The sequence below is a fragment of the Manis javanica genome, chromosome 4 (assembly GCF_040802235.1).
Source record: "Manis javanica isolate MJ-LG chromosome 4, MJ_LKY, whole genome shotgun sequence".
Taxonomy (NCBI): Eukaryota; Metazoa; Chordata; class Mammalia; order Pholidota; family Manidae; genus Manis; species Manis javanica.
Genome location: NC_133159.1, coordinates 78,001,200 through 78,218,513, shown reverse-complemented (window position 1 = coordinate 78,218,513; position 217,314 = coordinate 78,001,200). Strand labels below are relative to the sequence as shown.

The window sequence follows — 217,314 nt, the reverse complement described above, 5'->3', positions numbered from 1 at the left end:
AACCACCGAAAAGGGAGGGACTTGCCTCTTCCTTAAAGAAGAATGCTGTTACTATGTCAATGAGTCAGGACTAGTGGAAGAAAGCGTACATAGACTGGCTGATCTTGCAGAAAGTCTAAAAAGGTCCTCTGCAAAGACTAGCACAACAGGACTCTTCCAGTCCCCTCTCCTCACTTGGCTCCTGCCTATCCTCAGTCCTTTACTCATGATCTTTCTTTTCTGTACCTTCCTGCTCTGCATAATTAAATTCATTCAAAATCAGATCAGCAAAATTTCTAACCAGACTTTCAACCAGCTCCTCCCTAGGAATTACCAGTTGCTGAAGGATGTGGACGAGACGAGTGCTGAAATTCCTTCAAGTGCTACAGGAAGATAGCTGGCTCCTTCCAGACATCCAACACACCAGTGATTGGTTCAAGGGACTGTTCAATCAATCTCTGGATTCAGGGAACATTTATTGAGTTCCCTGAGGAAGAGATCTTCACATTTGGGGCCTGAGTGTATGCCATCATGAAACTGACAGCCCCCACCTTGTTTGACCATAACTTTTCCCTTTTGCACCCACCCATCACTGTCCCCTTCCAGCAGGAAGTAGAGAAATCAACGATGGCCCCTCTCCCATACTAAAACAAAAAGGGAGGAATGTTAGTCAAAATGGCACCTGACCCCCACACTCTTCGACCTAAGATGGCAACCGTTAAATTTCGTTTTCCCGAGATTAGGTTCAGCTTCCCACTCATGACACAGAAAACTGTGATGCAGACCAATAAAGCCCCGCCAGCTGACCCCAATGATTCCATAACCAATCAGCTCATGCCAAGTGCCTTAATAGGACACATAAGCCAAAGCTCCCCAGCCCATTGTGGCTGATCACTCTCCTCACCGCCACTAAATAAATCTCTTGGTTGGATATTCGCTTCTTGGTGTGGTTGTCTCTTCCCCTAAGGAATTCGGTGGTCTTTTAATACGGACATTTCAGACAAAGGCAGAAAGCCTGAGATAAGAATATGCAGGCCATATGCAGTGTCCTAGGTATTGGAGCTGCAGCATGTGGTACACGAGGGGAGACACAGGAAAGAAGGCTAGAAAAGCAGATGCCAAGAATGTTCCAGTTATAAGGGTAAGCGAATTTATCCCAACACCTTCATTTCATAGATGAAGGCATTAAATAGGCCCACAGAGAAGAGAAGTGAATGAAATTAGACTTCAAGCTCTCCTGGCTCCCACTCTTGAGCTTCCAGTTAAGTTGGGACAGATCAAGGCATGCTCAGCATGCGAGGCTAAAACTAGGTGGTTATCTCAATGCAGAGGGAAGCCACTGAAAGTTTTAAACCGATGTGAGTAGCAAAGGTGAGGGAAGGACTGAAAAAATTTGAAGGTTTCTAAACTAAGTGATTGGGAAGCTGGAAATATATTTTGATAACTGATTTCATATTACATGGCTTCTCTTCACACAGAATCAGATCTAAAAAAATAATTCAATTAAAAACAAATGGTTTTCAAATGTAACCCCTTTAAAAAAGTCATGACTTTAGATACAGATTCTCATTTGAGTATGTTAAGAAAGACTGGAGAAAGTGGGCACGTTCTGGGACAGTCATCAGGTGCTCTGATTGCCTCCTCTGAGCCTTTGTTTCTGCCTTTGGGAGACAAAAACTCACTTGAGTCCACACCCTTATAAACCTTGTATCCTCTTTGCATTTGAAAAACAGAAAAAACAGTGACTCTTTTTTTTTTTTTTTTTTTAGTTCTTGGCTAGCAGCTTAGTTACATTTGTTTTTAGTTCACTTTTCCCATAAGCAGCATCTCTCAGTCCCACGTATGATGGCAGAGAGGTTATCTTTGGTTACAGACACAATACTAATCAGCAGCATGAATCTCATTCTCCTCACCTACAGAATTGCAGGCCAAAGATGCACCTCACAGTCCCCGGAGCTCTTTCAGGTGAGGCAAAGAGCAGAGAGAGTCCGACTGGGTTCTAATCCCAGCTCTGTGACTCCTGAGTCGTGAGATCTTGGGCAAGTCATCCAATGTTTCTTGTGAGGCTGATTCTTGCCTGTAAAACGGAATTAGTTAATGAAAACCCATCCTGGGTTTTGCACTGGTTGTGGGAGTTGCTAGACAATTGGCCATTAGAGCTGACCACAGTGCCAGGTGCGTAGTACCTGGTTCAACAGGAAATGGCTTGCCCACACCTCAGGACAGACAAGTCACACAGCAGCATTTCTGAGATTAAGTTTTCAGTCCCCAAGTAACTGAAGCCTTTATTTTAGATGAGCTCTAGAACTAAAGATATAATAAAACCACCTCTATTTCTTTCTCCAGGGTCAACTGTTGTGGGAGCATTACTAAGAGCCTTTAAGGAAGATATGTATTTCCACACCTCTGATTTATGTAAAACTATCTACCCAATCAAAACAGACCCTCGCTCTCTCCCAGTCTGGCCTGCTTCCCAGCTGTTCACATTCCCTCCAGGATTATTAGAAGCTTCACTCGCTCTGCAGGAGCTGGAGAAGAGTAAACAGCTCGGGCAGGCAGGCACCCCACCCAGCATTTTATTTTCCTAAATCACTCCTTTAGCTAATACTTCAGGGACAGACACGCGACGCATCTGGCTCCAACCAAATATTTTCAGTCACTCGGATCCCAAGGTAAATATTTGCCAATTGGATTGCAGTAACATTGGTGGCGTGAAACAGGCAGCCATTTACCACCTTCCAATCAGGGCACGCCCAAGTGCTCGGGTGTCGCGTGCCGCCCCCTTCCCGGGAGGTCCCGCGGGGGCTCGGCCGCTCTTCCGGTCTTGCGCACTTGCAACATGAGCCTCTCTGAGGCCCGCGTAGTCGGAAGATGGTCCAGGCGAGACCTTGAAGCCCAGGGAGGAGGGGCGACGGATTTGCTGAGTTGCTTCCTTCGCAGAGATCATTTCTTTTCCAGCAGGTGCTGCCTTGCCTTAAGCTCCACGACTGTCTTGTGGGAACGATGTTGGTTGTGGCCGTTTGGAGGTGTCGAACACCACCAGGGAAGGAGTCAGGAAATCTCGGAGGATGCCTGTGATTTGAGGTGCCTGGGAGATGCCCCCTAAAGCGTGTACCTGTTACGTAAATTGCTACCCTACCATTGGCTTACGGCTTTTGAGCTACAGTGACTAAGCATGTCATGGGCTTTGCCTCTCATCAACTCATCTGCTCTTCTGTGGGAATGAACATATTAGCTTTTCCTTACAGAGGTGCATTTTATGCAAGAAGAAGAGTAAGAGAGGTGAACATGCTGGACAATGGGAGTTAGAGTGGGTGTGTACTAGAAGCAAACTTCCTGTCCCATTTTGTGGCAAGGTCTTTTGGGGGTCTTTTAGAGACTACAAAAACTAAGGACCCTTTATTTCCCCAGGAAAAGATTGTGAACACAGTATTTTGCCTATAACCTGAGGGGATTCATGGATCTACAGATTTTACAAATTCCCCTGGCAGAGCCATGGATCCTACCTTAGCCAGGAAACCTTATATTTCAAGTAGAGCATGCCCTGGTGACCTGGGCCTGAGGACCCGGACACTCCCTGTGTTGCCCAGGCAGGACTAGGGTTAAGATAGTGAGGAACTCACCTTGGGCACACAATTTAAGGGGGCATGGAAAAGTTCAGAAATCAAGAAAAACAATGTTTTAATGCAGTATTTAGAAAAAGAATCTGCAAACCAAGCCTGTGGTTTGTCACCTGTTTTGTAAACAGAATTTAATTGGAGCAGGGGCCAGGATTAGGATGAAGTGGGTAAGGTAGAGTTGCACATGGGTTGGGTCAGATTCTGTCTTTATTTAAAATTCTCTTATTTTGTATTTTCAAGGATTTTTTATTTTTATTTTCAGGTATTAAAATATTCGTTGTTTTGAATACTGAGGTTTTTTTTTTTTTGTGCAGCCTCCTTTAATTTGGCACCTGATACTCACACCTCCTTTGCCTTACCCTAGTCCCAGCCCTGCTTGGGTCCAGGATACTGTTCAATTAAATCCAAGTGTTAATTGATCACTTGGGTGTTAGGCCGTGAACCCACACATTTCCAAACAGCAGAGGTACTAGGAGAGAGCTCTGATCTCTTAAGAGGGTGGAGATCTAGTCCTGTCTCTCTCATGTCCTGCTGGATGACCTTCAATCTGACTTTTATGAGCCTCTTTTTAACTGCAGAATGAGAAGGTAAGACTGGGTACTTTTCAGTTCTGGCAGTCTAGAAAGAGGCAACTAAACCAAATTGTTCCTTAGAGAACAGAGCTCTCAGTAAGCACCCAATTCCACACCCCATTCCACTAGGATTCCCTTGATTTGCCTCCTTGATGGAAGGGCGCTTATTCTACAGCCTTTCATTAGACTTAGTGTGAGGACCCTGACCATCAGCTATCTCTTGAACTTAAGTACCGATTTGATAGAGTCAAAGATTTTGAGAACTGATGAGAGTAAAGTGCATAGAGATAATTTTGTTTTAAGCAAAATGAGTCTCAGACAAGTGAAGTCAGTATGCGAAGGTGGCACAGTGTCAGATTTAGGACTAAAACCTCAGTCCCTGACTGCCGTCCAGTTTTCTTCCCATCTCACCATAATGAAAATATAATGCTTGCCTTCCTAACTCCCTCCAGGGAATTTCCTGAAAGTACTTTGAAACCTCTCTCAAAATGGTCTCTCCATATCCTGTGTTTTGCTAGTTTTCCTTGTTATGTTGCTGCTCACCCCCCAAAAAACAATTCAGGAATTCACCTAGTTCCGAGCAGTTGGGAGCCAAAATTCTTGATAAGGGTCTTATCCTCAAGGGCTTCCCTCTTCCAGCCTCACCTTAGATGATATGTTTAAAAGGTATGTAATCTTACAAAGCTAATTTATTTATTGTTTCTTTTGAAATTTATTTTTAAACATGGAGAGAACAAGTGATGCATAACAACTCTATGAAGCAGGTACTATTGTTATTCCCATTTTATTGATGAAGGAACTGAGGCACAGAAAGGCTACCTAAATTGCCCAAGGTCTCCCTCCCAAATAACGGAACCATGATTCAAATCCAGGCATCCGAACTCTAGGGTGCTTTTTTAAACATGGTGTAGTCTGTCTTGTGGGCCATTTCACTTAATCTTGAATAATTCCGGTGATGAGAAGCTGTCTCAGGAGATCCCCATTCTGTTGCTGGGTAACTTCATCAGTTGGAATGTGTTCATTCTATTTGTTGGTACAAGCCATGGGCACTTGTCCAAAATAGTTTTCTGTTGTCTAAGAAGAAAGGTAAAAAGGAGAATGAAGAACACAAAGAATAAAACCCCTCAATCTGCTCCGCTTCCACCAAACATACCTGACCTACTTCCAGCTCTGTGGGCTTCCTGAAAAGACTTGAGAGTTCCCTTTCATTTTTGTGTCTTCTGAAAGTAAAATACCATGTTCCAGGAAAGAGTTAAGTTGGTCCATGTGGATTATAAAATAGGACTAAGTAGCATAAATTAGAAGTGTATGGCATGATCCACAATTTCACTTTCAGATGTTTGTCCTTCAGAAATAGTTACAGGAGCTTAGAAGGATAAATATTCAAGGGTTTGTATTGTATCTTTTTTGTAATTGCACAAAAAATTGTAGGCAATTTAAATGTACATCAATAAGGAATGGCTAAATAAATAGTAAATAATGGAGTTGTGAAGGGATTTCAACCTAACATTGAACTGGAGGATATGAAATCTAGCATATTTCACAAGTTCCTTCAGAAGAATGCAACTTGAGAACTGAGAGACTGATTTCCTGCAAATGCCTGGTTTACAGAGGAGCAAAACTTATCTCCTGACCAGTAAACACCTGCCAAGAATCTCTGTCATCAAGACAATGAACTTACTGCTTGGACTCTGGCTGGACTTCCCCTCTTTGCACTCCTTGTCCATAAATATAGTCACCCCAAACCCTCAAAGGACTAGCCTGTAGCTTGCTATAAGATGTGTCCTGAATTGCAATTCTGCTATGACTAAATGAACTCAAATTTCTGGTAATTTGAACTTGCCTCAGTTTACCTCCTTATTCAGGTTGACTCAGTACCTTTACTTTGAAATGCTCTGTTAAAACAAAAGGTAGCCCTTAATGAACTAACACAGAAAGATGTCAGTAACACAGTGTGGGATTTAAAAAGTAACTTTTAAACTATGTTTGTTAAAAAAAAATGTATATGGTAGGCATTGAAAAAGGTTTAGAAGCATATACTCCAAATTATTAACAGTGGTTACCCCCAGGAGTGGAAGTGATGAAGGGAGAGCTTGAGAGAACTTCCAGTCAATCAAAATGTTACCCTCTTACATTTTTAGGTTCAAAAAGCAAGGTTTTCTGAGCACTGTGGATCAGGTCCAACATGTCCTGAGTGTTCAAGTGATGTTTGTTGAATTGATTAAGAAGCTGAATCGTCTCTTCAATATGTATTTGTAAATGAAAGTTTATTGCTGGCACAGTAAATAGTCATCTTAAAAATGATTCCAAATCAGCCTCCCTGTAAAAAAGTATCAAAATTGCTTCTCTGTGTTCAGATTACTTTTAACCGGTTTTAGTACATAGGATTAAGATAAACTCCATATTTGCTCTGCAGAAAATCATTATTGACATTTTAAAAATTGGTACTTAATGACATAATGTCACTTCCACTGTCATCCCAGTGGAGGTACAGTTTAAAGAAATAAACATGTTTTTTCTAATTTTAAAAGTTCATTGTAGAAAATAAAAAGTATAAAGAACAAAGGACCTGTAATCCCACTCCCTAAAGATAATCATTGTGAACATTAAATGTGCTTCTTTCCCATTGTTTCAATGTGCAGCACTTTTTTTGGTTGATTTATATTACAATAAAATATACATAGCAAAATTTATACCTTTAACGATATTTAAGTGTATAATTCAGTGCCATTAAGTACATTCACTTTATTGTGAATCCATCAGTGACTATCCATCTCCAGAACTTCTTCATCATCTCAAACTGAAACTTTGTATCCATTCAACAGTAACTCCCCATTATTCTCTCTTCCAGCTCCTGGGAAGCACTCTTCTATTTGTCTCTGAATTTAACTACTAGTTACCTCATGTAAGTGGAATCATACAATATTTATCCTTTTGTTTCTAGCTTTTTCAGTTAGCATTGTATTTTTGATTATCCATGTTGTAGCATGCATGAGAATTTCATTATTTTAAGGCTGAATAATAGTCTGTTGTATGCATGCACCACATTTTGTTTATTCATTCATATGTTGATGGACATTAGGGTTTATTTACATCCTTTGTTGTGAATAATGCTTCTATGAACATTGATGTGCAAATATCTGAGTTCCTGATTTCAGTTCTTTTTGTATATATACCCCCAAAAGTGGAATTACAAGACCATACTACTTTCCACAGCAGCTGTATCATTTCACATTCCCACCAGCAGTGTACAAGGGTTCCAATTTCTCTACATTCTCAAAATACTTCTTTACCACTTTTTGATAATCTTCATCCAGTGGGTGTGAAGTGGTATCTCACTGTGACTTTGATTTCCATCTCCCTGATAATTACTGGTATTGTGTACCTTTTCATGTACCTGTTGGCCATTGATATATATTCTTTGGAGGAATACCTATTCAAGTCCCTTGCCCCCTTTTTAGTAGGTTATTTTTGTTGTTGAGTTATAGAAGTTTTTAATTCTCAGTATCAATCCCTTATCAGATATGTGATTTGCAAATATTTTCTCCCATTCTCTAGAAAAACATGCCTTTTCGTTTCTATTGAAAGTGTCCTTCCATGCACAAAATTTTTAAATTTTGAACTACTTCATGTTATCTATTTTTTCTTTTGTTGTCTGTGATTTGGTGTCATATTCAAGAAATCATTGCCAAAGCCAATGTCATAAAGATTTCTCCTATGTTTTCCTATGAGTTTTACAGTTTTAGATCTCATGTTCAGGTCTTTGATCCATTCTGAGTTAATTTTTGTGTATGGTGTAAGGTAAGAGTCCAGTTTCAATCTTTTGCATATGCATATCTGGTTTGCCCCAGCCATTTGTTGAAAAGCCTTTCCTTTCTCTAATGTGTAGCGCTTGTTTGATAACAGACCTACTCTGGCTGGAGCCCAGGCTGCTTCTCCACGTTGTCCACACCCTCCCTGGTGTGTGCTGTAGAGATTGTAAAATTGTTTGGGAACAAAGGGAAGATGTAGTGAACTTGAATCTAGGGCAGAAGCATGATGGCCCAGCAAAGCCTAGAGAAAGTGATTGTTGAAATATTGACTAGATATAGCATGGAGAATACAGTGAATGACATCTCATTACATTGACAGACAGTGACTGCAATGGAGGGATGAGGCCTTGATAATATGGGTGAATGCTGAACCACTGTTTTGAATTTGAAACCATCATAAGATTGTATATCAATGATACTTTAAAATAAAAAATAAATATTGACTAGAGAGATCTTGCTGGAAACTCAGCAAAATCAGTTTCATTTGTCATGAAATGGGGATGATGATAAGAAGGCCTCCCTTCTTTTGCCAAACATTATGATGCTAGAATATTACTATGGCTAATAGTCATTATTGTGGTCAGTGTTTATGGGGAAGGCACCATGTGCCGCTATGTGTTAAATGCCTTATGCATATTATCTGATTTAATACTCAAAGCAGACTTAGGAGGTAGGTACTATTTTTCACCATTTTACCATTTCTGAGCTTCTTTTGATGTCTGTATAATGAAGAAAATTATATCCATTTGCAGAGTTGTTGTAAGGATTAAATGAAAATAGCAGACATAAAGGGCCTAGCAAAGAACAGGCATATACTAGATGCTTAACAGATGGTAGCTCCTTTCCTTACCCAGGAAGTGACCCCAATACATTCAAATTACATCTATGAGGATTCTGCTTGGTTTTTAACAATTTTGAATTTCTTGATACTTCCTTTCAAGGTAAATTTGCAGTGATTTTACAGGTCAGATAGGAAAGTCTGATACCATTTATTTAGGAGTTAGGAATACTTTGTAATCAACTACCTGCAAGGCCAAAGCAAAGAGACTGTTTATTATCAGACACTAGGAAGACTTCTGCAGTCACTCACTGAGGAAGTGAACAAACACCAGTGGCCCTGGCAAATAGCTGGCTGTGTATTTTGGTCCAATGTGTTAGTGATGTTTTAACACTTCATCATTTTGGCTGATAAAGTGTCATTTCCGTAAACCATTTTTCATTTACTACCTTTGCTCACCTCCTTTATTTATTTTTTAAAATAACGATTACAGTGAAGATGCGCAACTGCCTGTGACCAAACGAGAAGAGGCAAGCAAGCCTTAAATTAGTCATTACATGAATGCAGTCCTTAGTGGTCGTGATTATTCTGGGTCGCATTTCCTGGATATTATTCGGACATTCATTGGGTGGATCCAGGCCACACATTTCCTCTCTGGCTGCAGCTAATAAATTAACTGGCGGTGGGATCAAGTCCTGCTCCTCAGTGGCAGCTGGACCCTCCCTTGGAGCTTCTCCATAATCCCTTTACTTATTGCTAATTGACCTCCTAATTCCTCACAGCAGCTGTTGTGAACCTTTCCCACTCTCCTTCACCCCTTTAATCTCTGCCTGCTCCCCACACACCGAGCGGCAGGTGATGCAGTGGCGTGATGCCTTCTCTTTCCCGCCGCCTTTGGGTCCTCTGCCATCCTGCCTCATCTTCCCGGTGGCCCTTATCCTCAGCTGTCCCCTTATCGCTCAGGGCCTGGATCTGAATGTACGCCCTCCCTCCTAGCATCAATCTCTCCTCTTCTTTCCCCTTTACTCATAAACAAGCTCAAATGTTAACCTGTAGCCCAACCCTGTTTCCCTTAAAGTTAATCCCACTCTCCTTTCATTACTGGCTCTTTTTTCTCATCACAGAAGTAATACATAGTAGAAAAATTGAGAAGTACAAGTAATCAAAACACCTACGCAAACACATTTCTAGAGGTACCACCAATGTTAACATTCAGTTTATATCCTTGCCATCTTTTCTTCTATGCATATATAATATTCACTTAATTTGACATTGAGAGCATTCTGGGTGTTCTGTTTTGTGACCTGGTACTTTTCTTGTGGCAGTAAATATTTTTCTACAATGTGATTTTCAATCATTGCATTACAATTCCATTTTATGGATGCTCTGTAATTTAGCCATTTTAAACTGTAATCATAAGGTTATTTCCAATTTTTTGCTATAGTTAACTTACAATACAACCTTTATAAATAACTCTTTGCATATATTCCTGATTGTTTCTTTAGTACAAATTTCTTAAGAGAAGTTCCTGAGTGGCTGTTTTAAGTATTTGAGTACACATTTTATTGCAAAATATAAACATTTTAAAAGAGTAGTCTAGTATCATCATTTCAACTCCCCTTCACTAAATTCCAAGCAATCCTGACCCTTCCTCCATCACTGAAGCTGCTCTGTCAGAAGTCAAGGTCCCTGTTGGTTACTAATCAATCACACATTTTCCTGGGCCTTACCCTGTCTAATCTCTGCAGCAACTGCTACTCTTTTCTTTTGAAAATGTTGTTCCTTCTATTTTACCTGAGTCCATCTTCCTCTCTAGTAAAACATTTTTAGGTTCTTTCCTGATTCCTTTTCTACTCCTTGTCTTTTCCTTATTCACTACTCTTACCCCAGATGTTCAACTATTGAGTTCATGCCGATGACATATACATCTTAGCAAAAGTCTGACTTAATTTGGGGTAAGCCATACATCTTGCCATTCTTCCCTGACCGCTTCCTCCTCTCCCTGCCTCTGCCTGTACTTCATGCATCAGTCGTCCTAGATTACTTGCATTTCCTATGCATTTGGTCATGAAGTACTCTATGCTTGAAAATTCTTTCTATTCTCACTTGCTAAAGCTTTATTATCTTTCAAGATTCACCTCTTGGAAAACTGCGTGACAAGCTCCCACTCCCACTCTTTTATGCCTGTTTGCTTGTTGGCCTGGCCAAGTAGAGTGACCCCTCCTGTATGCTCTCATGTCCGTGTTTCTCTCCTGTGCTGTGCTATATGACTGTCTCCTCCCAGGCTGTGAGCTCCTGGGACAACTGGAATCGTGACTTTGTCACCTAGCAGTGAACACCCTCCATCCCATTGTCAAATCCGACTCATCTTCCCCTGGATACATGTCCACCACTGTACTCTTGAGCCATGGGTTGAGTGGGACTACCTGAATCCCACCTGCAGGAGTAGGTTCTTATTAGCCACATAACCCAATTATAGCAAATGACAAGAAAGCAGTTTTTTGAAAAGAAAATCTGTTCTGTGACAGCTATTAGAAGAGATAAATGCTTCTTTTCTCCTACCTGATACAGTGTAAAGATTTAAGGTACAATTGTTTATCCATTTTGCTGCATGAAGGGGTGTCTGGAACTGCCTGAGAGTGGGTATATGTTGAAGATGAAGCTAGTATCCAGGAAAACACAGCAGAGATATAGAGTGAATCAGCATATGTATGTGTGTATGTATAATTTAATTTAACAATCATGTGTGTGATGTTTCTTATGTGCCAGGTGCTGTTCTACATGCTTTATAAATGTTAACTCATTTAATCATATCAATCTTATGAAGTAGGTACTATTATGACCCCTGTTTTATGGCAGAGAAAAGCAATACACAGACAGGCTAGATAAGTTGCCTGAGGTCATTTAGCTTATAAGTGGATATTTGAAGTTGGGCTTAGTCACCAGTCTTATGTTGTCCCTCATTGTACAGTGACACCAAAGAAAGGCTTAAAGAGCAGGGCTTTCTCTGAAGTCATCCATTGATTCTATGTGAAATCCTTTTCTCATTGTGTTTGAATCTACGTCCTACACCTGGATGCAGAGAGAGGCAGTTCACTTAGGCAACCTTATAGTTTCTTGCCCATGGCTATGATCTTTGAGCAACCTTTTCACATCACAAAGCTAAGTTTTTAATTGCTCTTGGCTCGGAAAAAGCTAGATAGGAGTCAATTTCTTCATGTGGTGTATTGAATCATGGAATAAGAGGTTTAGAAGGATTCCTTAAAGATGATCCCTCTGACCGTCTCAGGTGCTGATGGGAAAACTGAGGTTCATTGAGGAACTGTGACTTGCTCAGGGTCAAAGAGAGAGTTAGGGCTGCATCAGGACTGGTACCTTTCTTGGGATGCTTAGATGTGTTATGTTTGTTGTACCAGTGGTCTGCAGCCCTTTCCATTCAAGGAGGCTTTCTAGAATCCAGAGTGTCCTGGGCCAGGCTGATGGAGTATAGTACAAGATTTGGGTTCTGCACTGCTGGGACTAGAAAGCAAAGAGAAAATATTGGCTTAGACACAACCATAAGCAGAATGGAGGCTCCATTGCCTGTTCCTCCCATCTAAGATCATTCTGGAGTGATACCTCCCTGCAAACCTGGAGATCTTGATGAATATGTCAAGGCACTTTTGAGTCTTCATCTTACTTGACCTCTCAGAACTATTTGACACTGTTATCCATTCCCTCTTCCAAACTGTTTTTCTTCCAAGTCACCCTGACCTCTTGATTTTTTCCTGCTCCTCTGGCTGTTCCTACTCTTAGACCTTCATGAGTTCTCTCTCCATCTGATTTTAAGGTTGGTGTCCATCCTGGACCCTCTGTTTTCTCTGTTGCCATCCTCTTCCTGGGGGTAAATACACATCATCTATCTCCAGAGTTTTAATGATTTACATACTGGTACTTAACAAACTCCTATCTCCTGTCTCTCTCCACATGTCAGACCCATCCACGCAGGTTTCCAGTTGGGCATCTCCACTTGGATATCCCTTGGGCACCTCAGTGCCCACATGGACAAAGCTCTCATTGTCTGTCCACCTCTCCTGCCTTCCTAACCCAGGTGTTTCCCCTCACGGTCTCTGTTTTAGGAAAGGCACTGTCACCTACATAGCTCTACAGACTTGATTCTCTTGGCTTTTGCTTCTCACTCTCCCCACAGTCACTTCTCAGGTCTAGGAGTTCATCACCTGGGGTAGCCTTCTAACTTGTCTCCCTCCTTCACATTTGCCCCACTCTAACTTGTTTTATGCATCATAGCCAACATTAACATTTTTTACATTTTCAAAAAAATATATTTTCAATCATAAAATTGATACATACTTATAACAACTTTAAACAATATAATAGATACAAAGTAAAAATGGAAAGATTCCTCTCCTCCATAGTTCCAACTTCATCCTAGGTGAACAGTTTGGTGTATTTCCCATCAGACTCTCTTCTGTGCTCATCCAATGAAATATTAAGTGGGCTATGTCCCACTTTATTTTCCAACAATCCAGAACTGCCCATTTCTTTGCACTTTGTGTCCCCTCCTTAATGTTCATCTTTTCCCTTTGTTCTTCCCTCACCATCCTTCTTCTGGACAGCAATTACTCATCCTTTAAGATCCATTTTATGTTGTCTCCTTCCCGATGCCTCCAGACTCAGTGGGGCGTTTACTGCTCTTACTGCATTAGCATGCTGCATTATAAGCTTTTTTGTCCTGCTTTCTCCCACTGGGTGGAGCTTCTTGAGGAAGAGACTGTGCCTTATTCTCCATGGTATCCCCACACTTGGCATGAGACCTGGCACAGTGTTCCACTCACCTGACTGACTGTGACTCATTACTGCCTGAGTGTCCTGAGGTACAAGAGCCTTGGTTTGGAGAGGCAGTTGTTCCAAGCAGACAGGACTGTGAAGCTTCCTGACAGTTCACAGCAAGAATAGGAGACAAGACAGGGGCTGAAGAACAAGAGAAAGAATCTAATGGGGGAAAGGAGCCGGTGGCATCAAAGGAAGGAAAGGAACCTTTATGAAGGATCTTCACATTTAGCACCTTGCATGCATTATCCTATTTAATTCTGTCAATGGTACTCTCCCCATTATACAGATGAGAAATTGAGGATTAGGATGTAAAGTGTCTTGCCCAAGGTCATGAAGTGAGTAGCAGAGCTGAAGTTGAAAGCCAGTTCTGCTGAGTTCAAAGTCCAAGGTCCTACACCCTATGCACATTGGTGATCAAGTAGGTGTGGTCTGGTCTCCACCTGCCGTTTCCCTAGACCCTTCAGGGGTGTTTGGAAAAGGTTTGTGTCCAGCAACTCTGAACAGAGATCCCTAATGGCTATCAGCCTTTGCAGAGATAGTGAGTGACGAACCAGATCTTCAGACACTGAGCTTTTTCACTTCCACATGCTAAGGCTCTAGAGTTTATGCTGGAAGGAGTTAGTTTCCCAGGCCTCTGGAGGAAACCAACAAGGGCTTTGGGAAGCCTCACCCAGCCCAGCTTTCTCCGAATCCCCCTCAGGCAGCCGTGCCTCTCCTTAGTCTCCTCGTGGCCCCTCCTCAGCCCAGATCAGTCATGGCTGCTGTGTCCTGCCAGGACCTGCTGGCCAGAGCACACCTACAGGGCAGTCGTCTCTGGAGGCCCAGTGGCCCTGGGCCCAGCCCTGTGATGTCTAAGCTGTGGGCGCTTCTTGGCAGTTGTGATCACCTTGGGATCACAGAGGGTGCTGTGGACGGGGTGGGGGCACTCAGGGACAGCCTGAGTAAGGAGCCTTGTCCAGGGGCGAGGCCGACCCGAGGGATGCTCATCCTTCAGTCCACAAACATTTACTAGGTGGCCTTGGCAGTGCTTGGTCTTTGAGGGCAGGGGTCCCAGGTCTGAGAGGCGCTGAGTAATAGTAGCAGCTGCTTTTTATCCAGGCCATCTACATAGCAGAGGCCGTACACATACACTGTTACTTAATCCTTCAACAATTCTGTGAGAGAGAGCTGTTTGCATTTTATAAATTAGACAGTAAAGAAAAAAAAGAACAAAGGACAGAAAACTAAAGCTCAGAGAGGCTGTCTATAACCACTGAAGGACAGAGTTGGGATTTGGGTTCAATTCCAAATCTGGTTATTTCAAGCCTGTGGTAAACTGCCCAGGATATATAAAATCCATCCCCATCATCAAAGAGCTCACAATCCTTGGTGCTCTGTGTGCCAGGCACACTGCAATACTAGCAGTTCCTGCGTGCACCACATTATCTCTAATCGCCACAGCTTTATACCTGCTCTTTGCTCTGCCTGGAAGGCCTTCCACACCTTCTTTCCCCTGCTAACTTGTTTTTTTCATTCTGCAGATCTCAGCTTGCCTGTCACTTGCCTATCCAAGGCTGAGGACTTCATACTTCTTTTGGGGAGGAGGCACTGGCTGGTTAACTCTGCACTTCCAATTCCCACTTGTCTTGCTGGAAGTTCTTGGACTCCCCATTTGGAAAATTCCCTCCTCCCAGATAGTTAGTTTGTGTAACTGACACCCCTCCCTCCAGCTCAACGCTTGGTTCTGATTGTTTAAGCCAATCAGCAGATCTCATTCTACCTGTTACTGCCATCAGTGCAAGGATGGGGGATACTCAGAAACGATGAAACAAGGAGAAACTACAGACCTTAAGAGTTATAAGAAAATTACCTTTTTTATGAGACTAAAGGAGGAAAGATGCAGGGATACAACCTGGCTACGAGCAACCTGGAATTTAATAGAGAGACTTAAGGGATGACAGCCTGGTGGGAATACAGGCTAGGGGACTTAGCCTCTATTATTAAAAACAGGATATTTTGGCCCACATAATTACACTTTATTTACTTCCGACTTTTTCAGAACCTTGGGCAAGAAAGAGAGGTGCTATTTATGAACCTCTTGGAGCCCCAACATAATCTTTGCAGACACACACACACACACACACACACACACACACACACACACACACACACACACGTTCTTGGGTCATTTTAATATACTGTTTGGATCATATTCACCTACTTTTTAATGAAAATTAACTTTTAAAATCTGTACTACAAATATTTTTCCCAGGTATTTTATTTCTCTATGGCCTTTATTTGTGGTATAAAAATTGTGAACATTTATATAATCAAATATATTTGTCATTTTTTTAGAGCCTCCGAGTTTTAAGTCTGTTTTAGGAAGGACTCCCCTATCCTCAGTTTATAGTATAGTACCCAAAGTTTTCTTGTACTAATTTTCTCACTGTTTTGCTCTTTTATGTGTTTTACCCATTTAGAATTTTTTCATTGTTGTATAATGTATAAGATTAGAATCCATTTTCACTTTCTCCTATATGGAGAAACCGGTTGTGCCAGCATCGTTTACTAAATAGTCCATTCTCTTTCCACTAAATTGAACTTCCACATGAATTGTGTGTTGACTTTTCACATATACTGCTGTTGATGGTGGATTTTCTATTTTGTTTTGCTGACCTAAGAGGTCCAGGAATTTTTTTTTTAATCTTATATCCAGCCACTTTACCAAAGAATGTAAGGTCACTTTATGAGCTTACAGAAGGGGTTGGGAGTCGAATGTGTTGGGTTCTGTAGGGCATAGGACTGGTTGGCCTGGAGCCTGAGGGTGTCAGGAAAGGAAGCAGATGAAGGACAAGGACAAGAAGAAGACCTGATTGTGTGTTTAGGGCAGTGTGCTAGTAGGAGTCGGTTCCCCTGTGAGCAGTATGATTAACAGAGAACTGAAAAACAGTTGATTAGAAAGAGTAACATTTACTGCTCTCTTACATAAAGGACATCTTTTGTAGGCAGTTCAGACTCCATGACCTCTCAGGAACCCAGATTGCTTCTAGGTTTATATGCTGCTCCTCTTCAGATGTGGTCCTCATCCTTGTGATCTAAGATGAACTCTGGACATCACATCCATGTTCCTAGCAGGAGGAAGCAAGAAGGGGAAGAGACAAAGGTCATATCCCAGGTATAGCTTTAAAAAATTTTCCAGAAGCTGCCACATGATAATTCTACTCATTGACCAGAACTGAGTTATATCTGTTCCAGGGAATGCTTTTTTACTTTTATTTTTTTTCAAGATCAAATATTTTAGTCAAGATCAAAATATTTTTATTCAAGATAAAAATTCTAAAGATTATAAAGATTTTTATTACAAATGAATATTCTAAGATGGTGATAACACATCCTGGATTGGCAACCAGCAGTCTCTGGTTCAGGTACATTTGTGGGGAGTAGGGGATGTGTGATTTTCTTTAGCTCTCAGCTGCCAGCACACAAAGGAGTGGGAAGAGGTGAGTGGCATATGGTGCAGAGGGTGGGGACAGCAGAAGAATAAGGGTGCCAGGCATGGAGGGAGTAGATGAGAACAGCATAAGCTTAGTTGGAAAGGAGAGAAGACTATTGGGGGGATGATGGACCTGGAGAAGGAGGAGAGAACAAGGGCTTAGTGATCTCAGAGAGACTGAAGAACAAATGCACAGCTAGAGGGCTGGAAGGCTGTGCTGGAGGCTGGCATATTTGGCAGTGGGAAGTTTGAACAGTTTACCTGTAGTGGTGGGTAATGGAGGTGGAAGGGAGATGAGGGTCGCATGATGTCACGGAGGTAAGGCATGCTGTGGGGGTTCTCCCCTGCACATGGCACTGTACCAGGAGGATGGCAGTGGTAGGGAGATGGGGGAATGAATACAGGGAAGCCGTTGTAGTCAGATGGTGTGAGTCCCAAGGGAGTCACACTGGAGGAGAGTAATGGTCATGAAGCATGCAGGACCCAGGTAGATACACAGGGACGAGAGAACAGAAAGTCGTCGCTGAGGATGGCTTCAGGAGATGCCTGTGATCAGGGGATGCGAGGTCTCAGGGAGGTTGGGGAAGAGAGGAGAACCTGTGAGGAGGCTAAGGATGAGGGGGATTGGTTTGTCATGGAGTAAAGAGTCTAAGTGGGCACAGAGGAAAACCATGTAGGACAGGGGAGTACTTGGTGTCAGGAGAAGAGACTAGAATAGGATAAAGTTGGAAATGCAAGAGAGAACAAGTGGTAAGGCTTACGTTTTGACAGGGACCTAAGTCTACAAGATGCAACATCTGGGCAGGGGGTCCACACTGACTCTGGGAATCAGGTTGTGTTGTGGAAGACCCAAGCTGTGGCTCTGGAGAAATCTGGCCTGGTGCAGAGCTGCTGGCCATGGGCCCATCCAGGGATGGGCTCTGGGTGGTCAAAAGCCACACCAGGAATTTCCAAAGACCTAAATGTGGAGAAGCTGCAGGCTAAAAAGAGCTACTTTCCTTCCTTGGAAACCTCCCTTGCCTAGCTCCTAAGGCTTCCAGGATGAAGTCTGAGCACAAAAACAACCCTCACTCCCCTGTCAGCTGCTCGAGATAACCCTGGTTGTCCAACAATGCCAAGAATCATGCTCTTCTAACATTCATTTTGATTTAAAATCTTTTATGTTTGAGGTGGACTTTTCTCTGTTGACAGTGGGCTGGGTTCAGCTTATTCATTAGGTGTGGATCTCCTAGCTTGTGGTAAATCCTGATTGGAAAACAGTATAAAGACATTTCCTGGTAAATGTGTAAATATATATAGATGTTGGTTGTTCCCCTCCCCACCACCAACACACACTGTAGAAGCAATTTGGAGCAATTTAGACGTGCTCAGCATCTGGCCCTCATAAATGGCCTCAAGTGAGTCATGACTCTGCATCAATAGAGAAGGCTTGTCTTGCTTGGAGAGAATTGTATTTACCTCCTTTCTGCCTGTGACCCTTTCTATTACTTTATGATGATCAGTCTGATTTGTGTGCAAAGAGACTGGTAAGATAAGAATTTGGGGACAGGGAGCCAGGAGAAGAGGAGGAGGACCCTGATAGCTACATACTGAAGGCAAAACCACCAGTTTTGGGGAGAATGGCCTGTTTTTGTTTTGAGGAGCCAGCAAAAAAAACCAAACCAAAACAAAAAACAACAGTGGAAAAAGCCTTGTTTTTGTAAGTTAGGAGATGGCCTCTATTAGCTGTGGGCCACTTAGTCTCCTGGCACCTAAGTTTGTTTATTTGCTCAGTGGGATTGATACCCACTGCCCCGTCCAGCTGAGAGAGAAAAGGAGCGCTCTTGCATGAGAGCACTGCTGGGTGACAGCTGCAGAGTGAGTTCCTTAAAGATGCCATCTCATTTAATGCCCAAGCCGATCTGACAAGGGAAATGGTGTTACACTATTCTTCAGCTAAAGAAACTGAGACATGGAGGGGCTAAGTGGCTTGTCCAAGGTCACAAAGCACCTCAGGACTCAAACCCACGTCTGTCTTGCTCCAAATCCTGTGTTCTTCCCATTACTCCATGCAGACACCGAGGTCAAAGGACACATTTGAGTTCTTCCCCTGGGGAGAGGAGAAGCACAAGGTGGCTTCCCTACTTCAGTGCCCGAGGTGTCCGTGTGTCCGTGGTTCCCATAGAAGGCCAGCCAAGCCCAGCTCTGTTTCCTCGGAGCCCTGCTCTCGGCTGTAGGAGCAGGTGGGTTGTTAATCTGATAAACGGCTTCCTGCTAAGTTGGGAGGGCGAGCTGAAGGCGGCTAAATTGCCCTCTAGAGTGGCAGGTGGGAGACTCCAGTGCCTTTGCCTGCGGAATCTCTCCAGGACTGTCGTCTGAAAGGATGAGAACTTCCGGGTGGTCGGCTCCGAGTGGGAGGCCCGGCTCTGCCTCTTGCCTCTGTATGACTGTAACAGTCTGGCTTTCAGTTTCCTCAGCAGTAAAATGTGGGTAAGAAAGCTCTCCTTAAAGGGTGGAATTCTTTGTGTATGAATATTAAATAGAATAATATGGGAACTGTGCCTAGCACTTTGTGTCACACATTATATAAAACTGAGTAAAAAAGGCAGCAGTTGTTTCCATGAGGGAGTGGGCAGATCTCCAGAGGGGATTTTTAGGCATTGAGTTGCTTTTGTGTCCCATCCCCTAAATCCACATCATAGTCAATCACGTATTTATTTGTTCAGCAAATGTGTTCTAAACACTCACTGTGTCATCTTCCGGGGAGAAACACATCTGAGACAGGCAGTGTCTTTGCCCACAGGGAGCTCACAGTGGCACTGGAACCACATGGCAGGAAAGTACGTGGTATGGTCACAGAGGGAACAGGGCCTGGGAATCAGCCTGACTGCCTCAAAGTGGTGGGGTAGGGAGGCTGGCATTTTAAAATCCATGCCTCCTCTCTAGGTGTAACAGGGTTCTTATTACGGAGTTGTGGGGCACACCCTTCCTTGGTGGAGACAGGAAAGGCTGGGCTGCCAAACTGCTGAGAGGAGGAGGAGGAGGCAGAGCTCTAGGGGTGGGTGGTCTCCCAGGTGGTGCTTCCCATCTGGTGCTGGCAAAAACCCACCACCTTTGGCAGAGACAGACTGATGACTCTAGCTCAAAGTTTATGGGATAATTTATGTATTATCTGAGGCATTTATAGACTGTTAGGTGTTGCCATATCTGCCAGGGACAGTAATATAGCAGGAACTTATTCTAGCTCCCAGCCCACTGACTCACAGGTCATCTTGATGTTAGGCAGATCAGTGAGTGCTCTGGGCCTCTCCTGAGAGGTAATAAGGTGTGTGCTTGGGTCCAGGCGTGGAGCTTGGAAAAGGACTCATTGCCAGTCTGGCTGTCAGGAAGCCCAGGGTATAGCTGTCCTGCAGATTGCATAGAGGTGGGCACAGAGTTCACCTTTCTGTGCTTTCCAGATCTTCCATGATGCAGCCCCTCCCCATTCCACTCTATCCCACTATCCTGCTTGTTCCTCAACAGCCAGGACCTATACCAAACTAGCAGGTAGTTCGTTTTGAGCCTCCAAATGTATGAAAGCTCATTCCTACCTCATTGATTTTTTTGCAGTTGGATCCCTACTCTTTCAGTTCTTAGCCATAGCTAGCTCATCTCTCAAGCCCAGCTCTCATTCAGCCTCATCCAGAAAGCCTTCCTTAACTTTATAGCATATGCTGACCTTTCTCATTGCAGATCTCCCTATTTTAATGACTAATCATTAATTATCTCATTCATTAATTCATTCCATGCATTGGCAAGTCTTACCCATTCTATATGAAAAATACTTCCCAAATCCATTCTCTGCTCTCCATCCATACTGCTTCCACCCTAGTCACTTTTTGCTTGGATTATTAAATATGTTTGTAACTGGTCTCCTTCCTCATACTCTGCCACTCTCCAATTCTTCTATAATCCGTGGAGCATCCAGGGACCTTTTATAATGGTAAATTAGCTCTTGTCACTCCTCTGCTTACAGTCTTCCAGTAGCTTCCCAAACTCCTTCACCACCACCCACGAGACTCTGCTACTCTGGCACTTGGGTGCCTTCTCAGTCTCTTCTCATCCTGTCATTCCTCTTGCTTATTCTGCTTCAGACACCTCAGCCTTCTCTGTGTTCCCCAAAAAGGCCAAACCATTATCACAGCCTCAAGGCCTCTGTGCTTGCTGGGTCTTCCACCCAGAAGGGTCTGAGTTCCTCAGGGCCTACCTCTTTCTCATCACTCAGCATTCTGTTCAATAACCTCCTCCAGGAGATCCTGAATATCCCATCTAAGGTAGCTCCTGCCCTCCTCAAGTCACACTTTATCTCATTACAGTATTTCCTTTATCTCATTAACATCTTCTGGACAAAGAAAACATATGTTTTATTGTCTGCTTCTTTCCACTAGAGGAAGTGCCTCCAGAATAGAAAAAAATATCTGTCTTGTTCACTGCTATATCCTCAGTGTTTAGAGTAGTGCTGAACATGTACAAAACCAAAAAAAAATTGCTTAATAATTTATTATATGGGTACTAAATGTCTTCTATGTATGAAACACTGGAAGTCAGTAATTACTCCCACTGATTAGAGATACAAATGCCTATCCTTGAAACAGGATTTGTCAAAGGTGGTCCATGAAACTCTGGTGGTCTGTCAAGGAGGTTGCAAGTAGTTTGATGGTTTAAGAGGAAAATCTGCTGAAATGATCTTGTTCATGAAAGCGTAATTAACTTAAAATAAGATTAAGATTTTGATAGAAATTTTATCACCATCTTAATAATTGTTTTACGACTTCATTGCAAGGACTGTATTAGTCAGTTCATCATAGATCATTTCAGTTTAACAGTTGTAGATTATTTTGTATAATGTGTTTCACATTGTGACAATTATAAACACCCCTCAGTTTTATTGTTACCCTGTTATTTAATGTGTTGTATAAATCTCTCATGACTCAAAGTATTTACTTGAAGAGTAAAATTAATGATGAGGATAATATTATCAATAGTGTGACACAGAATAATTCTGTAATTGTAAATATTGAATAGGGTTAGGTATGAATATACATCATGAATCTGAGTGAGGACATAATAATCTATGAGTGTTGATTTACCATAGTAGCTGAAAAAGAAGTTCAAATAGGAAACAGTGCTGAATGTTTGAAAATTGGACTTTATTGAGTTGTAAGTCATCAATGGTATTTTTTCTTGTGACACTTTGTCTTATAGTGCCATAAGTTTTGACACAGTTTTCAAAACTGTCTGGTAAATCAAGTGATATTTCCCAGAGTAAGTGTAGGAAATGGATTACATTTGTCAGTAAGTGTAGAGAAGAGACCAAGAATACAAAGATATTATTCAGAATTGTACTTCTTGGAGAAAAATCACATACAAGTCATGTTACTGTAAAGTGCTTGAATAACTAGTTTAAACTAAGTTAATGAGGAATACTGGCTTTGGAAAGAGCAGAACAAGTTTTTGGCATGATTATTCTATCAAAAGATCCTGCTGAAGGTAAGTAAAGAAAACTGGATGTGGAACCTGACTTACGGCTCAAGCCAGTTCTCATTGAGCTGATTATAGATACCTTAGTTAAAAGTTATAAACTAGAAACTGTACAAGATGCTTTGAACACCTGTGTTCTGATACTGGACTACAGGTAGCATAGGATTATAATTCCTGAGAGAAGAGAAACAAATGAGGTGAGCTCTGTAATCACTAAGGTTCCACCTAGGGGCATATTCTGGATTATGGAGCAGGAACGGGGATCCCAAGTACAGCATAGTAGCCCCACTGGATTAAGGAGAGAGAGATTGGAGTTCACCGAGGCTGAGGCAGCTGAAAGTTGTGAAGAAGAATTCCAGATGAGGGAGCTATGCAGAAAAAAAGCCCCAGAACTCTTATGTTTTTTCTGTGTACTAAGAAACAGTACTAAAAACAATGGTGAAAATATTTCTAAATTTGATGAAAAGGTTAAGACAAAGACTAAGCTCAGTGAACCCTAAGTAGGATAAGCCTACATACACCAAACACTTACACCAAACCACATTATAATCAAGTTGAAGAAAACCAATGATAAAGAGGAAAATCTTAAAAACAGCTAAAGGAAAAAAAAGCGTGTACAGAAAAGCAAAGATAGGAATTACTGCAGACTTCTTGTCTAAAGCTATGCAAGCCAGGAGACAATGGAACAGCATTTTTGAAGTTCCAAAGAAAAAAAATATAACTTGGAAATAAGTGAAAATATCCTTCTAAACTGAAGGCAAAAAAGAAAAAAAAAGACTTTTACAAACAAACAAGTTGAAGGAATTTGTTGTCAATATACTTGCACCATGAGAAACGTTAAAAGAAGTTATTCAGGCAGCAAGAAAATACCAGATGGAAATATGGATCTAAACAAAGGAACAAAGAGTGCCTGCAACAGTGTATATATGGGTAAATATAAGACTTTCTTTCCCCTCATTTAAGAATATATTTAAAATATAATCTACTATTTAAAGCAAAAAGTATATGATTGGTGGGATTCAGACCATATATAGAAGTGAAATGTATGACAATAATAGCACAAAGGATGGGAAAAGTGAAATGATAGTACACTTTTGTTATGACGTTTTCACATTATACCTTGAGTGGTATAACAATATTTGAAGGTGTAGTGTGGTCAGTCAATATGCATGTTTTGAACCCTAGAGCAACCAAAAAACAACAACAAAGAGGTATAGCTAATAAACCAATATTGGAGATAAAATGGAGTACTAAAAATAATACAAAAGAAGGAAGGAGAAAAGGAAAAAAAACAACAAGGAATAGATAGTACCAAATAAAAAACGAATACAAAGATTGTAGACTTAAGCGCAACCATATTAATAATGATTTTGAATATAAAGCATCTAAGCATCTCAATATTAAGGCAGAGATTGTAAGATTAACTGGATAAAAAGCAAGACCCAACTGTGCAATTTTTAGAGGAAATCACTTTAAATATAGATACACAGGTAGATTAAAAGTAAAAGGATGGAAAAGTTACACCATGCAAATACCAATCATAGGAAATCTAGAATGGCTATGTTAATATCAAAGTATAAGTTCAAACAAGAAATACCACATGGAATAAAAAGGGTCATTTCATCAGTGACTGTGAATGGGGATGTGGGGGGGACTTGGTGAAGGGGGAGCCTAGTAAACATAATGTCCTTCATGTAATTGTAGATTAATGATACCAAAATAAAATTAAAAAAAAAAAAAGAAAGAAAACACTTTGAAAAGTGAAATAAATATTTGACGTTAATATTAAAAAAAAGGGTCATTTCATAATAATTGAGAGCATGATTCATCAGGAGGATGTCATTCTAAATGCATGTATATCCAATAGCAGAGTTTCAAAATTTATGCAAAAATAAAAACAGATATAGAGGTTAACAAATCCATGATCACTGTTAGAGGTTTCAACATTCAGTAACTGATAGAACAAACTGGCAAATCAGTAGGGATACTGATAATAAGAACCACACTACTAGCCAACTTGACCTATGACATTACAGAGCACTCTGTCCAACAGCAGAATACACATTCCTTTCAAGTGCATATGAAACATTCACCAAAGTATGCCAACTATAAGCCATAAAACAAGTCGCGATAAACTTAAAACAATTGAAATCATGTAGAGTGTGCTTTATAATAAGAATGGAATTAAGTTTAAAATTATTAACAGGTATTTGGGAAAAACAACATACCTCTGAATAATATAAAGGTCAGGTTAGAAATCACAAAGGAAATTTTTAAATGTTTTGAATGAAGATGAAACTTTTCAAAATTCATGAGATACTGCTAATGCAGTGCATAGAAGAAAACTTAGCTTATTTTAGAAAAGAAAATCTCAAGTCAATAATCTAGGCTTCCACCTTAAGAAGCTAGGAGAAGAGGAACAATCTGAACACAAAGTAGGAAGATGATAATAATAAAAGATCAGAAACAGAGAACCAAGAATCAGAAAACAGAAAACTAGAGAGAAATCAATGAAACCAAAAATTTGTTTTTTTAATCAATAAAACATAATATCGAAATAGAATGATCAAGAAAAAAGGCATAAATTATCAGTATTTGGGAAAAGCGAAAACATTAAAAATGTACATTAAGGGAATAACAAAAGAATTATGAATAACTATATGCAAATACAGTTGAAATATTCAATGAAATGAAAAAATTCCTTGGAAGATAAAATTATCCAACACTGACTCAAGAATATTCCTGAATATTCATATACCAAAGAAAGTAATTAAATTCATATTAAGAAATTTTCCCACAAAGAAAATTCCCAGGCCCAGATGGTATCACTTGGTGAATTCTGTCAAACTTAAGGAAGAAATAATACCAATCCTTCAGCCATGCAGAACTTTCAGAAAATAGAATTTACTTTCCAACTCATTTTATGAGGCCAGTATTACTTTGATTTCAAAACCAGACAAAGACATTGCAAGAAAAAATTACAAACCAATATCCTTCAATTAGCAAAGGCAAAATCCTTAACAAATCACTAGCAAAATGAATACAGCTGTATACCAAAAGGAAAATACATCATGATTCAGTTGGTTATCCCAAGAATGCAAGGTTAATTTAACATTTAAATATCAACAAGTGTAATTTACAACATTAGCAGAAATGAAGAAAAGCCTGTCATTTCTTTAGATGCATTAAAACCTTTGACAAAATGCAACACCCATTTTATGATTTAAAAAGACAAAAACCTCTCAGTATAAATACAAATACCAGGCAACTTCTTGATAAAGGGTCTCCAGGAAAAACTATAGTTGACATTATACTTCACAGTGAAAGACTGAATATTTTCCATCTAAGATCTAAGGATGTCTCCTTTTACCGCTTACACTTAATATTGTTTCTAAGGTTCTAGCTAGGGCAGTAAGGCAAGACGTACATATTGGCAAAGATGTAAAATAATACTTATTTGCAGATGACATGATTATGTAGAACATCCTAAGGATTTTACAGAAAAGCTACTAGAAGTAGTAGGTAGGTTGGAAGTTCACAGGATTCAAGGTCAATGTATAAAAATTCTTCCTGTATACTAACAATGAACAATTGGAAGTGAAGTTAAACACACACACTAGCATAAAAAGCAAGACAGATGGGGGAGGTTGTGTGTGTGTTTTGGGGGTTGGGTATGCAGGGGGGTATATGGAAACTCTGTACTTGGATTTTGCTGTGAACCTAAAACTATGCTAAAAAAATGTCTATTAAAAAAAAACCCACACAGAGTGTTCAGGGACACATTTTACAAGATCTGTGTGAGACAGGTTTGGTAATGGATTAGGGGAAGATGCATATAAACTAAGCAAACTAAGACAAGTACTATCTCTAGTTACTAGTTGTATCTCTAGTTACTAGTTGTGTAAGGAGAAAAGAGATTAATAGCATACTGCAGGGCTTGCCTATAATAGTGTTACAGATGATAATGTAAACACTGACTAATAATCTAACTAAAAATTGATACTGAAACAATGGAAGTGGGGAAATGTGGTGTGTGGATGGTGTGGGGTGGTTTCTAGTGGTGGTGAAAGAAACTTAAATCCTCATCTTCTATAGGCATGTTAGTTAAACTTAGAGTGGGAATGGCAGGGAAGGGATGCAGAAGGTGGCTGCTTTGCATATTAAATCTTGTAGAATTTTTTTAAATTGTTGAACTGTGTGCTATGAACATGATTTGAAGCCATTTACTGCCAGTTACTAGCTGTGTGACCTTAGGCCTGTCACTCAACCTCTCTGTGCCTCATTTACATCTGTTGAAAATTGGGTAATAACTATACTTATCTCAGAAGGTTGTTAAGGTGAACTCACTTTATGTAAAATACTTAGCATAGTTCCTGGCACAAACAAGCACTATGTAAGTGTTTATTTTATAATTATGTACAGGCATTACTTTGAAACATTAAAATTTTTTAAATCTAATATTGGTGGTCTCCATGTCCCCTTCAATAAATAACCCTGTAAGGAATATATATATTTTTTTATTTTCCATTTTCAAATAGAGAAGCTGAGGCTCAGAGAAGTTAACCACCTGCCCAAGATCAAGCAGCTAATTATTGTCAATTGCCCCAACATTAGGGGTTCAATTGGGCTAGTCTGGCCACAAATCCCAACCTTTTCCCATTTTGCCTCCCATGGTCATGGTTTACTGAACACTTTGCATACCAAGCGAGGCCTTAAACTCCTGTGAGGAGTGAGCAGGGTGCAGTGCTACATGCCTCATAGAGAAACTGCACAGGGCATCATGGAAGGTGCTCAATGAATGATCCTGGATGGAAGGCCTGGCCCATGGTAAGTGCTCAATATATATTTGAATGAATAATGAACGAATGAGGGAACATGGTTTAGAAGCCCTGGGCAGACATTAGGATTTGCAGGCTGTGTACGAGGGGACAGCCAGAGGAGAGAACTTATGAGCTGCATGCTGCCTAGACCCTAAAAACTCAGCCCTGTTTCCTATCACCCTTTCTGAGTCTGGCAGTTGTCCCAGAGCCTGGAGCTAAAGAAGAAGACTCAGTGTGGCTGAATTTATCCAGCTAGTAAATTCCAGATAGTCTTAAAAAATAAACCCAGAAACCTCCATAGACCCTCATGTTAATGCTAACTTTCCTCTTCCCACCCACAAAGTGGCCCAGAACACTCCTGTAGATACCTTCACACCTCTCACTGACACAGCAAGCTGACTTTGTTGATGGGTGTGTCACTTCTCAGCAAGACCTCAAGGCTTTACTTGCAGAGAGAGCCAGGTTGTGATAGATGTGTTTGCTGGCTCTGTCCGATGCAGCCTTACAGAAGTGCATTAGGCCTTAGCTTCCTCTCCCTATTAGTACCTAGTCCTTCTCTGTCCTAGAAGCTTTCCCCGAGAAACTCCTAATGCGACGGAGTTATTCCCCAAACTCTTCCCAAAAGCCAAGGGCTCCTCAGCTGCCCCATGGTCTTAACCTCTAACCAACCAAGCCTGGGAGGCACCAAAGAAATTTCTGGGCCTTAAAACCAAATTATACTCTGACTCAAACCAGAACCCCGTCCACGAGTTTAGCTTTCCCCGTGGCAGTGACCCTTGTTCTGCGACGGAAGCCTGGCGGGGGTGGAGGAATCTCAGTTTAGCTCACCCAGACAGGGTGGCTGCCCTAGGCCCAGGTGCGTTTTGATTGAAAGAGTCCCGTTTTGAGCTCCCTCTGTTTCTTCAAAGCTCTTTGGGCTTTTTTGTTGCCATAGACTAGGAGTTGGAGACCTGGTTTCTAGTAATTGCTCTGCTAAAAGTGGCTGGCTTCATGTCAGGTAAATATCTCTGGGTCTTAGTTTGTGCATTTTTTCAAGTGAGGGATTTAGACTAGCTCAGTGATTTTCAAGCTCTTTTCTCTAGTAGCAACACTGTACAAAGGAAATCTATTGGGATGCCCAGAATGGAAAAAAGGGTAGAGCTGCTCCGCCTGACCTTGAAGTTGCACTCTTTCCTGGGGGCCATACAGAATGTAGCGCTAAAATTCCTTGTGTTAATTTTTTCCCCAAAGATGGATAATATGTTAATAGGACAATAGGAGGATAAGAATAAAGTAAGGATGTGGGAGGCAGCAAATTAACAGGTTATAGGCTATGCTTTTCCATATAAAAAATGAGGATAAAAGGTATTACAGAAGATATTAGTAAATTGTTTCTCTCAAACATCTTACAAATTGCAACATGAAGTTATATTAAGCTATATGTGTGTCAACTTCAAAAGAATAACATCATAGTGCTTTAAGGACACTGTCTGGGCTATCTGACCCTAGCAGGCAAGGGGTCAGATGGGCATCCAGAAGCCTAGCTTTTCCTGCTTATCTAAATAATAAAAGCTTTCACTGCTGCAACCCTTCATTTTATTGATATTTCTTGTTGTGAGAGGTTAACCACCTGCCCAAGATTGAGTAGCTGGTTCAGTTGCCAATCACCCCAATGTTAGGATTTCAATTGGGCCAGTCTGGCCACAAATCCCGGCCTTTTCCCATATTGCTGCCCATGCTCATGGTTTAATGAATGTTTCATAGCCCAAGCCAGACCATAAGGGTCACCCAGAAAATAACCAGCTTCCACTTTCTTTAATTACACAAACTAGAGCTAGGTGACTGAGATCTTGCCTTTGGTCTGCAAGACCTAGGGAGTTTTGCAAGCCTTAAGGGAGTGCAGAATTTCCTGACGATGTTGCAAGGTGGCTGGCTTCTGTAGTCAGGCAATATTCTCCTTCGCTTTAGTTATGACTGCAGAGGTGCTGGGAAGCAAACTGAAAACTAGCACCTGGGAGCAGACTTTTCTCCTGAAGCCCCAGAGAAGAGGCTGGCTCATTCAGAGGGAGGGGCTTGGCACCCCTGCTTTCATCTAAAGATATTTTGGTCCAATTCCACCTCCTAGTTCCTTCATCAGTAAATCAGTTTTCCAAAACTAAGTATTTTTGCTGAGGGAAGGACATTTTAGCTAAGGCTAAAAAATTTAGAGAGCAGAGAGCTGGATGGCTGAAATTTTGCAGAAGTTCTTACTTCACTAGTTTAATTTGGGAAAGGACCTGAATTCCTGAAGAAAATGACTTTGTTTGAGAAAGAACCCATTTCATCAGGGTTGCTTCATCAGCAGTCACACAGGGTGCCCCCACGCAGCCCCTGCCTCGGACCTCTCAGCCTCCAGGCTGTGCTGCAGTGAGGATGGTCTGGACAGCAGAGGCCCAAGGAGCCTTTCTCAACCTTACGCAGGTCTCCCTGAGCACATGCCAGGTCGAAAGTCACCCCTGCTGCCCTCCTCACCCTCACACCAGCAGAGGCGGGCTCCTAGACATCCTTGCTCTTCTTTTTCTACCAGGGCTTCAAATGTGAGCCTGTTCAATTTTCAAACTTTAGAATGGTATTGCTTTCCTTGGGTCTAGGTAAACCTTTAGAGAACTGACCCTGTTCCCTAATAAGTAAGATCACCTGGTTTTAGACATTACTATAAGCAAAAAGTGTTAAATAATACTTTACAGAGACTCCACTAAGTATCTTAAGCCTGGTGGGGTTTTTAAGAGTTTGAGAAATCTCACTGAAATAGAATTATTCAAAGGGCAAGATTTTTTAAATAAGTCACCATTCTCTGAGTGTAACAGCAAAAGTAGTTCTTGAAATATTTAAATAGAAAGTGAAACTGAATCACACTGTTTACTTTTCATAGTAAAAGCTAGAATTCAAGACTTCTTCCCTGAAAGAGCAACAGGGTTTTCGTAAAACGTTTCTTCTTATTCTTTGAAATCTGGAGTTCACAAGAAAACCTGAGGGTTATGCTTTACTGAAGCTGACACTTTACTTCAGCAATGCAGAATGCCACATGGGGGTGAGGCAGTGTGTTCTGGAGGGGAGACAGTGTCAGCTCTGGGTCAGCAGAGCACATGACTGAGCCACAGGTTGGGCCAGACTCCCAGGTCCTAGGAAGCAGCTGCTACCATCTTGTACAGGTAGAGCTGAGCAAATGGCAGTATTGGTGTTGAGAGGGATCTCACAATACCAATGAAAGTTAGCTTGGGTGAGCGGACACTTGGCTCAGTGTATATCAATTCCTAGAGAAGGTATAGGAATTGTTAAGAGAAGAATGAATATGTAAGGGAAAAAAAAGATCTTCTTCCAGGAAATTGATTTTGTAGCTTTTTAATTTGTAGAGTGGTGTAGCAACTTTCCCTCTTATTTGCTTGAAAATAATTACTGTCACAATAGAGTTGTAGTCCTTTTAGCTTGCTCCAAACCCTAGCTGACCCATATTCCAATCACATTTGTTGCTTCTCTTAGTTTTCTCTGACTTCAGACTTCTGTGTCTTAAAAAGAACATATCCTGGGGGCTTAGCCTGTTGTCTGGAGGCTGCCAGGCCTGGGCCGTCCCTCCCCGCTTCCCATCCCCCTGTCTTCATTCCATAACCCCCCACTCATCCCTCCAGGCGCACAAGTGTCCCCTCCCATCTCTGACTCCATAGCTTAATTTGTGTCTTTTAGGTAATGTGACCAAATAATTTAATGTCCAAGAAAGAATACTCCTGGAAGTAAAAGGGTGTGCTTGTGATTAACAATGATGCTGAGACAATGCATGTGAAGTAGGGACTGTCCCAGGCAAACTGGGATGGCCATTCCCCCTACACATGAGCCTCCCCCCAGACAGGTCAAGGATTCTGAGGGCAAATGACTGCGTTGTCTTTGCATCCCTTCTCTTGCCCAGCTAGTACTTAAAAAAAAAAAAAAAAGGGTTTTAAAAAAGTAATTTTAGATTTACTGAAAGTTACAATGGTAGTACAGAGTTCCTATATACCCCTCAGTTTTCCCCATTGCTTATGTTTTGCATTTCCATGGTACATTTGTTAAAATTAAGAAACTGCATTGGTTTATTACTATTTGCTAAACTCTAAACTTTATTTGGGTTTCACCAGATTTTCCATTAATGTCCTCCTGTTCTGATCCAGACCAGGATACCTCACTGCACTTAACTTACATGCCTCACCTGGTCTATGATAATCTTTCTGTTTTTCCCTGTTTTTCATGACCTTAACAGCCTTGAGGGGCACTTGCCAAGTTTTCTGTAGAAATGTTCCCCACCCTGGATGTCTGTTTTCTCATGATTAGACTGAGGTTATGGTTTGGTGGAGAATACCACAGAGGTGAAATGCCCTTCTCATCACATGTATCTGAGGGGACATGATGTGCACATAACCTCATGGGGGATGTGAACCTTCGGCACTTGGTGAAGTCAGTGTTTTTCTTTCCCTACCCTGTTCCTTGGGAGCAGGTCAGTAAGTTTAACCTCCTCTCAGTGAGTTGACTAAGCCCCACCTCCCAGAACCGACAGTATCTTCATATAGTAGTATTCATTTATTTTTCTTGAAACTGATATTTTCTGACAACCTTATTTCCATTTTGCTTGTAAGACCACCCAGTGCTTGTGCATACCAGTCAGTGGCCTGAGGCACAGGAGCTGAACACCAGTTTACAGCGTCGGACTGAGGACTCTGGTCTTCAGCAGGAAATACTTGCTTACTTTCTGGTACTCTAGGATGCCCCAGCCTTAGAACCAGCCATTTTCCCAAGTCCTGCTTCCTTTTATTGGACATGACATTTAGAAACTAAGATCTAGCAGAGTTCTTTGAGCTGAACTGAATTCTCCTTTGGTCTTCCCCAGCTAACATAAACCTGGCAGGAATGTGTAGGGGGCAGATGCGGGACCCAGAAAAGCTGCTGGCCCTGTGGTGGTCTGGTGGCAGAGGTGGTAGTGCCATCTGGGCCCTGGTCCTGCTGGCTTCCTAGTGTTTCTGGAGTGAGCTATTTGCTTCTCACTGACGGCCCTAGACCCGCAGGGTAAGGGAGATACTGAAAGAGGCCCCTTTGGGCCCAGGGGTAGGGGAGCAGCGGGATGAGACAGCAGCTTCCCCTCTTTACTGCAGAGAATTATCACTACTAGGTCAGAGTTATCATCTACTAATTTTAATTTAAAAATTGAGGCATAATTAACATAACATTAGTTTCAGGTGTAGACCATGATTCAATATTTGTATCTATTGCAAAATAATCACAATAAATCTAGTTAACTTCTGTCACTGTACATGGTTAGATTTTTTTCTTGTAATGAGAACTTTAAGATCTATTAGGAACTTTCATATATGCAATACAGTATTTTATATATGCAATACTGTATAATACATATATCATTATACAGTATTATTAACTATGGTTACGATGCTATGCTGTACATTATACCCCCATGACTTATTTATTTTATAATTTGAAGTTAATACCTTTTGATGCTCTTCACCCATTTTGCCCACCCCCTCTGGCAACCATCTGTTCTCTGCATCTAAAAAATTTTTAGATTCCACATATAACTGAGATCACATGGTATTTGTCTTTGACTTATTTTACTTAGAATAATGCTCTCAAGGTCCATCCATGTATCACAAATGGCAAAATTTCCTTTTTTTGTGGTTGAGAACTATTCCATCGTAGATACATGCCACATTTTCTTTATTCATCCTTTGATGGACACTTACAGTTTTCTATCTTGGCTATTGTTAAATAATGGTGTAGTGAACATGGGGTTGCAGATACCTTTTTGAGTTAGTTTTTCTTTTAAATAAATAGCCAGAAGTGGAATTACTGTGGGGTAGTTGTTTTTAATTTTTTGAGGAATTTCCATACCTTTCCATAGTGCTTACACCAACTTACAGTTCCACCAACAGTGTATCAGGTTTCCCTTTTCTCCCCATCCTTGTCAATGCTTTTTTATTTTAGCCATTCTGACTTGTGAGGTGATACTTCATTGTGGTCTTGATTTGCATTTTCCTGATTAGTGATGTTGATCATCTTTTCGTATGTCTGTATGTCTTTGGAAAAAATGTTTATTCAGATTCTTTGCTCATTTTTAAATCAGATTTTTTTCCTATTGTGTTGTATGAATTGTTTATATATTTTGGATATTCTTTATCAGATATGATTTGAAAATATTTTCTCCCCTTCCATAAGTTGCCTTTTCATATTTATTGGTGTCATTTGCTGTGCAGAAGCAAAGTTTGATGTATTACCTGTTGCCTTTGCTTTTGTTGTCAAATCCAAAAAATCATTGCCAAGCCTGATGTCATGGAAATTATGGCCTATGTTTTCTTCTAGGAATTTTACAGTTTCAGGTCTTACATTTCAGTCTTTAACTCATTTTGAGTTATTATTTGTATATGGTGTAAGACAGTAGTCCAGTTTCATTCTTTTGTATATACCCTTTCAGTTTTCCCAGCACCACTTATCAAAGAGACTGGCTTTTCCCCATTGTATATTCTGGGCTACATTGTAAATTAATTGACCATCTATGTGTGTGTTTATTTCTGGGCTCTCTATTCTTTTCCACTGATCTGTGTGTGTTTTTATGCCTATACTATACTGTTTTGATTACTGTAGCTTTGTGATGTAGTTTGAAATCAGACAGTGTGATTCCTTCAGCTTTGTTCTTCATTCTCAAGATTGCTTTGGCTATTTGGAGTTTTTTTGTGGTTCTATACAAATTTTAGGATTGTTTTTCCTATTTCTGTGAAAAATGCCACTGGAATTTTGATAGGGATTACATTAAAGTGTAAATTGCTTTGGGTAGTGTGGACATCATCTATAATTTTTAACAGCTTTATTAAGGTATAATTTATATACATAAAATTCACCTGTTAATCAAAGTACACAAATGAATTATTTTTAAAGTTTACAAAATTGTGCAATTATCACTATTTTTAGAACATTTTCTTTACCCTAAAGAGATGTCTTTTATCTATTTGCTGACAATCCCTGTTCTTACCTTAGGCCCAGTGCAATTACCAATCTAGTATCTCTTTTAGAAATTTTCATTTTCTGACATTTCACATAAATATAATCATACTTTCTTTAGTTTACTGTGCTGGACTTAGTATGTTTGAGGTTCATACATGTTGTAACATGTATTAGTATTGCCTTGTGTGGGTTTGTTTATCCATTTACCAGTTGATGGTCATTTAGAATGTTTCCACTTTTTGACTATCTGAATAATGCTGCTATAAATATTCACCTACAAGTCTCTGTGAACATGTTTTCATTTCTCTTAGGATGGAACTCCAAGTGGAATTTGCTGGGTTATATGGTAAACATGTTTAACTTTTTAAGAATCTACCAGATTGTTTTCCAAAGTGGCCATGCCATTTTACATTCCCAAGAGCAATGTATTAGGGCTCTTCCCTCCACATCCTCACCAACACTGTTTTTTTAATAATCATCCTAGTGGGTGTGAAGTGGTATCTAATTTTAGTTTTAACTTGTATTTCCCTACGGACTAGTAATGTTGAGCATCTTTTCATATGCTAAGCCATTTGTATATGTTTTTTGCTGAAATAAATGTTTACTCAAATTTTTGCCCATTTTAAAATTGATTTTTATTGTACTTGCTATACAATGTTATGTTGGTTTCAGGTGTACAACATAGTGATTCAATTATATACATTACTAAATGCTCACCATAAGTGTAGTTACCATGTCACTATACAAAGATATTACAATATTATTGGTTATATTCCTTATGCTGTACATTTTATCCTGATGACTTATTCTGTAATTGGAATTTTGTACCTCTTCATGCACTTCATCTACTTCACCCTTCCCTCACTCCTATGGCAACCCCCAGTCTGTTCTCTGTGTTTGAGTCTATTTCTGTTTTTTGCTTTTTTTAGATTTCACATAAAAGTGAAATCATATGGTATTTGTCTTTGTCTTATTTTACATAGCATAATACTCTCTAGGTCCATTCATGACACAAATGGCAAGATTTCATTCTATTTTATGGCTGAGTAATATTCCATTGTGTATATGTGCCACATCTTATTTATCCAGTCATCTGTTGATATGATACTTAGGTTGCTTCCATAACTTGGCTCTTGTAAATAATGCTGCAATAAACATAGGGGTGCATATATTCTCAATTACTGTTTTGTTCAGGTATATATCCAGAAGTAGAATTACTGGGTCTTATTATCTTGTTCTTGAGTTTTAAGAGTTATTTATAGATTCTGGATATAAGTCTTTTAATATTATTTGAAAATATCTTCTCCCAGTCTGTGGCTTATCAGTTCACTTACATTTTTTTTGAAGTGAAGTTTTAATTTTGATGAAATCCAACTTATTAATATTTTCCTTTATGCATTTTTTTTGCATCTTACCTAAGAACTCTTCCTCACCCAATACCATGCAGGTTTTTTTTTTCCTAAAAATTTTACACTTGTAGCTCTTACATTTTGGTCTCTGATCCATTTTGGATTTATTTTTGCATGTCATAGGAGCTAACGGTCTAAATTAACTTTTTTGCATCTGATAGCAAAATATTCCAGCACAATTTGTTGGAAAGACCATCCTTTCTCCATTGAATTGCCTTGACATGTTAGTTTAAAATCAGTTCTCCATCAACATGAGGGTTTACTCCTGGTCTCTCAATTCTGTTCCACTGATCTTTATACCGATCTTTATATCAGTATCACAATGTCTTGATTACTGCAGCTTTGCAGTATGTTTTGAAATCAGGAAGTGCTCAGCATTTTCAGAATTGTTGTGGCTATTCTGGGTCCTTTGCATTTCCCTGGAAATTTTAGGATCAACTTACCAATTTTTCAAAAATGCCTGCCGGAATTTTACTAGGAATTGCATTGATCTAGTTCAATTTGGGGAGGACTGCCATTTTAACAATACTGAATCTTCCAATTCATGAACATGGGCTATTTCTACAGTTTCTTTAATTTGTTTTATGATTTTCATTGTATAAGTCTTTTGTTAAATTTATCCTTAAGGAATTATTGTTGGTGCTATTATGGATAGAATTGTTTATTTCATTTTTGGTTTTTTCATTTCTAGTATACAGAAAGAACCACTGGATTTTTGTATATTCATATTGTAGCCTGTGACTTTGCTGAACTTGCATATTCCTGTCTACTGAGCTCCCCACTAAACCAGGTTGCTTTCCAGCCCCCTTCCAAGGTTGGGCCTTTATCAGCTGTCATTTTCTCCAGTGTCCAAGAGTACAGATCTGATGTTATTGTTTCTTGATCCTCCAGTAAAGTTACCTCAATTGTTTAATCCCCTCACCCCTAACTGCTCTGGGGGCCCTGCTGACTTATGCTCAATACACATTTTGAAAAAGCAGTGTACATTCTAGAGATTCTCTCTCTCAAAAGCAAATTACAAATAATTCTTTTTTTTCCTTAAAAAAAACAAACAACTTCCTTGAGTCCAGAAAGTTCTGGGCTACTCCTATTTTGGATTTGTGAGGTTAAACACATTGCTCAAGAGCATTTTATAGCACAGTTAGTTTCTTTTAAAAGAATAATGACCAGACTTCTAAAGGGCTTCATCTTAGATTACATTTACTGACCTCTTTGCTGTTCTTTATTATTAGACTGTGAGGTCAAAATGGAGATTTACTCAATTTTTTGGTCAACTTATACCAGAAAAAATAGGTCAGTACATTTTTAAAAAACTTTCAAGTTTCAATTTAAGACTTCATCTTTCGTTTTCAAATAAAAATACTGCATCTTACATAGGGATGCAAGGACTTGGTTATCTTTGTTAGAATAATGGTTCTCCTCTATCTGGGTAAGTCTCTCTGTACAGTTAGGGACTGGAAGGCAGGGGGTTGAAATCGGAGGCAAAAGTCTTTCTTGGAACAAAGCTAGGTATCAATCGCCATCAGACCATCATTGTGGCTAGAATTCTGGAAAATGGTGAATAGAAGTTCATCTTTTATTTGGTCTTCATGGTTTATACCTGTGAAGCAAAAAAGGACAGTCTGAATAAAACACCTAAAATAGTTTATCAGCTTTTGAGAACATTGTATTGCCTTCCCAATATACACATTCCATTTTCTCTCATATGTAGCAATAGTAGTTTGGGTGGAATAGACCAAATTTCATATTCAACTTGGGTGTTAGGCCTTTGATAGGTCTAGATTGGTAAGAAAATCCTTTTCTCTCTCAACCACCCCTTCCCAGAATAACTCAGTTAGCTCATAGCATTCCCATGACCAAGTGGATTGGTTCAGGGGTGCCCTCAATTAGTATGAAATTCAAGATTCACCAGGACAATGTGATATGCTATGTATAAAGCTGGGAACTATTGAACAATTCTGCCACCTGTAGTTGGCAGTTTCTAAGGGGCCCCTAATGGTCCTGGTATTCATGCCCTTATACAGTCCTCTCAGCTTGAGTGTGGTGTGGACCTAGTGATTAGTTTCTAGTCATAGAACACAGCAAGCGATGGGATGTCACTTCTGAGATTAGTTACAAAAAGACTGTGACTTCTATCTTTGGCTATCTTTTCCACTTGCTCACTTTGAAGAAAGCCACAGGTCAGGTTCTGAGGTACAGTATGAATGTGTCAAGAAAGCTGTGAGACATTGTATCTAGATAACAGCCAGTGAGAAACTGAGGCCCTGAGTTCAACAGCCCATGAGGAACAAAACTGTGTCAACAACTACATGAGGTTGGAAGGAGCTCTTTCTCTACTTGGGCCTTTAGGTGACATCATAACCCTGTTAAACAGCTTAACTACAACCTCATGAGAGCATCTGAACCAGTTACCTTAACTGTGTCAAGAATTCCTGACTTAAAAACTATGAGATAAAAAGTGTTTATTTGAAGCCACTAAGTTGTGGAGTAATTTGTTAGGCAGCAAAAGATAATGTACCATCATAAGAAAAATTAGTTTTGAGTTGGATTTTTTCCCATTATTTGCCACTGAGAGCTCATATATTAACATATGCTAGCTAGTAATAGTTTAATCTTGAAAAGGTTATTATTAGACATTACTATCTTTATACTCAAATGAACTTATGGTTTGTAAAAATCATGCAAATACATAAAAAAAAAAATCTGTCCACTCACTCTAAACCATGTCCCCTATGGAAAATCACTGTAATAAGGCCCATTCATTCAGAATCCCTTATACTGACAAAATCAGGGTAGGCTTACTTTGATTACTGACACAAATAAACAATGATCACAGGGGAACTGTTAAGTTTATCTAAAGTACTTTTAGTGACTAAACAAAAGATGCTTTTACACCATCTGTTTGCATGCAAGTTTTAAATATACTAATTGAAAATGACTTAATTGGTACTTCATTAAAATAGGTCTAAAAGGACTTCTGGTTAGGCACTCTTTGTTTTCAATCCATCTGGAAAATAAACCTTTCAACCAATGGAGATAGGGTATCATGAAGGGTATAATTAATTCAATCCTCTGTACTAGAAGCTAAATAAAACAATCCAATCTAACTGTATTCTTAGAAGGGCCTTTGAATTGATGCTCACACAGGCCAACCTGAGCTTACAACCTTTGCTTTATAGGGTCATCAGGGGAGCAGGATCATTGGAAAAGGTCACTGGGTATAAGTTAGGAGGCAGTTACAGTGTTCCTTATATTTTGTTTTCTGGCAGGTTTAATAAAGGGATGCCATTCTTTCTTGTCTGCCAAAATACCTCTCTCAAATAGCCTCAAATAAACATTTGCTTGAAGATAGACGATTCTGGGGAGATGGCAGAATAGGAGGTTCCTGTGATTATTTTCTCCCACATACACACCAAGGCAGGGACTACGTATTATGTAATTCACCCTGAAAATCACCTGAAGATTGGGGGAACTGATCTTCTACAGGTAATGACAAAGAGAAGGCCAAATCAGAAAGAGCAAAATGGGCAGAGCCATGGTTCAGATCAAAACCCTTACCATGCCCACAGGTGGGAGGGAGGGAGGTACAGAGCAATGAGGGGCCCCTCACTGGATATCCCTGGACCTGGGCACCTGCAGCAGGAAGATGGCTTCTGATGGCTTACTTAACTCCAGGAGAGTATCCAAGTGTCTGTTCTTGGAGGGCCAGCATGCTGTGCTGATTAGTCTGAGACCCAGCCTACAGGCAGCAGTTAGAAAAGTGCCTCGGTATGATGTGAAGATGTATTGACTAACTTTGGGACATGTGCTGGAAGGGCAGGAATCCGCAGGGGCTTTCTCTAGGGAAGGAGGGACTGGTGGGCACCATTTTTCTTGCCCCTCTTCAATCTAGCTGGCTGGATGCTTGTGGGAGCCAGTTCTAACTTGTCTGGATACAGGTCCCACCCTCCCACCGAGCTGGCACCAGCACCCCTCCAGAGCAACTCCTGCCCTGGGGAGAGGAAGAGCTAGCCCCATCCACCTGCATGTCTGCATTAACACAGCAGGTCCTCTCAGGCAGCCACAAGGGAGTAAGCCATCCCCACCAGCATGTCTATAGTAGTCACAGCTGGTCATTGCTGACAGCCAGGTGGATGGCTGGCCCCACCCTCCAGCACACTCAGAGCTTTGGTCATGGCCCAGCTACAACAGAAGAGTGCACACAACCCATGCAGAGGACACCCTGGACTGCCTGGTACTGTAATATTGACACCTAGTATATCAGGCCACTGCTTTCAAGACCAGGAGATACAGCTGACCTATCTAATACATAGAAACAAACGAGAGTCATACAAAATGAGGAGGTAGAGGAATACATTCCAAATTAAAGAATAAGACAAAAATGCCAGAGAAAGAGCTAAACAAAGCAGAAATCAGCAATCTACCTGACAAAGAGTTCTAAGTATGGTCCTAAAGATACTAACTGTACTGGAGAGAAGAGTAGATGTACTCAGAGACAACTTTAACAAAGAGAAAGTATACAAAAGAATCAGAGATGAAGAATACAATGACTGAAATAAAAAATACACTAGAGGGATTCAGTAGCAGATTAGAGGATGTGGAAGAACACATTAGTGATTCTGGAAGATGGACTACTGGAAAGCAATCAAGCTGAGCAGCAAAAATATAAAAATAAGGATACATTAAGTGATCGCAAAGACAACTTCAGGCATTACAACATTTGCATTATAGGGGTCCCAGAAGAAGAAGGAGAGAGAGGGGGACAGAAAACTTAAATAAAAGCTGAAAACTTCCCTATGAAAGACACCCAGATCCAGGAAGCACAGAGAATCCCAAACAAGATGAACTCAAGGAGGTCCATGTTATACACATATTAGTTAAAATAGCAGAGATTAGGGATAAAGAGGGACTCTTAAAAGCAGCAACAGAAAAACAAGTATATACAAGGGAAACCCCATAAGGCTACCAGCTGATTTTTCAGTAGAAACCTTACAGGCCAGAAGGGAGTGGCAGGGTATATTAAAATGCTGAAAGGAAAAACCCCCAACCAAGAATATTCTACCTGGCAAGGTTAACATTCAGAATTGAAGCAGGGAGGGACAGTTTCACAAGCCAAAGTTAAAGGAGTTCATCACCACTAAACAGGCCATACAAAAAATGTAAAAAGGAACTTCTTTACATGGAAAATAAAAAGCCATAACTAGAAGAAAATTAGAAAATAAAAAAAATTTCACCAGTAAAAACAAACATACAGTTAGTAGGTCAGTTACTTATAAAGCTAGTATGAAGTTCAAAGGACAAAAGTAACAGACCCTCAGGGAGCACCCACACCCCAACTCTCAGGTGTACACTTGACTTTTTCTATAATCTTGTTTTCCAAAATAAACTCTTGAAGCTAATAATAAAAAAGAGACAAAAGTAATGAAAAAAGTAGTGCTTTTAGAATGTGTTCAAACTTAAGCAACCATCAGCCTAATAATACAGGATGCTAAATATGAACCTCATGGTAACCACAAACCAAAAAGTTGTAATAGATATACAAAAAATAAAAAGAAATGAATCCAAGCATAACACTAAAGGAAATCATCACTCACACGGTAGAAGAGTAAAAGAAGAAAGGAACAGAGAAAAACTACAAAAACAATCAGAAAACAATGAACAAAATGGCAACAAGTATACACCTATATAAAGTATATAATTACTTTAAATGTTAAATGGACTATTTGCTCCAATCAAAAGACATAAATTGGCTGAATGGATTAATAAAGTAAGATCCATCTATAGACTGCTACATGAGGCTCGCTCTGACCTAAAGATACATAAAGACAAAGTAAAGGGATGGAAAAGATATTCCATGTAAATGGAATTAGGGGTAGCATTACTTGTATCAGACAAAATAGACTTCAAAACAAAGAATGTAAAAAGAGACAAGGGCATTATATAATGATAAGTGGTCAGTTCATTAAGATATAACAATTGTAAATATCTATGCACTCACAGAGGACTACCTAAATATATAAAGCAAATATTAACAAACATAAAGGGAGGAATTGATAGTAATACAATAATAGTAGCGGGTCTCAATATCCCACTTATGTCAATGGATAGACCACCCAGACAGAAAATCAGTAAGAAAACAGTGGTGCTGAACAACACATTAGAACAGATGGGCTTAATATATATATATATATATATATATATATATATATATATATATAAAACATTCCATCACAAACCAACAGAATATACATTCTTTTTAAGTGAACATGGAACACTCACCACAGTAGATCACACACTAGGCTACAAACAAGTCTCAATAAACTTAATAGGACTGAAATTGTATCATGCATCTTTTCAGACCACAAAAGTATGAAACTAGAAATCAAGTACAAGGAAAAAAACAAGAAAAAACATAAACACATGGCGGTTAAACAACATGCCACTAAACAACCAGTGGGTTATTGAAGAAATCAAAGAAAAAAAGATACCTGGTGATAAATGAAAACATAAACACAATGGTTCCAAATCTTTGGGATGCAGCAAAAGCAGATCTAAGAGGGAAGTTTATAGGATACAGGCCTACCTCACGAAACAAGAACAATCTCAAACAATCTAACCTTACAACTAAAAGAACTAGAAAAAAAAGAACAGAGCCCAAAGTTAGTAGAAGGAAGGAAATAATGGAAAATCAGAGTAGAAATGAAAGAGACTAAAAAAGCAGTAGAAATGATCAATAAAATGAGTTGGTTCTTTGAAAAGATAAACAAAATTGATAAGCCTTTTGCCAGACTAATCAAGAAAAAAAGAGAACTCAAACAAATATAATCAGAAATGAGAGAAGTTACAAACGACACCACAGAATTACAAAGGATAATAAGAGATTTCTACAAAAAGTTATATGCCAACAAATTGGACAACCTGAAGGAGTGGGTAAATTCCTAGAAACATATTCTTCTAGACTCAGGAATCAGGAAGAAATAGAAAACCTGAACAGACTGGTTACTAGAAATGAAATTGAACCAATCATCAAAAAACTTCCAATAAATGAAAGTTCAATGGCAGATGGGTTCACAGTTGAATTCTACCAAATATTTAAAGAGCTTATACCTACCTTTTTAAAGTATTCCAAAAATAGATGAGCAAGGAACACCTAAACTCATTCTATGAGGCCATCATTATTCTAATACCAAAATCAGACAAAGACACCACAAAAAAAGAAAATTATGGACTAACACCCTGGGTGAACATAGATGCAAAAATCCTCAACAAAGTATTAGCAAACCAAATTAAAAAACACATCAGAGAGATCATCATGGACCAAGTGGGATTCATTCCAGGGATGCAAGGATGCTTCACTATCCCCAAATCAATCGATGTGATATATCACATTAACAAAAGGAAGGATAAAAACCCTATGATCATCTCAGTAGATGCTGAAAAAGCATTTGACAAAATTTAACATCCACTCATGATAAATCCCAACAAAGTGGTATAGAAGGAACAAAACTCAACATAATAACTCAATAAAATAAAGGCCACATATGAATAAAAAACCACAGCCAACATCATACTAAGTGGTGAAAAGCTAAAAGCTTTTCCTTTAAAGTCAGTAAGAAAACAAGGACGTCCACTCTTACCACTTTTATTCAACACAGTACTGGAAGTCCTAGTCATAGCAATCAGATAAGGAAAAGAAAAAAAGGCATACAAATTGGTAATGAAGAAGTAAAATTGTTACTATTTACAGATGACATGATACTATATATAGAAAACCCTAAAGACTCCAGCAAAAAAAATATTAGAATAAGTGAATTCAGCAAAGTTTCAAGATACAAAATCAGTAATACAGAAATCTGTCAAATCTCTACATAGTAATAATGAACTAGCAAAAAGAAAAATTAAGAAAACCATGCCACAATTGCATCAAAAAGAATAAAATACTTAGAATAAAATATCTGATAAGAGGGTATATAATATATATATGAAAGACAAAATACATAAAGAACTCATACAACTAAACACCAAAAAAGCCAATAATATGACTTAAAATTTAAGCAGGTGAACTGAATAGACATTTTTCCAAAGAAGACATACAGATGACCCACAGACATGTGAAAAGATGCTCAACACCACTAATCATAAAGGAAATGCAAGTCAAAACCACAGTGAGGTATCACCTCACAGAACAGACAGTGTCAAAAAGACAAGAAATAACAAGTGTTCATGAGAATGGAGAGAAAAGGGAACCCCATGCACTCTCGGAGAGAATGTAAACAGGTGCTGACACTATGGAAAGCAGTATGGACGTTCCTCAAAAAATTAAAAATACAACTACCAAATGACCCAGCAATTCCACTTCTGGGTATTTACCCAAAGAAAACAAAAACACCAATTCAAACAGATATATGTACTCCTATGTTTAGTGCAGCATTATTTACAATAGCCAAGATATGGAAGCAACCTGTGTCCATTAATAGACGAATGAATGGATAAATAAGATGTGTATATATGTAATAGAAATTACTCAGCCATAAAAAAAAATCATGCCAGTTGTGACAACATGGATGGATCTATGGGGTATTATGCCAACTGAAGTCAGAAAAAGACAAATACTATATAATTTCTCTTACATATGGAATCTAAAAAACAAAATAAACTCCTAGAAGCAGACTCAAAAATACAGAGACTAAACTGCTGGTTGCCAGAGGGGAAAGGAGTGGGGAGGGTTACTCAAAATAGGTGAAGGGGATCATGAGGTACAAACTCCCAGTTATAAATTAAGTATATCAGAGGGATGAAAAGTACAGTGTAAGGAATATAGTCGATAGTTTGTATGGTGACAGATGGTAACTACACTTAAACCACAGTAAGCATTTTGTAATGTCTATTAATGTTGAATCACTATGTTGTACACTTGCACCTAATATAACATTTTGTCCACCGCAATAAAAAATTTTATAAAGGAAAGATCTGCTTGGTGAGTTTTTTTAAACAAAAATTTAAATAAAATATAAAGTGATATACACCAAATGTGCTTCTGGAAAGGAGACAGGGTTGGACACAGAGGTAAGGAGAATTTTCCTTTTTAAAATTATATATGCAATTGTGTATTTAATTTTTATACAAGTTTCTATTTATATAATTTTAAAAATAACTGAAAGTTAAAAACCCATAAAATGCTCCTTGATGGGGTCTCATTTGTAGTTTAGGATGAATTTCTTCCATCATAATATAAAATCGATACCTACCTGAGCACTTGAGAGTTTATGAAGTGAGAAGTAAGGGGAAGAAGAGATGGAGAGTTATGATTAAAGCAAGAGGAAGGGACATTCTGACGGGCAGTTCCGAGAGAGGCAAGAATTTAGGATAGTAGAAGAGGGCTATGTGTCTGGGAGCAGTCAGGATTCAGCAAAGCCAGACCTGTAAATTCACCTGCTTACCTGCACATAAGATGACTAAGGTATTGGCTGGGTTGAGGGTGATTTCTTTGAAGAAGAAAGTAGGATGAGGATGTTCTCAATGGATCGTTGCAGGAATTTGGTTGAAGTAAACGGCTATTTCCTGGGGAAAAGCTTATCAGATGGGACACGTGGAATGGTCTAGGAGTGTGAATCTGACAGCAGGGAGTTTCTTGGATTATAAGAAACAGAACTGTGGTAGCCAATAAAGGGAGAATAGTAACAAGGGTGGGGCACAAAGTAATGAGGGGACAGGAAGTGACCAGAGGAATGGAGAAATTAGGGATGTGGTGGTGGGTCTTTCTTAGCAAACTGAGGACATCCTGAGGTCTGTACTTGGTTTTTAAAATTCCCAATATGACAGAAGAAACCAAACAGGCAACAAATGAGACAAACCAAACACAAACAAACAAAAGCAAAACACAGATGAACTCACCACTCTGGTTAACAGCTGGTTCTAAATATGATGGTTAAACTTTCAAGATCTTCATTCCTTAAATGTAATTCTTCAAGCAGGGTGGTTATGAACTGTGTGAACACCACATTTTCCTGAGAGTGTTTCTGAATGCCAAGAATTGGGGTCAGTCTGAAAGAATAAGAATATTTAATGCATATCCATAACATGGGAAGGATTAAGGGGTTACTTTGCAAGTTACATTCCTGGAAAGCTATTTTGGGAAAAAATTCTTTTTTCCCCAAAAAGTTTCACACTTTCCACAAAACTTTCAGATGCTTATTTAACCTTGGTCATTGCCACTAGGCACATCGAATATAAATAAACATTTTTTTTCTGAATAAATCAATAAAGCTCAAGTCAGAGCAAAAATTCCACAGTTGTGAGTGTGGATTGGGAAATGTCATTTTCTGAGAGACAGATTTCTTCCTTGCTTAACCATCTCACACAGAAAGCAGATGTAAAAGGAAATATTTGTCAGAATCATCCAAAGATGGCTGGAACTTAGAGGAGGTGGTAAATCCTCTATATCCCTGAAGGTATCTTAGCAAGAACTGGAGGCTAGATGATTCTAGTAATCCAGTAAAATGCACAGAGTTTGACATGGGATAATCACCGTAGTGTATTCCTTCCCACCTCGACTGTATTTCTTTACAGCTAGAGAATGGAGTGCCAGGTTCTCACACTTGGTGAGCTTTGTCTGCAGGTTTTCCCCAAGTACTTCATACTGGGAGATGGGCTGCCTAAGTCTTCCAGTGCCACACCCAAGCTGGGCTCTGGGGTGAACTCGTGTTGTTTTGGCCAGCTTTTCCTGAGGCATTTTCTTGCACAGAAGGTGGAACCCGGAATTCAGCTCTGGCTTTTCTCACACTTAGGTAATGTCAACATTTAAAATATAGAGTTGCTGCTTCCCCACCATAAGATCAAATATACTGGGGACGGGATAACACCAGCTAAAATAAAACCAAGTCAGAGGCAGATCAGATATGTCAACTCCATAGAAACTTAGCTTTGTATTTAAAATGGTACTTAACATGATATATCCAAAACAACTTCTCTGACTTCCAAGGAGACTAGTATTTGGTTTACATACGAAAACAGTTTTCTCAATTATTTTTCAAAGTGCCATTAGTGTGTTTTAAAACTTAACTTTCAAATTAGAAGTAAATGGTGATTACAGATTTTTTTTCAACCTGTATGCCCATATGAGAGCAGAAAATGAGAAGGATTAAGAGAAAGGGCTTGTAAGACAATCATTCTATCAACTACCCTAGTTAGAAAATATTTTAGGACTAGTAATTCTCTAGCAAACTTATAAGGCTAAAATTATCCTATAAATTAGTGACTTTATATCCTATAAATTAATTACAAGATGTGTTCAAATTTACCTAAAAATTTCATTCATAAAGGAAAACTAGGGTCAATAAGAAACTTTCAGTTTTGAGTAAAAAAATTTTTAAGAAAAAGGAAAGAAACAATGCAATCCTGCTCCATGCTCCTGAGCCCATGGAAAATCTGCCAGTCAGTCAGGCATTTAATGAGCGTGGGTCTGCTTTGAGAATTCTTAAAACAGGGTTCTAAGCAACCCCTTTGACTGTTTAGAGCTGGCTGCTGAGATGAAACCTATTCACCCCTTAGTCTAACTGCCAGCCTAAGGGGGGCTCTGTCTTTAATAAAATTCTAATCCTAATTCTGCCAATGATGACATCGGGCAAGTTAAATTTCAAAGCCTTAGGGTCTGTCTATAAAATGGGGCTAATAATACTTAAGTCCTTAAAACTTACTATTGCAAAACCCAAGTAGGATACTGTAGATGAACAGGTTCTTAAAAAGTCATGATAATGATTATAATACCAACTAACATTTACCATGTGTTACCTGTCAGTCCTTACTATGTACTTGTTGTAAGCATGAATTATCTCCTTTAACTGATGCTGAGGAATGCAGTATTGATCCCATTTATGGAAGAGGAAGTAAAGACAAAAAATTGAAGTGCCTTCCCCCAGGTCACAAGGATAGTAAGTATCAGGTCAGGGTTTTGGATCTAGACAATTGATCTCAAAAAGCCTACACTCTGCTAATATGCTAGCTTTCATTCTTTGTAAGCTGTAGAGCACTCTATAATCTTTACTTGCCCAATTACTGAGCCCTCAGTGAACATGTAGAAAGAAAGGAATGTTTTAAATTTGCTTTAGAGAACTGGAGGGCTACAAATGTAAAAATGGCAGGTAGCTTGGCAGGCAGAAGGAAGTACTGTTAGAGAAATCACACACAATTTGGTGTCTGTTAAGAGACAGAAATATCATCTTGGGGCCTGGAGATGTCTGCAGCAAATCATCAAGCAGACAGCAGTCCTTAGGCATCTGGAGCCAGGATTTCCTGACTGCTCTTAACATGTGAGTCCTAAATGTTGTCACATGATTATACTCTGGTTAAGTGAGCCGATGAGATTTCCTTTAACCTTATTTATTTCCTTCTTTTTTGTCTTTAATCTTTAACTGAAAAGACTTCTTCTCTACCTACCTGTCCCAAACACAGAATGTAAATGATCACAGAAATGTATTAACTTTCTAAAACTTTAAAGGTGACTTAAATCCTTTTTGGAATAAGGTGAGGTATAATTAGTACTTGAATAGCTCCTGTGCACCTCCAAACAACAGTAGATTACTTATTGAGAGTCAGGTAAAAATTGTTTTCACTTTAAAAATATCTTTTCTAGAAATCAGGTTCATGCATACAAAAAATGAAAGATAGTTTTGACAAGTTATAAAGTCATAATGAATAATCTGTCAAGGAACATGTTAAACCCTGAAAATCTTATAATTTTATGAATGATTCATTCAAAAGAATTATGATTTGTTTCTGTCTCCATAGTCACATTTAAAGTTGAATAAGGACTATATATATATATTTTTTTAATGTTTTATATATGTTTATATATATCTTTATGTTTTCCAGATTCTTTGGCTTACCTACTTTAACATGTTTTCTTACTGCATAGGTAATGACTATCTGTCCACTCTTCCAGCCTGGATTCTTACTGGGCATTTCTGCATTTCCATGTCATCTCTGTAGCAAGAACCTTCTGTGCCTACCTACACAGATGAATCAGAGGCAAGATCATAACTTTTTATCAGTTTATTATAGTTTTGGTCAATGATAAGAGTTGGTTTTAGCCATTGCCAAAAATGCTACTAACAAACTGCTGGGATTCTTTTTAGGGTACCTGCTGTCTTAATGAAAGGTGTACTGAGTTGAGTGGAGTCTGAGGATCTATCTGATGCAGAGGAGCACTGCACTGAGCTTGCAGACAGCGTTCTATCCAGTATCTGCTTTTCTTAGCAGTGACCATGGAAGATGGCTTTGGAAACCACAAAGCACTAAGCAGCAGTCCCTACCTGTGTTTAGAATCGGGCCCAATGACAAATGAACAAAGACTTACTGGAGCTGTTCTTTTCATGGTCAATAATGGTCTCTTAATTGCTACATCTAAAAGCTTCCTCTTTTCTTCCCATTTGGTTCTGCAGTACTGATGTACCTGGTCACTTCCTCTCTTCCTAGAATTCTCCTCTTTTGGCTTTTGAGCTGTCACTATTCTTCTACCCCTGATTCTTTACAATCTTTTTTGGTGGCATTTCTTTTTTCACCAGCCCATTAATGACAGGTCTTACCTAAGGTTTCATAACAACCCTCTTCTTTTTGTACTACATTCCAGCTCACTGCTTTGACTATCAATGATTCAAACCTCAAACTTCTAACCCAGGTTTTTCCCCATTGGATGTCCAGAAGGTATCTTAAACACATTACATTCAAACCTGAATTTCTGACATCTTATTTTCATCAAAACCTTCTGTTCTTAAAAACCTCAATCATTTTCAATCCTTACCCCTTAATATTTTTTGTCCAATCAGTTGTTAAGTCCTGCTGATTCTCCTCTGAGGGGCTTCTTGAATCCATTTCATCTCCATTCTCACTGCCCTTATCCTAATATGTTAATTATCTCTTGCCTGGACAACAGCCTCCTACGTGGTCTCCCAATCCAATTCAATTCTCCACATTGCCATCACAATCCTTTCTCATAGATCTGATCACATCATTCTCCTGCTTTAATAACTATTTGTAGGAGAAATCTAATTTCTTTAGGTCTTTTATTTTCATTGTTTCAATCACATAAGTATATTCTTGTATTTCAAGTAATATGAAAGTAAGTATTGTTAGTTATATATATTTTTCTCACCTACCAGACGGATGGGAGACTGGGATTACATTTCATTCATCCATCTTTGTATTCCCCACAGGCTTATTCTCTTTAATAATTTAGTGAATGATTATAGAACTAAAATTGCTGCTTCCTCCTATCAGCATTTCACAATGTACTACAACAGATCTGTGGTCCAAATCTGGCTTGGTTATTTCTGTAAATAAAGTTTTATGAAAAAAAAAGCCATGCCCATTTATTTATGTATTCCATGGCTGCTTCTGTGGCACAACAGCAGAGCTGGGTAACTGGGACTGAAGATCAGCAAAGCTGAAAATATTTACAATCTGACCCTTTACAAAAAGTTTGCCAATCCTATGCTAGAAGATTATTATATGTACTAATTTTAATTTAAATTGAATAACTCAGTTACTAATATAATGCTTTATATACTATAGCTCTGATGATGACAGCAATTAAAACAGAACATGAGAAATCTAGAAGAACCACTTGGCTGTAGGATATTCAGGATCTGGTCCATGAAGGACCTCTTGTACACTGGATCACCAAAGTATGGAAGATGCTTAAAGAAGCCAAAAATATCTCATAAGATCTAGCTGGAGATTCCCTGGCTTACTCCAGCCAAACTGCCCACCTTTGCCTCAATTATGCTGAGGTTTAGTCTGTCCTCAAGGTTTAGTCTGGCTGTCTTCTTTTCTGGGGATGCTGTTTCCCATATCTCTGCATGGTGGGCTCCTTAATGCCATTCAGTTGTGTTGAAATGTCACCTCTCCTAACTGAAATCTGTCCTCACTCTCATCCTCTCTACCTACCTACTTTACTTTGCATAGTCCTTACAATAGTCTAATTCTGTTACTTGTTAGCTTGGTTCACTGTCTCCCATCTAAAAGAAGGTGATGTCACAAGGGCAATAACTTATTCACTGTATCCCTTCTGCCTGGCACACTGTAGATTATTAACAATTACTTGTTGAATGAAGAAATAACTTAAGAGGCCACTTATTTATTGTGCTTACTGAAATGTTTTTTCTTCTTCATAAAATTTCCCTCCTTTCATTTTTAGAGGAAATATTTTCTTGACTAGCCCTCCTGCTTGCACACAGCAGCAGACATTCCTGCCAGAATACTTCAGAACATCTATTCGTGAGTTGAGAAGAACTTCAAATTCCAGGCAGACCAAGTACTAAATCAAGAACCATTGCTTGTTCCTGCATTTCCCCTCTTCACTTCCACTTGTCCTGGAACTCAGGGTTGTCAGGGACGTGTTAAGATTGACCAACTGAGTAGTTCTAAGTGTCACTGAGCAGGCTTGGTTTGTAACCTTAGTTTGCTTCCAGTCCTGCAGAGGACACTGTGGAGCAAGGAACTAGGAACTGGCCCTGGAGTGGGTGCTGGGTAATGCCTTCCTCAGGAACAAAAGTACTTTAGTTTCACAGGTGAAACGGTGAAAGGAGAGGAAATTCACTCTAATTGAGATGAAATTTACTTGGCCAAAAGGAAGAGCAATTTAGGGTATCTACAATCTAGTATCAGTCTTTATTTCTGTGTATTTGCCACAAAAGAAAGTCTCAACCATTTTTGGAATCATATTCCGTTTTACTCTCCTCCCATTAAGAGTTAAATGATCTAAGAGACTCAACATCCTTAACGTAGTGTTTTGGTCCATTTACACAGACTGAAGAAACTACCTCTGTGATCTTGAAGGACTGGGATTCTACACCTCGGTGTAGCAAGTTGTAATGGTTAACTTATAATTCTAGACATTGTTCCTCATATACAATCTAAATGTCTCTTGCAGAATTTTGTTTTCTCTTTCACAGAACTTTCTTTTCAGGAAGCTTTTAAAAGTTATTCCTTCCTACCTTAAAAATAGTTCTCAATTCTAAGTCCTTGTAATCTTTCCTCATAGATTTCATCAGACTGCTCCTTATTCAGACTGGCGTTCTTCCTTATACCCTCTTTTAGCTTTTCATTTTCCTAAAATGCAGTGCCCCAGAATATAAATATTATGCAAATTCATTATTTCAAAACATTAAACATACCTCCCCACCACAGAAAGTTATCATAAAATAAAATCTCCCATGTTTGTTTTCTTTGAAATACAATCTTAGGATGCTATCACCTCACCCCCTGCCACTTTTTTTTAAGTTGATTCCCCAGCCTCCTCCTTTCTTCTTAATCCTTTATCTATACACTATTAATTATGATATGCTAATCACTTATTTGTCTAACCTTTTCATTAAAGAACAACTCCCATTATATACTGAAAGAGACTCAAGTCTCTATTCTAGTCCTGCAACTTCTAACAGTGACATTAAAGAAAACCACAATGAACTGTGGCCAAATAATTACTCTACTTAAATAAATAGTAATATACCATATATTCAAAAACATGTTTTATGTACAAAATATCTTTAACATAATCAACAGAAAATGTGATTGGCCATGAGAAAAAAGAAAGTATTTTTATGTTTCAATTTATTTCCTTCAAGTGTTCTAAGTATGAATAAAAATCTCTAACGGTGACACTGAGAGACTAGCTTACCACAAACAGTCTGTGCTAGAGAATATCATTTGAAAAAAAATGACAATAACTTGCAATGTATAAAACACAAACAAGAAACTTCTCATGAAAACTCTACTGATTCAAATCTCTATTCTGAAAAGCCAGGCAACCTTCTATAACTAGTTCTTTACCATATGGTGAATAGCATGACAACAAAAGCAAAAAGCCAAGTGTCAAACTGCATCTTAATGATAAGACTTTTATTTAGCTGACTGCTCCACATATGCTACACATCAAAAGGAGAGATTGCAAATCAGGTTAGGACAAGTACCCTCCATTTGTTAGTACTGAGCTATCAAACAACATCTGGTTAACAGGAATTATTATACACAGGAGTAAGAGGAGTTTCAAAGTTTGACAACTGAAATGAGAGAGATTTTTAAAAAGTGGCATTTTTATAAATCCTTACATGCAAGGAACTAGAGCTATACAGACTCTTGATTAAGCCTCAGAAGCAAGTCACCTATAATTTTGTGAGTCACTGTATCCTATCAACAGAGGAAGTTATTTAAGAGTTAAAGTTGTGGTTATTAAGCAAGTAGAGCTAAACAATTGATGGAACTCTGTTATCCAGCTTCTGTAGTGCAATAAAAATCAGTAATGAGCTTGGATTTTTAAAAGGCCTCTCCCATTGTGGTCCCTACTGCTTTGCTCATTGTACTCATTCCCCCGAGGATACATAATATAGCTCCTGAACCCTGGAAATCATAGCAAGGTCTGAATTATCCTTTCCTGGATAATCTGGGTGATATATGTGAAGTCACACCAGGCACTTGTCCAAATGATAGAGCACAGATTTCCGATAACCTGATCCTCCCAAGTAAGAGAAGCAGTAACTCTTAGGGGGAATTTTCTGAGCGTTTGTTATTCACTTCCAAACTCACAGAATCAAATAAAATGACTGAAAAACACTCCTTATACTCAACACAATCTGAAGGGAGGAAAAAACTGTGAGAATGTCTATGTGAATAAATGTCACCAGAAAGCAAGCATCTCTATGGTTTGGGGTTGGAGGAAGAGACAGGAAGTGAAAAGCCACAAACTTTTCTGTACCTATCAGATTTGAGAAACTACTGGGTTCATACAGAGTTCTGTTGCCGTTGGGAAGCCTGTTTGGCTGATTACCATGCATAAGATGATGAACACGGAGAGACAGCTAAAAGATAAGGTTGGGTTTGAAAGAAATTTTAACCTCTTTCTCTCATCCTTCAGAAGTTAGGGCTGGGAAGGAGAAGGAGAAGGTAAGGGAAATTTCTGTTTAACAGAAATACTTGAAATGTTTATATGTACAGACACTATACTTGTCACTTTACTAATTAAAACAGAAGAGATATTACAATAACTGACTTTGGAGGCTTAGAATCAAACAAAAACACATCTTCTGGGCTATATGAGGCATCTTTATTAATAATGGGCTGTGTAAGTGAAGTTTCTAAAAGATGAGATGTAACTGCATAGTCTTATTTTATGAGTCTATACCCCACTTAATTCCCTCAAATGTGATTTAGTCTCAACCCATCCACCTAGTTTCCTTTTGACAACTGAGGTATCTGAGGCTTTGAACAGGATAAAGGATTTATCCAGGGTCACACTGTTTAGGAACATTGTGTTAAACATGGACACCTTTATCACAAAGGCATCTTGCTCATCTATCAAGTATTACTACTCCTTTTTTTCCTGCATGGCAGTAACAGTCATCACTTAACCTGTATTTTGTCTTAAAAAAAAAATGAGTTGGAATTTTCTTTCTTTCTTTATATGAAAAATTGCTAAATGACAAAGGATTAAACCAGCATTTTGTCTGTACAAACATACATTCAAAACTGAAACAAAGGAGAGCTGTGACCAGTAGGTAACTCAATGGGTCAAAATGTCATCTATTTTCAGAAATTTGAAGGCTCACAGAAACCCAGGACATTCTGCAAAAGGCCTCTCTCAGATATTTAAACAAAATTCTACTTATAAGCTTTCAAATGGAATTTAATCTGTGTATTCAGGGCTTCTTAGCAAGCAAGTAATTAGGATCTCATACTGAACATACTTCTTTTTTCCACCTTGCTTTTACTTACTGGGGAGAAGGCAGAAGATCAATTCTGTCAGTGATTCTCTAAAAACATCTGTCTAAACTGTGGCCCCTGGGCTCCTCCATAAAGTAACACAACAGCCACCAGAGCACAAAGAACCAAACCAACCATCCTGTGAAAGTGCTTCTCTCCTTCCATAAAATAACATGGACTGGGCCACATGAAGAAGTAACTACTTCATGGCACTTTCCTAGACTGCTGTTGTATTGTTTTAAAGTAAAGACTAAATGTGGCTTTATAATTGCCAAGGAATCCAGATGCTTTAAAACAGACAGTGGGTGGCTTTCTCCACTACAGCAAATGAATGTGTTTTCCTTGAAGAATGCCAGTTCTTCTCAGTTGTTTCCTTTGTGGCAGCATCTCAACCACTGGGTCAAACATAAGTAGCATTAGAGATTTCCAAGTTCGTAAAAATATTTTTTTCTTTATGAAACCAACTCTTTGGTCTTCAACCTTCCTGTGAAGTTACAGCAAGTGTTAATTCCAAGCTGAGGCTCAAGTGACTTTCTTAAGGTCACACAGTCAGTAAGAGATGAGCAAATAGCCCCAGAAGTACTCCCACTAGTCTACACTTCTAACCACTATACCACATAAGCTCACATGTCTGATTCATTTTAAGAACTGAGTATAACTTAAGATTTCCAAGGCCCACTTGTATATGCTCTTCAAACAATTTTTGAAATCTGTCATTATGGAATAAAATGTGTTAATGAAAACTGATAATTCCATTTTTTTTCTAATTTATCCTTTCTCTGTCACAGCCAAGAAGCACCTTCCAATACCATTAACTAATGAAGAACTTTAGAAGAAAGTTAAGTGCCTCTAAGCAAGCAAATCCTGGTAGACATGGCTAAATGAACTGATAGAGCATTATCTCTACCTAGCACATTAATAACTACAGTAGAATTAAGGATGGTGGTTCTCAATTCTGTCTGCATAAATTACAATCACTTGGGGAACTTAAAAATGCATATGCCCAGGCCCCATTCCAGACCAAGGAATCAAAATCTTTGAATTAGGTATTAGAATTTTTTAAAAGCTCTCCATGTAGTTCTAATTTACAACAAGTATAGAGAACTACTGTTAAAGTTTTGAATTGAATATATTTGTGCAGTTCTGTTAACTTGCTATACTTGTTAACTATACTGTTGGAAAAAAACTGAACAGCAAAGGAAATAAGATTGTCACATAAATACCTATGTAACAAAGCAGAAGGCAATATGTATGGTCCAAAAGAGAGGTCTTATCTATAGTAATTTATACAAGGAAGACATTTCTGCCCTGGGGATTAAGGAAGGCTTCTAAGGAGGTAGTGACATTTGACCTGGGACTTGAAGGCTATGACATACAGTTATGAAAGATATTTTAAGCACAGCTCTCACAGTGCTAACAAAGATGCTTGTAGGGGGAAACAGTGGACACAATATAAGGACACAAAAGAGAAATAAGTTGGATAGGCAGATTGGGAACACGTTAGGAGGGCCTTGAATGTCAAGCAAAATTATGTGGTAGTAAGTGGGGTGCCACTAAGTTTCTGAACAAAGCCTGCCCTGGTCAGAATAATCAGAATCATACTTTATTGAGATTATTTTTATAGCTGGAGGAAAGATGGGCTAGTTGAGGGAAGAGGCAACTAGAAGGAAACCTATTTGGGACAGCTGTAATTGCAGCAGTCAAGGCAAGTAATGAAAGCCTGATGTGGGCTGGGAGCAGTGGAGAAGGAGAAAAACATCTGGTAAAGTTACAAAAGCAGGACTTAGCAACTGATTAGATACACAAGCTAAGGACAAGACAAGTCAGATTTTACTTCTGGTTAATTAGGAAGATGGAAATGTCACCAAAAGAAAAGGGGATATTTGAAGCATACACCTTTGTGGGGAAGGACACAAGAAATATTTGACTGGGACAACCAGTTTTCTTCCTAAGATCACTCCATATCCTTTACCAGTTACATTTGATCTGATTTCTTGAACTAATCTCTCTCAGCACTCCTCTGAATCTCTTGCATCCTTATTCTAGCTTTCCTATTCATCAAAACCACAACCTGAGACCAATGTTACAACCTGCTTTCCCCACACCTACTGTAGGGTCTGAAAAGTCCTGGGCGTAAGAAGGCAGGATGAGGAAGGGGACTTCTTGCAGATCAATACCACTGACCTCTGGCCTCATCTGGTCAAGTTTCTTGGGCCCTTGGTTATTTAGCTCTTTTTCTGGATCTCAGTGACTACTTTATTAACACATTTTCACTGTCTACCCAACCATCATCTGTTTACTCTTATAGTACAACTTCATATCCTACTTCACTGAAAAAAACTCAAACTCCTCACCCAAAATGGGTTGTGGGAACACAAACAGCAATAGTGACAGTGAGGTAATACCAAGCCTCGTTTTACTCTTCGGCCTTTATAATCTGCTCTAAAGCTTCGTAAAAACATTTAAACAGAAGCAAAAATATAAAATGGAAGCATTTGAATTTTGCCTTCATGAACCATATGACTTCACTGTTAAGTAGAACTATCAGAATGAGAAAAATCAGAGGCAGGAAGAATATTAAATAGGTGTTAAGGCTCTATAATAAGCAATTTAAACAAATATTTATAAAGACAACAGAGAGAAAAACACATTAGGCAATTAGGAGCTTGAATTTAAGAAACTCAATACACTTGAAAATTATCATTTTCTCCTTTTAACTTTCATTCAAGTTAGCAAGACTAGTTAATAGAATACATTCAGTAAAACTAGTTAAAGAGTATGCCTCTTGAGTAAAATTTTCCATTAGAACCCATTAATATTTGATACATGTTTCCAATTCAGCAAACAAACAACATGTAAAATAGTTAAAGAATTCTCCAGAATTGTGTCTGTGATGCATTAGACAAAAGACTTAGTGCTATATCTATATACTTGGTGATTAACTGCTTTGTAACCAATTCTTCTATTTGAACAGTTCACAGATAATAAGAGTTTCAGGGAAGATAATAGTAAAGCAACATTTGGAATAAAGTTTTTAAATCAAAGAAACATTTAAAAAGTTAAAATGTTCAGTAATTTTATAATTATATGAGTTAAAAGATAATCTTATATCTAATTTTAATTGTTTTTCATTCTATTAAAGATTTTACAAAAACCTATTTGCAAAAAGGCAATGCAAGTTAAAAGTACTAATTCTTTTTTGGGCTAAAGAGTCACATTCTTATCAGACTATACCCATCCTAGCAAATATGACTCATTACAGAGACACAGGATCACTGTCTTTCCTTTCATTCATAATAGTACATAACTATTTTCATTTTTTGTTTTTTTCCCGTGCAATGCAATTTTACCAATGCTACCAATTCTTTAAGTCAATGTCAACACTAACTTATCTAAGTTTCTCCAGTCCATTCATTCATTTGGTTTATTCTACAAATACTCACTGAGTGCTTACTAAGTGCCAGACTGAGGGCTCAGCACTAGGGAAGACATAAGTAATCTAGACCTGTATATGGAGATTATGTTTTGGTAAGAAGGCAGTTTCAAATTCACCTCACTTATGCAGACATCTTTCCTGGTTTAATACTTCTTACACAAAACACACTTTTTTGGATGAATAAAAAGTCTTATTCTCATGTGGAAATGTGTGTGTGTGTTTTGTGTGTGAAGTACATGTGTATGTCCCTGGGGTTGATTTGTGGGTCATGAAAGATGAGATGACAGGGAAGGTAAAAATCATGAATTGGAAAAAAGAAAAAGTCAACAGAATTAAACACAGAGGTTGTATAGGTTAAGCTTTAAAATGCTGTCCTATATTAATTCTGCTAGGGCAGATCACTGACCTGTGTGGAGGGGGGTGAGAACTGATCAGAGCAAGTAATGAAACAATAATACTAATTAATACAGGTTTTTGGAAGGAGAAATATACAAGATTTGGTTCATTTACTTTTGAAATTAAGTACAGGAGGCCATGTGCTACCAAATAACAGTGACCTTCAAGGAAAGCAGAGAACCGTGGGGGAAAAAGTGAGAAAGGGAGGTAGTTAATAGGGGTTAGGGAAGAAGTCATAGGCAAATATGCCTTTGATGACACTCCCAGTTTCTTCATAGGCCACATCCTGTCAGTTACTCTGCCTGTCTAACATCTCCTTTCCCCTTGCTACCAACACACTCAAGCCTCTACTACCCTGAGAACTCTTCTGAAGATTTACCATGTCACATTGAGTCACAATCCCTCCCTCCTTCCCTCTCCTACCAACCATATAGAAAGAGTGGTCAACATCTGCTACGTCTAGTATCTTCACAACTGCCTACTAGAGCAGCCCTTGCAATCTGGTCTCTACTCCTATCATTCTATGGAAACTGCTTTCTTAATGTCACCTACAACCATCTTGTTGCCAAAACCCCAGCCTTTCTTCAGTCCTTGCCCTTGTTTAGCAGAGGAAAACTACTTGGGTCTCAGAAAGGTGGTTATTCCTTTTTTGAACCTCCAACCTGTTCTGGATTCCTCAAGTGTTCTGGTTGTATACATCTCTTTCTGAAATACACTGACCAGAAAAAAATGCACCTTTTGAAGACAGGTCTGAGTCTGAATCCCACCTGTGACCTTGGACAAAGTGCTTGTCTTCCTAGAGTCTGTTTCTTTCTCTGGAAGGTGGGATAGCACCACTGACCTCACTGAATTGTGAGGATCAAATAAAATAATGCATGTGAAGAGTCTAGCATGGTGTTTCTTATGTAGCCGGTATTTTTTTTAATGTCCACTTCCCCCCTTTCTGCTTTCTCTGTATTCCTCAGGCATCCTTGGCATGGATGCGGCTGTTCCACAGGTTCTAATTCATCCTGACTCTGAATTTAACACCATCTACCCCTGCCATCTCACCCATCCAAGGCTGACTCCAAAATCTAGGTCTCTGATTTTCCTAGATTTTTCTGGAATCAGCTCTGATTCCACATTTTCAACTACTGGGGAACCATCCAACTGGGTAATCTGCCTGAGTCTCAAACTGAACAGGAGTAGTTTAGTGCTTGTAGAACAGGTATTAAACCAATGTATCATCTCTTTCAGTTAGTTTCTCCTACTCACTTTCCTGAAGGAACCAGTATCTCCCCAGTCATCTGTTTTAATATTGTGGAAACATTTTTGCCCTCCGCCAACCCCATTGCTGAACCCTGTAAATTCGGCAGCTGAAATGTCTCTCTCTCTCTCTCATCACCTGTCTCTACCATTACATTTTCATTCTAATCACTTTAGTTCATTGCTTCAGTGCTCTTTGCTCAGGCTGTTACTAGTAGAGGCTTTGAGAAAATAAACTTCATAAATGGTGTGGTCAAGAGGCAGAATGCAAAGGATTAATGAAAAGCACTGACAGCAGTCTAGCTCTTCAAGAAGTTTGTTAAGTGAATGGATGCTATAGCCTGAGGGATCAGTGAGATTAAGGACAAGGATACACGTGGGTTTTTTTTCTGTTTTGTTTTTTAAACTCTAAAGATGAATAAGCACTTGTAGGCAGGAGGGAAGGCATCAACAAAGAGCAACCCAGATAGCCTCCTAAGTGATCTCATTCATTTGTTCATTCACTCATTCACTGTCAGATCTTATAAATCTATGGTGTTCTAGGCACAATGCTAAATGCTCTGTATATAATGGTTGAGTAAAATCAGACATTGAACCAGCCCCTAAATTCTTAAAAGTGAGTGAGAAAGGCAGGCATTAATCAATTAATCATACAATTAAATAAAAACTGAAAACACAACAAGTGCTAGGGAAGATAAGGGAAAAGTGTTATGAAAGCATATTTACAAATATATTTGATCTAGTCAGGGAAGTTAGGAAAAGTTTGAGGAAGAGACACTTCCTCAAGTTCTGAAAGATGAAGGGGTATTAACCATAGAAAGAAGGGGAGGTAAGAATTTATGGACATGGGAAACAACCTGTGTTCTACAGTGAGAGAAAGTATGATGAGAAGGGCTGAAAGGTCAGAGTGACAGGAATTGGGAGAACAAGACAAGATGGTATGAGATGAGGTGGGGGAGGAAGGGCCTGGACTGTGCCAGGTCATACAGGCCACAATTAGAGGGTTTTCTTTAAGAGCAACTAAAGCTTTGAAGAACTGGTGGTGCAAGGTGGAAGACAGGGTCAGATCTGACTCCAGATCTCTGCAAAACTGGTCTTACTGGAGTACAGCCTTCATGATGTTACTCTCTGCTCAAAATTTAAATGACTTGCACAGTTCAGTCTCTATAATAGACCCAACTTCCCAACCACTGTTCCCAGTTATTTTGTGCTCTTCACTATATCTTTTCTTTTTGTTTTTTTCATGCTATAGGTACCTCCTAGAATGCTCTCATCCTTTCATTTCTATTTCTTGAAACACTATCTTTTGGGCCATTACAAATCCCACTTCTGTGAAAGCATTTTTGATCTTCCTATTTGCGATCTTTTGCTTCTTTGAACCCCCACAACAGTTTGTGCTTCTTTTCTGCCACTGAATACATTCAACTTTTTAATGTAGTTACCTGTGCATATATTGATGTCTGCCTTCCCTCAATTTTCATAAGCCTGCCAAGCTTAATGACTAAGCTACCTAACAAGGTACTAATACTTGGGCAGTGTCACCACGGCTCTGTCAGCAGAGTTAAATTGTTTCTAATGCTAAACATACTCATCTTCACAGTCTCTTTCAGTAGCGTTTGACAAATTGCATTAAAATAGTTTCTTATAACATCTCTGTCAGCAGAGTTAAATTGTTTCTAATGCTAAACATACTCATCTTCACAGTCTCTTTCAGTAGCGTTTGACAAATTGCATTAAAATAGTTTCTTATAACATCTCACAGTTGAATTCACACTGCCAAGTTGATTTAACTTGAATTTAGTCCAATATCCCGTACTGCCAATAATAAAAATAATGCACAATGAGGTTAAGAAACTTGTGCAAGTCTACACTGTTAGTACAAGCGGAGAAAAAGGATACAATCTAGAATGAGACTCAATTTAGGGTTTTGCGACACTTGCATTGCTAAGAAGTGGTCTCGGGGTAAGAAAGTTACATTTAATAAAAATATAATGCTTAATAAAACCTATTTACATAAATTTAAATTGCATTTAGTGTTATCCTAGGTATAAAGCTAAAGTCCTAAAATTTGAAAAACCAAGAGGTATGTGAGGCTACTACTATTATGGAATTCTGAGAAAAATAGGCAAGAAGAATGTACCATAAAGAGATACGTCATTATGGGCTTTCTTTTTCAGGACTATTTACCTAGAAAACTGAGATAAAAACTTTGATTATAAGACTATTACAGCCAACTAAAATAAAATGTTTTTCTTACAACAGATGGTTTATGCCCTGATAATGTTTGCACTTAATGCCTTAGGATTACCTATTAATAAGGAAGCAGGGGTGCTTTCCACTGATATTTCTAATTCAAAAGAAACAAGTTCTTTGAAACTTACTCTGTAGTGATATATTATACATAGGTTTGCTTAAAGGGCTGGGTTGTAGTGACTTTAAAACTTTATATCTAAATCCTCTTTGTGAGAGATCTATAGAGCAGCTTTGTAGATGAATGCTGGAAAATGTTTTTTAAATAATTGTTGCTCTAATAATTCCCTTAGAAAAGTGATCCAACTATTTTTCAATGTTCTAAGATTGAAATGGAACCAACAGGTGGTGTCCATACACAACAGTTATCACCCCCTTACAGTGCAGAAGCCTGAAGCTAGGGATAACAGTGTCCTTAAGCATCATGCTTCTTAGCTCCCTGGCCTGTCCTCTCCGAGAGGTCAGTCAGGATTTGGAGATGGCACTGGTAGACAGGGAGACTGACTCCTCAAACTGAGACTGTGGCTAGAAGGGCCAAGTGTGGCTTGCTACCTGCTGTTATCACAGCTGCTGCTGCTGCCTGGGGTGGGTAAGCTGAAGACCACATCTTTTTGCTGAGGATCTCTGGTGACTGTAATATTTAATATGTATTGTGGCCTGTGAAGTTGGGGATTCAACTACTGTGGATAAAAAAGATAACATCATAAAGCTGCCAAAAATACATGAAATTCTTAGGGAAAAAAATCACTATAGGAAAGTAGGCTTTGGTTAAAAATTTAAATAAGTATTACTTTTTCTTTAGAAAATAACTGGATTCCCACACAGCCCTGGTATGGTGGCTGAGGGTAGTCACTGCAATTAAAAAATATTATACTTTTCTTATAGAAAACAGCTGAGCAGTTCCTCAAAAGGTTAAACACAGAGTCACATATAATCAATAATTCCACTGCTAGTTGTATGCCCAAGAGAACTGGAAATACATGCTCAAAAACTTGTACACAAATGTTCATAATAGCCAAATGGTAGAAACAACCCAAATGTCCTTTAGCTTATGTAAGGATATATAAAATGTGGTATATCCATAAAATGGAATATTGCTCAACCATAAAAAGTAATGAAGTACTGTTACATGCTGCAACATAAATGAACCTTGAAAACATTATGTTAAGTGAAAGAAGCTAGACACAAAAGGCTATATATTATGATTCCATCTATCTGGTATGTTCAGAATAGGTAATTCCAGAGAAACAGAAAGTAGATTAGTAGTTGCCAGGGGATGGGAGAGGGGGAAATGGGACTAAGCTAATAGATATGAGACTACTTTTTGGGGTGATGGAAATGTTCTAATTAGACAGTGGTGACAGGTGCACAATACAGTGAATACACTAAAAACCAGTGACTTGTACACTTTAAAATGGTAAATTTTATATGAATTATATCTCAACAAAAAATTCAACTAAATGTAAGAATTTCCATAATTATAAGGAAAAATAAAAAATTATTTCAGTGATATCCTATAATGGTCTCAAATATTTAGAACCAAATCAGGGAAGTTAAGAGCAAGGCTTTGGGATACATCTGAGAACCAATATAATCATCTCTTCATTTTTCATGGTGCTCACAAATTTCTCTAAAGAAATTAGTGATGGGTGGGCTACAAAAAAAAAATCTGCTGAGGCAAAAAGCCTTGGTCACATCTTTACATTCATGCCTGCCACCCTAGGGAAATAACTCTACCGAGTGTCTGTGTGATGGTTACCTAAAGTGGCTGCCCGTGTCCAGTGAAGGCTTTTGTTTAATGATCATGGCCAAGTTGAGCTTGTTTAAATACCATTTCCCAGGACTTACATGCTACTCCCTGAATGACAGAATACTCAAAAGCTTTTAGGGGGAATATACTATTGCATGTTATCTGCCTAGGAAGTAGGCCACAGTTCACTGGAAACAGTTCAGATAAATAAAATGAAAGCAGACGTTTTAGGAGATGATCATGAAAGCTTTCCATTAGAGAACATCAAGGGCATAAAACCAGGAATAGCATGTATCCATGTTAGACTACCACAAATCACGCTATCCTCCATACTTTCTATGGAATACAAAGTATATATTCATCTCCTTCATTAGATAATCAAATCATTCTCATGGAAGACAATACACACTGCTTTCTGTAACTACCAACTAAAAGACATTTGACTCCTATGCTACAATTTTAACCATAGATCATCATAATACAAAGCAGTGGCCTATTTATAAAAGTTTCATATTAAACTTGGACAAAAAGTTACGTTTTAAGTACAACTTAGAGAGAATGTAAAGAACTTAGAGAGAACTGATTTCCATTTCTGGCATGTGGGCTACACATAAAGGGAGTCAGTCCAGTCAATCTGTTTCTCCATAGCCTATATGGGTTTCTCTTTGGCTTCTTGCCTTGGTCTGGACCTTCCCCTGGATTTCTCAGCTTTAGATCAACATCTGCACAGACTCCTCTTGTTTCACAGGCTCAAGTACAATAACAGGTCAAAGAAGACTGGGAAGACTAACAACAAAGGAAAGAGGGGAAGGAAAAGAGGGATTAAGCCAAGGGAAATATCCTATGGTTGTAAAATCTCAAAATACCAGTCAAAATCTTCTCAAAGAAACTATTCTGAATACTGTGACCATGATGAAAAGTGATTCTTCAGTTTCTTTTTTCCTATATTCAGGGTAGGATAAGAATCATACCTCATAGAATACATGCAATACTATAAGGAGGCACTTTAGTGTAATTTTGTGCTTTCTAATTTGGTATATGAACACATCAAAATATATAAACACATTAGCTTTACACAATTGAGTATGTATGTACTAAAATATTTATACCTGACCATAAATATTTATACACATTTTTATGAAAAATCATGCATCAAGACTATAGGAAGGGCCCAATATCTTATTAGAGCATTATTTAGGTGGGAAAATCAGATTCAACTTTGTATTATTTCAATACACAGTATTTCAAGTAAGATAGAAAATTACTATAACCAGTCCTTAAGCAGTAACACCAATTACCAGTTTACTCAGTTGCATTTCTAATCAGTTATTAAAAAAAAAACCTACGTCAATTATCTCTATTATAGATGTTCTATGTGTAAGGAGTTCTTGAGAATCTTTGTTAATTATGACATTTATTAGGTAAAAATGATAGGACAAAACCAACATTAATGACTTCACTGTTAAAATTAAATGTATACTGCTGCTTAAGTTCTGCTTTAATATGTCTTTCTGTATACTCTTAGTAAATATTTAGGGTCTGAATACATGGTATAAATATTGATAAACATTGCAGTCACACTAGCCATTCAAGTCCTATGGAATTAGTGAGCAATCTATGTGGAGAGAGAATGGGTCATGATATATTTTTACATATAGATGCGTTGCAGTGAGTAGGCAAACTGCAAGTATACCAACTCCATTTGATCAATTTATTTCTGAGATTACATGAGCATAAAATTCTCACCAATATACATTGATAAACTATGTGTTCTGATTCAAAGTGTTTAATGTTAATACATCTGTGAAAGTGCAACGAGGTTACCAGGAAAAGATGATTTACTACAGACACACCTTATTTACTTCTAAGAATACAGACATGAAAATTCAAGACCTAGCTTTCTTTCTTTCTTTTGACTATCATGTTTTGCCCAAAATGTTGATTTTTCCTGCTAATAGGAGTTAGATGAGACAGAATAGCAACATACTAATAGGATTATATATGTATATATGTATCCTTTTCTAAGTGGTTCTCATGAGGATTTTTAAAAATAGCTTTCATGCATAAAATGAATGCTACTAACAAAAATTTTCAATATTTGCAATATACAAAGAATAGTGCCATTGTTATAATAATATTAAATATATTATCTTGTTACATGCATCTTCATTGCCTATACCTGCCATGCAGAATCATTTTTCTAGCTATAAAGACTTATAAGAGGTTTGTTTTTTAACATAAAATCAGAAATGTCTACAAGTAATAACTAGAAAAATTCCATTGGAAATTTGTGAGTAGATGTGAAAGTTTTCCAAATCATAGGATATTATTTAAAAAAAGATAACTCTACATATGTCTATGTTCATCTCAGCAGCAAAAAGTTAAAAGGCTGAATGGTAGGGTTACTGCCCCACAAATATGTCTGTTACCTTCTTTCTCTTTATCTGTGCATACCTCTTTGGGTGTATAAAAGCCTCCATATTTTTCACTGTTTTTAAGTTTCTTTATCCAACACTGACCCTCATTCCTGCTTTTAATTTCCCCAGTGACAAAAGCCTCCTCTAAAAAGTAATTGTGAACTAAAGTGGGAGGAAAGAGCGGTGCAAATATAACTATAATTATACTTTACAGAAGTCAGTGGAATGAGTGTAAACATCATGGATATATATTTTAATTTTACCCCCATATTATATAGTAATATTTACTCTAAAAGGGTGATATAAAATGACAAGGCTGAGAATGAAAGGGGTTATCAGATAAGCAATACATTCCCTGGGCCGGGGTAGGGTGGGGGTGGGGGCAGAAACATGAAAAGCTAATGGGGACTTCCTGAGAAAAGAGGAAATAAGAAATACAATAATATGGGGGTAGGAGATAGACGTTTGAGAAGCTAATGACCAAAGAATAAGGAGATTCAGCTGGTGAAGACACAGAATGTGCAAGTGCAGAATGGAAAGGATCAGTGATAACTTGCAAGGAGGGCCTATGACAAAGTTAGAATTAGAGAAACAAGACTTCAAAAGCAAAAACCAAGTAAGTATCAGATGACTTGGTGTCTATAGTAACAGAGGATTTTAAAAGAAGCTAAAAGGAACCTGACCAGAAAGGATTTTAGCTGCCCAGGAATTAAAAGGACTAAAGACTAGCAGAAGATGAGTAGATCTAGCTGTAGGGGTTAGGGAATAATTTAAGAGGATTCAAGGTGAATGGCAAAAAGAAATACTGTTTACTGCTACAGACTCAAGACTGATTGCACAATGTGAAATATGCATGTGTACATTTATTTCTTTAATTCAATTAAGGTACTATTTTTTAGGAGTCACTTACCCTAGAATAAGAGGTCTCTTATATCACATCCAAAGTTAAGGAAGTCAAATAGGACGATATAGAAGAACTAGAAAGCTTTCAGTATTTTGTGCCACATGGGTGCATCTATTAAAATCAAGCACTAGAGGTCTATTTTTTGCATGTAATAATCAAATGAAACTTAATGGTAGCCTTTATTGTTTCATTTTCTATCCTTTTTTCCCCTTTGCTACACATTTTGGAGAAAATTGGCAGGAGTTTGACACACAAAAAATGTAGGACCTAACAAGTATCCTCAGTAAGCAGCTGCTCATTAAGATATACTTCCAGTTACTGGCTTAGAAAGCAAGATTCTGAGATTACTGCTAGGTTTAGGCCTCTGACATGTCAACCAAAAAAGTTACTTCCTCTTTAGTACAATGAATTGCAGAAGTACAGTTAAACAGTTATCTGTGAGGGTTTATGAGCAGGCATAGGATATGGTGGGTAAGCAAAGATACGGATTATTTTTTTTGGTCAGTGACCAAAGTATTTACAAATTTCACAAAATGTAAAGGACTTTCTAAAAAAATCAATATGATCTTTCACAAATAACCAATTCAACTGGAACACTGAATAGCAGAAATAACAAAAGATTTGTTCAATGGTTGATAAAAAATTTATTTCAGGGCATTCAAGTAAGTTATTTTCTGTGTTCTGATTTAATGAATCATGTGAGTTGTATCTGGTTGGGTGACACAGATGCCAACTCACTGAAGCCTACTCTAATGCCTCCCAGCACAGCCTTCTCTTGGGTAGTGGAGCCAGAATAACATGTCAGGCTGAAGCAATATCAAAGAAAGAGAAGCAGGGCTGGAGATGCTATGAGGGTGGCTCATAATACTTCTTGATCTGTGAGTGTCCAGTAAGTATTCAATGTCCTATGGGCTCCAATGACCTAACAAGCACCAAGTAGCCGTAATGAATGGTCTTCAAAAGCACACTTCTGCAATTCAAGCTGAAAAACACTACACTTACTAGATGGTTTTAACCCTACCAAAAGACAGCGTTAGAAACCACTAGTGATTTCTTAAAAGGTGAATGAATTGTTAAATATTTTATATATGCTTGTTTAGTATTTTAGTTCCTTTAAATCTGCTTAATTTTTAAAGATGTGCATTAATTTAGAAAATAAAACTTTTCTGATGCTGTTGATGATAAAATATGTTGAAGAAAAATGAAATAGCATTAGGTATGTTGGTAAAAATACAGATGTAAAATAATGAGGCCCATTAATTGTTAATGAAATGCACTGTTAAAAATGAAATTAAGAGACTATTCTGTATATATCCGAAATGGGATGCATGGAGATGTTCTTCTCTTTTAAAAGAACAACTAATATTTGCGAAGTAAAAGGCCTTTAGAAGAAAAGATGGTAAAAAAACATAAAGGGAATGATTATGCTTGTCATATATGTCATAACACTTTATATGAAAGTAATTTTATTATACAGGAAAGGAAAAAAGGGCAAAAAATAGAGGAACAACATTTTCTAGGGATGTCTACAAAATCAATGAGCTCTGTTTTCCCCTAATCAAAATTCTTCATATTTAGTACTTAAGAGTTAAAAATCTGAAAGGGTACTTACAAAGACAGCAACACCATAGCAATTAAGGTCCACTCTGCAGGTTTGTGTATAATATTTCTATTTGTTAATCTGAAAGACAGTAAGATAAAATTTACCAAAGGAGTGTTATTTATGACATCACGTGTGAAAGAACACTATTATTTTATTCTTGTTATATTTGATGGGAAAGAGCCAATAATATAATACTGTGGCTTGATACTCAGTATCTAATAATGACCCTCTCCAAAGGAAGTGCTCCTGCCTCATTTTTATATCATACCACTATTAGACAAGATGGGAATATAGAAATACAGGAAACTAAATTGCATGGTTTATTAAAATAAATACACACACCTCCCTGTTATCCTGTATTTTTTCTCCTAATCAAATGTTTCCTTAAAGCTAATAAGGTAAATAACTATTGATTTTAACTTTAATCTTTAGCACTTTGTCCTAGGTTGGCAGAAGGCAATTATGGGATGTCATAATCCATAATTTATAGAAATTTAGTTTTGTAAGTGGATAATTTAGATAACCCATAATTTACAGAAATGGACATCTTAATAAATTTTATTCGGTCATTTTTTATTGCAGTATGGATATATAATCTTAGGAAGGTTTCACATAAACATTGTGGTTTCAACATTCACCCACACTGTCAAATCCTCACCTAGTCCTTTATACTGTCCATCAGCATAGTAACCCTTTACAGTCACTGTCTATCAGCATAGTAAGATGCTATAGAGTCATTAATTGTCTTCTCCATGTTACACTGCCTTCCCTGTGACCAACCTTTATTGGGATTGCCAATTACAGTGGACCTTAATCCCCTTCTCCCTCCATTCCCACCCACCCTCCCCAACACCTTCCTTTTGGTAACCACTAGTCCCCCCTTCTTGGGGTTTGTGAGTCTGCTGCTGTTTTGTTCCTTCAGTTTTGCTTTGTTCTTATACTTGAAAGATGAGTGAAATTATTTGGAACTTCTCTTTCTCTGCCTGACTTATTTCACTGAGCATAATACCCTCTAGCTCCATCCATGTTGTTGCAAATGGTAGGATTTTTCTTTTTATGGCTGAATAATATTCCATTGTGTATAGGTACCACCTCTTCTTTATCCATTGATCTACTACTGATGGACACTTAGGTTGCTTCCATCTCTTGGCTATTGTAAATAGTGCTGTGATAAACATAGGGGTACATATGTCTTTTTGAATCTGAGAAGTTGTTTTCTTTGAGTAAATTCCAAGGAGTGGGATTCTGGGGTAAAATGGTATTTCTATTTTTAGCTTTTTGAGGAATCTCCATACTGCTTTCTACAATGGTTGAGCTAATTTACATTCCCACCAACACTGTAGGAAAAGGTTCCCCTTTCTCCACATCCTCACCAGCATGTGTTGTTTCTTATCTGTTGGATGCTGGCCATCCTAACTGGTGTGAGGTGATATGTCATTGCGGTTTTAATTTGCATTTCCCTGATGATTAGCAATGTGGAATATCTTTTCATGTGCCTGTTGGCCATCCAGGTTTCTTCTTTGGAAAAGTGTTCAGGATCCTCCACCCATGCTTTAATAAGGTTATTTGCTTTTTGGGTGTTGAGGCATGTGAATTCTTTATATATTTTGGATGGTAACCCCTTATTGGGTAAGTCGTTTATGAATATATTCTCCCATATTGTAGGATGTCTTTTTTTCTGCTGATGGTGTCCTTTGCTGTACAGAAGAGAAGCTTTTTAGTTTGAAGTAGCCCCATTTGTTCATTTTTGCTTTTGTTTCCCTTGCCTGAGGAGATGTGTTCAGGAAAAAGTTGCTCATGTTTATATTCAAGAGATTTTTGCCTTGTTTTCTTCTAAGAGTCTTACGCTTTCATGACTTACATTCAGGTCTTTGATCCATTTCAAGATTACTTTTGTGTATGGAGTTAAATAGTAATCAAGTTTCATTCTCTTACATATAGCTGTCCAGTGTTGCCAACACCATTTGTTGAAAAGGCTTTCTTTTCCCCATTGTATATCCATGGCTCCTTTATCATATATTAATTGGACATACATGTGTGGGTTTATATTTGGGCTCTCTATTCTTTGCCATTGATCTATGGGTATATCCTTCTTCCAGTACCAAATTGTTTTGATTACTGTGGCTTTGTAGTAGAGCTTGAAGTTAAGGAACATAATCCCTTTAGCTTTGTTCTTTCTTCTCAGGACTGCTTGGCTATTCAGGGTCTTTTGTTGTTCCATATGAGTTTTAGAATAGTTTGTTTTAGTTTGTTGAAGAATGCTGTTGGTATTATGATAGGGATTGAAATGAATCTGTAGATTGCTTTAGGCAGGATTGCCATTTTGACAATATTAATTCTTCCTATCCATGAGCATGGGACTATTTTCATTTACTGGTGTCTTCTTTAATTTCTCTCATGAGTATCCTGTAGTTTCCAAGGTATAGGTCTTTCACTTCCTTGGTTAGATTTATTCCTAGGTATTTTATTCTTTTTTGATGCAATTGTAAATGGAGTTGTTTTCCTGATTTCTCTTTTTGCTAGTTGTTAGTATATAGGAATGCAAGATTTCTGTATATTAATGCTGTATCCTGCAACTTTGCTGAATTCAGCTACTACATGTAGTAGTTTTTTGGCAGATTCTTTATAGAGTTTTCTATGTACAATCTCATGTCATCTGCAGACAGTGACAGTTTTTCTTCTTTATGAATCTGGATACCTTTTATTTCTTTGTGTTGTCTGATTACCATGGCTAGGACCTTCAGTACTATGTTGAATAGAGTGGGCATCCTTGACTTGTTCATGATCTTAAGAGGAAAAGCTTTCAGCTTTTCACTGTTAAGTATGATATTGGCTGGGGGTTTGTCAAATATGGCCTTTTTTACATTAAGGTAATTACCCACCATACCCATCTTGTTGAGAATTTTTATCATGAATGGATGTTGAATTTTGTCAAAAGCTTTTTTGGCACCTATTGAGATGATCATGTGATTTTGTCCTTTTTTTTGCTGACGTGATATCTGATGTTGGATGGATATCTGGTGATTTTTGAGTAGTGTACCATCCTTGCATCCCTTGAATAAATCCCACTTGGTCATGATGAATGATTTTTTTAATGTATTTTTTAATTAAATTTGCCAATATTTTCTTGAGTATATTTTCCCATCTATGTTTATCAGGGACATTGCTCTATAATTTTCTTTTTTTGTGGTGTCTTTGCCTGGTTTTGGTAGTAGAGTGATGCTGGACTCATAGAATGAGTTTGGAAGTATTCCCTCCTCTTCTACCTTTTAGAAAACTTTAAGGAGGATGGATATTAGCTCTTCTTCAAATGTTTTGACGAAATTCAGTCATGAAGCCATCTGGGACAGGGATTTTGTTCTTAGGTAGTTTTTTGATTACCAATTCAATGTCATTGCTGGCAATTGACCTGTTCAGATTCTCTGTTTCTTTCTGGGTCAGTCTTGGAAGGTTTGTATTTTTCTAGAAAATCATCCATTTCTTTTAGGTTATCCAATTTGTTAGCATATTATTTTTCATAGTATTTTCTAATAATTCTTTGTATTTCCATGGTGTCCAGTGATCTTTAATTTTTCATTTTTGATTGTTTATGTATGTATACTCTTTTCTTGATAAGTCTGGCTTATCTATTTTATTTTCTTTAAGAACCAGGTCCTGATTTCATTGATTCTTCCTATTTATTCTTCTCATATTTATTTATTTATGGTCTGATTTTTATTATGTCCATCCTTCTATTGACTTTGAGCCTCACTTGTTCTTTTTTGTTTCATTAATTTTGAGTTTAGCGATTCATTTGGGATTGTTCTTTCTTGAGGTAAGCCTGTTTTGCTATATACTTTCCTCTCAGAACTGCCTTTGCAGTTCCCACAGGTTTTGGGGTGTTGTTGGTTTCATTTGTCTCCACGTATTCCTTGATCTCTATTTTTTTTAGGTCATTGATCCACTGATTATTTAAGAGCACGTTGTTAAGCCACCATGTGCTTGTGGACTTTTTTGTTTACTTTGCATAATTTATTTCTAGTTTCATTCCTTTGTGGTCTGAGAAGCTGATTGGCACAATTTCAATCTTATTGAATTTACTGAGGCTCTTTTTGTGGCCTAGTATATGATCTATTCTGCAAAATGTTCCATGTGCACTTGAGAAGAATGTGTATCCTTCTGCTTTTGGGTGTAGAGTTCTGTAGATGTCTGTTAGTTCCATTTGTTCTATTATGTTGTTTAGTGCCGCTGTCTCCTTACTTGTTTTCTGTCTGATTGATCTCTTTTGGCGTGAGTGGTGTGTTGAAGTCTCCTAAAAGGAATGTGTTGCGGTCTATTCCCTCTTTAATTCTATTAGTATTTGTTTCATATACTTAGGTGCTCCTATAATGGGTGCATGGATATTTATAATGGTTATATGTCACTGTTGGACTGACCCCTTTATTATTATATAATGTCCTTCTTTGTCAATTTTTACTTTCTTTGTTTTGAAATGTTTTGTCTAAGTACTGCTACTCCTGCTTTTTTCTATTTGCATGAAATATTTTTTTCCATTCCTTCACTTTTAGTCTGTGTCTTTGGATTTTGGATTTGAAGTGAGTCTCTTATAGGCAGCACATAGATGGATCTTGTTTTTTTTATCCATTCTCTAAATCTGTATCTTTTGATTGGTGCATTCAGTCCATTTACAATTAGGATGATTATCGATACATATGTACTTAGTGCCATTGCAGGCTTTAGATTTGTGGTTACCAAATGTTCAAGGGCACCTTCCTTATTATCTAACAATCTGTCTTAACTCACTTATTATGCTATTTCAAACACAATCTAAAGGGATTTTTCCCCCTTCTTCTTCCTCATCCACTCTTTATATATTAGCTGTCATATTCTATACTTTGTGTATCCTTGACTAACTTTGTGGGTAGTTGACTTAATTTGTATTTGCTTAGTAATTAATTGGTCTGTTTCCTTTACTGTGGTTTTTTTTCTCTGGTGACAGCTATTTGGCCTTAGGAGCACTTCCATCTGGAACAGTCCCTTCCTTTAAGATATACTGTAGAGATAGTTTGTGGGTGGTGAATTCCCTCAACTTTGGGTTATCTGTAAACTTTTATCTCTGCTTCAAATTTAAATAATCTTGCTGGGTAGAGTAATCTTGGTTGGAGGCCCTTCTGTTTCATTGCATTAAATACACCATGCCACTTCCTTTTGGCTGATATAGTCTGATGTGGTTTCCTTTATAAGTGATTTTTTTCTCTCTCTGGTTGTTTTCAATACTCTTCGTCCTTGATCTTTACCATTTGAATTATTGTGTCTTGGTGTTGCCTTCTTAGAGTTCCTTTTGTTGGAACATTTCTGCACTTTCTTGACCTGAGTATTTCCTTCCCTACACTGGGGAAGGTTTCCACAATTATTTCCTCAGAGACTTTCTATTCTTCTCCCTCTTCTTCTTCTGATACCCCCATAATGTGAATATTGTTCTGTCTGGATAGGTTGCACAGCTCTCTTATTATTCTTTCATTCCTAGAGATCCTTTTTTTCTCTGTGCCTTAGCTTGTTTTCCTGTTATCTAATTTATATTTACCATCTTCTCTATCTCACCTAATCTATTTTTAAATCCCTCCATTGTATGTTTCACTTCAGATAGTGTATCTTTCAAGGTTTCTATCTCTTTCTTGAAGTCCTCCCTAAGATCTTGAATATTTTTCATTAGCTCTGTGAGCACATTTATGACTTTTATTTTGAAATCTATATCAAGAAGATTGTTGATATGTTTCACTAGGCCCTTTCTGGCACTTTTTTCTTGTAATTTTGTTAGACATAATTCCTTTGCCATTTCATTTTTTAAGTGTTTCCTATGGAATAATAACTTTGTAGAGGCAGCTCCATCTAGTGCCCAGAAGCTCTACTCTATGGAGCTGCCATGCACCTGCAGCAATGGCAGGGGTTGCAGGCAAGTGAAACCAGTACCTGCCTGGAGGAAAGAGCTCAGCTGGGAGGGTTTCCTGCCTTTCTGGCTATAATGCCTGCTTCCACTGCCAGGTCCAGTGGGCCATGAATGCAGGGAGAATCCTCTGTGCTACAGCTCTGTAGCTGCTGTAGGTGGGGCCACCCTCTGGCTGGCCTTGTGTGATGGCATGGGCAGCAGGTGAGCAGTACTGGTGCTGGCCTGGAGTGTCTGAAGCTCCTGAGAGTTCCCAACCTGCTGGGCTAACCATGCCAGGATGTTTTGTCCACCTGCCCTTTCTCCTGAGAAACAAGCTCTATGTAATATTTGCCCCTTTAGCACCACTTAGCACCCTTTTCACTGCTGGGAAGGCTTTCAAATGGCCTGCCTTTCTTTTGTCTCAGAGGAGCCATTTGTGCATACCTGTTTTCTATAAGCGGTTGGAATCTCAGTCTCTCTGAGTATTCTGCCCATCTTTGCTTTCCAACCCAACTAATCTCCAGAACACCAAGTAATGTGGGTTCATGCTCCTGGAGCAGATCTCCAGTGGTGGGTGTTCAGTAGTCCTGGGCTTCTTCTCCCTCCCTGCTCTGTTGCACTTCCTCGTGCCTGTGGACTGGGGTGGGAGGAAGGCTCTTGGGTCCCGCCAGATCGTGGCTTTGCTACTTTATCCTTTTCTGTGAGGTCTTCTCTTTCCGCCCAGATGTAGGCAGTCTGTTCTGCAGCCTTTGGGTTGCTTTTTCCAGGATTAGTTATGTTTGTTGTATTTTTGTGTTTTACATGATTTTTGGGATGAGGTTTGTGCCTCATTTCTCACACGGCCATCTATTTCACCCCTCTTCAAGATTAGGTCTTTATTATGAAAATTTAAGCCTTAAAAAATCAGAAGTAAATTCTATTACTTAGCAGTTGATGATAAAATACACTGTAGTCATCTTAGTTTCTCAGAAAGCAGTTAGAAAGACCACACTAAATAAAAAAATTATATAAATCAGTAGGAAAAAAAAGCCGATATCTAATATAGGACTTTTATCCAAAATACACAAGAACTCTTAAAATTTAACAATAGAAAACAAAAAACCCAATTAAAAATGAGCCAAGCACCTTAACAGACACCTTACCAATGACAAAAAACAAATGATAAAAGACACACATGAAAAGATGCACCACATCTTATGTCATCAGGGAAATGCAAAACAAAAATGAGATACCACTACACACTTCAAATGGCCAAAATCCCAAAGAATCACAAAACCAAATGCTGTCAAGGATACAGAGCTACAAGGACTCTCTTTCATTGCCAGTGGAAATGCAAAATGGTATAGGAACTTTGGAAGACAGTTTGGTGGTTTCTTACAAATGAAACATACTCCTGTCATCCAATACAGCAATCATGCTTGTTGGTATTTACCCAAGGATTCAAAAACTTATGCGCACAGAAAAACCTGGGCATGGATGTTTTGATTGGCTCTCTTGATAATTGCTAAAACTTGGAATCAACCAAGATATTCTTCAGTACGTGAATGAATAAATAAGCTGGTGCATCAAGAAAATGAAACAGTGTTCAGCCTTAAAAAGAAATGAGCTACCAAAGTAAGAAAACACATGGAGGTACTTTATATCCATCCATATTAATTAAGTGAAAGAAGCCAGTCTGAAAAGGTTGTATACTGTATAATTCCAACTATATGACATTCCGGAAAGGGTAAAATTATGGAGAAAGTAACAAGATCAGTTTGTCAGGGGTTGGGCAGGAGGTGAAGGGTAAGAGGAGTAAATGAACAGGTGGAACAAAGAGAATTTTTAGAGCACTGAAAATACTTTCTGATACATGATGGATACATGTCATACATTTGTCTAAACCCATAGACTATAGAAGATCCAAGAGTGAACTCTATGTAAACTATGACCTTGAGGTAATAACGATGTTGTCATTGCAGGCTGATCAACTGTAGCAAATCTAAGACTGTGGTGGGAAATGTTAATAATGGGGAAGGATATGCATGTGTGGAGGCAGGGGATATATAGGAAATCTCTATAGCTTCTGCTCAAGTCACAATGAACCTAAAACTGCTTTAAAAAAAATAAAGTCTTAAAAAATAGCCAATAGGAGGGATCAAGCTCCCCAACTTCAAGCTCTACTACAAAGCCACAGTAATCAAGATAATTTGGTACTGGCACAAGAACAGACCCAAAGACCAGTGGAACAGAATAGAGAGTCCAGACATTAACCTAAACATATATGGTCAATTAATATACAATAAAGGAGCATTACATACAATGGGGAAATGACAGCCTTTTCAACAGCTGGTGTTGGCAAAACTAGACAGCTACATGTAAGAGAATGAAACTGGATCATTGTCTAACCCCATACACAAAAGTAAATTTGAAATGGATCAAAGACCTGAATGTAAGTCATGAAACCACAAAACTCCTAGAAAAAAACATAGGCAAAAATCTCTTGGACATAAACATGAGCAACTTCTTCATGAATATATCCCCCCAGGCAAGGGAAACAAAAGCAAAAATGAACAAGTGGGACTATATCAAGCTGAAAAGCTTCTGTACAGCAAAGGACACCATCAATTGAAAAAAAAGGCATCCTACAGTATGGGAGAATAAATTCATAAATGACATATCTGATAAGGGGTTGACATCCAAAATATATAAAGAGCTCACACACCTCAACAAACAAAAAGTGAACAATCCAATTAAAAAATGGGCAGAGGAGCTGAACAGACAGTTCTCCAAAGAAGAAATTCAGATGGCCAACAGACACATGAAAAGATGCTCCACATCGCTAGTCATCAGAGAAATGCAAACTAAAACCACAATGAGATATCATCTCACACCAGTAAGGATCGCCGTCATCCAAAAGAGAAACAACAAATGTTGGCAAGGTTGTGGAGAAAGGGGAACCCTCCTACGCTGCTGGTGGGAATGTAAATTAGTTCAACCATTGTGGAAAGCAGTATGGAAGTTCCTCAAAAAGCTCAAAATAGAAATACCATTTGACCCAGGAATCCCACTTCTAGGAATTTACCCTAAGAATGCAGCAGCCTAATTTGAAAAAGACAGTTGTACCCCTACGTTTATCACAGCATTATTTACAATAGCCAAGAAATGGAAGCAACCTAAGTGTCCATCAGTAGATGAATGGATAAAGAAGATGTGATACATACACACAATAGAATATTATTCAGCCATAAGAAGAAAACAAGTCCTACCATTTGCAACAAGATGGATAGAGCTAAAGGGTATTATGTTCAATGAAGCCAGGCAGAGAAAGACAAGTACGAAATGATTTCACTCATCTGTGGAGTATAAGAACAAAGGAAAAACTGAAGGAACAAAGCAGCAGCATAATCACAGAACCCAAGAATGGACTAACAGTTACCAAAGGGAAAGGGATTGGGGAGGATGGGTGGGAAGGGAGGGAGAAGTGGGGAAGAATAAGAAAGGGGGCTTTATGATTAGCATGTATAATGTGTGTGGGGGCACAGGGAGTGCTGTGCAACACAGAGAAGACAAGTAGTGATTTTACAGCATCTCACTATGCTGATGGACAGTGACTAATGGTTGGGGGGGGGACTTGGTGAAGGGGGGAGTCTAGTAAACATAATGTTTCTCATGTAATTGTGGATAAATGATACCAAAAAAAATAGTCAATAAATAAATGTGCAAAGGATTTGAGCAATTTACAGAGGAGGAAAGTTGAATGGCTAGTAAACATCTGAAAAGGAGCTCAATCTCACTAATAATCTCCAAAATTAATATGGAAACAGTAATTCACTCCATCACATTGGTAAAAATGAAATACAATACCAAGAGTTGGTGAAGACACGAAGAAATAGTATTTTTAACAAACCTGATGAGCAACTGAACAATTGATAATATCTAATACAGTTGAAAATGCATACGAAAATAGCTCAGCTATTTCTAGATATAAAGCTTAAACAGACTCTTCACTTATCTATAAGGAAATGTATATGAATATGGTGTATGTAACACTACTTGTAATAGGAAAAAGATAATAAATTGTGGCATTTTTATAGAATACTAAATAGCTGTCAGTGAGCTAGATGTATAATTTTGCTCATAATAGTTTGAACAAAAGACCACACATATAGTATCATATTACTTATATAAATAAAAGGACCAATATTCAATATTATTTATGGACACATATATATGTAGTAAAAGTATAAAACAGAGACTGGAAAGATATACAGCAAATTCACACTATTGGTTGCTTCTGGGGAAGAAAGGAGAATGGATTGGAAAGGACAACAATGGGGACTTCATTTGTACCTTTGCCTCTGTTTATTTCTCCAGCCTCACCAGCATCCTTAATATTGTGTGTATACACCAGGCCTGCTCCTGCTTCAGAGCCTTCGCACCTACTGCTATTTCTGATACATTTTTACAAAGAGCAACATGGCTTGCTCCCTCAGCAACTTGTAGTTCTTTATACAAATGGTATCTTCTCAGTGAAGTCTTCCCAGATCAGCCTATTTAAAATCACAACTTCCTTCCTACTCAGTACCATCCCTTTCCCTACTTCTGGGGAGAAAAGGAGGAGAATGAACTGAGAAAGTGGAAAGGGCATATCACCATATAATAATAGTACATATTATGTTTTTAAAAATTTACACATTCTCTCTATTAAAGTAATTCCATGAAAGAAGAATTTTTTTCTGCTTTATTCACTGCTTTGTAGCAACTAAAACAGAATCCACCACATTAGCAAAAAAAGTAAAGAGTTAAACATGTAAGGAAGAAAAATGACAAAAACAGTTAAGCAGAATTTCCTTTTCTATCGTTCATCTCCCAAAGCTAAGACAAATTTAAAATTTCATGAATTTAATTAATCATTCAGCAAAAATGTATTGAGTGTCCCCTCTATACCACTGTTTCAGGAACTGGGGAAAACACAAAATGGTCTTTGCTTTCACTTCAAAGTACTATAGTGGCAGAATAGCAAAATTTTACCTGCTCTCACATCTTTCCTTTCGCTGAGTCAAAATAATTTCAAGCACATATGCTAATGAATATACTACTGTTGTCCAAGTGATAATACAAAAATGAAAACAGTATTATTTAGTAGAAAATATTTTAAAAACTTTAAAAATAAAATTTGAAATTCAATACAGATGCAGAAAAATACCTTGGTTCATCACTGATGAAATTTTAAAAGGACTCTTTGTCAAAATATAATTTAAATCAGATTTAGAAAAATTCTTGACTTCAACACTGACAACAGTGAGTCATTACCAGGCAACTTTTGATGGAAGCACTATGACAGAAAAATCAATGTAACATTCTGGATAAATGACTGTAATGCAGTTCAGTGGAAAGAACAGCTTTATTCACTAGGGAAAAATTCTTCAGAGCTGAGAAAGCTGCTTTTTGTTTAAATTCTAACAAGCTCCCTCTGGCTGCACATTAGAATCACCTGGGTTTTTTTGAAAAAACATTGATGTCTGAGCCCAACCCTAACCAAATGAAACTCAATCTCTAAAGCTGGGGCCAGGTATCTGTAGTTGTTAAAAGCTCCCCAGGTAATTCTGATGCACAACTGGCTTGATAATCACTGTTCTACAAGTTCCTCTTACTGTCTATCATTTCAAAGAGATGGATTGGTTATTTATGCCAATTCTTTCCCACTGTCAGTATTGATTGAAAGACTAGTGTTTCTGAACACTAGTCACTGTCATCAACTGGGCATTTTTCTCAGACTTCACCTAGAAGCCCTGGCTTAGAAATAGTCACATACCTGCTAAAGTTATTCTACCAAAATCTGAAGACCCCAAATGAGTTATCTTACCAGGTGTTATCCTGTACTCTTAAGTAATAGAAATTTTTCTAAAAAGCAGTAAAGCCAATTTAAGCAATTTTTGTTAAAGCTATAGAATTTGATAGCAAGGTAGTAAGGAGTAAAGATTTTAAAACTAATTTACCTCAGGTTTTTATAGCATCCTTTACACCAAAATAATGCATAGGTTTTTGGTTTATTTCCCCCAGACATTTTTTTTATTTTGCTACCATTAATGTACAGTTACATGAACAAAATTACGGTTACTAGATTTCCCCTATCCCTATGGGTAGTATGGGTAGTCCCCACCACATACCCCTTTATAGTCACTGTCCATCATGTAGTAAGATGCTATAGAATCACTATTTGTCTTCTCTGTATTATACTGCCTTCCCCGTGTCACCTCCCCCTATATACATGCTAATCATAATGACCCTTTGTCCCCCTTATCCCTCCCTTCCCACCCATCTTTCCCAATCCCTTCCCCTTTGGTAACTGTTAGTCCATTCTTGGGTTCTGTGAGTCTGCTGCTGCTTTGTTCCTTCAGTTTTTGCTTTGTTCTTATACTCCACAGATGAGTGAAATCATTGGATACTTGTCTTTCTCTGCCTGGCTTATTTCACTGAGCATAATACCCTCTAGCTCCATCCATGTTACTGCAAATGGTAGGATTTGTTTTCTTCTTATGGCTGAATAATATTCCATTGTGTATATGTACCACACCTTCTTTATCCATTCATCTACCGATGGACACTTAGGTCGTTTCCATTTCTTGGCTATTGTAAATAGTGCTGCAATAAACATAGGGGTGCATATGTCTTTTTCAAACTGGGCTGCTGCACTCTTAGGGTAAATTCCTAGAAGTGGGATTCCTGGGTCAAATGGTATTTCTATTTTTAGTTTTTTGAGGAGCCTCCATACTGCTTTCCACAACAGTTGAACTAGTTTACATTCCCACCAGCAGTGTAGGAGGATTCCCCTTTCTCTACATCCTCGCCAACATTTGTTGTTTGTCTTTCGATGTTGGCCATCCTAACTGGTGTGAGGTGATATCTCAATGTGGTTTTAATTTGCATTACTCTAATGATTAGGGATGTGGAGCATCGTTTCATGTGCCTGTTGGCCATCTGAATTTCTTCTTTGGAGAACTGTTCAGCTCCTCTGCCCATTTTTTAAATGGATTATTTGCTTTTTGTTTGTTGAGGTGTGTGAGCTCTTTATATAATTTGGATGTCAACCCCTTATTGGATATGTCATTTATGAATATATTCTCCCATACTGCACGATGTCTTTTTGTTCTACTGATAGTGTCCTTTGCTGTTCAGAAGCCTTTTAGTTTGATATAGTCCCACTTGTTCATTTTTGCTTTTGTTTCCCTTTCCTGGGGAGATATGTTCATGAAGAAGTTGCTCATCTTTATGTCCAAGAGATTTTTGCCTATATTTTTTTCTAAGAGTTTTATGGTTTCATGACTTACATTCAGGTTTTTGATCCACTTTGAGTTTACTTTTGTGTATGGGGTTAGACAATGATCCAATTTCATTCTCTTACATGTAGCTGTCCAGTTTTGCCAACACCAGCTGTTGAAGAAGTTGTCATTTCCCCATTGTATATCCATGGCTCCTTTATTGTATATTAATTGACCATACATGCTTGGGTTTATATCTCGGCTCTCTGTTCTGTTCCATTGGTCTATGGGCCTGTTCTTGTGCCAGTAGCAAATTGTCTTGATTACTGTGGCTTTGTAGTAGAGTTTGAAGTCAGGAAGTATAATTCCCCCTGCTTTATTCTTCCTTCTCAGGATTGCTTTGGCTATTTGGGTCTTTTGTGGTTCCATATGAATTTTAGAATAGTTTGTTTTAGTTTGTTGAAGAATGCTGTTGGTATTTTGATAGAGATTGCATTGAATCTGTAGATTGCTTTAGGCAGGATGGCCATCTTGATAATATTAATTCTTCCTATCCATGAGCATGGGATGTGTTTCCATTTATTGGTTTCTTCTTTAATTTCTCTCATGAGTGTCTTGTAGTTTTCGGAGTATAAGTCTTTCAATTTCTTGGTTAGGTTTATTTCTAGGTATTTTATTCTTTTTGATGCAATTGTGAATGGAATTGTTTTCTTTATTTCTCCTTCAGGTAGTTCATCATTAGTGTATAGGAATGCAACAGATTTCTGTGTATTAATTTTGTATCCTGCAACTTTGCGGAATTCAGATATTAGATCTAGTAGTTTTGGAGTGGATTCTTTAGGGTTTTTTTATGTACAATATCACATTACGTGCAAACAGGGACAGTTTGACCTCTTCCTTGCCAATCTGGATGCCTTTTATTTCTTCCCCCAGACTTTTTACTAAATTTCAAACATATATAAAAGTAGAGAGAATATAAAATAAACTCCCATAGAGTCATTAGAACTCTTACAATTACCAACTCCTGGACAATAAGCGTGTTTCATCTATACAACCTCATATTCAACATCATACTAACCTGGATAATTTTGAAGCAAATCTCACATATCACATTGTTTTATTTATTCTTTATTTTAATATAAATATTGTAGAAAGTAGCTGGAAAGGACTTACACAGTAGGAATGATGAAAAAAGGTGTTCACAGTTCATAAGTGTAAATGGAAAATGACATTTGAAAGTCTTATCTACAGGCTGTTATCAACCTTTTAACAGAACTAATGAACACTATTCTTCTTGTGTTGGCTAGCTTAGGTATCACAGAAGGCTTAGTTTCACAGGTAATAGAGTCCTCTTAAGTAGAGGTCTTACTTAGGGTCTAAAGAAGTGATAAATGAATGACTTTTTAAAAATCTTTGATTCTAAGGACTACCAAGACAATGAAAGGTAGATTTCTTTTTTTTCCCTTATTTTTTTTCAGCTTTACTGAGGTGAAATTGACATAGTAATTATATACATATATTTAAAGTGTACAACTTGATGTTTTGATATAGGTGTTCACTGTGAAATGACTACCACAATCAAGCTAATTAACATCCATCGTCTCACATATAATCACCACTTTCTTTCTTTCTTTCTTTTTTTTTATGGTGAGAACATTTAAGATCTATCCTATTCACCTTGACTCAGGATCTTAACCCAACTACCAGTTGTGTGCTTTGAGCGAATGCGAATACTTAACCACCCATCCCTGACCTGCAAAATGAGGATACTACCAGTATTTTTTGGAAACAAAATGAGGTAATATCTTGCCAATGGGTTTCAGCCCCAGACAAGTTGACTATGGTCTCAATGTGACCAAAGAAATGACAGTAGAATATTCTTGGGGTGAAAAGGCTATACCCATCTTTATTCCCATGCTGGCAGGTCAATCACTAGAATCACATCCACTCAGGGAGGGGAGGGATGCAGCAAGCCAGTCTCTGCCTCTGGAACACTACCCGCACAGCCATCTAAGTCTCTGCCCTTGGTGCTGTCACCACTCCAGTCTCCTCTCTGCTCTCTTGCAGCCTTGCAGCCATGCCATGGTGTCTCTCAGAGTACTGGGTGGAGCTCTTTATATATAGAGGCAATAATGATGTATTGCCCACATGTGTGTAGTGAGCTAGCCAACCAGGGCCAGGTGAGAATCCTGGCCATAGGAAACTTCACTTTATCCACCCTCCACCCCTCCAGGATTCTTGCCTCTCAATCTATGTGCCCTCAATCCTCTGCAATGGTCCCTGTGCAAATGAAGTGGAAGACTGTAAAAGAACCATGGTGGGCCTTATAATACCCACCTTCTCCAGCAGAAAGTCCTGCAGACACACAGGCCGATCTTGTTGCTTTCTCTGGCTTCTGCTTCATCCTCAGTGGCCAGAACCGCTGCTCTGGTCTCAGTTGTTGCCACATCTCCAGTAAGATTCTATTTGACTTTCCATCCAATTTCTTTCTGTCTGCTCTTGCCTTCTCAAGTCAACCCATATCTGGGTCCTCATGACCTTCACAGGGCCCTTTAAATTCTTCCTTTGGGAAGCAGACCATATTTCCTTCTGTGCTTGAGGCTGTTTGTCAAACTTCTGCTCCTCCATTTCTGGGGCTGATGGCTCCACTACATTCTTCACCTGCCCCACAGCACCTGACAGCCTGTACTCCTGTGCTGCTTCTCATGCCACTCTTTCTTGGGTTGCTGCTCCTTCTCATGCTGCTTCCTCTCAGGCTACCATGATATCCTTTACCATTTCCACAGCACTTTGTAGACTTTGTAGTGTTGCCATTTCAGTCACCAACAAATCTTCTTTCTCTTGGGGTGAAGCCCAGTCATCCACACCTTCACAGTACCACATACCCATTGGGGGACACTTGAATATCTCCCCGTCCACAGGTACAGCCCACTGAAACACTCCTCCAATGAGGGCAGCCTGTTGTTTTTCCTTGGTCAACAATGAGTCCTGCTGATTACACCAATTGTCTTGCCAATGGGTTTCAACCCCAGACAAGTTCACTATGGATTCAATGAGACCAAAGAAATGACAGTAGAATGTTCTTGGGGTGAAAGGGTTATACCCAACTTTATTTCCATGGTGGCAGGTCAATCACTAGAATCCCATCCACTCAGAGCGAGTCTCCATGCAGCAAGCAGTCTCTGCCTCGGGGCCTCTCTACCCAGGCAGCTGTGTCAGTTTCTGTCCTTGGTGCTGCCAGCACTCTAGTCTCGTCTCTGCTCTCCTGCAGCCTTGCAGTGGTGCCACCATGTCTCTCAGAGCACTGAGAGGAGCTCTTTATATAGAGTCAATAACGATGTATTGCCCACATCTGTGTAGTGAGCTACCCAACCAGGGCCAGGTGAGAATCCTGGCCATAAGAACCTTCACTTTATCCACAGGTAACATGTAAATGCCAGGTACAGCCTGGCACATAGTGAGCACCCTACTGACTACATGTATTGACATGGACCAGATACTAGGGCTGCTTCAAAGGACCAAAAATAACAGCCTGGACAGTGATTGTCAATTTGAAATACCTAAATTCCTAAAACATATGAATGTAGTAATAGAGAAATCTTGCAATTGTAGCCTAATATTTCTTTCCAATGGGTTTCTAGTAAGTTCTGAGAACTTACTAGTTGAACAGTTTTTTAAAAAAGACATCCAATTAGATCTATAGAAAAATAGCTTTAGAAGATACAAAGTAAATTAAATTGTTAATCTGTTCTAAATGAGTAAAAATGGAAGTACAAAATTTGTATTTGCAGGTTAAGCTCAAAGGTCTTATTCTAATAACTCTTCTGATATGTCTTAAGTCACTTTACCAGTTTGCCCAAAATGGTGATTAAATATACATTGTCTGCAAGAAACTGAGCAAGTCCTTTAATATAATCAATGAATCAGAGGAGCACCTGGTTTTCATCTTCCCTTATCTAACTTTCTGTTAACACTTCCTCATAAATCCTGAACAAATCCTAAACTTCAGTGCTTCCACATTATATATATACACACACACACACTCAAACTTTATCATTAGTGCAGTTAGGAAAAAACTTTTTTTTCTTTTGAATGCATGCATAATCATAAGATAGAGCACCTAAAAAATACGTGTTTCTCTTTTCATAAGTAAGAGGGATGCAGATAAATTTGACTTTGGTCTTGGTATTTGGCCCAAGGCCTCTTTTTGGCAAAGCATTTAGTCAGTCTTCCAAAGGCCTAGGCCAATCTGAATATCATTTCTGGTATTCTGGTATTCATAAACTTGTGTGTGATTAATAATGTGACTGCACAGTTTCCATAATATCTAATGAGTATGACAATCTCAGTAATTAGAATAAGTATGTCGTTCAGATTTACTGTTATTACCTGAACATTCACTTTCAAATATAAGCATTCTAGCAGAAATGGAGTGGAATGTCCTTATGTGCTTATCAGTTAATAGAAGGATAAAATGCTGCAGTATCTAATGATGCTGTGAAAACTGTTTATATATAAAATAATTTTAAAAATTTCAATTATTTAGCAAACGGACTGAAGTTAATACAAATACTGAACACATTATATAGATTACTTTCTCAAGAACATTACGTCTTGGAAAAATGTTTATAACAATTCAAATAATCTAAGACAGAATAGAGATTAGATTTTATCATAATTCAATCTTTGTAGAATGGTAGTACGTACTAGCATAAGATTAAAAAAAATAACCTTTAAGAGCTATATTTAAGTCTGAGTTATTTACTTCCATTTGAGTCATAAATCTTCCAAGAAATAGTTCTGTTGGAAATTCTTTACATCTTCTGATGATGAATTAAAAACAGTGTCACCTCAAAATACAATGAGTTGCAAAAATATCTAAATTTTGTAAATAACAAATATGCAATAATCCAAATATAATCTCTAATCAAAATAATTAAAAATGTAAAGAGAAAAACTGAGGTAACCCAAAAACATTTTGTTTAGACAAGTTTCACAACAAAGTGACTCTACAAGAACATCTTAAGCCAACTCCAATAGTCTTCCGTCTATAAAGGGTAAATATTTAAAAGTGTTACAAATGCTCCTTCCTTTTCAGTAGCTGAAGAATTTCTGAGCTTCACTGCAACTATAAATCCTAACTCCTATTAAATTCTGAGAAATGCTTTCCTGATTAACTCTGTGGCACACAAAAAGGTTAGTGATGTTTTTAAATGTATTAGTTGAAAGTGAATGTCTATTTACTGTTAGTGACATACTGTACAGTGGCTGCAAGAGAAATCTGACAGTGGACAGTACCAAGAAATTGTTCTTGTACATAATTTAAAATTTTTTAAATATTGCTGCTACTATTGACAACAATAAGCCATACTAATAACTAATTATATGAATGAAATGATTCTTCTACCCTAGAAGTTCATTCTGTATTGGTGCTGTCTGCTTTAGGCACAAGCAAATATTTTAATATCCAGTCATTGGCATTTGGTCAAAATGTATATTTAGCATACCTTTACTGATAGGGTATTTAGAGGCCTACTCCTGTGTTTCTTGGTCCAGAACATAGTCCTAGCCTGGTTAAATAGTTTTACCTTGATAGTTTTAGAAAAATCCCATCTGTTGTACTTCACATTGCTATTCTCTAGTCTTCCTTTCTTTATTTCTTATCATTTCACATCTGTTCCATACAATTTAACATTAAATTACCCAGTGTTTTGTGTTGTTCACTGTGTTCACCCTATCTTTTCAAAGGAAAGGTGTTCCTTGTGGAGGGACATAATGCTTCTTTTGTATTGCCCATAGAGCCAGGCACAGTGCTGGTCACCTGACATATATTTACTAATTCACTATGATCCAAGACATTACTAACCACCTTTGTGTCTCAGGTATCATTTTCTTTCTTAATTTTAGGCTATTCTATAAATAAACTATCCAAATCTAAATATATCAAGGTTTGAGCAAATAAGGGGTTGCATTTAACAAACTACAGAAGTAATGCTGTTTAGTGGAGAAAATAGAACACTGTATTTAGATCTAAGACACCGAAGGTAAGCCACTTACTTTCTTCCTGCCTTAGTCCACCCATATATTCTGCAAGGCAACCACATAAAATCAAACAGCTGAGAAGAAAAATCAAAATATTAACACTAACCTGAAAGTTTGGACAAGATTTTTAAGCTGTGTGTAAATATCTCCTATTGTAATCTGAAGAGGTTCCAAAAGTCCAGGCAAGCTGCAAATAAAAATATTTCTTTTAAAATATAATTTAATCAAACAGATACCTTTTTTAGGTCTTGCCTAAGTCTGGATTTCCCATAGGTAATAATGGCACTTAGGTGAAGGCAGTTGAGCTAGGTTATGACTGGAGAGAAATAACAAGGAAATATTTCATAATAAATCCACACTCTACTTTGTAGTCTATGCTACAGTGTAAGGCACTAAAATGAAAAATATCATTTTGGCTGCTATATTCTTGTCTCTACTTTTTCTTACCACTTTACTTTCAAATATAGGACAAAATGGAAAGAACACAAGGTTAGAAGAATAGTCCTCTAAACGGTACAGTTTGGGAGTGTGGCATATTTCTCCTCATTAACTCCTTATGGTAGGAGTAAAAGTTGGTACATTTCTAGAGAGCAATTTGACAATATATATTAACATTTTAAATGTGGATACTCTTTGAATCAATGGTTTTACTATGAAAAAAGTTATTCTAAAACAAAATCAGATGTTGCAGAAATATTTTTAGTAGTGAAAAAATGGAAACAAATGTCCATCAATAAGTGATTCATTAAATTATGACATACCCATATAATGAGATATAATACAACCTTTGAAATGATAATGTGAATCTATATTTTTTTCACTGTGGGAAGATACTCATGATAAATGTTAAGTGAAAATGCATATGTAGTATTATCTCATTTTTATAAAAATATATATTACATAATGCTATTACATGATACATAGTATTTATCAAACATGTTTCATTCCTTCAAGGTTTATAACAGAGGGAACTAAAGGAATAAAATTTACATGTACTATATATATATATATATATATATATATATATATATATATATATATATATCACATCTATGTCAGGGATAAACATAAAAATATTAATAGTAGTTATTGTTGAGTGGTGGGATTACAGGTGATTTTCACTTCCTCTTTATACCATTTTGTACTGCCTAACTTTTCTGTACTAAGCATGTATTACCTTATAAAAACTTATTAAAGTTTCAAACATGCTCCAAAGTAGAGAGAATAGCCATAACCCTTTTTATCTATTCCCCGATTCAACCTCCTAATATTTTGTTACATTTGCTTCTTTTTCTTCCTTCCTTCTTTTTGCAGTAACATTTTAAAGTAAATCCCTGATATCATGTGACCACTAAATATTCCCTTAATGTATCTCTAAATACAAGGGCATTTTCTTATATAAGGGCAATAAAATATTATACCTAACAATTTTTTAATATCATCCAATACCCAGTACACGTTTCATTTTCAACTATTAAAAAAGTTTTTTTACAATTGGTTTGTTCTGATCAGAAACCAAAAAAAGTCTTACTTTTATAATGAGAAAAAACTCAACTGCTTTTATAAACAAACAACAAAATAAACCACTATGTCACCATAATTATTTTGTTTTCAGTGTTGTTTCTTTTTCTTTATTCCACCTTTTCTTAAAATGAGCTCTTATGCTACCAATAGTTTTGATAGCAGGGTTCCTTTTGATATCTTCTATTGTAGCCAAAACTTAGAAAGAACAGAATTCCTTCAATGACATGCCTTATGTAGCCTTAAATTTAAAACTGGGTATTTCCATTTCATCTAGAAAACTGTTTTCAGGTAAATTCCTACCTACTGATTACATATCAATACAGATAATCCATCCCAACTTTCAAAACCTATGTAATTAAAGTCAAGGATTGGTATCTCCTTCCCCAATGGATCAACTATCTAGAAAAGAGGTATACTGTTTTCTAACCTGATATTTAACACAAACAAATGTACAAGTATGAGGAGCACATAAAAGGGAAAACTGTAACAGATTTATTATTATACATGAAGAGCCTAACATATAACAGGCACTCAATAAATATTAACTTAAACATTTATTTAAAGTGCAAAACTTAGGAGTAAGTTGTTCAAAATATTATGAAATTCCAAGAAATTTGTTTTTATTTTTGAACTACTACAAAATCAAGACTTCTTTATACGCATAATACCTAAACAATGACTGAAAACCCCCTCCCATCTTTTCTGCTAAAGAGAGAAAACACATGTTGAAAAGTTCAAGACAGCTCTCACACCTCTGGAGAAATAGATTTTTGAGCTCTTTTTGAAAGAGAAACCAAGATTGCAATTTTTAAATGTCATTTATGACTGGGCTAAATACAAGAATAATAATTTCCACCATGGGAAGCTTAAAACTAAAGTGCAAAGTTGAGCTTAACAAAAACTTAGGTTGCTGAGTGTGAAATGGTTCTGAGTATGTATGCAGAGTAAGTTAATAGACCGTTAAAATTTTGTAAAATCTTTTTCACATGTGAAACTTATGTGACACATTTACCACAAATCAGTATTTAAATGGGTTTAGCTTTGATATTTTTTCCCTGCCTTCACTGGATTATTAAGTGGAAGCAAGGCAGTTTGGTTTTCTATTCCCATCTCACCTTTCTCTTTATTATGTACCTCTCTTTTCACATAACTTAATTTTGGTATTTCCTTGGTAGGATATTTTTAAAATCTTAATTTCTCAGGTAAAGAAATCTATATAAACTTCTCACACTATTTTCAAACTGTTCAAAATTTAAGGATTAACACCTAGAAATTATGAACCAATTCACCAATACTAAGTTAATTTAAAAACAGTATAAAAGTGGAACAACAATTATGTACTTACACTTTACTCAACTTTTCAAGTATGATGCGTTTTCTAATCTGGTTCTGAGAACTGGAATCTATCAGTGGGAAGGTGGCATCATGCTGAAAACATTTTTAAACAAAGCAAAACAAACCATAAGTTCACATTCTTCCTTTTGATACGAACAATAAATATTCAAATAAAAAAGTTTCTACCTGTAATGGGGTATAACAAAAGTAGACTTGAGAATTAGGAGGTTTATATTTGAGTATCAGTTCAGTCAGTAGGCTGATGTGAACTTGCTTGAGTTGTTTTCCCTTTTTGAGTTTTCTCGTCTGTGTAATAGGGATACCAGTATCTTCTTTGTTAAATGGGAAAATATATAAAAGGACCTTGTAAGCTGCTAAATGCTATATAAATGTTGGATGTCAAAGGGTTAAAATAAGCAAATACTATAAATATATTTTGGGGAGTTACATTTCCACAAGTGGCACACAAGATAATTCAAACCATGCCTCCTGTTAAGAACTGAAAAAGCTGGGGAAAAAACTCACATTTGTTTGAAAGCATCAGAGATCTAACAAGACAGTAAAGAATTATGGCCTGAGATTCTGGAGAAGGTAGTTCCAGAGAGGACATTGACTAATCCTAGAAGAGACAATTTAGATACTGAGAATCTGAATATGGTTTTACTAATAAACATTAGAGTTTGGGGCATGCCAAGAAAGGAGAAGTACTGACAACTCTCCCCATGCTTGAGATCAGGATTTAGAAGGATCACACTCCAGGATTAAGAATGAATAGAAAACAGACTGGCTATTACAGGGACTGAAGCCCAGCTTCAAATAATTTTATCATCAATCCATTCTAGAGGAAGGTAACATCAGCCTGGGTCTCAAGTCATCTCTGCCATTTTTAATCTACAATGTTTGCCACATAAGAAAGCAGTAAGAAAATAAAACAATATGATCAAAATCTGAAACATTAGCCCATAGAAATGAACCCCCAGGGGATCCAGATAATGAAGTTATCAGCTTTATTTAAAAGAACTGTTGAATATATACAAAGAAAATTGCCAATTGAGAACTGGAAACTAAATAATAAAGAGCCAAATGAAAATCTTAGAGCTGAAAAACACAGCATTGACAAGAAGACCTCGATGGGTGGATTTAATGATACAATAGAAAAGACTAAAGAGAGAATGATCTGGAAAATATCCAGAATGAAGCAGTTACACACAACAGCCTTCTCCTCCCCTTGCCCCCTGCACACAATGCAAAGCACAAAGAACATAAGAGACACAGAAGATAGAAAAACTAATGTTATCTGTAAATGCAGTACCAGATAGAGAGGAAAGGGAGAATGGGAAAAAAACAGTATCTGTAGAGATAATTGACAATATTCAAAAACTGATGAAATCAAATCACAGATTCAAGTATTACAACAGCCTAAAGAATAAACACAAATATATCTCACCTAGGCAAAGCATTCTGAATTTGATGCTTTTAGACCAAAAAAAAGTCTTAAAAGTAGTTGAAGGAAGAAAACACATTTTCAAAGCAGCAGCAATAAGAGAAATAAATGGAAGCCAAAGGACATGGGAAATATTTTCAATTGGCTGAAAGAAAATAACTGCTAATCCAGAATTCAAAACCTAGGAAAATATTTTTCAAAAATGAAAGTAAAATAAGATTAATCCTTTTGTCTTGCTGAATTAGACTTTTTGCAGTTCAAAGTTAAAATTTCAAGTAAGTGCTGTATTTTTCATTTCCTTTCTTGTAGACAGACACATGCAGATAAACAGCTGCCATATTTCACCTCAGATATTGCTAAATGCCAATTTTTCTGGTAAACAAAAACAAAATTCACTCTCAGTGAACTGGCAGTAATCGAATAAAGACTATTCTTTAGGCCCAAGGCAACTGATCCCAGATGGAAGAATGAAGATGCAGGAAGGAATGGAAAACAATGAAGGAGTAGTTAAATGGATAAATCCAACTGAATATTGACTATAAGCAATCTTGTATGATTTAAAATATAAAATATAAAAGAATAAAAATACACAAGAGCATATAAAAAGTGATAATTGGAGTTAAAAGTTTTGAACATACTAATTGTCCAGGAAGCAATAAAAGTATTATCTTAGACTTTAATAAAACAAAGATTTGGGTTTTAATCTTTAGGGTAACCACTTAATGAATAATACAAGAATGTATAAAAACAAGCTAATAGTGGGTAAAAGAAAAAGAATGGGGTAATGATATTTAATCCAAAGAAAGCAAGAAAGGAGAAAAGGGGAACACAGAACAGGTAGATAATTAGTATTATTAGCCTCAGTAAAAAAAAAACGGTCCTTGAAAAAATTAAAAGAATGCTGGTACAGTCAGCACAGTAGACTGTAAGGAAAAAAAATGTAGAGAAAGGTTACTCCATAACATTAAGAGGCTCAATTTACCAGGAAGACCTAACAATCTTATTTGTATCCAATAACATGGTCTCAAAATATTAAAAATAAAATACATTAAATTAAAAGAAGTAACCATAATTATGTTAAGAGATTTTGACCCATCTCTGCCACCTCTCTCAGTAACTGACAGAATAAGCAAACCAAAAGGGGAAAAAAACTTTATCAACTATATTTCAATTATATATAAATAAAAGTTAAGTGGAAAATATAAATAGTTTCTCAAACTTTAATGTGCACAGATTTCCCCAAAGGAAAACAATGAAATCTGATCTATACTCCTCACCATAAACAAAAGTCAACTGCAGATGAACTGCAAACCTAAATGTGGAAGAAAAAGCAACAAACCTTCTAGAAGATGAAATAACCTAGGTTAAGCAAAAGTTTCTTAAAGAAGTCACTAAAGGAGACAATAAACTGGACTCAAGATGGCATTAATAACACTAGTGCTCAACTCATTAATCATCAGAGAAATGTATTATAACTGAAAAGTAATACCACCAGAATGGTGAAAAGTAACAATATCAAGTACTGGTGAGAATGTGAAGTCATGGAAACTCTCATACAGTGGTAGTAGAACATAAACTGGCAGAACCATTTTGGAAAACTGTTTGGTATTATCTAGTATAGCTGCATAAATGCATACATTATGACTCAGAAATTTCAGTCCCAGATACATACCCAACAGAAATGCACGTGCATTAGAAGAGAGATACACACAAGAAAGTTTGTCATGGCCCCAAACAGAAATAGCCTAAATGCACATTAATATAAATTATAATATAATCTCTATAATAGAATACTATGCAATAATGAAAAAATGAACAATAGCTATATGAGAAGATAAACTGCTCACAAACAAAATGTTGCATGAAACAAATTTGACACCAAAGAATATGTACATGTGAATCCATTCATATTCAGTTCAAAATCAGCAAAACTAATCTATGCTATTATAATAGCCATTAATTTTAGACGTAATGATTAGAAGAAGGCATAGTGGAGCTGATGGTTTGCTCAAATTTCTTGGCCTGAGTAATGATTACATGAGTGTGCTCATTTGTGATAATTCAATGAGCTATACACTTATATTTGTGTTACACCTCAATGAAAAAGTTTAAAAATGTTAGGCAATAGAACAGTCAAATTTCAGGGATTAGTTTTTCCTTCTTAAGGCTTATAATCACAAAAATGGTAACAGAAGTGATATACTACATTAGGTTTATGCTGCTGAATGACAGAGATCAATGTTTCTCCAACCTTAATATAAAAGTTATACATGCTATCTAATAATATAGTTGAAATGATTTCAAAAATAGTGCTGGACAATGTAATATTCTATAGGAGTATCAGAAATTTCTACATTATCGCTGTATTTCCACTTTAACCCTCTTTGTAAATCTCCAAATGTGTTCTTAAATTTAGATCCTCATTTACTCAGATATCTTTAGTAACAAAGTTTTGTGGTAAAAACAAGATTATCACCTACTCCTCCTTGTGCCAATGACTTTACTTCTCAAACTACACATCACCAAAAGGTGGGTAGTAGAAATATTGAAAGAATCTCCCTAAATCTTAGCAACATACATTGTCTTTACATACAACTTATTCACTGAGTACCAATTATATGTCAGGCACTGTGATAAGTGCTTTTCATACCTTATCTTTAAAATTTATGACAACTGAGAAAGGGGAGCTATTTATAGTCTCATTTACAGATGAGTACTCACACTCAAGAGACAAATTTCATGCAGCTTTGACAGAGCAGATACTCAAATTTAGGTATACCTGAATGTGCTGTTTAGGTTTTGAAAGATAAGAAGATACATTTAAACATTTTCCAATTCTGATTGATAGTTATACAGAAAATTCCACAGGTACAGGTATCTAGGTATACCTGAATGAGCTCTTTACATTTCCCGTATGTCCACTACTTCCCAGTAAGTCTCCTTTACTGTATTATTTTCATTTATGTTAAATAGGCATACTTGCCAAATATTAGTCAAACATTTTACTGTTAAACCATAAAGTCTACTTCACTGTGTACAACCCCACTGGAAATAAAACACAAAGATATATACTCCCTGTAGAAATATGTAAGAATATACATACCAACAAAGAAAAAACAAGCCTCTTCAGAGTCTTCATATTATATAGAACTACATTTTAAAAGAAAACATTGACCCACAATTCTAGGCTATTTCTACATTAGAGAAAAATTTTAAACATTTATGAAAATTTTCTGGGGGCAAACTTCAACTTAATTGGAAATTAGTAATGCCAATGCTGGAGATGGCATTTTAAACCAGAAGACTGAATGACTAAAGGAACCTGAAAATTTAAAAATGATCTCTGCAGTATTCTTCTTCCAGCTCCAGGATTTGCTGTGGTGAGTGCTCCATATGTTAGTATCATGGAAAACTCATCAGCATTAAGACATACCTCTTCTGAATTTTGTGATTTGGTAGTTTCTTCATTCAAAATATATCGCCCTCTGTAAAACTCCCTGATCCTCAGATTTAATGTTTCAGTTTCTTTTTTCAAGTTCTTGTAACTTGGCAGTGGTTTAATGGCTGTATCTGAGGTCCTAAAAGGTAAAGACTCATCCAAGCTATTTTGAGATTCTGGCAAAGCAGGGGAATGACTGTCTGGGTCAGAGTTTGTATCATCTTCATCAAGTTCTTCTTCAGCCAAAGGGGCTGAAGAGGGTTTCAGACACACAGAAGCATAATTCTGGCCATACAAAAACTTCAATGTTTCTTCTGTCTTCCACTCAGTCAAAGTCTCCTTCAGGACTTTAAGTAAGTTTGTCTTTGCAACTTCAGAACACACCTGTACCGAACTAGAAGCTGACCTAGAAACTTGATTTGATTTGGCAAATTTCCTCTTAAAATGTTCAGCACTTTTCTTACTTATGCCTACTAGGGTTATTTTTAAACTATTGTATTTATTTTCAGAATTCTCTGAAGCTTCTAGTTTTTCTTGCAAAGGCCTACTTGAAGAAATCTGAGTACGTACTTTCTGTAGAGGAAGTTCACAGGCAGCAGCTTTCTCCTGACTATCTAGTCTGCAGTTGCCTAACTGCTCGGTGACATCTATTATTGTTCGCTCTTTGTCTTCATGTTGGGAGTTAGATTTTTGACCAGCTTTCTTTTTCATTATGCACTTTTTGTGCAGCTGTGGTCTTATAGCTGTTGCATTTGGTCTGTTTCCTGGTAAAATGGAGGAAACAAAGTCTTGCTCATTATCACTGCTACTATCACTGTGAGTGCTAGAAGAACTAGATTCATAATGCTTCTTAAAATGGCCAGGATTGTCAACATCTGATGTTTTAACGGCTTTATTGCATAACTGTACTTCTATTCCAGAATGGCCCCTGTGGAGGAAAGAAATAAGATAAATATAACAAAAAAAGCAAAATGTGCATAGTATTTACACTTTGTTAACTTTCAAGGTAGAAATTTTTACTCCCTAGGCAGAGCCTTATTTATAGGCTTTATATATAGATCTGTATACCCATATATTACATATACACACATTTTAGAAGGCTGTAATTCTATAATTTATCTACATCTTACTCATTTGATACAGTTCTTCCACCTTGTCTTTTCTGCAATTATTTTAAAAGCATTAAAGGAGTATAGCAAAAAGAAAAAAAAAACACTTAGTAGTTCCATCCTATTGAATTATTTTGACTTTTTCTGTTCCATTTCTGTGGTTGTTTTATACATCCTTTTTTTAAGATTTCCTTTTGAAAGCTTCATTACTGGTTTCTCAAAAAAATATGTTACAGGAACTCTGTTTAGGTCTTGAAAAATAAGAAATACATTTAAACACTTTCCAATTTTGCTTGACAGTTATATAGAAAATTCCACAGATAGAAAGAAAAACACAAAGTCGTAGCAGAAAAAAAAGTTGGCAAATCAACATTTATCAATGAAAGATATTTGCATTTGAAAATCCAGATTTACAATAGAATGCTAACAATAAGACAATAGCTTTCCCTTTGACTATGTTCCTTCAATTTTCAGATTAGGTTAAAAAAGGATTAAGAATTATGAAAGGGTGAAGGTAAAGAGTAGCTTTGTCCATACAAATGAGATAAAGACGGGTGAGCAGTTAGTTACTCTCAAGCAAGGTTGTGGATGGAAACAGAAAAGATGACAAGTTTATTAAGTATCAGTTATTTTTAAGTTAGAAACTAGCCTAATAGCCATGGGACTGTTTCTTATATCCAAAGTAAGTGTAATTTCAAAAAACTAGACCAACTGAGCTTCCAGATATCTCATTCTTTCCCTTGGGATTTTAAAGTAATTATATTTTTCTATAGTACTTTTGAAGCCAGATATTAGAGATATACATCAACAAATAAATACCCCTTCACTTGTGCTCAATTCCATGTAATAAGAGTAATGACTAATAACCAGGAAAATTATTCTGGGAGATAAAAAAATGCATTTTGAGAGATGGTCAAGTTTGGGCAAGCAACACCATGAGAAGAGTTAGAAAAAAATCTCATCTTGGAATTTCTATTAATATAGACACTCTACTAAATAATTAAGTAACAGATACATTAATGTTTTGAAATCCTATCAAATAAGACTATAAAAACCTTTCAACAAATGTAATTGGCACAATCTACTTGACAAAGAAGCACAGTATCTCAGATGGAAGCTGTGTTTGTGTCGTATTTCAACAGGTTCAATTAGACTTCCTTGGTAGGACAGCTGTACAATAAATCATATAAATGAAACACATCAGCTTATCATCACAAAAGAAAAAGCTGTACAAGGCAAATATTTCTTTGTGGAAGCTAGAAAGGGTAATTACATAATGTATCAGAACAGGAAGTCCAAGAGCTCCTATCACCTGGTTTACTCCTAAAGTTTCTGTTAACATGAATATATAGAAGGTAAGTGATACTGATTCAACCATACCTTTGTCCTTCCTGCAGCAGCTGAAAATCAGGATACCTGTGACAAAACACAGACACTGAAAACTGAAGGCAAATGACATAGCAAATACTGTCATGTTTATTAAAACTAAATTGGATAGAAAACATAATTAAAAGGAAATAATTCATATAAAGATTTTAAGAAAAACACTGGGACAAAGTATTGTGAAACTAATCCATAGGATACCTAGATGAATCTTTCTCTTATCTAAAATTTATTCATATTTCAGGACTAAGTTCAAATTTCATGAAATCAACAGTTTCCCCTAAATAACTTGACTAAAGTAAATCATTCCCTTCTCTAAATTCCAAAATTATAAATATCTGTACAATTAATGTATGTTAATCATGTACTCCTCTATGACCTAAAACTAGAATTATTATCTAAATGTTTTACTTTCCATATGTTCAGTCTGGTTTCTTAACTAGACTACAAGCTCTTTAAGGGCAGAGATCTTGTACTATACAATTCTCTTGTATCTCCTTAAATGGTAAGACTTTTGCTCTAATTTCTGAGAAATAAGTTCTATTGTACTATAGATGTGAACTACATAGATCAGCTGATTTAACTCTAGACACAATTCTTCTCTGCAATACTAGAAATCACACTTGGCTGAGCATCACAGATATTATAATGGGAAGAGAAAAAGCTCTTAGAAAGCCATATATGAAGAGGAACAAATATAACAGCAAATGAATCCAAGAGGACAGGAAAATTCTATAAAGTACTTCTGAAGTGGCTCAGAAACTGTGCCTTCTAAACACTACAAAACAGATTAAATTAAAAGTAAATATACAAAGAACTAAATAAATGGGGTGATATTCTGTTCACTAACAGGAAGACTCAATATTGTCAAGATGTCAGTTCTTCTCAACTTGATCCATGCAAGTCCAATCAAAATCCCACTGAATTATTTTGTAGATACTAATAGATTCTAAAGTTTTTATGGAGACACAAAGATCCAGAATAGCTAACATAATATTGAAGGAGAAGATCAAAGTTGGAGGACTGATACTATCTGACTTCAAGACTTACTATAAAGCTACAGTAATCAGGACAGTGAGGTAGTGGCAAAAGGACAAACAGGTCACTGGAACAGAGTAGAAAGCACAGACACAAAATACAGTCAACTGATTTTTGACAAAAGGAGCAAAGGAAGTACAATAGAGAAAAGACTGTTTTCAATAAATGGTGTTGGAACAACTAGATATTCACGTGCAAAAAAAAGAATTTAGACAAAGACCTTGTACACTTCACAAAAATTAGCTCAAAATGGATCACAAACCTAAATGTCAAATGCAAAACTACAACATCCTAGAAGGTAACATAAGGAAAAACCTAGATGACTTTTAGATGTCACCAAAGGCATGATCCATGAAAGAAAGAATTGATATGCCACCAGACTTCATTAAATTAAAACTTTCTGCTCTGTGAAAGATGCTGTCAAGAGAATAAAAAGACAAGTCACAAACTAGGAGAAAACATTTGCAAAAGACATACCTAATAAAGGACTGTTATCCAAAATATCAAAGAACTTCTAAATTTCAACAGTAAGACAACAAACAAGTTTTATAGTGGGCCAAGGCAATTAAAAAATGGGCTAAAGACCTTAACAGACACCTCACCAAAGACACATTCAGAGATGAAAATAAACATATGAAAAGATGCTCTATAGTATATGTCATCAAGGAATGCAAATTAAAACAACCTATTAGTCAAAATCCAGAGCACTGACAAGATCAAAGGTCTGAATTCTCCCAAAATTTATATGTTAAATCCATCCCCCAAAATTCATATGTTAAATCCAAATATCCAGGGTGATAGTATTAGGAGGTGGGGCCTTCTGGGAGGTGACTACATCATAAGGGTAATGCCCTCACGAATGGAATTTGTGCCTTTATTAGAGACCCCAGAGAGACTTCTTCCCACTTATCATCTGAGGATACAACTAGAAGACTGCAACCCATAAGAGGGTCCTCACCTGACCATACTGGCACCTGACCTCAGACTTCCAGCTTCCAAACTGTAAAAAATTCTTGTTTCTAAGCCACCCTATCTGTGCTATTTTGTTACAGCAGCCTGAACAGACTGAGACATTGGCCCAAAACCTTAACAGACACCTCATTAAAGAAGATATACAGATAGCAAATAAATGTATGAAAAGATGCTCTACCTCATAAGCCATCAGAGAAATGTAAATTAAAATAATGCGTTACTGGAGTATAACAACAAAGCAAAACTGAAGGAACAAAACAGCAGCAGACTCACAGAACACAAAAATGGACTAGCAGTTACCAAAGGGAAAGGGGTTGGGGATGGTGGGTGGGAAGGGAGGGGTAAGGGGATTAAAGAGTATTATGATTAGCATACATAATATGGGGGGGCACGGGGAAGGCAGTATATAGCACAGAGAAGACAAGTAGTGACTCTATAGCATCTTACTACACTGATAGATAGTGACTGCAATGGGGTGTGTGGGGTGGACTTGATAATATGGGTGAATGTGGTAACCACAATGTTGCTCATGTGAAACCTGAGTGTATGTATATCAATACCTTAATAAAAACAAAGCAAAACAACAAAAATAATGAGTTACCACTACATAGCTATTATAATAGCCAAAATCCAGAACATCATCAAATGCTGGTGAGGAAGTGGAGCAAAAGGAACTCTGATTCATTGCTGGTGGGAATGTAAACGGTAAAGTCTCTTTGTAAGACAGTTTGGCAATTTCTTAGAAAACTAAACATATTCTAGAAATTATGTTCCTTGGTATTTACCCAAAGGAGTTGAAAATTTTGTCCACATGAAAACCTGCACATGGATGTTTATAGCAGCTCCATTTGTATTTGCCAAAACTTGGACAGAACTAAGATGTCCTTCAATAGGCTAATGGATAAATAGATGATTACAACTCTATGACATTCTAGAAAAGGTAAAACTATGGAGACAGTAAAAACGTCATGGGTTTTAGGGGGTAGGAGATGAGTAAGTAGAGCAAAGGGGATTTTTAGGACTATAAAAGAACTCTGTACGAAACTGTAATGGTAGGTACAAGTCATTATACATTGTTCCAAACCCACAGAATGTATAACACTAAGAGTGAACCCTAATGTAAACTAAGAACTTTAGGTGACAATGGTGCATCAATGTAGGCTCATCAATTTAAGGTATGTACCATATTGGTAGGGAATGTTCATAATGGGGGAATCTATGCATGTGTGATGGTGTGGGGTATATATAAATCTCTGTTCCTCCCTCTCCACTTTGCTATGAATGCAAAATTGCTCTAAAAAATGGCCTATTAATACAAAAGAAAAATTAAATATAAGAAACTAGGTGTGTACCGAAGAGAACCTAAGCCCTAAAGGGTAATATAGGGCTGTAATTCAAATAGAGCAGGGAAATATGACAAGGGTCATGACATTGTAAAATCTACTTAACCTGCAATAAAGGCCCAGCTTATTCTTTAACTTAATCTAGATGCTGTCCTCTTCTTCCAGTCACCTTAAGTAATACTGTAACCAAGACAAAAGACAGACTTCTGGAGTGTGAATGAACTTACAGGGAAAGACTGCTGAGATCCGAATAACTCTATTCTTGTGACAAGCTTCAAAGGAGTTATTAATCACCTACATACATCACACCTTATAAAGATACCTACCCAAAAGGCCCTATAAATCCCCAAAACACCCATAAACTCGCCTCCTTTCTGAGGTCTCCTAATCTTCATCTGCATGTGTACTGTACCTTTAAATTAACTTTTCACTGCTTAAGCCTGCTAAGTTTTGTCTGAATTTTTTTCTTGCAATCAAGACAAAGACCCAGACCTTAAATGGGCTCAAAATCTTCCACTGGTGGTATTTTTGTAACTTTTTTTTTCTGAAGGTTTAAAAAAACTTTAGAGAGGCTGAAATGATCGTATTGTAATTCTAATAGGGTTGTGTAAGAAATGAGTTGAAAATTCTCTTTTGATATCCCTGAAGAGTTGGATTTTCCATTATATAGGCTTTGTTCTTCAGACCGCTAACTTTAGGAGTTGAGCAAAAATATAGCTTAATTCCCTACAAAAGAATGATGGGCACTAAGTCTGTCATTCCCAGGAGTCCCTGTTGTTTGGAGGTAAGGCACATTCGTATAGGCTATGTAGGTTTCAGCACACTTTATAGAAACCACCAGCTGGTCCAAAAAAAACTTCCTAATGCTTGTAGGGCCTCAACAACCTTCCCTTCATTGTCACCTTCCACTCCAAGGCAAGCTCACTGCTCACAAAATACCGTTCAGTCAGTGATCTGCCTGGGAACTGCCACTTTGCTATTTCATCCAGCTTTCTAGTCTTAAACACAATCCTTTTCTCTCTCCCTGTTTTATTTCAGATCAGTAGGGAAGCAGCTGCAGGACCGTCTGAGGAGGAAGGGGCTTGCCTGTTCCAGTCACCTGTGGCCATTCAATCATGTTCTTTAGCAGTCTGCCTAAGAAGTCTCCTTTCCTTTGCTTTGGGAGGTTCTCAGAACATAAACTCACTCCATCAAGTGCTCTGAGCCTCCCCCAAATTCTGGGGTGGTAGGGGTATAGTTCCCACATCATGCAGATTCAAGCAGACACTGGGATGCCAGGTGACCCTGGCTTTAGAAGTTGGCAAGGGATTTGCCCTATGCCAAAAGGGAATTCAATGACCTTTCCTCATCTCCCTCAGTTCTTCCTTGCTCTCTACTACCTGCAAGTCTGCTGACATTTGCAACTATTCTCGTTTTGATGAATTCTTTTCTTCTGGCACTTGTTCAACCTGATCACAAATTTTTTCTTCATCAGAGTCAAGAGCCCTTTCCTGTTGGGTTGAGATTTCACCAAGTGTGTGGGGAGAGAACTCCACAGATGTGGCTGCCTGGCAACACAATGAAGGCCATAATATTGCAAACATTTTTCAATTAAAAAAAAAATCAAGCAAAATGGATAGATGGAACCAGAAGCCATTTGAAGTTTGACATTTGTAGGCTGCAAAGCAAAAATGTCAAGAGTTGCAAGTGTCTTCCTATATAATTGAATATCACAGCCTCAGCCATATAACTGCCTAGATAATCCAGTCTTCTTTGCTCTGTCTCAAGCACAGGAGGCACTGCAGGACATGGGCTCTCTTGTCCATCCTCTCCTTAGTTATGGAAGCACTGCTAATGGATCAAGGCAATTAACTCCTTCCCACTGCCACAGATGAGAAGTTATACAGCATGAAACCAATATTTGCTATCCTTGCTCTAGATTCCTGATTCTGCAGATCAGGAATTCCCCAAGACCAATAATAAAAGATTTAGAGGGAAAAGACATAACATAAGGCAATGGGCAGTGAGTTGTCTGAGAGTAAAAATTTAATCTATTTTTTTCTTCTTCCTTGGTCCTTCAGCCAATTGAGGCATATCCTTTCTCAATCATCCAAATTACCCTGTTTACCCTACTTCTTTCCACTCACTGAAACTGTAGTCACAGAAGCTACCTTGGTTTGGTGATTCAAAGAAAACAAAGAACAGAGCTTGGATGGTAACTAGCCTTGACTACTCCAGGGGATATTTATAACTCCTAGTAAGAGCTTTTCTGGCCTAAATAATATGCTAACATTTACAATAGTGTTTTACTGCCTGTTGACTACTTCCTCCCATTTCCACTTGTAGTTCTCTCACTGTTCATATCCCACATCCCCACCCAAGTCTCCTGGCTAAAATTAACAAAATTCAGTCCCATGCAGCTGTCTGGCATTTGGTCCTACACAGGGGTCTGATCACTACAGGGAAGAAAATACGTGTAGATTCTCAATTGGATTCTTACACTCAATGGCTATCCTGCAAATGTAGATATTCTATCATTCAGTGAGTTCCTTCAAAAATAAAATTCTGAACTGTAGTATGTACAGACTATGCCTGGTATACTAAGTAATACAAAGAATAGGTTCCTATTCTTAAGGAACTTACATTTTTCTAGGTGGAAAACATGTGTTCTAAGAGCTTTACAAATATTAATCCTTACATGAATGATGTAACTACTATCATCCCCATGTTACAGATAAGAAAGACTAAGCACTGAAAGAATAAGTAATTTGCTGAAAGCCACACACCTACTAAATGGCAAAGCTAGGAATCAAACCCAGACAGCATGGCTCAAAAAAACTATACTGATGTATAATATAATTCAAGAGAGTATGTGCTGGGTACCATGAGAGAGTTATGAGCTGCTTTGAGTAATTAGAGAAGAATGAAAACTTCCTGCTGAGCCAATGGAGAAAAGACTCAGATTCAGCTGGGCCCATAAAGATCAATATAGTTTATACCTAATGGGGTATTTGAGGCTAATCCTATGGAACTTCCTCTGGGGTTTTACTAGACAAACCCTCTCTTTTGCTTTCTTTTTAGCATGTTATCATTCTAATCCCATCACAAAAAAAGTTCTTCAATCATACAGTATCTCCCCCTTTCATTGTGAGCCTTTTTCAAAGAAGTTTACATTTTCAATTCCATGCCTCCTATTCAGATACCAACCCTCTGCCTCCTGGAATCTGCATGCATTACTCTACTGAAATGGCTCTTGCTAAGATCACCAAAAAACATAGAAACACTAAATCGACTGGATATTTTTCAGGATTTTTTTTTCATTTTTAAAGCAGAAGAAAAAGAACCAGTATGAAAGGAGAACTGGAAAGAAGAAAATAGGAATTAATCACAAAGCAAGACCATGATAGGAGAACAGAATCAGTATCATAGAAGGTACTCTATTAGCAACGAGGAGGCAGCGAAATGAGAGAGCATAGGAAGAAAATAATATTCAAGGAGATTTTGGTGGATGCCTTCATTTCAGTTAAGTAGTAGCTTAAAGTATCTACCATGAGTTGTGGTTTGGGTTCAAACTTTAAGGAGAGGAGAAAAGGTCTGAATGTATTAGAAAGCTAATAAGAAACAAAGGGGATAAAAGTGAGCACACGATTGAGATTAGATAGAATGAAGTAGAACAGGGCCAAAGGACAGCAGAGTGCAGGCTTTAGTGCCAGAGAGATGTGGGTTTTAGTCCCAAATCTATATACATGAGTCAAGTGTTCTTGGGTGAGTCAGCAAACCTCTTTGAGCCTCAGCTCCATCATCCATAAAATAGATTACAATACTTCCCAGGGATGTTGTGAAGACTGAATTAAATGAGACAGTTTATCTAAAGTGCTAATAGTTTTACTTGAAGACTTTACCCAATAATATTCAGCTACCCGAGCACAGAAAAAAAAAAAAAGATGACTTAAGCTTGGGAAGGTGGACATGATGGAGGTTAAGAGAGCAGGAATCTGGGATTATTTGAGAGGACAATGTGCACTGCTGACAGAGGAGCCTGAGAAAACAAATTCAGTGAGGGTCTGCCAGCCTAGAAGAATAGTGCTAAGGTAGAGACTGGAGGTCAAAATGAGGTCACAAAGCACACTCAGGAGTGACAACTGTAGATGAGACAGAGTTTGTGGTCAGAGACAGGAAGCTCTTATTTCAAGATCTTGGAGGCAGAATAGTTCCAATAAGAATGAGGTCCCAGTATGGCTGCTGAATCAAGGGATAATCAAAATGTAACCATTATTTTAAATCATGAATGTGACTTAGGATAATTTTACGAGACATCTCCAACTATACAACTTGACCTTTTAGAAAAACACTAAGAATTAAAAGAAAATTCAATCTCTAAAGAAGACAAGTGAAAAAATTAGAATATATTAAGTGTTTACTATATGATAAGTAAGTTTTTTTTTACTGTGGTAAAATATACGTAACATATAATTTACCTTTAAACAATTTTTAGCTGCATTCAGTAGCATTAAGTCAGTCACATTGTTGTACAAATATTATCACCATCTAAAGACCTTTTTCATCTTCCCACACTGTGCTAGGTGGTTTTATATATGACTTCATTTAACCCTCATGTAACTTAGGACTTTTATAGATGAGGAAACTGAAGCTTTGAGAGGTTAGCTGACTTCCTAAGATTACTAAGGCTAATAAATAGTAAATCTATGATTTGAATTTAGGACTTTCAAAGTCCAAGATCTTTCTACAACATGCGGCCTCTAATTAAAGTCAGAAAAAAGATTCCCCAAAACGCTATGAGGATACTACCTTTGCTTAACTCCTCTCACTGGAACTCAATATACTTTTCAAACTACTATTTTCCTCTCCTTTGTTTTTTTCACTCCATTTAAAGAGAACTACACTGTGCATTGTTTCTAGATGTTTTATGTGTAATCTTAATACTCTCCCTGATTCCTAACCTATAAAATGGAGAATGAATGGTATTGACAGTGAAATAAATTAGATTTGTGTTTAATGAAGTATTAAACAAAAGGTCCAATATTAAACTTGTTTTGCTATGAGCTATTATAGAAAGAATGAACCAACAAATCACATCGCTTTCTTTTCTATCCTTCTTAGATGAAATTTAAAAGCTTTTCGTTTGTTAAGAGTGCCATTTCTCCTCATTCCAAGTATCTTCCTTTCCCTTCAAAGTGTATACTGGCCTGGTACAATTTTCAAATTGAGGTAAGATCAATTTAAAAAATAAAAATAAGTAACCATGTTAGTTAAAGCATACTTTCAAGCTTGTTCTTCATAAACACTTTCATATTATTTTCATTAAAGTATAAATAAGAAGATTAATCATAATTTTGGCAAAGTAAATCTAAAACTAGGGGTAACTTATGCTAAAAAATCCTGTGTATGTATGCATGTAGGTGTGTGTATCACTTCGAATGTGTATTACAAATAAAGTGACAAAGCAGCAATTACCTATTACGTTGAAAATTTTCAAATACAATTTGAGACATGTTAAAACCTGCTTCATAAAGTTTTTATTCTGTATACCAAGCAACAGAAGTGGCTGTTCAGGAAGAGGTTACACAAGTTGTTCTGTAGAGGTTTTTGGCTTCCGCACCTCTGAGATTACACTATGTTTATTGCCAAGAAGCATGTGTGAAAATCCCCTACTCTGAGCCACATGATGGCGCTTTTAGCTCTGTCAGCATTAACCATTCACTTCTTTTGATGTTTCAACTCGTAATTTGATTCTCAACATTTGTCCTTCCTTCTTAGTTTAACTTCTGATTTTTCAGGTTATAATTCAAGAAATTTTCTTCTTTCAATGACTTGTCAGAGCCTACGGCCAACCTAATAGAATTAAAAGCACAATTCACTGCATGACTATCTAAATGAGCAGTCTCAAAGGAACAAAACTATGTGGTCTGTTTCTGGCTACCAAGTAGGTGAAAAATGTCTAGTTCACAACATGAGAATCATCATACTGCATCATAACCCAGTCCATGTAGGTCAATGTTTGGCTCTGACGGGGCATCAGGAGACATTTTGTGAGAAACACTGCTGTTCTCCATGACACTAAGGATATACTCTACATTATTTTTTTATACCTTAATAAAAATGAGGGACTAGAAAACCTCTAAGGCCCTAACTCCAAAGCCTCAACAGAATTATGGACCTAGAATTCATCAATTTGTCTATCTTCCTTAAATTCATTTATACATTTTACCAATGAGACAGTGAACTTACTATGGTATAAAATAATATCTTAGAAATTTTAGGAGACACTATAGGTTTTAGTATTTTAGAATCTGGTAAATAAATTTCTATTGACTTTCACAATAATGTAAGAAAGACCAAATTGAGACAAATTCAATATTGTATTTTCAAATGGAGTGTAAGATCATGGTATATCTGAAGATAAAAACTTCAAGTTGTTCTGGACATACTATAAAATATTCCTGGTTTTTCTTCATAATTTAAAAATTGTGATTCCATCCTTTAACAGCCTTCATTTTTATAGACTGAAAAGTTCAAATTGTTTAACTCAGTAACTTTTACCCTAAATTCTTAAATAAGATTCCCCTAAAAAGGTAGTATAAATTTCCCTAATCTTATGCTGATAATTTTAATTTTTTCATTGTTATAAAGACATTTCCTTATCAGAAAACTTTTACTATAGTAGCAGTGATTGACTGACTTAGAACTAAAACATCAGAACTAAAGGGAAATAAGAGTTAAATACAAATTTCTATTTTACAAATGAGGAAACTGAGCCTTAGTGTTGATAACGGTGTTTCCTATAATAAAACTAAAAACCTAAGCTAGATTCAACAAAACAGTACTCTTAAAACTGCAGAACAGGATCAACCAATTAAATGGGATGCTATCAGTACTTGACAAAAGGTAACAGCAGAAAATATCAGAGGCTTTTCATGTAGTGAGGAAAACATTGTTGAGTAAAACTTTTGCTTCAGTTATATATATGTAGGGGTCATACTGTAAAATGCCTTTACTATAGTGATAAAAAATTTTGGAAGTCATTGCAGTAAAATACCTAATTCTTTGAGTGAATTTTAAAATGTATTCTTATTTTAAAATTATGATTTTTAGTAAACCATTTAGTATTAATTAAAAATGATTAATTTTACTAATGATTATAATACAGTTTATCATGACCCATTTTAAGTTAATACAAGTATCTCTGCACTAACTACTAAGTGCTGCCATTTAAAAGAAGCCATTTTTTTCCCCTTTAAAAGAAGGCAGGTTCTGAATGTTATATCCCATACCATGTGTGAATAGTCTTTTTTAAAAATCTCATTTTTGTAGAGCTTATATGTGCAACAGCTAGACAATGTTTAAAAAAAATACATTCTACAATTCTGATCATTAGCACACAAAAATATCAAACATTCTATGAAGACACAGTGACCTCTAGTGGGTTCATTAAATAAACTGACATAATCCTTGTCCCTAAGAATTAGAAATTAAGGTAGTACTGATGCATGCAGTTATAAAAAATACTGATAGTTTTATATTGATGTTTTATACATAAATAAAGCTACAGTTACACAGTATACAATGTGACAAATGTGTATTTACTTACTTAGAGATTACTTAGGGGTTACTTCCAGTCAAGTGGAACATAATGATAGATCCCTGGTCTTGTCCAGAACTGTCACTAGCTTAAGAAATAAACTTAACCTTTCTGAGTTTGTCTGATAATGAGATTGGATTAAATATTTCTAAGGATCTTTTCAGCTCTTTAATTATGATCCTTTCTTCTTTAATTTATCTTGTACACCAAACCAGATTAAATTCTGTTCAAAGGCATTTGATGACTCCCCGTACTTGACAATATACCAAACTTAGCCTGGCTCCTTGTTACCTATCATTATCTTCTATTTTTTCCTAAAACACACCCCTTCTTTCAAGTGAGCTAATGTTCTATCTACTTCTAACAGCCCAACCAACTCTTAGAGTTTATTTTCTTACCTCTGTTTACAGCCTTCTCATTATGCAATGTCTTAATCCTCACTAACTTACATTACAGGTCCCCATTAGAATAGTACAAATTTGTTTCATTCACATGTGTTTGTCTTCCCAGTTAGATTTAAACTCACAGGTTGGGTTTTATACATATGTGCATGCACAGGTTTGTGCGGCCCGCTGGGTACTGAGTACAATTCATATTTGAAATATAAATTAAATTGTTTAGTTTAGACTAGGGAAACCAAGGCCATTTTCATTTTCCTTTTTTAGTGAGGTAGCAAAGGGCATATATAAGTAAAGTAGAATTTCAAGAACTATAAAGTAATAGCACTTCATGTTTTGGGAAAAAGTGAGTGTACTGAACATAGGAAGGCAAGATTTTAGGAAAAGGTTAGAGGGAAGAACTATTTTAAATTAGCTAAGGGAAGTACTAATAACTATGTTTAAAGAAAATAGAGATGACAGAAAAGGTGGTTAGGTAAATGGTTTTGAAGCAGTTAATGCAGATACGAAGATGGGCTAAATTAGAGGTCTAAATTTAAGAAGCAGAGAAGATATCTTTGGAAGTGAAATTAAGGATAACTTAAGGAAACACTGGTCTTAGTGAACAATGAGGTATACTGTTGTGGTAGGGCTGTGGAGGCAATCAATAGGCAACTCTGGTGAAAGAATACAAAGAAAAGAGAAAAAAAGAGTGAGTTAAAAAGGTGCTCCTAGCTTCCCAGTCACCCTGGATGATGCTACAGTCTTCTGTCCTCCAAACAAGACAGTCAGACAAGCTGGTGGAGAAGTGATAATAATTTAGTCTTCATTATGTCAATTGCAATTAACAAGGTCATAGCGTAGTATATTCTACATATTCTAAACCACACAGGATTGGACAGGCAGGCAAAGGTGTCTGCCAACAAAGGCAGCCATCAGCACAATTGATACTAGTGGAAACTACACCTTTGTACATCATGTAAGACTTTATGAGATTTTTTTTAAGCAGAAATCTTCAGTTAACATTATGTTACTACATTTATATCATTAAGTTTATTTAGCATAGATCCTAAATATTTTATTACAAATAACACTGCCTTGTGTTATAATATTCTCTATCAAAAAAGAATTACTGGGATATTATCTCATTAATTTAAGACTTTGTTTGGAATTTCTAAACAATACAGTTTAAATACATAATAATAGTTTTGTTACCATTTTAATATTATTATGTCATTTGCTCAATAATAAATTTTCTCTCAAATTCACAACTACTAAAATGTTGTAAATGTTTGAACACTTCCTGAAAGGCAAAACCCCAGGAATGTCCATAAATATTTTTGCTAAAAATGACTCTCTGAATGAGATTTCTTTAAATGCATAAAATACTGTACTGATTTTTAATAAAGGCTGAATGAATTAGCAACCTGAACTTTTTAATCTTAGAACATAGTTTTCTAACAACAAACTGAGTTCAGTTGGATCATAAGGTCCAGTATCTTCTGAGAAAAATTTTACATTTTTACTACAGGGTTATTATATTAATAGGAGTAATAGAAATAATTACCACAGCAGGAAACAAAATTCAGTTTTATGATTAAAGCTATAATAGCAAACAAATAACATTTGTATGTATTAATTTTCTGATTTTAAGTATAAAATCCTTAATAGTTATGCTTCAAATATAACCGTTTCACAATTCATATTCTATAGAAAACAAGACTTACTCTCTGCATATCTCAAAAAGCAGAAAGAATTTATCAGAATATATGAACAAATGTACACATAATGATTTAAATTACCTTTCTTCTTCTCGAACCCATACCGGAGTTTTAGGAATTTGTGCTTCAAAAAGCTTAGATGCTTTATAGCAAAAATTGCTGCAAAAACACTGAAAACAACATTTTTAAACTAGCAAATTATTTTTTCCTTACTGTGAAACACAACTTACATACAGAAGAGAGTACAAAACATAAATATGTAGTTCAAAGAAAACATTAAAACCCATGAATCTACCGCCCAAGAAGACACTTAAAACCTTTTAAGGCCTCTAATGCCTCATCCTTGACAGCACCACTCTCCATATTCCCCAGCGACAACCACTATCATAAATTTTGTGTAACTCCCTTGCTTCACTTTAGTTTTGTTACCTTATATACATATCCTTACAAAATATAGCATTCAGTTTGCCTATTTTTAAACTTTGTCTGAAGGAATCATATTGTTATGTATTCTTGTTTTCTTTTGTTCCATATATTTTTGAGATTCATATAGTTGCAGCTTATTCATTTACACTGTGTATTACATGCCACTGCATAAGTATTTATTGACTTATTATGGACCACTGAGTTTTTATTTTTTTTTGCTATCACTACAATGTCATGAACATTTTTAAAATAATAACTGTGACAAAATAATTTTACTATCTTAACCATTTTTAACTTGTACAGTTCAGTAACATTAAGTACCTTCTCACCGTTGCGCAACCATCATCACCATTCATCTCCAGAATTCCTTTCATCTTGCAAAAGTGAAACTATGCACTAAATAATAATTCCCCATTTCTGTCCTCTTTGATAACCACCATTCTACTTTCGTCTCTGTGAATATGACTACTCTAGGTACTACCTCATGTAAGTGGAACTGTAATATTCGCCCTTTTGTGTGGGCTCATTTCACTCAGCATGTCTTCAAAGTTCATTGATGTTGTAGCATATCAAAATTTTCTTCCTTTTAAAGCTGGATGATACTCCACTCTATGTATATGCCACACTTTTTTTCCAACTAGGAACATTCACATTCATTTGTAGTTGTGCACATGGGCAACAATTTTCTTAGGATATATATCACAGAATAAAAAGGCTTGGTGACAAGGAACATGCTAATTTGACTTTACTAGATAATGACAAAGTTTCTCAAAAAGGTACCAATTTTTATTGGACTGCTAGTATAAAGAGTTCCTAATGTCAGATTTTTATAATTTTGCTAATTTGGGGTCTGTGAAAACATAAATCAATTGTTTTTATTTGCTATTTCCCTGATTACTGATAAAGTTTAGCATCTTTTCATGTACTCATTAGCCATTCAAGTTCCTTTTGCAATATTTTTCTATGAGGTTGTTTTGTCTTCTTCTTATATATTCTAGTTATGACTCCATAGTCACTTATACGTGATTAGTAGCTTCTGATCTATAGCTTATCTTTTCATTTTCTTGGAAACTTCTGATGAGGAAATGTTTTTAATTTTAATGTAGGAAAATGTATCAATTTCTCCTTGCTAGTCTATACTTTTCTATTTTTTTTAGTTCCCTCTAGTCCAAGTTTAGAAAGATATCCTCATATACTGTTTTCAAAAAGGTTTGTCTTTTACATTAGGTCTTTAACCTACCTAAAACTGATCTTTCTATGTACCCTGATATAGGGGTCAATTTTCATTTTTTTCCATATGGATAACTAATTGTGCCAGTACTATTTACTAAAGAATCCAATTCCCCACTGATCTGTACTACTCCTGTTGTCATATAATATCAAGTGACCATACATGTGGTCAATCTGTTTCTGGCCTTCTATTCTGTTCCATGCCTTACTTGCCTGAATTTGTGAATATGCACTTTTAATTTTAAATGTTCAAGTATTACTTAAAGTGTAAGCAAAGAGATTTTAACACTTTGAATGAAATATATATGAATAAAAAACTTTTAAAATGGCTATCTTCTAAAAGGTAAGATTCTATACACTTTTAGAATTCCATTTAGTATATTAAAAGATAACTAACACATTGAAAATAACATTTAAACTTACCTTTCTTTCAGTAATATCATAGACTTTGTTGGTTTTGGTAGAAATTTTATATTTCTGTTTCGGTACCTAAAGAAAGAGAAAGTACAGCTTACAAAATAATTGAAGTAGTAAACATGAACTTTATATTACAAGATTAAGTCATCTACATGTCTTTGGCTAACATGTCATTAGTTCATAACTTCTGTTTCATTTCTTGTTCTTTCTACAAAATATTTTGCTAAATATAAAATTAAAAATCCTGTATTTTTAAAAAGTTACTTACAATTCCCAACTTCTTCTGACACAATGGATAACCACAGAGTTTGATGATGGAACGTTCATCCACAACATCACTGTAGTGAGTAGGTGTAATGAACTTCCCCTATAATTAATAGAGAAGGTCATTTCTACCCCAGATGACTGGAAAAATTCATTTATCAGCTAAGCCTCATAAATCTCATCTGAAAACAAAAGGATAACAACAGTCTATCTCATTGATTTAAGGTTAGAATCAGAGGAGAAAATAAAGGAAATGCACTTAGAAAAGTGGTCCACACAGAGTAAGCAATCAAAAAATGTTAGCTATTGAGAGTGGAGGAAGATGGCAGAATAAGGGGTCACTGCTAATAGTCTCATTCCACATAAACACACCAAAGAAGCAACTAAATATAATACAACTAACTCTGAAAATGACCTGACTAACAGAACAGACCTACACATGTCAAAAAAGAGAAGGCCACATTAAGGGTAAAGGGGCAGGTCCGTGATAGATTAGGATTCAAGTTCTTCCTCCATCCCAACCCACAAGTTGGGGGAACAGAGGAAAGGAGTGGGGAGGAGAAAAATGCTTAGGAACCCAGCACACTTGGCCCTGTAGACCTGCTCCCGGAAGATCAATCCCCATAATATTGGGCTTTGAAAACTAATGGGGCTGGACACCAGGGAGAGCTGGAGGGTGGTGGAAGGCTAAATTTCTGCTTGTAGAGAGCTGGCAAGCTCTGTTGATCCACAGAAGAAACAGTTTGAAAGGAGATTAGTTAGCCTTGAGAAATGTGCCAGAGGGGTGGGGAGCTGAGGATGATCTCTCTGAAGAAAGGGCAGCGAGCAGCACTTTTCAGCCCTCTTGCAGCCCTATAACCAGACATTTGTGCAAACCAGATCTGAAACACTCCATCTGCCCCACCTGCTCAGCCCCACTAAACAAACCCAGCCTAGCACTAGTTGGCTATTGTGAGCAGTCAGGCAGAGGGTGGCCCCACCCACAACACACTGTAGAATAACCAGGCATTGTACACTGAGGCATAGCAGTGGGATTTGGCCATCCCACAGTGGTCATGGCCCAACTACACCAGGAAACTCTCCTGGTGCAGCTGGTCTGGTGAGCAGGGGTTTTGTGCTTCTGGACACTACAGGACACCTACTAAATAAAGCCACTTCTTTCAAGATCAGAAGCCATAGCTAATCTAACACATATAAATAATCACAGAGAACCAGATAAAATGAGGAGTCAGAGTATCTTCTTAGGACAAAACATCAGAAAATGATACATGAAATGCAGATAAGCAATCTACCTGATAAGGAATTCAAAGTATTTGTCATAAAGATGTTCACTGACCTGGGGCAAAAAAATAGACAATCTCAAGTCAACAAAGAAACAGAAAATAGAAATAGAAAATAGAAACTCTCAAGGACTTTGACAAAGAAATAGAAAATAAAAAAGAACCAGTCAGAACTAAAGAATAGAAGAGCTGAAATGAAAAATACAATGTAGGGAAATAATAGTAGACTAGAGGATACAGAAGAACAGATCAGTGAGCTGGAAGATAGGGGAGTGGAGAGTAACCAAGCTGAGGAAGAGAGAGAAAAAATTCTAAAAACAAGAAGATGCTAAGAGAGCTCTGTGACAACTATACACAAAATAATATCCAAATTATAGGGGTCTCAGAAGAAGAGCAGGAGAAAGAGGTGAAAGTTTACTTGAAGAAACTATTGCTGAAAACTTCTTCAACCTGGGGAAGGAAACAAACATCCAGGTCCTGGAAGTGCAGAGAGCCCCTAACTAGATGAACCCAAAGAGGCCCACACCAAGACAAATAGTAATAAAAATGGCAAAGATTAAAGATAAAGACAGAATCTTAAAAGCAGTAAGAAAACTGCAATCACCTACGAGAGATTTTTCAGAAGCTTTACAGGCTGGAAGGGAGTGGCATGAAATATTCAAAGTGCTAAAAAATCTAAAACAAAGAATACTCTACCCAGCAAGGTTATCATTCAGAGTTGAAGGAGAGATTAAAAGTTTTCCAGATAAACAAAGGTTACAAGAATTCATCACCATTCAAACAGTCTTACAGAATATGTTAAAGGGACTTCTTTAGATGTAAATGTTTTTAAATTTAAATGTTTTTCATAAAGGAAAACAAACCTGCAGTAAAGGTAGTAGACCAAACACTCACAAAGTGAGTATGATGTTCAAAAGACAAAAGCGGGAAAATCAATTGCACACACAATTAGCCTAGAGATACACAAAATAAAAGATGTAAATTATATCATATAAATAAAAATTGGAGGGGGATATAATAATAAATAAGTACTTTTAGAATATGTTTGAAATTATATATATAGGAAGCTATATATGAACCTTATGGTAACCACAAACCTAAATTCTGTAACAGATACACAAGAAATAAAGACAAAGGAACCCAAGCATAACACTATAAAGACAATTATTAAATCACAAGGGAAGAGAGCGAGAGAGGAAGAAAGGAAAGAGAACTACAAAAACAACCAAAAAACAATCAACAAAATGGCAATGAGTACATACCTATCAATAACTACCTTAAATGTAAATGAACTATTTGCTTCCATCAAAAGATATAGAGTGGCTGAATAGATAAAGAAACAAGATCCATCTATAGGCTACCTACAAGACTCACTTTAAACGTAAGGACACATATAGACTAAAAAGTGAACAATGGGAAATAAAAGTGAAAAAGAGCAGGAGTAGCAATACTTAGACAAAACAGAATTCAAAACAAAGAAACTAACAAGAGACCAAGAATATGTATCATACTACATAATGATAAAGGGATCAACCTAACAAGAGGATATAACAACTATAAATATCTATGCATCCATTATAGGAGCATCTAAATATGTAAAGCAAATACAAACAGACCTAAAGGGATAAATTAACAGTAACACAATAATAGTAGAGGAATTTAACATCCAATTTACATCAACAGATAGATCACCTAGACAGAAAATCAACAGGAACCAGTAGCACTGATTGACAGACCAGAAGCACCTAGCAAATATATACAAAACATTCTACCCAAAACCAGCAGAATATACATTTTTAAAATTTAATTAAGGATTCATTGATATACAATCTTAAGGTTTCCCTTGAGCAACAATGTGGTTTCAACATTCACCCATATTATCAAGTCATCCCCACTCCTTTGTAATCACTGTCAATCAGCGTAAGATGCTATAGAGTCATTACTTGTCTTCTTCATGCTGTACTACCTTCCCTGTCACCTGCCTATATTGTGAGTGCTAACTATAGTGTCCCTTAATCCCCTTCTCCCTCCCTCCCTACCCACCCTCTCAACCCCTTCCCTTCGGTAACCACTAGTCCCTTCTTGGAGTCTGTGTGTCTGCTGCTGTTTTGTTCCTTCAGTTTTGCTTTGCTGTTACACTTCATAAATGAGTGAAATCATTTGGTACTGTCTTTCTCCACCTGGCTTATTTCACTGAGCATAATATCCTCTAGCTCCATCCATGTTGTTGCAAATGGTAGGATTTTTTTTCTTCTTATGGCTGAATAATAATATATTGTGTATATGTACCACTTCTTTATCCATTCATCTACTGATGGACCCTTAGGTTGCTTCCATATATTGGCTATTGTAAATAATGCTGTGATAAACATAGGGGGGTATATGTCTTTTTGAATCAGGGGTCTTGTTTTCTTCAGGTAACAGAATACACATTCTTCCCAAGTGAACATGGAATGTTTTCCAAGACAGATCACTTATTAGGTCATAAAATAAATCTCAATAAATTTAGAAAGACTGAAATCATATTAAGCATCTTTTTGGACAACAACAGTATGAAACTAGAAATCAATTACAAAAAAAAAACAGGAAAAAAACACAAACACATGGGGGCTAAACAGGAGGCTAAACAACATGCTTCTAAATACTCAATGGATCAATAAACAGATCAAAGAGGAAGTAAAAAAATACATGGAGACATGAAATTGGAAACACAACAGTTCAGAATATGTGGAACACAGCAGAAGTGTTTCTAAGAGGGAAGTTAGAGCAATACAGGCCCACCTCAAGAAACAAGAACAATCTCAAAAAAACAATATAATCCTACAACTAAAGAACTACAAAAACAAGAACAAAGCCCACAGTTAGTAGAAGGACATAATAAAGATCAGAGCAGAAATAAATGAAATGGAGACTAAGAAACTGAAAAAAAATCAATTGAAACTAAGAGCTGGTTTTAGACAAGATAAACTAGACAAACCCTTTGCCACATCTATCAAGAAAGAGAGAGGACACAAATAAAAAAGGGAAAGGAAAAAGAAGTTACAACCAACACCACAGAAATAGTATTACATGAAAAATTATATGCTAATAAATTAGACAACCTAGAAGAAATGGATAAACTCCTAGAAATATAACATTCTTCCAAGACTGATCCAGGAAGAAACAGTAGGTTGAAGAGACTAATTACTAGTTATAAAATTGAACTGGTAATCAAAAGCCTCCCAACAAAAGTCCATTACCAGATGGCCTCACAGCTGAATTCTACCAAACATTTAGAGTAAAGCTAATACCTATCCTTCTTAAAGTATTTCAAGAAAAGAAGAGGAAAGAATACTTCAAACTTATTCTAGGAGGTCAACGTCACTCCAATACCAAAACCAGACAAAGACACAACAAAAAAAGAAAATTACAGACCCATATACTGAACACAGATGGAAAAGTCCTAAACAAAATATAAGGAAACCTAATTAAAAAACACATCGAAAGGATTATTCATCATCATCAAGTGCGATTCATTCCAGGGATATAAGGATGGGTCAGTATCTCTAAATCAATCAATGTGATATACCACATTATCAAAAGGATAAAAACCATATGATCACCTCAACAGATACTGAAAAGCATTTGACAAAATTCAACATCCATTCATGGTAAAAAAAAAAAAACCAACTAAGTGAGTACAGGGGTAAAAATACCTCAACATAATAAAGATCATATATGACAAACCTACAGCTAACATCATACTCATGGTGAAAAGATGAAAGCTTTTAAGATCAGGAACAAGACAATGATGCCAACTCTTACCACTTACATTCAACATAGTACTGGAAATCCTAGCCACAGCAATCAGACAAGAAAAAGAAATAAAAGGTATTGAAATTGCTAAGAAGTAAAACTGTCACTATTTGTAGATGAATGATACTATACATAGAAAACCCTAAGACTCCACCAAAAAACTTTTAGAACTGATAAATGAGTTCAGCAAAATTGCAGGATATAAAACCAACATATAAAAATCTGTTGCATTTCTATATAGTAATAACAAACTAGCAGAAAGAGAAATCAAGAAAACAATTCCACTTAAAATTGCATCAAAAAGAATAAAATACCGAGGAATAAATCTAACCAAGGAGGTGAAAGACCTGTAAGACTTTGAAACTGTAAGACACTGATGAAAGAAACTGAAGATGATAAATAAATGGAAAGCTATTCCATGCTCATGAATAGGAAAAATACTGTCAAATGGCCATACTGCCCAAACTTACCTACAGATTCAACACAATCCCTATCAAAATACCAACGGCATTTTTCAGTGAACTAGAGTAAGTAATCCTCAAATTTGGATGGAATCACAAAAGACCCCAAGTATCCAAAGCAAACTTGAGAAAGAACAAAGCTGGGGGTATCATGCTCCCTGATTTCAAGCTACAGTAAAAAGCTACAGTAAAAAGCTGCAGTGATTATAACAGTATGGTACTGGCACAAGAATAGATATATAGATGAATGAACAGAACAAGAGCCCAGGAATAAACCCACACATAAATGGTCAATTGCTATATGACAAAGAAAGCAGAATATACAATGGAGAAAAGACAGTCTCTTCAATAAAGTGTGCTGGGAAAACTGGAAAGCTACATGCAAGAGACTGAAACTGGATCACTGTCTTATAACAAACACAAAAATAAACTCAAAATGGATTACACAGCTAAATGTAAGACATGAAACCATAAAACTCATAGAAGAAAGCAGGTGATCTCTTAAACACCAGCATTAGTAATTTTTTTCTTGATAAACCTCCCTGGACAATGGAAACATAAGCAAAAATAAACAAGCAGGACTACATCAAACAGAAAAGCTTCTGCACAGCAAAGGAAACCATCAACAAAACAAAAAGGCAACCTACTGTATGGGAGAATATATTTGTAAATGATTTATCTGATAAGGGGCTGATATCCAAAATACATAAAGGACTCATACAACTCAACACAAAAATAAAAAATAAAAAATAAATTTAAAAAATGGGCTGAGGACCTGAATGTACATTTTTCCAAAGAGACATACAGACAGTCAACAGGCACATGAAAAGATGCCAAGATGCTGAACATCACTACTCATCAGGAAACTGCAAATCAAAACCAAACTGAGATATCCCCTCATACCAGTCAGAATGGCTACAATCCAAAAGCCAAGAATAACAAGTGTTGGCAAGGATGTGGAGAAAAGGGAATCCTCCTATACTGTTGGTGGGAATACAAATTGGTATAGCCACTGTGGAAAGCAGTAAGGAGGTTCCTCAAAAACATAAAAATAGAAACATCATATAACCCAGCAATTCCACTTCTAGAAATTTACTCAAAGAAAACCAGATCACTGATTCAAAAAGATATATGCACTACTATGTTTATTTCTACATTAGTTACAACAGCCAAGATACGGAAGCAAAAAAGTGCCCATCAATAGATGAATGGATAAAGAAGATGTAGTACATTAATACAACGGAATATTGTATAATACTGTCAAATCACTATGTTGTACACCTGAAACTGACATAATATTGTGTATCAAGTATAACTTCAGAAAAAGTTAGCTTTTAAAAACAAAAGTTCTGCCACAGTAGACTAGATAGCTTTGTAGATTTTACACTTCATGAAATGATTCTGAGGCAGGAGGAAGTGGTGCTACAGTGATTGCTATAGCAAAGCAAAATACTGAAAGTATGTATATATATATATTTTTAAGTAATATTAAAAACAAACCACACAAAATAATCAAATATAATTTTATCTATTCTTTAAGCACAATCTTAAAAACAAAGTATATTAAAGGTGTCATTTTAACTCCTGAACAAATTTTTGTGCAAAAATTTCCAGCCTCTGAAAAAACTGTACAGAAGGATGATGAGGTGGTTGTTATACGCTAACAACTATTTTCCGTTAACATCTTCCTGTTCAAATAATCTCAACTCGTGTTTCACAACTTTGAGATCTTTATGAGTTTTTCAATTTTCACAGGGATTGAAATGCTTTTAATTGAGGGTGATATAAAGTATTTGTTTCCAACAAAGCATTTCTAGTTATGTTTTTTTTAGTGTCATCATACATGTAGATTCTGATGTAGTTACCTATATTAATTTTAAATGTTATGTTTATACTCCTGTTTAGAAAAATCTGAGGCACACTAAAAATTGTTTTAGCAAAAGAAACTGCATTCTAATTTTCTTTTTTTTCTCTTCAGTATTATGAGAACAGAAATTTCCATTCAAAATTTTAAAGCAATTATAATTCTATTGTTATGTGTTAAGTCATAAATGATTTATTTATATTTCAGGTTTTTAAAATATCAAAATTAATGGAATTACATTAACAAAAATAATAACCTGTGACTAAAATGAGACAATGGAAATGGAACAAAGTAAGAAGTTTGAAATAAGACAAATTCCACAGAATATGAAAAATGACATTGGGATCATTAGTGCAAGGTGATGAAAATTAACTGAGATTAGCAGACATGTTAAAAGAATTACCATTAAAGTGTAAAATATGCATGCTATTTTATATTAGTGCATCTTAAAGTCATTATACAAGGAATGCATAACTTTTGATTATTTTTAAAAGCACAAATTATACAGCATGTTACCTGCATCTAGCAACTGAGAACAGATCAGCAATTTCAATAATTCAAGGAAGTTTCATATTGTACAGATCTAAACATACTACAAAAGTAATAATTTGTCAATACATACACACTCCCTTAGGAATTCTTCCGTAATACTCTCTTCTAAAAGCTGTTCAACAATATGTAGAGCTTTTCTCTCAAACACAATCTTCTTTCTCACAGCTGCTTCTAGTTCTGCCTTCCTAAAATTAAAAAATATATATTTAAAATTTTAAAGTTATTCTATTTTGTTTTATCACAGTCAACTCTCTATATTTTAAATACAATACTAACATAATATTTTGCTACTTAAATTAAGTGTGTATTTTTTAATGCTGTTACTTTGATTCACGACTTTTCAATGTCTGCAATAAAAGGATTATTTGATTTCTAGGTCACAGAGCACAAGGAAGAACTTAGAAACTCCTACAAAAAGACAATAAGGTGAAATCTTTCTGCAAGTTAGAGTTTATGCTCTCTCAGTCACTCCTGCATGTATATAAAAAGGGAGGTTTTTCGTCTGAAAATAGAAGAGATTAGAAGTACAAAAAAGATTAGAGAGGAAAAGAACTTCAGCTGTTTTAACTTGAGAGTAAAATTTATGTTAAATCTCAAAAGTTAAGTTTGATAGGACAGAACCATATCTGCAAAGAAGTATTTATTTACTTTTGTTTTAAACTCTTATTAAATAACTAAATTGATATGACTGTGTGGTTTAGGAAAACAATCTTCCTATGAGGGCTGGTCTTTGTCCTGGCACCAGTGGGACTCTTGTCAGCCTTCGCTGGCCCCTACACATCATGCAACATAAAAGCGGAGGCTATCTGAACAGACAATGGCCCTAGGATAGTGGTTTTCAATTCTAGCTTCACGTTAGGATCACTGGAGATTTTTTTTAAAAAGATACTATGCTCAGGTCCCATTTAATTGTATGCTAATTAAATCAGAATCTCTGAAGATGGGGCCTGGTTATTAGTTTTCTTAAAAGTGCTCCAGACAATCTTAGTGTGCAACTGGGCTGAGAGTCACTGCCATAGGACCAAAGATACCAACAATCTTGCTGACTTATTGCTCCTTTCCTACACTGGTTTCTACTTGTCTACCAGAACTATCTTTGCTGGCCTCCTGGACCTTGACTTGACTCACATATCTGAACCTAGAAAGTACTGGCCTTTTCTCTCTACCTTCATTGACTCTAAGACTTTTGACTCTAATTCCCTGCCTGGAGCAATGTTTTATAAAAGCAATTTGGAAGACTGACAAAGGATCACCAACCACTTCTTTTGCCAAATACAGACATTCAAACAAGAAGAAATTTGCAATACCTGTTCTCCTAACACTTTATAAAGGCCATTCTTACATCAGAGAATAAAAGAAACACAGATTAAAAGGTAGTTCTTTATATTGAATGTATTTAGTTTTCTGAACATTATTTTCTTTATTTTTCTCATTTTGCTGCCTACCAATAAAAGCTATGTCATATGCTAAGATCAGTATACAACCTGCATTAAGGAATTGCTGACTCAAGCTGTTAAGTACCTCAACATGCAATAAAAGTCACACTCACTCTTTATTGACAGATACTTAGAGTGTTTCTTTGTCACACTGCTGCCCTCTGTTCCAAATGATGACAAGGAATGTCGTAAACAGTAGCGGTTCTCAAACTTTCTGGTCTCAGCACTCTATACTTGTAAAGCTAAAATGTTTTCTTATGTGGATGAAATTTGTTGATATTTACCATATTCAGATTAAAAGTGAGAAGATTTTAAAGCATTTATTAATTCATATAATAATAACATACCTGTTAATATTATTTTTAAATGAAAAATTTAGTGAGAAGAGTGGAATTGTTTTATATTTTCGCCAAGTTCCTTAATTTCTGGCTTAATGCTATTCAGCTGGATGAAATGTTAAAAGTATTTTTCAGTTGGAATAGGTTTGTAAATGATCACTCACTCCACAACTATTTGGTTACCTCCATGGATTTTTAATTGCTTCATCATCCTGGGTAATCTGCTCAAAATATATTTCAGTTTACTTACATTTCTCACATTGTAGTCCTCAGAATAAAATATATCTCCTTGGGTTTGTGGTCACATCAGTATTGAGAAGAACTGAAAATTACCATCATTATCAATATTACTTAAACTTTAGTTTTGCAATTATTTCCTAAAGCCAAGTCAGTAGTATCATGCTGCTCCACAGGGAAATACTCTTCAAACAGACCACAAATCTATCCAATCTCTCCATTTCCAGATGATCAGCATCGCTGACATCTTAAAACTTTTTAAACCTAAATTCTAGCACTTTATTACTTAAAGGTTTCTCATTTGCACTCAGAAAATCTGAATTTCTCACCAAGGCCTACCAGATACTATATAAATGGAATCCTGCCTGTCTCTCTATAAACTTTTCCTATGCGTCTTTCTTCCCTTGCTCAGAAAGCTGCCTATCATCATGAGCATCTCTCCTTCGACTAGGTTTTTCTTACCTTGGGGGCTTCACACATACTGCCACCTTTCTGTCCAGAGGTCTCTCCTCACAACTCTTTGGTTAATGACTACTTTGTCTTCAGAAGTCAGCTCACTTTTTACTTCCCCAGAATCACAATTTGTAATTATGCATTTACTTATGATAATTTAACTGGTATTTCTTTGTTCCACTGCACAGGAACTGTCAGTTCAGTTCAAAACCATACTGTCAGGGCCGAATACAGCTCTGGCATATCTTACACTCTACATAATTTTTGAAGAAATGAATAAATTAAGGCCAGAGCCAATACTTAATAAAAGAATAAATCACAGAAATATGTATTTTAATCATCCTAATAAACTGCTATTTAAAAAACCTTTTGTGACGATAAATCTTGCCTGCTTTAGAGAAACCAAGAGAGAGTAGACAACTTTTTGTTGAAAATACAGACATGAGGTAAACAAAGAAGAGAAAAGGTTTCCTGGAGATTCTGACATATAAAGCAATTAAAGGAGTATATCTGAATAGGTAGAAAAGGAGTACCTAGTTAATTCAGGAATGTTTAGTCCCATAGACACCTGTGGGGAAAATTGCGTATTTCCAGAATCTCTTGCCTGGCTTTAGTGCATCTTCCTGCAATGGGTGTTTCCAAGCGGTGGAGAGTAGTTCATCTCCATATCAATAGGTAATTACTAGGCAAGCTGGGCTTACCTGGACAGGAGAGGTTGGGTGAAGGGTTCTTCCTCAGCCTGGTCATAAGAGACACGGGGCAGCAGAAGTGAACGACTACTCGTAAGAAATAAACTTTATTTCTCTCTTTGATTGATTTTTGGTTTCAAAGGTATTTGTCCAGAATTTTTCCCCTGGAGTTACAACATCTTTCTACAAGTACTCCTCCCTTCACCAGTAATCTAAAAGTGTCTAATTTGGTTTTCTTAAAGCCTGGAGGAAGGATGTAACAGTCCATATAAGAATTTATAATGCTTCCCAGATTGTCTACTTCTCTCTCATAATTTTCTTTAAGGTAGCATCCATTACTATTTTTGAAAGTGGTTCAATTAATGAGCTAAACAGCTAAATGCATGCAGTTGTTCAAGTAGTTCTCATACCTTTTATAAGCATCTTCTTGTTTCAAGGCACTTGTCTGTGTAGTATCTACAATTAAAGACAGAAAATAAGGTCAGGTCTACATAACATACTAGGTTAGAGGACACTAGGTTACAGGGCAGATTCCTGCAAAAAACTGCAGACCACCTTTTCTTCTTTGCCACACATTTCATTTCCAATCCTGTAAATCAAATGAAACAAGTTGAGAATCCAGTTTATTTCTGTAAATTAATTATTTCCTAATTTTTCTTGGTTAAAATGTAACCTCTTTGGGGACTGAATTTTGTCCTGTGTCATAATGCATTGCTAAGCACTCCTGCAAATCTGAGATCTGGCACTTCTGGGGGCAGCCTCTCCCAGTCCCCCAAATGTTCGCTCCCGGGGAAAGAAAGCCGATCCCTCAGGGAATCGGGACACCCCCAGAAGCAGTACGTCTCGCAGGAGGGCCAGCGCTGGGTTCCAGGCCAGCTGTACGCCGCCTGACGGCGCTGTCCTAGCTGACCCCACTCTGGCGACCCCAGCGCTAGGCTCCCAGCTCCCTACTGCCCGTTTCCTCGGAGGCAGCCCCGGGGGGAAATCTTGGGAAGCGGGTGTAAAGAGGCGGCGGTCTGGCCGGCGCGGGGCGGCGATGGGAAGCTCTCGGCCTTCCCTGTTCTGGAGACTTGCACCTCCGGCGTGGCCTTTCGGGAGCGCCCAGCGCGCCTTAGGCTGGAACTCTGTCCGGGTTTTCTCAGGGCCCAAATGCGGGAAGGGCCCTCCCTCCTACCTGCGGCATTTCGGGAGGCGCGGGGGGCCCGGGCCCTGCGGCGCGGGGAGCCGGGCCCGTCAGCCATGGGCAGCGCAGTTCGCGTCAGACGGGCCCTGGCGCCTCCCCCGAGGCTCCGCCCTCCCTCGCGCACGCGGGGCGGGCCCAGCCGGGGCGGGGCGAGGCCGGAGCGCGGCCTGCGCCACTCGAGCGGCGGACGAGGCCGCTGAGAGGGGCTAGCGGCCTGCGGGTAAGTGGGCGCAGGTAGGGGCCGGTGCGGCGGGGCTACGCGGCGGGCGGTGAGCCGGGGAGGGCCCACCGCTGCGGTGGACTAGGCACGCGAGGTGGTGGGGCCCGAACACCAAGGCTAGCAGGAATGGGGGGAATGGCTTCCCTGGGATGCGGTCCGCACGCACTGCGGGGCTGGGGCCGAGCCTTCCCGCCAGAGAAACGACGGCCGCAGGAACCCTGCGGTGTTTCCCCGAGCACCGCCGGTCGCCTCGCCTCGGTGGGATGTAGTGACTACACCGCCAGGATTAGTCTGGGGAGTGCATCTCATAGAAACGTCCAAGTCACACTTGGGCTGGAGGGTATCTAAACGTTCCCCTCTCTGGGTGAATTGTGTGGACTCCAGTTTTTCTCAAGTGGGAAATTAAAAAATAAAAAATTATAATGATTAGCACTGATTTCGTACCCATCTTTTGGAAATTGTTTCAGAAAAGACATTCTTCGCCTTTTTAAAGCTCTTTCTATAGTCCATATTTGCACTCCTCTTGGCAGTGGTCTAGAGGATCTTTTTTTTCCAAGTGTATTTCAGAACTATGCTCCTGGAAAATTAAAAAGATTTAAGTTTGGTTTGCTTTAATAGGTTTTTATTTTCTTAGGCTAACATACTTAAGTAAAAACATTTCAACTTTGAAACATTTTCTCTCTTGTATTTACTAGTAATTTATCAGAATGAAACATAATACTTAAATTAATAACACAGATAGTTAACAGTGCTTTTTATATTAGTACATTTCAGCATCAAAACCAAGAAAAATAGGAGGAATGGCTGTGGAAGAACTTCAATCCATAATAAAGAGATGTGTAAGTAATTTTTTGTGTTTTTTTTTCCTTTTAGTAAATACCTTTCAAAATATGAGAAGGGCACAGATAATTTTTAATTACATTTGCAGTAATTCAGATTGTTTATCTCCTTTAGTACTTTTTTTTGACCTATGAATAAATAGCATGAGGGCAGGAAGGCAGATTGAATTGTTTCACCAAGTGACATACTTGTCTTAATAATCTTTTAAGTTTTTAATACTGATCTTTATCACAGATTTATTTGGCACAGTGGATTTCAAGGTCATTCATTAAAGTATTTACTAGGCTAATCCTAATTTTCATACGTATGCTTATGTGCAATTTATCTGGAATTTAAACTTTTTTTTCAGAAAGATAAAATAAATCAAGTAGTTTTGAATTTTTATTTGCCAAAGCATGTTTATTTGTTGTTTGTTTTTGCCAGCAAATCCTAGAAGAGCAAGACTTTAAAGAAGAAGATTTTGGCCTATTTCAGTTAGCAGGTCAAAGATGCATAGATGAAGGGCACATAGACCAGCTATTAGAAATTACTCAAAATGAAAAGAATAAAGTAAGTACTATCTTTATAGGTACTTTTCAGTCTTTACTAGGAAGAGAATAGCCATGTGATGCTATTATTCACCCATTCATTTACTCATCAAACATTTAAGAATCAAATTGAATTTTCATAGGAAACTCTAAAACAAAAAAGGAATAGAACTATTCCGGTATTTACACTCTGGTGGAAGAGAAGAATATAAACAACTAGCAATGAAGTGGGAGAATAAATTAAATAAGAGCTATAGTTGAAGTGTAAGTAAAATCTTTACAAGAGTAGGGATTTTGGTTTATGGATCAAAACTGGCATTTGGATCATTAATTTACATTGAGAAATATGAGTATGAGGCAGGCTAGATAATTGTTTTTGGTTATCAGCACATTCTCTCCCTCTAGCCAGATGTATATGGAAAACCAAATGTTAAGTAAGAAGATATTTTGGGTGCATAGAATCAGAACAGCGGGGAGAGCTGGGTCCTTTATTGGCCTATATCATCCAGGTAAAATTATCTGAGAAATCGTTCTCCACAATGGGAAAAGATCTTTTTGGGATCAGGAACAACTTTTTCCTGAACACAGTGTTGCCACAAATGGCAAATTTTGTGTCTTTGATCTCTCCTATACACAGAAAGACCATATTCTCTCCAGAAACACACTCTTTCTTCATTTACAGTACTATTTATTTATAGAGAAGTTTTCTTTGTTAATATCAATCGCACTCTAGTCGTGTTGGCCTGTGATTATATCCAGGGCACCTCGATTTTATTTGGAGGATTCCTAAAATTTTTTAATCACACAATGTTGTAGAATCTCTTAGTTCAGAGAGTCAATACTTTTTTTTTTTTTTTTTTACAGGTTCCTTCGCTCATTTTATATATATGTACAATTTATACATTTGCATATATGTACAAATTTATATATACACAATTTATACATTATCTTGGTGCTGGGATACAATAGCAAATAAAGCAGGCAAAAATTACTGCCATTCTGGAGCTCCCCTGGAATGTTCCTCCCCTTCCTTTTCCTTTTTTTTTTTTTTTTTGAGAGGGCATCTCTCATATTTATTGATCAAATGGTTGTTAACAACAATAAAATTCAGTATAGGGGGGTCAACGCTCAATGTACAATCATTAATCCATCTCAAGCCTAATTCTCGTCAGTCTCCAATCTTCTGAAGCATAACGAACAAGTTCTTACATGGTGAACGAATTCTTACATAGTGAATAAATTCTTACATGGTGAACAGTACAAGGGCATTCATCACAGAAACTTTCGGTTTTGGTCATGCATTATGACCTATAAACAATCAGGTCAAATATGAATATTCTTTTGATTTTTGTACTTGATTTATATGTTGATCCCACATTTCTCCTATTATTATTATTATTTTTATTTTTAATAAAACGCTGAAGTGGTAGGTAGATGCAAGATAATGGTAGAAAACATAGTTTAGTGCTGTAAGAAGGCAAATGTAGATGATCAGATGATCAGGTGTGTGCCTATGGACTAAGTATTAATCCAGGCTAGACAAGGGCAGCAAGACATCCACGGATGCAGAAGATTTCTCTCAAAGCAGGGGGGGTGAGGTTCTGAGCCTCACCTCTGTTGATCCCCAAATTCTCACCTGATGGCCCCCCTGCGACTGTGCCTGTCTTAGGTTGTTCCTCCCTTGAGGAATCTTACCCGTCTCTGGCTAACCAGTCATCTTCCGGGGCCATGAGTCAATACTTTTTTAATTTAAAAAGTTTTTTTGGAAAAATAAGGACGCATTATTTAATACATTTGTTTTTGAGGCGTTTATGCTACCATTGTGCCCCAAATGAAGTAAATTTAATATTTTCTTTAACTCCTTCATTTTTCCCAGTTGTGTTCTTAGAGAATAATCTTTGACAGTTCCTTACTTTAGCTAATAATAATAAAATTAATAATAGCTAATATTTGCTATTTGCTATATGCCAAGTGTTGTCTTAAGTGCTTTATAATCTGTTAACTCATTTAGCCACTCAAGAATCCCACAAGCTACTACTATTAAATTCATTTTGAAAATAAGGAAACAGTCACTGAAAGATAAAGTGACATGCCCAAAAGTATCTCAACTTTAATGTGATATCCAGGATTCGGGTCTGTGCAGCCTGTTTTCAGAGCTCTTACCCACTCTGCTCTGTGTCAAGCTAGCACTGTGTGGCATTTGGAAGGAAGTTTTAGAGTAGAACTGAGGGGACTGATTGTGGAGGTGAGAGAGTGATGTGTCAAAGATGATGGGGTTTCTAGCCTCTCAGAGGGTAATGTGTATATCCTGAACAGAAAAAAGGCAACCTCAGAAGAGGAGGGCTTCCTGAAAGAGGGTGAGTAAGTTTACTTTGGAAGTGTTGAGTTTAAGATGCAGCAGGCAATTGAAAAGTGTTGTTTGGAGCTCAGTAGAGAGATAGGAGATTAAGATATGGTTAGGTGATAATGATTCTGTAGCATGTTACTATGCTAATGGACAGTGACTGTAATGGGGTATGTGGTGGGGACTTGATAATAGGGGGAGTCAGTAACCATAATGTTCAAGTAATTGTACATTAACAATACCAAAAAAAGAAAAAAAGATATGTTTAGGTGCATCACCATTAGAGATTAGGTTATTGGGGTATTTTGAAGCACTGTGTGGCTTAGTCTTACGAGCTTGAAAATCACCTTTGTAATATATGGTCTGCTAAATTCAGAGGGTCAGATGTTGATAACACAGTATTTAAAACTTATTGTAACTTAATTTTCCTGCCAGGTGACACAGTGAAGATTGATTAAGATTTATTATTAATCTGCTTTGTATAAAATGGTTTTTTTGAAAAAGCCATATGAATAGTTTGTCTTAAGATACTATAGTACAGAGCACTATTATTTTGGAGCAACCCTTCCCTCCTCAATGATGATCAAAAATGTCTCCAGACATTGCTATATGTCCCCTTGTAGGTAAGGAACAAAATTGCCCCTATTAAAAACCACTGGTATAGCAGGAAAAGCACAGGCTTTGGAGCCGGACCGACTTACATGCAAATCCTGGCTGTGCCACATTTTAGTTGTTGGACGCTGGGCATATCAGCAGTCTCTAAAGTTTGACATTCTCATCTGTTGGGGATAATAATGTTGCCCTGTAGGGTTGTTAGCATTAAATTAAACAAGGTGTAGCCTATGGTTAGTACTATTTATTGCCCTTCCTCGTAACTATTCACTGTTTACATAGTGACTGGATACTTTACAACTGAGATTACATTTGTAAAATATTTTATCAAGAATATTTTTTTTCAGTTTGAATAGCAAAATCTTACTCAAATTTGGAATTTTTAAAAATAATTATTCTGAGTAGAAGTTAACCTGTGGGAAGGGAAAGAAGTGCTTAGTTGGAAAAGTAGAGTCTCAGAAAAACTAGTTAACTTTTAAAAAGCAATTATAAGCTTATTTAATAAATGGTGGAATAAATATTTAGTATTTGAAAAAGCTAATAATACCCTCATAACATTCCTGATTTGTAAAGACCTAAATATTAAGTAAAGCCATACATGAAAAAAAGAAAACAGAACAGAATATCAAATTTGGAAGGAAGATAACTTTTATCCTTAAAAGTAATAGACATCATTAAACTGTATTTATGGAACACCTACTTTATAGGCCCTTTTCTAGATGCTGGGAATAGATACAGCAATGCACAAAACTAGACTGTCCAGCTGATAAATAAGCAAAGATGTAAACAGTATTTCCTCTTAAATGGATGATATATTCACATACCCTAACATTCCATTGTTAGCTGTGTAGAATTCGTTAAGTCATTACATCTTTACACGTTGCTGTTTAAGAGCCTTGAATGTGCTTCCCACTTACCTATGTCTGCCAAACTTCTCTGTTTCCCTAATAAGTCTTAGCTGTTCTGTAAGTCTCTTTTGCCTTTCCCTCGTGGAAGTGACTATTCTTCTATGCTTATTACTCTATAAGTCAGGGATTGTGAAGGGGGTATTACACCTGTTTATCTTCTTCCTAGATTTGTTTTTCTATGAATGATCTTAGAATATAAACTCTCCGAAGATAGAGATACTATCTAATGTGTTCCTTGCTTTATTTCTAGCACCTAGAATATTCTAGGGACCTGACATATACGATCAATAGATATGATTAATTAAAGTAGAAAGCAGGTCAAAGAAGTGGGGTATATTGTTGATAGCTTTGAAAATCATTGGTTTTATAACGAATGTGAATCACTAGTTACAAGCCTTTACTTCTGTGGATAGGCATTCTGAAATGTCTCTGAAAGTAGAAGCAACTTGTATGAAGGAGAGAAAATGTAGTGGCACCCCCTCTTTTACATAAGTTACACGATTATGATTACAAATTCTTCAAGGAACTTTAAAAGTCTCGTGAGCAATGGCTGGATTTCTTTATGAATCAGGAGCAAAATTATCCATGAAAACTAACTTCTTGCTCATATTAAGCAAATTAACTCTTGTTGGACATAGAACTATTTAAATCCTGGGAAAGACCAACTAACCTGATTAAAGTAAAGGCCCATTCATTTCCTCAGTGAAACTATTAAAAACTATTTTAAAATACTGATACCTGTTAGCATCCAACCCTAGGAAGTGAAGGTGAGATGTAGGCCTCAATTTGTCCTATGTCAGGAAATTCTAGCCTCCTGCAAATTAAGAAAACTCACTGTGAGAGTCCTGTAGATTTGGTATACTCTGAAATGTTTTTATAGGTCATCATTAAGAATATGGGCTGGAATCTTGTTGGTCCTGTTGTTCGATGCCTTTTATGGAATGGTAAGGAAGATGAAAAAAGGAAATATTTTCTGATGCTTGATTTATTGGTAAAGGTAAGTTAACAAAACTAGGCTCTCTTTTTCACAATATACAGTAGTATTATATGATTCCTTTTAATATTTAGTGCTTGTTTTTGGTGAGAGAGCTTTTAGTTCATGAAAATACAGGAGGGAACTCTTTTGAGAAAAGATCCAGTCTTATTGATTGGATGGACAAGTCCATTTCAGTTTTCCCAAATTACCTAGATATAAGAATTACCTACCCTCATCTTAGACCCACTGATTCAGAATCTCCAAGAAGAGACCAGAGCAGCTCCATTTTTAACAAGTAGCTTATTGTGTAGATGTGGAATTCAAAGTTTAGAGGTGATTCAGAGCCTTGGTGATCTTTTGGCAACATTGGAACTAGAATCAAATCTCCATGCTCTTTTCTCTGTGGTATATTCCCTAAAAGAGTATTATTAAAAACCTAGAATGCAAGTGTTCACATTGGAAATAGAAATAGAAAGTAGATTAGTTGTGTCTGACAGCCTTAGAAAAAGACTCTTAGTGAAAGGTTAATAGAGTTATAAGTCAGATACCATGGTTGAGAAAGATAAATCAAAGAAAAAGGACATAAGAAACTACTCAGAGATTAGTGCAAATAAACACAAATATAAAAAAACTCCATCTAAATATTAGTTATTAACTAAGAGATTTTAAAAAAAACAAGGCAAGTGAGAAGATATGGCCAGTTAGAAGACAATGCAAAGTTTTATCTGTTCAGGAAGGACAGAAGAGACTACTCCTCTAGATAATATCCTAGTAGTGTGAGATAAAAGGTCCCATCTCCTGGGGGCCCTGGGAAACTCCAGTGGTCTTCAGTGTAGACAGGCAAAGCTCAAAGGAAACCTCAGCTCTGGTGATCAGGCCCTCCCTTTCCCAATTTCTCAAAACTTTTCCTTTAGCCAGGAATTCAAGTCTTTAAAATGTGGTTGTCCATTAAAAGACGCTTTGACTTCTTGCTTTTTAGTTTTACAGTGGTTTGACAATTATGGATTGATTCTGTGATTTGCTAGTGTTTTTTTAAAATAATTATTTATTTTTACTCGAATGGTGGTATACTATACACACTGCTCTGCCCTTCATTTTTTTCACTTAACCAAATAAGTTGAAGACGTTATTCCATTTTGATATGTAATAAAGCTACTTGCTTCTTTTTAATGGGTGAAAAATATTCCGTGGTATATTCTGTCAGTGTGTCATGATTTATTTATCTAGTCCTTTTAGATCTTATATCTGATAAATCAAATTGGATATTCATAGGTCCAGGATTTATTCCATGATCTACATCAGGGATGAGAAGATGCCCAGAATCACTACCCATATTTACCTTTTTTCTCAGACTCTTAAGTACTGCAGAAGTCAGTACTGTACAGGCCAAGCCTTCAATCTCAGAGAACTAAGCGGGAAGGCCAAGACCCCTCCCTACCTCCTCTCAACTTGCTTCTGCTAGTGTATTTTTTAATAAATTACATGAGGTGTTTTACTGTTAAGCAAAAATAATATATTTTCTCAGTATATGCCGCCTTTTAAAAATAGTAATCATGTGGCTTTAAATACAGCTTGTATTAAACAGGTTCAATTGTGAATATTTTTATAGTTATGTAATCCAAAGGAATTATTGTTGGGTTTGCTTGAACTGATTGAAGAGCCCTCTGGAAAACAGATATCACAAATTATTCTTCTTTTACTTCAGCCATTACAAACAGGTAATGAGTATTTTGACATTTAAGTGTTTCTTGTTTTATCTGTGTAAGTGCCTTGATATTACTGAAAATGTCAACATGATAGTGAAGTAAAATTTCTGATTGACTATTGAGTATGCTGCTTCAACTAGTAATAGAAATGCCAATTTGAATCCTGCTCTTCATAGAAAGATGACAATACCTGACACAGAGTGGATACCCAGTAAATACTTTGTTGGATGTCATGCTGTTTCAGGTGCTATATTACTTTTTTATCTAACCTATCTGCAATTTATACCTAGAATTTTCTCTGTAATCATATTCAAAGATTGCGTCTGTGGTGTCTGCACTATTCAGTCTGACAGCATTGTGGTAGTTAAGAACCATGTCAGGCAGAGTATTGCTTAGTCTCTGCTTTGGGAAGTTGGGTTTGGGAATAGCAAGGTACTGCTGAAGAATGAAATAAGTGCGGAGAGAAAAGCCTCCATGGCTGAGCGCAGTACCAGTATTGGTAAGTAGTGGACCTCGGCAACCAAGGCAGGCAGTATTTGTCTGTGGGAAGAGACTGCTTTTTCATTTTATGACCTACACATAACTCAGTATGATAGAAGGACTCAGAATCAGAAGTTAAATTTGCTTTAAATTGGAATGCCCAGCAGCTTCATACCATTTGAAATATTCAAAGTCTTTTGGGAAGGAAAATCTAGTAATAATATCCCCTGTTTTTATAGTACCTTATAATTTATAAGACACTTTCTCTTACTATATACTTATAGCAACCAAAATATATGGAAAAGGTGTTTCCAACTTAAGTATGTATCCTATTTAAACATACCTAAACAAATCTTCATGGCATCTGTTGTAAGGTGCCATGACTGTAAGATGCTCCATTATTTTATGCACCGGTAAGAAGGAAGAAAACACTGCCAATTAAGCTATGATATTTCATCCTGATTTCAGAGTTGTTAAAATATGAAAAAGAAATGTGTGCTATAATTCTGCATGTACTGGACTTCTTGTCCCATGTTTAGCATACTTGATGAGCAGCCTCCAGAAACATCTTGGTCTCTGTTTCAGTGATTCAGAAACTTCATAACAACAAGGCATATTCAGTTGGATTAGCCTTGTCCACCCTTTGGAGTCAGCTATCCCTCCTCCCTGTTCCATACTCAAAAGAACAAATACAAACAGATGACTATGGCCTTTGTCAGTGTTGCAAGGCCTTAATAGAGTTCACTAAGCCTTTTGTGGAAGAAGTCATTGACAACAAAGAAAACTCACTGGAAAATGAAAAGTTAAAGGACGAGTTACTGAAATTGTAAGTATATTTTTAAGAATATTTCACGTAAGTAATTGATAGTTTAGTGATATTTATTTTTGTACAATGGAAATATAAACCTACTTTCACATTTTGAATGTTAGAAGAATTGGGTGTGGGCTTTAGTTGATAATGGGCATTTAATGAGGCATTGATACTTTTAAAAATTAAAAATCAAAACCTTTTTTTAAAAAGAGGGAATTGACAGTTGGAATGCAACAGGGAAACAAACTAATAATACTGGAAGTGAAATTTGAATAGAACATAAAGTGAGGTTGTAGAAGAAAGTTGACATTGCTGTCATTCAGGAGACTCTAGAGAGGAAACTTAATGAAGGTGAATTTAATCTACATAAATGAGGAAATCTGTTGTAATGAAAAGAACCAAAATGTCCCAGAGAAAGTGATGCTGGCCAAAAATACCCAAAAAATTTCACATGCAAGATATTGGAAATTTTTTTAATGATATTGAAAGTGTAAAGGATAACATGTTGTAAACTCATACACACTTAGAAAAGAAGTATACCATTTTGCCAAGGCTAAAAAAAAAAGATGCTCACCCCCTATTTTAAATGATATGAAAAGAAGACAAGTACTATTCACACTACTTTATGAGTTTTTTACAAAGAAATAAGATACTTTAATCCTCAGTGTTTCTAATATTTTAAATTGTGTATGAAATACATGTATTTTTCCTTTCTTAAAAAAAGAAAAATGAGAATGTCGTGGTGGAGGAAAAGGTTGAATGCATCATTTCCAGACAGCACGATAATCTCTTGGATAACTTAGAAACTATTGAATTTACAAATGACTTCAGTATTTTTCCTGTAGACCACTAAAATAAATGGGAGAAATGTGTTCAAAATATCAACCACACTATAAAATGTGAGAATAAATTTAATCAGAAATATGAGAATCTTTGTGAAGAAAACTTCAGGATGTAACTTATAGATTAAAAAAAAGACTTAAAAAGGGAGGGATAAAATATTCCTAGAAACAAAGACTACAAATACATTATTCTTCCCAGTTAATCTATAAATTTAATGTAATTCCAATCAAAATATCACTGTTCTGAAAATGTTTTTTGTTTTATTTCTGCTTTTGGTGATGGAAAGAGGGATTTGTAGAAACTTTAGTAAATAAATTATAAACTTCATCTTGAAAATTATATGCATACAAACAACAAAAAATTTGAAAGCCAAAATACATTGTTTTAGTTTACATTCTTCTGTGAATTGCCTTTACTTACACTAAGTGAATAAATAAAAGTGTGGGAAATACATTGTAGCTCAAAGAATCTAAGCTTTCTGTGGGGGAATTGTGTTTTTACTTTCTCTTTGAAAGAGCAGAGGCAGCACCAGGCAGCTGAATATCCAGCTTGACTGCACAGACGGTAGTAGAGGGCCCAGTCGCAGTCACTCCACAGGTGCTGTTCAGTACGGCTGTCAAGCACTTGACAGATGGCTAGTGCAAATTAAGATACACTCTAAGTGTAAAATGTTCCCTGGATTTTGAAGATTTGTTATTAAAAAAATACTAGCATACCTTAATTTTTAGACTGATAACATGTTGAAACAATATTTCAGATATCTTGGGTTCATGAGACAAATTATTAAAATTAATCTCTTTTTTCTTACTACTTTTTTAATGTGACTACTAAAATTTTTTAAGTTGTGTTTGGGGCTTGCATTGTATTAGTATCGGACAGTGCTGGGCTAGGTTATTGAATTACGGGGGCCAGTAATTTTATTTAAAAAATTTTGGAGACTGAAACTACTGTCAGCTTTCTCTTCTGTCAGGTTAAGACATTAAAAACGGTTAACATTTGAAAAATCCATTATTTCATGAAAAAAAAAGATACTTTAAAGAAATAGGAAAGACTTAATCACAGGATAAAGTTTGGTTTTCTAAATAAAACAAATATAGCTTTATGAAAAAAATTACTACATTGTTCCAATTTTTCTCTGCACTAACAAAAAGTACATCACAGACTAGTACCTGTCCCCAAACACTCAGTATCCATTGGTACAGTATAGACACGGAAGTTAATCTCAGCACATTGAATCTGGCAGGGTGTTCTCATGCTCTCCCCATTAATAGTAAGTATCTTACATCACTTTTACAGGCCATTGAGTTATTAGTGCTTATGTTATTTTACATGTAAAATTAATTTAGATATGTTTACAGAACTAGGTATTTTATACTTAGGAAGTGCTATATTCATAGTTACCCATTTCTTATACTTCAGTTGTTTCAAAAGCTTGAAATGTCCTCTGCTGACAGCACAATTCCTTGAACAGTCTGGAGAAAGTGGAAATGATCCTTTAAGGTGTTTTGCATCTGAAATAATAGTAAGTACAGCTAATTTAATCTGCTATAATCTAAAATATTATCCTGCTATATTCTCATGTGCTGCACATGGGTATGTAAATTGATATATTTACTAATAAAGCAATATGTATTTTTTGTAGAACGCAGATAAAAAGATGGAAAATAAACAGCACTAATTTCATTACTCAAATACAAATAATATTAAACCTTCCAGACATCTTTCTACTTTTATAACAAATATTTGTTAGATAGATTTCCAAAGATCTATCATTATATATACTCTTTTGTAATGTACTTTATTTCTCTTAGCATATTATGAATATTTTCCCATTAGCTTAATAGTATTCCATGGCAGGGACTTAGCATAATACATTTAACCTGGGCCATGTAGTTCAGCACTTCGATTTTTTTCTAATTATTCATTATTGTAAAATAATTACAACTTTCTTTTTTTTTTTAAGTAAGTCTGTGATGAATGTCCTTTTACCCAAATCTTTACATATTCTTTGTTTCATTGAAATAAATTCCTACAAGTGGAGTTTCTGTGCCAAAGAATTATCTTCACTTTAAGGCTAAATATTTTCAAAATAACTCCAGAACTAAGTAAATTCTGTTTTAAAATCAATTTAACTTTATACATCAAGGGTATTTTTAAATTTGCTGGGATTCTGTGTGAGGGAAGTAATCTGAAATATAGAAAAACATGATAGTCGTCAATTTCAATTTAGAGCAGTCAGTGTGGCTGTGGGTTTTCTTCAGCTGTGTTCAGCTGCACCAATGCAGTTGCAGCATAGGAGGGAAGTTGAGTTTAATTAGATCAGGATTTTGAGAATTGTGTGAGTCCTTCAAAGCAAGGGAGGGGCAAGGGCATTGAGGATGTATGCGAAGTTAGGACACAGTCAATGTGAGAGACTGCAGAGACGATGGGATCACTAGATTGTAGTTCCTGATGTGGCTGACAAGTTGTTGGAGTTAGGTTATTAAAGAGTGAGCCCCAAAGATAGGAGGAGGTTAAAGAATAGGATACTTGAAATAATGTTGTGGAAAGGTTACAGTTACTAATAAAAATGTCTGAGGTACGACCGTGGGATTGAGTGTTCTAAGTAGAGGGTGGAGGCTAAGATCACTGGACTAGACAAAGTGGAGTACCTGAGATTCCACAGTATTAGAGGATCTTCAGATGTACATTTGAGTCACACAGATTTTAAGAGTAATGTCAGAAAGCCAATTTTGGAGTGACCTTGAGGTCTGTTAATGACTGCATCAAGGGGGTAGACTTATAAGGGGTTTACATAAAATGAGTTTCAGAGAGGAGCAGGGAGAATGGTCTCGAAGCAGCAAGGTGAACAGGTGTTTTACTTACAGGCTCTGAGACAGTGCATACAGGAGAAAAACCCCTTGAGAGGGTTGTAGAGAAAACAGTTGTTTTCACAAGAAAACCAGATTTCATTTAGAGCAAAAGAGATAAGAGACCATTTAGAGAAGAATGGATTTTGCTGACTATGAGTTCCACAGGTCACAATTGAAGGATGTTTAAAGTTTGAGGAGGGGTGTAGGAGAAGGGGTTAAAGGAGAAGGAGCCAGAACTTTAGAAGAACTAGATTCTGAGAATGAGAGACGATTTGGTGGTCGATATAAATAGGGATATGTAGTTTAATGGGGTTAATACTGGTGGTCAAGATAGTAGTGAAGAGGCTGTGAGTGATGAAGAAGGAGGGAAGAGAAGGGGTTTTCTCGGAAGCAGCCTGGAATCTCTTCGTTGTTGCCAGTGATAGAGTATACTATAATCCCCTAGATGCAGTATAAATACCACCACATATGATATATATGAACCCTGTTCTGAGTAGATAGCTATAAAATCCTTTATGGTTAGAGGATTTTAAGCCTGGGAATGATACAATTAAACTGTGTTTTGGATTCATCACTTTAATGGAGGATGACTTTAACTAAGATAAGTAGGGAGACCAGTTTAGTATCTTTGGAAGTTAAGTAAGAATGATGGAAGCCTGAGTATGGATCAAGAAAAAAGGGCAAAATAAAAAATTTTACATTAGGTAAAATTGGCAAATTTGGTCATTGATTGGATTTATAAGAATAGTAATTTTATTACGGAATTTTTAAAGCATTCAGAAGTGTAGACACTGTGCTGCAGTTTCCTCAATAAAACAGGTAGAATAATACCTAACTCCTAGGGCTGTTTCAAAGATAAACAAGTATTTGTAAAATGTTTAGAACAGAGCCTGGCACATGCAAAGTACTATGTAAGTAAAACACATTTCCAAGGTCCCCAGCACCATGGAGCAGAGTTTCTTGGGCCAGGGGAAGGAAGGGGGAAAAAAAAGAGAGAACAATATATCATACCCTCATACACCCATCACTCAGCTTTAACAATTATCAGTGGTAGACATTCTTTCAATCTTGTTTTATCTATCCTCCCTCTTTTTACTGTAGTATTTTATAGTGAGTACTAGACATATTTCATCAATAAGTTTCTAGGTATGCTTCTCTAATAATTAATAAGGACTTTTAAAAAACAACCATAATGCCATTATGACACCTCACAAGGTAATAGTAATTCTTAGTATATATATCTTATACCCAGAGAGAGCAGGCTATAAGTAGCAGATTTTGAATGAGAGTATATGAGATCATCTAAAGTAGATCAGTGTGAGAAAGGAAAAGGACTCAGGACTGAACCCTACAGAGTACCAGCACTTAGCGTGAGCCCAGCAAAGAAACCAAGAAAGAAGAGTTGAAGAGGTGGTAGAAATATCACAGGAACTGGGATAGTAGAGTTTCAGGAAGAAAGAAGTAGTTTGTACTATTAAATGCAACAGAAGATCTGTAAAGTAAGAATTGAAAAGTTTCCATTGGATTTAGAAAGTATGATGGCATTGATAATCTTAGAGTGTTGGAAACGATCAGTGGAGTGGATGAAGGAGTGTGTTAAAACTGAGAAAAAGATGGCCAGTATAACCTATTTAAAAGAGGTTGGATGAATAGGAAGGAAGAGAGGTAACAACTATATGATATGGACTTGGGATAGGTAGATGGCCTTAGGTAGAGTAGGAGAGAGAGAAGAGGCTTGACCGTGTTTATAGACTGAAGAGGTGGGAGCCATTAGAGGGGAAAAGATAAGTGTTATGGGTTAACCAAAATAATTTGGCTCAAGAGCAGACAGCTGGGCATAGGATCAAGGGCACCGGGAGAGGAGGAGGTAAGAACAACTATGTATGTGTAGAGAAATTTGTAACAGGAATGAAATATTAAAATTGAGGGGAATCAGACCCACTGGTCGCAGATTTCTTAGTGAAGGTGATCTCTTAAGAATGAGGTAGAAGTGAGGATTAAAGAAGGGACTTCATGAAACCAGTAATGTTTGGAATACTGAGGGAAAAGCGAAAAGAAATGGTGGAAGACTATGAAAGCTTTAATTAGTAGTGCTGAGCACTTAAGGTTGTAGACCACAATTATAGTGATAACAGTCTATATTTTTGTGTAATTGTTCTCCAAAGTGCTCAGTGCCTGGGTGTAGAAGTCGAGAAGGTAGAATGTATATGGTTTTCCAAGGCTGACATTTTATTGGGTAGATGAGGCTAAAGGAAATAGAAGATGCAGGTAGTTCAAATAACCAATAATGCAGTGGTTGGATAGGGAAAGAAGGGGAGTTAGGAGAGGAGAGATAGGTAGGTTAAAATGAAGGGATCACAGGAGTGGAGAAGTGAGAGGTAGAAAAGCAAGTTGGTAGGAGAGATAGGATAAGAGATTTTGGTCAGAAATGAGATCTTAAGAGTTCAGGTATCTAATATGGAATAGCTCCAAATATTTACAGAGATCCAGGAAGGATTAGGTGCTGAAATGGATTAGAAGTTAAAGGTCACATGAATTTAGAAATAAAAAACAATCAGGCTGGTCTGTTAGAGTTATCTGCAGTGGAGTGGATAAAGGAGTGTGTTAAAACTGAGATCCAGCTTTCCCAGGACCATAGCTGGAGTTGGATAGAGAAAAAGATTGTAAGCAAATACCAGTCTTCAGTGAATGTGGGGAAATGACCAGGAAGTAAGCATATGACAAAGATTAGGGACAGATAAAGGGCAGTATGACATCTGCATCAAAGGGAAATGTGTTCTTTCTTAAGAGTGCAGGAAGAACCAAGACAATGCTAAGCCTCTGTCCATACCACCCTTCCCCACTGCAGCCTTTCTGGCTGTGCAGTGTAAGCGGTGTGACAGGATGAACAGCTCCCACCAGAAATTAGCTTTAACTAGAGCAGTGATATAGCAAGCATCCTATGGAGAGATGAGGATGTAGGGGAGAGGTTCTAAGATCTCAGTGGAAGAAGCATTACACTTAGAAAGAGCCAGAAATGAGAAAGTACAAAGCAGTCAAGATGTAGAGGTGAGGAGATGCCTTCTTTTGTAGCTGGAGAAATATAGGTAAGTGTAGTATGCTTGAGACTCGTGGCCTCAGCCATCCTGACTTGGGCACAAGTTATTTTAGTACAGAACTCTGTCTGAATGTCCTAAGGGCTTCGTCATAGGAACATTCCTAAAAGAGCAGAGGCTGTTAGGAGAAATTGTAGAGGAGAAGCTACATCCTGTGTCTGCACAACACTTCTGGGTGGTGTGTGGGTAGTGAAGGTCCAAATTTGGACAAGGTGGACCACAGAGATCCAGAGCAACACTGTAGAGTCTGGTTACATATGATGATTTTTTTAAAAAGCCAACCTTACTTTGGAAGAAACACATACAGCATTGGGTGAATGAAGAAATAGAGCTTCATGACCAAGAGGACATTGGAATCTGAGTAAACTTTTGGTCTTAAAGTTATAAGAAGAATGTGTGGTTTGAAAGTGAGTACAGAAGCATATATTTTGCATCAGGTAGCTGAATAGCAGTCTCTTGTGACTGAGGATGATGTTCCATGTTTTTGTGTGTGTGTGTGTGTGTGTGTTTGTATTCTGAAATGACTAAGAGTCATCTGGGATCAGCAGATTTTAACTCCCTGAAGGCCTAGTGCCTAGGCATTCAGGTACTTACTGAATAAATGAGTGAATACATGGAGGTCAGTATTCATACTGATTTATTGTTTTTGTTATTTCCTTTTGACTTCTGTAGTAGTTTGCTATAATCTTAAATTTCTAATTCTTTTTTTGAAGATCTTCTTAATAAATACTTGACATAGGTGTATTGTCATTTTCTAGATAAGGAAACTGAGTCTTTAGGAAATTAGGGAGCTCATCTGGTGTCTCACAGCTAGTAAATGATAGAACCAAAACTGATGTTATTTCCACTGGATTTAGAAGGTCCAGTGCTTTCTAGTATACTAGAATTAGAGTATTACAAACTGAGGAGTAACCTGATGTTTTCTGAATCTTTTTCTGTCCTTCCTTCCTTAAAAAAAAAAAACCCAAAAAACAATCAAACTGTAGTCCTGTGCACTCATATAGGGATATTCCTTTTTCTCTTATCACACAAGAACCCTTATGACCCAAGATAGCAACACTGTTTCCTCAGCCTCTACTGCCACTGACCAATGTTGCTCCTGCCCACTTTATATCTAGGCAGACCTTGGTCAGTGGAGCATTGTTCCTAGAATAGTCTTCAACTGAGTAGTTTACTATCATTTCATGAATTTTTTATGTCTCACATTTTTAGATTGCCCTCACATATTTTTGAAGTAAGTTTTAAAAAGTGATGAAATACCTATAATATAAAATATACTATTTTAACCATTTTTAAGCATACAGTTCAGTGGCTTTAAGTATATTCACATTGTTTTGTAACTGTCACCACCATCCATCTCCAGAACTTTTTCATCTTCTCATTTAGTTTCCTCAGGGTTGATAGCAGGAATTCCTCCTTGAAGCTATAAGCTTGAGGTCCCCATTTTCTTGCTGCTGGATTACTTTCAGCTCTTAAAGACTGCCTATAGTTCCTTGCCACTCAGCCCTCTCCATAAGCCCTATACTGACATGGTAGTTTAATTCTGTAAAGCCAGAAGGGATGAGTTTCTGACTCTCAAGGAGGGCCTGGGCCCTCTTTTAAAATCTACCTATTTAAGTCCAGCCCACCAAGGATAGTCTCTCTTCTGAATAACCCTAAATCAACTGATTTGGGACCTTAATCACGTCTGCAAAAATTCCTTCACTTTTGTCCCTATAATATAATCATGGGGGTGACATCTTTCCATATTTTGTTGCTTAGAAGCAAGTCCAACAGGTTCCACACACACTGAAGGGGAAGGGATTATGTGAAGATGTGAATCTGGCAGGTACTGATGGTGAGGGCACACACTACAGTCTTTCTGCTATAGTTACCTTTTTTATCTGTTTCACAGGGATTTTTGTCAGCAATTGGACACCCTTTCCCCAAAATGATTTTTAATCATGAAAGGAAAAAGAGGATTTGGGATTATCTTGAATTTGAGGAAGAAGAAGACAAACAGTTAGCAGGGTCTATGGCTTCTCTGGCATATCTGGTATTTGTACAGGGCATCAGTATTGATCAGCTCCCAATGGTCTTAAGGTAGGAGTTAGTGTTTGGTTTATTCATGTCTTCTAAAATGAATGTCATCAAACTTATTTATCTAATGTCTAATATATTTTTATTAATATTGTAATACATTTTAAATGAAGTATGAACAAAAGCTACTTTTATTCAAATAATAAATCTATAATCTGTTAAAGCCAGTAGTAGTCAAATAATGAAAAAGGGGATGGAGTTGAAGAAGACAATGATGGAGAATAATGGGGACAAGATTCAGAAAGTGTTATATTGGGCTTGGTTTTGAAGCTGTTGGGACCACCCTGGACTAATAAGGGAGGGAATTCGCCATTTACCCATGGGGTGGTCTAAATTACCATCTTTTAACTGGATTGCTACTTTAATCCTGTGTGGATGTTTATATATCCACTGTCAATCCCCTTTATCTACCTCATTCTCAACTTGCTAGAAAGTGAAGCTTTCAAGTAGTCTAATAAGTTGTATGACAACTCCTAATAAAACAGTATTTACATAATAGGAATACCACAAGGAGAAGAGAGAAAGAAAGGGATAGAAAGTCTCTTTGAGAATATAATTGTTGAAAATTTCCCTAGTCTGGGGAAGGAAATAGACACCCAGGTCATGGAAGCTCAGAGAGCCCCCTAACAAAAGGAACCCCATGAAGACAGCACCAAGACACATAATAATTAAAATGACAAATATTAAGGGTAAGGAGAGAGTATTGAAAGCAGCCAGAGAGAGAAAAAAAGATTACTTATAAGGGAAACCCCATCAGGCTTTCAGCAGACTTCTCAGCAGAAACTTCACAGGCCAGAAGGGAGTGGCATGAAATAGTTAATGTATTGAAACAGAAGGATCTTCAACCAAGCAACCTATCATTCATATTCGAAGGAGAGATTAAACATTTCCCAGACAAACAAAGGCTAAAGGAATTAATAACCACTAAACTGACATTATAGAGTATGTTAAAGGGACTTCTGTAGATAGAAATGTTCTTAAACCTAAATAGTTTTCAGCAGTGAAAATAAACCCACAGTAAAGGTAGTAGACCAATTCTTACCAAGCAAGTAACAAAATTGAAACAAAACAAAAGTAGTAAAACCAACTATACACAAAATGAGTCATGGGATACACACACACAAAAACAGATTATGACATTAATACATGAAGAGTGGAGAAGAAGAAAAAAAGAAGTGCTTTTAGATTGTGTTTGAAATAGAGCAATCACCAACTTTAAATATAAACTATTAAATTTTTAGGAATATATCCATGAATCTAATAGTAACCACAAACCTAAAGCCTGTAAAAGATATACAAAAATTAAGAGAAATCCCTTCACAACACTAAAGAAAACCATTGAATAACAAGAGAAGAGTATAAGAGAGGAAGAAAGGAACAGAGAGGAACTATAAAAACAATCGGAAAACAGCTAATAAAATGGCAGTAAGTACATATTAATAATTACCTTAAATGTAAATGGACTGAACGCACCAATCAAAAGCCATAGAGTGGCGGAATGGATAAAGAAACAAGACCCGTTTATGTGCTCCCTACAAGAGACTCATTTCAGACCTAAATACATATACAGACTGAAGGGTGGAAAAAGGTATTTCATGTAAATAATAGGGAGAAAAAAGCAGGAGTAGCAGTACTTGTATCAGACAAAATAGATTTCAAAACAAAGAAAGTAACAAGAACATTACATAATGATAAAGGGGTCAGTCCCACAAGAGGATACAACCATTATAAATACCTATGCAGCCAACATAGGAGCACCTAAATATGTAAAGCAAATACTAACATAACTAAAGGGGGAAATAGATTGCAACTCATTTATTTTAGGAGACATTAACAAACCACTCACATCAATAAATCAACCAGACAGAAAATAAGTAAGGGAACAGAAGCACCAAACAACACATTAGATCAGATGGGCTTGACAGATATCTATAGAGCAGTCCACCAAAAAGCAGCAGGATACACATTTTTCTCAAGTGTACATGGAACGTTCTCCAGAATAGATCACATACTGGGTCACAAAGAAAGCCTCAATAAATTCAAAAAGATTGAAATTGTATCAAGCAGCTTCTCAAACCACAGTGGTATGAAACTAGAAGTAAATTACACAAAGAAAACAAAAAAGCCTGCAAACACATGGAGGCTATACAATATGCTTCTAAATAATGAATGGATCAATTAAGAAATCAAAGCAGAAATTAAGCAATATATGGAGACATATGAAAACAAAATACAACAACCAAAATTTTTGGGACACTGCAAAAGCAGTTCTAAGAGGAAGGTACATAGCAATACAGGCCTACCTCAAGAAACAAGAACAATCCCAGATAAACAGTCTAAACTCACAGTTAAAGAAGTTAGAAAACAAGGAACAGTTGAAACCCAGAGTTAGTAGAAGAAGGGACATAATAAAGATCACAGCAGAAAGAAGTAAAATAGAGAAGAATAAAACAATAGAAAAAAATCAGTGAAACCAAGAGCTGGTCTTGAGAAAATAAACAAATAGACAAGCCCCTTGAGAGATTATCAAGGAAAAAAAGAGTACACAAACAAAAATCAGGAAAGAATAAGGAGTGGTCACAATGGATACCACAGAAATACAAAGAAGTGTTAGAGAATTCATGCAAAATTATCTACCAATGTATTGGACAACCTCAAAGAAATGGACATATTCTTAGAAAAGTACAACCTTCCAAGATTAAAACCCAGGAAGAAACCGAAAATCTGAAGAGACCAGTTACCAGCAATGAAAGTGAATTTCTAATAAAAAACTCCTAACAAACAAAATCTCAGGACCAGATGGCTTCACAGCTGAGTTCTACCAAACATTTAAAGAAGAGCTAATACCCATCCTTCTTAAAGTATTCCAAAAAGTAGAAGAGGAGGGAATACTTCCAAACTCATTTTATGAGGCCAACATCACCCTAATACCAAAACCAGGCAAAGACACCACAAAAAAAGAAATTACAGACCAATATCCCTGATGAACATAGATGCACAAATACTCAACAAAATATTAGCAAACTGAATTCAAAAATACATCAAAAAGATCATCCACCATGACCAAGTGGGATTTATTCCAGGGATGCAAGGATGATACAGTATTCATAAATCAATCAGTATCATAGACTTCATTAACAGAAAGAAGGATAAAAACCATATGATCATCTTAATAGATGCTGAAAAAGCATTTGAGAAAATTCAACATCCATTCATGATAAAAACTCTCAACAAAGTGGGTATAGAGGGTACATACTTAATAAAGGCCATATACAACAAACACACAGCCAACATCATACTCAATGGCAAAAAGCTGAAAGCTTTTCCTCTAAGATCAGGAACAAGACAAGGATGTCCACTCTCACCACTTGTATTCAACATAATACTGAAAGTCCTAGCCACAGCAGTCAGACAAGATAAAGAGATAAAAGGCATCCAGATTTGTAAGGAAGAAGTTAAACTGTCACTATTTGCAGATGACATGATACTATATATCATGATACTAAGGACTCTCCCAAAAAACTCTTAGTACTAATAACTGTATTAAGCAAATTCACAGGATACAAAATTATTACACAGAAATCTGTTTCATTCCTATATGCTAACAATGAACTAGCAGAAAGAGAAATCAGGAAAATAATTCCATTTACAGTTAGGTCAAAAAGAATAAAATATCTAGGAATAAACCTAACCAAGGTGGTGAAAGACCTATACTCTGAAAAAACTATAAGGCACTCTAGAGAAATTAAAAGAAGACACAAATTAATGGAAATCTATCCCATGTTCATGGACAGGAAAAATTAATATTGTCAAAACAGCTCTCCTGCCCAAAGCAATTTACAGATTCAGTGCAATTCCTATCAAAATTTAAGTGTCCATCTGTAGATGAATGGATAAAGAGATGGTACATATACACAATGGAATATTATTCATTCACTAAAAAAAAAATGCTGCTACTTGCAAAAACATGAATGGATCTAGAGGGTTTTATGCTCAGTGAAATAAGCCAGGTGGAGAAAGACAAATGCCATGTGATTTCATTTATTTGTGGAATATAAAAACTAAACAAAACAAAATGAATAAAATAGCAATATAGAAGTCACTGAGAAGTGACTGGTGGTTACCATGGGGGTGGGGGATGGGTAGGTGGTTGTGGAGGGTGAATGGATAAAGGGGCACAAAAATTCTCAATCATAATATAAGTTGGTCATGGGGATGATAGTACAGAATGGAGAATATAGCCAGTGATTCTGTAACATTTTACTGTGTTTGACAGATGGTAACCGCACTAGTCGGGGTGGGGATTTAATAATATGGGTAACTGTTGAAGCACTGTTGTATACTTGAAACCAATATAAGATCGTATGTCAACAGTACTTCAATTAAAAAAAAAGATCTGTTAATGAAAACCCTTTAGTGGTTTCTTATTACTCTGTGAATAAAGTCTAAATGCCTTCACCTTAGAGAAGCTTATGCATGATCTGGTCTCTCCTTGGTTGTCCTGATTCACCTCCTGCAACCTTTCCTCTTGTTTGCTATGCTTTAATAACACTCTTGCTTTCTTGTTCAAATGTGTCATGAACCTCCTGCTTTAGGGCCCTCGTATGTGCTTAGAACCATTTTTATCCTTAAATGTCACTTCATGAGAAAAGCTTCTGTCCACCCAGCTTAGATTGAATCTTTCTGTTATAATTACCTTGACCTTGTCCTTTTTTCTCACAGTTTTATCAAAATTATTTTAAAAATATGTAACTTAACAATGTAACACCTTTTGGAATTTAAGGTCCATAATAATAATGATTATGTATTTTTCTTGTTGGCCTTGGGTGTATTTCTTTATGTACATTTGTATATTTATGTATTACTATACCTGGTGATATATTTGTATGTAAATATTGCAATAATGGCTATTACTTGCATGTTCACCATGTATTGAACATTATGCTAACAGCCTTATATGCATTTTCTGATCTTTATTATCACTATGAAATAGAACATTATTTCATTTTACAGGTGAAAATAAAAGGCTTAGACAGGTTAAGATACCACTCAAGATCATATAACTAATTAGTGAGATAGGTGGATTTAATCGTAATTAGTTCTGTCGATCCCAGTGCCTATACTCTTACTCAAACTCTACCACCAAAATGACTGGTATGTATATTAGTTTGCTAGGGCTGCCGTAATAGAATACCACTGGATAGTAAAGTCTATACCCTGGGTAGCTTATAATAGCAGAAATGTATTGTCTCACAGTTCTGGAGGATAGAAGTGCAACGTCTCCAAGGGTGGGTAGGATTGTTTCCTTCTGAGACCTGTGAGGGAGAATCTTTTCCATGCCTCTCCCCCAGCTTCCTGTTGTTTACTGGCAATCCCTGATGTTCCTTAGCTTGTAAATGCATCATTCCAGTCTCTTCATGTTCATGTGGTGCTCCCCCTGTATGTATGTCTCTGTCTACATTTCCCTGTCTTATGAGAACACCAGTCTTATTGTGTTAGGGCTCACACCAATGACCTCACTTTAACTTTTACCTCTAAAAGACCCTATGTCCAGAGTAAGGGGTTTCCTGCTCTGTCCCTGCCTCTCCCTACACCAATTTTTTTTAAAAAGGGTACCTCAAAATAAGTTCATATGCTGAAGTACTGGAGGTTAGGACTCCACAACGTATTTTGTTTGAGGAGGATACGATTCAACCTATAATAGTATTTGTGTAAATAAAATTTCTAAAAATTATATGTATACCTAACTAAAAAAAAAAATATATATATACACACACACACACACATGGTTTTTTTGTTTGTTTTTTTTAGCCCATCGTACCTTTTGCAATTTAATATGGGGCATATTGAAGTCTTTTTGCAAAGGTAAGATCATTTAGATGGTATCTCAGAATTAAATAGTAGAGTTAAAATAGTCCTTGTCAAGAATAGGAGACACTACCTTGTCTTTGCCAGGCCCTAATTAATTGGTTATTTTATAAGATAAAAAATAAATATTTAAAAATATTTATATAAATGTATATAGGCTATATATGAACTATAAATGTGAACCAAATAGTCAAAACAGAGATAGAAATGAGTTAGGTTTTACAACAAAAGCTCTTTGATTTTAAACCCAAGATAATACTAAAACATTGTCTTTCAGTCATGTTTCTGAGGATTTTACCCCCTATTTCAAAAGTTGGTAAATTAAAACACCCTACTACAGCCTCCTCCACCAAAGGAGGGTTAATTGATAAAGGAAATTCATCTATGTTTCTGCTTCATGAACACAATCTGAACTGCATCAAAAGGGCAGTGTCTTGACCACACCTTTTTATAGGTCAGGTCATTGACAGTGATATCAGTCAACAACTTTTCTGATTTGAGGCACCACAAGCAAAGCTTTATCATTAAAAATTACAAAATAATGGGTATGCATAATTTTTCCAGGTATTTAAGAATTTTGCAAAACTATCTGCTTTGTTTTCCTTTAACATGTTAAATTATCTCTTGAGATCAGTTACGACCTTTTAGTACTATCCTCTAGGAACACTAGTGACAGTTTATCAATCCCATCTCTTCCCAGGTGAATGAAGATATGTAACATGGCAAATGTCCAAAGCCTTGGCCTACAAGGCAGGAATTTCCAAGGGTCTTTTGGCCCAAGTAGTTATTAACTCTGTAAATTTACTATATTATGTATGTCTTAATGATTTTACATTCTTTTAACTTAGTTTCTGTTATATTCATACAGGAGAATATATATTAATTTGAACCTTAAAGTTCTATACTCTTAAGATTTCTGAACTATTTATCATTGAGCCAAAAACAACACTTTTAACTTCTTGCATGGTTAGGTTAAGAACCTGGAGCTTTATGTTTTTTGCCGTAGATCTTGATATTACTTAACAATGATTGTGAACCTTTTTAAAAAATATTTTCACAAATGGAACACTTTTTTATGTAAAAAGATTTGAAAAGATTTTATCGATTAATCAACTGGAATACATAGTATTGTATAAGATATAATTGATTTCTTAGCTTTTACTGTTGGAGATCTATTGATTTGATACCAGGAAATAAGCCTTAGTGGGCTGATTTTGGTTGGATTTGAATGTCAGTAGCTAAATCAAAACACAGATCAAAGTTGGACTAAGAATTTTGACTTACGTTCTTTAATAGAATTTCTCCTTAATAAGTATTTTTAAAGTCTTTAAATATCAGTTTTTATATTTCCTAAAATGAAGGATCATTATAAAGCAATTTAGAAAATCATGTTGATAGATTTTAATATTCTCTTCCAGAACAGAAGAGTCTGTTTTCTCCAAAGGATTGGTAAGATTTGTTTGCACCTAATATGACTTAAATACATAATCATGTCAACAAATACAGCTGTTGACTTTACCATACATTTATCTCTGCATACATTTTAATTTGTAGGATCTGTTGGAGAATGGTTTATTAAGAATAGAAGATAACAGTCTACTTCACCAGTGTTTAGAAATCAAGAGTTTTCTTACTGTACCTCAAGTAAGTAAAATATCTTCAACTCTAAAAGTAGTCACTCTCCTCTTCTGAACATAAAAGGTCTATTTAGACTCCTCTCCCACTTTCTTGTCCATATCCTTTGAAAACTCTAGTGCCATGCTGTCCAATAGAACTTTGTCTGATGGTGGAAGTGGTCTGTTACCTGTGTGGTATAGTATGAAAGCCATTAACCACATTGAACATTTGATACGTGACTAGAGTGACTAAGGAACTCAATTTTAAATTTAATTTAAATATCTCTATGTGGCTAGTGTCTACCATAGTGAACAGCTTAATGGTTAGTGAAAAAATGTAACTCTTTTTTTTTAATACTTTGTTTCTGTAGGGACCTTGAAAAATGAAGCTCTTTTACTTTTTTCATAATTCAAGTCCTCAGAACTTCCATCAAGGACTGCATAATTTAGATTATATTTTTTGCCATGAATGTATTACATTTCTGCATATTTGATTTCATTTTTTGCCACTCCAGACATAATTGAAAATTCATTTCTAAATTTACACTTTGTGACACCCTACTCAGTATTACTTCCAAATGGATTGTACTTAGCTTCCCTGTAGACATAACAGTGGATTGAAAGGCTCAGGAGAAAATTTACTTCATTTTTAAATCTCCTACCCTCACTTCTCTGAATTTTTAACATTCACCATTGATAATATAGTTGTTTGTAGTCAGTGTTAAATGTAAAATGTTAACACCTGAATTTGAAATTTTTTTTTATTTCCAGGGCTTAGTCAAAGTAATGACACTTTGCCCCATTGAGACACTGGTATGTAAGTCTTTGGGTACTAAATGAGTTACAGTGAGAAATTTTAATATGTAATTTAATCTTTATTTGGTTTATATAACCATATTATTTGTTCCATTTTAGAGGAAGAAGAGTTTAGCTATGCTTCAGCTGTATATTAACAAGTTGGATTCACAAGGCAAATATACATTATTTAGGTATGTATCAAGAATGGTTAATTGTGAAGTATGTGGTTGATTAAGGGCCAAATTAATGCTATTTGATTATAACAGGTTTTAGTATTTCAGTATATTTTTAATGTACTCCAACTCAATGTGGAGGCCATATTATAATAAATTCTTTTATCTGTATGGGTAGAGAAGGGTTAGTCAAATACTATGGATACATATATATTCCATGAATAATAGTATGTTTCAATTAAATTAATTGAAATACTCTAAAATTGACTTAAAAGATTAAATTGAGATTGGTCAGGCTCCTGCTAGAACTTCACATGGTCAATAATCTCCATTATTCACAGTTGAAATTAATGGTTCTGGAGTTATAACTTTGTCTATTCACTACAATTTAATAGTTTAGTTTATTAATAGTGCTGTTTGAGGGGGACAACATTCTAGGAACACTCTGTGTTAAAGATCAGCAAACTTTGTTTAAAGGGCCAAATAGTAAATATAGGCTTTATGGGTCACACAGTCTCTGTGGCAACTGCTAACTTTGTCTTTGTGGTGCGGATGAATGTGTTCCAATAAAACAAAACATGCAACCGGCTGTATATTTGGCCTTCAGACTTTAGTTTGTTGACACCTATGTAATAGAAATGAGTTAACAGATTTGGGCAGTGTTAAAGTGCTAAGAAGTCTTGGGATTGGTCATTAGCACTCCTGATAATGTCTTTTCTTCATTTCTACCAATAGAGTCTGAGTGGGTTCATGAAATCTCAATTTGATGCTGAGGTCTTACACCAGCTTAGGTCTTATTTCCTGTTCTGATCTACTTGTATCCCTACCAAGAAATCTTCCCCCCTTTTTTTTCTTAAGCTAGTCATACTGAATTTCCTTTCTTTGCAATTAAGTTAGTTTAACCAGAGTAGTCTACTTTCACAGGGAATAATTTGGGGAATTTTTAGGCTAACACAAGTGCCCATTCTTGCCATGTTAAATCATTGCAACTATATGCATAAAAAGATTCCAAATTGGTCTAACATAAATTTCTTATTGGAAAGCTCCAGTTAGAATAGAATTTGTAAGAACAATAAATATTAACAGGTGACTTTGTAATTGGTTCATCACCTTGCTAATTCTCTTTGCTAGTCTTTGTATTTCTAGAAGTAACACATGGCCCATTTCAATTTATAGAGCTTTCATAATTATTTATTTATAATGCAGTCCAGGATAATGTCAAATGTATCATTATTTTGCTTTTAAGGTGCTTATTGAATACAAGCAATCACTCAGGTGTGGAGGCCTTTATTATTCAAAATATCAAAAATCAAATTGATGTGTCTTTAAAGGTAAGAGCATAGCTAAGGTGTCAATTATCAATTTATTTTTTAGGATATATTCATTTTTGGAATATATTAATGTGGGTATTTGTCTTATGGACTTTATCTCTAGTATTAGGGAACTTATTTCCACCATTTCTTTTTTTAAAAACCTGAATTTTGAAATTTTGTTGACTACAGATTTAAATTGTATTAATTCTTTGGGCTGATACAAATTCTCTTTGTTTTGCTATATACTTCTGAAATATTAATGGAAGCTTAAGTCTAATCTGTTTCTGATGCTTAATAATTTCATATTGAATTCAATTTCCAATTGAAAACAGAGTAAGAGAACACACCAGTGTTCTGAAACTGGTATAGTTTGTTCTGGATATCTGGAAATAGTGAATGAGAGTGGAAATTAAAGTTTAAAAAATGTATTTTAAGTGTGTAATGTTTTTGTAGTATCAAGGTATTAGAAAAACACATGAATTTATCAAGCTGTTACTTAAAGACTTCCCTAATTTTTCTTTTGTTTTTCAGGGAACATATAACAAATGGTTTACAGGACCATCACTGATTTCCCTTCTAGATTTGGTACTCTTTCTCCCAGAGGGTGCTGAAACAGATCTACTGCAAAACTCAGACAGGTGGGGTAACCATCACTAAGGGTCACTTAAAAAATTAAGAATAAAATGGGAAACCCCTGCTTAGGGAACCTGAACTTAACTAATAAAACATAGTTTCCTGTGATTTTATGATCTATTGTTAATTCATAAAATTACATAAGAATTTTTGTGTTTAAGTAATTAAATACTATGTAAAAACAAAAAACTATTCTTTCCAGAAACATGACCAACAGTATGAATTTGTACCTTTGACATGCCCAGCATTGCAATGTAACTCACAGAGATTTGTGGCTATAGCAAAAAAAAAGAAAACAGGAATTTTTTAATTCGGAAAGAGATGATACTCTCAAATATTAAATGTAAAAAGACTCCCATGGGATAAAATGATGAATCATAATTTTCACAATTGTATTTTATGAACTTGAGGAAAAAGAGTGTAAGTTATTACTGCTACAAAAGATACGTATAGGGAATAGTTTCAAATGGCAACATAATTATAAAAATACACCCAAATTTTAACTTACTTTGTTGATTAAAATTGCTATCAATTATATAAAACTGTACTGTAACAAATTATGTATTTTTAATTAACAGGATAATGGCTTCATTAAATTTATTGAGATATTTGGTTATCAAAGATAATGAAAATAATCAAGTAAGTGAATTGTTTGAAAAAGAAACTGTGAGTATATTCAAAATGTATAGGGAGTGTTCAGGTTTTCTTATCAATACCTATTTAAGCCAATATTTAATAACTTAGCCAGCTACAAAGGCTGGGAGAGGTGCCAACAATTATTCTGAAACCTCAGGTTAATTCTCAGGAGCCCTTTCGTCCCCATCCAGCTTCCCATTCCCTTTCCTTTTCCTGGTGAACCTCTGCTGTTTTGCTGTAAGCATAGCTTAGCCCTGTTAGGTAGATAAAAGTTTTAGGTCCTAAGTTACTAACCTTTTGAGATCAGCATGTATTTGGGTGTCTTGTTCAGTTGCCTCCATATGTCGTTCATAATGTAAGTCTGGGCTATATAAAATAAGATCATCTGATAATTTGATGTACCCTCATCAGCATGACTAATTGAAGCATGTTAGCAGCACCTTTTGAATAATGTGTAGGAAGTTGGATTTTTTTTTAATAGTGCATCATTAGGGGTATTCAGTAAAGAAAACTATTTGAGGGAGATTTGTCATACAGTAAATTTACATTTGCTCTTTATCTTTCTCTCTACCTACTCTGTTTTAATAATTGTTTTTCCTGTATGTATCATTTCTTTAAACTTAACTACCAGAATCACATGTGTTGTTAATCTGGTTGTTTTGTTTTGTTTTGTTTTGTTTTGTTTTGTTTTGTTTTGTTTTAGAAAGTAATAAAAGAATGAAAGTAATTGAAGGGGATTGAGAGGTATTATGATTGGCACACATGGTGTTGGGGGGATTATGGGGAAGACAGTGTAGCACAGAGAAGGCAAATAGTGACTCTGTGGCATCTTACTACACTGATGGGCAGTGACTACAATGGGGTATGGCGGGGACACAATAATATGGGTAAATGTAATAACCACATTTTTTCATGTGAAACCTTCATAAGAGTGTATATCAATAATACCTTAATAAAAAAAAGAATGAAAGTAATTGATATTTATATAAGGATGCCAAAGAATTTTTTTTCTAAATTTAAGTAAATCAAGATTTGGAATGAGGTATATGAGAAGAGTAGTAGTTTCCTTCCCTCTTGACTGAATATAATAGATTCAATGATTGGACCTAGTCATCCCTCTTCAACCAAAAATAATTAGTTACTATCATTGACTAATGCTTACTCTGTACCAGAGTACTTTTTTCCTCTAACATCTTTTGTGAACATTTTCAAATATACAGTCAAGTTGAAAGACAGTTTTACAGTGATCACTGATTTACCTACTACTAAGAATCTACCATTAGCATTTTACTCTATTGTGTATCCTTCTCCTCCACCTGTCCGTCTCTTATATTTTGATGTATTTCAAAGTAAACTATAAACATCATATTTTACCCCAAATATTTCAGCATGTATTTCATTAAGTAGAGTTAAATATCTGTCAATAATTTTCATTTAAAGTAAAATTTATGTAAAATGAAAAGTACAAATTTTAAGTATATGTTCACTGAATTTAACAAATGCACAGACCTGTGTTATCCAAATCCTTATCAAATATAGTACATTACTATCACAAAAAGTTCTCCATGTCCCTTCTCAGTTAATTCTGACCTCATCATTCCACACTTATCCCCACCCATGGATAGTGGCATCCACTATTGTGGCCAGGTGCTATATTATCATTTAGTGTTTACAATGCTGTATGTATTCTTTTTCACTTTTCATAAGTAAATGTATGCACAGGAAGGATCTTTAACGTGCAGAAGGGCACATGCCTAGTAAGTGGTAGAGATAGCTGTGACCCCAGGCAGTGACCCCAACCTTTGAATCACAAACTAAATCCTGACTCCTAAAGGAGCTTGTGATAAAAATAGAAAAGATAAGTAGAATTCTGCAGCAATGGAGGCCCTGAGGCTTCAGGAATGTAAGGTAAGGGTAAAGTAAGAGTTCTTAGTTCTTCAGTAATCAGGAAGGGCCAATCTAAAGATACCTGATTTGTCTGACTGGAAGAAGAAAAAAAATCTTCATGAAGAGTGATAAATTCATTAAGGTATGGAGCACAGTGTACGACAGGGATCAGCAGTTGAGCCTCTGCCTAAGAGACAAAAGACAGAGCCATTTAAGCACTCTACAGTGTCTGCTATGAAACCCTCAGATAGGCTGCTTCATTTTTATTTGGCCTGAACATCGTATGGGGAAGAAAAGGATATAACCAGCTGATAGGCTGCTTTCTATATGGTTTTCAGAGAATTTTCTTAGGGATCAAATTTCCAAGGTATTGCCATGTGAGTTAACATAGAATTACCATACCAAGGAAGTCAGCAAAATAATCTAGTTCAAGATGACAATATGATATCTTTGAGGCAGCTTAGGAGCCTGTGGCTCATGAAAGCATGTCTCCCAAGTGCAATTACAATAGGTCATGTATATAAATGAGAAATCTATCTACTGTAGTTAAAAAATGACAGCTTCTGAGTTTTTAGAAATTTTGACTAAAGGAGGAACAAAATGACATTCTAGTGATGCTGAGTAGTTTTATTCTTAAGGACTCCAAACAGTACTATTTTGACAAGTTAAGTGTGCTGAGAGAAGGTAACTAACTAGTCAGATGAAAAGATGAAAAGAAGGGTATATATAGGAAAAGTAAATGAGAACAGAATCATTCAAATACAAAACAAGTGTTTCATAATTGAATAGTAATCCATTTATTTTTCTATTTCAGGTTATTGTCAACTGACTTAATCTTTTCATAAGTCATTCCCCTCCTCATCCTAGTATTTCTTATGTCCTTACCTTTCTGCATAGGTTATAGGTACCTTCTTCCATACTTCAGTGTCACAAAACTCTTCTTGAACCTCTAACCTCCATCTCTACTGGTAAAACCAACTTAGTTTTTCGACACCTAGTATTTTCTATTACTTGATAGGTTATCTTTAAATAAGTGTTAGTTATTTAGGGTTGAAATAATTTATGCTAATACACAGTCCAGAATAATTTTATCCCTTCCCTTCTATTGTATCTACTCACATCTTTTTCCATCCACCTGCTTACCCATTCTTTTTCCTAAGTAATTTGTGATGATAGTATTTAGAATGAAAGCAGAGTCAAGGGAAACAATCTGAGATCATAAAGGCCACAAGTATCACGAATTTTTAAAAATTGAATTATGTAATGTATGTATATATGCTTTTCATTTAAGAAAAAACTGTATGTTTTAGTATCAGGCATAAAAACACATAATTCTGTCAAATCCATATTTTGGATTCTCATTTAAATTATTTCTTGAAGATTAAAACATATCCCTTGTGTGCTGTTTACAGAGCCAGATGGCTTCAGGTAATACACATCCCTTAGTATTACAATTAATAGAAGTTCTACAATATTACTTCATAATGAAGTCATAAATAAGGAGGAAGGGGAAAATCGGGTCTTACTCATTTTCTTCTTTTTCATTATCATGGTTGACTATATCCTTGGCAAAGTCTCTGTCTTCTGGCAATACATTTCATTGTGGTATAGAACTGCCTCGTCTTCCTTCTGTGAGATAAGCTTCAGTGAATATTGAAATGTCAAGTTAAGCTTTAAAACTGACAAGATTTCGAACCTACACCTTCAGTGAATCTACTTGTGTATAAAATTAAAAGCAAGCATTTGTGAAAACTTGAAATTTTTATCCTTATTATAACTTTAAAAAAATCTTGTTACTTTTTCTGGACATTGAAGATGTAAGAAATCTTAAAATGCTTTTCTTTGTAGTATTTTTTTTTTAAGATCTTAATGTAAGAGAGAAAAATACTCTTATTTCCCCAGCTTGTTCACTCCTACTTGCTTCTAAAAATGTTATAGTTGCTCATCATATGAGATTTGTGGAATTTTACTGAACAGAATGTGCAACAGATTTTCTGTAACCTAATTTTGGCACATGTTCTGATTACCTGATTATAAGTTTTATGACTATGGGTTTTGTATTAAAGTAAATTATTGCCACTAAAAACAGCAAAAGTCTGAATAAAGACTCCTGGATTTTCACTGTCCAATACAATAGACAGAAGCCACATGTAGCTATTTAAAATTTAAGTTATTTTAACATTTTTAATTAAAAAATTAAGTTCCTCATTGGCACTGGACAGGGCTATTCCAGATCACCGTATCTCAACATGTAGTCCTAGGCAAATCACCTATGCATTTGGTCATTTTTTTATACATACGCAAATTCCTGGGTTCAGCTCCAGATCTACTCAAAGCCTCTGAGTAAAACACAGAAATCTGCACTTATAACTAGCACAGTGAAGTTTGAGAAACACTCTCTTTATAGTAGGAATTATGAATAAAGTATTTTATGAGATACATGTATGTGATAAAAAGATTAGAACTAAATGATAATGAAGTGCTATATATTAAAACTTGTGGGATGCAGCTAAAGTAGTACTTAGAAAATTTTCCAGCTTTAAGTGCTTATATTAGAAAATAATAAAGAATTATTGATAACATTTCTGGCAAGATTGATTTTAAAAATGCATGAAGACACAATATGTTAATAAAAAGGGGAGTACAACTAACCCTTGAACAAAGGGAGTGCACACCAACCCCCCACATGGTTGAAAAGCCACATATAACTTTGACTCCCCAAAAACTTTATAATACCCTACTATTGACCAGAAGCCTTACTGATAATATAGTCTACACATATTTTGCATGTTACATATATTATATATTCATTCTTATAATAAAGTAAGGTAGAGAGAAGAAAATGTTTTCCATATTATCACTGATCTCCAAAAAATTTTCCAATATATTTATTGATAATAATACATATATAAGTGGGCCCACGTAGCTCAGATCTGTGTTGTTCTAGGGTCAACTGTATGCATACAAACAGCACAGATTGAAAAATATTAGTGACATGAAAATTTACAATAAATTAGGAAACTTCAATGAAATGGAATTTCTTAGAAAATGTAATTAACAAAACTGCTACAAGTAATGTACTTTAAGAGAAATCACAAGGTCACAATTTTTCCGTAGTGTCAAGAAACAGATCCTCAGATCTTATATGATGTTTTAAAGACTAGAAAGAGTAGCTGTGACTAATGATGAGTCTTATTTAGTAAGATAAGACCTCAGTATCAACACATGCAAGAATAGTATACTGAAGTAAAGTTAATAGGCTGATCTCAGTTATGAATACAGATATGAAAATTAACAAGCCAAATCCAGCAAAAAAAATTTTAATTCATAGATCCAAACTGGGTTTATTCCAGTAATGCAAGGTTAATGTAATACTTAGGTTAAAGAAATACTTGATGACTCAATAACTACAGAAAAAACATTTGATACATTTAACACAATCATAAAAATTCTTAGTGTAGGAAATAATATTTACAATTGCAACAAAAATATGAGATACTTAGGAAAATATGAACAAATATGTGTGTAAAGCTTCATGGAGAAAATTGTACTTTATAGAAAGATATAAAAAAGATATAAGTAGAGAATTGCATGATGTATGAGGGTGGAAACTTGGTATCTTAATCAGTTCCCAAACTAATCTAAAAATTCAGTATAATTCAAATCAAAATACCAGTTGAGCTTTTGAAAATGAAATTTGATGTTTTGATTATAGTTTTCATGTGGAACAGTTAAGGGCCAACAATAGCCATGACAATGTTGTGGAACAAGATGCACAGAGGAAACTTGAGCATACACACATCTAAAGATTAGCTATATTTAGTGAACTGAAACACACTGTGGGTCATTAAAACAAAGTGGAAATTTTTCATAGGAATGACAAGTTACAGTGCAGAACTGGGGCAGCTAATCTTTTTAAACTGTCAGAAGCTCTACCAAAGTTGTATTTTATTTTGGAAAGATTGAGTATCCAAGGAAATCCTTCTAGATCTTATATATTATAAAGGTGGTGAAATTTTTATTTTAAATTTATACTGAGTAGTTTAACTCTTGAGGCTTTTAGTGATCAGAGCTAAGCATGACCATTCACTGTATTATATCAACCTAAGGAAAGTTCTAGCTAGGGCATATGAACTTGAATAATACTCATATTTTTCTAGTTGGAAAGCAATCTCATTTAGTAGGTATTTTCAAAGATAATACCTGAGTAGCAAAATTGACATATATGTATGTGTATATATATATATATATATATATATGATTTTCTGGCATGTGTAAGAAACGAAATTTGAAGCTACAGGAGAAACATGATTATATTTCAATATGTTAAACATATCCATAGGTTGCAGAAGACATTGTTACGGAAAGAAGGCTTAAATGTCATGGCTTGACCTTATATATGTTCCTGACATTATTGAATATAGTATAAATGAATATAGTCCAAATATAATAAAATAGGATACTGTTATTACATCTCATTTCTCTGTTGTAAACTTCTATTACTTTCTAAAGGAGAAATTTCAAACATTCCAGAAAAATGTTTGATAAAAGATATATTTGCTTTTTAAAATCCTGTATCAGTACTTAGGTTAAACTTGCTGGCTAAAGAGGATTAATTTGTGAGGCTTAGTTCTTCATTCACACCAAAAAATGAGTATAAAACATTAAGTTTACATTCATTTTGGGAATATGGTTTTGAAGAATTTATATTACTATGTAAAGTGTGAAAAAAAATTTTCAACTTAGACAAACTTTTAAAAGGAAACCTTTCCCTGTATTCTGGATGTAAGTCCTGTATTTGGTATGGTTTTTGTAAATATTGTCTTCCAGTCTATGGCTTGCATTTTCATTATCTTAATAGCATTTTTCTCAAAAGCAAGAAATTTTTAGTTTTGATGAAATACAGCTTACCAATTTTATTATTTTATATGACCTACATTTTTTGGGTTCTAACAAATCTTTGTTTAACTCAAGGTCACAAAGATTTTCTACTAGGTTTTCTTCTACAGTTTTACAGTTTTAGATCTCATATTTAGTTCAAGTAAACTTTATATGGTATAATGTATGGATTACAGTATGTTTTGATGCCAGCACTATTTATTGAAAAGGCTACCCTTAACTTGAATTTTCTTGGCATCTTTGTCAAAAATAATGAACCATGTAAGTATGAGTCTGATTTTAGACTCTGTTCTGTTCCATCAGCCTATGTCTATTCTTTTACCAGTACCACACTGTCTCTATTACTGTCTCTTTAAAGTAAGTCCTCAACTCAAGTAGTGGGAGTCCACCAACTTTGTTGTTTTTCAGAACTGTTTTGGCTATTCTACGTTCTTTGCTTTTCCATATAAATTTTAGAATTACTTGTCAGTTTCTACTTATAAAGGAAAAATGCTCCTGTGTTTGTTCTCTATTCTCAATACTTCACTTTTGACACTTTGGTCACCAGATGTGTAGAGATTTTTTTTTCCCATCATCAAACAATTCTGTGATACCAGCTGAGTGTCTTACAATTCAATTCAGTTCTTACACTATGTACTTGGAAATAGTGTCAGATTCCACAGGTTAGGGCTCAATCCCACAGCATTCTCCCCCGTACCCTCCCCCCAGTGCCAATCACAAGTCCAGTAGTGACCTGTGCTTCAAACAGACTGGCGATAAAGTGGTGGTTCCCTACTCAGGTTTGATTAATTTGCTAGGGCTACTCACAGAACTCAAGGTAACATTTTACTTAGTAGATTACCTGTTTATTATAATAAGACAAAATTCAGGAACAGCCAGCCACATGGAAGAGATGCACAGGGCAAGTTAGGGAAGGAATGTGGAGCTTCCATGCCCTCCCCAAAGCCACTCTCAGCACCTCTGTTCATCAAGACAGAGGCTCTCTGAACTCTTTGTCTTTGGCGTTTCATGGAGGCTTCATTCACTACATAGGTATAACTGATTGAATGATTGATCCTTGGTGATTGAGCTCAATATCCAGCCCCTCTCTCCTGGGAGTTTGGGGGATGGGGAAGCTGAAAGTTCCAGCCATCTCTGATCACAAGGTCGGGTCCCCTGACAACCAGCGCCCATCCTTAGGGGCTTTCCAGAAATCATTTTCCTCATGGTTGAAAGGGGTCTGTTATGAATAACAAGACACTTTTACTGCACTTATCACTTACAAAATTCAAGGGTTTTAGGAGCTCTATGGCAGGAACAGGATGAAGACCAAATATATAAATCAAATATTGTACTACCAAAAGGCTACAGTTATGATTCCATTTATGTGACATTCTGGAAAAGGGAAAAAATCATATAAAAAATTAGATCAGTGGTTGCCTGAGGGTGGGGAAAGAAAATGGACTACAGTGGCACAAGGGAACTTTCAGAATCATGGGAATATTTTTATATTGGTGGTTATACGGATATCTTTGTCAAAACTCATAGGACTGTACAACTAAAAAGTGTTTATTTTATTGTATGTAAATGATACAATAAACCTGACATTAAAAAATACAAGCATACCTAAGATTTTATAGCTTCAATTCCAGACAATCAAAAAAAGCAAATATGGCAATAAATGTTACCTTGAGTTCTGTGAGTAGCCCTAGCAAATATAAATTCAACTGAATTTTTTGGTTTCCCATTGCATATGAAAGTTATGTTTACACTATAGTGTAGCCTATTAAATGTGTGTAGCATTATGTCTAAAGAAAAAACCATGTGTCTGTCTAAATTTGAAAATACCTTATTGCTAAAAAATGCTAACTATCATCTGTGTTCAGCAAGTCATAATCTTGGGGGCAGAGGGACTTGCCTCAATGTTGATGGCTGCTGACTGACCAGAGTGGTGGTTGCTGAAAGGTGGAATGGCTGTGGCAATTTCTTAGAATAAGACAATGTAGTTTGCCACATCAGTTTGACTTTCACAATTTCTCTGTAGCTGTTTGATAGCATTTTACTCACAGTAAATTGGAGTCAGTCCTCTCAAACCCTACCTCTGCTTTATCAACAGTTTATATAATATTCTAAGTCCTTTGTCATTTTAACAATCTTCACAGCATCTAAAACAGGAGTAGATTCCATCTCAAAAAACCACTTTTGCCCATCCATATGAAGGAAATCCTTATCTCTGCAAGTTTTATCGTTGAGATTGCAGCCATTAGGTCCCATATTCAGGCTCCAGTTCTAATTCTAGTTAGAATTAGATTCTTGCTATTTCCACATCATCTGCAGTGACTTCCTCCATTGAAGTCTTGAACCCCTCCAAGTCATCCTTACAGGTTGGAATCAAGTTATTTTGATATTTTGACCTCTTTCTATGACTCATGAATGTTCTTAATGGCATTTAGAATGGTGACTATTTTACAGGTTTTAAAATTACTTTGCTCAGATCCATTGAAGGAATCACTATCCATGGCAGCTGTGGCCTTGTGAAATGTATTTTCTTAAATAGTAAGATCTGAAAGTCAAAATTACTCCTTGACCCATGGGCTGCAGAATGGATATTGGGTTAGCAGGCATGAAAACATTAATCTTGTACATCTCCCATCAGAATGCCAGGTACACTATCATTGAGCAGTAGTAGGATGAAAGGAATCTTTTTCTGAGCAATAGGTCTCAACAGTGGACTTAAAATAATTCAATAGACCATGTTGTAAAAGTAGATGTGTTGTCATCCAAGCTTTGTTGTTCCATTTATAGAGCAAAGGTAGAGTAGATTTAGCATAATTCTTAAGGGTCCTGGGGTTTTTGGAATGGTAAATGAACACTGGGTTCGACTGCAGTAGCCCCTAACAAGTCCACCTGCTTTGAAGCCAGTTACTGACTTCTCTCTAGCTATGAAAGTTCCAATAGAAGTAGACAGGTTTTCAAGTGGTCTGGTTCTTCTTAAGGATAATTGGGTTCTTAAGTTCACCATTTTTACCTCTTTACCTTTGTACTAACTTCGGGAAGTTAATAATACCAATGAATCATTCTGACTTCCTCTTTCTTCTTTCTCCCTTTTTTTAAAAGCAAAATGAAGACTTTATTACTCCCCTCCATTAAATACTATAGGAGGAAATGTTCTTAGAATAAAAATCCTCTAATATGTATGGGTTACAGAATAACCCTAAGCTATTCTAGGCAGGTAAAAGCTCCATCTCCATTGATCACCAGTAAAGTCCATAACAGCCTTGTGTTAGAAAAGTTTCTGTCAGTACGGAAAGGAAATAATCCTCTAGAACTAGGTCTGTGACAAGCATATCGATTGGAAGATCAAAGATTGAAGGGATATATACAAGGTATAGTCATAGTGGGGATGGTTTATAGGGAAAGAAACATCTTGGATCACATGGGTTATCCTCAATCTTCTGGTAGATAAAACCTGTTAAGTTACAGATCTCAAAACCAGGAGCTGTCCAGTAGTACTGACCAAAGTATGTTTTGTTTTGTTTGGTATTCATATAAAATAACTAGATGTAGTAATTAAGATATTATTAGACAGTAAACTACCTTGAAAGGCAAGGATCATCTCTTACTCATTTCAGTTTCTCCAAATTTCAACACATGTTTAATAGTAGGCAATAAATGTTGAACCAGATAACTAATTATTTCATTAATTCTTCTGAACAGACTGGATTATGGACAGAACTTGGAAAGATTGAGAATAATTTCTTAAAGCCACTACATACAGGACTTAATATGTCAAAAGCACATTATGAAGCAGAAATTAAAAATAGCCAAGAAAATAGCCAAGGTTGGTAATGCGCAATTTCACTTTTGGTTAGGTCTAAAAATTAGTCGTATTTCAGAACTGTCATTTAGATTCAGAATAAACAGCTTTAAATCTTGTACTTGTCTAATTTATAGCAAACAAGGAGCCATGACAGCTTAGTCATTTATTTATAATTAAAATTATTCTTAGCTGATCTATAAGCCAGTTAATATTGAACTTGAGTTAACAAAGATTTAAACCAAACTGAAGCATAGTCTGGTTTAAAACTTCAAGTTCTGATTAAGAATCTAATTGTATTACACGTAAGTGTTTGGATATCATTTAAATTCTTGAGTTCACCCCCCACCTCGCCCCTCAAGTAAGTCTTTACAAATCTTAGATCCAGAATTAATTTTTAAAGTCAGCAATTCTGTTATAATAATCTTGTGATCTTTTCCATATAACTTTGGAAGTATTTCTATAGGCATTACTAGAAATTTTGTCTTTTATTAGTTTAATGGATATAATTTGACCATACACTGAAGGAAAAAGTTTAATCGATTTTCATTCATCCTATGCATGCCAAATAATGCTGTTCACCTAAATAAATATTTACATGTTACAAAAGCTTGATATTTTTATTACCTTATTGATTTAAACATATCCTGAGCTATTAAACAATAAGACTTAATTGACAGAAATCTTTTAAAGTTAATGAATGATGAAAATAACAACAAATTTATTACTGAAATCTCAGAGCTGTTTTAATGGTTAAGTGTGACACACATGACCTTTTTTTTCTTACAGAAGTCCAAAAGTCTAAGGATCTTTGTTCTCTAACTGTAGGTGAAGAAGAGATCCCTAACATGCCTCCTGAAATGCAGCTTAAGGTAGATATGGAATTTCCCTAAGCTACAATCAGCTTGTCTTTTCTGTTTTGTTTTGTTTTGCTTTAGCAGTAGAATTAATAACACTGATTTTTTTTGGCATTATAGGTCCTACATTCAGCTCTTTTCACATTTGATTTGATTGAAAGTGTTCTGGCTCGAGTAGAAGAACTTATTGAAATAAAAACAAAGTCTACCTCCGAAGAAAATATTGGGACGAAATGAAAGTTCCATTTCCTAAATAAAAATTAGTAAAATACTGTGTTTTCCATTATAATTTATTTAATACCTTTATAAAAATTTTTCTCTAAAACATACACCAATAGAAAAATATTTGTAGCTTTTCTGCAATGACATCATGGTTGAGTAGTATTCTTTGGTTTTAAAAAAGATATCTACATGTAAATAATTTCCACATACATATTCTAAATACTGCTTGAAAATCCAATACAAACTAATAATTTTTTATTATAATTTCATAAAATGTAGTTGAATTACTGTCACTCATTCATACAGTTGTGAGTTTATAAAAATACTGATACACTTTATGTTTCACTTAGATGCTATGTAAAATTTCTTTTATCAAACTGGGTATCATAGTACTGTAAGAATGGAGAGGAGTTTTCAGTTGGGCCACCTGACTGCTTCTCTTCTTTTCCCTGTTTTTCCCTGCCTCAGGAGGAGCCTTAGGGAGCAGAGTCCCACCTGCCATCTCTCAAGTAGCAGGTATAATGTGAAAGCATCTACAAAGATTAATTTTAGAAATACTGGCTGTCCTTGTGGAAAAGCATATATTCTTCCTTTAGTCTAAAGGAGTAATTAGAAAATGCTGTATTTTTATTTCCTAGTAAATATTTTATCCATCCAACTTAATTTGTATCATTAAGAAACTACATCTGAATTTTATAATGTATGTGTACCAGTTTTTCCTAAACATTAAAGGAATTACTCAACAGCACTGAATATCACTTTTAATTGATATATTTTATTTTAAATTTTTAAAAATCTTTTAAGTAAATAAATATTCGAACATTATATAAACCAGTCTAACTTTTATATTTTTCCAAAAGAACATTTATAATTGATACTCTAAGTTGGGTTAAATGAATCACTACTCAGTTTTATCTTTTGAAGTGTCTTCCAAACAGGACTTTGCTCAATGATGTAAGCTTTAGTTGTTATCATTCTGTAGCAGATGCTGTCTATGTTTGGTTTGGAGGTAATCTGAAAGGAGATATAAACATGCCACATTATTTAAGGAAATCAGGTATATCGCCACATCTAAAAACACTATTTATTCAACTAGTACTGAATCAATAACCTATGTGCTAAATACTATGTATGAATTACTAGAGTAACAGAGTAAATACCTGATTTCTGTCTAAGAAATTTGAAGTAAGCAATTTTAAAAAGTAAGATACTAGGGAAGAATTGCTTTAAGAGAATTGTTCCAAGTGCAAGAGTAGGAGCACCTATCTGCCTAGGGGCACAGTTCATAGAGGAGAACAAGTGTGAAAAGGAAGTGGACAACTGGTGGATAGCATTCTATAAAATAGCATGTTTGCAATCCAACAGTTCATGACTACAACCTGACCAGGATTTATACTTTAGAACTTGAAGGAAGAGTTAAGTAACCATCAGGGCTAACACAATGTATATGACCCAAATGCTCTTTTTGTCTTAAAATGAGTCATTCTGACAGTAGCTACTTCTCTAGTAAATTAGGAAGAAAGGCTGAGTGCAGGCTTGGGAGGCTTGGGAAGAGTCACATACTGAAAGAGCAACTTCCCTGAGAGGAACAGAAGCAGAGTATTTGTCAGTCTGCTCAAGAAGGTGTGCATTTTGAAGTCATCAACCTTAAAATGTGAGTGTGTATGTACGTATGTCATTTTCCTCAGATGACTTACCTTAGCTATAGTACACATAAGATTAATAGCATTTACTGGGTTGTGTACTGGAAGTATCCGTAAGTTACTACCCAGGAATCTGAAAAACAATTCATAAGTTAAATAGATCAGACAACTTACTGACATGTTACCTTAAGTGGAAAGGAGAGACAAACCTCTCTCATTATCTGTTTATTCATTCATGCCCTGTCTTACTCCATGGAGGATTTGATTGGGCTTTACAGCTAGAACTCAACTGCTAAAAAGTGTTCACTTTTGTTTTGGTCCTGCCGGAGAATCCCATAAATCACCATTAACTCTGAAACTTGTCACCAGGATCCCAGAATAGCCATTTGGCCTGTGATTTTATTAAATATGACAGGTTAACATTACAAAGGTTATCTTCTGGCAAAACATAACTCAACTGAATCAAAAACTGAATGAAGTAAACAGTGTAATTTAAGAAAAATAAGTCTGTAGTACTAATCTTCCATACCTCTGCTGAATCCTAAACATCAGTTTCCATTCCTCAGGCCCATGGAAGGCCGCAGACAGAACCAAAAAACTATTTTGGTGAATGTTAACAAAGTTCTCAATTTTGGCCAGAAATATTTCTTCAGCTGACATAAAGCATTCTTTAGCATCCATCAATAAAAATGCAACTCCTAGGAAAGGTGAATAACATAACATGTCGCTTTGTCATATTGATCAAGTTTTTTTGTATACTCGGTAAAATCAGTAAAAGAGTGAAAGTACCGTAAGTATAATGTAGCTCTAATGTTCCAGGCCCTAAACCCATATGCAGTAGAAATTACTATAAAATTCTTAATATAACAAAATCATTTAGGTAGGTAGTTCTCTGAAATGCTCTGTATGAAACAATGACTTTTTCTAATATTTAAGGGAAAAAAATGTTTTTGGTAAATAACCATTTTCTTTTTCAGACTAAGGCACTGTCCACAATGAAAGTAATGCCTAATTTTAGTTAAAAGTTAATTTTTCATGTTATGATTTTTAAAGGCTGGAACCAACTAAAGAAAGAGTCTTAAGCAATCCTTTAATTAGTTCTTGGAGAAAACTTTGTACTAGAACATTAAGTATTGTATCAAGTAATACACTCTAAGCAGATACCTAGGATGTATGAAATAGTAACAGGCCTATAAGAATAGTCCTAAAGGAAACTTGATCTAATTATAGCTCTTGAAAAGATTAGGGGAAGACAATCTGAGGAAAGTGATTATATTATTATATGTTAACTGAGTGAACCTAGGTAATTTATATAACCTCTCTGAACCTAAGTTTTCTCCTCTGTAAGACTGGAATAGTTCTTCAATAGGTTTGTAGAAAGGACAAAATAAGATAGTGTATATGAAGGGGCCTAGGCACATAGTGGGTATTCACCAAAAATACTTAATTTCTCCCTAGAGAGCTCTCTCTTCAACCAGGAAGGACAAGATTGAGATTGGACCACTTTGAGCCTGGAGGTCTATTTCTAGGAGCTTTTGAAAGCTGTCTTCCAAAACCTCTGCTGGAGGACAGGTCTACTTGCAAAACTTCTAGTAAAATCCTTCACCTCCACCTCTTTTATCACTTCTGTCATATTCCAAGCTCAAACCTATGTTTTGTAATGCCCCTTTCTCTTCTCTCCAGCCTTCTTATACCCTAATCTAACTTAATTTGCTGGTACTGTGCCCATGACTCACAGCTGTTTACAATTTCAGGAATATTTATTTGTCCCCATTTAGTTACTATTTGTTCATATTATATTCACTAAACTTTTGTACAAAATCATGAAAAACATTCTCATGTTGTTTTGTATATGGATTTTGACCAATGTTACGATATTTTAGCTTTTTTAATGCTGGTAATACTGTTAAGTATTGGTTACTGGGGACATGGCTTTGTTCTACTTTCATCTTAGTTCTAAAGCAAGTTTTTAACATCCTCTACCAGATACCACTGGTTCAGCTTTAGTTCAACAACTATAACCTAAAAAGGGATATATTTTGTAATTAGTCATAGGCACAAGCTTTTGCAGCTGTGTCACAGTTTTATATATATTACCTCTCCCCAAAAATAATACCTTAAGTTTAATGGTTACTGAACTAAAAAATTATCAGAACTTATACTCACATATTTTATAAGAAACTTAAATCAAGGCAGTTAGCAAATATACTATACCAGAAAGAGAAAATATAATTGATCCATTTTCCACTGAATCTGAATACCGAATCTTATGGCTTTGATTTTCTAGGGCAGTCGCAACTTCGTAACTCTAAAAAATTTTTCAGAAATACAAATTTAAGACCTGCTTAGAATAGTTTCATTAAAACTAATGAAAAATTTTTAATTTTAATAGCTTCTTTTATAACTATACCACCTAAAGATTTGATTATCTAAAGAGACACCAAATGTCTTCTCTATGGAGACAAATTTTTTTAAAGAGCAAAAATACTTAGTTCTACTGAAACACACTGATTGTAGGTTTGGAAATGAGTTGTATACTAGTTATTTTACTTAAGCACAGAAATTAAAGGCAGTATTAAAGAATTAACTTGTAAGAACCAGAGCAAATGCAAACTTTCTTTTAAAAGGACAACTTGAAGATGGATTCTGACATGCATTAATATATAACTGGAAGGTGGGTGGTGGTGTGTTTCTTAGATGGTTGACAGAACCACGATGTGCCAAAGAGAGTAGAAGGAGACAAGCAATTCTTCGATTTGTTTACATTGCAGTTACTTTTAAGTCTTTTAAGCCTTACGTGAGTGGACAAATGTATTGAGGCAGCAACAGGACTTCTAGGTTAAATACTATTTCAAAAATAATCTAATTTCCTATTCTATCCAGGCAATTAGATCATTTCACCCAAGACACCACAATGAAGTGAGTGATAGTGTTTCTTGACTGGTTAAAACTCAAGCCTGTTATTCTCCAAGTAGATAAAAACCCTTAGGTATATTAATTTTATTTTATGTTTTGCTTCAGAACATGTATATCTTAAGCACACAGGCTGGAATTTATGTATAAAATATATGCTTCCTTTCCTGCCTAATGAGAGTATCTTGTACCGCTCAGGTCTTGACCAAGAGTTCAACTAAGGCTCTTCATATGAGTTTGCTTCTGCTGTTTTAAAATTAGACATTGCTTCCAGCAATGGCAGACTGAGTAATTTAGGTCAGCCCTCCTGCTGAAGGAAACTAGAAAAGCTGGACAGTTTAAAAAATCTGTTTGAATGCATCAGAGAGATAGGATAGTGAAAAACTACAAGACCAACATCTATAGAGAAATTCAGAGAGATGAAACCAATATTTAGGCCATTTTTTCCTGAAGGCATCTGCCAATTCAGGAAAAGGCAGATAAGAGGGTGAACAAAACTTCTGACAAAAGTAGAACAGCTCTCAGGGACTGCAGCCTAGCTTCACACAATTCAATCCCTGAAATTGTATTAAGGTGATACAACTAGTGCTCCCAAGCACTTTGCAGAAGCACTCCCTAGAGCAACCTTTCTCAATCAGGTCTCATGTGAACTATAAAACAAATGATTTGAGTGATAATATTTTCAATTTTCCCATAACTAGTACCATTATAGATGTGTAGGAGGTAAGTTCATTTACTATATATAATAGATGCATTAGGACTTGGGTTGCCAGATTTAGCAAGGAAAATACAGAACACCCAGTTAAAATTGAATTTTGGTTAAGCAATATAATTTTTTAGTATAAGCATATCCTATACAATATTTGGGATGTACTTATACTAAAGTCATTATTTATCTGAAACTAAAAATTAACTGAGTATCCTGTATTTTATCTTGCAACCCTACTTAGGCATTAGGGGTTTAATTCTCTTGTAGAATTAAGGCTTCTCTAGGGGAATATAACACTATTCCAGGTCACAAGTCATTTCTAAAAACAATTTTTCAAATACAAATTCCAACAAAAAATAATCAGATATACAGAGACAAAAGACAACCATCAGAAACAACAGACAATAGAACTAGACTCATAGGAGATATATATATATATTGAGGTTACCAGATATGCATCTTAAAATAGCTGTTCACTATGTTTAAGAAGTTAAAAGATATGCTTGAGAATTTTGGCAAAAAACAACTATATAAAAGGAGGTGTAACAGATGTGAAAGAGGAGAGCTTCATAACATTTGAGTCATATCTTTAAAGTGAAAAGCAGTTTATTAAGCAGACAGGTGAAAGAAAAAAAAGACAAATGTGAGAAAAGCAGAGAAAGAAAGAATTCCATAGGCAAAGGTATTCAGACCTGAAAATAATGATTCTTATATGCTAAGTGTATAGTGTGTATGAATGAGTTCATTTGGGGACAATGTTAGGAATAACTGCTGGCAGACTGTGAGAGATGTATGCCAGGCTAATGAATTTCAATCATATCTTTTGGGGAGCCAACTAGAATTATAATAAAAACAATAGAAAAAAATAAGTAAAATTAGAAAGCATTGAATTAAGAAAATACAGATAATTTCAAGAGTTAGTTTTTCAAAATAACCAGGAGTAAAGAGTAGATCTTCCAAAGTATGTTTCATGGAATTAGTCCCATAAGATGTTCCTTATTCAGGTAATATTTGTAAACACTGAATATGATTTGGCTCCTTTTGGGGATTTACAATTCGTTTGAGCACAAAGCCTCTGAAGAATAATGTAGTAAAAAAAAAACTTAGTAACTTTTTTATCAGCATTCTAAATAAAATCCATTATAATACTTTTTCTACATAACCTCTATTAGCATTATATAACATCTGTTAATATTCTGTAAAACTAGTGCAAGACAAAACTTCTGTCTTGCAAATCTCATAAGGAAGAAAATAAACAGAAAGGAGAAAAGGCACTTAACTGATAAGAGTATATTTGAAAATAAAAATAATGCCAATATGAAATTTGTAATTACAGAAATGGCAATTTCATCAAGTCCAACTTAATAAGTTTAATTACTCCTATGAAATGGGTACATTTTCAAAAAGTACATAAGTCATGAAAATTGACTCACAACATAGTAAAAAACCTAACAGAGCAAAAGCCAAAGAAACCACTACTTTCTACATTTCTTAGAAGATTACCAGCACAGAAAATTTAATGGGAAAGATTAAGGAGCCATGGATATACAATGGGGAAATGACAGCCTCTTCAACAGTTGGTGTTGGCAAAACTGGACAGCTACATTTAAGACAATGAAATTGGATCATTTTCTAGCCCCATACACAAAAGTAAATTCAAAATGGATCAAAGACCTGGATGTTAGTCATGAAACCATAAAACTCTTAGAAAAAAACATAGGCAAAAATCTCTTGGACATAAACATGAGCAACTTCTTCATGAACATATCTCCCCAGGCAAGGGAAATAAAAGCAAAAATGAACAAGTGGGACTATATCAAGCTGAAAAGCTTCTGTACAGCAAAGGACATCATCAATAGAACAAAGAGACATCATACAGTATTGGAGAATTACTCGTAAATGGCATATCTGATAAGGGGTTGACATCCAAAATATATAAAGAGCTCATGCACCTCAACAAACAAACAGCAAATGATCCAATTAAAAAATGGGCAAAGGAGCTGAACAGACACTTCTCCAAAGATGAAATTTAGATGGCCAATAGGCACATAAAAAGATGCTCCACATCACTAATCATCATAGAGATGCAAATTAAAACCACATTGAGATATCACCTCACACCAGTTAGGATGGCCAACATCCAAAGACAAACAACAACAAATGTTGGAGAGGATGTGGAGAAAGGGGAACCCTCCTACACTGCTGGTAGGAATGTGAACTAGTTCAACCTTTGTGGAAAGCAGTAAGAAGGTTCCTCAAAAAACTAAAAATAGAAATATCATTTGAACTAGGAATTCCACTCCTAGGAATTTACCCTAAGAATGCCATCGCCCAGTTTGAAAAAGACATATGCATCCCTATGTTTATCACAACACTATTTATTTTACAATAGCCAAGAAATGGAAGCAACCTAAGTGTCCATCAGTAGATGAATGGATAAAAATGTGGTACATATACACAATGGAATATTATTCAACCATAAGAAGTAAACAAATCCTACCATTTGCAACAACATGGATGGAGCTAGAGGGCATTATTCTCAGTGAAATAAGCCAGGTGGAAGAAGACAAGTATCAAATGATTTCACTCATATGTGGAGTATAAGAACAAAGAAAAAACTGAAGGAGCAAAACAGCAGCAGACTCACAGAACCCAAGAATGGACTAACAGATACCAATGGGAAAGGGACTGGGGAGGATGCGTGGGAAGGGAGGAACAAGGGGTGAAAGGGGGCATTACGATTAGCAGATGTAATGTAGGGGGGGCACGGGAGGGTTGTACAACACAGAGAAGACAAGTAGTGATTCTATAGCATCTTACTATGCTGGTGGACAGTGACTGTATGGGATATGTGGTGGGGACTTGATGATGGGGGGAGTCTAGTAACCATAATGTTGCTCATGTAATTGTAGATTAATGATACCAAATTTAAAAAGCAGATTTATGTGTAAGGATAGTAAATTAAGCATTTTTAAAATATTAAAAAACAAAATTTAAAAAATTTTTGAATAGGGACTATTGGATTAAAAAGGATGGTGTCCCTTTTTTTCTTTGGGAAATACACAAAAGTCAAAACAGAATGAGAAATAAAAGCATACTTTAAGCCAGGGGTCATGTGTAAGCCCAAACAAAACACATGAAAAAGAACAGACTTCCTCTACTTTGGAGGACATTTTTGAAAACCATGTCTAATAAATTTGGCTCCTCCAGGGAAAGAATATTTCATCTGTGCCTGATGCTTGTCTGAGGAATCATAATTAAGTTAGGTGTTGGAGTGAGCTATATTTTGCATGAAAACTAGAAGTGTTCAATCTATTCATCTGTGTAACTGAAAATAAATGTGATAATCATGGCTATAAAAAGAAGTGTAAGCATCATACTTAATATAATTAATAAAAGTTAGACATTTAATATAATATTTGACTATTGATATAATGTTTTTCAATTGAAGTAGAGTTGATATACATTATTATATTGGTTTCAAGTATACAACATAGTGATTCAATAATTACATACATTATTAAATCCTAACTTTGACTAGTGTAATTACCTGTGACATAGAAAGATGTTACAAACTACTGACTGTATTTTCTATGCTGTACTTTCATCCCCATGACTGATTTATATAGAGATTTTGTGCTTCTTTATCCTTCACCTATTTCACCCACACACCCCAATCCCTCCCCCATAGTAACCACCAGTCACTTCTGTGTCTATGAGTCTACTGCTATTTTTTCCATTTTGTTTTGTTTTGGTTTTAGATTCCACATGTAAGTGAAATCATATGGTATTTTTCTTTGCCTGCCTGGCTTATTTCACTTAATAACTCTAAGTCTATCCATGTCAAAAATGGCAGGATTTCTTTTTTATGGGTAATATTCCATTGGGTGTATTCACCACCTCTTTATCCATTCATCTACTGATGGACACTTTGGTTGCTTCCATATCTTGGCTGTTGTATATAATATAATGAAATAGGGGTGCATATATTTTTCTGAGTCAGAGATTTTTGTTTTCTTCAGGTAAATTCCTAGGAGTGGAATTACTGGGTCAAATGGTATTTCTATTTTTAGTTTTTGGAGGAAACTAAGTATTGTTTCCACAGTAGTTGTACCAATGTACATTCCCACCAACAGTTTAGGAAGGTTCCCTTTCCTCCACATCCTTGCCAACACTTAATATTTCTTGTCTTTTGGATGGTGGCCATTCTAATGTGAGGTGATATCTCATTGTAGTTTTAATTTGTATTTCCCTGATGATTAGTGATGTGGAGCATCTTTTTATATGCCTCTTGGCCATTTGTATGTTCTCTCTGGAAAAATGTCTATTCAGGTGCTCTGCCCATTTTTTATTCAGTTTGTTTTTTTGGTGTTGAGGTGTATGAGTTCTTTATATGTACTTTAGATGGTAACCCCTTATCAAATATGTCATTTATGGATATGTTCTCCCATATTTTAGGTTGCCTTTTTGTTTTTATTGATGGGGTCCTTTGCTGTACAGAAACTTTTTAGTTTGATTTAGTCCCACTTGTTTATTTTTGCTTTTTTTCCCTTGCCCATGGAGACATGTCCAGAAAAAAATTCCCTGTGCTTATGTTCAGGATATTTTTGCCTCTTTTCTTCTATGAGGTTTATGGTTTCATGTATTACACTTAGGCCTTTAATCTATTTCGAGTTTACTTTTGTGTATGGTGTTATGGAGTAACCCAGTTTCAGTCTCTTGCATGTAGCTGTCCAGTTTTTCCAACACCATTTATTGAAGAGATTGTCATGTCCCCATTATATATTTGTGGTTTCTTTGTCATATACTGACCATAAGTGCATGGGTTAATTTCTGGGCTCTCTATTCTGTTCCATTGCTCTATGGGTCTGTGCTTGTGCCAGTACCATACTGTTTTGATTACTCTAGCTTTGTAGTATAGGTTGAAGTCAGGGAACATGATACCCCCAGCTTTGTTCTTCTTTCTCAAGATTGCTTTGGCTATTCAGGGAGTTTCATCATTGATACAATTAATAAAAGTCCTCAAGGGAAAAAGAAATTAGTAACATTCTATTTCTGATTAGCAACACAGTATTTTCTTTCTAACTCTATTCAGTTGTTCTTACATATATTTTATTACTTTTATCTATGTATATTTCATAATTTGAAATCAGTCAAAACAAAAAAAAGTCTTCAATGGATGAGCTTAATAGGGGTAGAGAGAAAACATGGAAAATGGAAGTGATGAAATTATGTAGAGTTGGAGCCCAAAGGCATAGAAAAGGTGGAAGAGAGATAAAAATGCATGAAGAATATTGTGAGAGGATCCAACCTATATCTAATAAGAGTGCAAAGGGGAAAAAGCAAGGGAATAGGAAAGAAACAATAGTAAAGGAGATGATAGATAACAACTCGATAAAGACACCAATTCAGAGATTCATGAAGCCTCAAAAGATAAAAAGAAATCCATATCTTAAACTGCAGAATAACAAAATCTGAAAAGCAGTCAGAGAGGAAAGACAGATAATCTTCAAAGAAGTGGCAAAATGACTGCTGTCTTGTCAATAGCAGCAATGGAAGTCAGTATCCAGTGAAATGTACTGAAAGAAAATAACTATAAATCTAGTGAAATATATTTTTCACTTTAGAGCAACTGCAATCCTCATATACTGTTGATGGTAGCATAAAACCTAATTCGCACTTTTATCTTTATTTTAGTTACATAATAAATGCTTTCAATGTTCATTTGTACGGAACTTTGGGAAAAGTTTTGCAATTTCTTACAAAGATAAATATACATTTGACCATATACTATATGACCCAGCAATTCCATTACTGGGGTATTTACAAAAGAAATGAAGATATACGTCCACATAGAGAACTTATGTATGAATGTTCAGAGTAGATTAATTCATAACAGTAAAAAACTGGAAACAACCCAGATGTGTATCTACTGGTAAATAGGTAAGTATATTGGGATAAACTCATACAATAAACTACTACTCAGGAATAAAAGGGAACAACTTGTTACATGTAACAACATGGATGAATATGAAAAACATTATGCTTAATGAAAGAAGCCAGACACAAAGAGTATAAACTGTATCATTTCATTTATATGAAGTTCTAGAATAGGCAAACTAAGTATAGTGATAAATATCAGACTAATGGTTGCTTGAGGTGGCAGGGCTGGAAAAGGATGCGAAGGAAATTTCTAGAGTGATGAAATATTCTATATTTCGACTGGGGTAGTGGTTACAAAGGTATACACACTTGTCAAAGCTCATCAAATTGTACATTATAAATGTGTGTATTTTAATATATGTAAGTTATACTTTTAAGCATCTTTGAAGGTCAAGGGGAAAATAAAAATATTTTCACACTAAAAAATAGAGATTTTTATCTCTAGAAGATCCTTATTGAGGTAATTTCTAAATTACAGTCTTCATGTAAAAAGAAAGTGATCCCAGGGGGAAGGTATAAGCCAAAAGAAGGAAAGAAGAGCAAAGAAAGTAGCAAAGACATGAATAAATCTAAACAAATACAAACTTCAGAAAAACGTACTTTGTGGAGTTAAAAAATAAGACTTAGGATTGGAGCCAAGATGGCAGCGTAAGTAGAGCAGCAGAAATCTCCTCCCAAAACCACATTTATCTATGGAAATATAACAAAGACAACTCTTCCTAAAATAGAGACCAGAGGAAACAGGGAAACATCCAGACCACATCCACACTTGCGAGAACCCAGTGCCTCGTGAAGGGGGTAAGATACAAGCCATGGCCTGGCGGGACCAGAGCGCCCCTCCCCCCAGCTCCCGGCGGGTGGAGAAGAGTCAGCAGGGAGGGAGAGAGAGCCCAGGACTGATGAACACCCAGCCCCAGCCATCCAGACCAGAGAGCAAACACAGTGCATGTGCGGGGTCCTGGATACTAGGGAAACAGGGCGGCAGGACCAGTGAGCGGGTGACTGAGGCTGATGCCGGAGAAGAAACGGGAGTGACCATTTTTTTTTTTTTTTTTGGCGAGTGCTTTCGGGAAGTCTTAAAGGGACAGGGACCCTAAAACTGGGGAAACAGGGAAGCAAGACCGGTGAGCAGGTGCCTGAGACCGATGCCTGAGGACAAAGAAAATCGTGCGTGTTTCTTTTTTTTTTTTTTAATTATTTATTTAATTTTTTTTGTTGCTGTTGTTGCTGTTGTTGTTTTGGTTTGGAGAGTGCTTTTTGGAAGTATAAAAGGGGCAGGGCAGGACACTTAGTCCAGAGGCAGGGAATCTAGGGATCTCTGGGCACTCAAACCTCCTGGGCAGCAGGGAGCACAGAGGCCCCTTACGGAGATAAATAGCTTCCCAGCCGCTACCCCTCCAACGGGGCTCCACCATTTTGGAGCAGCAGCCTGAGCCAGGCCAAGCCCACAGCAACAGCGGAGATAAAATGCAAAGGAGCTGGGCAGGAAGCAGAAGCCCTGTCTGCACACAGCTGCCCAGCACAAGCTACTAGAGCTCGCTATTCTCCCAGGAGAGGAAGGCCACAAGCCAACAAGAAGGAAAGCTCTTCAGCTGTCACTCGTACCAGCTCTGCAAACTATCTCTATCACCATGAAAAGGCAAAACTACAGGCAGACAAAGATCACGGAGACAACACCTGAGAAGGACGCAAAACTACAGACAGACAAACATCACAGAGACAACACCTGAGAAGGAGACAGACCTAACAAGTCTTCCTGAAAAATAATTTAAAACGAAAATCATGAATATGCTAACAGAGATGCAGAAAAAAATGCAAGAGCAATGGGATGAGATGCAGAGAAAAATGCAAGAGCAATGGGATGAAGTCCGGAAGGAGATCACAGATGTCAGGAAGGAGATCACAGAAGTGAAACAAACCCTGGAAGGATTTATAAGCAGAATAGATAAGATGCAAGAGGCCATTGAAGGAATAGAAACCAGAGAACAGGAACGTATAAAAGCTGACATAGAGAGAGATAAAAGGATCTCCGGGAACGAAACAATACTAAGAGAACTATGTGACCAATCCAAAAGTAACAATATCCGTATTATAGGGGTACCAGAAGAAGAAGAGAGAGGAAAAGGGATAAAAAGTCTCTTTGAAGAAATAATTGCTGAAAACTTCCCCAAACTGGGGGAGGAAATAATCGAACAGACCACGGAAATACACAGAACCCCAAACAGAAAGGATCCAAGGAGGACAACACCAAGACACATAATAATTAAAATGGCAAGGATCAAGGACAAGGAAAGAGTTTTAAAGGCAGCTAGAGAGAAAAAGGTCACCTATAAAGGAAAATCCATCAGGCTATCATCACACTTCTCGACAGAAACCCTATAGGCCAGAAGAGAATGGCATGATATATTTAATGCAAAGAAACAGAAGGGCCTTGAACCAAGGATACTGTATCCAGCATGACTATCATTTAAATATGATGGCGGGATTACACAATTCCCAGACAAGCAAAAGCTGAGGGAATTTGCTTCCCACAAACCACCTCTACAGGGCATCTTACAGGGACTGCTCTAGATGGGAGCACTCCTAAAAAGAGCACAGAACAAAACACACAACATATGAAGAATGGAGGAGGTGGAATAAGAAGGGAGAGAAGAAAAGAATCTCCAGACAGTGTATATAATAGCTCAATAAGCGAGCTAAGTTAGGCAGTAAGATATTAAAGAGGCTAACCTTGAACCTTTGGTAACCACAAATCTAAAGCCTGCAATGGCAATAAGTACATATCTCTCAATACTCACTCTAAATGAAAATGGACTTAATGCACCAATCAAAAGACATACACTAATAGAATGGATAAAAAAGCAAGACCCATCTATATGCTGCTTACAAGAAACTCACCTCAAACCCAAAGACAGGCACAGACTAAAAGTCAAGGGATGGAAAAACATATTTCAGGCAAACAGCAGTGAGAAGAAAGCAGGGGTTACACTACTAGTATCAGACAAAATAGATTTCAGAACAACGAAAGTAACAAGAGATAAAGAAGGACATGACATAATGAAAAAGGGCTCAGTCCAACAAGAGGACATAACCATTCTAAATCTATATGCAACCAACACAGGAGCACCAGCATATGTGAAACAAATACTAACAGAACTAAAGAGGGAAATAGACGGCAATGCATTCATTTTAGGAGACTTCAACACACCACTCACCCCAAAGGATAGATCCACCAGGCAGAAAATAAGTAAGAACACACAGGCACTGAACAACAGTCTAGAACAGATGGACCTAATAGACATCCATAGAACTCTACATCCAAAAGCAACAGGATATACATTCTTCTCAAGTGCACATGGAACATTCTCCAGAATAGGCCACATAATAGCTCACAAAAAGAGCCTCAGTAAATTCCAAAATATTGAAATTCTACCAACCAACTTTTCAGACCACAAAGGTATAAAACTAGAAATAAATTCTACAAAGAAAACAAAAAGGCTCACAAACACATGGAGGCTTAACAACATGCTTCTAAATAATCAATGGATCAATGAACAAATCAAAATAGAGATCAAGGAATATATAGAAACAAATGACAACAACACAAAGCCCCAACTTCTGTGGGATGCAGCGAAAGCAGTCTTAAGAGGAAAGTATATAGCAATCCAGGCACACTTGAAGAAGGAAGAACAATCCCAAATGAACAGTCGAACATCACAATTATCAAAACTGGAAAAAGAAGAACAAATGAGGCCTAAAGTCAGCAGAAGGAGGGACATAATAAAGATCAGAGAAGAAATAAACAAAATTGAGAAGAATTAAACAATAGCAAAAATCAACGAAACCAAGAGCTGGTTCTTTGAGAAAATAAACAAAATAGATAAGCCTCTAGCCAAACTTATTAAGAGAAAAAGAGACTCAACACAAATCAACATAATCAGAAATGAGAATGGAAAAATCACGACAGACTCCACAGAAATGCAAAGAATTATTAAAGACTACTATGAAAACCTATATGCCAACAAGCTGGAAAACCTAGAAGAAATGGGCAACTTCCTAGAAAAATACAACCTCCCAAGACTGACCAAGGAAGAAACACAAAAGTTAAACAAACCAATTATGAGCAAAGAAATTGAAACGGTAATCAAAAAACTACCCAAGAACAAAACCCCGGGGCCGGATGGATTTATCTCGGAACTTTATCAGACACAAAGAGAAGACATAATACCCATTCTCCTTAAAGTGTTCCAAAAAATAGAAGAGGAGGGAATACTCCCAAACTCATTCTATGAAGCCTACATCACCCTAATACCAAAACCAGGCAAAGACCCCACCAAAAAAGAAAATTACAGACCAATATCCCTGATGAATGTACATGCAAAAATACTCAATAAAATATTAGCAAACAGAATTCAACAGTATATCAAAAGGATCATACACCATGACCAAGTGGGATTCATCCCAGGGATGCAAGGATGGTACAACATTCGAAACCCATCAACATCATCCACCATATCACCAAAAAGAAAGACAAAAACCACATGATCATCTCCATAGATGCTGAAAAAGCATTTGACAAAATTCAACATCCATTCATGATAAAAACTCTCAGCAAAATGGGAATAGAGGGCAAGTACCTCAACATAATAAAGGCCATATATGATAAACCCACAGCCAACATTATACTGAACAGCGAGAAGCCGAAAGCTTTTCTCTGAGATCAGTAACTAGGCAGGGATGCCCACTCTCCCCACTGTTATTTAACATAGTACTAGAGGTCCTAGCCACGGCAATCAGACAAAACAAAGGAATACAAGGAATCCAGATTGGTAAAGAAGAAGTTAAACTGTCACTATTTGCAGATGATATGATACTGTACATAAAACACCCTAAAGACTCCACTCCAAAACTACCAGAACTGATATCGGAGTACAGCAAAGTTGCAGGATACAAAATTAACACACAGAAATCTGTAGCTTTCCTATACACTAACAATAAACCAATAGAAAGAGAAATAAGGAAAACAATTCCATTCACAATTGCATCAAAAAGAATAAAATACCTAGGAATAAACCTAACCAAGGAAGTGAAAGACCTATACCCTGAAAACTACAAGTCACTCTTAAGAGAAATTAAAGACACTAATAAATGGAAACGCATCCCCTGCTCATGGCTAGGAAGAATTAATATCGTCAAAATGGCCATCCTGCCTAAAGCAATATACAGATTTGATGCAATCCCTATCAAATTACCAGCAACATTCTTCAATGAATTGGAACAAATAACTCAAAAATTCATATGGAAACACCAAAGACTCCGAATAGCCAAAGCAATCCTGAGAAAGAAGAATAAAGTAGGGGGGATCTCACTCCCCAACTTCAAGCTCTACTACAAAGCCATAGTAATCAAGACAATTTGGTACTGGCACAAGAACAGAGCCACAGACGAGTGGAACAGATTAGAGACTCCAGACATTAATCCAAACATATATGGTCAATTAATATTTGATAAAGGAGCCATGGACATACAATGGCAAAATTACAGTCTCTTCAACAGATGGTGCTGGCAAAACTGGACAGCTAAATGTAGGAGAATGAAACTGGACCATTGTCTAACCCCATACACAAAAGTAAATTCAAAATGGATCAAAGACCTGAATGTAAGTCATGAAACCATAAAACTCTTAGAAAAAAACATAGGCAAAAACCTTTTAGACATAAACATGAGTGACCTCTTTTTGAACATATCTCCCCGGGCAAGGAAAACAACAGCAAAAATGAACAAGTGGGACTATATTAAGCTGAAAACCTTCTGTACAGCAAAAGACACCATCAATAGAACAAAAAGGAGCCCTACAGTATGGGAGAATATATTTGTAAATGACAGATCCGATAAAGGCTTGACGTCCAAAATATATAAAGAGCTCACACACCTCAACAAACAAAAACAAATAATCCAATTAATAAATGGACAGAGGAACTGAACAGACAGTTCTCCAAAAAAGAAATACAGATGGCCAAAAGAAACATGAAAAGATGCTCCACATCACTAATTATCAGAGAAATACAAATTAAATCTACAATGAGATATCACCTCACACCGGTAAGGATGGCTGCCATCCAAAAGACAAACAACAACAAATGTTGGCGAGGCTGTGGAGAAAGGGGAACCCTCCTACACTGCTGGTGGGAATGTAAATTAGTTCAACCATTGTGGAAAGCAGTATGGAGTTTCACCAAAATGCTCAAAACAGACCTACCATTTGACCCAGGAATTCCACTCCTAGGAATTTACTCTAATCAATTTACAGCAATCAAGTTTGAGAAAGACAGATGCACCCCTGCATTTATCACAGCACTGTTTACAATAGCCAAGAATTGGAAGCAACCTAAATGTCCATCGGTAGATGAATGGATAAAGAAGATGTGGTACATATACACAATGGAATACTACTCAGCCATAAGAAGAGGGCAAATCTTACCATTTGCAGCAACATGGATGGAGCTGCAGGGTATTATGCTCAGTGAAATAAGCCAAGTGGAGAAAGAGAAATACCAAATGATTTCACTCATCTGTGGAGTATAAGAACAAAGGAAAAACTGAAGGAACAAAACAGCAGTGGAATTACAGAACCCAAAAATTGACTAACAGGTACCAAAGGGAAAGGGAGTTTGGAGGATGGATGGATACGGAGGGGTAACGGAGGGGAGAAGAAAGGGGGTATTAAGATTAGCATGCATAGTGGGGCAGGGAGAAAGGGGAGGGCTGTACAACACAGAGAAGACAAGTAGTGATTCTACAACATTTTGCTATGCTGATGGACAGTGACTGTAAAGTGGTTTATAGGGGGCACCTGGTATAGGGGAGAGCCTAGTAAACATAATATTCTTCATGTAAGTGTAGATTAAAGATAAAAAAATGAAAGAAAGAAAAGGGGGATTACTCCTTGATAGGATAAAACTAACTGTAAATCAACGATTACTGCATGCTTTAATATCCTTAATTTTGATCACTTAAAGGGTGTCAGATGATCAGCTATGGAGGTACACTTTTCTGATAATATTCCTTTCTCTTAAAAAAAAAAGCAGTTCCTGTGTGGTGACCTCCAATGAGTTCTACACAATGGTATAAAGGGCATAGCAAAGTGTGGGCAAAGGGTCTGTTTGTGTTTATACAGAGGATCAAAGCCTAATTTGGCTACCCAGAAAATGAACTAAGATACAATATAAAGAAGAACTTTCAACATCAGCACTCTCTGGAAGAGTCATACCAGAAGATGATCATCAAAAAACCTCAACAAAGATCCAGGTGATGCTGCAGTCGTAGCTGCAGCCATCCCACCGGTTCCTGGACTTGCCATTGGAATGAAGAAGGAGATATCTAAGCTGGCCTGTGCTTTCAGTGAAGCAACAAATTTGACTGGATCTATACTGTTGGAACTCAACCAAGAATTAGGAGAAGTGCAAGTTGTAGCACTCCAAAATCTTACAACGACAGACTATCTACTGTTAAAAGAACATATGGGATGTGAACAGTTCCCAGGAATAGGTTGTTTTAATTTGTCTGATTTCTCTCAGACTGTTCAAGTACAGTTGGACAATATCCATCATATCATAGACAAATTTTCACAAACGCCTACGGTGCCTAACTGGTTTTCTTGGCTTCACTGGAGATAGCTGATAATTATAGATCTGCTTTGGTTATGTAACTGTATTCCTATTATGTTAATGTGTGTGCACAATTTAATTAGTAGTTTAAAACCTATACATGCTTAAGTTACTCTACAAGAAGATATATCAAAGAAATAATCAACCTTCCCATGTTTTCTTCCATCTGCTACCTCTATAGCTTTTCTTCTTCCTTTCCAATTACAACCCTTAAATAGAATTCGTGCCTCATATCCAATTTACCAAGTATCATAATTCCTCCAAGTGGTAAAGATACCTCAAGACAAATGCTGGGCATAGAAGCCATAGGGCATAAATCTGCAAAGAAGTAAAAAGCTAACCTTTTCAAACAATATGGCTTCTCTCTCACTTACCAACTTTACATCTCCCTGTATGGCCCCGGAAGATGACTGGTTAGCCAGAGACGGGTAAGATTCCTCAAGGGAGGAACAACCTAAGACAGGCACAGTCGCAGGGGGGCCATCAGGTGAGAAATTGGGGATCAACAGTGGTGAGGCTTAGAACCTCACCCCCCCTGTTTTGAGAGAAATCTTCTGCATCTGTGGATGTTTTAATCCCCTTGTCTAGGTTGGATTAACACATAGTCTACAGGCACACACCTGATCATCTACATTTGCTCTCTTACAACACTAAACTATGTTTTCTACCTTTATCTTGCACCTACCACTTCAGCATTTTATTAAAAATAAAAAAATAATAAAGGGAGAAATGTGGGATCCACATATAAGTCAAGTATAAAAATCAAACAAATATTCATATTTGACCTGATTGTTTATAGTTCATAATGCGTGATCAAAACTGAAAGTTTCTGTGATGACTGCCCTTGTACTGTTCACCATATAAGAACTTATTCACTTTGTAAGAATTTGTTCACCATATAAGAACTTGTTCGTCATGCTTCAGAAGATTGGAGACTGATGAGAATTAGGCTCGGGGTGGATTAATGATTATGCATTGAGCACTGACTCCCCTATACAGAATTTTATTGTTGTTAACAACCATTTGATCAATAAATATGAGAGATGCCCTCTAAAAAAAAATAAATAAGACTTAAGCTAAATATGGTAGCATATAATACAAAAAAGGGTGATCAAATGTAACCGTTCTAAGATTCTTTGTCATTTAAGAGGAGGATAAAGATAATTTACTTTGGATTTTGTAGAGCTAAGTGTACATGTTAAAATTTCTAGGGTAACTACTAAAAAGTAGAAATAGAGCATAAAATTTCCAAAGCTCAGTAAAGAAAAAAATGAGAACAGGCAATCAATACAAAAATGACAAGAAAGGAGAGAATAAAGAAACAGAAAAGGTGGGATAAACAGTACAAAGGAAGGTGAGTCAACATAGCAAGATCGGGAACAAGACAGGGATGCCCACTCTCCCCGCTGTTATTCAGCATAGTACTGGAGGTCCTAGCCACAGCAATCAGACAAAACAAAGAAATACAAGGACTCCAGATTGGTAAAGAAGAAGTCAAACTGCCACTATTTGCAGATGACATGATATCATACATAAAAAACCCTAAAGACTCCACTCCAGTACTACTGGAACTGATACTGGAATACAGCAAAGTTGAAGAATACAAAATTAATACACAGAAATCTGAGACTTTCCTATACACTAACAATGAACTAATAGAAAGAGAAACCAGGAAAACAATTCCATTCACAATTGTATAAAAAAAAAGTACCTAGGAATAAACCTAACCAAGGAAGTGAAAGACCTATACCCCAAAAACTACAAGACATTCTGAAGAGAAATTAAAGAGGACACTAACAAATGGAAACTCATCTCATGCTCTTGGCTAGGAAGAATTAATATTGTCAAAATGGCCATCCTGCCCAAAGCAAACTACAGATTTAATGCAATCCCTGTCAAATTATCAACAGTATTCTTCAATGAACTGGAACAAATAGTTCTAAAATTCATAAGGAAACACCAAAGACCCCGAATAGCCAAAGCAATCCTGATAAGAAAGAATAAAGTGGGAGGGATCTCACTCCCCAACTTTAAGCTCTACTGCAAAGCCACAGTAATCAAGACAATTTGGCACTGGCACAAGAACACAGCCACAGACCAGTGGAACAGAATGGAGTCTCCAGACATTAACCTAAACATATATGGTCAATTAATATATGATAAAGGAGCCATGGACATACAATGGGGAAATGACACCCTCTTCAACAGCTGGTGTTGGCAAAACTGGACAGCTACATGTAAGAGAATGAAACTGGATCATTGTCTAACCCCATACACAAAAGTAAATTCAAAATGGATCAAAGACCTGAATGCAAGCCACGAAACCATAAAACTCTTAGGAAAAAAATAGGCAAAAATCTCTTGGACATAAATATGAGTGACTTTTTCATGAACATATATTCCTGGGCAAGGGAAACAAAAGCAAAAATGAACAAGTGGGACTATATCAAGCTGAAAAGCTTCTGTACAGCAAAGGACACCATCAATAGAACAAAAAGGTATCCTACAGTATGGGAGAATATATTCATAAATGACAGATCCTATAAAGGGTTGACATCCAAAATATATAAAGAGTTCAGACACCTCAACAAACAAAAAGCAAATAATCCAATTAAAAAATGGACAGAGGAGCTGAACAGACAGTTCTCCAAAGAAGAAATTCAGATGGCCAACAGACACATGAAAAGATGCTCCACATCGCTAGTCATCAGAGAAATGCAAATTAAAACCACAACGAGATATCACCTCATATCAGTAAGGATTGCCAACATCCAAAAGACAAACAACAACAAATATTGGCGAGGTTGTGGAGAAAGGGGAACCCTCCTACACTGCTGGTGGGAATGTAAATTAGTTCAACCATTGTGGAAAGCAGTATGGAGGTTCCTCAAAAAGCTCAAAATAGAAATACCATTTGACCCAGGAATTCCAGTTCTAGGAATTTACACTAAGAATACAGCAGCCCAGTTTGAAAAAGACATATGCATCCCTATGTTTATCACAACACTATTTACAATAGCCAAGAAATGGAAGCAACCTAAGTGTCCATCAGTAGATGAATGAATCAAGAAGATGTGGTGCATATACACAATGGAATATTATTCAGCCATAAGAAGAAAACAAATCCTACCATTTGCAACAACATGGATGGAGCTAGAGGGTATTATGCTCAGTGAATAAGCCAGGTGGAGAAAGACAAGTACCAAATGATTTCACTCATCTGTGCAGTATAAAAACAAAGAAAAACTGAAGGAACAAAACAGTAGCAGAATCAGAACCCAAGAAAGGACTAACAGTTACCAAATGGAAAGGGACTGGGGAGGATGGGTGGGAAGGGAGGGAGAAGGGCGTGGAAAAGAAAGGGGGCCTTAGGATTAGCATGTATAATGTGGGGGGGGCATGGGAGGGCTATGCAACACAGAGAACACAAGTAGTGATTTTACAGCATCTTACTACGCTGACAGACAGTGACTAATGGGGTACGTGGGGGGGCCTTGGTGAAGGGGGGAGTCTAGTAAGCATGATGTTCCTCATGTAATTGTAGAGTAATGATAGCAAAATAAAAAATATAAAAAATATAAAATAAAAAAGTTGCCCTTTCTATTGTCTATTGAGCAATTGTTAAGTTGTTTTGCATGCTTACCTGTTTCTCCTAGCTGAACTCAAGTCTCAGCCTGCATTTCCAAAATACCCCTCTGTAATGCTTAACTATACAAAAATATAAGGTACAAGCCATTTTAACCCTATCATAAACCAAAAAGATGATGCCCCCTAAAATGAAGTGTTTAAAGGGGCATCAGAGGGGGGAGTGATAAGGAAAATATTCAACATAGTCGTCAAGGTCAGCAAACTTCAGTTGGCAAAGTCAGCAGAGAACTCCCAGCTCCCTCCTCCTCTCCTCCAGGCTCCTTTTATGCCCTGCGCATGCCAAAATGCCACCCTTGCTTGTGCTCAGGGCTCAGACCTTGGGAGAGTACTCCCTTCTGGGCCCGCCGGTGTGAAAAGCCTCAACACTCCAAGACCTCCAAGTGCCACTTGGTTCTTCCATCAGTGATCCAGTCCAGGTTTTCCAGTATTTCCCACAACAATATATATGTATATGCATTACTGTTTCTAGAATCCTTTAAATCTCTATTAGAACAGGCTTAGGGAGAAAATAATGTTAGAAAATTTCCAACCTTCAAATATTTAAAGTAAAATGTTGAAAATGGATGCAATAAACTTTATAATTTTATATAGTTTATAATCTTTAAAATATAGTTAGCATAACATAATAGCATAGAGAAGACAAGTAGTGACTCCATAGCATCTTACTATGCTGATAGACAGTGACTGTAATAGGGTAAATGGTGGGGACTTGATAATGGGGGGAATCTAGTAACCATAATGTTGCTCATGTGATTATATATTAATGATATAAAAAAATACAGTCAGCTTATGTACTTGCTGATACACACAGTTTTGGATAATCAAGCCAAGGATCTTTAAAACACTGTTTTATAGCTTTTAATTTTTTAATTAAAGATCAAATATCTCTTTACCTTAAGAGATGAACTAATAATAATGGTGGTTGTCCATTTCAACTTTTCTTTTCCACCACTTTCAGCCATCTGTCTGTCTTTGGATCAACCCAGTTTCTAATGGTGCCACAATCTGAAGAAAAATGAGCAAAAAGGATACATAGAAATATTTGATGGATTAATAAAGATAGAATGGAACTAGAGTAATGGAAATACTCTGAAAAATATCTGAAAGTCAAAATTAGACACTGAAAAAGTACCTATCTTGTTATAAATTAAACTTAATTAATACCAGGCTACCCTATTGTTAAAAGGAGACAACAGGCACAAAATGGACTCACTTGCATTAAACCCCGTATCAGCAAACTAAGACTTAGTATCTAACCTAACTGCAGTATCATCCTCCCAGGAATTAACAGTCAACATGGAGTTACCTGGAAATATCTGGTCAGCATGAGTGAGGTAATCCATCCAAAAGACCCCTTCTCTGCCCCTTAGGAAGGGGACACTTCCTGAAACAATGTATTCTTTCCTCAAAATTTCCTATTTCACCCCTTTTCATCTGTGAATATCTTTCCTTTTCTACAGCTTAGCAGAGCTTCCTTCTATTGCTAGATGGGACGTTGACGACTCAGGAATCAATGAGTAAAGCCTATTGGATCTTTAAATTTACTTTTTCTGAATTTTCGTTACTTAACAGATTTGGTGGCAGTGGCAGGGCTGGAAGAGTCTTTCTAATCTATGGGGACAACAAACATAGGCATGGGACCCACGAACCCTAAGAGGTCTTGCTGTTTCTGAGGGCAGTTTTGAGCTCTGCTCCCTTTGTGTGAGTTCCCTATCTAACTGGTTTTCCAAAGTCTAATTGTTCTCCATTTGATTGGAATTCCTATGTTTTCTCACCACAGTGCACAGATACCATTTAAGGAACTGCTGGTAGTTACCAGGCTGAGTCTGAAATTGGACTCGGTCTAACTTAAAAACTGGACTGGGTCCAGGATCAGACTGCATCCAATTTAAGCTGGACTGGGTCCAGCATGAGACCTCAGGTGAATAAAATTTTGTTTTAAGTAAAGGCTTGCTGCTGATAGGAATCACAAAAGCCAAAAAAAAAAACACCCCACAAATATTGCTGTGCATAGGCCAAGCATTTGAAGGCTACTAAAATGCTCTCCACCTCAAGAAGACTCCCATGACAGGGTAATTTGGTCACAGAACAAGTTAGATTGTCACTAGTCACACACTAACCTCAAGAACTTGTCCATGCAACTAAGTATGTTGTAAAACACCACTCAAACCTCAACCCAAGAGCACATCTATTTTAGGTATTAATCTGGCTGCAAGAAACCCAAAGGTTTAGCTAATAGGATTATTAAATTCTAAACAGTCAACTGTGCCACCTTCTGGCACACCTGCTTATTTTATATTTAAAAACCATGGTCCAGAATCTATAAATATCTACAAAAATGCTAAAATCTTACTAAAAACAACCTAAAATTACAATGGCCATTATGGGGAAGGTACCAATTAGACAAGATCATTCATTTAAGGGGTGTACTTGCAAGTGCCCTCCTTTACTCAAGTGCACATCTTAAAAAACATGTTGGGGTGCTTTTTAAAATTATAAGTAAATTTACCTATAGAACAATTTGGAAAAAGCTAAAACTCTATGAAATATAGTCTTTCCATCCATGATTATGGCTTCTCTCTCCATAGATTTAGGACTTAGACTGTAAAGTTTTCATTTAACATTGTGTCATATGCATTTTCCTTACATGTTTTTTAAAGTATGTAAAGGCTGCATAACTTCCTGTTGAATGGATATGCCACACTTCATCTGACCAACATATAGGGATGGAAAAATAATTTTCCAATTATCTTTCTGAGTTCTTGGCTGAGACCCCCTATAAAAAAGACCAATGTTTTAACAAGAGAAAAATACAATTTTATCAACATGCATACCTCATATATACATGGGATATACTCAGAAAAACAGTAACTCTGAGATGGCCCAAGGCACCACCTTCAGCTAAAGACCAAAGAAAGAGGTAGGGAAGGCCACTTATGGGAGGGTAGCAGGAAAAGCACAGTAAACAAGGGGAAGGTTTGTTATGCAGGTTTAAGTTGGTGCTATCTCCATTTTTAAGAGTTTCTTGTGATTTAGAATCATATTTCTCTTCTTGGTACAGAGAGGGAGACACTTAAAAATGGAGATTTCCTTCACAGATGTAAATGTTCCTTACACAGGGTAACTTCTAGATTTTTTTCAGAGCTTCTACATCTGCAGTTTCTTAAAACTATTAGCTCAAAATAATCCTTATGCCAAAAAGGCATACTCTCGGGTGGCACATTCTGCTACCCGTCAGTTACAATTGGGAATTTACATTGAATGTTTGATCTGGTCCCAAATTTCTCCAATTATAAATGACTTTGCAATAACATAGAATTGTCTTTCAAAGTCATAAATATTCTTCTCTAATTAAAATCCTTCAGTGATTCACCATGGCCGGCAGAAGAAAATCTAAACTCAAGGTGTGCAAATTCTTTCCTTTTCAGACTCATGTCTTGCCATTTCCTAAAATATTACATATGATCTAGCTATTCTGAAAACATATAGTCCTAAACAAGATATTTTTTTTTTACCTTGTCCCTTTACATATTCAAACTAAAATCTCCCTCCCTTCCTTGTCAATTCCTACTTGTTTTTAATAAGCAGTTTGTGTTACTTCCTCCAAAAAGCTTTCCCAGTTCTCCACAGGCAATTAGAACTTTCTCTGTCAGTAGAACTAAAGCACCCCAAACATCTCTATTATATCACTTAGTAATATAGTTATGTTTATTTACATAGCTGCATTCTCAGTGAAGAGACTTCTTCTCATCAAGGCTCCTCAAATAGAGGGGCAATGTTTTATTCATCTTTGTATTCTAATGTCTCACACAGTGCCTGGCACTTTTACCAAACACAAACAGTAAGTCCAGAAGTCAAAGGCAAAATAAAGGTCATAGCAAGATGGGAATAAGTAAGGGGAGTCCTGGTTCATTTCCATGAACACTGGAAAGTTTTTGCCATGTGCCTTTCTGTGGATAAAGTGAAGGTTCCTGTGGCCAGGATTCTCACCTGGCCATGGTTGGCTAGCTCTCTATGTATGTGTGGGCAATATGCTGTTATTAAAGAGCTCCACCCAGTGCTCTGGGTGACACAGTGGCACGGCTGCAAAACTGCAGGGGAGCAGAGCAGTGGCTGGAGCGGTGGCAGCACCAAGGACAGAGACTGAGACAGCCGAGGAGATAGAAAGGCCCAGAGGCAGAGACCAGTTTGTTACATGCAGACTTGCTCTGAGTGGATGGGATTCTAGTGATTGATCTGCTACCATGGGAATAAAGTTGGGTATAACCTTTTCACCCCAAGAACGTTCCACTGTCATTTCTTTGGTCTCATTGAATCCACAGTGAACTTGTCTTGGCTAAAACCCATTGGCAAGACACTTCCTCTACATGTTAGAGATCTGTGGTGTAGAGATGGATCAAGCTAGCTTAAAAGGCACAATCTCTTACAATGTCATGGTCTCTCTTCCCAGCAAAAAAGGAAGTGTTTCCTGAGTTTATCTGATAAAAAGCTGGTATTCTGAGATATTCTTAGGAAGAAATTGAAACCACATGAATTCCTCTTCTGGCTTACGCCTACCCTCTCACTATATCAGACATGGAGATGGCAGAGGTATCAACAAGAGCTCAACACATCTATAATTCACTCTAGTTCTCCCTGTCAGGTTGAACAAAAGGCTGGGGGGTAAAAGAATATAGGGGATTTTATGGGCAAATATAGGTGACAGGTATATAGATGGACTAATCACTTTCAATATAAGTAAGGAAGCTGAAGTATTCTACCATGATCCAACTGATGAATTGTTAGGTGATGGGTGGTGACAAACAAATATGGATATGTTAAGTATTGAAAAATGCTTTCAAACTATGTTATGAACCCAGATCTCTGGTTAGTGTACAAATAAGTGTGCAAAGCAACCTGTGGTTGCAGAAAAATTCTTAAACAGTAGTAATGGATAATCTTAGGTTCTACAGAAGCTGTCTCTCAAAGAGAGCTTCTACCAAAATCTCATGATGATAGAGAGTCCTGTGAGACAGACTCAAGATAGGACGATCCTGAGCTCACTTCCTCCCAAGGACACACCAAAACCACAACTACATATGGAATAACTCTCTCTGAGAAGGACCTAAAGACTAGCTAAACTGCTCTTCCACAACTAAAGATATTTCTAAAAAGCCACATCGAGATGAGTAGGAGTAGCAGAGACACAGTCTAGTTAGAACCCACACCCTTGACACAGCAACCACCAGTAGGAGGGACATCACGAACTCAGAGGTCCTCTCTGAGGAGTGAGGGGTTCAAGCCCCCCATCATGCACCCTGCCCCGGGGACGTGCACAAAGAAGACAAGCCTGCATGACACCTGACTTTGAAAATCAGCAGGGCTTAACTATAGAGAGCTGGAGGGCTATAGGCAAGAAAGACTCTGCTCTTAAAGGGCTAACTCACAAACTCTCTTGCCCCAACACCCACTACAGAGGCAGGAGTTTGAAAAGTGCCAGGGCCATAGAGAAAGGAGATTTACTAATTTTCAGGCCTGTGTTAGCAGACCATGTATGGGAGGGCAGGGATCTGTAAAAACTTTCTCTAGGAATGGAAGTGTTGGCATGTGCCATTTTCTTACTCTCTTACCTAGCTGGCCCAGCACTGGCAGCAAACATTTCTGATACTCTCCATCTACTCTGACAGCACCACTTGCCCTGCCTCAGCATCTCCCTATGGACCTGTCCCAGTAGGTGCCCTGGTTCCTGCTACACCCAGCCTCAGCCAGTACTGGCATACCCTGAAAAGCAACTCCCACAGATGGAGGGGGCAGTCCACTCCCCCAGTACACACACAACTGCAGCTGTGCCACACAGCCAGACACACTGTAAGCCAGCCCCACCAACAGTGTACCTGCAATAGCAATGGCCCAGCTGCAAAAGGAAAACACATGCAGCCCACACATAGGACACCCCTGGAGTGCCTCCTTCTGGTGACTGGCAGGGATTGCACTTCTGGGCCCCACAAGACACTTCCTACATAAGGCCACTACTTCAAGCCTGGAAGACATAGCTGATAAAAAATATAAAAAAGAACCAATCAAAGCTAAAAAATACAATAATTGAAATGTAAAGTACACTAGATGGGATCAACAGCACATTAGATGATGCAGAATGGATCAGTGATCTGGAAGACAGGTTAGCAGAAACCACCCAAGCTGAACAGCGAAGAGAAAACAGAATTTTAAAAAATGAAGATAGTTTAAGGGACCTTTGGGACAACATCAAGCATACTGACATTGACATGCTAAGGGTCTCAGAAAAAAAGAGAAAGAGAGGTGCAGAAAACTTATTTGAAGAAATAAGAGTTGAAAACTTCCCTAGCCTGGAGAAAGAAATAGACATTCAGGCCCAAGAAGCACAGACTCCCGAATAAGATGAGCCCAAAGAGGTATACATCAAGACACATAATTGAAATGTTGAAAATTAAAAATGGAGAATCTTAAAAACAAGAGAAAAGCAACTGGTTACATACAAGGGAGCCCCCCCCATAAGGCTATCAACTGATTTTTCAGAAGAAATTTTGCAGGCTGGAAGGGAATGACACAATGTATTCAAAACACTGAAAGAGTAAAAACCTACAATCAAGAATAGTCTACCCAACAAGGTTACCATTCAAAATTGAAAGACAGATTAAAAGCTTCCCAGGTAAACAAAGTTTAAGGAGTTTATCATCACTAAACTGGCCTTAAAAGAAATGTTAAAAGTACTTCTTAATGCAAAGAAGAAAAGTTCATAACTAGAAGAAAATCATGAAAGAAAAAAATTTCACTGGTAAAAGCAAATATATAATAAAGGTAGATCAACCACTTATGAAGCTAATATAAAGATTAAAAGACAAAAGTAGTAAAATCCATTACATCTACAATAATTAAGGGATTATTATTACACAAAACAAAAAGATGCAAAATATAATGTCAAAAACATAAAACGTGATGGGGCCAGAGTAAAAATGTAGTGCTTTTAGAGTGTGTTTGAATTTAAATTGCCATCAACTTAAAATTGAGTACCATATACATAGGACATTATATATGAACCTCATGTTAATCAAAAAATCAAAAATCTGTAATAGATATACAAAAAATAGAAAGGAATTCAAACATAACACTAAAGAAAGTCATCAAATCACAAGGGGAGACAGCAAGTGACAAAGGGAAAGAGAAGAAATACAACACAACTAGAAAATGACAGAAAGTCTTTATCAATAATTGCTTTAAATATTAATGGACTAAATGCTCCAATCAAAAGACACGGGGTTGCTGAATGTATAAAAAACAAGCCCTAGCTATATGCTGTCTACAAGAGACTTACTTCAGACCTAAAGACACACAAATACTAAAAGTGAAGGGATGGAAAAATATTATTCCATGCCATGGAAACAAAAGAAAGCTGGGGTAGAAATACTTATATCAGATAAAACAGACTTTAAAGCAAAGACTGTAACAAGGGATTACATAAAGATAAAAAAAGATCAATCAGCAAGAGGATATGACAATTATAAAAGCTATGGACAGAACATAGGAGTACCTAAATATATAAAGCAAACGTTAGTGGACATAAAGGGAGAAATTGACAGTAATAAAAAATAGTGATGAGCATTACCATGTTCAAATTTGCAAATTCTGTTGTGTTAGGGAAGAAGTACAGGTGTTTGACACTGGAGCTGTTTAAAGTATGGGTTCTGAAATGTGCAGCAATTCTAGCTACTCCATTACCAGTTGCTTATTCTTGTGGCTATGGAAACAAAAATTAACACCAGGCAGAAGAAATCAAGCAAAAAACCCAAAACTCATCTTTTATTATTAAAAGTGAAAAATAACCTTTTTGAAACACCTTGATAGCTACTGAAAAAGGTCCCAGAAGTTACCACATCCCAATTATTTCCCAAGAGGAAAAAAATGCTTAACTTTTAGATAAAATAACCTGCTCTGAACATAATCATTTTGGAATGGTTATGCATTGTTAGGGTAATCTGTGATGGGTCTTCAGTGCCCATGCATGCTTTTGCTTGATATGCCAAGAATATAGGCTCTGACTACTCCTTAGTAAGAGTACCTATTTTTCATTTGCAGTGAGCAACACAGAGGAATGCAGAAGGCAGGGTTGTTGTTGCTCATTAATAAGTATTCTTCCACTCAGTGCTCCTCTCTGTTAATGCATCCAACTGTATATGCAGCCATTTAGGTCCACCTGTATTAGTCCCACATGTCCTCATTTCTATGGAATTTGGGGGCCAAGGAAAACAATAGATGCCTGAAGTTTTTGGCCACTGCTTTTGCCATGAGTTTTTACAAAGTCCTTTAAAAAGTCCAGGCACCTCATATCTTCTGTAAGCATCAGTAAAACAGTAACAGGCTACCTTATTAGCTTGATAGGATGGTAAAATTTCAGTCTTTTCACAGTTCTTGGCAGGCATTACCTACTAAAGTTTAAGATACGCATAAACTATAACTTAGCAATTCCACTTCTATGTTTATATTCAAAAGAATTCAGGCAACGTGTACTAAGAGCCTTGAACAAGAATGTTCAGAACTATTCATAACTGTATTTTAAACTTTATTCCTCATATTTTTGTTTAAATTTTCTTTTTAATCCAACCTCTTAAGGCTAGAATGATCTATGTAGTAATGGAATACAGTTGGCAATATCAGTATAGCTTACTGTTAGCAGAACATAGATACAAGTGAATACATATATACTTACAGATTGTATATACACAGATGGGTACACACATGTATTTCTATGCTCTGTCCATGAGTGGGGTCTAAAAGAAATGGTAACAGCAAGCATAGTTAGTAGCCAAACTGTGATTTCTAATGACCATTCTCCAATAAAAGGAACTTGAGCTTCTTGGAGAAATGGCTGATTCTAAGACTGGTACAAGAAATTATACATCAAAAACATGAGCCTGGAGCACTTCGTAGTGCCAGAAAGTAAGGAAGTGATTAAAAACAAAAAGAAAGGAAAAACCACACTGAGAAGAGTATGTCAAAAGAGTAGAGGAACCAAATGAAAAGAGATTCAAATGGCCAAAGCTGGAACAATCTGAACAGCAAACTAAATAAAATACTATTATATTATAATTCAAAGTATAAAATAGTCCATACTGATATAAACAATTGAATAGATTAACAAATGGGGGAAAAGAGATAGTCTCTTGACATTATCTCCAAGAGACACTGAGGAACCCTGATAAACACTAACTCAGTCAAGTGATCCAATAGTCATATTGACAGTATGTACCCTTGATATGATGTAGTCTTCTTCTTACTAATCAATAATCCCAGTCCAACCATGAGAAAAACACCAAATTCCAACAGCAGGGCATCCTACAAAATATCTGACCAGCACTCCTCAAAGCTGCCAATGTCCTCAAAAACAAAGAAGGTCTGAAAAACTGTCACAGCCAAGACAAAGCTAAGGAAACATTATAACTATATGGATGTGGTATACTGGCTGGGATCCTTGAAGAGAAAAAAGGACCTTAGATAAAAAGCCAAGGCAATCTGATCTATAATCTTCAGTTAATAATCATGCAGTAGTATTTGCTCATTAATTGTAATGGAAGATACTAATAATAGGGGAAAGTAGGTAGAGAATAGAAATACTCTGTATTATTGTTTGAATTATTTTGTAAACCTAAAACTGTTCTAAAAAAGTCTTTTTTTTAAATCCTCTCTTTCAAGCTTATTAAAAGTCTTGTCCTGCAAGAAGACACTATCCCTAATCTCCTCAAATTAAATGAGCCCTCCCCTTCTTCAGAATCTGCCTTACAATACTCTGTTGAGCACTTAGAATTTGCCCAACAAAATTAAACATATTACATTTCCCCTAAATCATAAGTTTATTAATAGCAACCAGATTTATATTCTCCATGTTATCTAATACTGAATTTATTGAAAACAAAAATTAGAAACCAACTAATCCAAGTGAAAGTCACTTTCAGTGATTCAGTAATATTTGCTAAGGCAGTTTCATTCTACTTTTGAATAACTAATAATTATAAAGTTCTTCCTGCTGGGTTGAACTTTTATAGTTTCTGCTCTATAATTTCCTCACTTAATGCATGAATCAGTGAGTAACAAGTTAACTAGCCCTATGAGAACAGAGACACCTTCTGTTTTACCTAATACTGTATCTCCAGCACCTGGCACATAACAGACACTCAAAAATTATGTTTTTGAGTGAGTAAATGGCTAGCTGGCTGGGAGAAGGGTTGCAACTTTTATTTCCCCTCAGACAATTTAACTTACAGTTAGCTAATGACAACCCACCTGACAATACAGTCACATTTATCATTTAAATCTTCATACCTTTATATGTAGGTTTTATAATAATTTAAATTAATTTAAATAAAGCTAAGGGAGGTTAAGTAATTTTGTGTAGTGAGAAAAGAAATGGTGTAGACAGACACCCAAGGCTGTACTGTTATCGGCTAGGAATGAATCAGAAAACCAGGGCTGAGGCAGCAAGGCTTCCCTCAGCGACTCAGGGGAAAAGCTCCTAGAGGAGCGAGCAAGCCGGGACTCAGCCCCTCCGGCGGTTAGGGACTCTGGGCACGTCACGTCACCTCTGGTTGGCCTACTTCCTCATGCAAAAATCAAAGGCTGTAACCCAAGGCCCTCTTAGGCCTTTCCCAATTCCATGGTCCTATTGTTATGGGGTTTGCCACGGTTTTGCTTTTCCTAAGTTTTCAAATTCAAATAAATATAACACTGCACAATAATAACCCCCAAATTGCTTTCCTGCTCCCTCTCCTCAGTTAGCAAGTGAGAGAGGTTGGCCAACAAGTTCACGGACCCTTCCATTCTTTACTTAGGATTTTTTTTTTCTGGGGGGTCGGGGGCAGAGGAGGGAAGAGGTCACGAACAACCCTAAAGTAAAAAACATCAAGTGTCAGGGTGGATGACAGGGCTTCTGAAAAGGAGGCCGTTTACACTACATGAGAAAACTGCAGAAGCCCCTTTCCATACGACTCTCCGAGGAAGAAAAGGTGGGGAGGATCCCCTAGCACCCCCGCTAAAGTACTGAGGTAAGATTTTATCCTGGAAAGTCTGGGGAAAAACAGCGGCAGAAGACCCACGAAAGAGAAATGTGAAGAGCCAGGTCCTCGGGAGCCTCACCCGCAAAGCGGTAAACACACTACCAGATCAGAAGGCCTGCCAGCTGAGCCCAAACGTCCAGAACCTTCCGCGAGCAGCGAGAAACGCAGCTGGGGGCGCAGAGGCCACGCGGAGTCTGGCGGCTCAACCCCAGCCCTCGCCGCCCGCGGAGCCTCCGCGCAGCCGCAGACCACCGCTGTGGACAGTGTTTCCCGCTCTTCAGCGGCAAAGTTTGCACGAACTAAGTGGTTAAGAAAAAGCGAGGGTTTTCATGTTAGACGTAGTTACCTGGAATAGATTTTTCACGGTTTTCTAAAATATAGGCTTAGTTCTCCAACTACTATGATTAACAAGATAAAATGAAAGTGGTCTCCCCTGTATCTATATTATGAAAAAGACTAAGATTCACATTTTCATTAATAGTTATGAATACAACATTTAGAAGCCTGTGTGTTTGTGCCTTGGGACGCCATTGTTTTCAGACCTAACTGAAGCTCAGCAATGTATTAGGCACTGGTGCTCACAACTATAAAAAATTAAAAAGAAAGAAAAAGAAAACCCACTATTTGCTTAGAACCTAAAGGTTAGAATACAAAACTATAAATGTGTCTTACTTTATAAAAAATGCAATACTGAAAAAAAAATACTCCAGGAAAAATCCTTTTGGGCACACTAGTAATATGGTTTAATTATTCCCAGAGGTAATCATTTTGTATATTTGGAGTTTTGTATAACTGAAACGATTAAAATTAGGTGCACTCTTGCTGCCCCTGTTAGGCAATTTGTTAACGGCAGGTCAGGACTGATCAGAAAGTCAAAACCTGGGTCCAGCCACACCTTGTGGGTTTGGGAACTCAAGGAATTGACTCAGCAGTTGGTGCGAGCAGAAGGGTTTGGTATTTCCAGAGGACCCTCTTGGAAGGGCCTCACGTCTCAGATAAAGCAGTATCTCCAAGATACTCCTGTACTTGGGTGTGTTTATAGGTTGATAGAACAGTGCCTAAAACGTAAGAACTCTGTACGTTTACCTGCTACCCTTACTATGATTCAAATGTTCCCTTAATGTTACCTGGCAATCGCCCAGTCCATTCATAGGTAACTGTTTCATACCTTTCCCTCTCCTCATATCTCCAGCACCTCTTCCTCATCCTCACTTTCAGCTGAAGGTCTTGCTTACTATTTAAATGAGACAAATAAAAGCATCCAAAAGTGAACTTTCATTGATCTCCACAACCACATCTACCCATCTACCATCCTCTGTATCCACAAGATTTTGCTTTTCCTCCAATTATAGTAGATGAACTACGTATGCTTTTTATAAGGCCAACCCTCCAGGTGGACACTAGATTCTCTCTCTTTTTGTCTATTCAAGAACATAGTACCAACAATTCTCTCCTGTCTCCATTACACTATCAATTTCCTCCACTGGACCATTCTCAACAGCAAATAAAGATGCTGTTATTTTGTCCATCTGAAAATGTAGTGATCTCACTTCCCACTCAGCTAACCATCCCATTTCTCTGCTCTCCTTTACAGCAAGCAAAACTCAAAAGGATTGTCTATAATTTATTTCTAAAACCTCTTCTCTCATCCTTTCTTAAACACCCCAATCAGGCTTTTTCATTTTCACCATTGCCACAGAAATTGCTTTTGCCAAGGTCATTGCTAAATCCAGCAGACAATTTTCAATACTAATTTTACTTGGTCAATCAGCAGCATTTGTTGCAGTTGATCACTTCCTCCTCTTGGAAACATTTCTTCCCGTGGTTTCCCCATACTGTGCTGTACTGGCCACTTTTCAACATCCTTTATTGTTTTTTCCTCAATACGCAAACTCTTGGGAGCACCCCAAGTACAGTTCTTTTCTGGCTATATTCACTCCCTTGGTGATTTCACCAACTCAGAGCTTTAGAGATAATCCTTAAACTGATAGATGCTGAATTTCTATCTCCAGCCTTAGCCTTTACCCTGAACTCCAGACTGGTATAAACAACTGCCTATTTAATATTTCCACTAGCAGACATCTCAAATTTCACATCTGAAATTTGGAACATCTGACTTCACCCTGTAAACCTGTACCATCCTAGTATTCCCAATCTCAGTTAATAACTCACATTTTTCCTATTGTAAAGTTTAAATAGTTTGTCTGTCTCTCATATGCCCCATCTCATCCATCAGGAAATCTTGTTGCCTGTACCTTCAAAATGTATCTGGAACCTGAGCACCTCCCTGGTCTGAACCACCATCATCTCTCACCTGGATTATTGCAACAGTTTCCCTGTTTATGCTTTGCACTCCAAGGTCTTTTTTCAACATAGCAACCATGGTAATCCTGTTAAAATAGGGATCAGAATTAAAGCTAAAGTCTTTATGATGACTTGTAAGGGCCTAAGTGAGCCAGTTTTCCTATTACATGTCTGACCCTTTCTGCTACTCTGTCACTTACTTCCTCTTTCCAGCCACATGAGCTCCCTCTCTTTCTTCATATCTGCCAGGCATGCTTTTGCCTTTGCACCAGCTTTTCAGTCTAAAGTCCTCTCCTCCCAGATGTAGTCATAGTTCACTCTCTCTCCTCCTTCAGTTCTCAGCTGAACTATCTTCCCAATAAAGATCACCCTGACTTCCTCATTTAAAATTGGAACCACCCCTGATTCTTCTCAGCCTGCTGTTTTTATAGTAGCAATTGTCACCCTCTAACATACTATATAATGTACATGCTTATTATTTTTATTGTTTATAGCTTTTCTCTCTCACTAGAATTAAACTCCACCAGAGCAGAGACCTCTCTCTGTTTTGTTTACTGATGAATCTCTAGCATGTAGAACAATATCTGGTACCTATTAAGCACTAATAAATATAGTCAGCTGTTGAAGTATCATTCATCCTAACATATAAAGCCTTTTATATTTATAACATACCAGATTTCATTGAATGGCAGTAGCCAGAAGATGAATAGCATCAGTGGAGCTTCACTTTTTATTAAGATTTTTTTAGCCATATTACTTTTAAGCTTGAACTAGTTTATTTCAAGCTTTGGTCTTCTAGTCTAGGCTAATATGTCTGAGGGGCATTTACTAGATATAAATACTGAACAGCTAACTCTGCTATCAAGTTTTTATTCAGGAGGCTTAAGTGTTACAATTCATTCATTACCAGAACAAATAAGTGTTTGCCTTGTGCTTTCAAAGGTTTCTGCACAATGCAGGCCCAAATATATTGAAATTGAATGCACAAATATATTTGGCAACTCTGTGACAGCACAACTCCCTGATTCACAACTCCTTAGAATTCCTGCACAGAAATATGTTCAATTTACATTCCTGCTAATTGCCAGAACATTCCTAATTCAGCAACTGTGAGAAAGTTATAATGAAAAATTAATTCCATAAATTATTGATGACTGGATTTGAAAATTTAAACTTCAACTTGAAAGCACAGAATCAATAAAAATATATATTTCATAAGCCTTGCAATGCCATATTTTCACATTACTTCCTGAATGACAAGCTGTTATAAGACTATGCAAAGTACATAGCTTAATGTTTTTGTGAGATGCCTCAGTCTCATGAGCAGCAGAAAACCCTCAAGTCAGTTAATGGCTTGAATTCTTTGATAGGTCATGAATGTACCTCAGTATTTTTTCCTTTTAGTCAATTGCAAATATTGAATGAGCATTTCCTTTTGAGGCTCCACTGTATGTTTTGTTATCTGCTTCATTCCTGATGTTAGGACCTTGATGTAACCTGTCAAAAGGAAACACACACACATACACACACACACATGCATGCATGCACACAAAGACAAAGGAAATATATAGGAAATCTGATGAAAAAAATGGCTGTTTTCAAATCTAGCCTTTCACCACTTTTCTTTGATATGGAAAACTGACATAGTACTGTAGTCTTAAACCTTGACTATATATATGAATTTTTTTATTAAGGTATCATTGATATACACTCTTATGAAGGTTTCACAAGAAAAACAAAGTGGTTATTACATTCACCCTTATTATCGAGTCGCTCCCCATACCCCATTGCAGTCACTGTCCATCAGTTTAGTAAGATGTCACAGAGTCCCTATTTGTCTTCTCTGAGCTACACTGTCTTCCTCGTGACCGCACACACACCAAGTGCACCAATAATGATACCCCACAATCCCCTTCTCCCTCTCCCACCCAGTCCCTTTGGTAACCACTAGTCCCTTCTTGGAGTCTGTGAGTCTGCTGCTATTTTGTTCCTTCAGTTTTGCTTCTTTGTTATACTCCACAAATGAGGGAAATCCCTTGGCATTTGTCTTTCTCTGCCTGACTAATTTCACTGACCATAATACCTTCTAGCTCCATCCATGTTGTTGCAAATGGTAGGATTTGTTTCTTTCTCGTGGCTGAATAGTATTCCATTGTGTATATGTACCACTTCTTCTGTATCCATTCATCTACTGATGGACACTTAGGTTGCTTCCATATCTTGGCTATTGTAAGTAGTGCTGTGATAAACATAGGGGTTCATAAGTCTTTTTGAATCTGAGAAGTTGTATTCTTTGGGTTAATTCCTAGGAGTGGAATTCCTGGGTCAAATGGTATTTCTATTTTTAGTTTTTTGAGGAACCTCCAAATTGCTTTCCACAAAGGTTGAACTAGTTTACATTCCCACCAGCAGTGTAGGAGGGTTCCCCTTTCTCCACATCCTTGCCAGCATTTGTAATTCCTAGTCTTTTCTATGTTGGCCATCCTGACTGGTGTGAGGTGATATCTCATTGTTGTTTTAATTTGCACTTCCCTGATAATTAGCAATGAGGAGCAACTTTTCATGTGCCTGTTAGCCATCTGAATTTCTTCTTTGGAGAATATATATAAATTCTAATTTTTAAATGATTGAATTTAAACAATCTATTGTTTTGAAAACAACAGGCTCAAATTAAAAAATGGCTTAAACATTTTTAATGTAATTCAGCTTAAAAATAGCTGATTATTTGGCTTCAAAAACTTCTATTTCCAAATAGGCTTGAGTATGTATGTATATGGTTTAGATAAATCTAAACATATTCAGTTCTGTACTCAGACACCAGGATAAAATTTTTGCCCTCTCCCACCTCACTGGGCTTATTGGTCCTTTTTAACTTAAATCTCTCCTAGGTCTCAGATGAGTCTAATGGCAATTCTGTATGCTTTAGCTACTGTGGTTTAATGTGATTATTAAGTATAGCTGAAATTCAGTGGTGAATTCCTCAAATTTTAGACACTGAGAGATTCTTATTTTGGGCAAGGGAAACTGTCTTCAGTCCTCAGTCATAAAGTAAAAACAGCTAAGATGAAAACAACACAACCGCAAAAACAAAGTCTAAGAACATAAAAATTCCTGAATTTAAGGTGTTGAACTGGATAAAGAAATTCCGACGTAAGCTTCCCCTTCAAAGCCTACTCCAGTTTCATCATATGAATCAGACACTGTCTGAAAAGGGATAAAAGATGCATAGTATCTATCTCTTTGCCCCCTGCCTCAGATCAACCATCTGCACCAAATGGAAATTTTGTGGTGTGACCTTGCCCGGTACACACTGCTTTTTGAGGCATCCAAAGTTGTACTGATCACCTCTTCCTCTCTTCCTCCCTTTACCTTCACTATCCCTCTCCCACTCGCTCTACATCTATAGAGTGAAGAGCACCAAGAAAACGGCTGGGTAGGAAGGAGGGAGCACACTGTATGTTGAGAAATGTAGTGTCGCAATATATAGCACTGAAGGGAGGGCTTGAGAATAGATGAACCTAAATGCAGTGCAAACTGAGAGTAGTGTCGTTTTTCCTGTGTTCCATCATTTCAGAGTAACAGATGATCAGCCAGTGGGGTAGGAAAACCAGCAGAGCAAAACTGCAGTAGGTCAATGCCTAGTAGACATGGAAATGGATTGAAATAAGAACTGACAGACATACAAGCGGATAAGGAACAGGACCAAGAGAAACACACACATCCCATTTGTTGATAAACACTAAGTCTGAGGACTCTTACTTAGGGAAAGCTGAGTTAAAGAAGAAAAAAGTTAACATGGAGCCTATGAATAAATACTTTAGAACAAGGGACAGAAAACTGCATCATGAAGACACAAAGGAAAAAGCATAAAAAGGATTTACTGCAGGATCTAAAAGAAAACTTCAGGACACTACTCACATCCTTAACAGAGTATAAAAGCCACGCATGCTCTATAGACATGCATTCTTGAAGTGCAAGAAGAAAGATAAGAGAGAGCAGGCTGATGTGGAAAGCCAGTAGAAGGTTATGAATAAAACAAAGGACTGTAATGATACAAAAATTATGCAACTACAAAATTAAATCCACATTGGCAGTAAAGACAGACTTGATTCTGGAGAAATATTGAATAAATAATGAGGATTACTTGTGATGTTTCAGATGAAGAGATGAAAGTCAGAGGTAGGTGGTACAGATACAGGCAAGAAAAGATAATTGGTATTCATGAAGAAGAGCTCAAAACAAATGGGAAAAATTAAATATGGTGGAAAGAACACTATTCTGATGAGAGAAAAAAAGCCACACATGCTGACAGAAATGAATAGCCAGATTTTTGGCAAAAATAAATGGCAGAGACCTGCATCTAGACATGGCCTGACAATATTTTTTAATTACAAGGCTACAGAAGTCCTACTAAGGTCCGTGAAAGAAAGAAATGATGTAGAAAGAACAAACATTAAGTTAACCTCAGACTTCTCTGCTAGCACACTAGTTTGCAGGAGAGAATTACTACAAGCTGTTTTTTAGCTCACTGAGAGGTGAGGACAGATAATGAGCACCAAAATGAGTTAAACGGAAACATAGATCTATAGAATTATAAATATGGCCACAAATGCTGGACACTCATTTATGCACCTCTTCAGATCCTTTTGACCTACTTGTGACAAAAGTGGGGTGACTGTTCAAGATTATGAGAGATTAAAAAGAAGAGACAACTGAATGTAATGTGTGATCACCTGCATTTATCTGGGATCAGAAAGAAAAACAGTATAAAGGATATTGTGGATATAACTGAGAATATTTAAACATGCCCTTGTATTCAGTAGTTACAATATATTAGTGTAAATTGGGTGTAAGGAAGGTTTTATCATAAAAAGGAGACTGCATGTTTTTAAGAAGTTTATAATTTAGCAGAAAACACATGATGTCTGTACTTTTAAACTATTCAAAACAATTATTTGACACATGTATGTACTCATGCACAATTGTACATACATATAGTGAAAGAGAATGTTGGTTAGAGCAACATTCATTTTAGTTTTTATTTTCATCAAAGTTTTGTATGCATATAGATTAAAGGGTGAAATAGTTCTGCAAGTTTTAGTGAAACACAAATCAAAACCAGTCCCCTACCTGGCTCCATCACCCAAATCCCAATTCCTATAGCAACAACTTTCAAGTCTCAGCTTTTTCTTGTTTGCTGTTATTTCTCTGAATAGCATGAACTCCCTGTGACAGATTCTCTCACAAATTAACTTTTCAGTTTTAAATGTCATGTATTGTCATTTCCCTTTGGAAGGTAAGAATTTGTTTTTCACATACTCCCATTACCCAACATAACTGTATCGTAATTTTAGTTGTATTAGAATTTAGGGTTTATATTATTATAATTATGAAATTACTACTTACTGCTAAGTAAATAACATTATTACTTTTTCTTCCATTCACCATTTTTCTTCTTCCTGGAGTTACACCTTTTTGTTTGTCTCTTTAGCTTTCTATGCAAATATCATTTACATAGATAAAAATTGTTAGGAAAACTTACCATTATTTTTAATTAACATTTTATTATATAAATATTTAATATATGCTTAAAGTAAAAAACAGAAGGAATAGTATAACAACAACAAGGGTCCAAATGCAGAGCTACTACCAGAAGTTGGTATAGTTATTTTTAGTTACATATTCATATGTAGTATATCAATTAGGATTCGGTTTGGCACATGTAAGAGAAAATTCAAATCAACAGTAGTTTAAAATACTAAGTTTAACATACAAAGTTCTCTCCCCTCATGTAATAGCAGTCCAGGGGTAAGTAGTCTGGGGTTGTTACAGTGCTTTCATGAGGTATTCAGGGATCAAGATGCCCGCCAGCTTTCTACTCAGCCATTCGTAGGATGTGGCACTCACCCTCATGGTATGGAAGAGCACATATTTGTGCTCAAGACAGCTTAACAGAGAAAGTTCTAGGAAGTATCACTAAACATTTATATCTCATTGGTCAGCACTGGTACATGGTTACATCTAGTTATAAGAAGGAATGGAAATGTAGTCTTCATTCTGAGTAACCAAGTGCCCAGATGTAAAATTAAATGTTTTACTAGGAAGGAGATGATGATGAATAGATATTAGAGTAGAATATTAGCAGTTGACCTGTCCAGGTTGTCCAGAGAAACAGAAGCAATACTGTATATATTCAGAGATTTATTTTAAAGAATTGGCCCTTGAGATTGTAGGGGCCGGCGAGTCGGAAATGTGTAGGGCAGGCTGGAAACTCAGGCAGAAGTTGAGCTAGTGTTTGTCTTAGGGTAGAATTTCTTCCCCAGGAAACCTCAATATGTGCTTTTAAGGCCTTCAGTTGATTGGATGATGCTTACTCACATTGAGAATAGTCTCCTCTACTTAAAGGCAAGTGATTGTAGAGGTTAAATACATACATCTAAAAAATACTTTCACAGCAACACCTAGGTCAGTGTTTGATTAAATTACTGGGTACTACAGTCTAGCCAGACTGGCACATAAGGTGATCACAGCAGTCTTTATCGTGAATAGATTATACTACATACCTAAACTAATATCTAACTCCATCATTTTATTTATCATATTCCCCAAATCATTGAATATTCTCATCAAACATAATACTTATTAAACTGGCTTGTATCCCAACATATCAAAATAAAATAACATTAATCCATTCCTATATTTCAAGACTTTAAAAATATTATATAAATGTATGTATATATTTTTAACTATTTCTGATTATTCATTAAATTTCTAAAAATGAGATTACCAAGTCAACGATTACAAAGATTTTTTAGGCCCTTATTCCCATTGCCAAAGTGCTTTCCAGAGTTTGTATGAATTTACAAAGACATGAACAATATATGGATGCAATGGATGCATTAGGTTTCATAATTTTGTTTATTAGTTAAAAAAATGGACATGTTTTGTACCTCTTTGCTATTACATACACATTTTATCATTCACTGTATTTTTACTGCCCACTTACATTTCTTTTGTTCATTTTGTTTTTATTTTTGCCTAGTTTTCTATTGGGTTGCTAGCAATCTCTTCTGATTGATATATATGAGATAGTTATATATCAAGACTATAAATCTTTATCATATTTCTTCAAAGTATGATTCCTAATTTGCTTTCTTACTTTTCTCATATAAAATTTTTAGGATATAAATTACTTAAAGAAACTATACATACTTAAACTTTTTACCTAGGGTAAACAGTCAATATGAATAAAGATATAATATTGTGACTAAAATAAAGGGAACTGAAACAGCAATGTGAAATTATTCTCATACACGAATGAGGCACCACTCCCACGGATGACTCAGGAAACCAGTCACATCTTTCCAAAAAAAGCACTTGGTGAAACTTTTTTTCCCTAAGAATTCTTACATTTGTAATATTTTTCTTCATTTGTAGTATTACTAACTTTAGGATATACTGACTGAATTGTCCATTCTAAGATGTTAAGTCAACATTATGTTCAAATAAATTTTAAGATGATCAGTAATTTTTAAGAAAAAATCTTCGGGAAAGCAATGATATTTCTTTCCTGCCTCTGAATAAATTAAAGAATTAAAAAACAGCAAATAAGAGTGTTATATCTGTGATGACAGTAATTACTGCTTGACAGTGATACGCTGCAAATAACTCAGTGGTAGTATAAATTGACTACGGCATTTGTGCACACAGGAGAGCCCAAAGTGTTTTCATTTCCTCCTTAGTGATTTTTAGATTTTCTTATCTCGTTGACTATGAAAAGCACAGTCATCCCACATACTGTTCTTGGATTGAAGTTTTATGTAATTTGCCCAGAATTTTAGCTTGATTTTCAAAATTAGAAGTGAGATTTTATTATTCCCAGAAAGCTATCTGATTTGACCAATAATTTAAATTTCTATAATACAATAATACTTGGAATTGTTTGCTTCATGTATTTCACTTGGTTAGTTGAGTCTGATTAACTTCAATAACTTTTTTTGTCAGCAAAGCATCTAATTTGTTTTCATTTGTAATTCCTAATTAAAATAGGTTAGTGGATATTCACTTATTTACTTACAACATTCTCATTTATCAAATTTATTATTTATTGAATCTATTCATCTTTTCTAAAACTATTTGATTTTTTTTTCCTAATGCTTCTTTAATCATGAATCTGGTTAAACATCTTTTCATTGTTAACCAGTTATTGCATTTTAATTTTTGTTTAAAGGCAAACGTTTCCCACAATATGGAGGTTCCTCAAAAAACTAAAAAGAGAAAACCATTTGACCCTGGAATTCCATTCCTAGAGATTTACCCAAAGAAAACAAGATCCCTGATTCAAAAATACATATGCACCCATATGTTTATTGTAGCACTATTTACAATACCCAAGATATGGAAGAAACCTAAGTGTCCATCAGTAGATTAATGGATAAAGAAGATGTGGTACATGTACATAATGGAATATTATTCAGCAATAAGAAGAAAACAAATCCTACCATTTGCAACAACGTGGATGGAGCTAGAGGGCATTATGCTCAGTGAAATAAGCCAGGAGGAGAAAGACAAGTACCAAATGATTTCCCCACATTTGTGGAGTATAACAACAAAGTAAAAACTGAAGGAACAAAACAGCAGCAGACTCACAGACCCCAAGAAGGGACTAGCAGTTACCAAAGGGAAAGGGGGTGGGGAGGGCAGGTGGGAAGGGAGAGGGGGATTAAGGGGTATTATGATTAGCACACATACTGTAAGGAGGGCACGGAGAAGGCAGTACAACGCATAGAAGACAAGTAGTGACTTTATAGCATCTTACAGTGACTGTAATGGTGTATGTGGGGGGGATTTGATAATAGGGGGAATGTAGTAACCACAATATTGCTCATGTGAAACCTTTATAAGATTGTATATCAATGATACTTTAATAAAAAAATTTAAAGAGAAGCAAACATTTCCCTCCAGTTTATCTTTTGTCTTTTCATTCAGTTTATGATATTTTGGGCATATATTAGCTCTAAATTTTAAATAGCCAAATTATTAATATTATATATTCTGTTTCAAAATTCCATGTTTTTTTACTGGGTTTCATGTGCTGTCTTACTGCAAGAGTATATTAAAATACTATACGTTTTCTTATAGTAGTATTTTGGCTTCACTGTTTCAAATTAAATTTTGGTATCTATGGGAGATGATGATAGTTTTCTACATTTGACCTAATAATATGGATGCACGATATGCAGTGTTTTCCCAACATTAAATCATCTTGCATTTCTTCAATAAATTGCCATGTTTTATTATTTTAATATACTTCTGGATCTTTTAGATATTTCCATTGATTAAGTGATGTTATTCCATAGTTTTTTCTTTTATGCACCTTTAATCAGGTTTTGGTAATCACATTATGATGGCTGCTCTTTTCTCCATACTTGAAAATGATAGATCTTGAATGCTTTCTCAGTTTCTTCCAATAATTTATGTAGATTTTCTATCTTTATTTTGATTTATATTTCTCTAGAAGTCATTCATTTCATCCAGATTTTCAACTGTATGTAGTATAAAATACTACATTACATTAACTTCTGTTATTTCCTAATATTGTGTGTTTATACTTTTCTCTCCATTAAGCTAGTGTGTGGGTTGTTTTAGGAATCAGCACTTAAGACTTCTAAGTTCCACCCTTTTTATGGTTTCCAATTAAGTTCCACTAAAATCTGTGCTCTTTTCTTCTACTTTCTTTTGATTAAATTTGATGTTTTTCTAACTTCTCACATTTTAGTGTTGTTTTACTCCAAATCAGAACATTTTCCTACAGAAAGTATTTTACTTTATTGACTTTAAAATTTATTATGTATGTTTTGAGAGTTGCATGGATCTAAGTAAAAGAGAAGTTTCATAAGGCTATTAAACATCTTCCCTAAGTGATAATTGTATAAATGCAGGTATATTTCTATTCAAATTTTTTTTAGCTCGCTTGCCAGGCTAAAACTGAGCATAACTTTAAAGAAGAGAGGTAAACCTCAGTAAGTTGTATATGAAAACCCTTTTAGTGAAAAATATTTCTTTGTGTGAAAGTATTTTTTCCTAATGTCTTCCGGATTTGGAATTCATTGTTTGATTGGGATAATACTATTATTAAAATACAGAATCAGAATCTCAGATTAGAATTAAAATTCTTATGCTAATATTGGCCAAGTTTGGAAGCAATTAAGAAACCGTTGTATGCAAGATGAATCACAGGCACTAAAAGTAACTCATGGAATGTTAACATGATAGAAATGTATACTTCTCATATCTACCTAAGCCAGATTCAAAGTATTCTTGGTATAAGAATTTACAATATGAAAACAATATAAATATTACTGGAGAAGTGTATGTAGATAATTCGAAATCCAAAATAGCTCCTGCAATAGATCATTAAACTGAACAAAACCAAGTTCCCACCTTTCCCCGCAAAAAAAAAAAAAACCAACCAAAAAAATTAGCAGAGGATGGAGAGTAGAAAGATCAGTTCTTTGGGTTTCTCAATTTTGAAAGACATTGTATTGCATACCTTAGTTGTCTCAACTGCATCTCAAAGGTGACATGTCCAAATTGTAAATCATCTTTTTTCCAGCCAGGAAACCATCAGCCTTCATTTCTTACCTGTTAGAATTATGGGAAATGAGAAGGGGTTCACCTTTATCCCTTCTTCCAAATCTTCACACTCAATTGACAACCACATCTTGTTTATTCTACTTTCTAATTACCTCTCAAATCCATCTTCTTATTTCTCTTCTTACGATTACTTCCTTGTTTGGGCCTCTTTTTTTCCGTTAATTATTCCAATGACTCCCTTACAGGTTTTCCCTCCTCCAGTCTCTTTTGGAGATACTTTCCAATACATTTTTTCACACTATATAGCTTGAGTAATCTTAATAAATGTCCTACACTTGCCTTTGATTAAAAAACTTTTTAAAAATCTGTTTGCCTAAATGGCTTGTTCACAGTCCTTGCGTGGCTTCCTGGGTTCCTCATGCATGTTCTGACCGGTCTACACTTCTCCAGTTTTATCTTCACTGCTGTCCCACATGCATTTGGTGCCTTTTTATATTAAACACCTGAAGTTCCTTCAAATGCTCTCAGTTAGTATTCTTTGTGCTTGATCCAGCCGCCTTCTGCCTCTTCCTTGATGGTCCCTGATTCATTGATTATTCCCAACTTTTATTTTCAAAGTGCTGAAGTTCCTTTTATCTTATAAACAACAGTATACTCAAGCTATTACTGTCTTCTCAGTTTCCTTGGAAGACTCAGTTTCTTTCCTTTTTTCACCTCTCAACCCACTGTCTCGTTTCTGGCCTTAACTGCTTTTCTAAAAAACACCACTACTAATAAAATTCTGATGTCCAAATCTAGCAAACTAGTCCAAGAGTGCACCTTGACATCGCAAACAACATCACACATTTTAACCACCTAAAAACAAGCAAACCTGATTATTTTTCTGTAGGAACATGGAAAACGTGAGTTAGAAGTTAAAAATAATAAACACCACTCAACCATAATATCGTTAACATTTTTACTTATTTCCTTCAAGTCTCTTTTTCTATGTATAGATCAGGGTATTTATAAATACATATTCTGGTTTTTTTTCTTAAAAGCATCTTCCCTAGGCATTAAACAGATTTTTTTGGGAAACAATTTTAATCATTGCATATGTGTTACATAGATGTACTGTAATTTATGTAGCCTTCTCCTACTGTTGATATTTAGCTAGTTTTAATTTTCACTAATAAATCTAGTTCTCTGGTAAACATTTTTGGAGACAAATATTTGTCTAGATTCATCTTCTTTCTTAATAGCAGATCCCTAAAGGGGAAAAGACTAGGTTTAAGATATGAAGTTATAAACATCTATGATAAAGATTGCCTAATAACTGACTAGAAAGTAATTTAAAACATGAGTATCCCAAACTTATATTTTCTCTAAGATTCAATTTAAAAAAATCCTTGCCATTTTTATAGGTGAAAATAGAATCTCTTAGCTTTAATTTGCCCATCTGATTAGTGGTGAGACTATACATTCATCACTCACTCCTCCTCACCTTGGCCTGGTTCTCTTACTTTTTTTAAAAATTGAAATCTAGTAAACATAGGATATTATTGGTTTCAGGTGTACATTGTTTTGACAATTATCTGCATTATTAAATGCTCACATAATTGTAGCTACCATCTGTCAACATACACAGATATTACATTATTATTGACTATATTCCCTATGCTGTACTTCACCCCATGACTAATTCACTTTATGACTGGAATCATGTGCCTCTTTATACCCTTCACTTATTTCTTCCCCGCACTCCTCCCCTATGGCAACCACTCTTCTTCTCTGTGTCACTGAGTCTGCTTCTGTTTTATTTCAGTCCCCTTCTCAGGCTTTCTTTTTCTGACTACACCACAATATTTTGTCCTCAGTCCCTTGAATGTCCTGCCACATCTCAAACTCAGTATGTCCTAAATTAAACTCATTCCTAATCTTGCTTCGACTTTTAATGACATCATCAACCACTCGGGCACCCAACTCAGAAACCCGTCTTCTAAGATACTTCCTGCTCTCATCACTTGATCAGTTACCGTTTTTCCAATCCATGTCTTAAATCTCTCAAATATGTCCAGTTCTATCTCCACAGCCACTGCCCTAGTTCAAGCCTTTAGTTTTGAAACATCTCCAGTCTCCCTGCCTTGCCACCCTGCTCCATTACATCCTGCATACCAATTCATCGTTCAAAAATGGAAGCCTGATCATGTTATCATCTGGACTCTCCATCCCTGTTGGGACTGCATCTGTTGCCCTTACCATCCATTCTTCTCCTTTCCAGCCACATGGAGCAACCAGAATTTGCCACTGCCTCTAAACTGTTTTCTGCCAAGAGTGTGCCTCCTTTGTCTTGTGAACTCCTACTAATCCAAAAATAATAAGGGAACTTACCTGAGTACCAGTCCATTATTTCCTTCTCTTCTATACCCTGGTATAGTGTTTTATATATACCAGTGTTTTATATATACACTTTGTATAGTGTTTTATTATGACACTTAACATCACAATTTTGAAATTTTTGCTTAAAAATCTCTTTCTCACAAAACTGAGATGTTCAAGGACAGAGACTATGCTTTTAGACTCTCTCCAGAATCTTTATCAGTCCTCCACAAGCAACCTAAATCAAAATAAAAATAAAAAGATTTTCTTTGGTACAGATTATTGAAGTTTTTACAATTGCATGTAAACTGTAAAAGCACCTTTTAAAAATACTTCTATTTTTGACAAGTAATGACTCTATAGCATCTTACTATGCGATGGACAGTGACCGCAATAGAGGGGGTGAGGACTTGATAATATGGGTGAATGTTAAAACTACAGTTATATGAAACCATCATAAGATTGTATATCAATGAAACTTTAATAAAAAAATACAACTAAAAAAATAAAAATAGTTCTATTTTTATTGATCTGCAACATACCATTTAAGTAAAAGCAAAGGACTTTCTATACAACTGCATCTTCAAGCCAAGATCCCTGGCCTACTCTTTTAACTAGATTGTAGCCATTAAACCCCTTCTTTATAAAAATTCTGAAGCACTTACTGAAGGTTATGCACTCTAGGCAGCTTTCTCTCATCTCTTCCTGAGAAGCTGTTCGTAGCTTCCCCCTCTGGGCTTCCACAACTCTGACCATATACAACTGTTATCTTACGAAATAGTAATATAGTGTGCTATTTCTTTTTTAGTTTCTTCCACTAGGGTGGCTCATTCACAATAATGACTATACATCAGTTTCCTCACGTGTAAAATAAAGATAAGAAGACATACCTTATAGAATTCTTGAGAATTAAATTTTAATGTATTTACTTAGCACAGTGACATACAATAAAGGCTAAATAAATGTTAGCAATTATTTTTCAATATATGTTTGCTGAATAATGAAGAACTAGCCCAAGGAATCCCAGAATATGGTACGAGCACACACATATCCTTAAATTACCTAAGAGGTCACTACTTAAGTAAAATGCCCTCCCTATTATCTATTTGCATATGTGACATGAAAATGAATAGCTGTTTAATATCTAATAGTTTAAGAAGAAAGTTTTCAAGACCTTGAAATTGGGAAAGAAAAAAGCTTCAATTATAAATTTGTGAACTTCTGAGGTAGTTTATTAAAGATAAAATTTAAAACAATTTCACATTTGGAGATAAAGAATATGTTTTGGAAATTTGTGCTGTTTCTGACTCTATCATATGTCACTTCTTTGTACTATGAACTATATTTGCACTCAGGTTTTATGGTAAAAATCAAATGAACTGTATTATGTAGTAGAAATAACATCAAACTGAAATGAAAGAATGGATTCTAGCCCACAAATTACCTGCGAGACCTTGGGCTACCTTAATTCCTCTGGGCTTCAGAACCCTCCTTTGGAATTTGAAGGGATCACACTAACCTCTAAATTCCCACCCAGCTCAAAAATACAAAGTTGTTGCGATGTATTAAAACTTTTTCTTGTATGGTTTTTCCTGTCACTAGAAACGGTACTCTTTTTTGCGAGGAAAGGGGAGAGGAATCAAACCTTTGCTCCTGAATGTCTAGAACCAATGCCCATTTCTTGACTGAATGAATGAGTGCCCCCTGCAGAGCTTCTAGTTAAAAAAGGTATAGCAAATTTGTAGTATAACAAGTTAGTATAAGAATAACAAATGATCATGCCTTAGTGATTATTGAGATTGACTCTCTTGTTGATTATTTGTTAAAAACTGTTAATTTAGAAAAGGAATTCTCAACC

The 217,314-nt window shown here is 36.5% G+C and overlaps 3 protein-coding genes and 1 long non-coding RNA gene across 19 annotated transcripts; 2 read left to right on the top strand and 2 right to left on the bottom strand.

The window, feature by feature from the left end:
* The first annotated feature begins 2,811 nt into the window (after positions 1 to 2,811).
* On the top strand, positions 2,812 to 16,042 carry LOC140848707 (uncharacterized). Of its 2 annotated transcripts, none has more exons than XR_012129815.1 (3): positions 2,812 to 2,940; positions 7,023 to 7,076; positions 15,115 to 16,042. It is a non-coding gene; the product is annotated as an uncharacterized lncRNA (long non-coding RNA). The 2 variants fall into 2 exon arrangements; XR_012129814.1 differs by having other exon boundaries at positions 2,818 to 3,063.
* A 507-nt stretch (positions 16,043 to 16,549) lies between these two features.
* On the bottom strand, positions 16,550 to 125,730 carry RPAP2 (RNA polymerase II associated protein 2). Of its 5 annotated transcripts, none has more exons than XM_073234274.1 (13): positions 125,613 to 125,730; positions 124,849 to 124,894; positions 121,356 to 121,470; positions 113,338 to 113,436; positions 113,076 to 113,141; positions 111,078 to 111,166; positions 97,964 to 97,999; positions 95,469 to 96,402; positions 90,602 to 90,684; positions 87,839 to 87,919; positions 68,551 to 68,619; positions 45,682 to 45,831; positions 16,550 to 16,701 (listed from the first exon to the last, which is right to left on the bottom strand). In XM_073234274.1, the coding sequence occupies exons 1-12, from the start codon at positions 125,677 to 125,679 to the stop codon at positions 45,690 to 45,692; spliced, it is 1,827 nt and encodes a 608-aa protein (XP_073090375.1). In that variant the 5' UTR covers positions 125,680 to 125,730; the 3' UTR covers positions 16,550 to 16,701; positions 45,682 to 45,689. The 5 variants fall into 5 exon arrangements, 4 of the variants coding, with proteins under 4 accessions (XP_073090375.1, XP_017521977.3, XP_036853851.2 ...); XM_017666488.3 differs by lacking the exon at positions 16,550 to 16,701 and adding an exon at positions 34,989 to 37,387; XM_036997956.2 differs by lacking the exon at positions 16,550 to 16,701 and adding an exon at positions 34,989 to 37,387 and having other exon boundaries at positions 96,045 to 96,402.
* On the top strand, positions 125,708 to 166,661 carry GLMN (glomulin, FKBP associated protein). 5 transcript variants are annotated; one of them, XM_036997957.2, is made up of 19 exons: positions 125,708 to 125,841; positions 126,606 to 126,680; positions 127,105 to 127,230; positions 131,953 to 132,069; positions 133,658 to 133,766; positions 134,820 to 135,060; positions 137,308 to 137,410; positions 143,730 to 143,917; positions 149,726 to 149,779; positions 151,201 to 151,231; positions 151,337 to 151,426; positions 152,170 to 152,211; positions 152,314 to 152,387; positions 153,616 to 153,700; positions 154,214 to 154,320; positions 154,894 to 154,954; positions 165,434 to 165,557; positions 166,362 to 166,405; positions 166,511 to 166,661. In XM_036997957.2, exons 2-19 carry the CDS (start codon positions 126,642 to 126,644, stop codon positions 166,625 to 166,627), a joined length of 1,752 nt encoding a protein of 583 aa, XP_036853852.1. In that variant the 5' UTR covers positions 125,708 to 125,841; positions 126,606 to 126,641; the 3' UTR covers positions 166,628 to 166,661. The 5 variants fall into 5 exon arrangements, with proteins under 5 accessions (XP_036853852.1, XP_036853854.1, XP_073090377.1 ...); XM_036997959.2 differs by having other exon boundaries at positions 166,323 to 166,405; XM_073234276.1 differs by lacking the exon at positions 127,105 to 127,230 and having other exon boundaries at positions 166,323 to 166,405.
* Positions 166,662 to 167,106: 445 nt separating this feature from the next.
* On the bottom strand, positions 167,107 to 200,418 carry C4H1orf146 (chromosome 4 C1orf146 homolog). Of its 7 annotated transcripts, none has more exons than XM_073234281.1 (8): positions 200,278 to 200,402; positions 197,858 to 197,918; positions 196,757 to 196,888; positions 190,029 to 190,140; positions 170,470 to 170,563; positions 168,785 to 168,953; positions 168,310 to 168,388; positions 167,107 to 167,626 (listed from the first exon to the last, which is right to left on the bottom strand). In XM_073234281.1, exons 4-8 carry the CDS (start codon positions 190,095 to 190,097, stop codon positions 167,492 to 167,494), a joined length of 546 nt encoding a protein of 181 aa, XP_073090382.1. In that variant the 5' UTR covers positions 190,098 to 190,140; positions 196,757 to 196,888; positions 197,858 to 197,918; positions 200,278 to 200,402; the 3' UTR covers positions 167,107 to 167,491. The 7 variants fall into 7 exon arrangements, with proteins under 7 accessions (XP_073090382.1, XP_073090384.1, XP_073090381.1 ...); XM_073234283.1 differs by having other exon boundaries at positions 200,301 to 200,367; XM_073234280.1 differs by lacking the exons at positions 196,757 to 196,888; positions 197,858 to 197,918 and adding an exon at positions 191,783 to 191,911 and having other exon boundaries at positions 200,278 to 200,418.
* Between the last annotated feature and the right edge of the window lie 16,896 nt (positions 200,419 to 217,314).

Bases quoted from the DNA above. Each gene is read 5' to 3' on its own strand.
- RPAP2 (XM_073234274.1), bottom strand. From the start codon at position 125,679: ATGGCTGACGGGCCCGGCTCCCCGCGCCGCAGGGCCCGGGCCCCCCGC. The intron at 121,471-124,848 runs GTATGAGAACTA...TTTTAATTTTAG, and splicing joins CAAGAAGATGCTTATAAAAG to GAAGGCAGAACTAGAAGCAG. The intron at 96,403-97,963 runs GTATGGTTGAAT...TTTCCTCCACAG, and splicing joins CTGCTGCAGGAAGGACAAAG to GGGCCATTCTGGAATAGAAG.
- GLMN (XM_036997959.2), top strand. From the start codon at position 126,642: ATGGCTGTGGAAGAACTTCAATCCATAATAAAGAGATGT. The intron at 127,231-131,952 runs GTAAGTACTATC...ATGTTTTTATAG, and splicing joins CTCAAAATGAAAAGAATAAA to GTCATCATTAAGAATATGGG. The intron at 135,061-137,307 runs GTAAGTATATTT...CTTATACTTCAG, and splicing joins AAGGACGAGTTACTGAAATT to TTGTTTCAAAAGCTTGAAAT.
- C4H1orf146 (XM_073234280.1), bottom strand. From the start codon at position 190,097: ATGGCTGAAAGTGGTGGAAAAGAAAAGTTGAAATGGACAACCACCATT. The intron at 168,389-168,784 runs GTATGGAAGATT...ATTGTTTTTCAG, and splicing joins ATGTTTAGGATTCAGCAGAG to ATTCCTGGGTAGTAACTTAC. The intron at 167,627-168,309 runs GTAAGTCATCTG...ATCTCCTTTCAG, and splicing joins TTATGTGTACTATAGCTAAG to ATTACCTCCAAACCAAACAT.